The sequence below is a fragment of the Centruroides vittatus genome, unplaced genomic scaffold, assembly GCF_030686945.1.
Source record: "Centruroides vittatus isolate TY-2023 unplaced genomic scaffold, ASM3068694v2 contig_2818, whole genome shotgun sequence".
NCBI lineage: Eukaryota > Metazoa > Arthropoda > Arachnida > Scorpiones > Buthidae > Centruroides > Centruroides vittatus.
The window spans coordinates 552,302-806,282 of record NW_027121792.1 but is presented as its reverse complement, the minus strand read 5'-3'; the positions used below and the strand labels follow the sequence as shown (position 1 = coordinate 806,282).

At 30.1% G+C, this 253,981-nt stretch overlaps 9 protein-coding genes and 2 long non-coding RNA genes across 15 annotated transcripts; 5 read left to right on the top strand and 6 right to left on the bottom strand.

Moving 5' to 3' along the window:
* Positions 1 to 23,531: 23,531 nt before the first annotated feature.
* LOC136972173 (uncharacterized) lies at positions 23,532 to 24,202 on the bottom strand. The gene is made up of 3 exons (XM_067266731.1): positions 24,072 to 24,202; positions 23,748 to 23,994; positions 23,532 to 23,662 (listed from the first exon to the last, which is right to left on the bottom strand). The coding sequence occupies exons 1-3, from the start codon at positions 24,120 to 24,122 to the stop codon at positions 23,532 to 23,534; spliced, it is 429 nt and encodes a 142-aa protein (XP_067122832.1). The 5' UTR covers positions 24,123 to 24,202.
* Positions 24,203 to 24,280: 78 nt separating this feature from the next.
* On the bottom strand, positions 24,281 to 34,867 carry LOC136972172 (uncharacterized). The gene is made up of 4 exons (XR_010880292.1): positions 34,847 to 34,867; positions 31,754 to 31,846; positions 24,623 to 24,865; positions 24,281 to 24,348 (listed from the first exon to the last, which is right to left on the bottom strand). It is a non-coding gene; the product is annotated as an uncharacterized lncRNA (long non-coding RNA).
* Positions 34,868 to 35,901: 1,034 nt separating this feature from the next.
* On the top strand, positions 35,902 to 44,542 carry LOC136972150 (protein NDNF-like). Its single transcript, XM_067266703.1, is given in 5 exon segments — positions 35,902 to 36,115; positions 39,565 to 39,729; positions 40,790 to 40,914; positions 42,748 to 42,832; positions 42,834 to 44,542. Coding segments are annotated over 4 exon segments (1,632 nt in total). The 5' UTR covers positions 35,902 to 36,115; positions 39,565 to 39,574; the 3' UTR covers positions 44,101 to 44,542.
* Positions 44,543 to 46,072: 1,530 nt separating this feature from the next.
* On the top strand, positions 46,073 to 88,452 carry LOC136972148 (uncharacterized). Its single transcript, XM_067266702.1, has 55 exons — positions 46,073 to 46,273; positions 46,831 to 46,858; positions 48,958 to 49,039; positions 53,401 to 53,507; positions 53,597 to 53,812; positions 54,057 to 54,155; positions 54,236 to 54,366; positions 54,432 to 54,642; positions 54,726 to 54,868; positions 54,949 to 55,153; positions 55,519 to 55,688; positions 55,775 to 55,943; positions 56,830 to 57,009; positions 57,088 to 57,453; positions 57,570 to 57,746; positions 57,844 to 57,951; positions 58,566 to 58,660; positions 58,736 to 58,957; positions 59,047 to 59,209; positions 59,302 to 59,493; positions 59,593 to 59,772; positions 61,310 to 61,534; positions 61,619 to 61,810; positions 61,885 to 62,025; positions 62,105 to 62,205; positions 62,306 to 62,506; positions 62,581 to 62,785; positions 62,880 to 63,131; positions 63,219 to 63,677; positions 63,748 to 63,959; positions 64,081 to 64,348; positions 64,442 to 64,600; positions 66,119 to 66,289; positions 68,919 to 69,083; positions 69,205 to 69,399; positions 69,941 to 70,216; positions 70,288 to 70,850; positions 76,154 to 76,347; positions 77,737 to 78,116; positions 78,197 to 78,362; positions 78,433 to 78,684; positions 78,806 to 79,006; positions 79,079 to 79,323; positions 79,417 to 79,512; positions 79,589 to 79,798; positions 81,029 to 81,296; positions 81,377 to 81,567; positions 81,645 to 81,818; positions 85,663 to 85,824; positions 85,894 to 86,052; positions 86,674 to 86,967; positions 87,045 to 87,246; positions 87,341 to 87,543; positions 87,653 to 87,769; positions 87,848 to 88,452. The coding sequence occupies exons 1-55, from the start codon at positions 46,202 to 46,204 to the stop codon at positions 87,877 to 87,879; spliced, it is 10,647 nt and encodes a 3,548-aa protein (XP_067122803.1). The 5' UTR covers positions 46,073 to 46,201; the 3' UTR covers positions 87,880 to 88,452.
* A 7,414-nt stretch (positions 88,453 to 95,866) lies between these two features.
* LOC136972147 (protein bicaudal C homolog 1-A-like) lies at positions 95,867 to 124,321 on the bottom strand. Of its 2 annotated transcripts, XM_067266700.1 has the most exons (20): positions 124,094 to 124,321; positions 121,424 to 121,473; positions 120,592 to 120,661; positions 120,430 to 120,509; positions 120,205 to 120,363; positions 117,923 to 117,976; positions 115,554 to 115,784; positions 115,262 to 115,483; positions 115,143 to 115,200; positions 110,108 to 110,181; positions 109,833 to 110,049; positions 109,157 to 109,768; positions 109,016 to 109,087; positions 104,876 to 104,960; positions 104,712 to 104,818; positions 104,491 to 104,633; positions 104,388 to 104,433; positions 104,177 to 104,319; positions 100,833 to 100,929; positions 95,867 to 96,266 (listed from the first exon to the last, which is right to left on the bottom strand). In XM_067266700.1, exons 1-20 carry the CDS (start codon positions 124,212 to 124,214, stop codon positions 96,166 to 96,168), a joined length of 2,742 nt encoding a protein of 913 aa, XP_067122801.1. In that variant the 5' UTR covers positions 124,215 to 124,321; the 3' UTR covers positions 95,867 to 96,165. The 2 variants fall into 2 exon arrangements, with proteins under 2 accessions (XP_067122801.1, XP_067122802.1); XM_067266701.1 differs by lacking the exon at positions 104,388 to 104,433 and having other exon boundaries at positions 104,177 to 104,311; positions 124,094 to 124,320.
* Positions 124,322 to 131,585: 7,264 nt separating this feature from the next.
* LOC136972152 (uncharacterized) lies at positions 131,586 to 143,782 on the top strand. Its single transcript, XR_010880291.1, has 3 exons — positions 131,586 to 131,699; positions 143,528 to 143,619; positions 143,750 to 143,782. It is a non-coding gene; the product is annotated as an uncharacterized lncRNA (long non-coding RNA).
* Positions 135,682 to 174,483, bottom strand: LOC136972151 (Ig-like and fibronectin type-III domain-containing protein 2). Of its 4 annotated transcripts, XM_067266706.1 has the most exons (28): positions 168,977 to 169,227; positions 168,889 to 168,908; positions 167,683 to 167,788; positions 165,467 to 165,567; positions 157,876 to 157,981; positions 157,683 to 157,793; positions 157,509 to 157,553; positions 155,127 to 155,267; positions 154,711 to 154,866; positions 153,208 to 153,365; positions 153,062 to 153,127; positions 152,532 to 152,809; positions 150,665 to 150,958; positions 147,265 to 147,396; positions 146,982 to 147,174; positions 146,664 to 146,876; positions 146,368 to 146,550; positions 146,065 to 146,227; positions 145,186 to 145,752; positions 143,044 to 143,225; positions 142,614 to 142,764; positions 142,395 to 142,523; positions 141,965 to 142,111; positions 141,740 to 141,891; positions 141,528 to 141,663; positions 139,686 to 139,858; positions 135,950 to 136,064; positions 135,682 to 135,865 (listed from the first exon to the last, which is right to left on the bottom strand). In XM_067266706.1, exons 3-28 carry the CDS (start codon positions 167,756 to 167,758, stop codon positions 135,855 to 135,857), a joined length of 4,179 nt encoding a protein of 1,392 aa, XP_067122807.1. In that variant the 5' UTR covers positions 167,759 to 167,788; positions 168,889 to 168,908; positions 168,977 to 169,227; the 3' UTR covers positions 135,682 to 135,854. The 4 variants fall into 4 exon arrangements, with proteins under 4 accessions (XP_067122807.1, XP_067122806.1, XP_067122805.1 ...); XM_067266705.1 differs by lacking the exons at positions 168,889 to 168,908; positions 168,977 to 169,227 and adding an exon at positions 174,332 to 174,483; XM_067266704.1 differs by lacking the exons at positions 168,889 to 168,908; positions 168,977 to 169,227 and adding an exon at positions 173,867 to 173,896.
* Positions 174,484 to 181,530: 7,047 nt separating this feature from the next.
* LOC136972146 (tetraspanin-5-like) lies at positions 181,531 to 211,547 on the top strand. Its single transcript, XM_067266699.1, is given in 9 exon segments — positions 181,531 to 181,793; positions 189,837 to 190,031; positions 200,206 to 200,223; positions 200,225 to 200,281; positions 201,322 to 201,420; positions 201,492 to 201,620; positions 201,734 to 201,784; positions 210,860 to 210,976; positions 211,122 to 211,547. Coding segments are annotated over 9 exon segments (822 nt in total). The 5' UTR covers positions 181,531 to 181,706; the 3' UTR covers positions 211,191 to 211,547.
* Positions 211,548 to 215,277: 3,730 nt separating this feature from the next.
* On the top strand, positions 215,278 to 232,013 carry LOC136972144 (cyclin-dependent kinase 1-like). Its single transcript, XM_067266697.1, has 7 exons — positions 215,278 to 215,353; positions 227,214 to 227,273; positions 227,342 to 227,498; positions 227,979 to 228,102; positions 231,163 to 231,497; positions 231,569 to 231,710; positions 231,785 to 232,013. Exons 2-7 carry the CDS (start codon positions 227,237 to 227,239, stop codon positions 231,881 to 231,883), a joined length of 894 nt encoding a protein of 297 aa, XP_067122798.1. The 5' UTR covers positions 215,278 to 215,353; positions 227,214 to 227,236; the 3' UTR covers positions 231,884 to 232,013.
* A 240-nt stretch (positions 232,014 to 232,253) lies between these two features.
* Positions 232,254 to 238,414, bottom strand: LOC136972145 (uncharacterized). The gene is made up of 2 exons (XM_067266698.1): positions 238,200 to 238,414; positions 232,254 to 232,722 (listed from the first exon to the last, which is right to left on the bottom strand). Exons 1-2 carry the CDS (start codon positions 238,373 to 238,375, stop codon positions 232,407 to 232,409), a joined length of 492 nt encoding a protein of 163 aa, XP_067122799.1. The 5' UTR covers positions 238,376 to 238,414; the 3' UTR covers positions 232,254 to 232,406.
* Positions 238,415 to 243,998: 5,584 nt separating this feature from the next.
* LOC136972143 (uncharacterized) lies at positions 243,999 to 250,911 on the bottom strand. Its single transcript, XM_067266696.1, has 4 exons — positions 250,433 to 250,911; positions 246,248 to 246,847; positions 245,443 to 245,627; positions 243,999 to 245,361 (listed from the first exon to the last, which is right to left on the bottom strand). The coding sequence occupies exons 1-4, from the start codon at positions 250,788 to 250,790 to the stop codon at positions 244,564 to 244,566; spliced, it is 1,941 nt and encodes a 646-aa protein (XP_067122797.1). The 5' UTR covers positions 250,791 to 250,911; the 3' UTR covers positions 243,999 to 244,563.
* Between the last annotated feature and the right edge of the window lie 3,070 nt (positions 250,912 to 253,981).

The following is a 253,981-nucleotide window of genomic DNA, read 5'->3' as shown; positions in this document are numbered from 1 at the left end:
GATATAGTCCCATTTTGAAGTAGTGTCCCTGGGTCGCGAATGGCCAGTTCCCTCGACGACTCCGCGACTCCAGGACGATGCGGTCGACTTCCGTTGATGGAAAGATGTCGATCCGAGGTCGGGAGACGGAGACGAAGATGGGCACGAGACACACACACAACAATAGATCCGTCACTTGGAACTTTCGGGAGAAGAAGCCGTCGCGTCCTTGAATTCTCAGGTTTTATCTGTTTTCCTCCGATTCCACTTTCCGATTGGTCTCTCCTCGTCACATGGTGACAATTCGAAACCTTTCGGGGGCGCGGGAGAGGTCAAAATCGAAGTTTAATTCGATTCCCATTCGGAGATAGACGATCTACGTTTCTCCATTGTTCTATTGTTTAAAAGTTCGCGTCGTTTTCATTAAGAAAAACTATTTCTAACTTCTATTTTTTTTTTCTCTAAAAAAAATAATTTTTTCTTAAAAATAAATGATTTTAACGCAAATTTCAGTGAGGTTCGGACCTATCCAGAGCCTCACAAAGCTTCCCGCCATTTTAAAATGTCGTAACGGAATAACGACATTTTAGCTGGCAGCTCTGGAAGCTGTCAGTCCTTTCTCCCTTTGTTTGCCAAGTGACGTAACAGCGATACTTGTCTGAGAATCCAGCTTTCTCTGACGCTCGTTCGGTTTCGCGTTACAACAAAGTTTTTTTTTTTTTTCCGATACATTATTGGATGGTATAGAATTTCGTTTACAATTCATCGAAATGTTTGTGTAACATTACATGTCTCTTTATAAGATTGGTTACAAATAATCAAATAACAATCACGGTCATCAAATAATATTTTAACAACGTAACTGATCGATAAACTATTTTCTAAAACATGTAAGAGTTTTTTTTTTCGTTTTCAGACTGAGCAATTCACATTATCTCAAAATTTTCAGAAAATGGTCTGAAACGGAGGTGGGGGAAAATGGAATGTATTCGTGTTCCCTTCCTAATTCTTCGGAACATCTGATTCAGAAATCTGATAACAGGTTCAACGTTTAGTTTGATTCGCCTGTCTCAATCAGAATTGGAACTTGGGAACTTCATAGCCATTTCCGGTGCACGTGTAGCGCGGAGTTCTCTGGATCTAAGTTGAAGACACGTGCTTTTCGAAGCTATGCATCTAGTTCCCTTGCAAGTTTTCTGAAAAAAACTTCGTTTTTACCATGGGGGTCGAATCTTTTCCATTTTTTTTTGTACTGGACCGAAAAAGGATCATGGAGTTTCTGCATTGACGGTGTGCACTTGTGATCTCACCATTGTCTTTACGGCCATAACTTCCGGATGTCAGTCTCTTGAACCAGTGACAGCTCTCTATCATCGGTTTTCCGATGCAGATTACCGCTAATCAAGGTCACGCAGTTCGGAGTGTTGTTCCGTAACTTCCGTTTGATCTGGTCAGAGTCTATTCGCAGTCTCGACTGTGACAGGTATGATCAATCATCATGTACGCAAAAAAGGGAAAAAAATTCTGACATTTTGACCATATAAATTACTCAATCTATAACAGAAGTTTTCATCAATGTTTTGATCGCGACAAAATTGTTTTCCGATGAGTGCGAATCAAATAGAAGATTATCGTTAAGTTTTCTCGAGAGTGATCAAATCCTTATTCTCTCTAGGACGGACAAAGTGACAATTTTCTGTCATCTATCCTAAGTATGAGAAAATTTTGGAAAGGCGTTGACCAAGGAGATAAGTCGCTTCCCCGACATGACTCTCTTCCCTTGACCAGTGTAGGCTCAATCGTGAGCGCTTCGTAAGGGATGGACAGAACGGTTTACACGATACAAAAACAATACTATGGCTCCCTTTCGAAATGCACCAAGCTCACATTGACTTGGATTCCGATTCGCGACAATTTTAACATTTAAGCACTTTTTTGCATAGGCCTACATTTTTTTTCAGCGACAATTTTTCTTTTCAGAAAACGTGAATTCAATTAAAATTAACATTCGCTTTTGTTTTTATGATGATCTCTCCTCTCCAGAATGAAAGTTCATCATTCACAGTTCGCAAAACCGGACCGATAGAAAATAGAGAGTAGGATACCGTAATCACTTGTAATCTTGACCTTAGGTTAAAGTTGCTATATTTTTTTTCCGCAATTAACAATCTGCTTGCTTTGCGTCTGCCTTGGGGCTGAGCAAAGCTAAGCATCTAGTTGCGGTCGCATTGGCCTGTTTCCGGGCTGATACTGTCAGAAAATCCTCTACATAAAGTGCCTGTTCTAAATTTCGATCGACTTCGGATTCGATTTGCCTATTCTGCGGTTGATGAAAGAGTATCTACTGAAATAATTAGTCTATATCGCAATGAATACGATGGATTTATAATCGGAACCTGCAACGCATTGGCCTCGATCTCCACTCGACTAAAGATGGCAGAGGGACGTCATTTCCTCCGTATCAATCGGGCGACAGTGGTTGCATGTTATGAGGTTGTGAAAAGCATTGCAGCGAATTCGGATAGGGGTGTGCGTTTCCTACTTCGCTATTCCCTCGTTCCGTGGGTTGTCCTGTTCGTTTATTCTGAATATTATCTTTGCGCACCAGTTATCGGTACTGACAATGTTCGATTATCTAAACTTTTTCCTAAAGTTTTAAACTGTTTAAAATTTTGACCCATCTTTGCGCCGAACGCAGATTCCTTATGGAGTTTCACCCTTCCCGAATCCATTAGGTTATTCTCCGCCGTTTCATCTTCGTGCCTGACAAAATTGCGTATTTTGCTAGTCAATCGTTTCTTCCCTAATGGTTACCTTTAGAGCTTTTGTGAATGAAGCAGTGTCAAGCATCCTGACGCTCAGTTTAATGTTCTTACTTATATTTTGAAAAACTGACCTCGGAACATTTTGCCTAACTCCGCTGCTGGCACTATTTTATAGTGGCGTTTTCTTGCTCGGTCAAGCCTATTTATTCTATCATTGTCGCACCTGCGAGCTTGCGCTTGGTTAACTAAAGCATTTCTGCGGGCTCATCCAGCTAAGCTCGATATTTTTTTTAAGGGATCGAAGAAGTCATAATACGCTTACTTTCACCAAAGAAAGCAGGTATCATTCCTCCCAAGGCCAATGAAAGAGAACTGCTAACTAACTCGTGAGTTCGCGCCGAAGTGTCTGTCTCAGCATCTATCGTTCCGACCCACCTTTAACTCAATTTCGGGGCGAAATTTTGATGTCGGCATCCTCAACTATAGTGTGGGCCCGCCGAATTTGTGCAAATTCTGCATTTAAAATCCCACTTCTGACACCAGTGTGAGGTTTTCGATTGGGGGCTGACTATGTCAAGAGGGTCGAGCGGTCGCGAAGGGTCGTATGTGGGCGATCGGCACTGAGACAGGCTCTACGGTTACAAGAAACCGTTTATTTGACACGAAAGAGGCTTACAAGATTTCCGCGATCTTGGAAGTTCTAGGTCGGCAGCAGTCTCTGGGTCTTCCTCTCCTTTCCAATATAGTCCCATTTTGAAGTAGTGTCCCTGGGTCGCGAATGGCCAGTTCCCTCGACGACTCCGCGACTCCAGGACGATGCGGTCGACTTCCGTTGATGGAAAGATGTCGATCCGAGGTCGGGAGACGGAGACGAAGATGGGCACGAGACACACACACAACAATAGATCCGTCACTTGGAACTTTCGGGAGCAGAAGCCGTCGCGTCCTTGAATTCTCAGGTTTTATCTGTTTTCCTCCGATTCCACTTTCCGATTGGTCTCTCCTCGTCACATGGTGACAATTCGAAACCTTTCGGGGGCGCGGGAGAGGTCAAAATCGAAGTTTAATTCGATTCCCATTCGGAGATAGACGATCTACGTTTCTCCATTGTTCTATTGTTTAAAAGTTCGCGTCGTTTTCATTAAGAAAAACTATTTCTAACTTCTATTTTTTTTTTCTCTAAAAAAATAATTTTTTCCTAAAAATAAATGATTTTAACGCGAATTTCAGTGAGGTTCGGACCTATCCAGAGCCTCACATCTCCACATCTGCACTGCTAGCAAGAACTTGGGTTGCAACTTCGTTTAGCTGTTCCTCAAGTTCGGACTGATCAAGTAACTTGCCGAGCAGCTTCTATAATAGTCTGATTTTGTCTAATCTATGTCACTGTAGCATCCTACCTCTTATGGTAGTACGAAACTGTTTGTAGCCACGTCCCCCATCAAGTGATAACTGGTACTGATGGTGGTACCAAAGAGTGGTTCTTGGAGGATAGAGCTATCTGGAACGAATGCCTTCTGTTTGCTGCCTTTACTAGAGCTGCCTTTGTCCCTGAGATGAAACGTTCAAGATGCTGTTCTTAGTGTGCACTTCCTCAGCGACTAAATGTATAACATGTATCCTAGCATGTCGTATGAAACAATCTTATGCACACTGGCAGGAGTTTCAGAGCAGTAGAATTCATATACAGAGTGTTGTCTGTCAAAAGTCCAACAAAGTTGTCTAACTGAACATTCAAAAGTTTAAGTTTAAGAGATGCAAACACTTCTTTGACAATGATATCACTGTTGCACTTCTCTACAATCTTAATCGCACTAGACGAGGTGGTTTGTATGTTCCAAGGCACACGACCAATGTATTTATAATTTTCCTGTTTTTCACATCGACTAGCTCACATTTGTGCAGTAGTGTCTAAATCTTTGTTTTCAACGTTGGGGAAAATCCTGCGCAAGATGCTTTTGTTGGGCAAGTTTTCATTCGGAGATACTGTAGTTTTAAATTAGACTTCTTCCATTTTTAGAACCCTTTGTGACGGAACATGTGCAAGAACCACAGAACAGAATACAAAAACTATCTTGAAGGTTTACTACTTCCGAAAGCAGTAAACGGCAAGGCTCTTTGCTGTTACTATTCTCGCCCTTACAATGTTTCACACTTGTAATATGTGTACTCACGGTAAATTTCTTTTCGTAGATGACCATAATACTGCAGTACCCGCAGCGGAAATTTCCATCTTCCACTACAAATCCTTCATCGGAAAATTTACGTAATCGAAGAACTGCTGTAACTGTCGTCTTGAGCATTATCTTAAGATACAGTAAAATACATTTAATTAGAAACTTGGTTTATTCAAATCTCTACAGTAATATATCAGATATAACTAACGATTACCAGATCCTGGTAATCGTTAGTTATATCTGATTTTAGGCTTATTTGAACGAAGGTGCCTGTATGCTACTACAGCCCTAAAAATACTTGCTATCTCGCTGACAAATTGCTATGATTAGCAATACGCTACGGAGAGACAAAATGTGGGAATTGGATTAGGCTGTAAGGGAAAAAAAACATGGCGACCTCAACAAAGTTTCTTAATTCTGCTTTATCCTGCTTTATTCTAAAATTTCTGCTTTATTCTTCTTTATTACTTAATAACTTTTGCACAATAACTGGAAATGACATGGTATGCACTCATTTCATTACACAACCCACAGTCGGATTTGGATATTGCTTTACCTGCTTTATCTGCTTTCGGATTGTCTCATCAGTATCGACTTATTTAAACATTAAAATTATTTTTTCCTTTTTAAATTCTTTTTCTTAACATAAAAATTCACACACACACACACTCACAAGAAAAAAAGGTGATTAAAGTTTATGAACAAATTAAATGTAATGTTATTCCTTTTAAATTGTTTTAATACGAGGTATGTTCTCGATAATGATACAATATTCAACATTTTCCATTAATATATGTTTATCTTAGTTCAAAGTCAAAGCGAAATTTAATACAGCGAGAGCCTATTGATTTTCATGTTCAATTTAACAAGAATTTGTGTTTACTTAGTTAAGGAACAAGACTTTAATTTGTAAATTAGTCAATTATATAAGTCGAAATAACAGAATCTTTAAGTTAAGTAAGTGTTACTTTACATAATATTCACAATTTAAATTACACAGTTTTATTTTATATTTTAAAATGTCACGTCAACTAAAGATTCGAAAGAAATCTTTGATTACTTTCCTATTTATTTTCTTAAAAAATGAATGACTGTTACACAAAGTGGTTTTTTTTTTTACATCTAAATTTACATTTACAGTTTCAACGTTTTAAAAAATTGAACTTCTCTCTTTAATTCCTGCTGGATCTAAATAATTTATTACTTCGAGAGTTAAGAGAAAGTCAACAAAATTTTGTTAAACTTTCGATGGTCTACTTTAAATTATTCTGCAATTTGAAAACCTAATTGATTTTTAAATATTTATATCAAATTAAAATAGATTATTTCTTTGGAAATTTCAAGGAAAATAAATACACAGATTGTAATTAGAAATCTTTTAAATAGGCTAATTTGATTTTTATTTTATTTGTAAAATTGGTAAAGAAAGAAAACTTATAATGGAATAAATAGCGATAAAATAATATAAAAAAAAATAATAAAGTAACAGAGTTTATATACGAGTAAATAAGATGAAGCGAATAAAACGAAAACAAAATTATTAATTTAAATATATTCAAGTTAATATATTTAATAAAAAGAAATAAAAAGTAACTTTTAAATTTTCAAAAATATAGCTGCATAATTAATATTTTAATCTATACTTTTCATAAATTTTTCAATTTCTACGAAATTTACTCTAAAAATCGTGAATTATTTAACGAAATTATTTATAGTTTTAAGCGGTAAAATGTATAAAGTTTTGAATCTCGATTAAATATCTAAAACTAAAATGTTTATGCATTTTAATAGTAGTGTTATATTACTACTGTTAAAATCTAATGCTACGTATTGACTTGAATTAACAATAACTTTAACCTACCTCACCTACCCAAATAATTGTTTAGGTGTTAATATAAAAGTTTATATAGCGTTGAAAGCATTAATTTAATTATTTAACCTTTAGATGTATCAAATAAACGGTTTTATTTGGTGAGATTCGGTAATGCAACACATGGGCGATCTTTCCTCTCGGGAGGACTTTCTACCCTATTTACGTGTTACATACTTGAAGAAAACCCAGTAAACTCCACGTGACCAACCTATTGAGAAGACTCGACTCAATATTCACGTGGTTTTAATCACTCAAATAAGCGGAATTATATTATTATAAATAGAGGTAATGTATATTTTTATATCGAAAACAATTGGAAATGTAATATTGTATAATAATTAAAAAGGTTTTAAAGAAACAAAAATACTCGTTTAGCTGAACTTTGACATTTTAACTATAAACATTATCTTTTTTTTTTTTTTTTTATAAATGGAAAAACAATGAAGTAAATATTTGTAAACCGTACCTGTAGCAGTTTTACATTAATAAATAAACTGCTAAAATTCAGGTCTTGGATTAAATTTTAAGTATCGAATTTCAATTTGAATAGAACTAAAGAAAATGTGAATGGAGGAGAAATTTTATATTTTAGCTCGAAGCTACACTTTTTACTTTTTTAAACTTCTTTAAACCGAAACAACCCAATTTAGTAACTTCTAATTACTTTCTTCGGGCAAAAATTATCCTAAAAAAATGCATTTTGTTTTGTTATAATCGTTAACACACACGCAAAAAAGAAAAGAAAAGGAGAAAGAAAACTGATAAATTGCATTCAACTTTTTCAAATAATATCCTCGGCAATTATGAACATTCTGTTATTTAAATGAGAGAATAAGAAATTAAAGTTAATAAATCTTTAAAATATCGATCCAACCTTTAGAAAATAAAGAATAAAATTATTCTTGTTAGTAACCTCTTTTATATTGTAATTTGTATTATCTTTATGAAGGAAAGAAATTAATTTTATTGATTATCTAAGTTTTTTTCGTTGTATATATATATATATACATATATACACACTGTATATATGCTAAGTCATGAATTCACTCAGTAATGAATCGAAAGATAATTTTTAACCGAGTAAATTTATTCTAGGGAAAGTTTAATGAGAGTTTTTTTTCCTTTTGTCTCCTAAAAATGATAAACCGTATGAAAGAATTGGCTATTAAATTAATAGGCGGTAGAATACATATATGTAATATGAAAATAACTTCGAATATATAAGATTAAAACGCTGTTTATTGTTTTTTTTTCATTTTATATACATTAAAATTTTCAATTATGGTATGAAAAAAGCCCTCTTAGTAAGTACACAGTTCAAATTATCGAATGATTAGACTTAAATTATATTGTCGATATCTAAATGGAAGTGAATTTAACGAATTATTTATATTGATTCGTAATTATAGAAAGCGGATATCTGTACGAATTACCATACAAATTAGAATTAATAACACTTTCAGTCTTAAAAGCCTATTTTTCTGGTTTTTTTTAAAAAATAACATACGGTAGCGTATTAAAAGATTTAAAAAAAGTACTTAAATCATTTTAAATTCAGTTTTTATTAGATAAATTTTAAGAACTTGGAATTTCAAAACAAATTTTTGATTTAATTTAATATTTAAACACTGAATATTTAATCAATAGAAGTACAGAATTGTTAAAGTAAATGTGCAGTCAAACACTGTGCAGACACTTGAAATTCCAAACTCAAAATAAAAATTATTTGACTTGAAAATATTCTTTTATATTACAAAAGTTTTAATATAAACTCAGGGTCAGTAATTTAATATATATAGAACAGCATAATTTAAAAAATAATTTTAAAATTTAAGAGAAAACTAATGTTCTGCCTTAATAAAATTTAGAAGAAACTTGTAGAATAATTCTCTTGTAAATTCATATTAGATACGATAGAAAATTGTAATAAGGTCCCCTCCTCTCTCTCTTCCTCTCTCTCTCTCTATATATATATACTGTATATGTTACAGTCAAAACCCGTTTTTAGTTAAAACGCGTTTTAACTAGTTGAAACTAGTTTATACCGGATGTCTTTGTTAAAACCCATTTTGTCTAGTTAAAACTAGTTTTAACTCAAATTCATTTTTGACTAGCAGTAAATTCTAGTTTTAACTAGACAAAACGAGTTTTGTCTAGTTAATTTACTGCTGTACATGTTTTGATTTTAGATAAAATTAGTTTTAACTAATGTTAAAAGTTAAAACTAATTTTAGCTACATAAATATGTTTGGGGGAAATAAATAAAGTTATGTGTAGTGATTCGGGGGAAGATGCCTGACATTTTGCTTATGAATGAAATTATAGCGATAATTTGGGTTTTGGAGGCCTCTAACGAAAATATCATATTCTTGAGCATGTTTTTCAAACAAAACTTTGGAGTACTGTATATGAAAAATAATTGTATATTGTGTTTGCAATGACGACTTTTTTACTGTCTGGCATTTTAGGCATCTCACCCCAAGTACCCGGGTGAGATGCCAAATGCCATTAGGGTAAGATAACAAATATAATTGCATAAAATTAATTTTCGAATATCTTAACCAAATTTAATTTATTGCATATGTAGTACAAAGTACTTCACAGCAAGTATAACAGCTCAGTATAAGTATTGTTAAGTTTCCGCCCGTTCTAACGCGCTCTATAGCTAGCTGAAAGCTTTTTTCAGTCCAAAAACCTTTTTGAGAAGTTCTTATATAATTTCTATGCATATCCTGCAATAAAACGAGAAAACAAAAATTTATTAAAAATAGGCATATTGGAATTCAATTAACAAAAATTAGGCATGTTACCCCAAGAAAAATGTGGTATCTTTCCCATTTGTCGGGGTAAGATGCCTAGCGGAGTCACGTGTTCTAGCGTGTCCGATCGGAATCGGCGGTAGTTCACAATGGTGACTTTAGAACCTTAACTCACACATTAATTGTTTTTCGCAATTTTTAATAAATTCTACTTTAACTTTTAGTTTTAAAATGATTCTAGAAACATTTCGCAACAAAAACTTCGTTCTTTTCTTGTTTTTATTCTTCTCGGATGTAGAAAATGAGGTAACGGTAGCCAACTACAGGTTTCCGCACTCAATATTGGCCCAACGATTCATCATACAAACACATGACAATATCTGACGTCACAGTTTGAAAATATCAAAAAGTAGGCATCTTTCTCCGCTTACCATCGTACCCCGAATCACTCTATATGTTGCAGTCAAAACCAGTTTTTAGTTAGAACGCGTTTTAACTAGTTGAAACTACTGGATGTCTTTGTTAAAACCCGTTTTGTCTAGTTAAAACTAGAATTTACTGCTAGTCAAAAATGAATTTGAGTTAAAACTAGTTTTAACTATTTAAAACGCGTTCTAACTAAAAATGGGTTTTGACTGTAACATATATATATATATATTACTTGCGGATTGTTTTTGGTTCAATCCCTACAGTTTTTCGATTCCGAGCTCCTCAGAGTGTAAGCTGACATCTTAACCGTTTGGCCATCTGGTAGTCTAGTAGCCTATGTAAATATATTTGGGCTTACGGCCACTGTGTGTTACCAAAAATAAACTTTTTAAAACTACCAGAGCTCCAACCGAGTACCGTGCATTGTGGTTTTTCATGAAAATTCAATTCGAGCTTTCATTCTTTATTTTCAGCAATGAACAGTTTAGTTGGCGTAGCTAACTTATTTTGGTAATTTGTCTTAATCCAACCTACCAGATTATCTATATTTTTTTAATTTATTACATATTTAAACCGAAAGTATGTATGAAAGTAAAAACATAAATTGTGTCCGAAACAAAAATTCTACCAATAAAATCACTGAAACTAGTCGCGGGTTTGCATCTCACTAACTGGCTATCAACGACGGGTTTCTTCACGTATCTAACAATTCAATAGGAACCAGTTTCTCATAAAAATCCTCCCCATTTTTCGCGGATCTCCCATGTTTACGTTTCCTTAATTTCTTCAATCCAAACCACCCTAAATAGGGACCAGTTTCCATTAAAAAAAATCCTCCCGGAAGTCACTTCTTCCTTGGCAAATCGTCCATGTGTTGAATTGCCTTATTCCACGAATTCAATACAATCCAATTTGTCTCAATTCAATGAACAAATATTGAAATCTGCTATATAACCCCTAGTGATCCATGTAATTCAATATTCAATATTTTGATTTTTTGAAGAAGAAACCGAAAGAAACAGTAAAGAAATACAGTATAATTTATTTACAATACATTTTATTTTCTAATCAAATCCAGAAATGAAGTTGCGAGTAATGTACTGTAGTACTTGCATCGTAGGAATTAAAATAACAATAACTTACGTCGCCAGTCAGATGGATCCTAAATTTGCCTCTAAAATAAATGTTATATGTATAAAATAATATAAATTTAATTTCTTTTTAATATAAAATGACTTTTTATTGTTAAATAAACACATTTTTTTTATATTAGACATCTATAAATGCTTTTTTTTCTCCGTAAAATGAGCATAAACTCGATTTATCTGCCCGTAATTTTATTTTTTCACATAAAACAAAATCGTAAAAGTATAAATTTGCCGTCAATTTTTTGACGTTTTTATCATTCTATTTATAATTACTTTATTTTCTTAAAAAATAATTATAAGATCTTAATTTTAAACTTATTTTTAAATGTTTTTATCGAAAATTTCTTTATTTCTATTATTTTTACTTCAAAAAAAAAGGGCAAGAAACACGATCTCTTTTAAGTAAAAATTACATTAAACGGGAACGGATTTTCTATCTATTTTAAATTAAATAAATAAATATAATAAGAGGGGGAAAATGTCTTTAAAGACCTAAATGAACCTTTAATTACGTTTTACGAAATTTAAATTATAATAAAATCATTTAATTATAATTAAATAATAAATTATTACTTAAAATAATTCATTTTATTTTTCATTTTCTTATCAGATTTCGATTCTTTCTTCACTTGATAAATTACGTAAAGTCTCCCATTTATCTGTTTATAAAATAAAAATTGATTAAGATCCTAACCTTTTATATTTAATTAAATATTTCTAAAGTAAAGAAGAATATAACTAAATAAATTTATTAAATAAATTATAAATAAAACATTAAAAATTTATTAGAATAAATATTGTTGTTATCATTTCTTTTTTCTTAAATATCTTGTGTCTGTGCAATTATAAAGTAAACCGTTTAAACCAAGTTTTCTACAGAACTTGACAGAAATTCTGAAAAATGAAGTGAATCTCAGCATCTTTTAGGTTTTGTGTCAAAGGAGTAATAGGATAACTTATACTTTTAAATTAAATAAAATAAGCTTTTGTATTGTTTTTATTTTTATATAGAAAAAAAATCAGATATAAAAATAAAGTAGATTTTCATAAGTTTTATTAGAGTAGAATTCTCTAAACAATACATTGCATTTTATTTTGCATATATTCTATTTGTGAATAACTCTTTTGTTTATTTACATTTTATTATTTTGTGCTGCTATTCTGTAAAATGTAATTTAATTAAAATGTTTTTGAATTAAGTGCTAATTTTGATTTTGTGTATTGTTTAAAACTTTATAAAACTTTTTATTTTTGTACTACACAACTTAATAATTTGTTTTAGTTTGTTTTGATAAAGTAAACAATTTTTTTTTTATTTTTTTTTTTATAAAAGCATTGAGCCTTATAATTCTCCCACAGGATGAATCAAAAGTTTCAATACAAAATATACCATCTGAGGGGTTGTACTTGTGTTGAGTATGATTGACATAACATCAGAGGTATTAACATCCATTTATATGTGCACTTAATTAAATATTTCTCACTTTTTTTAAACTCCTTCCTCTGTACGCATTAAGAGAACCTTTTTAACTGTTTCACCCCCTCGACCGGTCGTCATATTTTCTACTTAGAGCATAATAAAGCGAATTCTTCGCCTAGGAATGAAGATTTTTGAATTCTCTTGTACAGTACATAACGTATAATGTACACTATACTGGCGAATAATGCATATAATGTACACTATACTGGAGAATAATGCATATAATGTACACTATACTGGAGAATAATGCATATAATGTACACTATACTGGAGAATAATGCATATAATGTACACTATACTGGAGAATAATGCATATAATGTACACTATACTGGAGAATAATGCATATAATGTACACTATACTGGAGAATAATGCATATAATGTACACTATACTGGAGAATAATGCATATAATGTACACTATACTGGAGAATAATGCATTTAATGTACACTATACTGGAGAATAATGCATATAATATACTGTACAAGTATTTTGCTAAAAGTGCTATTTACTATTTTTACTGAAAATTTTAAAATTTAAATGTAGTAAAATTTAAATAAAATAACATATTATAAAATCAAATTAATCACAGAAGAAAAACTTAAACGTTTCTTCAAATAAATTTGTGGTTTAAAATCAAATTTTATGGTTTTAGCTATTGTTAAATATCGTTAAAACTTGTATTAGTTCCTAGACAATTTAATTTATTTGAGCACTTAAAACTGACAAGGATTATTACATTAAAAGAATTTAATGATTAAAAATTTATTGACTTTTTGCTGTGTTAAATGGATCAATAAAATAGCTTCGGTGTTGCTCAATTTGATTGACAGTATTTGGAGTAAAGCTTTTGAAACAATTGCCCATTTAGTTTATTATGGATACTACTATTTCACGAAAAATTCTGTCTCATACAACAAGATTACCCATGTTTCATCATATATTCTTTACACAATATTGGAAAGAATCCATCCGGAACAATAATTTATTAAATTCACAAACTTCCAAAAGTTATATTTTTATAAAAATTATATCGATTAGTAGAAACTTAAACAGGTAGCTTAATTATATCGATAAACGGATCAATAAAAATTAATTTTAAAATTGCTTTTGATAACTTAAATTAAGAAATAACTTCATCGAGTAAACATTTAGATCGATATTTCATTTTACAACATTAAACAATATTAAAAATTTTAATGCTTTTTTTTATTTATGAATACGATAAGGTTTCATTTTCTAATTAAAGTAATAATAGTAATGTAGGCAAAACTAATATACATTAGCAAATAAACAGGAATAGCTTACAGCAGACAATTTTATAACATGTAGTGATAAGTATATTTCATGTAAAAAAAGAAAAAAATTAACAATTTAAAATGTGTATTTGATTGTTAAATTGCTCAATTACTATGTACTGTCAATGAAATTAATTGTTATACCCTTATTGATTTGCTATAGTACATTTGGTTACGTTACCGTTTTGTTGAATTTCCTACAGTCTGGGTCGTTCTGACCCGATTGTAAGAAGCTGTTGAGGGCGGTAGCTATCTAAGAGCACAGGTAGATCTACATAGTGGCAAGAATCTGTGGACAAAAACTTCGCATGTCTCTGGATAGTGGACATAAACAAAGGTTTTGTCCATCATGCAGAGACAGATAAAAGTCTCGCTAAATAGTCCTGTCTCTTTCCATACCATTGGCATGCAACTAGAAGAGATACACGTTGGCACTCCAGTATCGTCGGTTTCGTTTGCAATGGGATCGCGATAGAGAAGCATGGACGATTACGGAATGGCAGAATATCTTTTACTGTTTGAGAATAGATGACCACTGTGTTAGAGTGTAAAGGATCATGTTTAGAGCTTCTATCCTGTTTATACCGTTGAACGGCACACTCAACAGTATGATGATCTGGGAAGCCATTTCGCATCACAGTCGCCTCTAGTAGTGGTGCAAAGGACATTGACGGCACAGCAATACGTACTCTGCTTCCTGACGTGTTGCTCTTCATGGACAGCCATTTTCTAGCAAAAAGACTTGGCATTATCTTGCTAGAAACGTGACAGAGACATTTCTCGGATCCTATTTTAGCTAGAGTTTCCGAACAATGTTTGTCATGTTGCTACACTTCCTTAGCATGTCCGGTCTCCAGATTTACCATCCATCGAGCATTTATGGAATCAGATAGAACTCCAGCTTCGGCAATTTATGAATGTGAGGAATCTGGAGCGGTAGTTGCAACATCTGTGGGGAAATCTATTGCAGGATAGCATACGATACCTGTATGCCTCATGCTCGACCATGTCGTCGGATGTACCAGTATCCAGGCAAGAGGTGGTCGTACAACGTAGTAAAGGTTACACAGAAAATTTTCCCTTTGCTATCACATTATAATCAATTATTAACATCGTCGTTACGTCTGCAGTAATAAAGTTTCTTTCAATTCCAATGACTCCTTCTTGGTACGTATTTGTTTTGTCACTAAGTATTCATTTAGAGAGAATTTATTTAAGACTCGAATCCATTTAAAATAACTTATTTTCTATAGAATAAGAAAGTAATAGAGGTTATTTTAGATCATCAAATTGTTTTGTATTTGCGTAAATCTTAAAAATATTCAGATTAAATTCTCATTTAATAAGAAGTTTCGTCTTTCGACTTAAATCATATTTAAACCAGTTTTAATTAATTACTGCTTTAAAAGAAATAATAATATCTTAATAAAATTTATTGCTTACATCGTATTTCTAAATTAAATCTTTTCTTTACCTGAAATATTACTGGTGCTTATATTAATTTAATGCTATTATAACTTTCTAGAAAAGAAATAAAATATGGGCCTAATCATTAAGTAAATGTTCTTAATGGAAAACTTTAAACTGGTTCTTAATTATAATTTATTTGTTTTACGATTATTACAATTATTTTGATTGTATTTCGGAGAAAGTAGCATTCATATTTTGAGAGATTTTAAATAAAATAGTTTGAAAATTAAAAATTAATATAAAATTTAAGAGGAAAAAAAAAAAAAAGAAAAATGTAGAATTTTTTGTATCCTTTTAAGTCTCATCATCAATAAAAATCATTACTTTCTTTTTTATTTTCTCTACAAGAATTACTTTTTCTTTAACACAAAGTTTTATTATTACTTTTTTCTAACGTTTTGTTATAAAGTTTTTCTATTACTTCCTTTTTAATTTTTTAATATCGTTTATTATTTTTACTTTTTTCTTTTAAAGTTTATATTGTTTTCTTTATTAATTTCTAATAACCATCTCGCTTAGAAGCTTATAAACTTCTACTTTTAGTTACTTAATAAATTAAGAAAAATGCATTAGTATACGTTAAATAATCGAAAATGCAATATAATCTTATATTATATAAATATAATGCATTACTGTTATATACAAATTAACATAGAGTGATGCAAAAGTCTTCATACATAAAACGTGGGTTTATTTTATTTTATTATATAGTCGCTTACAAGTTACAGAATATGATATTTAATTGTATTGTACGTACGAATCTATTAGAGGATTTGATCCCGGGATCCCGACCACTTTTTAGTCCCAAAATTTTCGGGATTAAGTTTTCCTGATCCCGAGATTTTCGGGATTTACATCATTTTAAAAGAGTTGGATGGAAAAACCTTTACAGTATGCTCGAGCGATTGACTAAATATAATCCCGAAATCCCGGGATTAGAAATAAGGACCGGGATCGAATTCCCTAGAATCTATTCATATTATTACTAGCAAACATAAGAATATATCTATAAATGAAGTTTCGAATAGATTAAATCTTGATATAAACTGAAAACATACCCGATTAATCAGATATGGAAATTTTTTTTATTGACTTTCGAAACATATTTTAAATATATATTTATGTAATATTTTTCCAAATAAAATAAAATAAAATCTGATCGTTTTAAAGTTTTATTGAATTGAATATTTTTATCTAAATTTTTTTTTTTCCTTGTTATTCTGGAATAAACAAATTTAAACAGCATCCCTATAGGTTTTAATTATTAGCGGAAGCAATTCATTTGTGTACAAAGTTAATTCTCTACGTGAAAAAAAATATACCAAAAATTCATTTTTACATTAATAAAAATAAAAATTTTCTACGAAATCATTAACGATATTTAAGTTTTGTTTCTCGTATTTACTAATGTAATTCAATTGAAATTATCAAATCGAGTTCGGTTTTCCTTCAGACAAAGAAATCAAATAAAAGACATTGTTCTGCTAATTACACAAACTATAAAGAAGTAAACATAGTTTAATTTAATCACATTTAATTTTATCTTAATCGAATCTAATTACTGTTTTTTTTTAATTATTTATATTTAAGAAAGTACAAGTATCAATCTTAAAGTGTGATATTATTATCATCAAGAAATATCACTTAAATTTAATTATTGATATCAAATACAATGAAAATTTAATTTTATGATAATCTAATTACTTGAATTTATAACTAGGGTAACTGTTTAATGTCCTTACTGTGAGTGTAGCGAGTTCATCAATCACGATTAAAATTAACTTTAGTTAAAACCGTGTTAATCGAATAGGTTAGTTGCAAAAATCTTAAAAGTAAATTGAGAAGTTCATCAAAACTTTCTTCTTCTTCTTCTTCTTTTTAATCGCTTCGACCTTTTCGTATAACACCAAAAAGTATATAACATGATATAATTTTCTGAATTGGAATCAATCCAAAACGGTTCAAGGACGTTTAATAAGTGAAAGTGTAGAAATTTATTCAAGACTTCTTCTCCCCTTTTTTTCGGCTTGATTAATTTTGCTTAATTGTTACTCTAAAAGTGATTCTGGATGATTTTCTGAGCTATTAAAAAATTATATTAAAATATTTACTGAAATTTTAACAAAAATAATTAAAAATCTTTCTCTATTTATTTAATTAAACAATAATTTTAATAATACAAAAACATTTTAAATTTAATCCGGCTTCTATTTTTTTTATTATTAAAAAAATATAAATAAAAAGTTTCAAGTGGAGAAATAAATTCGAATTTTAATCAATAGATGGCAGAATGTCCTGTTTTCTATATATTATGTTATATATATAACATAATAATTTTTTATTTATTATTTTACCTATAAACAGTTATTAAATATTAATTTTATTTTATACAAGAAGAATAAATATAAAAAATATCTATTTTCTATATTAAATAAATAGATTAAAAAAATCAATTAATAAAGCTCTATATAAATCATTTAATAATATAAAAGTTTAAATAGCTTATTGGCTACTTAAACTTTAATTAATTAATTAAAATACTCTTAATTACTCAATTATTTTGATCTTGATAAATAAGTAAAAAATTTTTAATTTAATTCAATTATTTACTCGGTAAATGAATTTAATATTTTAAAGATTTAGCTGGAAGAGAAATTAGTTACTATTTTATAAAATATAAATAGAATATGAAGCAGTTTTAGATTGTAATTTATATATTTTGTAGATCAGTAATGCTTGCATGTATATGTTTTTAAATATTATATAATCACATTGCACTAATTCTATACAAGAAAATACCGACAGTATAAACAATGTAATACAACTATTCCTATTATTTTATGTGGCTGCGTTTATAGCGACGGGTATGAACATGTATGTATGACGTGTACATACATGTTTACAAGTTCCAACTTGATGTGTACGTGCTTTTTGTAATTTGATCTCGCTGTGAGAGTGTTATAGAAGGAGATCAGTACCGAGTCATGTGTCTTTTTGATGTTTTTTATGAAGCTACGAGAAACTATACTAACATAGATTGGACAAAATGTATTGCAGTATGTAGTGATGGTGCAAAGGCGATAACAGGAAAGAACAGTAGATTAATGAAAATATTAAGAGATCGTCTTATACCAAGGGCACTGCTTTCTTCACTTGTCACAAAAAATATGCCGGAAAATCTCAATCAAATTCTTTGCCAAGCTGTAAAGTTGGTTAATTTTATTAAAAACCGTCTTTTATCACTCGAAAACAATTTGCCTTTGTGTGTTTCTAATGTAGATTCACGTACGGAGAAAATTTTAAATGAAAAACAAATGCAACCATCGCATTCGTTTCTTTTCTTTACGTGTGTACTTATTGTAAGTAAAATGCTTATAAGTTTATAATAAATGATATTTTTTTCCTCATAAAATGATTTCATTACTGTTTCGCGACCCCCGGGTTGAGAAACTCTGTTCTAGATTATAGATTCCCAACTAGTAGATCGAGAACTACATAATTATTATTAACTTTCCAAGCAAATTAAAAAATCAATAGAAATTTTTAAGGGTTAAAAAAAATTGATTTTAGAATTATTTTATATATAAATTATACAAGAATACTTTTGTAAATTGTATAATTATAAATTTAACATATTTAATCACATTATATTAAGAGCAAACTATTAAAAATAATGAAAATAATGGCAACAGTTAAATTTTCTCTTTAGTAATTTATTTAGTTTAATGACTACCGAAATTAAGCGTGTTTAAGCAAAATTAATTATAATTAAACGGGCTAAACAATTTAAAATAAAAATGATCGTCTAACTAATTTGAATAATCTGCTTTAGAATAATTATTATTCTTATAAAATTTAAGATTTATTTAAAATTTACATTACTATTTTTTTTTTTATTCGTAAAAATAAAATACCCATTTTCCAGGTAGAAGATATAAAACACCTTTTACATACAAATAAAATTTTAAGATTTTGCTTGTATTTTCCAATGAAACATTCTAACAGATCAAAATACTTATTTTTAAAATACAATTTTATATCAGATTCTTCAAAAATTTAAAAGTGTTGTTTACATCCAGATCACAGTTACATCTCGCCCCCATCTTTTTTTTATGTGACAAAATGACAAGGATAGGATGAAGGAAATTTCCCATAGGGCACGTTCTATCTTCAAGGAACTTTAGTGTTTATACTTACGTTACATAAAAAGACATACAAAAAGTTCTCTAAGGACATAAATCATATAAAATATAATACTGCATTATTTATAGTGTACTTTTTATAATTTAAAAATAAAAAATAAAAAATTTAATTAAATCAACAGATAAACTGAATTATTATTTTTGTCTCTTGTTATTTTAAAAATCTTATAAAATGGATGAAGGAAGACTTGATCAAACGATATTTTATCTCCAAGATTTCTATCTATCATGTATATAGAAAGCAGAAAAGTAAATGAGATAAATGAGTTATGATCAAAGTTTGGGCGAATCGGCGGAAAAAACATTTTTATAATAAAACAACAAAAGAACCGAGGAATAAATTTTTTATTTAATAAAATATTTGTGTTCATTTAAAATTTCTTTTTCTCTTATTGTAATTTGAACCATTGATGCCATATAAAATATTATTTAGAAAGTAAAATAAAAAGTAAATGTTAAAGCCACCGATTTTAATAAATGGAGCACGTTCTCACGTATTTTTATATTTTTAAGCTTTAAAAAAAAGATTGACTTTATAAAAAAAAAGTAACAAAACTTTTCGATATTTGAACACGGTGTATTTATAAACATTCCTTTAAATTTTTTATGTACTTTTTTTTTATATATTTATTTTTTTTACATTGTAAAAGTAAAAGAATCAAAGTCGTCGTGTGCTGTGTATCTGCAGGAAGCTATTTTACATTTTTAATATATTCTCATATTAAAATATAAAACAAACTTATCTAAATAAGAGTGTATTCACAAAGTCTTTTTATTACTCTGTGTCTTGCTATCAGATTTTAATCAAACTTCTGGTATATGAATATTGTTGTATAGAATGTAGAAGTCTCCTGTTTATTTTTCTTAATATACTTGGAAATAAAGTTTGAAAAACTTTTAACTAATAAAAATCGCAATTTTTTAAAGTAATTTATCACATGACATGAAAAAAAATCTACTAAATGAGGCCTTATTAATAACACAATATTACTTTCTGAACTATAACTTATATGTACTGTCGCAATTTCTTTTTTTCTTATAATATATATAAATTTCTGTGTTTTCTAATAGTTTATCTGTTTTAAATGATGTAGTAAAGATAGAAAAATAATTATATGCACAATAAATAAATATTCATCTTTAAGTAATGTTTAGAAATATAAATTTCAAATTAGCTTATTAATAATCATTATATTCGACTCGAGTGATACAGATTATTCTAACTATTATCATAATCGAAAAGTTAATTAATCAAATTTTACAGTTACGCTTGATCAGTAGCGCATTGATAATCGAAGTGTACACACAAAGTAGCGATGATAATCGACTTAAATTACATATTTAGAAAGCCCTGACTAAATCAGATTTTGGTGAAATAAATGAGGATAATTTTAATGTTTTTCCCCCTTACTTACCTTCACAATTGGTACGTAAAATAAAAGTTTAATCCCGTAAGACGTATTGTTAAACTTGAATAAGGCAACGTAGCACACAGACGATCTGTTAAGAGAATGCCTATGAGAAACTGATCCCTATTTAGACATTACACAAGTAAGACCTATGAGAAACTGATCCCCATTTAGGCATTACACACGTAAAGAAAATCCCGAATACTTCACGTAGTTGGGTGCGAACCCGCGACCAACTATTAATATTTGGTAGTTTTGTCAACTCGGTCACTGGTGGGAAAATAAAAGATAAACAGAGAATAACGTCGCATCCAGAATTTTGAGAATATGGGTGCTGCTCGAGGCAGATTCAGGAGGAACCAAGACACGTGCCGTTTTTCGGAGAACGTTACTTACTCAACATCCTTAGTATTACTTTAATTACTTAATCTTATCTAATTGAAATCGTGTTATATTTATTCTTTTTTTTACAGTAACAAAGCTGATTTCTAGTAAACACCCTCCTAGATATGCCCTTGGTAAAAAGAGGTATATTCATGATTTATTATTAAATTAAAAAACGCAAAAAGTTATTTTGCATATAGAAAGTGTTTATCTCATGTTTTTTTAAATTTATTTTCTGTTTGTTTGCTTTTAAAAATCCTTTTAAAACAGAGAAAAACAATTATTTCTTTAGCTTTAGAAGAAAATGATATTTTTAATTATAAATCTATATCTAGTTTTATAAATTATAACAGTATTAGAAAACACATAAAGAAGGATATTATCATTCTTTCAAGTTGTTTACGTGAAATAAATACACATAATTAAACCGCACGTATTTGAAAATCTAACTTTTCTTAAGTTTTTAACATTCCAAGAACATTCTTAATCATGTAATTTCTTCTTAAAACCTTTAATTATTCTAGAATTTGATATAAATTTCATCTACGTAAAAGGAATTTATTCTGGATATTATTCTAGATAATAAATATTCTAGTTGTAAGTGAAATTCATAGCTAGAATTTTTATTATTATAGTCAAACCCCTAAACGAAATACCTTTATATTAACGTTTAAAGAAAGAATATCTTTAAAATTCAAATATATAAAATGACTTTTCTTAATATTTAATTAAAGATAAAATTATTTCTTAACAATAATAAAATGAGAGATTTTTGAACAGAATAGAATTGAATGGTATTTTCTGTATTCTCTCCCATAAAGTTGATTGAAATCGTTAATAGTCTATAAAATATATAATTGAAAAATTGATTTATTCAAATTGTTTAGTGTTATTTTTTTTTATTTAAAAATACTCTGTAACATTACGAAAATAGCTTCTTTTGTTTCCATTTTAATCGTGTATAAAATGTTAACACGATTGAAAGCGTTAATAAACACTGCAAGCTCTTTGATATCTCTGAGATAATTGATATCATTTTTCTACTTTAATATTAATCACCGAGAAGAGTTAATTTTGTAAGAAGTGATTTGTCGTAAACTATTTTTCTTAAATATTTTATCTATCCCAGAGATAGGGGCAAAAGAAGCAAATTGTCCTGGACCCCGAGGAAATATTGTGAAGGGCCCCTATGTCTTTTCGTTTGCTTCCTTTAATATAATAATATAATTTGCTGTAGGACCCCAACGTGCATTTTTCCGCAGGCTCCCGTTATCTTCTCGGAGGCCCTATTTATAATTATCGTTGAAAACAATTCTTAAAAATGACAGTTAAATAGAGGATAGTTTGAAATTTGAATAATCGAATAATTTTATAAAATTCTTTGCAATGTTAAATATAAAAATTGACCATTACGATTCTTATTATTACAAAATGGTCATTAACACGTTTAGTCTTCTTTAAAACAATAACGATAGGATTGAGATCTGCATTGAGAAGGCAACAAGAGATCTATCTACAAAGAGGGTAGCTTTCGGGGAAGACTTTGTGGGAAAATATCCTCATTTAAGTGTAGACACGAGAAGAGAACTCAGATTTTAAGTGCCAGCCAGTTGAAGAGGCAAGAACCAGTGTCCTGTGTTGTGGCTTTATCTATTCAGCGACTACTGGGCAATAATGATGGCATTGGTATGCCAAAGTCAAAATCTTCGAAAATTCGCTTGTAATATCAAAATACACGTGGAAGTACCTCTAATATTCTTTATAAATCATATTTGTAAAAGTAATATACGCTGATTGACCTAAGTTACCGTTTTATCATTCAAACTGCAGATGACCTTCCTTTCAAAATGGGAATTTCAGTTATAACTTCAACCTATCGATCCTTTTACGTAATCTGTTTTGATTTATGATATAGAGAAATCAGAACAAAAAAAAATCAGGAAAAATTGTATACATATATATTTATAAATACAAAATGCAAGTAACATTCTCAGCATTACTGCTTTTATCTTCAATTCTGCAGATATTAAAAGTGAAATAAACATCAAATAATACTTAGTCATTTTGAACATTTACATTTACAGCAAACAAACGTCAGAAGCAGAAAACAATTATTAGAATTATTTATAAAATTCGTTAATGGTGCTCACAATTATAAGTTTATACCGAATAACGACGATTAATATATTTTGGAGCATATTTTCTGAAGTCATCGTAACAAGTTTTCAGCCATTCTGCTGTAGCGACAATTTTGAATCTAAATGCTTGATAACACGAGTCTTCTCTTATATCTTCAAAATAGAGGAAAAATAATAATATATTATTAAAAAAAAATGCTGTTTTTTAAAAATAAACCTCAGATACTTTAGTGCTTACCGAGATATGTAATGAGTTCGCCCAGTAACGTATCATCAAATCTGTGAAAAACACTGTCTATACTACCGCTATTATCTTGAACGTATCTTACCATTTCCAAAATTTGTATAGCAACGTACTGTAAGCTTGGAGTTGGAATTAAGTACGGATCGATATAATATTTATCTTCCAATACCAAAACATCGTGAACGTCTATAGAATCATCCGCAATCCTCATTATTACCAATCTTTCTAAGCACTTTATACGCTAAAAATCAAAAATGTATATATAGAAATTATTATGAATAATTATTCACACGAAAAAGAATTTATTCGATTAATTACTCGACTACGAGGGAGAGAAATAAAGTAATTTTTCATATGTCCTCTATTCATCCATTTTACAAATGTTACTTTTAGTTCGTGTATGGTCTTCGCAAAAGCTCTTATTTCTGCCACAGCGTATGCATTTGGTGGTTCCTGTAGACATAAAAAATACTATGTATATAAAGAAACTAGAAATATAAATACATAGACTTGTCTAAACTTACTATAGGATTTGATTTCACAATGAAATTCCTTGCTTGTTTTAAGTAATACGAATCCTTATTTTGGTCATACTCTACGAAGAAGAACTTTTTATAAAATTTGGTTAATGTTACCTGTGGTGCCAAAATGGCGGCTCGTCTCCGATTCCAGCAAACAGAAGAAAGGAAACAGTGGGGATTCACGTTCTAACCTAATCTAACCTGTTCTAATAATTAGGTTAGAACGTGAATACCCACTGTTTCCTTTCTTCTGTTTGCTGGAATCAGAGACGAGCCGCCATTTTGGCACCATAGGTAACATTAACCGTTAATTTATTACATAAAATGACAACAAATAACAACGCTCACTTCCAACTCTAGTCACTCTCATTCCTTTCGTAATACTTTGATCCATACGACAGAATTTACAGCTATTTTCGTTTACACCGATTTGTATTAAGGGGCAGTTTCCATCATGAGAACAATAATAAATTCTTCTGTAGACGACGGTAGTTACAAAGAAATATTGACAATATTTGCATGCGTGTTCTCCATAATAATAGTTCCAAGCCGGTCTCAAACATACTACACAACGTAGATTCAAAATTCCAGCTATAAAAAGAATAGGAATACTTACGAATATAAGGATATAAATACTATAAAAATAATAGAGTATTATTTGTTACATCTTTGGATCATGCCGTCTAAATATCTGTTTAAACTTTCGATATCAGCCATGGTCTAATATCTCGAATTTGTAAACCAAACTTTCCTATTTAATATACGTATTTAATTATTAATTAATAATATTATAGATCTTAATAAAATTTAAAAAAAAAAGAATATTCTTACTCGCTTTTTTAAAGAATAATCCACATAAAAATAAGATTATTAAGCTTAAAGTAACAACTCTTACAGGTACCTTTTAAATTTACATATTTCGACGATAATTAAAATTGCTGTATTATCAATTAAATGTTTTTCGTAACGAGAAAAATTGTCATATAAACTAATAAGTGTAAACAACAATAAATATTTGCATTATTTATTAATTTAAATAATCATTTTATTTTAATTATGCAAAACTTCACTTTAATTTTTTCCCCCCCTCTTGATTACAATTAAAAAGTTAAATTGAAAGAAATAATCTGATAATTTAACGAATTATATTTTGCTTAGAAATTTAATTAATAAGCAAAATTTGATACAAAGATTTATAGAGTTTATAGAAACAAATTCTTCTGTTTTATAATTAGTAATTACTAATACCGTAATTTAATTAAGTTTATAATTAAAAGTTTCATTGTTTTTTTATAACTTTAATTGGTGTTATAAAATTATATAGGTATAATACATCGTGTCTCTCGTAATGTGATAGTCATACGCTAAGGTTAACGAGAGAGACGAACGTCTCTAATATCCTTTCCACCCACTAATGGCTTAATAGATAAAACCACGAAACACGTAGTTGGTCGCGGGTTAGCAGAATGACCACGTGAAGTTTTCTTCACGTGTCCTTACATCTAAATAGAGGCCAGTTTCCCGTAGGAAGTCCTTCCGGGTGGGCTTTCTACGGAGCAATCTGCCAATGGGCAATTAATCTATTCCGACAAACCAATCTAAATATATATATATATATATCAATAAGTACAATCAATAAGTACACGAAACTTGTCCAAGAGATAAAGCACTCGTGTAAAATGGATAAAGTATTTATTATGGTTGAAGTTACGAGTCTTTTCACGAATGTTATGCAAATAAATGTACATTAGATTTTACTCAAAGTATTTACATTACATTACAGAAAGTAGAAACATTAAATACATGTTATATAATCAGAAACCACTAAAACATCGATCCGTACATTAGTAACACAGGAACATGATTTTTGTCCGGCATAACACTTGACATCAGTATTGTATTTACATAATAGTATTAATAAAAATCCGGCAAATTCTTTTAGATTTAATTAAATATATTTTTAATGACGCGATTAAATATATTTAACCTTTTCTTTCTGTAGATTTTTGACCGTATAATCTCTTAAAATATGATATAATTAATGATAAACATCTAAAATTATATATTAAAAGTAAATAAATGATTATATTAAAGCACGTGTTGTTAATATATTTCTTCGTCATCACGTGGATAATTTATTACAGTGGTCATATAAATTTTCGATACCAAAAGAGCTCCTTACGTTAAGTTGTTATTGTAATTCGTTCATTGATTGCACACATAAATTGGTAAACATATTGAATCGCTATCTACTTCACGCTAACTCAAAAACAAGTAAGTTATTAATGAAAATATCAATATCTTTCGCAGAAATAATAATTTATTATTAAGAAAATAAATGAAATTAATCTATAAAATAGCATCTTTGATTTTAACGAATTAAAATTAGCTCAAAATTTGACACTTTCTTTAAAGAAACGTAACATTTTCTGGTTAATGTTACCTTAGGTGCCAAGATGGTGGCTCGTCTCTGATTCCAGCAAGGAAACAGTGAGACTCACGTTCTAACCTAACTTAACCTATTACCATAATTATTAGCAACCAAATTATTAGAATAGGTTAGGTTAGGTTAGAACGTGAGTCTCACTGTTTCCTTGCTGGAATCAGAGACGAGCCGCCATCTTGGCACCAAGAGTAACATTAACCCATGTGTATATAAATACAGAAACTCATAAAGTTAAGCTTATCAGAAAATATAGATTCAACTAAATATAAATCATAGAAACTACCAGAAGAATCTCTTAAATTTTGCTTATCTTTAAAACATAAATTCTGATAACTGGACGTTTACATCTAAAAATTTTGTGGTTCTCTCTATATTATACAAAAGCTCCTATAATTGAGCAAAAAATGCGGTCGTATACAATAAGAATAAGAATAACCAGAAGCATCAATTCTTTCAGGAACATGCTAGAATTTCGTCATACGTCTTGACAGTTTTATTATTACTTTTTCAAACTCGATAATTTCTTTGATATATGTACAGAATAACAATTTAAACAGTATATCAGAATATATATAATCGTCATTTTATGAGATAATTTAATATTATTAATAAGCGCATCAACTTTAAAAAACCGCATCATTAAGAGAAGAAACAGAAGAACTTATCATAAAAAAATGATTTAAAATGTATTAAATAATGCATGTAAGGATGCGAAATGGTTATTTTCATCCATTTGCATCAATAATTGAAAGGAGTGAGGAAAATATATCATTGACTCCAGAAATGAATCATGTACCATTAGATAACATTTAAGTAATGGCAAAATTGATTTCTTTTTACTCGACATTTTATTGATCAAACCGTCCACTATTTTTTAAAATAATTTGTAGATATTTATGTGTATATTATTTATTCTATAATCTACAAGATAAATCATTCGGTACAGCATAGAAGACACGAAGTAAATCCTTTCTACTAATGTAATTCGTATAAAAAATTGAAGTCGCAAGTTAAATTAGAAAAGTGGAAATAAAATTTAAGTTAAATGCATTAAATGTTACAAATATATCATTTTTTATTATCGTGTATGTGAGATATTAAACACTTTTTTTTTTAATTAAATTGAACAAAGGGAAAGGAGAACTTTATAATTTAATGCATTCACGAAAAACGAGAGCATCCATTTTTAGTTTATTCACTCGAAAAACATAAAGAGCAAGAGGATATATCAGAGGGAAATGATACACTTTATAAAGAAATATAATTCATAAATCGTATTCTTCTTAGTGTTTTTCATTTGTACGAATTCCCAGATGGATAATTTCAGAAATTCAAGAGTTTCTTTTTTATTTTTATTTTTACGTCTATTCATTCTTTTTTCTTTATTTTTCCTCTTATATATTTACTCAACTTTATAATACTTGTACTACTGTAAAAATTTTTACTACAAACTTTTAATTAATTATTAAAATTAATTAGTTCTTTTGATTTTTATAAGAGAAGTTTGCAAAAATGACAACATTCTGTCAATATGTAGAAGATAGAAATCTATGGCAAGGGGTTCTCGTCTGAAGAGCTTCTCTACTCGTTGACAACATAAAGCCACTTCAAAAAATGAAGATAAAGTTTGAACAAGAAAGAACTAATTGTTGCTATCGATCTAGTTACAAAAAAGAGGCAACAAATCCTTAAGGTTGAAACACTAATCGAGATAATGAGGAATAAAAGGATTTTCTATAATTTTCTATACCGTTTCTTAAATACAAATGATAAATTACGTTTAAATGCTTACTAATACTATTATTTAGCGGTCGTGATCATTTAATTGGAGAATAAATAATGATAATTCCATTCTGCCAATCTTGTATCTTCGCTCTTCTATTTTAGTAAATCTCTTTACTGTATATACTCTCTTTTTTATTTCGTGATGCTCTTCACACTCTTTTCTTTTATAAGAAAATATATTTATATAAAAACATTTCGGCAGCAGTTTTTTGTGACCTAAATCTTTAAAATATACAAGATTTAATAGTATGTTTCTGAAAGGAAATATATTTTTCAATCTCCTATACTGTACCTTAAAAAACTTTTTCTTATAACAACTGAATTACGGTACATTAAATTTGTATTTTGCTATTTCGTTCTACGTTATATTATTTTTACTTTTTTAAATCTGGAAAGAATCCAGCAATTGTTTAAAATATTTTAAGAAAATGTAGAAAATTCAATAAAATAGTTTTTCTCTCGTCCAACTTTCCTCATCCTTTTAATATACTTACTCGAATTGGATACTTTATATAAATATAACTTATCTAATTTAATTAAATATATTATAATAAGTTAAATTTATACTCGTGTATATAAAATTTTTCTTGATAATATATACTAATTTATTATTATTATTATTATTATTATTTTTCTCTTGGTTTGTAATGGGAGAAGTTGTCAAAAAATGTCTTCTCTATTTTGAATTTATGTAGGCTGCATTCGTGTCCTACTATGTGCTCAATGTCTCGGAAGAAGTACAGTTGAAATATGATGTCATTTAAAGAAGTCAGAACATGTATTGTACTTATAGGCGCCATCTTGGAAACATATTGGTTCCTCATAAATAACGTACCCATAGATGTTCTTAAAATAAATATATATATATATATATGCGCCATTTTTTTTCTTATTTTAGATAACAAATTTTCATCTCTGTAAGAAGAGCAAAAAGTTTCTGGACGAGCAGAACTTTTTACGAGTTCGTACACATTCAATTGTAAAATATATGTTTATCAGAATTACGTAAAGTTGTACGTTATAACTAAATTAATACATAAATATTTATTATAAAATGATGGAAATGATAAATTATTCATATAAAATATTCAAATATTCAAATGTATTTTAGTTGTTATTAAATTTATAAAGGATTTATTTATCTCAAGAGTGCGATAATGGCGAAAAGAGGATGCGATTTATGTGTAAAAGTCCTCAACTATAAACAAATATATAAGGGTTTCTCTATAGAAGAAAAAAAAAAAAAATTCAACACCTAGGTCAAAGAATTTCGAATAATAGTAAATTCGAGTTTTGTTGAAGGAAAAGTCGTAAAAATGCTATAAAATCAGGGAAGGAAACTATTTTCATTGCTGTGTTGAGTTTAGGACAGATTCGAGATTGCGATACAGTTGAGAGAAAACATTTTTGTCCTCTCTAAGATAAATGATATGAGAATTGTTATCGTAATAATAAAAGTTTTGGTTTTATTTAAATACTTTAAATTCAAGAGATCACAAAATGATAAATATATATTGTACAGATAAAACTAAATAAATCCAGTTAAGTAAAATATAAATATCTCTTTTAATGCTCTCAACCTTACTTTTTTTTCCTCCCCTTCGGTTGAGTTTCGCTTTACCGATGAACTTCTTTGTACTATTAAATTCATTAAATAGAATTTAACTTTAAAAACCCGTTTAAAAATTGTTATTTTACGTGTTTAGTAACCCATTAAAGATTCATAAAATCCATTAATAACCGCCTCCACTGACAGATTAATATGTCAAATAGGTTCTTAACTAATTTTATAAATTATTAATCTGTAAAATAAATAATTAATTTTCATTAATTAATTAATTAATTAATTCTCTAAATATTTCATAATTAGGTAAGTTATCGATATATTTTTCTATTAATTTTTAAGAAGTGATTATATTTTTACTTAATTCTCTTTAAGGATTTATTTCATAAGAATTGTTTTACATTCTTCTTCCTCTTTTTTTCCTTAATATAAAACATTAAAAAATTATTTTAATAAAAAATTTAAAATACTTTTAATTAAAATCATTTTATAAAATAATAATTTCCTTCTTTTTTTTTTTTTTGTTTAAAACAGACCGTAGGCGATGCCAAAGGGGCAAAAAAAAATCCCTAATAAGAGGACATAAACAATAAGCCGAAATACACATAAAAATCTTTATTGAATTATATTAAATTACATTTATTTTCTTTATAATTTAATATATTGATAATTGTTTTAAATATTTTAATGAAATTGTTTGTTATCGTAACTTATTTTCTCCAGCATTACACTGACTTAAAGCATTATCTTACTCCATTCTTTCAAAAGTAAATGTGTACTGTCGACATGGAAGTAAAACATTAGCGATATTTCAGTACAAAACCGCCATTCTTTCTTTATAGTCTCCATAGAATCAATTATTATTCGCTTCCTTCGTCTATATTAAAACTCAACAGAGTATCCATCTCTTATCTTTCTACTGTAACTCTGGTTTTGGCTAACCGTAAAAACGTTTTAAACGTTTAAGTACTTAGTAAGAGCAGTTACTGTCATGTTTATTAAGTAAATAAATAAATATATATACGCATATAGGGGGGAAAAAAAACATGGAGAGTTCCTTAATTGTTACGACTAATAAAATAAATCCTGTAAATTCATATTTACTTAATAGACATGACATTAACTGCTCTTCCTAAGTATTTAAACGTTTATGACTTCTCATTATTATATGGAAATTTGTTAAAGGAAAATTATAATCCTTTGCATTTATATCTACCGATATAAGATAAAAAGATTAGAAAATATATTCAGTGTACATTTTAATTAATTTATGGAAAATTTACTTTAAACAGCAAGCGGTAACGATTTTTCATTAACAACCTTTGGCGTTAGAATGATTCAATAAGATGTCAAGTGCCCAAACATCTACTTTCCTGTTAAAAATTAATTCTATTAAAGGTTAACAATGCAAAGTAAAGAAATGATTCACCTTTTCTTAAGCAAAAAAAGACGAATCACGGTAGCGTGTAAAATTCAATTGTGTTTGCATTGTTATTTATTAGAAATTGAATATAATTCGGGGCTCGGGGTTTTTACGCCTTTAACGCTATTTTCAAAATTAATTAATTAATTTTTTATAGCCGAAATTCAATTTTCTGTGTTAGATTTCTATGGAAAATGTCGTAACATCGATAGACAGAATAAAATCAAAAAGAAAAGAAGACCAGGCACTGAGTATTCTTACCATACAGTTTTTCTTCTCCCAGTTTCAAGTCACGTTTACTAAATATTTCTTTTCTGTATTTCTTCAGCTTTAAGATACTTCAAACCGTCGATTCTATCGAACAAAAAAACACAGAAATCAATTTATAACTACTAAATATACCAAGTTCTTTAGTGATTTTTACATTTAACATTAGAATAGAATATCAAAATTCAAATGATAATGTATAATGTAGTTTAGCATATTTGATAAAACTGGTGTTATTCTCTGTTAGAGAAGATATTCAGTAAAAGGTTTATTGCCCTTTACAATTGATACAATATTCTACCATTTCTGTTTATTACCATCTTTAGGAATATTACCGAATATTCACTAATAGCGTATACTTAAACAGGACAGGTTAATTAATGGACGATGAAAATCAAATCAGCGGAATGCTTAATAATTATTAACTTGTCTAAACATATCTTTAATTTAATAAATAACTAATTAATTTTCAATTCGATCTTTGTAAAGACAATGTTACATTCTGTAGTAATTTTCTCCTTGATTTATTTAATAGAAAAGTATTTCCTTTGTTTTCCATAATTAGTTCAACTACACAAAATTGCTCGTCTTTAGTAGAGAATTTCGAAAGGATATTCGATAAAATTCAAATGTTTTAATCTTTCAGGATAAATTAAAATCAATTTAAAATTTATTTGTCCACTTTATAATTAATTTTAAACTACACATTACGTTTTAATTTTATTCAAGAATCACTTTTCACATCGTTAAGTTTGTATGTAATTTTATTATTCTAGGATCCTTTTCACGAAGATTTTATAATAAATTTCGTTCAAATGGCTTTAAACATTCACCAAATTTTTTATTAATATTTTAATATATAAAATTTATCTTTCTGTTTGTCTCAGCAAAATTTTTTCATGTTTTAACTATTCTATTCTATTTTTTTTTAACACGTGTTTTACGTGTGGATAAAACCACTGAACAATAGTAGTTGACCGCGAGTTCGTGTGGAATTTTTCGGGTATTCTTCACACATTTAACACCTAAATAGGGACCTATTTATATAGGTAGGTACCTCCTCGACAGATCGCCCTTGTGTTGAGTTGCTTCCAATTTATCTCGTTCCTCCTACTTATCACATTGTAGGCTTGGCCGAACCTATGATAGGCATTGAAAAAGGCATCAGTAAATGCTCTCAAGGAGAAGTGAGTTTAAAAAAAAGGGGTATATTTTGTACAGGATATATACAGTTAAATCTACATACTTTATAAATTTAGCTCATCCTTATAATTATGAATTTAAACATTTTATTTACAGATTTAATAGATTATATCCGTTTTATTCTAAATTTTAGGGGTGTTTTTAATATGTTCGAATGTATTGTATCATTTCAAGTCCGTGTATAGGCTAGTTAACAATAGCTTTCAGTTCCGCATCACAAAACTCTTCCATAGTTATTTTTGTACATATTTTACAGATCCTTTCATAGTTTTTTTTTGTCACATTGCCATTTCATATGTCTCTTTCTATACAGTTCTCACCAATTTCACAGATCTAGTTCACAGATCGATTTTACATGTTTATTCACACTGTTGGACTTTATTCGCAGATATATTTTCATAATTCTTTTTATTACACGTATTTCCCACACAATATCTTACAATAATACCATCTTTTCGCGTATTCATAATTTTTTAATTTTACATTTGCACACAAGATGGCATAATTAACGAATTCTTAAAAAAATATTTAATTAAACAAAATTTAAATATTTTATAAAATTTTAATAAATTAATATAAAATAAAAATATTAAAAATTGCATTAATTTAATTATTATTATTATTATTATTTTTTATTATTAATTTTATCACGAATAAATTTATTAAATATTTTTGTCAACAGATGGAGACAGGATGCAGTATTGAGGCTAGCTAGCTTTGTCTTTTTTTTTTTTTTTTTTTAAATGGTGTTAATAGGAATGAGAAAGGTTTATAGCAAAAAAGAAAGTCGTTAATTGCTTTTATCGCTAATAAAATAAATTTTGCATCTTTTTAGCAAAAATTACATAGAGAAAATCTTACGAATTTATTAAGATGATATCAGAGAGTAAATATATTAATCCTACAAAGGAGAAGAAGATTCCATCTGTAATTTAAAACTTCATTAATCTTTCTTCTAGATAAGACACGAGGAGGAGAGTTCGTGATTCCTGAGTGATGTTGTGTCATAGAAAAGTACATAGACAATCATTCAGTTATAAGATATTCATAGATGGACTCTATTCGATAAGAGCAACCATTCAATAAAGCGAAAGTTAAATAAATGTGATCCGTGTGCCAGATAAGTTAATTATAAGTTTATAAAAAATAATAAATTCGAATATACAATCGATAAAAATCAGCAAAATTCCCATTGAAAGAGCTCTGTTTCCTTTTGAAGTTTTCCAAGTTACCTTAACGCGTTGAAGAATTATTCATAAAAGAAATGATGAAAATAAATAAACTTTCGAATATTTATCTAAATTTACGCATTTGGACCGCTTCCAGTTCGGTAAAACAGCCGAAAATGCTCAGTCTAACACCGAAATCCATCACAATACACTTTATTATACGAGAAATACTTGAGTACCGTTTATTTGAGAGGAACAAGTGTGTGTGTCTGTGTGACCATTAAAACCCTTTCAAAAATATACGTAATTAAGACGTATTGTATATAACAGGTGAATTTGATTAGTTTAATGTATACTTTAACGGAACATATATATATTTATTTCTGTTATTATTAATCATTCTAAAAATAAAAGGAATAATTTTTGAGTGTATGAAATGTTTGAAATTCTACAGAAAGAATCTCCCCAGTTACAAAGAAGAAATTTAAGAGTTACAATTCTAAGAAAGTATTGAAATAAAATGCATAAATGTCCTTGACATCGCATAGTTTTTGTCATCGATTCTGTTTATTGAAATGATAAATAGTTTTATTTAATAGTTCATTTAAATAATATATTTAAATAGCTTTATTTAAATACAGGATATAAGAATGTTTTAATGGCTAAAACTATTTAAAAAAAAACAAATACAGAAATTTCAATAAAGACCATTCACCTTTCAACAACGGCCACCTTTAGAGGGCGGACACTTTTTTCAAAAATGCATATTTTGCGTGTGGAATCACGATTTTGTTCACCCTGTTTGAAGCTTAATAACACCTTCGAAAATTGCTGAAATTCTGCAAGGAGGTTTGTTTATTCGTAAGATTGATACTATTAAATTTTGGTGGTTAAAGGTCGAGGGGGTGGGAGATAATGGGGTCGTGTGTATCTCCAGTGGGGTCGGACTTAATGACGATTTTACTCATTAGCATTTATAAAACTCACCCTTACCTTTAAAATTAATTTTTTTTGCCATTTTAAAATAGTTAAAAATATATATTAAAACTTTTTAAAATAAAATATGATAACAGATGGCGCCACAAAAATTTTAAATGTTGCCCGGAAAGTTAAGCAACTCGGGTTTTTTTTTCCCTGTTCATTCAGATTTCGTTTTAAGCGGGTTTTACTGTACATAAAAATCAGAATTTAAATTATTATTTTAAATAAAATTTGATAAAGTATTAAAGCTAATTAAATATTTAAATAATGAATTATAATTACTAAAAACGCCTGAATTATTTAATTAAAAAAATTATTAAAAAAAACGAATTAATTTGAATTTAAAGACATCCGAACGGCGGTGACATTTAACTGTTTTATATTAAAATTTAAAAATGTAAATTCCTTATTACGTTTTTACTGTAATGAATACTCGAAGCTACTGTTTAATTCGCCGAAGATTACGTTTCAAGATCAAAAATAATTCTTAAAGATAAACATCTTGAGACTATTGGTGATCGGTATCACATTCGTCTCTATAAATTCAGTGACGCACGTAATGAGAAAAATCAAACCGTATAACACTACGTTTACGTAAAAACCACCCCCTCTAAATATAGAAAACTGATAAAAAAATTCTCTAGAGGACATTAAAAATCCTTTAAACGACAGCCACGTGATAAAAATTAATCTAGCAAGCTAAACACTAAAAGTAGTGTTTTGTACAGGGGTGTGTATAACGGTCCAGTTGCAAGCATTTTAAAATATTATTTTACTGTTAAAAATAAATTAGCATTCGGTTACGGTAGCTTAAATAATAACATAAATCTTGAAAAGTTTTACTTGAAACTTCTTTGTTTTAGATAGCCCTATACACCACGTGACTCCATCACCACCAGCACCACACGACGCTTGTCAGATGAGTTGCATTTGGAGATGCTGAGCTGGCACGGAAAGGAGATCATAACCAGCACTTCAACCATCAGAAACTCGACTGAAACTAGTAAGTATCAATGAATAAGTATATAAATTTTATATAAATTTATGTAATAGTTCCGGTATTAATCGAAGAGTGTAGTTAATTGTTCTTCTTTATCTCGTTTAAAAGTAAACAACTAATTAAGGTTATAAATGTAGTGGATAGAGTTTTTCCCGTATGATTTAAACACTTTAAACAGTTTCCCTCTCGTTTATCATCGTTAAAAGTCGCGAATTTTAACAGGATTTAAATGTTCTTTTAACGGTAAAAATAGTTAAAAATTATTTACGTGACAGTATAGTTTTAAAAAAAAGGGACATTTAGTTAAATTAATCATGCTTATAACCATAAACATAGTTATATATAGTCTCCAAAAATAAGAAAAATGTTCTCTCCAACGAAACGTATGGATTTAATTACCGGAAGTTCTTAAAACATTACAACGGATTATGACATTTCTGACTCGCTTCATTCCTCGAACACCACACACATTTTTACTAGAAAAAGTGGTAAAAAGAAGTTAACAAAACAGTCAGAAACAATGAAATGTCTAACAAATTACAGGACGTGGTCACCCCGATCGATAGCATCCCCTTAAAGTCATAAAACTCCCCATCCCTTCCTCCCTTTCCCACAACGTCACACGATACATCGATAACACGGGAATATAGATAAAATATTTAAGAAGATTCGATTTTTAGAAAGAACGATAATTTGTCCTAGACACAAGTGCTCATTTTTACCCGAGGAGACCACGTGTTTTCATCTGTCACGCTTTACTCTGCTCGCACACGTGTTCGTTTCCAGAGCGTGATGTTATATTCTATTATTTCTGAAAACTGGAAGATAAATTGTTTACACACAATGCAAGCATTGTCTTATTCGATACGCCAATTATTATTAAATAGACAGGATTTGTATTGTAACTGTTAACTGAATCGAATTTATAAATGTACATACTTAATTCTCGTTTTACTTTTTGCAACCATTTTTATAAATATTTTAAATAGGAAAAAATGCTTACATTTTTAATGAAAATTATGCAATTTATTTATTTATTTTCGGGAAAATTAAGCGGTTTTTTCATGACTGGAAAAACTCTTAATTTTTCCAAGTAAAAAGTAAGTCTTCAATTGGCTTTTTAAATCGATAAAAATCGTGTAGGGTTTAGTTAGTAGGATGTATATCTTGTAAGCTGGTAATTAAAACCATTGCGGTGTCTGTATTTTGAAACATGCAAAAATAAACATGTGTGCTGTCTAAGCATTAATTGCTACTAGACCGTTTCTTGGAAAAGTCGGTTTGACTCTAAAGGAACAGTAATTGGAGCCGAAGAAGGTTTTCAATCGGTTTGAAAAATATGTGTGGAATTTTAAGAGGTCAAATGTCAACATTTTAATGCATTTTAAAGAGCGTACATTTGTTAATTAAACAATTATTATAACACAAGTCGAGAGACATTTATTTTTTATTTTTTTTATTTTGACTCTTCACATGTGTCGCACGTGGGTAGAAAACAATCAATTTTATCAGCTGACTTACCTCCCACAGATTTTGGTGACATCTGTTAAAACTGAGATGCTACAACTGGCCCTAACCGTACCACAAGGTCAGAGAATAGAAAGTTAAAATTGGGAAAAATTTGAAGAGAGGACCGTTATAGTTTATTAGCTTCCCATCTCTTTTGAGGTTCATTTACCTCTATAAAACAGAAAAGATTCTTTTGTTACTTGATACCATCCACTCGAAAGTATTACTTTCCGGCAAAACTAAAATTTGTTTAGTTTATAAAAGATAAACAATGTTTCTTGATTACGAATGCTTTGATAAAATTCGTGTGAGAATTTTTTTTTCGGTCCTCGATACCCTAATATGCAGCTGCGATCATTTTTCTTTGATGTACCAGAACTGTTTACAGTTTAAATGCAGGAATTTGGATATCGATTAACGCTTTAATTAAAGGAAAAAAAAAAAAAAAACAGGGAAGTAAGTTTTTAATATCCTGTATAGAAGATATTCTCAGGTTAAATATTCTAAAAATATTTAACATTTTAAAAATATATATATATTAAAGAGTAAACTAAATTCGGATGGCGTGAAGTCATATCCTGTGTAAAGATGGATGACACGGTGCAAGTGGTGCAGCGGATAAGAATAACACAATTGTTTATATTCGAGCAAGAGCAGAATTTTTCACATGGGGATTCATTCTTGACCTGTTGACCCGTTTGCTTAAGATATGACTCCATTACTTTACCGATGAAACACGGAATACAAAGCGCGAAAAACACATAAATATTCAATATTTATTTTACTTGTTAACACGAATTTAGTCGAACGTTTTAAACCGAAATTATTTCTATAATAAAATGTTTCATAGTATTATTTATGAGAGAAATTATGTCACTCTTTGGTTGTTAACATTGTTATATACTCCCAAATAAATAGAAATGTATCGTTTTAGTGTTATTATATACAACATACGAGTGGCCTTTAGGGATTTATTATCGAAGATTTTATTATAAATAAACATTTTGTTGTTATATAATAAATTATAATAAATACATTAAAAGATAACGTTAACAATAAGCGTATCGTAACGGTAATTTATATTTTATAATTAAATAATACGATATTTATAGACGTGTTATGTAATATTTATATCATACGTAAGTTCGGTAGAGTTCGTATAATATAACGTGACCGATGTTATAAACGAGAAAGACAATAAAAAATAAGCCAAAATCATAGACAAATCTGTCATTTAAAAATATATAAAATTCGATGTGTATAATTCGTAAAATATGTTACAAGTAACAACGTTACGTAATAACTGACGTAAAGTCTAATATTTAAAATAATATGACATAACAACGATTGTAAAATACGTAATTTACGACACGGTAACGTAATAACTGTTACAAAGTATGTTATTTATAACAATTCAAGACGATAACTATTGTAAAGTGTTATTTATAACAATATTATATAACCTGATCCAGTGTTATCGGTTTCTATAACACGCCATTTTCTTTTTCTTTTCTTTTTTTTTTTTATTTAAAGAAAATATTTGTTTCCATTTTATTCAAGAAAATTTTTTTGAGAAAATAGTAGAAGAATGATTCGTAATTAAGAAAATATTTAATTCAAGGTCTCCGAACCCGAAAGGAAACATAAATGAAACGAGGAAACGGAAATGAAGGGGAGTGTTCTGCATTAATATTCCTAGGATGTGCTATTTGCTCGATTATATAAAAACATTAAAAGATTTATTTCACTTAAAAAAAACTGTTTTATACGTAATTCAAATTCAATTTCTAGATATAAATGATTTTTTAATCATTTTATCATCACGAAATCAAATACAAATAAAATTTGTACAGAAAACAATAATATTATTTTTTAAAAAGATACTTTAATGGTATATATATCGAAATTAAAGTAATAAAATTGTATTTATTGCATTATTTAAGGTAGAAGAAAATGATATCGTTAGTTATTCTCATTGTGCTGTTATCATCGAAAGGATCTTTATCATCAGATCCTTTCAAGTATCGCCCCGAAATATTCTTCGACAATGGAGTGCTACCGGAGAATGTGGAAGTAAAAGTATACATATTTCGTGAAGAAATAAAGAGGTTTGTTAATTAAAACATCATTACTTTTTTATTATTTTTCTTAAATATATTTGTTTCGGTGTTGATTCAGACAAAAACTAATTCCTTGTTTTACTTTATTTTATTTTTAGAAGAGTCTGTCATTAAGACAGTAAAAGCCAATCCAGATGTTCTAAGTTAACTAAACAGGGATCTTAATCACCTTGTTCGGAAATTCTACCACCCTGTTTATCTAGAAATACTTTTATTTTTCAATAGCCTAGGGATCTAACCAAACACAGATCGAAGAATAATTATTGAGATCGAGAAATTCTATTTTTAATATATTTTGAGAGCACGTAGATGCCGTAAACACTGTAAAACGAGTAGATTTAAAGTATCCAAAACATAGAAAAAATATATCACTCGTATCGCTAAATCTAAACGTTTTACTTTCGAAAACTTATTATAGGTCACTTCTGATAAATTTTGACACTTTTGACACTCGACCCTAAATACTGTAAATGCTGTCAACTCCATTTTATTAATTGGGAAAGTGTGCAGTTGTTAAACTTCTAATTGAAACAGTTATCAGTCTCACCATTTGTTTTGTCTGGGCCAACAGAATGTCTTGTCAACGTACCAAAAGTGAACCGAAATACAAATAACGAAGCAGACAGCATGGCTTCTTAACTGGGACATTCCATCCATCTTATGATCATTCTTCTGGAAACAGTTAATAGATAGAGAGGAATATTTAGAATCGTAACCCTGACATAAATGACAAACTTTGCACCGTTTAGGTGTTAGTAATTTTGGAAATTTAACGTGTTAATTATTAACGGGCCCGTATCTTTACGTGTCTTTTTACTCGCCTAACTCTAGACAAAATTTAAATACCATTCACCGTAAATTAAATAGTAAAAATATTATTTAAAATAGAACGATTATACAACTAAGCTTATCTAGATCGTAGTTGATATTTTGAGTTTAATATTTAGGTTACTCTTAGCCTATAAAAAGTTTGCCAGCTTTTTTTATTTTAATAAAACGGATTAAGATAAACTTTTATCCTTGAAATTACATCATTTACTAATTTCAGGATCTTCGTATTAATAGAAAAAGAGCAGAGACCCATGTTCCTGACAGTCACTCCTTGTTCATCTCCAATCGAATGGAGGCTATTTCTAAGAAGTTTTCCAGGAGAAGTAGCTAGATCAGAAACAGGTTGGGCAATTTTTTTATTATTTATTTTAAAAAAATTAAATAAAATATATTAAATTTCTTCTTGAACTTTAATCTGATGAAGGAATTACATATTTTTAGTAATTTATAATTAATCGGATGTAGAAATTTCCAAAAGAAGATTCGTTTCATCTAGGGGCAAAGTTTATAAATGAATTACTACCCCTGATATATTCCCAACTCTCATAAATCATTTATTAGTTGCTATTTTTATATATAACATTTGTTACTTTATTATTGATTGTCATAAATAAAATTCTTATTACTGATTCTCGTGAGTTAAAGCCCTCGACTCTCACTTAAACACTTCGAGTAGTGTTTACTTTATCATTGATTTTCATAAATTACGTATTGTTAGAAACTATTGATGCTAAATTTCATAAAAGTGATGAATTCATTGTTTTCTATTTATTACCTCTGATGCTATTGATGTTTAAATATAATATTGGGTAGCTGCCATATAAAGAAATTTGCTACCGACACTGTTAATTGCTATATATATAATTTCCATTTAACAGATGATTAGCGATTTAATTGCTTTATAGGCCCTATATATTATGCATAAAGTGATAATCGTATATTTTATATATGTTTAAGCTTATATGTATACAGGAACAATTTTTACGTATGCTTAAAACCATTTAATTCTTACAATTTGATACAATTATAAAAAAAGTTAATGCAAATTTGTAACTTAATCCGCTTTAAAGCCCATTTTGCATAAAATATTTTTAAAAAATGTCATTTATTTACAGCGTGCAGTCATGCAGAATTTGAAATCATAATCAAGGTGAATTCTCTAACCGAAATGATTCCAAATTCCAGAAAATCGAGCGTGTTTACGAATCGCGTATTAAGAATAGAAGATATTTTTTTGCAAATAAAAGATTTTATACCAAATACAATATGACTTAAACAAATTATATATAGAGTAATTACACATTCTAGAAAAGAATTCTATCCCGAAGAATCAGGTATTGTTAACGCTGAAGCGTGGAATCTCCGATTACATACTGTAACTCCGCCTTTCAGTGGACATTCTGAAATGTTTTGACAGCTGCTAGTATTTTGGATTAGATGATTGTTACGGAATTGGGCATGCATGACATTTTATATTTTTTTTCCCTATCTTCCAATATTAAGCGAGTTTTAAACATTTGCTTTCACAAGCCATGCTTTATTTACATAGACAGCGAGTTGTTTTTTCCTCATTATCTCGTTTTTTTTAAAGGCCGAGGAAATAGAATCGTTTGAAATTTAAAAAGAAAGTGAAAGCCTTGTTAAGACGTTTATATTTTCTAGAAGTTTGATATTTTGCTCTATTGCTTTTCTGGTATGTAACGTGAGAAGTTCGGCATTGATGCCCAGATATCGCTTGACGTGTCACATAAAATAACTTTGTTATATTCATTTTTTAAAAAGAAATATTTTATAAAAGTTTTAACTTCGATAAAAAAATAAAATTCTATTTATTTATTTATTTATTTATATTTTATTTTGTTTTACTTTTTCAATGTTTATGGTCATAAATGCACCCTCTAGTGAACGAATTCAAAAGGAGATTTAAATACAGTAATTTGTAATTTTTAAATATGTTTAATAAATAAAAGTTTAAAATTATGTATGAATGCAATTAATTAATAAACATTTAAAAATAATATGCACATATACACAAGATTATAATTTTTAAATGATTTTAAGGTGGCGCCATCTCGTGTTAAAAATGTAATTTTAAAATAAATTTCTAGAAATATTTTAAAATATTTTAATATTAGTACACATAATTTAAAAATCTCTCTTTTTTTAATTTTTCAGATGTGTTAAATAACCACGTACCCATTAATCATCCATTCTATCTACTATGGCCAGCAAAGACAAACTTACGCAACTCTTCAAGCACCTTCCGGACTCTATATGCTAGAAATTACTGCGAAAATACGAGATACTAGCGTTTTAATATATTTATCAACGAGTAACATGACAAGCGTATATCCAAAATTACCTAATAATCCAAGTTTGGATGTTTTAAAAGTCAGAAGAAATCGAATTCTTTTATCATGGCTTCCGAGTCCTTCTGAAACTGAAGGCAAAAAAATCGAATATTGTATTTCGGTAAATCCAAGGATGAATTACCCAACACTTTGTTCATTAAATTCTGATTTGACGGGCGATTATCCAGCCCCTTTGCCACCATCCACGGGTTTTGGTTTTTGGTGGGAGAAAAATGCCAAAAAACGATTGATGACCCGAACTAAAGAGATTAAAAAGAATGTCGATTTAAAAAATGACATTACATATACTTGCTTAGGAAGAAAAACTTGGCATATGGTACAAAATCTAGAAGAAGGTCGTACTTACTACTTCGACGTCTTTGCTGTGGATCCTTCGACTAATTTTAGTTCTTCTTACATCGGCATCAGTGCCGCTACAAAAAGTCTCCATTCTGGTAAATTGAGAGAGAATATGCTAATCATGGTATATTTAAACGAATCTAACGGTTACAGTGCGAATTTCGAATATGCAACAGTCAATACGTTACAAGCGATATGGTGTTTCGTGCAATCGTGCTTCGGACCGGGTCCCATTAACGTCACACTCTCGACCGATATTCAAAAAATATTTTCTGTAAATGTTATGGATATGCACACGATAGTAGTACACGATCTTCCGAACAGCACTTTACATTTGACACTTTCTACGAAAATTAAACAACCGAGAAGGGTACGTTTGTGGCTCAGCAGAAAGTATCATAAATACCCATTTCCGACGATGCCCGGCGATAAACGAGTACAACTTTTCGATACATTGACTACGTGCGAATCTGTAACGTTAGCTTGGAAGACAACTAATGACGAGAAAGTTCGATATTGTATCTACATGCAATCCGATAAGAGTAAACATTTTAAATATTTTGCAAAACCCGAGGATATGTGCAACAAACCAATAGATGGTATCGTAAGTAAAGGAAAACAGAAAGTTTTGTGTAGAAGATATCACCGGTTTAGTAGGTATCGTTTTAATAATGTTATCCTACAGGAAATTAAAGGTTTAGAACCTGCAACTACCTACGTATTTGAAGTACAGGTGACTAAATTTCGAGGAAAAACTCTTACGTACGAACAAGTGTGGGCTACAACTAGAAAAAACTGCACCAATAATTACAGGTGATTGACCATTGAAAATCTACAGATATATTTTTTTTTCCTTTTGTTTCTAAATCTCAGGGATTACCGTAGATCATTTATAATGGTAAACTGTTTTTCTATCCGTAAACGTTCGAAACTCGACATCTAGTCAACGATACTTTGTGCCATTAAATGCGGTTTTAAAGTACAATCGAATATAAACTCATAATTACCGTAATGCGGAATCGGCTGTCACAAATAAAAAATTTTATTTGTATTTATAAAAAAAAAAAAAATGAATTTTAACTAAGTTTTAGCTCCTTTATTCCTAATCCCTGATATGTATGTTAGTTGTTATGATTTATGTACAGAATCCCACGCTTGTATTTTCTCTTTAGATAATATTGTATTAGCCATTTGTGCTCAAACCGACTTCTTGTACAGTATTTTTAGTTTTTGTTTTAATAAAATACAATTAATTTTAATTATATCTTTTAAATGTGAAAATATAATACATTAATGTTTATTTATACAACCAGAGGGCGCCACATATAAGCTTACTTGTTTATTATTTTAGAAAATTAAAACTTAATTTACGAAATAAATTATATTAAAAAATTATTTAAAATTTATAAACACTAAAATTAATAAAAAATAATATAAAATGTAAACTTATATAAGAGCGTGTGTACAAGGCCAAATTGTCATTACTTGTACTAATACAGTACTCGACACGAAATAGATTTCTTTACGTATCTTGTAAGTGAAGCTCGTTTTGTCAAGGTTATATTGACCCGCAAAGATCTGCCCGTATGTATCTACCCACCGGTCATCCAATAAGGACAATGTGGGTGAACTGATTTACAAACGAAATAGGTCAGGGATCTAGTTATGAGGACAACTAGATTGTTTCCGAATTACTCACGAAACCTTTCTCACATAAAGAAACTTTTCTTTAATAAAATAATTGGTGTATAATAGTCACGGATTGATTAGTAAGTCATTCAAAGTCAAGGACAGCACCCAATGGTGAAAGTGTACATGCACTATTGATCATTTGTTGCTTTTTGAATAGTTTCGAGAAGAAACGACCCTTAACGACATCCTTAGAAAGGTCATTCGGTTGGAAATATTTCGAGAAATCACACATATGCCACCCATATCACGCACTAGGTCTTTGAATCTTTCATATCAAAGTTACTCAACTCAAAAAAAAAAGAACATGCCTTTCTCCATTAAGAACTTTCGGGTTAGCGACGAATCCTATCACCATAATCATCGTCATCATCATTATATAATTCTGATTATTTGCTGAAGGAATTCACTATATATTGCTCTTTTTCTACTGTCGCTTTCTTCCAGTCATGTGACGACGTAGATGTATTTTTCCAAGGTGAAAGTTGAACGAACCTGAATGTTATACACATTTCTACATGCCAAATAAGGATTCTTTCTTTATTAAAATATCGAATATAAAGTATTTTACAGGTTAATATTACGCCAACTTCAAATTTAATCTTAAAAATAAGGAACAGAAACGTAGTACCTATGTCACCGTTCCATGCAGTTTACGTAATCATATTTATTTCGGAAATTATTCTTTCATATCATGTACTTATGACTTAATAAAATTCGTAATTCGGAGAAATATATTTTTAAAAAAATGTAGTTTGACTGGTTTTAAACCTTAATAATGTCTTTAAAAATTACTAAATTTGGTCTTTTCCCCCCAATTTTTAAGCGTTTTACAACTAAACACCGTTTTATGTACTACAAAATGATACATAAATGTTAGTTAGTTTATGGCTATGAGTAAATAAAATATATATATATGTATATATATATATAATTTATAAAAATATTCGAAAATGAACTTCCGAATTTTTTTATTATTCGTTTTTATAAAATAATAATAGAGGATTTAATCCACAACAATTGCAATTCATCCGAAAAAATCAGAACTCAGCTAACTGGACAGGTGTAGCCTACAGGTAAAAGAAGACTTGTAAAACCAGTTTCTTTCAGGCAGTTGCTTGGCTAGAGTCTTGCAGAGACAATCACCAGCCATACATGGTCGAATGTCGATTTACTTGATGCCAATGATGTGCATGGATATGTAATGTGCACATAAATTTCTAAGGATAATGAAACATCTCCGGATTAATTTTGTGATTTTTGGTGTTTTGTTTCTAGCCACAAGTCTAGCCAATACTCAGGTGAGCTAATTTACATTCTTCTATAGAATAACGTACGAAAACACACAGCCAGTTTCTTTATTTAAATCTGTGATTTTTTTTTTTAAAGATACAATTCATTTAATTACTTTAATTTTAATTAAGTTTCTAACTTTCGGTATTTATTACTACTTTCGTTATAAGTAGGTTATAATAATAGACTATACTAGTGTTAGTTTACTCTTCATTGTCTATTGTTAAAGCTTAGAACACCTTGCGAGAATACGATTGATAACTGTTAAGCTACATCTACACCAAGATTTTTGTTATTTTTTAAATAGAAATTTCTCATTCAGTTCATACCAAACTTGCTAGCAGTTTCGCCATAACGTAGGTCAAACTAGAAACTTGGCCTTGTATGAATGCATTCCAATGTACAAAGTTTAATTCAAAGTCCCCCCCCCAAAATCGCAATTTAAAAAAAAATGTATTTTTAAGATATAAAATTTACATTTAAACATTAATAAAATATAATAATTATTATTATAAACTTAATAAACAATTTATTTTATTAATAAAAAAATGTACTTTTTAAACAGGATAATGATCTTCTCAGATGTCCAGAAGGTGAGTTTTTTATTCCATTAAAATTTTATTATTATTATTATTTAATATAAAAACAATATAAATTGTTATTCTTAAGTTCTTAAATTTGCTTCTTAATTTATTTTTAAACCGAAAGAGTTAATTAAAGTAAAAATCTTTACAGTTGTTAATTGTATGAGAAATTCTTAATATGACCTGTCGAGACAGGGTCGAACTCGTCTCACGAACCAGGAAAAGTCACCAAGTAACGTTATTTTGTCACGGGTGAATGACCTAGGTGTGTTAATAGCATTGAAAACTATACAGGGGTCTACTACGGTTTCAGTTTAACGAATCGAACCTAACGTTACCTACCAAAATAATTAATTTAGATGGATCACGTTGAAAAAAAAAATGATTAGTGTTTTAAACAATTCAAACTCGTTTTAATCTTTCCATATTAAATTAACAGTTTAAGTTAATATCATACTTTCTGTCACGACATTGATTATTCTAATCTTGTAAAGTTTAATTAATATATAACAATTTCGTTATATATTATAGAATATTATCAATTAAACTGCATTGTAGAATTTAATTGATGTAATTTAATCCAGTATTTCTCAATAGAGTCAACACTATAGACTCCTCAGAAAAGTTATTTAGACATTGGAAATGATCTTTATTAAGTATGTAAATGGGATATTTTTTTTAAAACTAAACCTAAGGTTTGAAAAGTGTTGTAATTGTTCTCGTAATTGTATGGTTTAAATAGGTCCTACCTTATAATTATTTTGGTTTAATTTTTCAGGCTAATATGTACCCTGTAGTACACCGCTATAACAATACTAAATATAAATATAAATATTTATAAAACTTTCAATTTTTAAATAAAAAAAAAAACAAAAATTAAGCGACGAAACGTCTTTTCTGATTCTGTTTCTTCCTCGTTACTCATTTTCACTTCTTCCCATTATAAAAACTTGACCAATATTCAATCAGACATGCGAGGAAAAACATTTATTTCTTCTTCATAATTGCTTTTGTTATGCTTGAGAAGTAAGCAACTTTTTCTCTGTATTCTTTACCGTACGTAACTTTTAACAGTCTCTCTCTTTTTTTTAATTCTTCTAACACTTTCTTATTAATCTTTTTTTCCGCTTTTGTTTTTGTTTTGTTTCCTTTATTCCGTCCAAGTTTTACATTTCAACTTCCTTTTTGTTCTACTTGTTCGGTTTTTTTACTTTCTATTATCTATCACGAACGTATATTATAATTATTCTAATTGGAAAATCTTTCAACTTCTTCATTACCGGAACAATTATTCAATTAAATGTAAAAAAATACACACACGTTTATCCTCTTATCGACTTATCGGGGAATTAATTTGTAATTTGAAATAAAAAATAAAACCGTTAAGTGTCAAAATTTATCGCCTTCGAAATAAATTACCGTACGTTTATATTATTTAGAATAGAATAAATTGTAATCTATTCGGCGAAATGATAGAAATTTAATTTGTAAACTAACAATAGTATTGTTATAGCGGTGTACTACAGGGTACATATTAGCCTGAAAAATTAAACCAAAATAATTATAAGGTAGGGTCTATTTAAACCATACAATTACGAGAACAATTACAACACTTTTCAAACCTTAGGTTTAGTTTCCAATTCTAGATACTTGTTCATGAATCTATTGTTTCTAAACCCAATTATCTTTCCATTTTTTAAATTTTATTTTATTTTCTTGAATACGAATGACAATACGAAACATTTTTGTTCTTTACGGCTTTAAGAGGAATTAGAGTATGAACGACAAAACTCCTTTGTAACACTCGATCAGATATAAGAAAGCAATAATCGTTTACTCCACTTTGTTTAAAGAGAAAAAAAAGTTTCCTATAATAAGGATATATATATATATATAGGCCTACACTATATATAAATAACTATAATTTTTTATTAGTATAGACCTATAATAAAATATTAATATTAATAGGTCAGGGACTGCTATTTGTAATATTATAATAGTAATTTATATAACTTCCTTTAAAAAATTTAAAAAGATTTAAAAAAAAATAAATAATAATTTTCGTACATTCATAACGTTTTCTTAAAAATGAATAATTTTAATTACAGATTGGTCCAGGAATGGAATTCGGTGCTACAGATATTTTAATCTTCGTCATTCGTGGAAGAGAGCCGCCGAAATCTGCCGCAGGTAAGCTTTTATAATTCGCTGTGTCGAAAATTTTCAATAGGAAACAATGTTCATTAGGTCACGAGCATTCCACTTATGACCTAATGATCCTCATCTCCATTATTGTGGCTCATTGCTTAATATAATTGCAGTTGGTACTCTTAAGTGATTTATGTGGTTTTCATTGCGAATCTTTTGAAAAATCACAAATTGATTATAGTAAGGGGGAAAAAATTTATTGAACTACATAGTTATGACTAATTTAGATATATATATATATATATATATATATATATATATATATAATTAACTAATTTAATTTAAATTAACGCGAATGTAAACCTCCTATTTTTTCTTATTTTTTCAATATCCTGTTTATTATTAGTAAGTTAATTTTCTTTCCATTAAAAATGGCTACAATAATAATCACTTTTAAGGAAAATATTTTGTATAACCTTCAATTACAAAGCTAGTTTTATTCGACGTGTTTACTGTATTCATACGAAAAACAGGTGAGGTTGAAGATAGGCGTTTACTGGTTTAACTAGAAAATTATTCGTGACTTTAACTCACAATATAGTTCAAAAGCAATTGTTAAATTATCCAAAAATGAATCCAACCTAGATAGTGAAGATACTGTAGAAAGGTTATAATATTCCTCTCACCGGAATTAGGAAGAGTATCATACATCGCTCCAAGCAAATTCCGACTACTTTTTTAGTATTAATTACCTCGAATGTTAATAACCTTAAGCAAAAATGTTGAATTATATGTTTACATTATTCAAATATATATATACATATATATCTTTTTTTATTGTCCATCCTCCTGTGAACCTACAGAATTTTCTTCCATCAGGAATTTATCGGCAGTGTTGCTTATCGAACAATACAGCAATTTACTCTATTTGTGTATTTAATAGTGTGTATTTTTACTGATGAGTTATTTTTGTTAATGAATTATTTCACATTTGGTTGCGCTCGAAACGTTTAAAAAAATAAAAATAAAAAAATGAGTTGGAGTGACGATTTTACTCTATTTTCTCGTCGTAAACTTTCTTTTAATAGATTAACATGTGGGTATTTTGTTTAGCCCTATTTTAAGCGCATTGTTAATATCTATCAAGTTATTTTTTTTAAATTTTTGAAAGGAATTAAGGATATTTTAAGAAATGCTTAATAAGGTTGATTTTAAGTGTTAAAAAAATATTCGATGAACCGATTCATAGGATTGAAAATAAAATATCAACTAAGACACGAAAGAATGAGAGTATCATAATCGTGAAGGGTGTGTCGCGGTATATTTTCACCCAGTTCATCTTTTTAAAGTACTTCTACTGTCTTAAGTTCTTGCTCCATATAATGAAGTGCGAAACAATAGGGGTGACGCCTTAAACTAGCCACCTTCTACAAAAGTCAATTAAAATATTATTTTCCTCAATAAAGTAACGTCTATCGGGACAACCGCGTTAAGAAAGAAAATTCCCATTTGCATTGAATTTAAGGTATGCTCTTTGCCCACACCTCCTACTTAACCTTTCGTAGGTGCCTAATGGATAAGATAGCACCCCTACGACTAAATTTTGAAAATAAATGTATTTCCTTTTCTTCTCTTTTTTAGTCTGCCATTTTGTGGAGACTCCATTTTGTGTCCTATGTATTGGCGCCGTGTCAGTAAACAATAAAAATCTTATAAAATCTCCCGACGTAATATTATTTTAATATTCTTTGCTAATAATTTAATAAAAAATTTTAAATTTTACACATATTTAAGAAAAAAGAAACAAAATTCTTCATATTCGAAAGGAGTTAATGTAGCGCGACACAATGCACATCTATTATCTTGTACAGTACCTACCATGAACTTCCTGCAGATAACATCTTTCTATTCTATTTTTATAATCATATCTCTTTATAGACTCTTTTATAAGTCTACAATACGTCGTCGAAGATATTTTTTTTTATACTAAATTTAAATAAAAATAGATTAATTTAATAAATCTTAAGATAAGTAAACCATATCTGATGAGATATAAATTGATAATAATTACTATAATTTTAAAAATTAAAAGAATTAGTTTGAAACGATTAAATAGTTAAATCATACGTAATATACTGTGACTAGTTGACGACAGCGCTTCTAATACTGTATTAAAAAAAATAATAATAATAAGGCTTCTGGGTTGGATAAATTATTAAAACTATTTTTTAAATTCTATAAAATTTAATTAATCAATTTTTTTTTTCTTTTAACGTAGAGAAAACGAGATATCAAATACACGTTTTACGTATAAATATTCCTTTATGATGTCATCAAAATTCGTAGGAGGATGAAGTAGTGGAGTAAATCAGTCACCTCACACCTACATACTACCGGGTCACGATTCTTTTTACTGATATCATATCCGTTTTACGACTTTCCTAGATAATTTTAAAAAGGTTTTATATAAGAAATTTAAGCCGTAAATTTATATTTTAATAAAAAGAATTTTCAATTATTCTTCTAACAGGAAGCATTACACCTTCATAACTCGCATTCCTCCCTCTCGTGAATCTATAAAGAAAGAAAGAAAGAAGAAGAAGAAGAAGAAGAAAAAAATAACTGATAGTCTATCTTTGAATTATCTGTTTTATCAATGAGAATTCATTAAATATATTAAAATTTGAACCCAATTTTCTCGTCGCGATTCGAATTTTTATGTCAGGGACTTTTATAAAGTGCTAAAGTTTCTTAACAGAGTTTGAAATATAGAATTTCACATCTTGTATGCTGTGTATCTGCCTTAAATACTAAATGCAAAAGTAAGAAGATATAAGTAGAATTTTGTATATGGAGACTAACAACAAATGATCAGTTACTACCACTGGTATAACCAGGAAGCTGCCCAGTCCTTATTTGTAATGAAAAAAAGTTAGTAAGAATGTTAAATAAGGGGAATTTTAACTATGGAATTTACTATTGACTCGTATTATGATTAAATGTCATAAATCTACAGATTGGAGATAAAAAAAAAATCGGAAATAAATGTTTTCAATACGTAAAAAAAAGTTGCTTCATTGACATAAAAACTACCTCAAATTTTCTTCAAAATTAGCCCAATTTTCAGGATTTTTTAGCAAAACTCTTAGACTTTGTGGGCACAACAGGGTCTTTTTTTTTTTTAGCAAACCCATGGGTTCGTCCAGGCCACAATGGGTGACCAGGTGACGAGAGACGGATCCAACATGGGTTTTTTAATCGTCCGGATTGGATCTCAGGTCTTCAAGAACGGTAACCACTCGGCCATTCGGCAGTTGATCGCAGGATCTAGAAAGTCGCCCTATATCTGGAACCATCCGTAATTGTTGAAGATAGTAATGCTCATAATCGGAGATATTAGTGAGGTTGAGGCAGAAGTTTTAAACGCGAAAACGTGTACGTCGGACGTTCAGCATCACTTTCCTGTAAGCCTAGAAGGTTGACAATGGCGTTTGGAATGTCGAGCATGATTCCATTGACGTTCCAAACGCCATTGTCAACCTTCTAGGCTTACAGAAAAGCGGCGCCGAACGTCCGACGTACACGTTTTCGCGTTTAAAACTTCGGCTTCAACCTCGCTAGTGTCTTCAACCTTTCCTCAAACGGATACTTTCCATATAGTAACTTAAATGGGAGGAGTTCGAAATAAAATTTACCAGAAAATTTTGAAATTTGTTGGTTGTACGGCGTAATAAACCCCGTATATTTGTATACTACATTTGCCAGGGATTATCAGTTGTTCGATATAATAGGAAGAATTCGGAATTAGGAAATTTCCTCTATTTCAGTAGGACTTCTACAATAGAGATAAAATATTTCTTTAAAATATAAATTACTCAATTTAAAAAAATAATTTCGTTTCAGGTGATTATCCGAGTAAAATTACCGTAACGTTATCCTTAAGAGGAATTTTTTAAAACAAGTTTTTATTGTTTACCTTGAACGAAAGTCTGAAACTAGTGCAGAGTTGCCCTTCGAAAATTCGATAAAAAATAAATGAATAAATAAATACGATTTCTTGAGTAGAAATGTATAAAGTCGTAATCCGTAAAATATTACAGGTTTATTTGTAATTATGTATTATAAAACACAACCATTCGCTACTAGTACAAAGGAGTGTATAACCTTGATAACTCCGAAGGGCAACCATTATGTTACTAATTTCGCTTATAATAACGAAGAAAATCAAGGAAACGGTTTATTGTTAGACGGATTGGTTTTTCTTTTATCTAAAGATAAGCTCGCCGGCTTGTTAGTTCTTCTTATTGTATTTGATTCTTCCTTCTAACAAGATTGACTTTAAACAAAGCTATCGAATTCTACAGCATAATTAACAATATTAATTTTACAAAATATTTTTGTAGGTACGGCAGTGAATTAGTTTTAATAGAAGATTACAACCAAAACAATTTTACAAATGATATAGCTAAAGCTAGTCTCAGGGAAGCAGGGCAATTATCTTACTGGATTGGTACGTTTTAAATAGATTTATCCAGACAAGAATTTGATTTTAAAAATCTCTGGTATGCAAAGAATGTGTTTAAATTGTTATTTTTATAGGTTTAACGTCCGTGGATAGCTTATCGACGAACACTTTAGAATCTGCCAGTGGTAGTTTTATATCAAAATATGTCGGCTTTTGGGATAAAGATCAACCCGAACCTAAAGATGGCAAATGCGTTAAAGTTGTTCTGTCGGAAGGTATTCAAGTGTGGAAATTGGCACCCTGCGAGTCACTTTTACCATTTATGTGCCAAGTCAATGCTTGTCCTAAAGGTATTTAATAAATTAAAATATATGTCCGATGCTTGCTGCAACTTCTGTAATGCCCATCTCATTATACTGTATCTACGAGTACAATAGATTTCATAACGTTTGTATCTATTTATATACTTATCGCGGAACTTTTTATAACCTACTTCTAATAATAGAATACAGTTTGCGATTGTTAAATTAGATTAAATAAATCGAATGAACTGAATTTATATTTTAAAAATGTGATATTTTGTTTACATTCCAGGATCGTTTCATTGTAGTAATGGACGATGCATTAATAGTGCTTGGATGTGTGATGCTCAAGACGATTGTGGAGATCTATCGGATGAAGTAGATTGTCCGGGTATATTTTCGAGTAATTTAAATTTGAGAGAGAGTTAATTTTTAAAATGATCCAATTTTATAATTATTTATATCTTTTAGAATCATGCCATTTTTACTTACAAAGTTCTGGAGATTCGGTTCAATCTCCAAATTATCCAAATAAATATAAACCGAATTCTAATTGTAAATGGACTCTAGAAGGACCTATTGGTTCGGGAATTGTTTTACAGGTAAGATTTTAAAATAAGGAAAATTATTAGTTAAGAAGGATTTAAAAGAAAATGGTTATTTTCAGTTTTCGGAATTCGAAACGGAGACAAACTTCGACACGGTACAAATTCTAGCTGGTGGCAGAACAGAAGAATCCAGTGTATCTTTAATGACATTATCGGGTATTAAAGATCTATCCACTAAAACTTTCGCCACTTCGTCCAATCTGATGATAATCAAGTTCAGGTCGGACGCTTCTATCGAAAAGAAAGGTTTCAGAGCAAGTTGGAAAACAGGTAAATCTAGCGGGAACAAAAAAAAACATTTTCGTCATCATCTTGGCCTTAGTTGAAAGTAAACAACAACTTTTTTTTAACAGAACCGATAAGGTGTGGCGGTGAACTTTTCGCCCAACCTTCTGCTCAAGTTTTAACATCACCTATGTATCCTAATCCTTATCCCGGAGGATTAGAATGTCTATATGTGATAACCGCTCCTCAGGGAAAGATTATAACATTAGAGGTAAATATAAACTAGAAAGATATTTAAAAAAGAGATAATAACAACGTGATATCTAATTTTTTTCATCGATAAAAAAAAAGATAGTAGAAATGGATTTAGAAGCGGAGAAGGATTATCTTCTCGTTAGAGACGGAGCATCACCATCCGATCCGTTACTTGCTACGTTGACTGGAGGGTCGGAGGACAATCCTCGCTTCCTTCTTTCTACCCGGAACCGGATTTACCTGTACTTTCACGCTAGTTTTGGTGACAGCCGTAAGGGATATAACATCCGGTTTCGTGCAGGTATGTTTACTCCACACTGAAAAGATATTTTAAGAATGTTTTCCTCCACCGTCTCGTTACTATTTTTCTCTCCTTCTCAAGCGTAACACACGTCAAATTAACTATATTTCACGATCGTAATGTTAAAAATCACGATTTTTTCTAACTCTAAAATGATCGCAAAACCTATACATAATTGTAGTGAATCAGATAATTGCAATCTAATCAATTTTTGAAGCATAAATGCCACGTTTCCCTTTAACTCGAAATAATTTTTTATGTTAAAAACTCAATTCAATTCTATATTCAAAAGTATCATATAAATAAGAAGAAAAAAAAGGCTATGAATTGATAAATATATGAAAATATAATTTACATTGTTTCAGGTTGCGAAGTAGAATTGATAGCATCGGCGGGGAATATAACGTCTCCAGCTTACGGAGTCGTCAATTATCCCACAAATCAAATATGTACTTATAGTATAAGGTTACCGACACCGGGTCCTTTATCACTTAAATTTGATGATTTTAAAGTCGCGGATGATGACTTCGTACAGGTATGGGACTTTAACAATCTTCCTTATCTATTACACACGTGGATTTTTAGTAACGGATTATTATTATTATTATTATTTAAATCTAGATATACGATGGTTCGAGTAATAACGGAGTTCGTTTGCATCCCGGAGATGGTTTTAGTGGTTCTTTAAAACCGACAATTACAATGACATCAGGAAGCGGAGAGTTGTACGTTCAGTTTTACAGTAATCCGTTGGGTACCGGTTATGGATGGAAAGCAAGCTTTAGTGCTGGTTAGTAATATTAATTACTAATTTTTTTTATTTATTTATTGGAAAAGAAAGATTTTATATGAGGTTAATATATGCAATATATAAATCCAGTTTTTTTTTTTTTTTAATGACCATAAAATCTTTAATGGTAAAATTTAAAATAAGTAGCGTATTGCTTTGTATTAATTATATAAATCATTATTTAAAGTTATTTCCAATGCAAATATTCAAATAATCTAATTAAAAAGTATTTCTTTTATTCAATTGTTTTACTTTTTTAAAAAAAATAAAGAAAACAATTAGAAAAAATGATGTTTTATTTATGAAATAAATGATTATTTGCTTGTTTTTTTTTCCAGAAAGTTAATTGTTATAATGACTATATAGATTTTGATAATTAGTTGTATATTAAATACTTGTATAAAGCGCAAAAAATATTAAATAAGACATATACAATAACTTTTAGATTTTATTGTAGTCAATTCATGGGCAGAAATTAGATTGTTAGATTAGATTTTTTCAACATTATCTACATTATTCTGAGATTCAGTCTGGCAGTCTCTTTGAACTTTAATGATTTCTCATCAATTTAAAAAAATATTGATAAATAAAAACAGGAAAAATGATAAATTAAAATATATTATTGCAATATATTCTAACAAAAAATTTAATTGAATTTTTACAAGAATATTGCATTTATTATATTAATTTAACTAAAATGATTTAATTAATTGCCACTTAAAATTGATTGCTGCTTTATTTTCTATTTTAAAATTAATAAAATTTTTCTTCAAATATTTAAATACAATAAAAAAATATAGGGTTTTATATTAGTTTTAATATGTTTAAAAATGTGAAAGTAAATTGAAGAATTTCACTAGTTTTGTTAAAACAAAAATATTTGTAGATTGTCCCCATCTCTCGGTCGGAATTGGTGCTCAAGGATCTAGTCGCGATACCACTTTTGGTGCATTAGTTAGTTATACTTGTCCCAAAGGTCAAGAATTTAGCAACGGAGAAATAAAAATTGATGCCGAATGCAGACAAGGTGGAAAATGGAGTGTAAATCATATACCTAGATGTCAAGGTAAAATAATTTATCATATGAAATACAGAATAAATATTAAAAGAAATCAAATAATTTATATTTTGTTACTTTTTGCAGAACGTTATTGTGGACCGGTACCTCAGATTGATAATGGTTTTGCAGTTGTGGCTACTAATGTTACTTTTAGAGGCCAGGCAACTTATCAATGTTATGCCGGATTTGCTTTTCCGAGTGGATTACCTACGGAAACCATACGTTGCACGGAAGATGGAAAATGGGAAAAGTTACCGGTTTGTCTGGCTTCTTCCTGCCCTCCGTTACCAGAAACACCACACGCGTCACCAATACTTTTAAATGGAGGTGGAAGAAGCTACGGTACGGTTATTCGTTTCGAATGCGAACAGGGTTACTATAGAATTGGAATTCCTGTTATTGTCTGTACAAGTAATGGACAATGGTCTGCACTGCCACCTAAATGTGAACGTAAGTAAATTTTTTAACCTGTTATGGGAGTTTCAAAATGGGAAATGTTTAGTGAATCAAATAGACTATCATTATTATATAATTACTGAATATATATTTATTAATTAATTTTTTAGGTGTGCAATGTCCAATTTTACCACAAATTGAAAATGGATTTGTAATTGGAACACACAATGTATATTTCTATCAAGACGAAGCTAAGGTCCAGTGCAATCGAGGATTTAATTTAGAAGGAAGTCCAATAATTAGTTGTGGTCCAAATCAGACATTTATAAATCTTCCTGTTTGTAAAGGTAATAAATCATATATATATGAAACTGAATAAAAATTTGATCATTAATGAAAAACATATGAAACAGAATAATTCATAAATTTTAAAATATTTTACAGATATTGATGAATGTGCAGCTTCTTCGTGTGATACTGCTTCTACTGTTTGTACTAATACAGCAGGTGGATTCTTTTGTAAATGCAAATCTGGATTTGAACCGAATTTAGGTAAATTTCAATAGATTAAAATTTAAAATGTTTTGGTTTCGAGACTACACACATTAAGAGTTAGAGGTTTAACCCCCATTCAGGCTCATAGCTATATGAGGCCCAAAGGTGGCTCAGCTACTCCTGTCCATTATTCTAAATAAAAAAAATATTCTGTTTGATTATTTATATTTTTTAGGTAAATATATAATTTTGAATATTTTTGTAATGTTTTATATGTACAGTACATTATTTAATAATGTTATATAATATATATTATATTTCAAAAATTTTTTGGGGTGGACCTCAACCCTCTTTCTATGGAGTATTCAGTAATTCCCAGACTCTTTGTAAGGCAATTCCACAATTTGCTAAAGCCACCCTTACTATAGTTGATCTTGCTACACCATCGCCCTATTTGCAAAAAATTAAAAAAAATTAAATTAAAAATTAATACAAAAATATGTCTGTAAAACTATATTATAAAAATAAATAAATTATGTTAAAATTAGTGTTATTTTAAAAACCCTACCCTTTTAAAAATCCTGTGAACACACCTATTTGATTTAAAATATTATAAAAGTTGACTGAAATGTATACATTATACCAGTTAAATAATTAAATACGAATTTTAGATTGTCGTCCGGTCGGTGACTTGGGTCTTAATACTGGCAACATACCGGATACTAGTATAAGAGCGTCGGGAACAGAAGCAGGATATAATAAAAATGTAAATAGCTATTTATAAATTAGAGGTATTTTTTTCTGTTTAAATAGAAAATATTAATGATTCTTTTATATGTAGGATGTCCGATTAGATAGTAGCAGTGGTTGGTGCGGAAATATTCCTAGAGCAGGAGAAAATTGGATTCAAGTAGATTTGAGAGCTCCAGTTGTAATCAGAGGTTTCAGAGTACAGTCAGTTAGTAGAACTGATGGTTCACAAGCATTTCCTCTCAGTGTTAGATTGCAATACACAGATGATTTAACAGATGTTTTTAGAGATTATAGTGAACCTTCAAGAAGGGTATAGTATAATATATAAAAATTTTAAAATTTGTACAAAGAATAAAATATATATAATTGAAATTTATTTTTTCTCTTTCCGTTATTTAGCCAATCGAATTCCGTCTTGCTCATAACGGCGGAACGGGTTTATCGTTAGTAAATTTGCCAATACCTTTAGAAGCACGTTATTTAAGATTGATTATAATGGAATACGTAAGAGCGCCATGCATGCGTTTTGAGCTGATGGGTTGCACAAGACAAGATTGTCTAGGTAAATTTATTTTTTATTTAGAATATGATCGGTTTATAGTTAACGATAATTGAAGACAATAAATTTTTATTTAATTTATTATGATATTTTAGACATAAATGAATGCTTAGATAAGAATGGAGGATGTGATCAGAGATGTATTAATAATCCTGGTAGTTATAATTGTTTATGCAATGTTGGCTATGAATTATATACAAATAATGGAACGAGTGGTTTCTACATTCCACAAAGTGAAAATGGTAATAAAAATGGGGATGTATATCAGATGAATAAAACTTGTGTTCGTAAGTAATTTTTATGGAAAAATTTATTGCATCGTATTTTCATAATAAACATATTGGAAATAAATATTATTAATTAAATGCTGCTATTATTTTTATCAGCTAAAATGTGTCCAAAATTGAAAAATCCAGTAAATGGTATTCTATTATCAACAAAATCAATGTATCATTTTGGTGATATTGTTCATTTTCAATGTGATTTCGGATATCACATGATTGGGACTTCGACTCTTCTTTGTACGAGCAATGGAGTATGGAATGGAACTATGCCTACTTGTGAATGTAAGATTTAAATGTTATTTTTCTTATATATGAGTTGTGAGTAAAATGCTTTAAGATTAAAAATACATTTATTGTTTCTACATGATCTTTTTATTCTGTTCAGAAGCATTCTTGAAAGCATTTGTCAATTTTCAGAAGACTTTCGAGAACACAATTGTAAACATTTTTTGATTATCAATGAATATTTTCATTTTTGTAATGTAAAATCCTTCCTTTAGAATGGAAATTTCAATTCTTGGAATAGACTTTATTATATTCTTATTAGAATATAATAAAGCCAATATATTTTCGATTTCTTATAACATAAATTGGTAGAAGTTTACTTAGGTAGTCCCTACGGTCGCACTTCCAGAATCTCGACAACGTGCGTGTTTTTATTTGATTTTAGAATTTGAATACGATAAATGGAAGTAAATATCAAGAATTCAAAAATATAAGTCAAATTATGCTAATATTTGGACAACTTTCATCGTTTTAATTTAATTATGGTGAAAATTGGACTTTCTTTTGCAAAAGATAAAATTTTGTTATTACTGTAGATCTATATTTTTAATTTTTTGTTTATCAGTGTCATGAATTTTTTATAATGCTAAACTTGATCTTGAAAATCTAAAATATTCTATTAGTTTAATGCTTGTTTGCATCTCTCCAATGCTTATTAAACTTGTTAAAAACGAAAATACTGTATATCCAAAGTATAAGAGAATTTTTAACATTGGAACATTACAGAATAGTGGTATAGAGATTGAAAGGTTTCATCTTACTTAAATATTATATATGTTTTATGACTTAGTGGTAATGTGTGTCTGTGAACATTTGCAATATTTTTATATAATAATAATAATAATTTTACATATTAACTAGGGGACTCACCCACAAAATTCCTGTAATGATTTGTTGATTTCCGGTGTTGCCATTTCTATTTTTGTCTCCCTGACTGCCATAAGTGGTCTAACCCTTTGTTTGCATTTCTCATTCATCCCACAGGCTTTGCCCATATTTCAAAAATAGACTTTGTAACAAAAATTGTATGACAATCCATTGATTCCTATTGTCACTGTTTCTATTTTTTCTCTGACATAAAAATGTGTTGTGACCAGTGGCATAGTGTGGGTGTCAGCTGCCCAGGGCAGAGGAAAATTTGCCTCCCTCTTAAATAGAATACAGGGAATCTCTACAAGTCAGTACAGACGGTGTTGTCAGTCACTACAATGAGCAAGATGTCATTATTATACATTCATTTAAAGAAAGGGGATTCCCCAGTTTTGTCACAGAATAAGTAATTAAAAATTCTGTGCTCATTTCAATCGGTCTGAATCGTAGGTGCGATAAAAATATGAAATGAAATGGTTCAAATTTTTACAAGATATTATTTATTGTGAAAAAATGCCGCCCGGAGCGGGCCGCCCCTGCCCCCCACTATGCTATGCCACTGGTTGTGACAATTTTATTCTCAGTATTTTATGTATATAGAGTAGATTGTATAATGTAGTATGTATAAATTCTAATTATAAATTAAAATTAAATTTTGTTTCAGATGCACAATGTGCTGTATTTCCCAATGATCCATCTCAGGGTTTGAGAACTCATTTCTCAGAAGATGAAAAATTTGTCCCATTTCATGAAAATGTTACAATTTCATGTGATGAAATAGGTAAACCACTTCCACTAACATCCACTGCTCATTTCAGACAATGTGTTTATGATCCAGGTGAAAATCATCCTGATTATTGGTTATCTGGAGCACCTCCAACATGTCCTCGTAAGTTTAGCTATTCATAGTAATTAGTTGTGGATAATTTTCTAGTTACAACAAGAATAAATAAATAAATAAATATTGTTTTAGGAATTAACTGTGGAATTCCTCCAGAAACTACTGGGGCAAATTATGGTTTCTATGTTGATACAAGATACCATACTAGCTTCTTTTTCAGTTGTGAAGATACTTTCACATTAGCTGGAAAAAGTAGAATGAAAGATAGTATTGTAAGATGCACGGAAGATGGGACGTGGGATTTTGGAGACTTGCATTGTGAAGGTACTTAATTTGATTATTTCAATAATTATAGATACATTTTTAAACAATTAACACAATATATGTTTGAATAATAGGTCCTGTATGTGAAGATCCTGGAAGACCACCAGATGGTCAGCAAATTGCTACAACTTATGAGCATGGTGCTGAAATATCTTTTAGTTGTACAAGACCTGGATATTCACCCTATACTGACAAACCAATAACATGCAATAAAAGTAAAAGCCTTATATATTTTAAAATATATTTATAATTTATAAAATATATTTACATCGATTATAAATTTATGTATTTTAGAGGCTCAATGCAAAACGGTAAAACCGATAGGAATAACGTCTGGTATTATACCCGATAGTGCTATAAATGCATCATCTCAAAGGAGTAATTATGAAGCTTGGGTAAGAATATTTTAGACAGCTTCATTATATTTTATTTTAGATATACTTATATATAATTTTATTATTTAAAACTTATAACTAATAATAATTGTTTTTATAGAACATTCGTCTTAATAGTGCAACTGGTTGGTGTGGCCAGCAAGAACCATTCACTTACATAACTGTTGATCTTGGAAGAATATATTTGTTAACAGCTATTTTGGTTAAAGGCGTTATTACAAATGATGTTGTTGGAAGACCAACTGAACTGCGATTTTTTTATAAGATGAGAGAAGCTGAAAACTTTGTCGTATACTTTCCAGTAATTGAATAAATTTAAATTTCATATTTTTATCCAGCCAATTACAAAATAAAAACAAAAAACTTCTTTTACAGAATTTCAATTTAACAAGTCGTGAACCGGGAAATTATGGAGAGTTAACAGTCATAGAGCTACCTCAAAGTGTTAAAGTTCGCTATGTAATTTTGGGAATTGTTTCATACAAGAAGAATCCTTGTTTGAAGTTTGAATTAATGGGATGTGAAGTTGTTGAAGATGAGATACTTTTAGGTTATGATAAAGGGTATCCATTCTGTATAGGTAATTAATGTTATTAGATAATCATTTATAGGCATATGTTTTAAATTATTTCAAGTTGGCTTGTGTATTTATAAAAATTATTTAAAATTTACAGACAAAGAACCTCCACAGTTTATTAACTGCCCTAAAGAACCAATTTCAGTAGAAAAATCTTCAAATAGTTTACAACAAGTCAATTATTCTGTACCAGTAGCTGTTGATAATTCAGGAAGAATCGCACGACTTGAAGTAAAGCCAGTTGGTTTCAAACCTCCTGCATATGTTGTGGAAGACACAGTTGTACAATATATTGCTTATGATTTTGATGGAAATGTTGCTATTTGTACTGTAAATATCACAGTTCCAGGTAAAAATTTTTAAAATTTAATTCCAGGTAAATTTTTTAAAATTTATCCATATTTACATTCTAAGTATTTAATTTAATATTTTATAGATGACACTCCTCCTTCTTTAAGTTGTCCTGAATCATTTGTCATCCAATTAGATGAAGAGCAGGAAAGCTATCATGTGAATTTTAATAATACATTAAAACTAGTACATGCTGTGGACAAATCTGGTGATGTAACTATAGATATATCACCTCAAACAGCCATTATACCAGTGGGAAGCTTTCGTAATGTTACTATTGTTGCAGCTGATAAGTTTGGTAATCAGGCAACTTGTCATTTTCAAGTATCAGTTCAAGCAGCACCATGTGTAGCATGGTCATTAGCAGCTCCTGCAAATGGAATAGTCAAGTGTTTGCCAAATGATGCGAATGATGGTTTCAGATGTCTAGCAACTTGTAAAACGGGTTTTAAATTCACAGATGGACAGCAAGCCAAAACTTATGAATGTACAAATGGCCAGATGTGGTTTCCAAATAATATTATACCAGACTGTGTTTCAGAAGGTAAGAACTATAACATTTAATATTTAGAAATTTTTCTATAGCTATTTTTAACTGAATTTTTTATATTTAGATACTAAACAAGCAGCATATGATGTAATAGCAATGACAGAATACCGTGCTGGGGGAGCATTACCAACTAGTTGTCTTAATCAATACACAAGTTATGTTAGCACTTTTTATTCATCTTTAAGTCAACTATTATCTGAACGATGTTCAGCAATCAATGTAAAAATTGGAATAACTTTTCACAATACAACAATACATACCATTTCAGAAAACCAGGTAACTTTAAAATTTAATTAATTATAGTTTTATTATAAAAGTATAATTATTCCATTACATATGATAATATTATTGTTAGATTATTGTATTAATGTAAAAATTTGTTGTTTTTTTATTGAAGCTTATTTTGGGATATACTTTACGTATTGATCCAGTTGTTCGTCAACCATTATTATATGATTTGTGTGGTTCAACATTGGGTTTAGTATTTGATCTCAGTGTTCCAAGTACATCAGCTGTGATTGAACCTTTGCTTAATATTACTGCACAAAACGTAGGAGGAAGATGTCCAGGTTTACAAGCTATTCGTTCATCTGTAGAAAGAGGCTTTACTTGTGAAGCTGGAGAAGTACTAAACAATGTTGGCAATGGTCAAGTGCCTCAATGCTGTAAGTACTCTTACATACATAAAATATATAAATACAGTTTTTTACAAATATTTTTACAAATATTTTATGATTAATATGTAACAAATGTTGCAGTGGATTGTCCTGCAGGAACTTTTGCATCTAAATCAACTGGTTGCAAATTCTGTCCTAGGGGATTTTATCAAGATTTAACTCATCAAAGTAGCTGCAAACGATGTCCAGATGCCACATATACTAGATATGAAGGAAGCAAAAGTTTAACAGATTGTATTCGTATGTATTATTATTGTCATATCTAAAACAATTTATATACATTCCTCAAAAGTGAAATCGCAACATCACAGAGGAATGCACATAGGCACATACAAATTGCAGGACCAATAGAGATGACAGAGATATGCAAATGTTTAACTTTGCATACACATCAGGACTTGTAGTACTCAGTTTCATGCTAGAAAGACCAGCAGCCACATGGGCCATAAATGCTATTAGTGACAGTTATAAATGCTATGTGTCATGGTAACCAAACTTTCTAAGAAGTGTAGAAAATGCCTTGGAGATGACAGTGAGCTGAATACCAGAGTTCATGGCTGGAGAATAAGATTGTATCCTGGAGCTGTACGACCTCAGTTTGTCGATGTGTGTAGTTGCCATTCATGTTGGGCACAACATGAGCATCATCCAGCAATGTGTGACAATGGATACAGGAACATCTGTGAACACTCTGAAGAGGGAGTGGATGCACTGGTGCATGACAGAGCACAGCCTGGCAGATTTGCTGAACAGTCCATTGGGACCTATTTGCCATGGCACATGACATCCAAAGCTGCCTGTCATCATCAACGGGTGCATCTGTGCCTGTCTAAACCATTCACAACAGGTTGCAAGTTGGGCTGAACACATGGCAACCAGTAGTGAGGGTGCCATTAACCACTTGACATATGGCTGCACATCTGGTGTGGTGGTGATACCATCGCAACCGGACCACTGAATGACATTGGGTATTGTTTATGGATGAATCCTGCTTCTGTCTGCAGAGGAATAATAACCATAGATGGGTGTGGTGGTATCTCAGGGAACACTATGTGCCAACTCTTTACACCAAGCATCTGGCCCCACACCAGACAGCATGGTTTCAGGAGGCATCATGTTCAATCAGTGAACAGCCTTGGTGGACATTTTCAGTACTCTGACAGCAGACCAGTATGTCACACAAATTGTGGGACCTGTGGTTTGGCCACTGGTGCAGGCCATACCCAACATGGTGTTCCAGCAAGACAATGACTGACTGCATATCACATGGTGAACTCTCACCAGCCTGAACGGAGTTCACATCCTTTCTTGGCCAGCAGCTTCACTAGATCTCTCTCCCATTGAACATCTGTGAAACCTCATCCATGTGAGATGCACCAGGACCACTATCACTTACCATAAAAGACATGTGCACCATAGCTTGGCAAGAGATACCTCAGGCAACCATTAATTACCTCATTGCCTTGCAGTACAGCTGTCTTTGGGGGCCATATTCATTACTGAATAAGCAGGTGTCTGTTGCATATCTTTGTTCTTTTAATCATTTGTGTATCTCTGTAACATCTACCAGTTCTGCAATGTGCATGTGGCTACATGCATTCCTTTGTGGTGTTGCAATTTTACTTTTGAGGCGTGTAAGTTAATTGAATAAATTACTATAATCTTTAGTTCTCCATGTCTATATAGTTAGATATTAAATATAATTTTAGTTATAACTTTATTGTAATTTATAATGTTGTGAAATGTATTTTATTTCAGCTGTATGTGGTTATGGCAGCTATTCATTAACTGGTTTAGTTCCATGTTTACAATGTCCAAATGATACATTTTCTGGTATACCACCATTAGATGGATTCAAAGAATGTCAGCGATGCCCTGCAAATACATATACTTATGCACCTAGAGCAACTTCAAACACTGATTGTAAATGTGAGTGTATTAAAATTTTTATTCTAAATAATAATGAAATAAATTAATGAAATTTTTATGATCTTTATTAATTATTGTTTGTTAATAGAAATTATAAACATTTTTATTAATTAACATAATAAATTGGTATAGCTATTAAATAGAATTTCAATTATAATTTTTCAGTTTTTTCACTTTTTAAATATTATTTTAGGTTAACAAAGAATAAAATAATATATGTGTATATAAAGCATAGGACTGTAAACACGACATCATTACAATTTTACAAATTTTTATTTTTATGTTTAATTAAATTACTGATAAATTTTGTATGTGATGTATTGAAGTTCCGGGTATATGTGTTGTACATGTGTGTTTTGTCTGGTGCCATATTTGTGATGTTTCTGTTCCATTATAATGTCACCCAATACATGACAGAGTAACCAAACTTTAAGTGGGGAAAACTGTAGATTTTGAGTGGTTCACCTAATGAAGAGATACAGTGTAAATAAATTTTAAAACAAAATAAAACAAATTCGACAATTACAAAGAAAAAATTACCACACAGCACTTAGAAGTGATGCTGTTCAATGTTCAATAAAACTATCATAAAATGTACATTTTTAGTCAGGACAATGATATGGCGACCAAGTGTTATAGTTTGTTTTAATGTACTTAAATTTCTCTTGCTAGAAAAGATATGTTTCTAACTCTACCGAAATCTTTGGATCAACCCAGCCACTTTCTACAAAATTGAGCTTTAAGTGATTTGTATGCTTTTGTGTGGTGAAGAGTTAAAAATTGGGTTATTAAGACAAGGTGTCACCATATTCTATCTTTAGCCATGATCTATGATCCTCTAAGAATGAATTCATCATCTTCATAAGGATCAATTCCACTGCACATTACAATTTTACTTCTGTACCAGTCCATGTCTTGACTAGTAAGATGTGTCAAATAACCTAGTAAAAAATTAAGTAATGCATTACTTAACTTTCCCAGCAACATTTTAAACTGCATATGGCACTGTCTGTTATGATATTTTATTTTAAAAAACTTTTTGTATTTTTAATTATTATAAAATGGCAAAAGGCTTAATTTTGAAAGTAAGGATGAGCTTTATAAAAAAAATTTTAAATGCTAATAACAAATAAAATCATCATTAAGTTTGATCATACTTGAGATATAATGTACAAACCTCCCTGCAAAATTTCAGAAATTTTTGACAAAAGTCAAGGGGATTATTAACTTTCAAATTGGGTGAACATGTGAGGCTCTGGACAGGTCTGAACCTCACTGAAATTCGCGTTAAAATCATTTGTTTTGAAGGATAAAATTATCTTTTTAGAGGCAAAAATAGAAGTTAGAAATAGTTTTTCTTAATGAAAATGATGCAAACTTTTAAACAATAGAACAATGGGAAAACGAAGATTGACTATCTCCAGATGGGAATTGAATTAAATTTCAATTTTGACTCTCCCGTGCCCCAGAAAGGTTTTGAATTGTCACCAGGTGATGAGGTGAAACCAATCAGAAAGTGGAATCAAAGGAAATCGGATGAAATCTTAAAATTCAAGGATGTGACAGCTTCTTCTTTCAAAAGTTCCAAGTAATGGATCTATTGTTGTGTGTGTCTTGTGTCCATCTTCATCTCCATCTCCCGACCTCGGATAGACATCTTTCCATCAACGGAAGTCGACCACATCATCCCGGAGTCGTCTCAATGTCGGGGGAACTGGTCATTTGCAAACCAGGGACACTCCTTCAAAATGGGACTATCTTGTAAAGGAGAAGAAGACCCAGAGGTCACTGCCGACGTAGAACTTTCAAGACCACAGAAATCTTGTAAGCTTCTGTCAAATAAATGGTTTCTTGTAACCGTAGAGTCTGTCTCAGTGCCGATCACCCACATATGACCCTTCGCGACTGCTCAATCCTCTTGACATTTTGGCACCCTGTCAGAAACCTTATAAACAAAATCATGCCACCCCAGACACATCCATACATACAGAAAAAAACTTCCAAATTTGTTTGCATTTCTGGACATTTCAAGATCCTAAGTACAAAATGTAAAAATGTTCCCATACTTTCCCTCTGTTATGAATGAATTGAAAAAGTAAAATGCATTTTCTTCCATCTTCTACACGTGATAAATGTTTAGACATAAACCAAACTATATACACCTCCACAAACAGCACAGTACAAATATGGCACAGGAGGAAAAGTGATGATGATTTGGTCACATGAAATGACATTCATGCAAGTTCTCTATAGTAAAAGTCTAAATGAACATATTGTTTGATAAAATTATTATATTGTAAACTAAAACTTTTATCATATTTTAAATTATTTTACAATTATGTACTGTATTATAAAAAAATTGAAACATGTTCTAGAATACTATGATACGCTTCTTGTCTAGTCTTCTTAAGGACTTTTGAGCACTAAGATTGGCCTTACTTTACCACTAGACTTATTACACCACCACAGGTCTTGTGGTGGTGTAATATATCTAGTGGTAAAGTAAGGCTAATCTTAGTGCTCATGTTCTAGAATACATTTGACATTGTTGTGAAATTTTAATATTGATAATTATTCTAAAAATAAATTTACAAATTTTTCAAAGTTTGTTCTTTGACTATTTCTACAGCTCGTTGTCCACCGGGTACATATTCGGAAACTGGATTAGATCCTTGTATTCCTTGTCCTACAAATTTCTATCAAACTGAAGAAGGACAGACATCATGTAAACAGTGTGAACAAAATGAAAGAACACTTAGACCAGGAGCACTTAGCAAAGATGCTTGCACACCAGGTACAATAATGAATTGTTTATATATATATATATATGATGTTTATAAATTCATAAGTATTAAAATATTAATGTTTCAATAAGCTTATGAGAATAAAAAAATTTTTTTAATGAATATTTTCAGTTCAGTGTGTAAATCATGGATGTCAGAATGGTGGATTATGTCTTGTACAGAACCATCAAACAAACTGTTATTGTCCTGCTGGTTTCACTGGACAATTCTGTGAAGTGGATATGGATGAATGTGCAAGTCGACCTTGTCACAATGGCGGCACATGCGTTGATCGACCACAAGGATATATATGCCGTTGTCCACCAGGTAAAACAATCACTTTCCATGTAATTTACTATAAATATTTCAAATAGTTAATCTAGTGTTTTTCAACTTTTTTCTAATAGTAGTATCTCCAATCTGGTAATTTTTTTCTTGTGGCACCGCTGTTTCTTTATAAATGTAGGGTACTTTTTGTACTTTGGAAAAGAGGTCAAAGGTACAGCAGTCCTGTTTTGTCCTTTAGTAGACCCTTTTGTCATTTTTTCTTTGGACAAATGAAATATGTTGAATGTTTCTTTATTAATAAAAAGTAGTCTTAAAGATTTTGTGTTTTGTTAGCAGTTCCTACCTCTAACATTATGTTTACTGTGAATCCTTAAGTTTTTTCCAGGCCTGTGGAAAAATTCCCAGCCTCCCTCTTGATGGCCCTGGAGGTGTTATGGTGCTGCTCAGCACTATTTCACAACATTCCTAAAGTATACTTTGTAGCAGTCTAGTTGAAAACCACTAAGTTAATTATTGTCTAAACAATAATGATTAAAAAATATTTAATATGAGAAAATTTAATTTTTGTTCCTATTTTAAGGTTTCAGTGGATTACAATGTCAGGAAGAACAAAATGAATGTTTTAACAATACATGCCCAGAGAGAGCTATGTGTCAAAATGCACCAGGAATAGGAAATGTAAATTGTTTATGTCGATCTGGTTATGAAGGAATTGGTTGCAATATCACAGTGAATCCTTGTATAGTAGGTGATAATCCTTGTAATAATGATGGTATTTGTATACCACTTCAACAAGGTCGATATAAATGTAAATGCAATCCGGGATGGACAGGAAGAAATTGTGAAACGGATATTGGTAAGTTAAATTATAACATTTTAAATATTTTAATACAGGTTAAAGTTTTAAGAATATATGTTTTTATTTAGATGACTGTGCTGAGCAACCCTGTCTTTTGCAAGCAAAATGTACTGACTTATTGAATGATTTCCAATGTGACTGTCCAGTGGGATTTGGTGGTAAAAGATGTCATTTAAAATATGACCTCTGCGTTAATAATCCTTGTGTAAATGGAATCTGTGTTGATCGTTTGTTTTATCAAGAGTGTATTTGTCATTCTGGTTGGACAGGACAAAACTGTGATATTAATATAGATGAATGTCTCAGCAATCCATGTATGAATGATGCTCAATGTATAGACCAGGTTGATGGATATCATTGTCAATGTGATGCTGGATTTACTGGTTCTCGATGCCAACATCCAATTGATGCATGTGAATCTATGCCGTGCAGAAATGGTGGAACCTGTGTAGATCTTATAGATGGCTTTGTGTGCCATTGTAGACCTGGTTACATGGGCTTGCAATGTGAAGCTGAAGTAGATGAATGTGTCAGCAATCCTTGTCATCCGGTTGGAACTGCAACTTGTGTAGATTTGGATAATTCATTCCATTGTACATGCAATCCTGGCTATACAGGGGAATTATGTGAAGTAAGTAATTTTTTATTTTATTATTGTAAGTGGTTTTGGTGCAAGTTGGCTATTATTACAAATTTTTGTTTATTATAAGTAAAAAAGTATGGTTAATGTTACCTATGGTAGCGAATGTAGTGGCTCATCTCCGAAACAGTGGGGACACACGTTCTAACCTAACCTAACCTATTCTAATAAATTACCCCTATTCTAATAATTTGGTTGGCAATAATTATAGTAATTTATTAGAATAGGTTAGGTTAGGTTAGAACGTAGTCCCCATTGTTTCAGAGACAAGCTGCCATGTTTGCTACCACAGGTAACATTAACCAAAAGTATTTAGAACGATTAGTGCACTTTTTGCTAATCTAAACTAATTATTGTACGGGACTAGTAGGACTATATGTAAAGAAAATAAAATTTAAAAAATACTATAGATAATATACATAGAAAACTTTAACATTGTATTTGGTACATATATTTTTGCTAAAATGGTTGCATATTAATTTTACAAAATTCTCGTGTTTTTAAAAATTTATTTTTGTTTTTGAATGAAACATTTATTGGAAAAACAAACAAACTTGGTTCAGATTAACCAACAGTTCAGATTAATGAAAATGCACTGTAATTGGAAATCAGCAAAACAGTAATATAGAGGTGTACAATGTACATTAAACTTCTATAAAGTTCAATATTTCTCACTGTAATTTATTGACAGCTTTACATTTGAGTTGATAAACTACATTGCATCTTTCTCTCACACAATGGACAATGTAAGTGAAAAAATAATAAATTTCATTGCTTCTTCCTTCTGCCTTTATTATGGTAGGCAACTATTGAAAACAAGGTTGATACCAGTGGCGTAGCGTGGGTGTCAGCCGCCCGGGGTAGAGAAAAATTTCGCCGCCCCCTTATTTAGGTATTTTTACAAGATATTATTATTTATTGTGAAATTTTGCCGCCCCCTATAAGTGCCGCCCGGGGCGGGCCGCCCCTGCCGCCCCCACTACGCTACGCCACTGGTTGGTACAAACAATTTTTGAATTGTTTCAGTGTCATTTAATGGTTGTGCTTGCAATAAACGTACGTTAACTTGGAAATAAAATTTCCTGTTTCACATACAATACACAATATTACTTTATTTTTAAACAAATCAAATAAATTATTTAATTTGTCAAATGATTTATGATAGTCTTTTTTATTTTTATATTTTGTATCTATTATCAGTAGTTGCATTCAGCAGAATCAACAGTTCCAGAGCAGTTGAGTACTTTAATGCTGAACACCCTCTACAGAAGTGCTGCTGTAGAGTTTGTTGACATTATGTTTATTAGGAGACTTCATTTATCTTACTTTTGGGTAGCATAAATGAAGCATAACTGATCAATGATGGCTATGCTCACATAGCAAATGAAATATGTATTATTTATGTGTGTATTACAGTATTAATTCACTCACAAACAGTTATTAGTAAATAAAAACAGATAACTTATATGGAAAATGAAACTTTAAAAATGAATTTCACTTACTTTGGCAAATTTTTTTAAGTTTGTGGGAATGAAAACCTATTCATCACTATCCATTCACATCAACACATAATTCACTGTTCAGCAGATTTTTTGCCATCATATAAGTTATAGCAATCAAATCTCCACTCACTTGAGTCTGCTGAATAAAGCCAATGTTAATTTGGTACGTTTATTTCAAAAACAATTACTAAATTTATTTAAAAAAATATGATATGAAATCTAAAAGAAATAGAAAGAAAATAATATAAATTTTTTACTATTGAACATATATATATATATATATAGGGTGTCCCATAAATTTGTAAGTAGTTTAAAAATTCATAAAAGTCGAAAGAATTGGTATATTTGAATGCAGTTTGTGTAAAAGTTAGCCTCACAAAGGGGGATATTTTGGGTAGAGAAAAAGAAAATAGTTCAAATTTTTGTCGATAGAGGGCGTTAAACTTAAGAAAATCCCTGGAATTGTGCAAATCTGAGTCTTATGAAATGCAGGGTGTGCGATTAACAGCTCATTTCTGAATTTTCCTGTTACTGGTGCTGACATACAGTTTTCATTATAATGTTGACGGTGGATTAAGCGCTATTGGTGAAGTTGGTGAAGTTGTTTTATCTCAGCCACGAATCACCAGCTGAAACTTTACAATAGTTTAGGACATAGAAGAGAATGAAGAAATGTTCAGATCCAATCACTCCTGTCAGATTGGTTTCCCTAGCACAATGTTTCGAAGAAACGGGAAGTTTGTGTAATCGCCCACGCATTGGTGCATCATGTTTATCAGAGGTCCATACCTCCGATGTGGTTTCACAAATGGAAACCAATCCGCAGGAGTGATTGGACCTGAACCTTTCTTCATTCTCTTCTGTGTCCTAAACCTTTGTAAAGTTTCAGCCAGCAATTTGTGGCTGAGATAAAACAACTTCACCAATAGTGCTTTATCCACCAATGTCAACATCATAATGAAAACCATATGTCAGCGCCAGTGACAGGAAAATTCAGAAATGAGCTGTTAATTGCAAACCTTGCATTTATAAGACTCAGGTTTGCACAATTTCAGTGATTTTCTTGAGTTCAGCGCCTTCTATCGACAAAAATTTGAACTATTTTCTTTTTCTCTACCCAAAAAAATCCCCCTTTGTGAGAATAACTTTTATGCAAACCGCATTCAAATATACCAATTATTTCGACTTTTATGAATTTTTAAACTATTTACAAATTTATAAGATACCCTGTACATTTTTAAACATAATTTGTAATTTTCATCATATTAAACAAAAAGAATTATATCTGTTAATAAATTTAACCTAATGAAACTTTTTCAAAGCTGCTTTTGTGTTGTTTTTTTCCTGCTCATTCCTTACAATGAGAAATTATTAGTGACGTAACGAATAGTATATTCGGCCTCAGCCGAATACCAAATATTCGGCTAAGAGCGTGGCTGAATACCGAATATTTGGCCAGGAGCGTGGCCGAATGGCCGAATATTCGGCCATACTACTCGGCTTGATTAATGCACATACGAAAATTGGCACGCAAACCGCATTATTGCGCACCCTGCTCTCTATTGGCCCGCTGTCACTACGATTTTTTCTTCCAGTAGGTCTAAATTATTTAAATTAATTAATTAAATTATAATTATTAAAGTTAATATGAGATGGAGCCTAACATCTACCTCTAGTCCCAAATTGGTTTATAATTTATGTAATAGCCGTAAATAGCCTGATATGATTCAGCAGTTGTTGGTATTTAGATGTAAGTTATAACTTTTAAGTTATTTTATTTGCAATCGATCTTTTTAACTTTTTAATTAAGCACTAAAATTTTGTTTTTACTACGTATTTGTATACTGAATAGTACCCTAAGGATATACTTTAGTGGGGACATATGGTCTAGTTTCTCTTTAGTTGTGGAACAGTTCAAATATATTATTGGGGTTTCTATTTGTGAAGTTTTGTGATATTTTGTTGCTATTGTTTTTGTCAATATTTTTAAAATTTAACATGATTTCAAATTATTAAGGTTAATCATATTAGTCATTGTAAACCGCGCTTTAGTCAGTCGCTATCCGCTTATTTTGTGTGTCCGACCGTCAAAGAACCATTCAGGATCGAGTTACGTATATACAAGCTAAGTGTTTGTTTATTGTCTGGTCAATGTACACTTCCGTTTGTCAATTGTTCACGATAGGAGGCGTCCTTTTCGTGTAAGATCCAAGTCGGATGTATGTGAGTTAATAAATGTTCTTGTTGCCTTTGCCTCGCCCTGTTTTTGATTCGTTCGCGGTTATAGGAAATCACCACACAAATGTTATCTTTTGTATATAATGAGAAATGCTCATTCTTTGCTTTATATATAAAATAAATTATATATCAGTTACTCATCTTCTAGAAATAGATAAATAATTCTTTCATTAAATACGATAAGTTTCAATAAAACGTTTCGTAAATCATTTTAAAATATCGTAAAAAATATAAAAATATACGCGAATACGAATATAACATTAATGCCCGATACATTCTAACCTACACGCCATCAATTCCATAAGATATCGGGCTAGATAGAGGCTATAATATTATTTAATTACAAAATAATTTAATACTAGAGTTAGATGCTATTTCTTATTAACTTTAATAATTATAATTTAATGTTCAGCATTAATAAAAGTTACCAAAATGATTAATTTACTGTGTTTTTGTTATTTCTTACTCCTGTTTTTAAGTATTCGGTATTCGGCTGAATAGCGAAAAATAGGCCGAATAGGCCAGATACCAGATAGTAACCGAATATTCGTTACATTACTAGAAATTATACTACTACGACAATATTTTGTTTTCCAATATATTGTTTGCAGTTCAGGCCTTTTATTCTTAGAACTAATTCCACCAGTTTCTACTTCTGTATATTGAATTTGTTTTCAAAGATATTTATCCAAATTTTGTTTCTTAATTTTTATTCCATCCTGAGATATTAAATGAAATAGAAGCTAACACACATATCTATGGAAATTTTTCCTGTTTTTTTTTACTTTTTTTTTTTGTTCAAGGGGTCTCAAAACATCAAGATTTGCAAAAATCCAGGGGATCAAATTTGTTACAATTTTAATACAAAATTTCCTGTATTATATACATAATAGTTGGAAAAGTTAAATGATAAAAAATTTTAAATATTAATTTATTGTAAAATATCTGTATATTATTCAATATACAGATATTTTACAATAATATACAGATATATACAGATTATTAATACACTTTTTATCTTTAATTGTGATTTTTTAAATTATTATAAAAGATTAAAAGTATATTAATTTGTTAAATTGTTTATCTAACAGGTGAACAATTTAATTTGTTTGCTTATTTTTTTGAATTAATATTAATTTTACAAGACCTAAATCTAAAATAAAGGTCATTAGTGAAATAAATATTAGCGAAATCAATGAGAAATTTATTTAACTACCAGTAATATTTTTAAAGGTAATTTTTAGGTTTTTCTTTTTCGACTCTTACTGTCTTGTGGGCAGTAAAGAGGGTTTTCTTTTAAGCCCATTGTGGGTTTGGCCTGGCACAATAGGGATGGCCAGGTGACCAGTGCCATTTTCAAGGTTACATTAGCATAGAATAATAAAATAATGATCTATGATTTAAATTATAAAAATGTATTTAATTATTTTATACATATTTATGATTATAAGATAGAAAATAATTTTTATTTTCAAATATTTTAAAATTTTATTACTAATAAACTATAGCCTACATTTATGTAATTTATTGAAAATTTGGTATTTTATTTTTTAGTTTAATATCAACGAATGTGCCTCTAATCCATGCTTAAACAATGGAATCTGTATAGATACTGTAAATGGCTTTAAATGTCAATGTTCTCAGGGATGGACTGGAGAACATTGTGAAAAAGATATTGGAAAATGTGATATTTCACCTTGTCTAAATGATGCTAAATGTATTGATCTATTCCAAGACTACTTCTGTGTGTAAGTATTTTTAAAATTAAAATAACATTTTAAATCATTATTCATCTATATATATATATAAATGAGGATGTTTATTTGTTTATTTGCTATGCACTCCTAGGCCATTCAACCAATTGCTAAGAAATTCGGCAGTTACATTAACAGTAACATAGTGAACATAACTGGCACCCAGGACACGACACTTTGTTGGCACCCCTCTCCCCTCCCCTCCAGAAACACGTATAGTAATATAATATATAGAATTTACTCGTAATAAGAATATAATACAAATAATAATAGAATGTAGTATCTACCTTAAAATATCTATAATATATTACGAATAATTACTATTGCCTTCATGCTCCAGGCACCACTCGCAGAGGGGTGCCTGGGGCATGAAGGTAATAGTAACTATTTGTAATATATTATAGATATTTTACCCTTGCCCTTCCCTCACTATGCTACTGTACATTACCATACATCTAACTTAGATAATGTCATAAATACCACCCAAAATATTGATTTAATTTCTATATATCAATTAATTTCTGTTTACATCTGATTTGATGCTTACATGTAATGCCATCTATTGTCAAAAAATTTTAAAAAATAATAAATTAAATACACACAAAAAAGGATATAATTAAAAAAAAAAACAAATATTATATTCACTTAATTACTGTGAAAATGATATACTACAAAATAGACATGCTATATCATTACTGTGACTGGTAACAGAGAGCACTCACATGCACCCAGTCAAAATTGTTATACTGTGAAAACTATATAAGTCTTTGATTTTCCACTTCCAACAATGCAGATTTTTTACATTTCTAAATGATAGATACTTTCTTAATTATAATAATTTTGTGTAAACTTGCTATTTATTAGGAATTACTTCTCACATAGTTTATAGGGATTCTGATAATGTTCTTAAAATGGCTTTTATTATATACATTTTTGAAATTTACGATTAATAATGCTGGATACTTTATAAAGTGGAGGGTGTAACGAGCTAGTTATAAATAAATTTCATTCTTAAAAAGAACACAAATCGAGTAATAAACTTTAAATATTAACACGAATTAAATTTTTATTGGCTTTCTTTCCTTTTGCTATTTGTTTGTGTGATGAAGCATAAAAAACAGCCAGAGATCTAATTAAAATAATTTAATTATAAATAGTAATGTACAAAGCAAACAAATTAAAAAAAGGTGCAAAAACAATTTACATTGGCCACATAAGTTAATATAGTGTTACTTTATTGAATTTCAACAGTTTATTTAACCTGGTTTCACTGTTATCTCCAAGTTGCAGTCAGTAACAATTTGTCATGAAAATCAAAGTACTTATTTAAATAAGTTTGTTTTTATTTTATTTTAATATTAAAATTAAATATTCTTATAATAGATGCCCATCAGGAACTGATGGAAAACAATGCCAGACTTCACCTGAGAGATGTATTGGAAATCCTTGCATGCATGGTGGTTTCTGTCATGATTATGGAAGTGGTCTTAATTGTACTTGTCAATCAGAATATGCAGGAATTGGTTGCCAGTTTGATTTTAATGCTTGTGTTAATAATGTTTGCCAAAATGGTGCTACTTGCCATGACATAGGAAATGATTTTAAATGTATATGCCCACCTGGTTTCACTGGAACCTTTTGTGATGAAGATATTCCTGACTGTACTTCAACTTCTTGTCCACCTACAGCAACCTGTATTGATTTGACTAATAGTTTCTATTGCAAATGTCCTTTCAATGTAACTGGTGAAGATTGTAGAAAAGGTAAGATTGATCTTAATTTGTTCAAAATATTAATGAGTTAAAAGAGTAATATTTTAAAACATTTTTCTATTATATTACAGCCATTAACATAGAATATGATCTGTATATAAATGACGAGAGTCGTTCTTCAAGTGTTGCACTTGCTGCACCATTTGATTTAGGTTCATCTAGTTTATCTATAGCACTATGGATACAGTATAACAAACTTGATACAACCGGAGCATTCTTTACTCTATATAGTGTGGAGTAAGTTTTTAAAACTTTTGTAATTTTAAATTATCTTCATATTGTTTTAAAAAATATAATTTGTTTATAGTTCTCCACATTTACCAATTGGGAAGAAAGTGCTGATACAGATTGATGATTCTGGCATACTGATATCATTATTTCCTCATTTAACTCCTGATCTTTTTATTCCATATTTACAAAATGTTCCAATTAATGATGGCCAGTGGCATCATATTGTATTTGTTTGGAATGGTGATGAAGGTACGATCAGTCTTATAACAGATACAGCTGTAGCAGGTGGAATCACGGATTATGTCAAGGGAGAAATATTACCCGATTAGTACGTCCATTTCACTTTAAACAGATATAATCGTTCATGTTAATTTCAAAACTTTTTATTACTAATATTTAGTTATTCTTTTAGACATTTGTATTAATAATCAAGGAAATGTTTATTGCAGTGGATGGATTTCTCTTGGAGCACCATTAAATAATGAAAATAAAGCCATGACAAGAGCTGGTTTCCATGGCAAAATCAGTCGAGTTAATGTTTGGGGAAGACCTTTAGATGTCACAGTTGAAATTCCAGTACAGTTTAGAAGTTGTAAAAATGCACCCGTACTTTATGAAGATCTTCTTCTCAGATGGACAGGATTTGATAGGTAAAAATTATTTTAATATAAATACTGAAATGATACAAATACTGTATTGTAAGAAATTAAATGTATTTTTAGAGTTGATGGCACAGTCGAACGAGAAGGACCCGGTACATGTGGTGAACCTATATGTCCTGTTGGTTATATTGGGGATGATTGTGGAATCTTACAAATGGATAAAACTCCACCTAAAGTTACATATTGCCCCTCAGATGTATGGATTATCAGTAAAAACAATACAGCTATAGTGAATTGGGAAGAGCCACGTTTTGTTGATGATTTAAATTCTTTGCATGTTGAAGAAAGAAATGGTCTTAGACCAGGTACTATATTTTATTTTATTTTATCATTAATCATATATAATATACATTTGCATATACACTACCTAAACTATTAACATTATCTTAAATTATTAGGCCAGTCATTTATGCAAGGTACTTATGATTTATCATATGTTGCTGCTGATGAATCAGGAAATACAGCAAAATGTGATTTTAAACTTCATATTTTAGGTAATATTATAATTGTTTACATAAAAATACTTATGACTATTAAGTAATCAATGATCCATTATCTAATTGTTTACAGATAAATTCTGTCCATTGCCACCACCTCCCGAAGGAGGTTCACGCCATTGTTCAGACTGGGGTCCTGGTGGTCGATTTAAAGTTTGTACCATTACCTGTGAAAAAGATCTTGAATTTTCTCAAGTTATTCCAAAATTCTATACTTGTGGCAGTGATGGAATCTGGCATCCTGCATCAGAACCTAGAAATCTTATCTTTCCATCTTGTGCACGTAAGTATAAATTATAGAAATATAGTTAATCATTTCAAACAATCTGTAATAACAACTACCACTAATATTATGTTGTTTACAAGCTATACTGACCGTATGGTGATCTGTTGATCCACACTGAGTAGTTTTAAAATTTAAAGTTTTGTTAGATCATAATTATTAGAGTGGACAGTTGTTGGACAGCAGACTACTATATTTTATAAATAAATGTAAAATAAATATAAGGTTTTATTAAATACTAGCAGGTAGGCCAGGCGTTGCTTGGGCAAAAGTAACAATAGCGAAGATTGAGATTATTACGTTATAGTCACAAAAGAAAAAGAGTAATTTCATCAATGAACTAAGTATTTCTAAAGAAAGATCGAATTTGAAAATCGAATGTTCTAATATTGTTCGATTTTCACGATGTGTTTTGATTATATCGTTCGATTTTCATCGAATGTTCTAAAGAAGAAAGGTCGAGAAAAACCGAACTAATCTGTTTAAATTTGAAAATCAAATGTGTTTTAACATATTACTCTTTTTTTTTTTTTTTTTTTCCAGCACCCGTAAATCTTGCATGTCGCTTTCTCTTGTTTTCCATTGTTACTTAACACTTCCATTGTTGGCACTTCCATTGTTGACACTTGCATTGTTACTTCACACTATCATTGTTACTTAACACTTTGGTACTTAAATTTGGCACCCTAACTGTGTACCAAATTTCAACTTTCAACTCCTAACCGTTTTAGCGAAAATTAAGATTATTACGTTATAGTCAACCTTACCCGTTTTCACAGAATGCAAGAATTGGGTCCCCCTGTTTCCAGACTAATTACAGAATTTTTAGATGAGTCTAAAAATATGTTCGATTTCCCGCAAAAAAGCAAAAAACTGCATCTGCGTCTTGCACGTCGCTTTCTCTTAACACTTCCATTGTTACTTAACACTTCCATTGTTGATGGAAGTGTTAAGCCTTAATCCTGTCCCTCTCCCTCGTGGGGAGGAATTTCGAAAAATCCCTTTTTAGTGTGCGTTCTTGTGACGTACCCTAACTGTGTACGAAATTCCAACTTTCAACTCCTAACCGTTTGGGCTCTGCGCTGATTATTATTATTATTATTATTATTATCAACTCGTCTCAGTTATATATATAGATAAGTATAACTTTATAATAATTAGAAGAGAATTAGTAATGAATAATAAATTTTAGAATGAGAATGAAAACATGTAAAACTTTTTGTTTTATAGCTAAAGAAGCTGCACAGCGTATATTCAAAATAACTATGAATTTCCCAACTACAGTGGTGTGTTCCGATTCGGGAAAGAAAATCTTATATTCTCGAATTGTAAACAGTTTGAAGCGAGTTAATCACGAATGGCGTATATGTACCGATTATTCATCTGGTTCCTGCAGCGGATTACGTGTAAATGTTAAATGTAACAAACAAGGTCGTGTCACAAGGCAATTAGACAATAATGACCTTTACACTGTAGAAATATCATTTCCATCAAATAAGTGAGTTTGAATAATGCTTAATTTTTTTTTTTTTTTATTAATATTGATAATATTTTTAAATCTACTTTTTTAAATGGTAGTGATCCTGTGACTAATATTAATACACAACAACAATCAACAGTTCAAAAAGTTGTAGAAACTGCAATCTTGCAGAACTCGGCTTTTGATGTGCGAGATACATTACCAAATGTTATACCAGATTTGACGTCACTTAATATGATTACTGACTATTCTTGTCCAGCTGGCCAAGCTGTAGTTGCTCCAAATTGTGGTATGTATTATTTCAACTTAAAATTTTAAAATCATTGTATTTTTTAATAGTAATTTTTGTCTTAAATTGATTTTTAGTTAAATGTGCTAGAGGAACTTATTACAATAATTATACACAATCATGTATACCTTGTATGGTTGGAACATATCAGAATGGCATTGGTGAATTAATTTGCAAACCATGTCCTAAAATAGGCAGTAAACAAGGCATTACTATGTCCTCGGGAGCGCGATCGGTAGAAGAATGTAAAGGTATGTAATAAATATTTAAAAATCATCTATATGTTATAGAATAACAATATATATTATGTATGTATAATTTTATAATCTATAATATTTGGTTAAATGAATTAACTGAAACTTTTTTGTGGAAAAGTTTTTATTAAAATACTGTTAAAGAAATTAATTATATATAAGAAATTTTTTCAAGTAAAAATAAATCAAATATGAATTTGATTTATTTTTACTTGGAAATAAGAACATTCTAACATCTTTCTAACATCTATCAATGTCATCTTAGAATCAAATGTAATAATTTTTGTATCTGTTTTATAGAATAAGTTGATTTGCTTGTAAAAAAAATCAAATCATTTGCTTTATTACAATATTATTTGTTCTATAGAGATTATATAAATAATTGAGCCATTTGCATAATATTGTAAATGTCAATAAAGACAATGAACATTGTTTGCAATAATTGTTTATATATAAAACAGTGATTATAGAAATGTTCTCAGTATATTTTCTTATTTCTGAGTCAAATTCTGCTTTAGTTCATCCTACAAAAATAAATAATGATTATATTCACTTATTATATTTAAATAATTATCTTATTCCAAAAGGAAATCAAAACTCAAATAATCAACTTTATCATAATTTTTTTCTAAATATAATTCAGTTTCTGGGCTAAATTAGTTGTACTGTACAAAGTACAGTACAATCATATGCTTAACCAATTACACATAAACCAAATCACATCAATTTTAAAGGATGTTTAATTTAATTTTAACTTTAGTTAAGCTTTATTGGGCAGCAATTTGAAAAAATTGTAGACCTATAAATTTCCATTCTTATGTCTGTTTGTCATCTGATTGTCTTTCCTTAATCTTAAGAATAGAGTTAGATAGATGGAAATCGAGACCAGGTGTGGAAAGTTTAGGGGCAGGAGGCCTCGATTAACTATATACGAACTTCCGATGCAAACTGCAAGTCTCATTATCTCAATTCAAAAATTTTTCCCTGAAAGGAGTTAGATAGATGACCAGCATAACTCTGTTGCTAACAGGAAAAGTATGATATACAGGGGCAAGACACTAATTTGAGGTGAAGAACATACATTGTAAAGTAAATAAATTAAAAATTGCAGCCTGGCATTGTGACAATGTCACAGTAAAATAATTGCTCGTTACTTAACAAAATTATTCCTTCCATAAGAAATCTTTAAACATCTATCAATGTCATCTTAGAATCAAATGTATTTTCTGGCGTATAAGACGACTGGGCATATAAGATAACCACCGGCTTTTACAGTTAAAATATAGAGTTTGGGATATACTCGCCCTATAAGACGACACCTGGCGTATAAGATAACCCCTGACTTTTGAGAAGATTTTCTTGGGTTAAAAAGTTGTATTATACACCGGAAAATACGGTAATAATTTTTGTATCTGTTCTATAGAATAACTTGATTTGCTTGTAAAAAAAATCATCTGAAATCATTTGCTTTATTACAATATTATCTGTTCTATAGTGATTATATAAATAATTGAGCCAAATATTTAGTTTACAGAAATGATTTTAGATATAATGTACTTAAATTTGCATTCAAAATTGATATTTCTAATGTACACTCTTGTAGAAATAATGTATTATATGCAATCAATGCATATTACTTTACAGTATATCCAATTTCAATACAATAAAGTTTTGTGCATGTGTTATGAATACCAAATTAAACAAAAATTATAGTTTCTGATAATATGTATTATAATAATTGAATTTGAAATAATAATTATATTTTTAAATATAAATATAGAGGCATTTTTAGAATTTTACCACTTGAATGCAGATAATATTTTGCTGCCTTTTTTGTAGAAGGAAGTATAGGATAAAACATTAAATATAACTTAATTCTGAGGTTTTGAGGTATTTTAATTAATGATATCTTGAAATAATTTCCTTCATTAATTTAACAGCTGTGCTTTCATAACCTCTTTGAAGATTATTATTTTCTGTAGATTTTACTTTAAAAAACAAATTAATTTTTTTTGTTGTAATAATATTTTGTACTTTATTATTTTTTCCTTTGTAGTAAATATTGAAGACTACAGTCTTTTCCTTCCATCACTCATAATAAATAATTTGTTAAATTTCTCTCCTGTCATTACCTATGTGTGTAGCAATTATTTGTGTTATATAACCTTTGTATTTGTATTGTGTAGCAACGCTTCATGCTATATAACTTTTGTATCATTTTTCTAACAAATAAATGGCCATGACGTGGTGTCTCTATCAAGCCCGCCACTTTTTGATTCGGTATGACTTTGAAATGGACCAAAGTAGTCGTGTATGATTTTATACTTACTTGTAAGGTATCGTACTCACTATCTGTGAACACACAACTTGCAACAGTGATATATTTAACATAATTATTTTGATTGCATTCACACTATTACTAACACTACTGAAATTTAGGTGCTACAAATGTGTAGCAACATTATTGGCATTTTTCATTGTATATTTTTACAATAAACCAATATATATATTGGAGCGAATATTGTTAATCCTCAGAAATGTGATTCTGAGGATGTTGGAGTAATGGAGTTTGAATGTTTGAAAAAAATCCTAAAATGTAAAATCCCAAAATGATGTGATGACAACCTCATCTACAAGCAATGTTCAGACAACCAAAATATTAACACACCTATTCATACAATTTGGAAATTTTTTCAAACATTTGTGAGGACCCGAACGGGGGTTGACTTGGAGGTCTGAATGTGGGCTATCAATCAAGAAATTAAAGATCTTCTTTTCAGACATGAATAGAAAGAATTAAATGTCCCAATTGAACAATGAAGGTTTTTATTAAAACAATAGAAAAGACTAAAGTCGAGGAAAACGTGGCTGGAGAGGAGTCATATTTAGTTGCAAAACTGACCTCTCCCACGCCCTCCGATCAGTTTCAAATTGTGACCAGGTGACAAGTCAAGACCAATGAAAAGGCGGCTCTAGGAGAAAAACTTATAAAACCACGCAAATCAAGGTCGTGATGTTCTTGGTTCAGAGTGCTCCCTCCTGGATTTTTGCTGCTGTCATTCAACAACAAAAGCTTGTTCGATGTCCCGGGATTTGTCTTTGCCATCCCATCCCGGCAAGATTCACCCAGGTATACCTAGTCGCCGGAAGTCATCTCTTTTAAGTTGTGCTGTCCCATCCCCAGGGCCATCACTCTCCACGTCACTTTTGCCAGAAAAAGAGAAACAATCGTCGGAACATTTGAACTTTTTGTACAGACTGGTTTCCCACCTTTGGACAGGCATTATACCTTGTTATAAGAATAGTTGTGAGAAATTTTTATTTTATTAAACAGTTTAAGATGGAAAACCTGTCTCAGTGAGTCTTTTCACTCCCACACACGACAGTGTTGATCGCTCAATTGTCATGACCTTTCCACTCAATCGGCTAACCTCACACATTCAAACTCGATTGCCTCAGAAACGTGCTTCTGAGGGTTAATAAGAGTTTCATATATAGTAATTAAATTATTATTGTATATAATTTTGTTTGTTATATATAAATATAATTTAATTATTTTTAATATAATGTTTAATGTGTAAATCATATTATGATCATACTGTATAATTATAATGTCTCCTGAAAAATTTTGCACTCCTTAAAATTTGCTGTTGCAGGCATATGCCTACATTGCCTAGCATAAAAATGCCTCTGAGTATAATTAATAATTAAATATTAATAAATTACTTTAAATAAGCTAATTTGTTCTAATTAAATTAATTTATTAATAAGTAAACATGAAATCTGTTAGCAAAATCATTAGAATATGTAATTTACTAAAATATATATTCAATATTTTCAGAACGTTGCCCAGCAGGAAAATATTATAATTTGAAGACAGACTTGTGTCATCCTTGCGGATATGGATTATATCAGCCTCAAGAAGGTTCTTTCAGCTGCATTCCATGTGGACCTGGATTGACAACCAGAAGTAATCAGGCTACTTCTTCACAAGAATGCCGAGGTTAGTACAGGATTTTTATAAATCTACTAATTAAAAACAAGTTGTAAAACTTTGCCATAATTTTTTCAGAGGAATGTGCTGCTGGTTTAAATCTTTCCATAAATGGCAATTGTGAACCTTGTCCTCAAGGTACTTATCGTCCACGTGGAACACCTACTTGCTTGAAATGTCCCGAAGGTCTTACAACAGCATCAGTTAGTTCTGTGAGGCAAGAACAATGCTCTTTAGGTAATATATGTAAAAAATATATTAATTAGTAGTAATGAATGTATAGTACTTGGTAAAAAATATATTAATTTTATAAAAATATAAATATATTTAGAATATTCTGAAAGAAAAGGTTGGACTCAAATCTTCAATTCCTGTTTATTGTGTGGATGTGTTGGTAGTTATGCTACCAGAACCTCCAGATGATTATTACTTCCAGACCAATTAATTTAGTAATAATCATACTGGTTATGATTATATGCCTACAATCTTCCATACACTCAATCAATTTAAATTTTTACATTGGCATGGATGTCAGATAAAAGCTCTAGTCTAAATTGTTTAATATCTTATTAATTAGCCATATTATAGTCTGATATGATTCTGGCTGTATTGTTTTTCAAATAACATTTATCAGTTCTTTTTACCTCTTTGTCCTACCTTTTTCATCTCTGTGTATATATTGTCTACTTGGACTTTGTTTATTAATAAAAATAATTATACTGGTGAAGTTTCTGATTAGCAAAGAGAGGAAATCTTAGTCTAAAGTCAAAACAAAATAATAAGTTCTATTAATAAACAAAGTCCTAGTCGACAATAGAAACATTTATCAGGTTTGGTTTTAATATTTAAATTTTTCAGAGGTATGCAAACAAGGTCATTACCTAAATGCAACTTTAGAAAAATGTATGCCGTGTCCTAAAAGTACTTACCAAGATAAAGAACAAAGAGAAACCGAATGTCTTTCGTGTCCTTCCGATACTACAACTGATGGACTAGGAGCTACACACAAATCAAATTGTTCTAATCCTTGTAAGGTCAATGGCCAAACTAGACTCTGTCAAGCAAATGCACTTTGCGTATTTCGTGATGATACCGGCTCCTTTTCTTGTGAATGCAAACCAAAATATATACTGGAAGGAGATCAATGTATATGTAAGTTTAAATAATTTCTTAATTTTTAATTGATCATATAGTTCAAAAATCATTAAAACATTTATAATATTTTGAAGCTATCTGTGATGATTTCTGTCAAAATGGAGGAAGTTGTGAAGTAAATCCAGAAACTGATCAACCTAAATGCACTTGTCTATCCAATTTTTACGGTGATAAATGTGAAAAGAAATCAGAATTTGTATATATAGCAGGAGGTATAGCTGGAGCTGTTATATTTATTATATTACTAGTATTGCTTATTTGGATGATATGTGTCAGGTACGATTGCATAAATTTTTATAAGAAACTAAAGTATATATAAGTTCATATACCATTATATTATATAACAACTGATTGATGTTTCCTCTTACAGATCTTCACATAAAAATGTACCAAAGAAAATGCCAGAACCCTCTCAAGATTTAAGTGGTTCTCAAACTAATTTCTATTATGGTGCACCGGCTCCTTATGCCGAAAGTATAGCACCCTCTCATCATAGTACTTATGCTCATTATTACGACGACGACGACGACGGATGGGAAATGCCAAATTTTTATAACGAAACTTACATGAAAGGTAGATATAGAAATGAGATATTTTACATTTTACATTGGATGTTTTAAAGAAGAAAAATTAATTTTTTTATACATTTAATATTTCATAAAAATCTATATTTTTATTATAGATAGTTTGCATCAGGTGAAAACCAATACTCTTGGACATAGCAATCCTAGTTTATATGGAACAACTAAAGAAGATCTTTATGACAGGCTAAGAAAACATCAATATCAAGGGAAGAAAGGTAGAATATTTACATTCAAACTAATTTATTACGTATTTACTCTCGGTATTTAATTATTTTTTTATTGATTTTTGACAGATACCAGCGACAGTGAAGATCATGGACATTAGACATTATAATACTCATTAAACTCATCAGTTCAAAATTATAAGGAAATCTTCATTCCAAAATATGTTTGAATGTGACCGTGTATAAAACTGTCCATTGCCACTTACGTGCCTAACTTTATATTTCAGTTCAAAAAATCATATTTTTAGATTGTCTAATTAGTCTAAGTATCTGCAAATCATGATAATATTGTATATTTCACATGTTAATTTATTCACAAGATAATTATTAGAAATTTTGATATAAAAATTTATTATTATTATTATTATTATTATTATACATTATATTATATATATATATATATATTTTGAATACTTTTATCTTGGTTTGCAGATATAAATTTAGCATTGTATATTATATATATGTGTGTGCATGTGTGAGAATTGGTGAAAAAATGCATTAAAAATTTATATGCACTACTAAATTTATATTTTGCATAAAATTTTAACTCGCTTATAACTAAGTATATAAAAGATTTATCGAAGAAAGAAACTTTTTTAATATTCTTCGGAACATTCATTGTACAGTCGTCGAGTATGAAAATATAAAATGTAACAATTTATAATACAATAAAATATATTCTTTATTTTCAATAGAAATGTATTTAGAAAATAATAGAAAATAGAATTTTCTTGTTTCTTACCACTGATAGATAAAAAATGAGAGAGATAAAGGAATTATTTTAAACTTTTAATGAAAATAATAAGAGAGGTATAAAAAGACTATAAATCTAAGATTATTAATAATGTTGATAGTTGATAATGCCCCATCCTGGGGCATTATCAACTATCTAACCATCTGGCCCAAATGAACGCATGCTAGAAATGGAAAAAAAAAATCCATTCTTTTAGCAGTGGTGTGGCGAACATAACTGGTGCCCGACACTTTATTGGCGCCCCCTCCCCCCTCCAGAAACACACACAGTTTGTCTTGGAGACCATTTGGGTGCCTGGTGCATGATACACCCCCTTGCTACACCACTGTCTTTTAGTGCTCAAAGAGTGGAAAGAATTAAAGCAGCCATTTAATATTATTTATTTTTTTTATGATCTGTTGCTAAAACTTTTTAAAACTAAGACATTCTAAAAAGAGTTGAAACTTTTGTAACGTATGCTCCTTTTTAGAAATTCTAAAGAATTTTTTAAGAATTTGAATAAACTTTAAATACAAAATATCAGTTTCAAAGTTTGTTATATTTTAAAACCAAGTTTACATAAATTTCCTGACTAATTTGAACTAAAATATCATGTTCCAAAACTAGAATTCTCTAGTTATTTATTAATATATAATTTAGATCACATAAAAGATTTTTAGCAGAAACCTTAGCATGCAATGCACTGTGTTATCTGTAGAGAAATATCTAAGGACTGTAATGATTAAATTCAAAAGACTTTTAACTTTTATTTAAAAGTTTGTTTTTCAAAATACATTTAAGACTTTATAATGTTTGGTGGATTCGTGTCTCTAGATACAAAATTGAATCTGTGCTGTTCCAGCCAACTTAGTATGGATTTTACATAATGTTTGTTGCAGAATCTGTTCAAAAAGTATGGCCACCATGATTTATTAAAACAGGAAGAAAATACATTTTAAACATTCATTAATATAAATTTCAGCACTTATATTCAGAGTAATATTTCTTTTTGTCACAAACAAACTTTTCAATCCATACTGGCAAATTGCTTGGCATATCAGACATTTAGAGCCAAACTTTTTGACACCAATTGGTGTTTGAAATTCTGGAAGACCTCCTTCAAACACTATAATAGTGTGAGCTTGGAAGTGTGAAGAAGTCCGCCTTCACATATTTTTGTCATCTAGAACCAAACAAGCATTCTTTTTGCCAATTAAAGGATACAATTTTCAAGATCTAGTTTTAATTACTTTTTTGTTTTTCAGTCACTTTATTTATTTTTTTATATGATGTTATACTTGCAAATTGCTTAGCTCTTTGAACCATAGTTTGATTAGTTTCACATTTTTTTTTCCAACATCTCAAACTGATGTACTGCAATTTTTGGAAATGACTATCTTCTGGTTGAGTTGTGAGCTGTGAGCACCATATTTTTCACCAGAACTTGGCTTTTGAAAAATGGACAATTGTCTTACCAATTTAACACTCCACCCACCTACTTTGGAAAATTTGTAGCTCTTTTTCTATGAAGTGTCTTGGTTTTTCTGAACTTTCCATCCATTTGTCAACAATTTCTTTTCAATAGTCTATTTTCATTCATTTTTAAAGCAATAGCACAGTTACTTTAATAAAACTGATATTCTAATTATTTGAAATTGTTGCTAAGAATTCTGATATGGCAACAAACATAACAAAAGTTCATCTTTTGAATTTTATAGATTTTTATTGTTGCAGTCCTTAATTCCACAAAGCAATGAATTTAAGGCATTTTACCTTCCTAAAGCAGGAGGCTTCACATATCTGCTGGAATGGGTTATATATTCTTCAGAACAAGCATTAAACAGAACCATCTCTTAATCATTTGGTAATAAGAATCGTAAAAAGTCTTAACTATTAATAGTATAATCTGGCAAACATTAAGTAATTTTATTATTAATAGTAACATTAATATAGCCCAATACAATCTGGCAATTGTTTGGCATTAACCTAATAAAATTTTGCGGTTTGATCAGTAAAATTTTTGGACATTATACAGGCGAATGAGTTCCTTGTGTACACCTATTTTACTTTTGGTTTTAACAAGCAGAATTCTTTACAGTGGGGTTATTGTATATCTAAGTCATTATGTAGGCGTATCATTATGAAATAAATTATAGATATTTAGTAAGGCTTTTCACGAAAGATGCCAACTAAATTCAAAGAGAAGTTTTTGATTAATAGCATAGTCCAATAAATTATAGCGACAAATATAATAATTAAATTATTCTTAACTCAGAAAAGAGAACGATAAACAACTTTAGTGTACAAGCAATATATTTTATCATTATTAATATTAAATTATATAAAGCTTTTATTAATTTCCCAAAGAGGAATTCTTAAAAATTGGATCTGTTCATATTTCCTTAAAAACAGATCATTCAAGATTTTTGTAGCTTAATGATTTGATAAAATTCATACTATACTGATTGGATAAATGATCATTATGAAGTGACTGGATGTCTGATACCACTTTTTCTTGGGAGAACTGACAAATTAAAACTTTCCCAAATACATGCTTCAAATTTTTTGTGGGCAAGTGTATGACTGCTAGAGACTGGGAGACTAATATTACACTAACTTTATAATGCTTTGCAGATGTTTTTTACGTATCACAAATGTTTTCAGTCCACTCTAGGACCTTCAATTTTCTTTGTTTATTAGATGGATTTTACCGGAAGGCTAATCTCCCCTCTTCTAAAATGATATATTTATACCAATGAATTATATGGGACTCATTTACATTGCATGCATGCATAACCCTATGATGATAAGCATGATAGGCATTTCTTGCCAAGAGCATTCTGAAGATGGTAATAAAGGTAAAAAATACCCAATTTGCAACTTGAAGTTGGCCAGACTAGTCAACATGGAGGAGAATGGAGGTAACAGAGAACATGGACGGACACGGACACACACACACAAATATATAAATTAAAAACAAGGAAATAAACCCAAACATTGTTCTGAGGTTTCTTTACCCAACTCTTCCATTCAGAGACCATCTTGAAAATACTGTTTGGTGACTTAATTAAAAAATTTAATCAAAAAAAAGATTGTTAATCCCTGAGTAACTGTCTCTGGTGACACTTTCCTCCAGGAAACATTTTCCCCACTCACCCTTTTTCTTCTCTCTCATTGTATAGTTTTAGCCAAGAATCCAATTACAGTTCTGATCTGATATAATTCTCTTGATGGGAGAGTGGCTACTTGTTCATAATGCATTTAATCTCATGTTTGTCTTACCAATACAGAGTTTATGGCATGTCAATGCAATGTTACTATAACACAATTTCTTCCTTTTGTTTAAACATTGAAGTTCTGTTTACTTCTAATGTTCAACTATAAGTCACAGGTCTAAAATGTGCAAGTTCTTTCAAGTTGCAGCAAGATTGATCTCTTAGCTATATATATTGTGAATATAGAACCATATGCAGCTTTTATCCTGAAAAACTGAAAAATTTAGAGTATTTCCATTATAATCACATTATTTTGGACCCTAAGCAAATGTGTAAATATCAAATTTTTGATAGGCAATCAGATAAAACAGGATTTGAAAATTGGACTAATGAAAATTAGTCCAATAGTTAACTACAGTTTCTTTACCCATTATACTCAGATGTGAATTCAATTTTATATATCAACATAAGTTTGATATTCATCCATATAGCATACCTAAGCTGGATAGTCCTGGAAAAGATATATACTTTAAATTCAAATTATTAAGTTCATATAAATACACAATGTTTAAATGGAAAAATATAGCTTATTTTCTAAGCAAAGTCAGGTAGGTACCTCAGCTGGTACAATTCTAGGTCCGAATGAGGAGGTTGGGACTTTAACAGAGCTGTAGAGCATACTGATAGGAACAAAAAAAGTCTAATAAACCATGGGTGTACGGGCGACCCTTCCCGAGATACAGGCCCCCCAAAATGACTATCGACGTCAGAACCGACGCCGCTTTCTCCGCTAAGCCTATCGCGCGTTTAACAGGCAGCAAGCCCTATTGGGTGTACTATAGATTACTCCCTATGGAATTTCAGGACTTTGATTATATATTTGAACTTAGGGGACCGAGACGAGTTCAACGGTACCCTATTTTTGGACCGGAGACGAAAAATAAATGTTACTTATGGCGGCCCGACTGACCTCTCGTACGGGCGCCACCACACACCGCCATGTGCTAAACTAGTGATCGATTCACGGTAGTTCTTGAACGAAGTAAAAAAAGGGGGAAAACGTCTTCTAAAGGCAATTTTAACGGCAAGCGACGCGACTCCCAATCGCGATAGCGAGGCCGGAACTGACGTAGGCGCATCTTTCGAGGGCTATATCTCGCGAAGAGTCGCCCGTACACCCATAGTTTATTAGACTTTTTTTGTTCCTATTAATATGTTCTACAGCTCTGTTAAAGTCCCAACCTCCTCATTCGGACCTAGAATCTTGCCCCTCAGCTGTATGAAATAAATCATAGATTGTGGTTTTAATGAGCAATTGAAGACTTAAAATTAAAAGTTTAAGTCATGACAAACTTTTTAAATCTTTGCATGAGAAGTATTAGTTTCAGAAACAACTTTTATTGCTAAAATCTAAATGTAATTTTATTTCCTGCTCTTCAGTAGGTTTTTCAAGTCAATGTGTTTTCACCATGTGAAGTTTAGCAATATACTATTATGATGATGATTCCTAGATATCTTATTTAAATATATAGTACAGTATTTTCTTAACTGGTATCTATTATTAAACTTATTGCTTTGTACTGCTGAAGTTCATCCTATCTTTGGCACTTTTGCACATTCTTTTTGCAAGTTTAATATAATTAAAAATTTAAATTCATAATTGATTTTTGAGAAATTAAAGAACTGTAAATAAAAACGTTAAATTTAAGTGAAATTTACTAGCAAAAATGTAAAATCCATAATTTTTTATTAGTGCACAATGTTTCCAAATATCCATAACAAATGGGCTATGAAAACATGAATTATTTAACCAGAACTCATTTTTTTATAAAAAATAGTGTAGTCTAGTCGTCTTCATCCAGAAGAAAGTACATACAAAACATTTAATCAGAGGTTTCATGATTATTCAATAAATAATTATTAAAAGCCATACAAGTTACATACATTTGGGATTTCTGAATAGTACAGTAAATGGATAAGATTATATTAATGAATTCAGCTTCCCCCCCAAGTAGAAAAAACTTACAATTGAAATTATGAAATTTAATGAATGCAAACTTTTATTTGATTTTCTCTGAATATACAAATAAGTCTATACAATTTAACTATAATAGTCTACAGATACTTTAAATTGTAGGATTGCCGACGGGGTGCCAAAATGTTGAGAAGGTTGAGCGGTCGCAAAGGGTCATATGTGGGCAATCAGCACCGAGACACTCTAAAGTTACAAGAAACAGTTTATTTGACACGACAGAAGCTCGCAAGATTTCTGCGATCTTGGAAATTCTGTCGGCAGCGGCCTCTGGATCTTCCTGTCCTTAACAAGATAGTCCCATTTTGAAGGAGTGCCTGAGTCACAAATGGCCAGTTCCCTCAATGTCTCTGGGACAATGTGGTCGACGTCGTCAATGGAAAGATGTCTATCCAAGGTCGGAAGATGGAGTTGGGCACGAGAGAGACACACAATAGATCAGTCACTTGGAACTTTTGGGAGAAGAAGCCGTCGCGTCCTTGAATTTTCAGGTTTTAGCCGATTTCCTTCGATTCCACTTTCAGATTGTTCTCTCCTCGTCACCTGGTGACAATTCGAAACCTTTCTGAGGCACGGGAGTCAAAATCAAAGTTTAATTTGATTCCTATCCGGAGATGGGAAAACGAAGTTTGACTATTCTATTGTTTAAAAGTTTACGTCGTTTTCATTAAGAAAAACTATTTTTAACTTCTATTTTTGTTTTCTCTAAAAAGATAGTTTTGTCCTTCAAAATAAATGATTTTAACACAAATTTCAGTGAGGTTCAGACCTGTTCAGAGCCTCACAAAATCAGTTCTCCCTTTCAAAATTAGAACACATCAGAAAAATTTTAAAAAATTAATCAATAAATTTGTGACCATAGGGCCGGTATCTCTGATACGTCAGGATGACACTACTATCTTTAGATTGATACAGAATATCAGTTGTGCAAGTGATTACATATGGGTTAGACCCAGAATGAAGTAAATGGAGAGGATGACGGAAAGAACGCACCCAGAGATTTATATATAAAAATATACCCGTTTATTTTTTTTCATAGGACTAATTAGGTACAAACGGTTACTTTACAGAAAGACGCATGATAAGTTGCAAGGCGCAGTCTGCGAACATAATTTCCTCGAAGATTAGAGAGAGAGAGAGCTTACAAATATTTGCGGGTAGGATAAATACCTTAAGATATGTACTCTGACGTCGATGTAATAATAGACAATATCCTTATAGATCGTCGAAGATGCTCGGGCCCAGATTAGATGGTCTTGTAGTAGCTTGCGGATAACAACTCTGTCCAACAACAGGTAATAGTTGTTCAGATCGGAAGTGTAACGACGACAGTTCGGGGTGAATATAGGTGATGAGGGAGGATCGGCGACGACAGGTAACTATCCTTTTAGCACATACACACGGTTAGTAACAACTTCCCCGTCTTACTCATCGTACTCCCTTTTTATATGGGGAGGTGGTTTGCAGGCTCTTTGATTTCGTCAGAAGAGATGATCTTCTTGGACCAATAAAGTTATCGGTGACGTAGTCGTGTCATCCAAATTTGACTCATCTGGACAAGGAACTCAACTCGTGGGAATCGAGTTTAGATCGATCTTATCAGAAAATTTTATCAGTTGATTTCCCGTTTAACTAACCCTTTTTGGTCTACTTCGTTCCGTTTTGTATAAACTGTAGAGTTTGTATAAAATGTAGTTAAAAGATTATAAAGGTACATATAGATGATAAAGTTCACAATATATCCCGATCTTCACAAATTCATGTTCAAATAAAATTTAAGTTAAGCCATGATTTCCTTTGTTTTTTAGAAACTTAACTATAGGTTTATAGTTATGTCATTTGGGGTAAAATTAGTCCTTAAGAGTAATTGTAAATCTGAAATCATCTCTTGCCAAAACAAGGACATTAAATTTGGCAACCTAAGTTGTGATTTTAGAAATAAAATAAATTTACTACTTTCAATAAGCATAAATATAAATTGCGACCAATTTTTGGAAAAATTGATTTTTAATAATCTAAACTTTGTTTTCTGGATTAGATAAATGCAGAGATCATTTAAATTTCAAGAAGAATTAAGACAATGATTAAAAAACTGAAATAAAATATTTTATTGAAAATATCAAAAATATATCCATTTAACAAGTGACAATCAGGTATAAAAAATTCAGGTGTATACATTGAATTTAACAAATCAAAAACAGACATGCACTACAATATTAAATTGTATAAATTTCATACCCATTCACACTTTCACAAACAGTAATAGTGTTAGTAGCAAAATAAAAACTAAAATTTGCAACAATTGAGGAAAATTTCTGATATTTACATAATCTGATTGGAGGTATTAATTGGTTAATATTTTAAGTGGCACAATCTGTATATTTCGAGTGACTGATATTATTCGTATTCAATATTTGGCCAATTTTGACAACAGAAGTTTCCTTTCGGAACCTGGTGCAGCTTCAAAATGCACATCTTTCTTCATGCTTCCAAAATAACTGTTTAACTCTGAAAATATAGAAAACGTATATAAAACCAGAAGTTTGCTATTATATATAAATATAAAACATCTTTATTGTAGTGTATCGGGTTTTAAAGCTACAATTACTGCTGTATGACATGGGACTAAATTTGAGCAAAAGAGGGCAGTGGCATAACAAGGGGAGTGCAAGGGAGTGTATCATGCACTGGGCGCCACTTGCAGAGGGGCACCCAAATGGTCTCCAAGACAAACTATTAAGTTCCATACTATCAGGTACCATAAGTTCATGCATATTTTTATCTACAAAAAAAGCAGCAAAAAATTAGTTAAATTTTATTTCAATCTATAATGTATTCACCAATATTTTGTACAATTTTTTGCCATCTTGATGATAGCTTTTTAATCCCGTCTTTGTAAAATGATTTCGGTTTTGAATCAAAATATTCAGAAATAGCCTTTTTTACATTGTTCTCATCCTCAAAAGTTCCCCCTTTTAAAAAATTCTGCAAACTGCAAAAAAGGTGATAATCACTGGGAGCAATATCTGGCAAATATGATGGATAAGGTAAAATTTCCCAGTTGTAGCTTTCAAGTTCCTGTACAGTTATTTTTGCAGCGTGTGGTCTGGCATTGTTATGCTGCAAGAGAACCTGCTTTCTGTTCACTAACGACGGTCGGTTTTTTTTTCAATTTTTCATTTAAACGCTCTAATTGCTCACAATACATTTGAGCTGTAATTGTTTGATTAGGTTCTAACAGCTCAAAGTGAATTACACCTGACATATCTCACCAAACAGACAAAGAATTTTTTTTGGATGCAACCCACCTTTTGCAGTCCGTTTTGGCTGCTTGTCGCAATCCATCCATTGTCTTTTTCTCGTCACATTATTATAGAGGATCCATTTTTCATCTCCAGTAACCAGCCTACCAAGAAAAGGTTCTAAAGCAATACGGGATAAAAGTGACGTGCAAGTGTTTACACGTTGTTGTCGGTTAGCTATTGACAGTTCGTGTGGTATCCATTTTCCTAGCTTTGAAACTTTTCCGATTTGTTGTAGGTGTCTATGAACAGTTCCATGGGATGAATTTAAACGTTCCACAATTTCATCAACTGTTAAAGATGGTTCTGCTTCAACTAGTGCAGAGAGAGCATCATCAAAGTCAACAAGTCTTCCAGTACGAGCCTTATCCTCCACACTAAAATCATTGTTTCTAAATCTTTCAAACCACTTCTGCACAGTCCTTGCACTAGTTACAATTTGATTATGTACAGTATTTTTTTGGCTGCATTTGTAGCATTCTCACCACTTAAAAATAAAAAGTATAAAACATGTCTTTTGTATTCGTCGGTTACTTCCATTTTAACGAAAATAAACAACTGAAATGTTCACAATTCTGAACGGTATTATATGAATGAGATCCAATTTAACACTTCAGTGTAAAAATTATCACATTTGCTGTTAAAAATGTCAGTCTAAACAAGATTTTTCTCAAGGTCATAAAAATGACCATGGACTTATGGACTGACCTTATATGTTTCTGGAGGGGGAGAGAGGTACCAATAAAGTGTCGGGCAGCAGTTATGTTCGCTATGCCACTGAAAGAGGAAGACGTTAGGCACACATTAAATTTAATAATTATAATTTAAATAATTTTAATTTAAACTGGAAGAAAAGAATAGGCCCAGAGTGGGACTCAAACCCATAACTCTTGCTTGCCGTATGGGTGTGTTGCCAATTACACTCTGGTCTGATCTCCCTTTCCGGTATATTTAACATTATTATAGCTGATATTTAGCCCAATGTTGTATAGCAATAATAATATCTAATTGTTACTCCTGGATACAGTGGCACACCCAGGGCGTGGGCCAAGGATCTCCGACATCAAGAAAAAGGAAAAGAAATACTAGTAAATTTTCCAAAAATATTTTCCTAATTAAAATTATGTTGTGCTCTATTTCTATATTATAAATTAACAGTCGCATAAGGTGGAAATTTATTGAATTCTCATTTTTAAAAATTTTCTTCTGTTCAACTTGGCTCCCCAGGATTAAATCTTGGGCTACTGCCTGCATATATTCTTGCACTCATGACAACTATACATGTTATACATCAATGCCTATGGTTAAATAAGGGATAGAAGGAACATTTCCCCAATATTTTTGTACCAGCAAATAACATTTATAAATATATTTTAATGTATTTTTATTTACAAGAATTAGTCAAAGTACTATACACAACAACAGGTATAACTTTTTATATCCACTCAAAACATGACGAGAAATTTTTCTTACTCATTGGGGGGGGGTTGGACCAATGACAATCTGCCATTGTTTTATTACAGGGAGCTTTAAAGGTACCTAGTGTCTACAGCTTCCTGCCCCATTCCATCTTTTGTTGAATAAAAACAGTTGTCAATAGAGAGCATTTCTAGTGCTGACGCTTGTATAAACTATTTATAAAAACTTTGAATTATGGTACATTTACTATAGTTGTTCAAAAGGGGAAAAAAAAAATAACCATTTCTCACTACTCATCTTTACTGCTTTAAGTAGTTTCCTTCAGGGTCACAGAGTAAAAAACACTACTCCGACTCCTGATAAATTTAATAGGCCAACTCCAACTCCAGCAAAATTAAATATCAAGACATTTTATGGGACAGGGGTGCTCATAGGAGGTTACCCTACTCTGAACAGAGCACCAGGCATTTAACCAAATAATGCAAGATAAATATTAAAGTAACTATAAAAAATACTAATATTTGTATAAAAAAATTTTGACAAATATTTAATAGGAGGGAAAAAAGGGAGCAATAAAATTCTACATCTACATATCTTTATTCTACAGCTTTTGCACTTCAATTTCACTTTTCCAGAAAAGTTAGTCCAACTAAAATGTGTGCAATCTAACTACGTCAACAGTCCCTTGCTCAAAAAAATACATACTCTGATCAATTAGTCTGGCTCAAAGAAAAATAGAGTACTTATTTAGAACAGAGATAATAAAGGAATGAATCAAAAATAATCAAATTCAATTGGGTCAAAATAATTTAACTACTAAACACAAATACAAAAAACTATTGATACATATTTAATAAATTAAATTATAATTATTTTAAATATAAAATGCAACAACAAAATACAAAAACATTTTAAGAAATTAATAAATATAAAATAAATTCTCTTTTATTTAAATAAAAAAACAATTAAATTTAAAATGCCAGAGTTGACACATTTTTCTTGACCCAGACTCCACAGCCCTGGTGGTTTCCTTGTCCTCACCTATTGAGCCAGTCCTGATCATTGTACTATGTAATATATATATTTAATTATGTGAATCAATTACATCTTATTTTTCATTTACTTTCATTTTTTTTATTTGTGTTTTAAGTCACTGGGGCCAACTAGATAACACCACTAAACACTGGCAGTCTGACAGACTTGTACTTTACCAATGAGATGACCATTTAACTTTCTGGGGTTCTCTTTGTGTAACACCCAACTAGGGACCAGTTTCTCATTAGAAAGTCCTCCTAGGAAGCCTTACCTCTTTGGCAGATTGCCCATATGTTGTATTACTGTACAATATTAATCCTAATCCTAAAATAAATTCTATTGACATTAAAAAACTTAAACCAACACCTTAATGTTCGCTGAGAGATTTTTTAGTGTAACAAACGTTTTCGATCTAATCGCTAGATCATCGTCAGGTTCTTAATAATGTATCAGTTATTTTATTAATGTTATTGGTTATTAATGTTTTGAATTTTTAAATTTGTGTTCCATTTAAGAACCTGATGATGATCTAGCGATCAGATCGAAAACGTTTGTTACATTAAAAAATCTCTCAGTGAACATTAAGGTGTTGGTTTAAGTTTTTTATTTAATTCTGCTGGGTACGGGTATGATTTCTATTGACATTTTTGTGAATGAAGCAAGTCAATAGAAACATTTCATTCAATACAAATGAGGGCCAGATGACCAAGTTTGCCACTGCATATTGTTCAGCATAAAGAGCCAAAATATTACCCAAAATACGCACACATTCAATTGTACCATTTTTTTCCCTTCTGGGACCCTAGGCTTAAGCCTACTCAGCCTAATGATTAATCTACCATTGCCCCAATATACACACAGAATATGTATTGTTTAATGCATCAGTGTCAAAGTTAGCAAACAAAAGAAATGAATGGATAAAAGTTTGCCAAAGATAGAGGTTAATTTTATTTTTTAAGTCAAATTCAACTATAGTAATATGAAGCACAAGTATATCAATAAAAAGTAAGGATTTATTCACTTTGCCCAAAGAAACTGATGCAATATTTAGTGTAAAAAGGCATACATAATAATTTTGCAAGAAAAATATGCATATTATTGATAAAATTCTGTAAAAGCAGGCCAAGTGTAACACTTGGCCTGCTGAGATTGTGTATATTTTTAAAAATTAAAACTATACACAATCTCATCCTTAAGATCAAGCTAAATTAAAGTACTACTTCCATTGAACTAACTACAAAAATACCAGTACACTAGCCATTGAATATAATTGATGATCAAGATTTATTCAGAACAAACTTAAAACATTTCAAATTACCTGAGATAGCATGTAACATTTTTCTTCTTGCTACAAATGTAACTCCCAGTTCCTGTAAATCAGCTTCTTTCAAAGTAAGGAACACACTTAAATCAATCTGAAAGTAAAAATTAGATGTATAAGTTAAATTATATTAGATAAACAAATCAAACTGAGATGAGGAGCAATTACGCTTGAACCAATTGTTACAAATTTTATTAATAAAGAGAAAGTAATTTTTTTTAAGGCAGAAAGAAATTAGAACTTAAGATTAAAGATGAATTTCGAAGACAACTGTCTTACTTTAAGAAAATTTAAGCTTCTACAAATAACATTTGGCTATTTTACGAATAGAACTTTCTGAAGAAATGCAGTTTTGTAGGTTTATGAATCATTAGTTCAATGTTAAATGTTAAATTTCTAGACTCCTTTGCAGAAGCTCCACACTAAGCTAGCTTAGAAATTTGAAGCTTAATGACAAAAAACACTTAATCCATAAATATTAGAAAATATGTTTTAACCAGTAAGGCACCATCAAACCTTCATAATGGATTTTTAAAACTAATTTATACACTAAACAAATTAAAATTTCCTGTCAGGAGACATTTCTGAGCAAGTTATAATCAAAAATAAAATTGGAATGTTTTAATAGAATGCATTTTTCTCAACTATAAACAAATCAAACTTTGGATATATTTGCAAAACTTTCAAATATTTAGTTCTGAAAATTACACCTATATTACTTATCAGTAATACCAACAGTGGAAAAGTATATATTTATGACAAATATATCCATTGAATTGAAAAATTTTTCATAAAAATATTTTAATTCTCCATATTGAATATCAACTTCAGCATATATATTTTTCATTCATTCATCAAGAATTTATATCCCACAAAAAATATTACCTAATGTCTACCTATTCCAGCAGAGCTAGGTAATTTACTAAAATAAAATATTAACTTTTTAAAAGTTTCCTAATTAATTTTTTTTGTAAAGAAGTTAACGTAATAATCTAAAATCGCCTGTGATATAGATATATTAACTGGACTAGTGTGTTATCCGGATACTACCAGTAAGTCATTTTGCAATTCTTGAAATTATGTTGCTTTGGTGATATTTTGCGACTATGGTAACAATTTAAAATTTTAGATTTGTGCGTTTACATGCATTTCTGGTAGTAGTTACTCTGAATAGATTGACAATTGCAAGTGAAGTAATCTAAAAATATTTAAAAATACACTTATATTTACATAAAACTATTTTGCCTTTATCAATCTAGTTAAGAGTGCTTGCAACTTATGAGTCCATGTAGGGTATTAGGGTAAGTCAGATGTAAAATAATAAATTGCATTTTTTACAGAACAGGTTTAACAAAATTCCAATTTTGTTTCTTATAAAAAAAATTGCCTGGGCAAAAACTAAAGGTTACAAGATATTTCTAACCCTTATATTATAGTATTAGATTAAGATTATTTGATTTATATAACTACAGAAGGTTATCTTATGTAAGGATTTATCACACCAAGTGACCAATCAAACATTTAAAATGTTTAGTCACTGTGATAATCCCTTACCTAACAACCTTTTGTAGTTATATAAATCAAATACACCTATCCCTCAATTTGCATGGTTTTGCTTTTACACAGTTTTTAAATGAAAACAAAGTTTGAGACAGCTGTTGGTAGCCATTCACAGGTTATTCTCATACAAATCTCAGGGAAAGACAGGTTTCTAGACAGATGTGCATCAGTTACCGTAAATACTCTAATACGTCATGTTTTTCGATCCAATACACACTATAGAAAGGAACCGAAAGATAATGGTCCAAAACAAACTTCTAATGGTGTAAAATTACGAAACTTGCTAGGAACATAAACAACGTTTTCTAGGAATGTATCTACTGTGTAAATTGAGAGATGAGTGTACTATAATATAACAAACATTAAAATAAACCATATGAAGAGTTTGGTCATTTTAACCAACCATTGTTCTGTTTATTGCAATACTCTGATGGTAAGAAGTAACACAATTTCATTAGTCAAGTAGACACCAATTGAAAATATGATAGCATTATCATAAAATTTTTCCTAAGAAACTGTACCATTCACATCCAAATATCAAATGGTAATCTGCCAACAAATCAAATTTCGCAAAGACAAAAAAACCAGACCAAATATTTAAATGTGGCACCCTCGAAGACCACTTAATACAAGGTTACTAGCTGCACAAAATACATTTTATGTAATTTTTCTATTTGAATGCTACCATACCACTGGTCTGATAGAAGGAATGTTGCAGAAGGGGGTTGCATAATCATCATTGACCTCCCCCGGAAGAGAGAATGATCAGTGTGACTAATATTGGTCTATTATTAATATTTGAAAATTTGATCCATATTGGATAGATTGTGATGGCCTCTGTATGTGATCGAAGTTGCTAATCTTAATGTCCAAAGACTCAATATAAGACTTATTTAAGCAAGTCTTGTAAAAAAAAATGCAAGAATAATTGCTTTTGTGATGATAAAAAGTATATTTTTGCAACATTGTATAAACTATGTGGAAAATATGTTCTCATAAATATTGTGTTTATAGAAAAATTGCAGACCTATAAATTCCCACTGTCATCTGTGTTGGAATCAAAGATCGCAATGCTTTGTAGATGTTCTTCTGACATAAAAGGTTGATGGCGTTGTTGACCCCTCGGGGAAGGTGACCTCATTTCACTCTCCCCTTTTCCAGCGCTGACCTTCCGTGAGTCAAGACTAATCTTTGTGCACTCTTTGTTCCTTTGTTACATAACCAGTTATGCTAGTCCAACTGCCTTTTTACCAATCTTTCCAATAAGATCCAAGTCTAACAATCTGCCTGTCTGTCCTTCCTTAATCTCAAGAAAGGACTTACATAGATATAAGGTCAAGACCAGATATCAAAAGCTTAGGGCAGGAGGCCCAGATTAACTATACACAAATTTCTGGTTTCAGAAACATATATGTATGAATTTCAGAAACATATGTATGTATGTTTCTGATAACCTGAAATTTGTAATCCATTTGTAATCCAAGTACTTTGAATTGAAACAATTAAAACAGCAGATATTCAAACAGTGAAGACAAATATATCTAGTTCAATTAGTCTTAAGACATCAGTTGTTTGAATATCTGGTTGGAACACTTAAGATACCACAGAACTGATTACAACCTTGAGATCTTTAGTAATATGTAAAAATGTGTATTTTATAAACAAAATGGATAGGACTAAGTGAAAATGCAAGAGATTCTTTAAAATTTAAATAAACTAAATTTGAGGTAAATTTTATGTAAATTTTAGAACAATATTTTAGGTTTAAAAGATGATATTACCTCATTTTCAAGAAATATATCTATGTATTTTTCTACTCCAAGTTTCCTAAATAATCTAGGCAGATGATTGAAGTCTTCCCATGAAATATTTAATTGTGAAGAATAATCAACAAAATAATCACTAGCGCTGAAAAACTTTCCACCTATGTTAAAGTATCTTATTAATATACACATATACATTAAAGAAAAAAATAAAAAATTTACAACTCACCATAATCACTTACAAATGCTTTATCATCAGAGCGATCTGTATGAATCTATAACAGCAAAAGAATTTAATACAAATTAAAAGGCGACGTAAATAAATTAGATACCTGTTCAGCATTTCTTAAGTTCGATGATGCAACTTCTTTCAGTTTATTCTTAAGCTGCAAATCTGGAAGTGATTTCGAGAAATAGCAACCTGACCAGATATCTGTTGGCTTCCTTGTGCTTGTGTCAACAGATTGTTCAAAAGCTACAACAAAGTATATTGAATACATAGAAAAAAATTAGATTGTATTTTAAAAGATATTAGAAAAAAAAATACTAGTACCTTTAGAAGCTAAAAGCCACTTTTCATCATAGCACAAGTCAGACAGTTGTGCCATCAAGTTTTCTTCAAAGTTATTTAAGTGTTGGCTTACAGAGTTATATTCATCTCTGGGAATAAATTACTAATTACATTAAAGTAAACAATTATTTAAAGAATGAACTTACATGTTGGATAACTGTTTAAGATTCCATTTTTCATTCTTCTGTACACTAGAATCTTTCATATCCATGCAATTTTCAGTTACGTTAACTAAATTATTAAATTAATGGGACAATCATCAACAAGGAATAAATTAAAAAGTTCACTATTTGCTTTAATGAAATTAGTTACCATTTTCAGAATAAATACAGAATGTCAACGTTATTTTTATATAAAACATTTTTGTATAAGCTTAAATGTTTGTTAAACATGTTAAGCTCAAAGACAAAAAAAATTTCCCACAAATGAATTTTGATTTCAGATCCAGCCACAATAACAAATTTCAAGTCATGGCAGTTTCAAAAAATGCCTACAACACATTGTGGTCTTATTGGATATGCCAAAAAGTGAAATTGGTGGTATTATTGAAACTGAACACTTCATTTCCTTGTACAGTTCAGTCAAGAAGACAACCAAGATTATTTTAATCAACCAACACATGATCTGGCAATGTAAAAATGCCACAATGCATTGTGGACACTTATTTTTTTATCACATTGCACTATGGCTGCATTAATATCTGTGCAAAAATGAGTAACAAATTTTTGCACAGATATTTTTAATAAATACTTAAATGTATAATTTCTACCAAAGGACAAATACTGTTTATTATTAGAATAATTCTGAACAAAGATCCTAACACAATGTATATTATATAATTCTCTTTGAATTATACAAGTAAAGAACTTGTTAAACTCAAACACTTCATTTCCTTGTGTAATTCAGTCAAGATGACAATTTGCTGTTAGTTTGTAACTGTCAATTCATTGCAAATTTGTTTTCAATAATGACATTCACAGATATAAAAATCTTGTTTGGAGTTGGTATTAGTAAAAAAATGATAAATAGAAGTGTCTTAGAAATTTAAAATTGTGTCATGGTTGTATCAACAAGCATTCACAATTCCCTGTGGCATTTTCACATTGTCAGATTGCATTTTGATTGATTATTAGAAGAAACACAAATTTCACTTATTGAATGCACCAAAATCAACCACCACTTTTTTGCTCAAGGAGTGCTTTTTGGTCTGAGCCTTACATACAGACATTCTGTAAAAAGAACAATCAAGTTTTAACTTAAAATCAATTACATAATGTTAATTCTATTGTGTCTCATGATTCATCATGAAAGACTTAATGAAATTAAGTTTTATCCTCAAGTACTTTTATGTTTAAAATATAAAGGTCATGAAATAGTAAACAAAACATTGTATGCAGGAAAACATGGAAATACACGATACATTACACCTAAGGCATTTTAAATATTAAAAAAACATTACCTGTAAAATTGACTTAAGTTAGACTGACCATTTAGTGGGGCCAGAAATATCTTATTGGTGCATATTGCACCATGCAGTCTACTCATAATGACCAATGATTGCTGTAGACTGCAAATAAAGAATGTTAAGAAATTAGACAAAGTGAAATGGGTGGTAAAGGAATCAATACAAGTAATTTGGTCCTATGATTGAGATTCATTACAGCCTTAAGAGATGCAAATACCAAAGTTTAGGAGCCTGTATCACGGGAGAAACAAGTGTATTGTACAGAAGCCTGACATTATTGTTAAACATTTGTTAAAGCTATGCATGGAGTGCTGTTAATTCATACTTTTCTAAATACCACTATGAAAAGCTTTGTAGTTTATCCACCAGTTAAGTCTTTGTACCTCTCATTATCAAACTGTAAATCTGTTCATATAGCAAACAGCCTAGATGTTAACACAATTTATCCCAACAGTGCAAATAATAGCTCTCATGCTTGTTGAAGTTTGTCCATATATTGAATGACTAGTTCAAAATTGTCCTTATTGCACTTGGTCAATCCCTGTCCATCTAATCCTAAACATTCCTTTTCTCATAATTATAAACTACAGCAAATGTTAAATGGTAGAAGTATAGGGTTTATAATACAGCCATTGTGCTGATCATTCTTAACAGGGAAGCTAGATTAAAAGATTCATGTCAGCTAGTCCCAAGATGTAAATTTCTCTTTTATGTCCAAAACATTTGCTTAGTTAATAGTTAAAAAAACCACTGAACACTAGTAGTTGGTCAATGTGTGCCTCACCAATGGGCTGCCTATTTAAAATGTTAGCCACATTGAAGAAAACTTGTGGCTAGCATTGGAAACTTGTCCCTATTTAAGTCTTCCTGGGTGGCATTTTCCCTTTGGCAAATCACCCACATGTTGCATTGCTGTATCAAGTGGAGCACCCAGAGGACCAAGGGGGCCCAAGAACCTCCAAAGACAAAAGGAAAAGAACTAGAAAAGTATCCAAAATTTTTTCCTAAATTCATTGTTTTATTTATATTGTATCTTGTCTTCAAAATACAAAACTATATATTTTTATACTATTTATGAATTAGCGGTCACATAAAATGGGAATTTTATTTGAATTTGCATTAATTTTTATTTATTCAACTTGGCTCCAAGATTAAATCCTGCACACACCACTGGCTGTCTTTCCCCAAACAAAAATGTAAAAACAGTGTGAAACCTGTATAACAATTACAAGTAGACAGTAATATGTTAAGGAAATGCAAATTAAAAACATTTGCAAAAAAGGTATTTAAGATAATGATTATTATGAAATGAATTTAGCCTTTAATAAAGAATAAGTCAAATCTGAAAGTATTTTACTTAACCAGATTACATCAGGCTACTTGTCTAATTATTTAGTAATTAATTATAATCATGAACTATTCAGTAAATATAATAGTGGACAAGTAGCCCAACATAAACTGAGTTATTTGGCTTTACAGATTTATTGAGTTTCGTGAAGTTTATATTTTATCTGACCAACTTTTTATTGTTAATTGCATTTAGTATTGACATGAAATTAAAAGTTGGTTATCAATAAAGAAAACAAACAAACATTCTCTGTTGTATATTAAAGTGAAAATAGGAATGGCTTGTTTTAAAACTGCTACAGGGAACCATGAAACAAAGCACATTGCAATAACTGGGCTTCCTTACACTATGTACCTGCTATGCAGGACAGCAAACATTTACACACTTATCAGTTAACACCTGCAGCAACCCTAGTTCACAGAACCAAACTATTGCTCTTATAGACCCCCCCTTCTACTATCCATTTAATTTCTTTAGTAATTTCTTAACATTGTTTATAATATGCCATTCATTAATAAGATGCATTTCTATTTCAGGAGAAGTAAAATTAAAGTATTTCCTATTAAACAGTTTTGGAACCAATATATTGTGGCCTAACGCCATGCTTCAAATGTATATTTTTATATATGATTTTATCGTTTTTTATATTTTATATTTTCCGTTCCTTTATTCCTTTCTTTCTAACCTATTTGTCCATTCTTCCTGGAATGTATCCATTTGTCTTACACTTTGTTATTTCGATGACTCACTCCTGAAAACAAAAGAGGAAGTGCAGCCCTGAGAGGAGAGAGAGGAACACGTGGGTCAGTCTGGAGCGGGACCTCGAGTTGGAAGGAGTGTTTGTGGAGCCTCCCGAGTACGCATAGGGCCGAACGATAAAGACAAGAACAATCCGAACTGTGTTTTAGAAAGTGAGAAGTGAAAGTATTCGTCAATCCCCGTTTCACCGTGACATCCTGGCCGGTAGATTTGTCATCTAGGTTGTGGGTACCCTCTTTCCTGTCCATTCTTGATATTCCCTCTTTCTTGCTATTTTTGTTTTGTATACTAGTTTTAATTTTATATTTTAAGTGATATTGTCAGGAAAATTTGTTGTACAAGATTCGGTATTTGCTCTCGTGTATTGTCGGTTGGAAAGGTGTTTGTTGGTATCCTCTGTATCCTGTTTATTAACGAGCAAAGAAAATAAAATTCATCGTGTTTTGTTTCTCTTATTTTCGACTGTCTTCTTACCACTCAGCTTCACAATATAATCCATTTAGTTATTTAAGATTAAATTTGAAAATTAGTGCCTTAATGTTTGATATTATCTAAATAAAATTTTTAGATAAATAACTCATTTTAAAATATTTTTCCATTATTTGCATTTGTTCTTTTAAAGAATGTTAAAGTGTATTATTCCTAAATATAAGCAGAAATAACCAAAAATTTTCAAAGTTTCTCCAGTAAAACAATTTCAATAAATCTACTCACTATTGGAAAGAGGCATTTTACGTTTAACTTCATGGTAACTTTGAGATGAATTATGAAGGGTCGTATCTTTTTCTACACAAAAAAAAGCAGATGATCAAAAAGAATAAACTTATTCATGCATTCAAAAAGAAAAAATAATACCTTTATTTAATGAGTAAAGAGAACTAGGATCTGTAGTCTTATATTCATGAGTTACTTTATCTTGTGTTGTCTGAATTATATCATTTCCCCATTTTGAATTATATGAAAACAACTGATGTGTTCCCGTCTGTGATGGCATCTGTTGAAAAGACCAACCACTATATGTTGGTTTCTCTTGTACAGATGTAGTTGATTGACTACAAGGCCATGAAGTTGTAGAAGTTGCTTGGGGAGACCATATATCTGGCATAAATAAAGGATTACATACACCAGAAAACTCATTTTGTTTTGGATTCTGTTGTAAAACAGAAAAGTTACTAGATGAATTTGCATTAGTTGTTGACTTCTTAATCAAATGATTAGAGGATTCTGAATCAAGTTTTCTTTTAATCTGTGGTGGCATTGGTCTACAACTTGTTTGAGGAATGCAGAATTCAGCACGAGGTGCTGGTATTCTGTAAGTATTCTGAAAATTTGGAAGGGGCCCTTCTATATTGCTAGTTTTGTTTAGCTGTTCCAGAACATTGTTGATAATAGATGACAACTTGGGATTTGTTGTAACTTGAACAGGAAGAAAATTTTTGTCTATGTTTGCCATTGCAGAATGAAAATCTGAAAAAAATTAGTTAATTACTTATTTATTAATCACATTAAAAAACTAATTTAAAAAAAATACCATTTAGAATTTTAAGTCTCTCATCAACTTGTTTTGAACTTTTGCAAACATCATTTCCTTCTGTTAAGGACATTGTTGCAATAAAGAGAGCTGATGCCAAGGCAGCAGCATGTTTGTCACAGCACACGGGGACTTCAGATTTATCAAGATTCAACATCTGCCGCCTTACTTCAAATAAGATCCTGGATTCTCTTTCTGGACCTTGCACAGTAATGGTCTGGGGGAAAAATTTATTATAACAACAAACCTTAAAAGAAATATTAAGTTATTTTTACCTTCACATTCTCCTTTTTCTTCAATCTCATCATGATGTTAATTTTATATTCCGACATCATATTTGTAACTTGTTCTGTTTTAAAGATAAAAACAATCATTAAATTTTTGGTAGAAAAAAAGTGAATAGATACAAAATATGAAAATTGCAATGTGCAATTATAGTTAAATGGCAGTAGGAGACAAACTTGTCACATGAAGTGGTTGGTGCTTGATGGCTTAATATGGCATGCAAACTTTAAACTTACATTTCTGCTAGAAATTGATAGTTGGCTGGATTTGGGGTTTTGTGACATAAGACCTAGGTAGGCCATGCTAGACATTAATTTTTATTTAAAGTATTACTTCAATTTTTTTTGCTGGTTGCTTGAGTCCCAGTTAACAGTCTACTGTATACCTGTAATATTTCACACACACACTTCTACACATTTTAATTTGAATTATTACTTATTTTTCAATACTAATTTTTCTGTATTTAACACTTTATTCATGGGGAAAGAGCTGGCAACACTAATTTGAACATTCTCAGCAGACAGAATGAACCTAACCACATGGCCAGCACAGTACAATAGAACCTGTGTTTTTTTCTTTTTTGTTTATTCAAAAAATTCAGCACAAAATCCTTTTTCCTCAAACTTCCTAATGTGGGATATGCCATTTTTCTCACCATTTCTCCTCAATTATGGGAAGTAAAATATTTGGTTCTTTCCTTTCTAGCCTTATTTATGCATTTTAATTGTAAAAAAACCGGAAAGTTGCTGTGACATGGAAAAAAATCTAAGGCAGAAAAAAAGAAAGGAATTAAACTAATACAACAGGATGTCCTGAAATAAAAGAAAGGTATGCAGTTTAAAGAAAAATTCAAGTTTCACAGTAAGAATCTGTCCAATTCCACCTTTAATCCTTTTACACAAAATTAGTCTATGTATTCCTTCTGTTGCAGGAGCATGTGGAGCATATTTAAATAATATTTAATTTTCTACTGTGTGTTCCTGTCATCTATAGCATGATATGGATGCTGGTAGGAGTGTAGTGAGTTGCCTAGATGCCTGATAAATACTTCTGGGCTTCATTTGAAATCCCATATTCTCATCTGACAATCAGGATTTCTTACCTCCATGACCTTTCAGTACTTTCCATGGACAGAACTGTTCCTTCCATCTCTTTATGATGGTGTTGGTGATGTGTAGTGGAGAATTGTGAGATTATATAAAGTACGAACGAGTCGACATGGAGAACTTGTGATGGAAGAAATTGATAACGGATGTACTTGATAGAGCAGATGCTTAGAAGGGGTGTGAAGTTTAGGGCAACAAGTACAAGGTCCAGCGAGCTGGATAGTACAAATAAATAACTAGATTTTATTCTCGTAACAAAGTAATTTATTTTCGCTCTAAACAGGTTCTTTGGATCCCAACAACTACAAGTGATTTCTACACACACACACGTTACAATCTATCCTAACAAACAAAAGATCAACAAGCGCGACAACTATACGTGGGCCAAAACTTATAATTAGCATAAGAATTAGTTTGTAACTAAGGAAAGAAGAGAAGATGGAAAATAGAAGAAGAAAAAAGGTAGAAATACCCAGGACTTTCCTGTTTTTTCAAAGACTTGGGTGAGATACTAGTTTGATGCTTTTCTTGGAACGTTGCTCCTCGTGTTATCCTGTCGGCACTCCTTTCAATTTCTTTCACTAACTTCCTTGGGGTGAACGTAGCCTTCAATTGTCTAAAATTCAAATCGGGTGGCTACCCTAATTCTGCCCTTATTCTTCGGAATTCGAGTCCAAGTCTTTTTTTCAAAACCTAGTGGTCTCCGATTGTCGTACTAGCCATCTGGTGCCTTCCTTCTCTCTGTCCGTCCTCGTTGAGAGTTCCAACCAAAACTGTCTCTTCCCTTTGTTCATCGGCCCCAGGGCCTTGCCTCACCTTTTGTTTACATACACCTTTCCTGGAATTGGTAATCCCAGCCAAGGGATAATGAACCAGAAAGACAAAGCAAGAAAGTTCTAGAAGGAGATGAGACAAAATAGAAAAAAAAAGGATACTAAACAAAACTTAAATTTATATTTACAACAAAAATATATAGCATACAGCTACAGGGGGAATCCATTTATTTCAGTAGGGACTAGACAAAGACAACTATCCAAATTAACAAGATAACCCTTTAATTTTCCTTGGAACATACAATACATCCAGGGAAACACAGGAACTTACAGAGCCCGACAATCCAATCTACAAAATAGCTTTAACACACAATTCTCCTGACAATAATATGCTATAGAATTCCCGTAATGCACAGACAAAACGTACGGACATTGAGTTTAAAGTGTACCTCTTCTTTTACTTTTTATTGGACAGGAAACAGTTCAAAAACAAAATCTTCCTGCTGACCTAGTTGCAGTCTTTACTTTCCGGCTTCCCGACTATTTTTTTCACGCACTTTCACACACCACACTCTTCCCTACTAATTCTTCCTTCTCTCTCCACTTCCATTCTAACTTCTCCCCGAGACACACCCTCCAATAAATCTCCCACCCTAAGTTACACACCCAGATTTACACAACTCATCTTCACTGAGTCGGACCCACTGCATGGCAAAGGGGGGCAGGAAAAGACGCAAGGCACACAATCCTTTCCAAATAGTCAAATTTCATTGTGCAAATGCAGCAAAACTTGTGTAACAGTTTCTCAAGCAAACACCATTTTCATTATTGTGACTGCAGCACCATGGCTAATTATTCTTCATGCCTCAATTCTAAGGAAAATAGCTTCCTCACACAATGTGTTTATGTACTGAATTTTGGCAATGATTTAGAATGCATGAGGTTTCAATCCAGAAACCACAAATTATCCCAGAAAATTTCTGAAACAGCATTTGTCATTTTACATGTCACTTTGAATAAAATTTTAATGTTTAGATTTTTTTTCCTTGCCGGGGCTTCCCATAAATTCTTTAAGTACCAGGCCCTGCAAAACCCCTAACCAATTCTGGTTGGGATGAAAATTGGATTATGAGCTCACTATTTAGCTCCATGTTTTACTTGTTGGCAATATGTAATTCATTTGATAAATTAAACCAACATCATGCATTTTTAAGTATAAAATGTTGTTGTATTTTCTTTTCTTAAAGAAAATCATTTGTGATTTTAAAAGTATTTTTATTAACAATTAAATGTGTAAAATTTTTAATTTTATTATACTAATTGTAAGAGTACAAATTCCAGTTTGCTTCATATTGCAAAAAACAGTTCAGATTAATTATACTTTGTATTTCATTACTATTACAGATTATTGATACTATTGTTACTGTAGTTTCATAATCAATGAAATTGTTTAAAATATCCTTTAAATTTGAGTTTGATTTTTTAAAGAAATTTATTCCATTGGAATTTCATGCTCTATTTTCACTAAAATAACTGCAGTAATTCGAAACTAGTAATTACTGAAAATTAATGGAAACAATTGATTTTTGCTAAACTTAAATGCTAAATACATACTTTCGGAAAGTAATACCAGTATCAGGTTGTAACGGTAAAATTTAGACATTTTTTCCTAAAACATGTTATACATCCTTAATGAATGTTCTATAAACAGAGTAACCAAAGGGCATTTCACCACATTTCATTGGAAATGATTTCCAAAATTACATATGAAATTTTTGAAAGAACACAATCATATACTGCTGTTCTATTACTTGAAAAATGGCCTCACAATACAACAAAGAATCAATCTCACTTGCAAAAAGTTGTTCACCCATGAATGCTTTAACAAAAACCCAATCAGCTGTTGTGCCAAAAGAATAGTGCAGAAGGAAATGATCTGCATTTGGCATCATGATCATCATGGCTGCTTCCAACCAACATAACTGCAGTAGTGCATTATAGCTACATGGGGCCAAGTAAATTTGAATTAGGAGGCCACACCGTGTTGAATTCAAAAATTCCTCTGAACAAAAATGTTTGAAGAAATCTCCTGGTATCCTAGTTTGTTTTTAATGCAAAGGTTGCATTAAGAAAAACTAGGATACCAGTACCACCAATGCAGGGTGCATTGGTACATTGGAAAGGTGCAGTTTGCAAATAGCCCAAATTTAAAAATTTATATTCTTACTGAAGTAATGAGTTTATAAAAGATTAGTTTAGGGGCCCCAGGCAATTGCAGTGGTGTGTTATGGGCAAAAAATCACAAAAGAACTCTACTGACCAACTGGATCTTTTAAACATCAAAATTAAAACTTTATCCAAAAATTGACAAAGTCCAATATTACCACAAAACATGCCAGTACAGAAAAGACCTTAGCAAAGCTGGCCAGTCTGGGCTGAGAAGTTCTACATCATCCACCTTACTGCCAGACTTGGCACAAGCTATTTTGTGCTCTACAGAACTATACTGCTAATACACACACAGTTTAATGATAAAACCCAGCTCAAGACTTTCTTCAAAATGAAAACCTAATCATTATGCTCACAGAATTGGAAGTTTACAGCAAAAGTGGTGAGATATGATTGCTATTGATTGTTAATGATTACAGTTCAACCTGGTAGGTAATTGCAATCATTGTAAAAAAATCTTAATTGACAATTAACACAAGTTGTGTAAATTTTACTTTTTACAATATGAAGATAATTTTCACTTCAAAATTGCAACTTTATTTCAAATTGAAATAGTCTTAAAATTTAAAAAAAAAACTTTGTTTCAATAGTCTAATTTCTGGTATTAGATTACCATTTAAAATTTTTTTACATTAATATAATTGTTTACTGTTTGTACAGTACATTAAAAGTAAAGTTTTTCCCATAAACATATTGTCATTAAAACTAAATTTTGTCTTTAAGATTTTTGATATTACACATACTTTAGTCCAACACTAATACAATCTTAAAGATGTTCATTCCTATACTAAATGACTATACAGAATAAATATTAAAAAGTATTTTTTATTTACATTCTCTTAGAATTAAGCATCTTAAACAATTGTTTGTGAAATTTGTTAAAAATTAAAGTTAAATATAGAAAAAAGTTTAAATACCTGAAGCTATATCTTGACCTTCTTTAAGATTAAAACTTAGAGTAAGAGGTAAATAACCCTGAAAAAAGTAAAGTTTAGAACTTTTTATTATAAATCAAACCTGTTAATCCGTACCATACCATTAATTGCTTCCACGCTTTGTAAACATCATCAAAAGCACCAGATATATATACTGCTGATCGATTTTGTGATGTATCAGTGATTGGAGTGACTGTAGACTGGAAGACAATATTAACATTGCAATTGCGTTTTATCTGTTGCACATTAATACTTGCAGGACCCATAACAGCTTGATGATTTTGTAAACCAACATCTGTCTTTAATGTTACTGGGAGTTTAAACTGCATAAGAAAAGTTTTAAGTCATTAATTAAGAAGGAAAAACTATTATTTTATAAAAATTAATACAAACATCATCGTTTCCAGTTAAGTATTCCATTAAAACATGCAATCCTTGTCGAAAGCGTGCAAATTGCTTCTGTAGTCCTCTGGCAGTAATCAATATCCTCTTGTATTGTTGATGAAATGTTGCAGTAAAACTGTAGTTTTGTAGGATTAGTTGAATTGCAGGGGAGGAGGGCTCGGGTGGGGATTGACAATAAATTGCAGGTAATTCAAAGGTCACTACAACTGGTAGGAGATTCTAAAAAAAAATTTACATTTTTGTTAAATAAATTTTGGAATTTTTTTATGATTATAACAATGTAACAACTTGAGAAATAATTTATCTAAGATTGGTTTAAGTCATATCTAATTTTCCTTTGTAGTAATGAACAAAAATATTATATATTACACACACACACACAATATGCCAAAGTTTTTATATATATAGTAAATATTTAAAGTTTACTAGTGTAAACTGGTCTAAGCAAAATTCTATTAAAATGGTCCTAAATTTCATAGGCTACTATTATGACTTCTAAATTAATAGACAATTTAAAATCTAGCATTGTATACAACCATCAGTACTAAGATCAGAGTTCACTGAATAGCAATACCTTGCCTAGAGATATTAAATCAGCCTTAAGTTATTTACAATGATTAACTTTTAATTTCCTTTCAATACAATCTGCAAATTATATTGACCTTTGGCATCTATGGTACAAATGAATAGGCTATAGCCTATAATCTAACAATTTTCCTCAAAAAATAACAAGTAAAATCATGGACATGTACAGGAAAATTTTTTCTGGAGGAGGGCAAAGCTTGAAAATAATTATCAATAAACTTTTAATATATTTTGGGAGATTTTTTCACAAGTGGATTATAGAATTCAGTATTGCATCAGTGTCTCATGACCAAGGGTGTAAAGTTATGCTTCTCAATCACTTTTACAATTATAAATTTGTGGAATTTTTTGCTCGATCCCAGAAAGGGATAAGTGCCCTGTATGTCCTCCTCTGTGGATGCCCACAAAATAATTTGAGACATGTCAAGTTATTACACATTATCCTGTCAAGAAGTTGTCTTGACAGGGTTAATCAAAAAGCAGTCTTTCATGATTGATGGAGAAATTTAAATGTTTCAGAAACAAATCCAGAAAATTCTTAGAAGGCAATTTAGTTAAGATATAATTAATAAAAAAGTTTCACAGAAACACCAGGAATATGTTCAAAATTACAAAAACATACCAAGGGAGCATTGCATTCTTTGTGTGGAATTATGGTTTATTTTATAATTTATTAATTCCCTTTAACCTATCATCAATAAGTTTACTATAAAATTTGATCAAACAGCTCTGCCAAAGTTTTGTTTGATTTTTTTATCCTAAGAGAGAACAGGAGTTGTTGAACTTACCATAATGAACTGAACAATACACAGTATAAAACTTTTAAGTTTAACGTGTGATCATATTATCAAGCCATTAGCAAGTGCAAACGTTAGCATAACCTTACGCCCGTTATTTGGGAGATCTTTAAAATAACTTACTAATTTTGGTGGTTGAAAGTAAGGATTGTCTTAAGCAAAGATCTGACTGTTTTATAAGTTTATAGCCTATTCATTCTGCTTTATAGTCAATTTTTTAATAAAGCTCAAATCTAGAAAAATTTAAAGTGTCTACAAATTTCAAGAATTTATTGATTATGCACCAAGAAAAAAAATGAGTGAACTTGCACAAATTATTGTATCATGATACAATAATGAAAAATTCCATTTGCAGTCATAGGCAGAATGTTACAACACTCCTAAATAAAGCATTTTTCATGCATAAGTGTGAAATTATATCAAAAGTTTTAGATTGTCTAGACATAAGAATATGTATCTTAAATTACTAAAGCCAACTTATTAATATTAACTAATTACTAAGCCAATTTATAATGCCAACTTAAGGAGGCAACTGTATTAACTTTAAAGACTGAGACTATCTCCATGCATGCGTGGAGATACCTGTTCAAGGAAATTCGAACGGAGTCAGGAAGAAGGGTGAAATGCGATATATATTAATACAATGTTTAAAATCAAACAGCATCGTTCTAATGGTCCAAGTAGGAAGCCAGTTTAGTTTGGCATCTAAAGCAGGCCTTGGTGAAGGCCAAAAACATTCAGAAGTTTAGTTTAAGTTCAATACTGGTAAAAAAGGTTTTGTTTGTGACTGTTCATTTTTCACTCCAGTATTTCTGATTAGACGACTTATTTTAAATTACTAAAAATTAATATAAATTAATGTAGTTGCAAAATTTTAAGCTAAAATTATGGATAAAATTAAACTAAATATTTAGAAAATTATTAATTCAATAAAATATTTTAGAAAAAAGTTAAAATAGCTCAATGAATACTTACTCTTAATTTGCATCTTGCTTTCTCCACCCCAGTTGTCTGACCAGTGATCGATACCTGTAATATAAACAGTACTCTGTAAAGTTATTTTATTAATTCAATAATGCAATTTGGCAATTAATGTGAAGTCAGACAATACATTGATATTTTAATGGTCTAACTTAAAAAAACTACAAAATTCAGCTAATATACTATAATAATCAGGTTGTAAAGGTGAAATTTAGATATTTTGATTTTTTCTGGAAAATAAACTGAAAGAATATATATATATATATATATTCTTTCATATATAATATGAAATATATATATGAAAGAATAGTAGATATCTATTTAGAAGATATCAATTTAGGTAAGTTTAGCTCATCTAAATTGATATCCTCACACAACCTCATTAAGAGGATCCTTGCCACCTTACTCAATGTAAAAAAACCAGCAACGAGTTGCTCAAGTTTCCTGGCAACATTTAAAATTTTGGTGGTGCCGTCGTGTTATATTTTATGAAACTTTATTTTTAACAATTATAAAACAGCAAAAAGCTTAATTTTGAGGATGGGGTGGGTTTTATAAAATATTGTAAATGCTAACGTCATTAAGTCCGACCCTACTGGCGTTACACACAAATCCCATTATCTCCTCATCCCTCGACCTTTAACCACCAAGATTTAATAGCATCAATCCCCTAATACAGCGGTCCCCAACCCCTGGGCCGCGGACCAGTACCGGTCCATGGATTAAATGGTACCGGGCCGCCCAAGGAACATTAAATTGTTTCCATTTTATTTACTGGTTTGTGTGACTTTCAATGGAAGAGGAGTTAACTGGGAGCCGAGAGACGTCACCTAAAACCGCATCAATACCACACATGTGCAAAATCCCCCTCCAGCGGGCCGCGGTAAAATTATCAAACGTTGACCGGTCCGCGGCGATAAAAAGGTTGGGGACCGCTGCCCTAATACACAAACCTCCCTGCAAAATTTCAGAAATTTGACAAAATACCCAGGAAGTTTTACACTTCAAAGAGGGTGAACAAAATACATTAACATCCATACATACAGAAACCCTCCCCCGAACGTCGAATGTTTTTGCATTTCTCGACATTAATTAAGGTCCAGAGTCCAAAAATTTAAAAATCCTGGGAATCGTTTTTTAACTAAGTCAAAAATAAAAAAGAAAAACACAAAAGCAAAGTAGGAAGAAGTAAAAACGATAAAAATCAACAATGAAAGACAGCTAATAATAGCCACAAACTTACCCCACTATAATCAAACTAAATAACTTGGAACAGTAGTGTGTGGATGCTAAAAACAGACAAAACCCTTCATGACCGCGTGATATCCAAGTTAAAATTTTTGTTGTTGTTACTTCCATTTACATTAAAAACTGGCAATTTACAAACTGTTAATTCTGTACGATGGCCATTTTTTAAAATTAATTAAAAAAAGTGTGATTGATATAAAAATGAGTTATCAAATAATCTTGTGTTTTAAGCCATAAAAAATAAGTTCAGTGACTTACTATACTTTAATGTTTAAATAGTGCCTTTAGAAGAGATTGTTTTTGAAAACTTTATTCAAATTAGTTGTGATCTAATGAGGTGAAATGCCACTAAAAATGTTTAATCTTAAGACCTTTAAAGAGTCTTAAATATTTTAGCATATATGTCAGATGACGGGATGGCCGAGCTGTTAAGATGTTAGCCCACCATTCTAACGTACTACCTGGGATCAAATCTCAGAGGGTGAAAGCCAAGACACTTTCACGGAGTCTTGTCCTGGATATATTTGGCCCAGTTTGTCACCTACTGACACTAAATATTACCGTATTTCCCCGAAAATAAGACCTAACCAAGCCCTAGCATGATTTTTCGGGATGCTCGAAATATAAGCCCTACCTCCAAATAAGCCCCAGTTAAGATCTTATTTAATATGTCCGTTGTGGATTGCAACGAACGTATTGAATTATAAAGTAATATAAATTATTAGCATCCCCTGTTCGTGGGGCAGATCTACATAGGGACTAATAGGGCTTAAGCCCTGGGCCCTCAAGTGTCAAGGGCCCCAAAAATCATAAATTTTTAATACTTTTTCGTTAACAACGAGCACTTATTGTATGGTAAAAAAATAGTTATTAATTTTATAATTATTATAATTTATAGTAATATGTGTATTAACAAAAAATGGGGCCCCATTGGACTTCAATAAGCCCTAGGCCCCGAAAAACCTAGATCCGCCCGTGTACTGTACAGTACCTGTTATACGTTTGAGATAGAGAAAATTGTCCTTTACCTGATTACTTTTCTCAGTTGTGCTAGTTCGATTTGAATCAGGAAAGTGAATGTGACATTCTGTTTCTTCCATTATATTTTGAATTGTTGTTCCACCTTTGCCAATTATGTGAGAATGATCAGTATATGGAATATCCATTTTTAGCGTTACTTTGTTACGCTAGAAATAGGAGGAAAATTACATTTTTAATAAATTTAAAAAATGATATTTGTATAGAAATTTTACCTTTGTATCCAATACTTTAAGAACTCTCTCTTTTGCAGCTAAAACTACTTCAGGTTTTCCACAGATTTTAATATTTGGATCTGAAATGTTTTAAGTTTAAGACAAAGTAAATTAAACTACTTTCTCTTTGTAATTATGTTTTCAATTAATATTAGTAGTTACCTTTTTTAGATTTAGCTCCTATTTTTAATCTCGTTGGCCAATAAATTTCTGCTCCAGTTTCTTCAGCTATCTATATTATATTCCATAAAATTTCAAATATAACCAATCCAAACTATCATTTAATTAATGCATTCATGTATGCAGTAAGTGGATGATTTCATTAATGAATTAAATCATGATCTTTTCCCTATTTAGGTTTTAACTAAGTATGTAAGTACGACTTAACTGTCGTAAGTGTAGTAATTATTTAATGAGCATAAACATTAAATCTCTGGAATGCATTTTTCAAGTTTCAGTGTAAAATTCTAATGTTCGCGAAAATTTTCGTGTCAAACTTCGGTTACCGTTACCTTTGGTGCCAAGATGGCGGCTCGTCTGATTCCAGCAAGGAAACAGTGGGACGCACGTTCTAACCTAATCTATTATTTATTAGAATAGATTAGGTTAGAACGTGCGTCCCACTGTTTCCTTGCTGGAATCAGACGAGCCGCCATCTTGGCACCAAAGGTAATATTAACCCAAACTTCAAATGTTTATTAATTTATTTTGTGATTTTTAAAATAAATTTAAACCTAAAAATAATTCTCGGGCACATTTTTATTGATAGAAGGTTTTGAAATTCTAAAAAATTCTAAAAAGGCATATCATTTTCAAAAAATCCTTCAAAAAGTTGACCTTAAACATTACAAGCTTGAATAAATACACATTGTGTTTGTAATAATTTAAATTATTAGAGGAATGAAAAGAATCTGAAGGTTTAGCAATTATTCTAGAAATTAAAAATTGAACTCAAACATTAAATTTCGTTATACTGTATAAATTAAGTGCGTACTTTACGGAAAAATACTCCTGCGGCCGTCTTTTCCATATCTGTTTCTTCACCTATTTAAAAAAATATATATTCTTTTGTAATGTTTAATCCGCATAATGTAATAAATTTATATATTAATAATTACAAATTTAACATTTCAAAAATCGAAACTAAATAAGAATCCTTGAAGCAGCTCTTCAAATCTGTGGTATCTATTTATATAGGATGTATGTCCCAAATATGTACACACTTTCATCGTTAATAAACATCTTTATTGAAAAAAAATTTCTTTTAATTTTATAGTTTAACCAATTGTTGTTCTTGTAACGAAAATTGCGATTCTTAAAGTTTAATGGGATCCAAGATCCCGCTAAACGCCATTTTCAGAGCCCTTACCTACCCCCCGTCGCAGTGACGAAGAATAGGAAACCGGGGTGAAGGATGATGCCCGCAGTTTCAAAAATAAGTCAAATATGCTACCAGCAAATGCTCCAGCTAAGCTAGGGTCCAACTCGATGTAACAATTGTGCCAAATAGATTTCGCATCCGGCCATATTTTTCTATATTCAAGGAAGGAAATAAACTTGCAATCTTTTCTTCCAATGGTGTTAAAAGTTTTAACGGAAATAATTACCTCGACATTGTTATTATGGAGCGAAAGAAACATTACTGAGGACTTCGAATTTACAACGCTAACGTTTCTTAATTAAATTATAGTTTCCTGCTATTGGGTTGAACGGGAAGTTTAGCGTATTTTTAACAGGTGTCGTTACTTAATGTAGATGTGTGCAAGGTCTATATAAGGTGGTCAGGACACGCGTACTGGAGCCGCCATTTTGAGTCGCATGTTTAAAACAAACTTGTACGAGCAGTCAGTTTTATACGACATTAAACTAAAATTGCATAAATTAGCTTAATTAATGAGACCTTGGATGTGTGATTTAATTATAATAGTCGTGAAATTTAGCACTGTTGCTAATGCGAGATTATTATTCTTTGTTTAGAAACGTCTTTGAATAAAAAGATTTGGCATATACTTTGAGTTTCGGAAAGAATATAACACCGTACAAATGGTAAATCATATTTGTAATGTGCATGAAAAAGTCCTTCGTGGAACACTTGAAACATGTTCCAGACAGTGTTCCGAAAAACAACGGTTAAGAAACGCAAATATTTAATTAAATTCGATTGTACAGTACATAATCAGTGCAATAATGGTTTTTTTAATCAAAAGGTTAATGAACAAGCACAAAACGTTCATATTAGGTCAGACACCAAATTTTTTATGCGCAGTCTTTTTCGAATGTATGTCTCGCCCCTCACTACTCAGCTTGGCATAATCAACGATGGATGGGTATTAATTGCCATACCTGTGACGGCCTTCTAAGCTCTATTACTCACAGGACAAAAAAGTTCAAAAAATTGTAGCCACAGCAAAAGGCGTATATAGGAAAGCGCTTTAAAACTCTAGCCATTTTCGTACCAAGAAAATGTATAGATTACGGCATGCCTTTAATATTCACGAATAATATAGAGCAGATTTTTCTACATTTTATCATTTCGTTAATTTCTCATACTAAAATTTAGAAAAAACTTACATTCAAATGATTTTAGTTCATATAAACAGTAAACGTTTTGATATTCGCGATTATCAAGGCTTTTTTAAATGTAATTGTTACCTCAGAATTTTCTGAATTGAAACTCATTTAAAAACTTTAAAAAATCTGCGATTTTATGCTTTGTTCAACACTAGAAAATACATTTTCTAGCATATTTAATGCTGCAGGACTCTTACAGTTATATTGTTAATAATTTTTAATATATATTAAAAATATTCAATTCAAAAATCCAAAACAAATTTGAAATTACTTTATATGCTTGTTAAATTGGTTAACAAAAGAAATTGGTAATAAGAATTTTTAAAAAGGAAATGTTTAAACTGTTTTGCTATTCAGGCATTTCCAAATAAGACATTTGAATTAAAACCACTTACACGAATGAATTTAGTTTTAATAATTGAAAATTTTCTAAGTAAATTCACATTCAAGCGAGACGAGCTATATGCAAATTTTCATTTAACAGTGTCGGAAAATTACCTTTTTAAAATCTACTATCGAATGGTGAACTTACTAACTTATCTTCTTTTCCACATTAATAAAATTTAATTAATACTAACTTCAAAATTTATCAGTAGAAAAAGATATATATATATAAACTTTTCTAAAAATGAAATATTAAAAGAATTGTTATTACAGATATTGGAATTTGATTCGTACCTATAATCACGTTGCTAAATAATCCTCAAAATAGAGTTTAATATCGCGATATCAAACAAATTGAAGCTATGCATAGTGTAGAAAAAAAGTTAAACGTTTAAAAATAAAAATTCAGGACGAAATAACTTTCAGAACGCGTATCAGCAAAGTGCTAATCAAATGTCTATTAAAGTTGAGATAAATGGAAAAGTATTACTTTCTTTAAATAATGAAACAAATCTAAAAAGGAGATAAAGTAGTTGGATATTTTTAAAACATTGGAACTTTCATAAAAATAACACAGTAAATTTGAAAAATAGAATTCATTCGAAAAATAACACAATTTTCAAATTCTCAATTGTAAAAAAAAAAGAAAAAACTTATTTAAACGCGTTAAAATATGCAAATAAAACGAACAAAGTGTTTAAAAAAATACCTTGAATCATATCCTCTAATTTCCTTCTGTCAACTCGAAACCTTTCTTCCATCCCGTCCTGATTTGAAAGATCGCTGTTCTCCGATACGACCGATTCAGAAACCTTACACTGATTTTCCATTCTTGCCTGTTTGATGAAGACCCTTCCTCTTCTGTCCCTCCTTCCTCCTGCAAGTTAAAATCCCGGAAATCTTCAACGCATCTTTCAACCGCCGCTTAAAAGGTAACGTGAATGGAAATTTCATTCCACTTCCGCCTCAATTAATTTCCTTTTAAAATTTTTATTAATAAATATAAATTTAATTAGTATTTTAAATAATGTTTTTTTTTCTATATATATATTTGGTAATAATTTTATTCAATATAATTTTTTATTTGATACGTTTTCATTTAATAATTTGATTTACACGATTTCGGATGGAAAATTACTCAATCATATTGGCAAGTGTGATACTGGTACTTTATCAATATTAAGGCGTCATAAAAATTTTATATTATCTTCTCTACAATAGCGAGAATTATTAGACCCATCAAATACATATCATGAAATAAAATCAGTTGAAAAGTTTTTCATGCTACCGTCCGTTTTAAACGACCAGATATAACCAGCGATGATTAAAAACGCCAAAAATGAATTGTCGATCATTGATGAGTTCAAAGCCATCGCGCAACACCACTCTGTATACAGCTATGTCTTAAGACATGTATAAATGATTACAGATGTGGCCCGACTGCACACCGGGTAATGCTACCACTGTGCCTCAAAATTGCTACCTCGGTATCTTAAAAAAAATGCTCGAGTAAATTAACTGTGTTCCGGAATCTTATGAAAGCTGTGTCTTCGTGCTGACAAATTGGATTGATGGAACAACGCGACAATGCATGAACGATCTGCCGAGGGAAAGTTGTTTCCTAGGAGGAATTTATGGAAAACTAATTTAGGTGTTGGACACACGAAGAAAACCCGGATAACTTCACGTGGCCAACCTATTGGTCAGGCGCGAACTCACGGACACTACCGGTGTTCGATGACTTTATTTATTCGGTCTCTGGTGGACAGTCTGAAAGAAGCAAGATGGTTGTTTCGCCAAATTGTCTGCCATCTGAGCAGCGTTGCATTTTGCATGCTTAGCCTCCAGATCTGGAGGAATGTCGGGATTTTGGAGACAAGGAAAATTAAAGGTGTATTTGTAGGTGGTGACTTGCCGACCCGAAACAACGTGAAGAAGTTGTTTTCCAATTTGAACTCTAAAAACCAAGTTTCGAAATAGATTACATGTGACAACAACTGAAATAATTTTTAAAATTTTAGTTACGTTTAAATAAATTGTCTTAGCAACTTAAGTTGTAATTGGGTGATCTAATAATTTTTAAAAATTATTTTTAAGATATTGTATATGGAATAAAGCTCCGTGGTCAATGTTGGAAAGAATTTTCTCCAACAGTTTCAATGTTTAAAAGGTTTAATTCCAGGGGCGAATCCTAACCAAAATTTTTGGGCATGTCGAAAGTTATTCGCGTTTTTCACCGGATGTTCGTCCTCTGGTGTTTAAAAACAAAACTATTCTATCTGGGTCGTTTCATTCAATTTTATAACTGAATTCAACTAAATTTTTACATCCATTCCATTAAAAATCTTTTTAAAAATTGGAATTAAATCTTTGGCTTAATATAGCCTGCTAGAGACAAATCTCCGAGTTCTTTCAAATATTGTATACAAATCATACTGAAAACTTTTATAATCACTTTATATTGGCAATTTGTTATGTATATGTAATAATTATTAAATTTGGAAGAATGGATTCCTCTTTGAAATGTCTACAGCGTATTAATTGCCATACCTGATGACGGCCTTCTAAGCTCTATTACTCACAGGACAAAAATACTTTATAACTAATAGTACATATAGGTTAGCTTTATACTAAAATTATTGACATTTTCAGTATGATTTTATTTTTTTAACTATTAAAAGTACTCATTTTAATAATTAAAATTACAATCGAAAATTAAAATATATTGACCATTAAAACTTTTATTTAAAATGTTGAATTTTTAAATAAATGAAAACACTTTTCACAATTTAAAATGTTTGTTTATATCTTCAAAACTTTCATATTTAATATCAATTTCTGTGACATTAGTTTCACTATACTGTATTTGCTTTATTTTATCAATATGTCTGGGAATTAAACAGAGGCAAATTCTCTGGGCTTGCTTAGCATGCTGCGCATGCTTAAGAGAAAGTTTTGACTGTCAACATACTTTTTATATGAGAACAAATATGCCAATAATAATTTATTCTAACGTGTAAACTCTTTTATCATTTGCGTTTTCTCTTATATTGGCAACTATCGGCTAGCCGTTTTAAGTCCCATGCTTGCGGGAACTGGATCGCTTGCTGGTGTGGAGGTTTTCCGCAGAAAACAAGTGCGCGCGCGTGACGTCATTCAAAGTATTTAACACGGCCAGATTGTATCGAAAGCTTGCGATACCCAGTCAACATATATGTATTGTGTACAGAAGCGGATCTATATAGATTAATAGGGCTTAAGCCCTGGGTCCCCAGTGTCAAGGGCCCACAAAAATTGAATTATCATAAATTTTTTATATTTTTTATTATAATATATTTCATGTATTTTATGTGTAGATATAATAGGCTTTATAATAGTCCATACTTTTTTATTCACACCAAATAACGTTTCTGCCTATTGTTTAGTGCTAGAGATAGGCCTATTATTCTTATTACATTCGCGTTTTTCATGAACTGTAGAGAGACGCTGCATTTTTACAAAATGGCTACTTTATTTGGGTCGCTTGTAACTAGTAATGTAAAATTAACCATATATTACTGTCCGATATAATGATATATGCTGCTTGTAGCTGTTTATCGAGAAATTTTATAGAAGGAGAACAATTATTGCTAGCGGGACACGTAATTATGTGGTATCGAAACAAATGAGCGAGATCGTTCTATACACATATATACACATGCTAAGCAAGCCCGGAGAGTTCGCACTTGTTTATTTCCCAAACATTGATAAAATGAAGCAAATACAGTATAGTGAAACTAATGTCACAGAAATTGATATTAAATATGAAATTTTTGAAGATATAAACAAACATTTTAAATTGAGAAAAGTGTTTTCATTTAGGGGCCGTCCATAAATTACGTAAGGTATTTTGGGGTGGGTGGGGTCAAGCATTTCTTACGATTTCTTACTCAGGGGTAGGGGGGTAATAGATCTCGTCTTACGTAATATTCTTATTTTTATTTTTTGATCTCGTTGAGTAGAGGAGTTTTGAATTTGGCTTCCATTTGGCGGTTTCTATTAAGAATGCTCGTTGTACCAATGCCATCTCGTGTGAATTGATAGAATAATAATGCTAGCAAATTCACATTTTTTATCATGGGAGAAAGGCAGTCTGGTGGTTTCTCTCTATTGTTTTGTTTTGTTTTATTGTCTGTTTACACGTGTAGTAGCTAGTCAATCTGTCAAAGTTACTTGCGCCCTTTTGTGAAAATTAATATAAAAAGGAATATTATGACGTTGATAATAAAGAAAAGATTGTTAATAAATAAAAAATAAAGTTCTTAAAATAAATTGTTCATTCGAATTCATTAAATTTTTATACTGTATTTTTAAATTTGTTCACATAGTCTTTATAAATAATAGTACATATTAATTAACTAATTAATAATTATATATTTTGGACCTAAGATTTTTAGGATTTCATAAAATTTTTTTTTGTTAAAATCTTTTTTTAAAATCATGCCTAAATATTACGTAAGATAGGGAAGGGGAGGGAAATCAAAGAAAATATTACGGTTTCTTACACAGGGGTGGGTGGGGGTCTAGAATGGCCGAAATCACCCTTACATAATTTATGGACGGCTCCTTATTTAAAAATTCAACATTTTAAGTAAAAGTTTTAATGGTCAATATCTTTTAATAGTTAAAAAAATAAATCATAATGAAAATGTCAATAATTTTAGTATAAAGCTAACCTATAGATCACTGTAGACATTTCAAAGAGGAATCCATTCTTCCAAATTTAATAATTATTACATATACATAACAAATTGCCAATATAAAGTACACTTATAAAATTATTTAGTATGATTTGTATACAATATTTGAAAGAACTCAGAGATTTGTCTCTAGCAGGCTATATTAAGCCAAAGACTTATTATAATGTCACTATTCGATAATAGCTATAGTATAGTGTATTTGAGAAATTAGAAAAAATAATTGATTCAAAGGCGAATCCAGAATCAAATCTTGGAGGGTGGCAATTTATAATTCGTTTATAAACCACATAAACAACATAAAAAATGTAACAAAATTGAAAATGATATATATATTTAAAGTTAATTATTTTAAAGAAATAATGAAACTTTTATGTCTTATTACTGTAGGTAGCATGTTAAATAGTTGCTCATCATAATTTATACTGAACAAGCTTTAACAGTTATGGTAATCAAACATAATAACTTTTTATGAATTATACAAAATTCCTCTTTTTCTTAGTATCATTCTTTGCTCAAAACAAAAAGTTTCATTTTTATTGGAAATTTTTAAAGTACAATAAGTACAGAAAGAACATTTTAATTTTAAAGTTTGAACTTGGCCAAGCATGGCGGTCTCAGCTCAAAGTTTAACGTTAACAACTATACCTTTGTTCGTAAACACACAATAAAACAAAAATGGCTTTTGAAAGCCTGCCAATTTTATATATATAAAGCTCGTGCGCCCTCTGGTGACTCGAGTTTTACAATCCTTAAAATACCTAACTCAAAATGTATGTAATGTATATCCATAATTAACTCCTTAACTGTACTAAGGAATAATACAAAGTATGTATCAGTATAACGTACAATAGAAATCAGTGACATAATCAATTCCGCTTAATAGCATTGCATGGGGACCGGAGCTTTTCGGGGCTACTAAACGAACATCCCAATAACTTATGCAATTGAGATATGATATAACGAGTTACGTTAAAGGGCTACGTCGACGCGTATTCTCACCAATAAAACAAACATCTGAGCGATATAAAACCATCTTAATGACGAGGAATTATTTTTGTACAAAATATCATTGCAGTACAATCTAGAAAACGGGAAGATTCTCTTTCTAATCTTTAATTTCACATGCATCGTCCTTACGCTATGTCGTACAGAATGATTTTTTTAAAACGCTTTCCACCATGTGGGCACTAACAGGCCTCTTGCAAGCCCAGGTTCGGCCAATCCAACAAGGGGCCTGGCCGGGTGGTGAAGGACGGGGCCCGACATTTCCGGACGGACCATCCCTCGAAAAATTTCTGGGGATTTTTCGACCCATTCAGATTCGATTCCGGGTCCCCCAGAGCGGTAGGCTGCCACCTTGACAGCTTGGCCATCCGCCCGTCATTTTCTGGCATTGCGGCTTGTTACTGGCTCAGGATCGGGTTTCGTCACTTTCTTGGTCTTCTGAGATCTTTTAATGTTTTGCTGTGATTTCTGCCACAATTCCGTCTTCCAGATCTTCATTTTCTTCGTGGCATTAAAGATTGTTGTCAAATCGTAAAAATTCGTTGTATTGACGGACTTGTTGCACTTATGCATTAACGTCATTCTCGTTGCTGTCTGCTGCGATTGTATGCAATACCGAGTTCGAGTGCTTGAAACCACATTTTTTTTTTTTTTTCATTAGAGAACATCACTTTCCCTCACGGGGATCAGTCTCCCCGCACCGCTAACGCACAACGAGGATAGAAACTAGCATACATGGGAATCCTTTTCCAAAACGTAACATAAGAACAGTACATAACAAATAAAGTACCAAACTGAGCACCTCGCTCAGAAAGTAGAATTAACATCGAAATAGAGCCACTTTGCTCTTTAAGATGGTACGAAAAAAGTCCTTTAACTTGTTAAAAGTAGTTTCCTTCCTTATAAGATGATAAAACTCACAGGGCCAAGATAACCCATCATCCAAAGCCGTCCACTTTAGGTAATATCTTTCCTCTTCCCATTGAGTACAATCGTACACAAGATGTTCCAGAGTTTCAATTTCCTCTCCACAGACACACATAGCATCTCGACATAAGTTAAACCTTCTCCTATAATTACCCAGACCATCGTGACCGTACAGGCACACCATCATTGTTCGTTGCAGCCTGAACCATTTCATCTGACTAAGCCTCTCTTCAACATTGGGTAGAAATCAGTGGCGTGCCGTCATTGGAAGCGGTGGAAGCGCCGCTTCCACTTTCCAATGACCTTCCCTTGTAGTTTCTAAAATATAAATTTTCATATTTTAACGTACTTTGAATTATTAAAATTAATATTTTATTATAACTGCATTATGTAACTTATTACAAATTTCTATACTACATGTGAAAAAAACGATAAGATTGCTATTGTATATTCGAATATCAGTGGCGGAATGGAAGCGCTTACGAGACAGCTTCCACGGCGAGAATAACTGAATGGTGTAAAGCAGCCAGAGGGCATTGGCGCATGCGTTTTACAGAGCACCAACCTCAGCCGGTTTAGCTGGTGGAAGCTACACACGTGTAACGCTTCCAACGATTCTATCCCTTAGCCACTGGGTAGGGAGCTATCTCACTAAGTGAATTGTTTAAGATTTAAAAAGTAAAGATTATTCGATGTTATTTTTATGTACGTTTTTTGCAAAATTATATTTAATTACAGTATATTAAAAGAAAATTATAATTATATTGACAGATTTTCAGACATAAAATCTTTAGAATTTTTATCACTTTTAGATGTTAATAATTTTAATATTACGAAAAACAATTCCAAGCGTGTTTTAATTCTTTAAATTAAGTAAACTTTACGGGAAATTTTTTGATTTATCTAAATTACGTAGCGAATCGCAATATTTATATTCGTGTCCGGACTATATCGACAAGTAACTCTTAGACATAAAACACATTATAATTAATGTCGATCCGAACAAAGACGTACTAAAAGAATTATATGATTTAACATCATTAATATTTACGGTACCATGTACCGGTGGGTCTGCTGAGCGCAGTTTTTCGACCACGAAGCAAATTCATACATTGGCCAGGAACACTCGGTCAGAGGAAAAATTGTCGTCGCTAGCGTTGCTTTCGATAGAAAAAGAGCTTTTAAATACGTTGATGGAGTCGCGACCAGCGATTTTTATGATAAAGTAATTAACGACTTTGCGGAAAAAATCGCCGAATAGAATTAGTTTATAAAAAATTAAAAAAAAACAAGTTTTTCGATCATTGTTTGTATCGTATCAATTTGTATTATGTATGTATTATTTATATTTTACAACTAAAATACATAAATTGTTTATTTTTGCCATTTCCAGTATTTGTTTAAAACTTTTATGGAAATGTCATGTACCGGAAAGGTCTGACCCGTTACGAAAGAGGGGAGAAAACGGTTAATTTAGAGAAAAATTTATTAGTTTAAAAAGACATAGGTAAAAGACGTTTGTAGTCGGACACTCATTGTTTATATCAAACTGCCAGGCAGAAACTATAAATCGCGGAAGGAAGTCGTCCTACGATCGGTGGAAGATCGAATTCATCTTGTATTTTGGCTTTTCTCCGGCTCCAGGTAAGAGTCTCGTTACGCTTAGTAACCAGAGACCACCACTCGGGAAGCGTGATTGAGGGAGAGTGACCAATCCAATGGACGAAAGAAAGAACGAAGATTGATATAATCTTCGTCAATTCCACCACGCACGTACGAATGGACCCTAGATCATTACTGACGCGCAATTAACTGATTGCCCCTGGAAGTCGGCTTCTTACAGAAACACAGCTTCCCTGTCATCAAATGTCACGGCACGCCACTGGTAAACACCCTCCACTCCTTGTAACACATCATAGTGTTTACCTACATTCCCACCCACCCATATCTGTTAGATAATTTATGGCCAGTGTCTTTTACATTTAAATACAATAATCAGTTTGCAACAAAGTACTGTATTTATTGAGAAATAACTTCCCAACAAATTAGGCTAGAAAGTAAATAGTTGAACTATTTACTTTCTTTTCAACTATTCACTAATAAATCCTCATTCAACTTAGAGCCTTTATTTCTTTTATTGTTTTTTGTTTATCATTAAGCAGTACTGGAAACAAAAAAGGCTTTAAGTTGAATGAGGTTTTTACTGTATTTATTAATGTATGATGATATAAATGAGATATCACAAAGTACTGTGTATTTGCTGAAAGAAAATAATTGAGAATAAATTAGTCATTTAACAGCATTGAAGAGAAAATAGAAATAAAATTCCTATTTCTAATCATTAAAATGGCACTTGCAACGTAAAAATAATTGTACAGCAAACAAATTATTACTTTTACAAGATATGCAATAATAAAAAAGACAAGGAAACATGCTGTAATTTAAATCTAATACTTTTGCTGATTTTATTTACCGTATATCATTTTATTTACAAAAAGTCATAATATAAGAATATATTATACAATTCAATGTTATATTAATGACAGTAAAGTAATTTAACAAAAACAAATATTAAAAATAGAAGTATATATTGACAAAAATAAATGGTTCATATACGTGAAATCATAAAATAGATCAGCAAAGACAAAAAAATGTGGTATAGTATTAGATTTTGGAATCATTTGATTACCAAACAAGTGAATATAAACACTAGTGAGCGATTATTGAAATTTTGGGAACAATTTGAGTTGCAGGAAGTTCAATGGTTATTAGTAGAATTATATAATTTTGCTATTTTTATAATCTTCCTTATAAAATTTGCATTTATCTGATCTTATATTGAAAGACTATTTGTTTTTTTCTAATCTTTTAAAAATTGAGCATTTTTTTATTTCTAATAGTGTAAATCTTAGGGACTGGTTTTACACAATGTAAAAGAGCTATTTTTGTTTAAATATACTGAAAAGTATATTTTCCCAAATTGGATATTATATTTTTACATTGTGTCAATTGGCACAACTGATAATTTTCTCTTATTTGGACAAAAGTTAAATACGCATCAACAATATAAAATTCATTAATGCATTTAAGTTCATTTTTTTAAAAACTATTTATTCAGCGAGTTTAAAAAAAGCTTATTTTTATGAATTGACCAATTCATTATTTTACCTTGTGTAGCCTGAAATAGAAAAAGCAGTTTTTATACACCACAGTATTCTTCATCTTGTCCTTACAAATCACATCTACAACTAAGATTTGTAGGGAAATTGTGAAGATTACAATTTATTTCATTTTATCATGTACCTTTAACTTGATATTGGAGCGACCAGATACGGAGGACATCCTTATTGCCTGAACATAAACTTTAAAAAAAAGACAGCACATTAAAATTTTACTTATAACTGTTGATTATAGGCTGATATTTTCAGAAATGATATTCTAACACTAATTATACTAAGTGGCATAAAAAAACTAGCATGAGGCAGCTCATCTGTTAGAGGTGCAGCTTAAGAAATTTAACTTAACTTATAGAGACTAGGAATAAGAATACTCTAAGGCTTATTAAGATATGACATGTTTAATATAATGATTATGGTTTTGTTCTTATATGACTTCATTGTTTTCTCCGGATTATGATTTATTGATCTTGTGAATGAGATTTTCTCAATACCAGATCTCATGATTTTTATAGCATGCTGCAATTTTGTCTACCATTAGCAAGTCTGGCCTAAATTGAAGTCAACTGATCCCATAGATAATTTAAATTAAGGCTATTTTCATTTCCCATTACTGTAAGGAATAACAAACAAAATCTCAACCCAAATTGTCTAAGAAAAATCACAAAGACTTTGATCAAAATTGAACTCGCAAGTTCTTTACGTCGTTTATATTAATAGTTTCCTATTTTGCCGTAGGATCGTGTAATTAGTGCCAAACGTATGTATATATTCTATTCAGTCTTTGTAAAAAATGTTTAAAAATATGGTTTGAACAAAATCATATAAAAATTTGAGTATCTACTTTTGACACTATTCTAGAATTTTCTTATTTCTTTTCAACTAGTAATTGAAGGAAAGATTATTTGAATATTATGGCTAGAAAGACATTTTCTAATCATAATAATTAGAAAATATCTCTTAAACTTTGACTTTATCAGTTATGTTAATAATCTGGATCCTGTTTCGAGTCAAAAGAAACTTTAAACGGGACACGGTTGGTCTTTGAGTCAAATTTACAAGGCCATATTGATTACTAAAAAATAGCAGTCTTTTCAGACAATCTAGAAATCCTTAATTCAGATTTTCTTCTTAAGCAAATCATTTTAGTAGGCATTCATTTAGTAGGCTGCTGCTCTTTATTTTGTTTCCTATAGAAGTAAATGTTCAATCATTACATCTCAACCATTGTTAAGGTGTTAAATGTCAAAAGTTCTCTTAATTATTACAGAAAGTTTTTCAATTTTGCAAATGTCACTCTTTAAAAATGAATATAATGTATTAAATTGAAAAAAATTAATTTTAATAAGTATATTTACCTTCAAAAATGTGTTTTCTTTCTTTCTGTATTCTTAGAAGTGATATTGATATGCAATTTAGAACATAGTTGTTACATATTATGTATTTCATATACTAGACTTGTATCTTTTGTTCTTTTCTAATTCAGATATATGGATTAATTTGTATTAAAGGATTTAATGATTTTCAACTATTTGTAAATAAATTGAATAGCTATAACTTACTGTGTCATTTTTACAAGAAATCGAATATTTTAAATTTCTTTTCAGCATTCGATCTATTTTTAATATTATCGTTTAAATTTGTCCTTAATACAATTTGTTTTAAATGAGAAAAATATAAAAGAACAGTTATTTAGAAGTTTTTGAAGCTAATTTAATCCCTTTTCTCATAGAAACTTAAATAAGAATTTCAATAAAACATTTTTTGAAAAACTATCTCGATAATAAATTGATTTATAAATAAATGTATTTTAATGTTTTAAAGCTAATCTTCACTTTATTTTGCTCAATTGTAAACTTTGTGCTAAATCTATTCCATGTTTTGGATTTGTTTTGCTAAAATCCATTCCTATCTGTCGTAACTTAGTCTTATCTATTCGTAATCCACTAACTTTGCAACGGGTTTTAGACGATAACTGCAGCTATTTATCTATCTTTAAAAAATATATAATGGATGTGAAGCTTGCTAACAAAGGGATTTAGTTGTTATTCTTTATGCTATTTATTGAAGTTTTGGTCCAGGAATATATGGAATGTAACAATTCTTTATCATAAATTAGGAAATGAATTTTAGTATTTTAATCGTGGACATTTATCCAATTTATCCAATTTATCCACCTTAAAAATAAACTATTATAATATTCCCAAGACTAAAATATTTATCATAAAGTAATTATTGTTAACATCTATTTTATGGAAATGTTCAAATATTAATAATTGAATCATAATTATTTCTTAATTATAAACAGAAAACCAACAGAATTAATACTAAGCATTTTGATAATAAAATGAGAATATCAATCCAAAAGCTAAAGTAAGGATTAAATTATATTTAGTTACTTTCTAGATTAAAAATTCTAGTTTATCCAAGTACAATTAAATTAGATCCAATTAATGATAAAATTTATCTACATTGTTCACTAATATTGTACATTTTATTCATCACAGATGAATAAATTATATAAACATTATAATGGAATGTTTGTACATACATAATATTGACATTTAGAAGGAAATAGATATCAGATTTACACAACCCACAACATTGGCAACATTGTTGTATTTTACTTAATTCCTGAAGAATGAAAAATATCACAACTCTGTACATATTGTTAAATTCTGATATATGTCTTTAAAATGAAAGACTTATTTTATTGACCATTGCATGATTTTGGTTCTTCATAGATGTTTGCCACAGCTCTTTGATTTTCTTGTTTCTTTTGAATCTGTTCACTAGAATTTTCAATAGTTGTATTCCTATCTTCTCCAGTATTCTATAGTAACAATACAAAATAAATATAAAATTTACTCTAGACTAAAATATCAAATAAATATAAATATAGTCTAAAATTTAGTAGAATATTGTATTTTCTGTAATGACGTCTTTAATATCATTATAAGAGATTTTTTTTTATAGAAAGAAACATGAACTATGTAGTTACTTAACAGATCTGGTATTAATGTTTTAAAAAATGTCTATAATAAGTAGGAAATAATTTCAAATATGTTTAAAGGAATTTATTTTCCAATTATGCATTCTACATTTAAAATATGTAACTAGTATACAGTAGACCCCCTATAACATGGTAGATACATTCCATGTTATATGAATCCGTGTTGTACGAGTCACTTAAATACATGAGCCAATCGCAGCCTGGCACGTGTGCAATTTAGGGGCTATGGCTGTTTGAAAGGTTTTCTTCCATAAAATTATCAATTCTAGACTAATTCGACTCAACATTTCCAAATCATGTATAATTTTTTGGGAATAATCCATATAAATTATGCTATAAACAAAAAATTGTAGAATTACTTACCGAGTGTGCACCGTTCGACGACGCCATTGCTTAAGCGTGTTTTTGTCGCGGAGCAACTCGTCAAACGGTGGGTGCGTTTTCTGATCGGTGAATTTTTTGCAGAAAAATAACTTAACTTTAGAGACATCGTTAATAAAAATATAATTTTTATGGCCGTTGAATAATAAATGTTTTTTAGTAGGTCTGGTGCTCGTTTAAACTCAACGGTTTGTGCAATGTCCGCTATTGGTCCAGATTCAACCAATCCTGTCGCAACACGAGTCGGTGATGACGTTTTACCGTGTTATACAAACACGATCGCAATTTTTTCGCCGTGTTATACAAATCCATGTTATATGAACCCATGTTATAGGGGAGTCTACTGTATATGCAAAAGTAAATTTACTTTACATAAATTAGTTTTATGAATTTAACAAAGAGCAACAATGTAAATTACATTAAGAAAAAAATTCATATAGACTAAGAATATACATATATTTTTAACATATTGGAATATTTATATTAAAAATATTGATATTTTAATCAGAAGTTTGTATAAAATAACTTTTAACAAATCATATTTTTATAATATTGCTTATTAGCCTTTTAATAAATGTAGCAATAACTCCTGAATATTCAACAAAGTTTTGAATATTCAATCCTCTAACAAGAGTTATTAGATAAATGTCAATAATATTTTTTTTATTTTCAAGCACATATACTAATATACTTAATGATATTACATTTTTATATTCGGAGAAAATGAAATGAAAAATTTGATTTTGTTCTTTTAATTTGTTACAAATATCAAAACTAAACTAAAATTGAATAACACAAATGTATTAATACAAGAACAGATAGAAATATCTTTGCAGAAAAAGTTCTTCAGATGGAGATAAAATTAAATTGAAAAGAAGTAAAAGTTTTAGATTAATTGTAAAACAAAAACAAAATATAATGGGGATAGCAACAAATAAACATGTACTATAACATCAAAATAGAATTTAAATTCAACATTTGCACTTTGATCATTTATCATATTCAATTTGAATTTGCCTTAGTTACAGAAATTACGTATTATTACTATCATAATTATTTTAAAATTTAGTTAGTTTGTTTAGTTAAGTTACGGCAACGCAACACTTGGGCGATCTGCCTAGGGAGGATGTCTTCCGAAAGGTTATTTTTAAGGGTAACTGGCCCCTATTCAGGCATTACAGATATAAAGATAACCCAGAAAACTCCACATGGTCGGCCTGTCCTGGCAAGGTGCGAACCCATGACCGAACTCCCAGTATTCGGGGAATGGAACCGCTTGGCCACTGGTGAGCCTTTTTAAAATTTAGGCTATCAACTCAAATTATGTTATTTCAATTTATAATTTATACCTAAACATAATAATTGAGATGGATTTTATTAAAAATAGTGTCTTGTTGTTATGTATTGGCAACACCAGGGCCAGATTTACATATTTCTATGCCCTAGGCCATAGCACATAATTCTGTGCCCCCCTCAGAAGTCGATTTATAATTTTCAATTTAATAAGTAATAGTTTATTTTTTGAAGCATATAAGCACTTAATACAGTCTTTATAATCTTTGAACCACATTATATTTTTAATTCAAAACTACACTACTACACTACTTATGAACTTGCGTAACATTAAAACCTTTTAACTGCAGAGTATTTGCTATTAAGTAATCCACATTTTAACACCTACAAAAAATTTCCATCAGATTTCTTCAAGTGGTCATTATTGTATTATTTGGGATTTTATAGGTGGTGTGCCAAACAAATGATCATCTGATATGAAAGAAGTAATCAAGATTTTAAATAATAATTAATTACAAATATGTTGTACTAACCTTGTATAGCTTTTCAGATAATATTTAGAACGTAACACTAACGTTTTCGTTTACACCAGAAAAATTTATAGAACACCCGAAGAAGACCCTAGAAATGGGTCAAAAACATTAGTGTTACGTTCTAAATATTATCTGCAAAGCTATACAAGGTTAGTGTGATGTATTTGTATTTATTATCGCTGTTTGTTGGATGGATTTGATTAATAATTAATTATTTTAATAAATTAATTAATTTTTATTAGAAAATAATAAACCAAAATAGACTATATAATCCATGTGCAGTATAATGATTACTTCTTTGGTTAGTTCAAATTATTCACTTGGCATATTTGATATGAAAACCGGCGAATAAAATCGACATAAAATGCAAAAGATTTACATTGATTCTCATCTGACATTATAGAATTTTATTGAAATCTTTTGCATTTTGTTTCAAACTTACATTACACCATATTAAATGATGCTGCATAAAAAAGCCATAAGTTGTGTATGTTTTATGTTTTGTAATAAAAATCTCAACCCCTCTTATAATTTGGAAAACACTCCAGTCAATTTTTTCTGCTTATGGCTTTCAGGCTTATGGTCTTGAGTAAACTAAACAGTATATAATAGTAGGTATGTAAAATATATCGTTACTATCAGTAGATATGTAGAAGTCAAGCAATATGAGCACTTGGAATACTATTGTAATGCCAAATCTGGAATTGTCTTTAACACGTGGCTTATGCTGAGTGTGTGAGAGAGAAATAACAAGTGCTTATTGTGCTATTTTTAGCATGACAGTGCAAGCTGTAGGGATGGGCAATGTAAATGTACTGCTCAATTTATTTAATGTATATGGATGTAAATTTAAAAAACAGCATTTTATATGTCCTTTTCGAAATAATACTGAAAATATTTGGTTGTTATTTCTTCTGTATATATGTCCCCTGACTGCTGTGTCCTATGGCTACAGTGTAGGTTGGCCTTATAGGAAAACCTCCCCTGGACAACACTATTGCCTTAGGATATGGGGGTATAAAAAATGGCTAACAAAGGAACCCTGGTCCTCTGTCTGGCCACAGTCTTATGTAAAAGAAGTGCAATGAAGACAATTGTAAAGGGCTGTGAACTTGTTCTTTTACATAGCAGTTAAGACAATTCTTGTTTCTCAAATTATGATTTAATCAATTATATTTGAAATTTCTTCAAAGTATACTTCAAAAAATTTTGAAATAAATAAATTACATCTTACCTGTAGAGAGATGTTTTCTTTCATATAAGTAGGATTCTCAAATGAAACACCTTTCTCTACATTTGGTTGATATTTAAACTTGAAATAAATTATAAGAATTCCAATAAGAACCAATATTAAAACGGTAACAATTATTCCAACAGCAACTTTAATGGCTGACGTCGAGTCACTTTCTGAAATGTAAAGAGTTTAAAATACATTAAATTTATATTCAGTTTCTTATCTGAAACATTACAATCTAAATGAAAAATATACAATTGGATAGCATGCAAACAAATTGCATTTTTTACCAGCATACACTGTAGTACAACAGTGTATGCTGGTAAAAAAAGTACAGCATTGTCTGTAATGTTCCATTTGCATATAACTTATTAAATTTTGAAAAAATACAAAAATGTACAGTAATCTGACACCACTTGGTCCCATAGATACCAGATTAACAAATGTCACGACACACTGACAATTGCCGTAAATTCATTTGTAATTTAATATTATTACCGTATATCTCAGCAGATAAGACAAGGTATAAATTTTCGTCAAAGTTTTATAGTTTTAGCATATATCTGTCCTATAAGATGACCCCCAAACTATCAACGGCCTAGGAATTTAGTTTAAATCAGTGATTATCGTCTGGATAATAACACTGTATAGAGTATATGGAATTATGTCCTATTCGTAATTTTTTGAAAGAACATCAAATTTTATTTTCTTTCATCTGGCAGCACTGCCTTGTGATTGTTGCAAACATTCACACTGATTTGGGCATTTGGGTAATGATGACCTTGATTATTCACAAAAACATCGTATATGGCCTATTCTATTTTGTGGACACACACTACTCTCTGCTAGTAAATAATTATGGTTTGTCCATTTTAGTATAATGGTTTTAATTTATATAAATTTCAATCTAATTTTTTTGTATCTGTCTTATAAGACGATCCCGGTTTTCGGGGCCTTTTTTTATGATTCAACTATCGTCTTATCAGCCGAGATATACGGCATTTCCAAATTATAGCCCGATGATTTACGGCAGTTGTTGGTGTGTCATTGCAATGCATCAGGTTTTCGTATAGTTGTTTATATTAACAAATGTCTGTGTTTAAATATTATGAATTAAATTATTGCAGAATTATTATAAAATGACTGTGTTATAGGTATCTATTATAAATTTAAATATTGAAATCACATCATATTCTCTCTCTTATTATATAGTTTCTTATATTTTATCTTAAAACTGTAAACAGGTATTGCAACTAAAACATAAGACATCTCAAATATCTTGAGAAATTGAATTAAATGCAATGTTTTAATTGTATTTAATTCAGTATTTTGAAATTGATTTTTTCATGAAAGCATTGAAAATTTATTTTAAACTGTAATCTATAAAAAACTGAGTTTTTGATTTTACAATATATTTATATTCATAATAAAGATATTTCTATACATGTAAGGTGCTAATGAAATAAACACAAATCTAATGATTTAACACAAAAATTTTAATTTCAAAATGATTATTTATATATTAATAAATAACTATAAAGATAATTATAACTTGGAAATTTTTATTTTAGAATCCTACAGTAACATGAATAAAATATTGAATTTTAACTACTCAAAATAGAATTAGAGACTGCACTCTTACTAATCTGAAGAATCTCGTACAATAATTAGTTCAGATTAGCACTGTATTTTATTAAATTAAAACACTCCAAATATAATTAGAATATACTCTCATTAAATATGTTCTTGAAAACTAAATAAAATATAATAAAAAATATATTTTAAAGATATTAAATGGAAATATTTTAATACTGAAATAATATTTTATTGTTAATTCCTTACCATTTAAAGACATTGTTATAACTTTAGGATTTGTTGGCTGACTTTGACCATAATGATTTCCAGCTTTAACAAATATTTCATATGTATTTCCTGGTTTTAAGTCATTGATTCGAAATGAAGTTTCTCGTGTTTGATTCTATTAAATTGTCATTATTATTAATAAATATTATATATTAATGTAAATAAACAACTTCAAAGAACTGTAATCTTACTCTAAACAATTCTTTTGTGCCAACTGGCCTCCAAAATATTCTATACCATTGAACAAATTGTGCATTTTTTGTAGGTGGTTCCCATTTTAATTCTACGCTTATTTCCGATAACCGTTTAATTAATACATTTTCAGGTAATCCTGGAAGAACATCTGCAGAAAAAAATGATTTATTCTATTTATAGTTTAATTATATGTTAATAAAATATGTTTATTTATCTCTTACTTTTTCCTTCTTCAAAGCAAGATATTATTTCACTTGCTGCTCTATATATACACAAATCAGCATGAATAACAGGAAACCCTTTACACCACCTCATACAATATCTCGGAACTTTGTGTTGTCTGCAGCATTGCTGATGATCCCGTCCATCTAAAACATTAAATGAATTTATTGGAAATTTAAAAAATGCCATATAAATTCAGATTAGGGAAATGCAACTGGCTAGTGTAAAATTCAATGATTTTCACTAAAACTAGTAAACAATTTAAAACAATAGCAACAAAATTTGGTAAAAGTTAAAAATTCAAATTTTAAATCTTGTAGTTGCATATTTATGATTTGAAAATATTAACACGATGTTATTAAAATTTGATACTTAAATGCAATCTGTAAATCTGTATAAGCTGTGATTATATTCTATTAATATACTTACCTGCTGCACACATCATTAATTTGTCAATTTCTGATATGCAGTGTGGTCTAGATAAGGCATATTGTATATCTATATCAAATGCACAAGCAGGTAAACATTGTTCACTAACTCCTTTTTCAATGCAACAGGCTTTTGAAAAATAAAAATAAGATACATTAAATTAAAAGAATACTTTACAATTTATATATATATATATATATTTTTTTGTTGTAAAATTACCTGAAACATTTAATGCTTCTCTTTTTTTTAATGTCAATGTTAATCCTAATATTGAACTTCCAAATCTATTTTCTGCTTTACAGAAATAATTTCCGGCTTCAGATTTTGTTACATTTTTCAGTAATAAACTTGCAATATATGAAGAAGGATTCTGAATAAAAAATAATAATTTGAATTATAATTCTTTAAAATCTTTTTAAATTTAAATTAATTTTTTTATCTTGGCGCTGTATAATATATAAAATGAATAAAAAAAGAATAACTTTCATTAAGAAATCATTTAGAAAACATAGATTATTTTTTTACTCGTTAAGCTTTGAGATGAGAAAGTTTACAATAAATGCTTTTTTATAAATTTTTTTTGGCTTCCTGAATGACAAAAGTCTTTTATATATTTTATTTAAATATATTTAATTTTATAAAAACCAACCTCACTCTGACGACTGTAACTGGTATCATACTTTGAATTACTTCTAAGAACTGTTTGTTTTTCATAGTCTCTAAACCATGTAACTCTTGGTTCTGGATGACCGTGAACAATGCATTGAAGGCGGACACGTCCCCCTTCTGTGCTAGTCACTGCTTTTGTAATGGTCTCTACAGTTGGTTTAACTGTGTTAAATACAAATATACCAAACTTACTACTTACTACTCAAATTCCTCAAAAACATGTCTAGCTAACTGCTTCCTTAGAGATCGTGATGTAAAACTTTCTTTTAAAACCTAGTACTTTCAGGCTTTCTAGCCCATCTTCAGGAGTATTAACACAATAGTGACAAAAAAGCAACTCAGATTCTAACACTATATATTGTAAATATATGCCACTCAATACCTCATATTTGTTCCCAACTAATCTCTATCCATTGCCAGACAGATTAAGCAATAATTCCAATCCCTTTTTGTTTTTCTACCAGAATGACCTACTCTGTATGTATCCTGAACAATCCAAACGATGAGCAGTGGTATAATATGATAGAGGGCGTGACAGGAGAAAGTAAACTTTAATGTAAGTGTCGTATACTGTTTATAAATGTAATACTGGAGATAATAGAAAAGAAAATATAATGTATGTATTAGCCTCTATAATTTGTTAAATAATTTACTTATAACTTGCAAAACTGTTACTTTAATTACAGTTATTCCGAACGTTTTTAAAGGATACACCATGTTTTAATAAAAAATACCTTTATTGTATAATTACTTGTTAGGAAAATGTCATGTTGGTATGTATCCCATAAGCTATACAATGTTATTAATTGTGTATACTATTATTTAATAACCTATAAAAATGTTAGTTACTATAGCACTGTTTTTAGAAAAAAGGGGTACCTCTATGGATTTTATCGTCAATTTTACGGAAACTTTGTATTGTCATCCCATACACACACATTTTGATATTATAAACATAGCTAGGAGTATCGTATAAGTGTATCGAAAAATTTAAAAGGTGCTGCTCTGCCTTCTTAGGTATGAAAAAATTTTTTGTGTCTGTAAAGATTATCTACACATGTTAAATTTGTGAAATGTGTGTTTTTTTTAATTTTTGTAGCATTACACTGAGGAGGAGCTTAGATGTTGCTTAAGCCCAAAATGCATTTGTGAATACCAATAAAAGAGTACCTAACCTGATAGCTGTTAGAAAGTCTACCGGAATTAATCACCTATTAGGATTAAAGAGACATACATTCACATTACTTCACAATCCTGTTTTAGTTCCCCATTTATGCCCGCAGCTCTTCAAGCATCTACACATTAGAAAAATACCTTCCACTCGCCCTTTTTTTAATGCAACCGGTTCTTTGTATCTCATTTCAGGAAATGTAGATGTCAAGGAATCTCCATTCATCATATTAATTACTCTTAACTAGCCTCTTTTTATAAATTCTTATCTTCTCCATGCAGCTTTGTTTTCCCTTTTTCCTACTATCTAATATTATAGCTTCCTCCATTTCACATTAAACTCCTTCCTCAATTCCTCAACTCTGCTTAACAGCATGGGGATCTTCTACCTCTTGCTGTCCTCCCTGTTCTCCTTCAATCTAACTACCAAACTTCTCATATCCCTGAATAATACTTCTCCCTTCCCACTATCTATCAATATAATGTAAATTCCAGCTTAATATCCCTCTCCTCTTTCTCAGCAAACTAAATAAAATAACTTTTTTATACACAACCTTTTTCAATCACCTTTTTTTCTGTTATAAAAGCCCTCATCCTACCCTCTAGTATGCTGAATCAGTGTTGAATAATTTGATCGTACAATCTGCTAACATTATTTTGTTGTATTTTTATATATATACTTGTCTTATAACTCAGGTGGTGCTCTGCTGAAGTTTTTTTGATGTTTCAGTTTCATTTTCTCTCTGTTTTGTGTTATGTAGCCTTTATATAAAGATTAAAAGGAATCGTTTAAACCCCCTTTCTTTCTTCTCCCAATCCATGCCCCATTCAAAAGTACTAGGTTTACTAGATCTCCAAGAAAGCAGCAGATGTGTTTATAAATACAGATAATTTTATATTAATAAAAATATATTTACAATTTGAAATATGATGAGTAATGATGAATACTTACATCCAACTCTGATATCTTGTGAACTCTGAGCTCCATAACCATAACCATTGTCTGCATAACAACCAACATTAGTAATATTTCGTTGTATATGTACAAGAGTGTAAGCAACATGTCTCTGCTTTTCTTTTTTCATTAATTTTCCGTTGACAAAAACAGAAGTTGTTGGTACAGGAATACCAACACCTATACAAAGGATTGTAACATTTAATCCCTCTAAGATTTGTCCAGCAGGTATTATAACAGGTGCATGAACCAAAGCAGGAACAGCGGGATCCGTCCAAACCATAACAGTCTCTGAAAGATCACTTTCTCCCTGACCACTTCGAGCTCTTACAGCGATAGCATATTCTGTATTTACACTAAGATTTCTTAAAATTACTGAATTGAATGTAGTAGCAAAAGTTAGTCCATCACGAACAAGATCAAAACTACCATTAGCTGGATGATAATAAACAATGTAATTAAGATAAGCATCAGGGGGCACATGATAAGGTGGTTTCCAAGTTACAGTGATTGAATCAACTGTTTGATATGGAATATCAACTGTATGAGGAGGACTCAAAGTACCTGAAAAATAAATATACTTATAAATATCAGAAGAAAAACTTTAATTGAGGTAAGTTATTATAATTTTAAACTCTCTTGTTTTTTTTTAGATATTTAATATTTTGATATCTAGGATAAATGTGAAAAAAAAACAAATAAGTTGGATAAATAAGAATTTTGTTCTAGTTCTTGATTATGGCTATTTAAGATGGCTCAAAATATTTATTTATTATAAATGCATTGCTGGATTATAAAATTTCTGTTTTAGATTATCAGGATTAATAAATATTAAATATCAAGAATACAAAATTGTTTATTGCAAAAACTATATACCTTTAATAACTGTATCTTTTGTTTCACTAACTGGAGTATGTATGGATAATATGAGTGAAGGCAAAGAAGTTCCATGTTCATTTAAAGCGACAACATACATATTGTATTGAGTATCTGATTCTAAATTATTAAGAATTGTACTTGTTGAAGTAACATTAACAACCTGGAAAAAATTAATTATTATCTTATAGAGAATTTTAAAATACATTATTTTATTTGAATTATGGAAGATAGTATGTCAGTTTTAACTATGGAAAATGTGGATAAAGATTTCATTTATGTTGATAATCTGTATTAACTCACATTTGTATAATTTGTTGGATGAAGTGTTTTTTTATCGGCAACCTTTTCATAATAAACTCGAAAATTTGTAAATTTTCCATTATCGGGTGGATTCCATTGAATCTGAATAGATTGTGGTGTTATTGTCACTGCTTGAAACTCTTGAGGAGCTTGAGGAAGAACTTCTGTTCCATCAGCCATACACTATTCACAATTTATGTTGCATTTAATATAATTTTAACAAGTACATTTAAATACAAACTAATAAATTGTAGAAATAAAAAATACAATTTTATTTTTTATACGTTTGAGCCTACCTGAATTATATCTGCAATATGACTATCACAAGTGAAAGCAGTTAAATATAATTCATCACTCATAGTCCCAGCACAGAAAGGAAGACAGTTGTCGGGAACTTGACGACGCTTGCAACATGGGGTATGGTCTCTACCTCCAGCACCACATCTTAATAATGTATGAAGATCTTCAACACACAATGGAGCTAATAATTCCAAATCAGTCATCTTCATCTGTTACGAAAAAAGACTAGTTCTAAGCTCTATAAATATAAAATTAATGATATATTCATACTAATTATATTTGATGATGGATACATCAAAGATAAAATTTTTTACCTCATAGGAACATAAAGGAATACAATGATCTCTCAATCCTGCAGAAACACAGCATGCTGTTTCATTGTAACCAGTTTCATTTCTTATTTCATCTGATTGTAGTACTTCAGGTAAAGCAATTGTAGAAAAAACAACTCTGGATGATCCTTGACTTGCTCCAAAAGAATTTTCTGCAATTACATATGCCTCATATCTACAAAAAATGAAATTTTTTAATATTTTCAATATGCATTAGCATAATGGCGATTATATTCATTTTATGCAATAATAATAATTTAATTACCTCACTCCTGGACTCAGCCCATCCAAAAGATATGGAGAATGAACATTAGGAATAATATTATATTCAACATCTTCAATATTACTGACATTTCTCCAATGTAAAACATATCTTTCCACAGTATTACCAAGAATGCTATTAAAATAATCTATTTATAACTCATAATTTTAGTAATAAATTTTGTATTTAACAAAAGAATATTTTAAATTATTCAGATCACACAGAAGAAAATGCTGAAGCTTTTTAAAGAAATCAAAGAATTTTTTAAAATTATAAATGCAAATGAAACAAAATAAACAACAGTAATATTACATATATTAATTATAATTATATTTAAATATATGTAACTGTAATAATTAAGATCAAGAAATCTTTATGTAGAATCTGAGGATAGCCGCTATTAAACTAACTTATCAAATGCTTAAACTATTTATTTAAGACAATAAATTTAACAAATTTAAAAATCTGACTATATTCTTTCTTAAATTGATGATAAGTATTATTTATATTAACAAAAAACGGGGCCCCATTGGACTTCAATAAGCCCTAGGCCCCAAAAAACCTAGATCCGTCCCTGGATGAGGTAGAGAGGAAACTACCTCAGATGCCAGATTGGAAGGATACTAAAAAGGTGTCACAATATTTATAGAAACATAAGTACACTGACACTGTTTTTAGCTTTCTTCGGGCACCAAAATTATTTGGAACAATCTTGTAAATGATCGAGGTTGTGATCTGATTGTATTTCAGGTAATAGTACCAAAGTGCCTTAAATTCACTACCCAATATCCTATAAAAAAAAAAGCTCACAGACTAGCAAAACTGGTGACAAAATTTTCAGTGTATCTTGTTTGAAGATCTTTGAATACAAGACTTGCCTGTACAACACAGTTAAAGGCATTATGTACAGCTGACAGAGTTTGACAAAGGCTATATCATGAAACAGAACAATCATTTCACCAAATTACTTGCCATTTAGACTGTTCACCTGACTGTGAGCAGATGTTTAGGACCAAAAATACATCAAGTACTCAAATATAGCAGCCATGCTCTGTACCAGTGCATGTCTCTCAATCAGATAATTATTTCCATCAGGAGAAATGAGTATCTTATTATAAAACAATCATGAACACCTGCAACAGCATCTTTATCCACCATCTAGACTCAAGTAAAAGCTTTACTGTAAAATCCTGATTCCTTCAGTATCATTAACAGGTGATTAGCTGAGACATATTTGATTACCACTATATTTCCTGCCATTAGCATCTCAGCATCACCAGCTTCATTTGCAGTGATCATGTGAATGAGAAGCATGGACTACTACGGACTGGCAAATCCTGGTTCTGTCTGGAAACAGACATTATCCTATTAGCATGTGGAAGACCACACATTAACAGATAATCCAACAGGCCACCAGTGAGCGTTTTAATTCTTTACCTTTACTGTTTAGTGGAATACTACTACCACCACTGGCATGCCGATGTAGAGAGCATCCCATATGACATTTCATCACTCCTAGTAGTAGTGCAAGGGGAATTCAAGGCACAGCAGTAAATTCAGGAAATCTTGTGTCCTTGTGTGTTGTCTTTCATAGCAAGACTAAAAATAGCAATTTTCCAATAAAATAATGCTTAGTCACAATATTCTTCTCACCTTGTAGGTCTATTGTATGACTGGACCACTTTTTTTTTTATCATGTAGTGATTAGTTCTTGCTAGACTGTCCCATTCACATCAAAAACAGCAGAATTTAGTGTAACCTCCTTGCAGACCTGTTAGTATTGCAACTACTTTGAGGTAAGCACACACATTATACTTATTTTCATTGTATTTTATCTTGTCCAGAATTACCTTCACATTATTATAAGTTTCTTTCATGTAAACAGCATGAGCAACCGGAACAGATGGATGTTTGTTGCCATTGTGCAGTAAAACTTCTTTAAGGCTTTGATAAGTCAATAAAGAGTCTCCACTCCACAAGATACTGTGGCAGCTGAAACTCCGCCTGGCACATAACAGCTAATACCTGTGATCTAAGATATAGCACCTGACCCAGGAGGGTCTTTTTAAAATAATTCCTGACATTAAGCAAATATGACTTTTTCAGTTTTATATTTTATTCAAACAATAGTAACAGAAAGTTTGTCTAAATAAGGCATTTTTCTGCAAAAAAGTAATATTAAAAAAAAAATGAGTAATAGAAGATTTTGGACTTCAGATTCATATTCAGCACACCAAAATACATAAAAATTCAAGCCTTAGTAATTGGTTATTACCATCATCATTATCTTTGCACTAATAAAGTTTTATCCAATTCCGGCACCTTCTCAGCATACAATTATTTTTATCAATAAATGCATATTTTCATATAAAAGTACTTTTGAATATTCATTATTAAACTTAAATATAAAATATATTGACCCAATTAATTCACTTATATAAATCATTAACTAGAATATGTTAACCCAGTATACAATATAACAATACAAATATTCATGTTAAAAAAGTAAGTAAATTAAACAGTTTATCAATGAAACCGGTTTTATTTTTTATTCTAAAAACAAACTAGTCTGCATCAAGATTCCAAATTGTACATAAATGTTTGAAGTTAATCATTTCACATGAATTAAATGTACATTACATTAGTGTTGATGGAGAATAAATCTCTGCGAATATTTTAAAGTAATCGTGTTAATGGCTTCTAAATAATTTGAATGTGAGAAAATTAATTTGAAATAAAACAAATTTGGTTAATTTCAAGAAAATTATTATTACAGATAATGTTCATTATTAATCTTTTTTACCGTATTAGTGTTCCTGAAGATTTGAAATTAATTACTAAAAATAAAAAACATAATAACTTTTAAGTAATTAATACTATAGCAATTATATTCTGACTTATTTACGACATTTAAACTATCTAAAACTTATTTTTATCTCTTATTTGTATTTGTAATATGTTTCAAACAAAATCTACATAAATTAATAGATTAATATAGACTTTGTTTGAGATTTAATTCAAGATAAGAGGTTAAGAGAGTTTATAAAATATCACTTAAGAATCTAGTTAAGTAGTTAATCAAATTAACTTTAATTAATGTAAGATTGTATATAGAATCAATCATTGAAAATAAACCTTTACTAACAAAAATATTTAATTATATATCTAGGTTCTAATGATAGAAATAATTATACATCTTGTTTGAATAAAAAAATCTGATTAATGTGAACCTAGGTATACAAAATGGCGGCGCTTCCAGTAACCTCGATGGCAAGTGTTTTTAGAAAATAAATTTTAGATACGCTTTTTGATAATCTGAAATTTGTTAATCACATAACAGTATTTTAAATTTCTTTTTGTTGTGAGGAATGATTTAATAAAAATCAAATAATTGCAAACTTACTTTGGTGGATTCCATTGTAAAACAGCCCAATGAGTATGAGCAGTAGTTAATAAAAAGTCTTGTGGAGGACCTGTTATAAGCCCATAATGTTCTAAAAGACAGCTTCCATAATGTGCCATGTATTCAAGACAGACAAAATGACGATAATCAACACGTGTAACAGTTCCTCTGCAGAAATCTAAACAAATATCAGGAACACCTCTAAGTCTGCAACAATCTGAATGATCAAAGCTACCTGCCATACATTCAAAAGTTACATTTGCCCAAGGAGCACAAATCATTATATCTGTCATCCTAGAAAGTACAAAAAAATATATAAATTTACTTATAAATTACATATTTAATTTAAGATGATAGTTCTGTTACAACAATTATTATTTTTTTAAGCTATTCCTTTTAAAAAGAAAACATAAAATATGATTATATGTTTAAAAATACTGACTTAATAATGTTAAACTTAACTTTTCTTACCCAGTTTTCCTAGAACCAAATATAGTTTTTCCAGTTTTACTTTTTTTACTTTCAGACAGTCATATGGTTTATATACTATGGTTATGTCTTAAGTATTACTGTTTATTAACAGAATTAGCCAGTTTAAAATTATAAATGCAAAACAATTTGTAAAATAACAACTTATTTTGTTACATAAGATAATACTTTACAGTCATAAATGTCTAATTTATTTTCCAAAGATTCTCAACAGTTAAAAAATCAATTGAATATCCACATTTACATAAACATGTTTGTTGAATGCTTCCCTGTTTTACAACTACTTACTGTTGTGAATCCACATTTTCATATCTTTCACAAATTAAATCTCCTTTTAGGGCTTAAATGACATGTTTTAAATTTATTACTATTAATAAGAAGTACTAATGTGTTCATTATATATGTTAAAAGAAATTTAGTACTTATTATGCAGCATTATTGCATCATGTTTCGTGAATACAAAATCATAGTTTCCTAAAAATGTGTATTTTTTTTAATATAAAAACCTAAAAATTCCTGTAATAAAAAATTTGCCTCCAGTAATAAAACATAACATTCACTAAAACTATATTTGACCTTCCATAGTAAAAATGTTTCCCATCCTTGTATGAGAGTCTTTTATAAAGGCTATCCAGATTACTGTTTCAGGGAGATATTTGCTTGGGTCCAGTGTGTTAATGCTTATTGCTATCCTTAATCTCATTAATGCCTACATCCACAGATCACAGATATTTTCTTTTTTTGGTATTGATCCTTAAATCATCAATCAAAAATAATCTGACTATTATTATCTCCTCTGTTATTCTCAGTGGTACCATCTTTGATTCAGGCATGATTATTTGTTCTTCAAGTTATAGTTAATATTAAATTTCCCTTTTATGTATAAACAAACAATTAATACTACTAAAATATCGTGTAGAACTACACAATATTTAATTATCTTGTAAAAATCAAAAGATTAAATATCAAAAAATAGCATTAAAAATATATGCTATTCATTTGTATAAAATATTTGAGTAATATTAATCATTTGCTTATATATATAAAAAAAATTGAATATTAAGTGTAATTTGAAGGAAAGATGTTTACTGAACAATCTCAAAAAGAAATTATATGATTATTTGTGCATGATGTATGGTCCCATCGTATTAGTATTTGGACATTATAATTCTTTGTTCAAGGGCTGTAGCACAACCCATTAAAACATTTTCTGGATTCTTAAAACATTTTGAATGCATGATTAGCCTTTATTGTAAATTTATGGAGCCATTTTATTCTCTGGACAATTTACTTTTCCTTTTAATAGTCATTATAAGTCTTTTTAAAAGATTTGTTAAATATTTAATTTATAAAACTTTTGTACACATATTAAACAAACCTTGTTTCATCAGCTCTTGAAGGATCACAAAGAATTCTCAGACACCTTCCTAATTGAACACCTTTACGTTCACAACATCCACGTACATCTGGTATTGTGACATTTGGCTTCTCAATTGGTTTATCTTGATCAATATCTGAACTTGACGACAATGTAAGAGTTCGAAGAGCATATGTTGGTAAACTAGATCCATGTTCATTCTGAGCTATTGCAGCAATTTCATACATAGTTAATGGATGTAAATTCTCAACAGTATAATCTCTAAGAGTTCCATTTACCTAAAGTTTTAATACGTTTAGTAAAATTTACTTAATACATATAAATTTTAAGAAAAAGGAAAAAATTATATAATTTTAGATAAATAATAAAAAAAACAATGATATGAGAAGCATTGATAATAGTGGAAAAAATCTACTCTTCAAGACCAAACAGCTTTAATAAAACTCAGAATTAAAAGGTTAAAGATAAAGATATAATCAACGTTTGAAAACTCTCAGATTTATATATCTTGAAAATTTTAAAATACTCACAGTAACAGTAATTATAGGATCTTGTTTGTCAATAGATAATTCTTTACTTTCTCTATTATTATCTTCCTAAAAATCAAAAAGTATTCAGATGAATTTCATCAAGAAAATGAAAGCATATTCAAAAGAGAAATATTAAGCATTCTTACCTTTAATTTTCCATTTTCATCAAATTCATGTAACTGAGTTATGTTAATTTTATAATGACTCACTTTAGTTGTTTGATGAGGAGGTAGCCATTTTAATTTTAATTTTGTTGATGATAATGGTTCCACTGTTAAGAATTTGGGTGGACCTGGTAATAACTCTGTAAAAGAGGAGAAATAATTAATATAAAAAACACTTCAAAATAACTCTATAATAATTTAACACTAAAAAATACATTAACTGAAACAAAACAATTTAACTTTAGCAAAAGTTTATCTAATAATTTAAATTAAACAACCAATTTGCCAATAATGTTTAGTACCTTCTGTATGATATATACTTAATTATTTGATAATTAATAATGATATTAATTTGGCTGTAATGACTTAATCTTTATGAGAGTAGATAAATTAAAATAATTATTAACTTACACAACAGACATTTTTATTTAATTAAAATATTTTATAAGTACATATTTATTAACTATTTTTTAATTTATTTCTGCTTCAGTAAACTGTCTGATGATTTTTAAAAATTAGTCCCCATTTAGTCAGCATTCAAAAATAAGAGCTTAATTGTAACTATACACTGAATACACATAATTTAAAAAATTCTCATTTAAATATGTTTTTTAAATTTATTGAATATTAATTGCAATAAAATACAATGATTATTTTTTAAATATCTCAATATTTTTACTAGTGCAACAAACACAGAATACCAAAAAATTCAGCAAAAACATTTATCAAAGAAAACCAATGTTTTCCACTACATTTAGATTCTAACTTATGAATGACTACTAAATGTAGTTTTCTTTTTTGTGTTTATTATAGCTAAGAATCCAGTCAGATGTGTTTACAATAGAGCATCGATTATCCGACTCAATTGGGGACAGGGGTTGGTCGGATAACCGAAAAGTATGAAAAAATACATTATTAGTATAGTGTATTAGGCCTGGTTTAAATACTAGCCTCCCTTTCATGATCGAGCCAATGCTGTCAGCTAAAACATGCAAAAATTTAACAAAAATAATATTAAAGTAGTCAAGACATAACCAAATATTGTAGCGCCACATCACTAGCGGACATTTGAATTTGCCGACTAGAACGCGGTCGGTTAATCGGGGGTCGGATAATCGATGCTCTACTGTATTTATCTTGACTAGTAGCTGTGAATTTTCATTAAATGTTAAAATAAAAATAACAGTTATAATTTATATATTTAAAAAATTTTTCAAAACATAATGATGGATAATAAGGTATCTTAGGTTTTATATTTGATTTGAAAAATAGTATATGCACAATACTATTATTTGCATAACATTATGGAGTTCTCCCAGACCAATATGTTTAAATATTTATAGCCATTATTAGCTATATGTAAAATATAAGTATTATTGAAATAAATTAAACTTATATTAATGCTACATGTTTTACTAATTAAACATCATGCTTTAATATAAGCAAGTAATTTAAAAAAAAAAAATAATCAAAAATATCTTTTACCTAATCCTTCAGATATGCATGCTAATGTAGGTAAAGCATATTTTGAACAAGAATAATGCTGAAGTACAGTCAATTGTTGATAATCTCCCCTACATACAGAACGACAAATCTCTGGAATGTTTTGTCTCACACAACAAGGCATATGATCTCGACCATCTAAAATGAATACATTTAAAAATTTAGTATTATTCTGATCCTAACATAGTTAAACATTGTTATGTAAAATATTCAAGAAAATTTATTACCTGTTAATCATATAATGAAAAGAAACACTCACACAAGTACTATTGACAATTACAAAAAATGTCTTTGTCGGGTGAAAAACATTTTTGTAAATGTCGAAAGTGCTTGCTTGAGCATTTCTTTGTTATTGAACACAGATAACATTGAAAAGACAGTTTATTTAATAAACATACCTGTTAAGCATTTAGTAATAGGACTTAAATGTTCTGAGCATTGCCAAGGTGCATCTGGAGTTTCTTCACTCTCTGCAAGAGTATTATCAAAACTGCAGAAGAAGAGACACTGTCTAGGAACATTATTCTTTCTACAACAGTCTGTAAAATAATTATAGATTATGCTCTAAATTTTTACATTAACTTTTTATTATTTCAAAATTTATATATATTATATAAATTTTGTTACGTTTGTTATATAAATATGTTATGATCAATGATATGAGTACATATGTACACGAAACCATAGTCATTCACAATGTTTAAACATTGTGCTAGACAATGACATGATTAGACAAAGTAAGGATATCAATCATTGCTATCTCTAGTATTGAGCCCAATACTCTTATTGAATTTCACTGGGTTAGGGGTCATAGCAGCAACAAGGGCAACAATAGGGCAGACCATCTGGCAAAGAAGTCTGCCTCTGAGAAGGGTAACCCTTCTTACAACCGCATCCCTCCATCCTGGGTGTATCATCGGATATTCAGTACCCTTAACAGTATCTGGCAAGGCCACTGGGACTCGTGTGGCAAGGGGAGGCTCACGCACCAATTCCTCCCAGAGGTGACCTTGCCCACACACTTCGTCCCCTACTTTTCTGTTACCCAGCTCATCACTGGGCATGGTGGGTTTGGGTCTTACTTCGTCGGTTCCTAAGGCAGGATGGAGGCACCTGCCCTTGTGACAACTCCACCCTGGAGGAACCTATCCACATCATCTTTGACTGCCCGCGGTTTGATCAGACCCGCAAAGATCTGATCACTTCTACCATCAGGGAACAAATCGCTTGGCCCTGCCTGTTCAAAGCTCTGCTCAACAACAGGAGTATCTTCAAGGCATTCATCAGATTCACAATGAAAGCCATCAGTAAAGTGTGGCAAGATCAGCAAAAAAGGACATTATCTAACATGCAAGATGCCAATACTTAGGCAACTCTTGCATGGTCTGCATCTACATAATGTTTTACTTTTATTTATTTATTACTATGTACTGTAATCATATGTGGTCGGTTTATTTTCTACACGTTCTTCTTTCTGCCCAATGTACAGCATTTATGGGCAGACAGGCAGCCACACTAGTGGTAGTTTGTAGTTAAATCAGGACCTTGTATTATTGTAGTATTTGTGCACATGCACTCCTAATTGTGTATTCAGTATTGTGCCACTGGTCTCCTGGTCAGTGTAACCTGTATTTTATTTTGTCTATCAAACGGCATGGTCATGCATGTATGAGCTCTCTTCTCTTCCTCCTTTCCTTCCCTCCTCCCTCTTCCCTTCCCACTTCCTCCTGTGGCTATACCCTTGGTAATGGCCACTTATTCTTTTCTCCATATATATATATATATATATATATATATTATCAATCATTGCTTTTTAGCAGATAAGAATGGCAATGCATTAAAATAACAATGCTCCAGTGCTGCTTGGATAATTATATAAACTGTAATGGTAGTCATTGCATTCAATGTAATATGTAGTCCTTCCAACTTAACATGGCAATTGTCAAGCTAAATACTTTTTGCCAAGTTTTAGGGGAGGATATGGAGGAAAAAAAAAAAGCGGTACCAATAAGTAATTATTTATTTTCAGCTGCTTAGTAAAATACAATTAGTAAATGCACAAAAAATTTTAATTTTTAATTTCATGTAAGTTTTATATTTCATGTCATATATCACTGAATAAACAATTGTCGCTGGAACAGAACTAGAACTCTTTAAATTTACACTTTACTTCCAATTTAAAAAGCTTATTAATTAAGTTAACAATCACTAGCAACATATCGATTACATATGATATACAATGCATGATAAAACAAATATAATTAAATTACTAAAGTAAAATTTGATTAATACTCTTGCATTTTAGTTGTTTTAAAACTGATACAAATAATGAAGCTATAGAAGATTTTATCATTCTGTCGTTTTATCATCTCAGCTGATAAAATTGTGACCTAAGATGATGGTAAAAGGCAAAATTTATTTTTGTTATTTATTAAAACCAGTAGTGTATGCTTCTGTACTCAAAAAAATGTCTTAATTCAGAAAATAAATAAGTAAAAATTCAGTATTGTGCTCATGTAATTAATATAATTTATCAGATATAATTATACAATAAATTTTATATTATTGATTTTAAGTTAACTATTGAAGGAATTTTTTCATTTAAATTAATTATATTAAATAAATACTATAAACAGAATTTTCTGATGTAATAAAAGAAATATTTTTTTAATCAAATTAAAATTATGATAATGAAATTAGTGCAACTTTTTGAAAATGACTATTAAGTAGCAAGCTATAATAATATCTTTTGTATATATGAATTATATTTGCATATTTACCTGTATAATTATGTTTTGCTGTTTGCTTAATTGGCATTTTGATAACTGTTAAATAAAAATAAAATGAGAAGTTGAGAAAATTACAAGTTTCTAAATAAATATATAGAAATTGTTATTTATTTTACACATAATAAATTGTTCTCATTAAATATGTATATTTATCTCCAGACCCACCTTGTACTGCTTTATTAAGTTGCAGAGGTGGAGATGTGTTAACTTCACAAATGTAACGACCCGAATCTGACAGCTTAGCGGGATTTATCCTCAATATCCATGTGTCGTGCCCTATTAATTAAAAACAAATAAGAAAATGCTTTCAAATTTTGTTTACTGATTCAAACTAATAAAAATAAAATAGAATACCCACCTTCTTCATGCAAAATAGATATTCTAGGATCTCTGGAAACCCTAATATTACCAGCTGTAAGAGTTTCAATTTTTTCACTTTCTCTAGATACAGTCTTCCATAATACCTAAAATAAATATTTTTTTTACATATATGTATTTTTATATATTATTATTTTCAAATTAATATGCTTATATTAATTATTTTGAAATGAATGAATATATAAAAAACATATAAAAACAAGTTATTAAAATACATAACTAATAAAAAAACATAGTTATCAAATCAAAAGATAAAATACAAAAGAAAGGCATTAATTATTGTTTACATCTAGGATGTAATTAATCCATATTTTAATAACACAATATTTGATTAGTGAGATCACATTTAATCTGAGCTAACACTCAGTTAATGTGAGCTAGCAACACATGCACAGTCGAGCTACCGCTAATATTTCAGATACTGCTACTTTACTGGTCTGTGCTGAGAAAACGATTGAAAAACACTGCTATATATGGTCATGCTATTGCTAGGGTTGTTATGATCATGGCACGAACATGGTCACAACAACTTTAAAAATAGGACAAGATGCCAGACTTCCTGAATCTATAATAAGGACTATTAGAAAACACATGGAAAATATAAGAAAAAGCTAGCATCGTATCAGCTTTTTGTGGTTTGCCAATGTCTACAAGGAGTAGAAGTGTTACAAAGATAGAAACGGAACATTTTTTAACTGTATGAAATGAAGATGGTTAATGTTACCTATGGTATCCAAGATGGCGACGGGGAAATTTTTCTACCCTACAATCTAGACGGCGGCAGGGATTTTTCCCCCCCCCGTATATTGCACGCGGCGACCGCGAAATTTTTTCTTTCTACCGTACATTTAAACGGCGACGTGAAGGTTATTTCTACCCGACGGTCTATATTAAGAATACTAAAAAACACGAACGAAAAAACAAGAGCACTTACTTTGTTACTGAGCCTTTCCTCTTTTTCTTCGCTTCCCGTCGACTGAACTTGATTCTCCGGCATGAGAAGAGGATCTCTTTTGCGCTTTTCTTTTAACAATGTTCTCGTTTTTTTCCACCTTTTTCTTCTTGGCAATAGGTGCGGGAGCGGCCGGAATGGTCTCCGGTTCTTTCCAACTAGGTACTTTTCCGCGACCGGGAAATATCATTCTGACGTGTTTGATAAAGGTGTGGAATTTTTCGCCGGGATTTTTTAACGTCCAATTGTGATACTTCTTATACATGAATGCGTACATATACGAATCCGACAAATCTTCTGTGTAATGTTTCGGCAAATTCTTCTTGTTTTTTAAGTGACCCCACAATCTTTCGATATTCTGAGTATGAACGCCTGTAATCGGGTTGACAAAATTTTCAGAGTGGTTTACTGTTTTATGAGAAATTTCTATACCTTCTAAATCGTCGATGTGGTTATATCCCTTCCATTCGTCTGTGAACACTGAGCTGCCGGAGTTAACGTATTTCGAAATGATCCAATTGAGAGTTATTTCAGATCTGTCATTAACCTGGCATATAAAACAAGTCTTGTCCTCCCGGCACAAACCTCCGACGACCCATTTAGTGCTTTTCATCTTTCTTCCTTTCTCGTATTTTCGTTTACATATCACTGTTTCGTCTATTTCCACTGTTTTGCCGACGCCTCCTATTTTAAACGATGTCAGATTGTGTAAGGACACTAACATAACGAAACGTACGTGGTTAGCCCAGTCTATTCCTGCCTTTTTAGAAACGCCCGAGGAAATTGCCGAATTACTCGTCGTGCACTCCAAACCAATATAGTGCCATATGAATGCCAACAGCTTGGCCCACGAAACATTGCCGCATTTCCCTTTGAACGTTCCATCGAAAGCCGAACTATTCCGCCTGCATTTTCGGCAACGCATCGCGCAAGAATTCCGGTCGCTGCGATAAATCAATTTGCATGTTTGGCCGCATTCCTCGCAAACTTCCTCGGCGTGTTGGAGGCCTAATTTCACGGCGAATTTCAGTCCGCCATCAATTCTTTCGTCTAATCCCAACTCGGAATACTCCGCTTCGATTAACTGATAAAAACGTCGTCCAGTACACTGTTTCCAAAATCCGTCCGATTCTAAATCACAATCCGCCATGACTCGGTTGCGAAATATCTATTCCAAAAATCACAGAAAACGCTTAGCCTACTTTTCAATATAAACAACTTTTCCAACAGCCTAAATTCGCAAATAAAATTAAGAACATTACAAATTACCTCGTAATAGAAAAATTCCAGAAGTAAGAAAAACCCAACGAAATCTCTCGGCACGACAAGACGCCCACTCATACTCGGAGGAAAAATTTGCATAATTCCGATAACACGCAATTCGAAGAATCAAAGCGCCCTCTACGGATATCTTCAGTTGATGACGAAATCATGACGTAATCGCGGTCGCAATCTCGAACGGAGAGTGAAAAAATTTCCCCACCGCGGTCTAGAATTTCCCCGTCGGCCTCTAGAATTTCCCCGTCGCCATCTTGGCTACCATAGGTAACATTAACCGAAGATTGCAATACAAAATGTATTTTCTAGCAAAGCAGACATTCAGACAAAAGCTTTAAATTTATTTAAGACTTAACTACTCAAAACTGGGAATATGTTGATAAACACTGCACGTATAGCAAGAAGAAATTACAAGAAAGTAAATGTTTTTAACCATGTTTAATGGGCATTGTCAGACTAACTCTAATATTTGGCTGGTAAAACCATGTATAAAGCTTGATGATGCCTGTTAAACATGGTTAAAAATGTTTGCTTTCTTGTAATTTCTTATTGCTGGATATTAGTTGTGTGCAATGTTTATTTGTTTAAGACAATAAAAAAATAATGTAGTATTAGAAAATATAGAATAAATGTATAATGCAAGTGTTGATTGATCTGATCAATTTAAAAATTGAGTTCAATTACATGATGTTAAAATTACTTGTGAGGCAGTTGATGCAGATGAGAATATAGTATCTAAATGATCTGACATTTAAAAAGAAATAATTCAAGTAAATAGCTAACTGATCAACATTTATCAACAAATATTTAATATGTATGAAGCCAGCTTATTTTGTAAAACAATGTCTTATAGAATGTTTTTTCTAGAACCTTCTAATTCTGTAAATTTCTAAGAGAAAAAAAACGAATCTGGATTTAAAGTGTCTAAATATTGTATAATGCTTTTATTGGGAGGTAATTTTAGATTGAAACTGCTGCTTGTTAATTGGTCTCCAAATTCTCCTACTCTGAAAGGCTACAACCAGTGGTGATATTCGAAATAGTTAACAAAGGGTTCGCTAGCAGAAAATTTTTCCCTGACAATCACCGACAAACGAAATGGAAGTTTTGGCTAGAAATAAATACAATACCTTTTCTTGCGATATATCTAATAATCAGTGGCATATTTGGAACGTAACAAGCCCTGGGCAAAGACCAGGTAACAATAGTATATTAGTGCTGTCGCTGTCGACCTTTTTTTTTTTCTTCTTTTTTTTTTAGGCAGAGAAATTTTTCACCCCGAATGGCACTGCTGATAATAGACAGATATCATCATCTCTCGAAAATACAATATCCTTTTTATTTCGCTGTCCATAGCCCAACACGTGTTCCACAGCCATCTTGTATTATCTGCGCGCGTGAGATTGTGGGATCTCTCTTATGACTGAATCTAGTTTCAAGAACTCTCTTGAATCGATCGCGATTAAACCTCGTTTCGGTCGAGATTGAAACGGTCAAGAGAGATCGCACCAAGGCATAGTCTCCGACCTTGCTCACAATCTAGATTGAAATGCTCGGTGCGAACGGGGTATAAGGCTCTAGTTTAGTAGTATTACAGAGTATAATACGTATATTTTAATATATTAAAAAAAAAAAAAAAACAAAACCACTGAGAAATGTTCCGTGTGTTTAACAAGGTTCGGAAAACTGAAAATTTTAACAACGGGTTCGGCCGAACCTGTGCGAACCCGCTGAATATCACCCCTGGCTACAACCATAGATTACTTCCAGTTCTTTGCCAAAAAGCATGGATAATTCAAACTGTATTTAATGACTGGCTCTCAAGCTATTTCTACTCAGTTGTTAAAAAATATTGTAAAGACAACAGCTTGGCTGCTGTAAGATCAATAAGATTTTAGAAATGCTCTAGGTCATTTGGTTTATTACATGAAAATGCAAGTCATTTTTTTGCTACCAAACTCATCTTTGTTTCGGCCTATGGATCAAAAGATTATTGTTACATTTTAAGGGTTACTACATTAAAAAATTATTTGAGCAATTACTACAGCAGCAGGAGATAATGCACTTCCCTTAAAAGAGTTCTGGAGAAATTATAGCATCAGAAATAAAATATAAATATTTATCATACTTGACAATAAGTAACTTCAAGCAATGTGAAGAAAGTGAAAGCACATTTTGTTCATTACACAAATAGTAGTGATTCTGAAGAAATAACAAATATTGGAAGAGAATTTAGTTTTCATAAACTAGAAAATAATGATATTGTTCAATTTGCAGTCAGAAAATTTGACTGATAATGATTTTTTTAAATCAACAAAATGCATTTGAAGAAACTTATAATTATGCCAAAGAACCAGATAATGTGCATGTGGAGTTAACTCTTGAGGAATTTGATTATATCTTTTAAGCTATAGAAATTGTGAAGCAATAAATTATGGATGTTAATCAAAACATGTAAATTTGTCAGATATGAATAACATGCCATGATAGAAATGGTGTGTTACAAACATGTATGTGAAGATTTAAACAAAAATAAGACATTTCATTTATGTTGATAAATGTTCAAAAAGACAATAAATACATATTTGTCAGTAAACCCTTACTTTTAGTTTAAATGTCTTTTTAAATTTTGGGTTAATGTTACCTTAGGTGTCAAGATGGCAGCTCGTTCTGATTCCAACAAGGAAACAGTGGGATGCACATTCTAACCTAACCTAACCTATTCTAATAATTTGGTTGCTAATAATTATGGTAATTTATTAGAATAGGTTAGGTTTTTTTTTTTAACTCTTTCTGCCCTGTGGGCACTAAGAGGGCCTCTTTTAGTAGGCCCATTATGGGTTTGGCGGCCTGGGCGACCGGGTAGTGAAGGACGGGGCCCGACATATCCAAACGGACCACCCCCTGAAAAATTCCTGGGGATTATTCGACCCGTTCGGATTCGATCCCGGGTCCCCCAGAGCGGTGGCTGCCACCTTGACCGCTCGGCCATCCGGCCTACAAATAGGTTAGGTTAGGTTAGAACGTGCGTCCCACTGTTTCATTGCCGGAATCAGAGACGAGCTGCTATCTTAGCACGTAAGGTAACATTAACCAAATTTTGTTTTCTATAACTATTCTATCATTTTGTTTATAATTAACTAAAATTATATAAATATTATAGAATACTCTATTCTTTTTATCTTTTATTGTTATATTTCATTAATAATCATATAAAAACTTGTATTTAAAAATTTTCATGGCCTATTTTCATTGAGCTGGAACCAATTTCCATATTTTACATATTGTTGACACATGAAAACTTGTAAGCATCTAGAATCAAATTTTACAGGAGCAACAAAAGGCAATTAATATTGCGTATAATAGCATAAGTAACACAGTTAAATTATTACAACAGAGAATATTTTAGTAAAGTGTTTATAATAGAGATATGGGATTAAGATATAGTATAAAAGATGCAAAATATTTGAAGAAATATTAGAATAGTATAAAAAGATTATAAAAAATGTTTATTAAAATTAAAAAGGAGATTTATCAGTATGATCCTTTAAATATAAGCAATTAGTAAATACACAAAAGAATTATTTTAATTTACTAGTACTAATAATAATTTTTTACTGACTACTATTATTTCTAGTATTATTGTTTTAGACTTGACCTTTAAAATGCACATTAATTATACATTTGAATACAAAGTTTTTGCATTTTAAATATTTTGACTATGGTAAAAAGGTTAATGTTACCTTAGGTAGCCAAGATGGCGGCTCATCTCTAATTCCAGCAAGGAAACAATGGGACGCACGTTCTAACCTAACCTAACCTATTCTAATAAATTATCATAATTGTTAGCAACAAAATTATTAGAATAAGTTAGGTTAGGTTAGAACATGCATCCCACTGTTTCCTTGCTGGAATTAGAGATGACTTGCCATCTTGGCTACCTAAGGTAACATTAACCGGTAAAAATAATGTAAAAAAACTCCAGATTCTTTAAAATACAGCAATATCTCTTGATGATGAACTTGGTTACTCAAAAGTTTTTGAGAAGCTGTTATGCCAGTGAGCTCCATTAAAACAGATTTTTTTTTTGTTATATTTTAAATATAGTTCATTGTATTCTATTCTTTAAATTAATTAATTTTAAACATAGTAGAAAATATCTATGTTATCTCTATATGCATTTTTATAATTTTTGTTAAAATTTTGATCTTTCATTCTTACTCAAGTATTAATTATCCAATTGAATTTTTTTTTTTTTTTTTTGCAGCTGGAACACACTACTCGAAGGCATTCTAGCAAGCAGGACCATTAAGAGGGAGGGAAAGCTGGAAATTTTATCCCAGGTTCAGAGAAACTTACTCCTGTAAATTAATGTTATTTTTACTAACAAAAACATAATCTTTAAGATTACTTTTCATTAATAAATATTCTACACATTTCATTTGTTCAAAAAAGTAAATAATAGTGTGGCCTTTTTGCCATTTATTTATCTCTTGGATCCCATATAAACTCTCAGTGGCTATGCTAGAAGATTAGTTTTTCTTATCTTTCAAGTTAGTATGTAATTTTTTAATTTTAGTTACATCTCTCGAGCATTAAAATTTGAATAAGTTCTGAGGATTTTGTGGTGGAATACACTTTACTGTAAATAATAGGTTGTCTCATACATAATTGAACTTTAAGAAAATATCTTTTAAAATTGACAGCATAACTTGTTCACGAAAAGCTGGACAATCGGGAAGCTGCCAATTCTTAAGTCTAATCTCTTTCAGAATTTTTTGAATTTCTAATTTCAAAATTCAAAAAATTGAATGAACGGCTTGCAACGGATTTACGTAAAAGCCCAAAGAGCCCAGAAGGGGCGTCGAAAACGTTCGAATTAGTAGAACATTTTTGCTCCGGTTATTTGGTTTAAGTAAGATTGGTTAGTATAGTAATTATCTGAATTTATAAATAATGAAAGGGATAATTTATTGTAATCATTCTTTATTTTATATATTAAAACTTTTTAATTTAATATATATTCAAGTATTATGTTTATAAAAAAATGTTAATAACAAATTGCTATTAGATTGTAGATTGCTGAAAAGAAATCTAAATGCATATTTACTATATTTACAATACAACTCATTAGAGATTAGCTAAAATTATATATTAATAAGTATTGACATGTTTTATAAATATACCAATGGTGTTAATAAGAAAAAAATGGTATTAAAACCTGCAAGATTTAAAAATATATATAATATAGTATACATCTAAGAATTATTATTCAATATTAAATTGCTACTTATGTAAAATATATATCACTTAAAATAAAAATTGAAAAACACGTTCTTACCGTGTAATTATCTATATGTCGAACTACACATTCGACAAGTAATTCTCCTCCAGCATAAAATGTATTTACACCCAAAGGTGTATCTTCCATATTTGGCATAGCTATTAAAACAGAAAAATAAATGAATTTTACATACAGTATATGTGAATAGCATTTAAAATTTTTAAGTATTTCTAATATATGTACTACATAGTTTTATTATAATTTTGTTCTTAAATACTTTAAGCATATATTAATATAACTATATGCTATAATAATATATAAAATGTAATTCTATAATGCAGATGTAAAGTTAGATTATATAAAGTTATTATCTTTATTTTATAGTATTTCTTACAGCTTTTTCTGTTTTGCTTTCACATAAAGTTTTAATTAACTTGATTATTCTTTAAATTGTCAAAATTTTTGAATAAAATAAATAAATACATTTTCAATTCCTTGTTATTTTTACTAAGAATGTATTCTCATTTTTAACACGAATTTTATCTTATTTTTTTAAAATTTTATATCCAATTAATAAGAATTACAACCTCATAAAACAGAATTCCAAAAACTGATCAATAAATTCATTTTAAGGCGACTTTCTGGAAAAGTATGTACATTCAGCAAATACAATATTGAAAATTCTGGAAAATATAACATCAGTTTCTTTGTTCTTTTGAAAATATAAAACCATTCCAGTAAAACTTATATGTCTACTAGCCTATAAAAGCATTGTTCATCTCTAACATCACACGTCAAGTGTGAAGGCTGTTGCAGTACTCAACTCAAAATGAAAAAAAAATCTATGCCAATTTAGAAATATCCATCTTTTATATACTGTATGTCAAACAGTTCTTTCAAAATTATCAAGACATAGATAAAATATATTAAATTTGGTCAATTTTTATTGAAAAGACCTGACTCCATTTACTGTTTATATAAAACTGGAATAAAATGAGATAGCCTTTAACATGGGTTTCACCAGATAGCTCTTAATACAAGGTTTTAGCCTATACGGTCACCCAGTAATTCATGACTGCTACAGATTCATTGTAATTTCTAGTATTAGATGAGTAGTGATAAAAATAAACTAGTTTTGTGACTTTCATTACACACAATAAGACCAACAACATAGGAAAATTACAACACAGTTCCTTTTTTGTTTCTGTTTGTCCTATTTTTGATTATATCAGCGACCGCCAAACGGATGTCACGAAGAAAGAAAAGTTACACACCTCTAATACAAAATTCCTTTTACTTTTGATTAATAATTATACAAAGAATCGAGTCAATGGAAATAAAAGAGTGCAATAATATAATAATTATCACCGACTGGGTAATACTGTCATTGAGAACAGTGTTAATGGTAGTAAGATAAATCATCGAACTGGATATAATTTCATCGGATTGATAATTATACATTGCAGTTAGAGAATAACTTGGCATTTAAAAGATTATAACTAAAAAAAAATGATTCATCAATTGTACCGAAGTTATGCAATTTGCTTATAAGTTCAAGAGCCCAACAGGGAGCAAAAACTAAAAAAGAAAACCATGGCGCGTTTCGTCGAATGTCGTTATGTACCGACTTTAAAAAGTTACCGATGTATAATTTAGGTATTCGCCTTCTAAGCTGCTTCATCATAGATGTAAATTTGCTAGGGTGATGTAGCGTGTAGGTCGTTAGGTTAAGAGTGATGACCTAAAGGTCGTTAACACACGCAGGCAACTGACCGGTTTAAAAAACAGGGATTCCAATATACGAATTCTGACCACGTCTTAGTTCATTGGCATCTGAAAGAAAGCCTCTCTTTTTTTTTTCGTTTCTCGGTATTTTATAAATTACGTAAATTAATTAACACACCTTACAAAGTTACATCAACCTCGTAAAGATTCTCTTCTATATACAAACAATAAAATTTTAAAGTGAGCTTTCGTTGTATAATTACGAATCCACATAGGATTGGGTCTTGTTTTTATAATTTAAAATTCATTTTAAACCATAGATTAGCCTGGATAACCTAAACTATAATTAAATTACAAAAGCAGTGCAGCCTTCCTAATGATTTTTTTTTCATTGAGAGGCCATGCTAATTTTTTAATCCTCCCCCATTTAATTACGCTCGATGCAATCTTTCTAAGAATATAATTAAGCCAAGAAGACCGTAAACATAATCTTTAAGATACAGTAACTATTTTATGTTTTACTCTTTATTAAATAATTACTACCTTACCTTTAACTACAACTATGGTGAAACACATTACATATAACTGCTTCGCCAGTCTTTTCATTTTTATCATCTCATGCATTAACCCAAAGACAATTTTTACTTGTTATATCTGTAAAAAAAAGGTTATAAAAAATATAAACGTTAAAAAAAACACAAGAAACTTCTATAAAAAAACACAAAGCGCATCGCAAACATCCTTTTACTCACCAACAATAAACAGCATGCACGAAAGCCAAAAACAATTAACATAATCAACTTATAAGCAAAAATATCCCTTAAGTTAGCCTACGATACGATAAAGGTGTACAGTACAGTACATATATATTTGTATACAGTAGTAGTTACATATACGTCCGTAACGGAGAATGTTTAATATTAATTCCTATCGACGGACATAGAGGATGAAGATGGAAAACTAGAACACAGTTTCATTCATTTTATCCGAGGGACGGTACAATTTTAGATTAAATAGGTCTACTTTATAATCCACGTTTTTCATTCCAGGATAGAGATGATACCAAATCGTTGTGAGAAGAGAAAGTAAGTTTCGAATTTGATGTTAATGTCGTGTTATTGTATAATGCTAATAGTTATTAGAGCATGAAGTGGTTATGTAGGCAATCGGATGTGAAAGTTCTTAACGCTTCGTCGATCGAGTTGAAAAAAATGCCATTCACTTATCGTGAGAGTTTGTAGTAGCATTTATTTATCGAGTTTTCCAATTTTGTATATAACAAGAGTTAAATAATTATAGGTTATATAAAATTTCCTAGTGTTTTTTTTTTTTATATATATATTAAAAAATGTAGGAATATTTCGTAAGAATATTAAGATGACAAATTTCTTCTTTCGGTATAAATATTTCTTGAATATGATCCAAAAATATTGAATTCCTAACAATATACAGTACTGTGATATTTAACCTGTTACATCACTTTCTACCTTGACCTTGATGCTACTTAATTATAAATTATTAAATCAAGTTCTGATCGCAAATAAATTTTAAATAATCAAACAAAAAATGTTTTGCCATCCTTTAACATTTGTTCGGCTAATTTCCTCGGAAATGATTCATTTTTTATAAAGTGAAAACATTTTTCGTTGATGCTTAATCTCTATCAGGCGAAGGGAAAAAATTAAAAAAAAGAAAATAATAATAATAATTTTCTTTTAATTTTAAGGTCGTTACAACAAACTGAATATATTTACCATCTACGAATGTATAGAACCTAAAAGTAAATAAATCTCATTAAAATACAGAGTGGATGAGATTTGATATTTAGCTTTTGATACTTACTACTTCTGCGAATCTTTTCTTGTGTTTAACTACAAACGTGACATTGTGTAGGTAAGATGCCAAGGGCAAACACGATGCAACCACACCACAAGGAGAACTTGTGCTCTGACGTCATCAATGTTGATGATTTAAGTTTTGTCAGTTATTTTTCTTTTGTGTTTTCTGTAATCCAAAAGATTGCAATAATGTGTAAATACAGCCAAATTTCCCAATGCAAACTACATTACGATACGTGATTTTGTAAACTGTTAAATATTTCGTGGTAAAATTTCGTGCTTTTAAACTGTAACCTTTTATTACAGATTCTTATCTCATTTGTGGGAAAGTCTTGTTTTGTACTGATAAAAGTGTATATATGGTACCATCAATAGTGTGTGTGTGAACCAATTCGGAATGCCATTATGTTTTTCAGCTTATTTTAAATACCAGAAATGCTAAAAATACTTTCGGATCATCTTTTATATAATATTTTTAATCGAAACATCTTTGATTTTGTTTAGTATTTTTATATATTTCGTTAAGCGATTAAAAATTACAATAATCGTACGAACCTGCTCGAGTTCTATGTTCGGCTCTACGGGAAAAAGTATCCTATTTGCAGATGTTCTAGAGAGATTTGAATCGGGATCACCCAAATCTGTTACTGAATGAAATTTTTCGCCCACAACAATATTTTTTTGTCAAACTTTTTAATCTGAGAAACAATTTTAGGCCGTGAATCCGCCTATTATTGTTACAAAGGGTGGAGAATTTAACAGTTTTGCAATATTAGAAAGGACAATAAGGAATGTTTCTAGTTGGATGCGTTTGGGGAAAAATTATTAAGAACATAAGTAATTAAATCGTTTCTTATGAAACTTAATATTGTTAATTCATTTTATTAACTTTTTCATGTTTTTTTTTTGATGATTTTTATATAAATAACCGGAAAATACCATTAAGTTTTCTATTCATACACACACACACACACACAAAAAAAACTAATATAACAATTACTTAAGTTGATGACTAATCTTTACATCAGTTAAATATTTATTTTTATATGAAATATTCAGTCTGGCAAAATCTTAACCTGTTGCTCTGGTGCAAGAGAAACCAGTTCAACAACTCCTGCTATATATTTTTTCCAATTTAATTAGACTTATATGTTATGATAGTTATTTTCGTGTAGACGACCCTCGAAGATATATACCAACATTGATCTTGAAAAGCTTTCTTTCTATAACACCGTCTATTCCTCGCTTTTAATTTTCCTCGTAGTTCAAGTTTAGAAAATAAATACATTTTTAATCACAGTCGATAATTGCAAAGAAAATTTTATTACACACGTTAAAGAATACCCGTTTTGAAATCCAGAACATGTTATTAAATAGACACGAAAATAGCGTAGGATGATCTCTAATATCTATGTATATTTGAAAAGAGAAATAACTAAGTTCTGAATCACGTCGTAATATAACTGCTGAAAATTTCGAATTGAAGTTCATGCACTACTATACAACAAGAATTTAGTTTGTTCTGACACAATATAGATTTTTGTCCTCATTCATTCTCGCAATTAAGAATTTCTGATCGATAATTGATCATTTATAAGATTAAAAACGTTGTTTCTAGATCTAGGCTTTTCAAATTAAAAGTTCTTTTTTTTTTAGATTGTAATCTTTAAATCATTATGATGATTTCCCTGTGACTGGAAGCCTGTTTAAATCAGACTTTTCATTCTAAGTTAATAAGAAGAAATAGCGAGGTTAAAGCCGAAGTTTTAAACGCGAAAACGTGTACGTCGGACGTTGGGCGCCGCTTTCCTGTAAGCCTAGAAGTTTGACAATGGCGTTTGGAAAGTCGGTGGAATCATGCTCGACATTCCAAACGCCATTGTCAAACTTCTAGGCTTATATGAAAGCGGCGCCAACGTCCGACGTACACGTTTTCGCGTTTAAAACTTCGGCTTCAACCTCGCTAATATTTCAAAAGAAATTCATAAAACTTGTTATAAATCAATAACAAACCTACAGTTTTACTGAGCTTTATATTCATAATATCTTAAATCATATTCTTTATATGATTAACACAGTTTTACTAAGTATATGTCTGCCTATTTCATTCGAAATGTATCAGTTAAAACTTAGATGCAATGGATCTTGAACTTTATTTTGGACTTCCGATTACCGAAACAACTGTAACAATTCCCTTGAGTCTAACAAGCATTTCTCAGATAACCAGCATTTCTCGGACATTTGTTATCACTAACATTTGGAATTTCTAAGTATGATAATAATCATTTAAAGCATAGAATTACAATAACTATAACAGATCTATTTTACGCTTCTATTCTTCAAATAATCAGTTTATTAATATTTTATAAATCAGAAATAAATTATTCTTATTCTATTATCGAATTTAACGATTGCATATACAGTAATTAATAATTTTTAAATCTATACGTAATCGCCCAAGACAATTAAAGATCCAAAAATTACAGACACATCTTCAAAATTATAGAGAAAAGAATTTTTCAAGTCTAGACTCTTTCCAAATCTATGTAGGTCGTATCAAAGGTCAATCGTCAGAATTGGCAGACTAATCCCAAGGAAGTGAGGCCCTTCTGACAACTAATACAAATCGAATACACTTTGCCAAGAAAATGTTAAACGAACTGAAACATTAAAAAGTAATTAAAGTAAATAAAACGGATTTTTCCTGGATAAACTATATTTAAAATTACATGCAAAACCGATTAAATCGAAGCTCTATTCTGAGAAATTGATTCAGAAACAATTCTTAAAACATGTATAACTCTCCGAATATCCTTGAAACTAATTTATAACATAAAACTTATGTTAAAAACCATTTAATATATTTATTCGAATTATCACTTTCGTCGAATATAAAAGTTTTAAACTATACATTATAATATAGTTAATAACTTATTAATTAAATAATATAAACAATTAAATTGAAGGACATTAGAAAGCGGGACAAGGTTACATTTACATATTTCAAGGTGCCATCAAAGTTATAATTACATTCAAAACGTTTCGTTTTTTTTATAAAACAGCAAAGTTTATTTATATTTATATAATTTCTAATGTAAAGAAAAATATATTAATTGTTTGCGTATAATTTTCGTATCTTAAATAATAGGAATATGTAAGAAAAGAAAATTTTATGAATTAAATTCTAATGCATGACTGAACATCTTTATCGATAAATATTAACCTAAATTTATTCTTTTTCATAAAAATTTTATATTCTTATTAAAAGTTATAAAGTTATATTTAATTATTTATGACATTTTCTGTATTTCTATATATAAAGTTTCTCGAAGAATTATGTTTTAAAAATGGTTAATGTTACTTATGGTTCCAAGATGGCGGCTCGTCTCCGATTCCAGCAAATAGAAGAAGGGAAACAATGGGGATGTACTGTACGTTCTAACCTAACCTAACCTATTCTAATAATTACTGGTAAATATTATTAGAATAGGTTAGGTTAGGTTAGAACGTACGTTACCACTCTTTCCCTTCTATTTGCTGGAATCAGACGAGCCGCCATCTTGGAACCATAAGTAACATTAACCTAAAAAATTATATAATTTCTATATAGTTTAGTATTCGGTAATACATATCTTTCACAAGAATTATTTTGCTGATATTTCAAAAAATAATAATATCTGCCAATTCATTTTTGTATTGTTTTTCTATTAATTTTTAAATTAATAAATATTTTCGAAAGAAATAATTAAAATATATATTGTATATTGTTAATATATTGATCCAACTTCATTTTTACAATAATTTTACTTTAATACTCAATATTTTATATTTTATAGACATCATTAAATGAATTACTATTTAATTTTTCTTATTAACTGAACATAGAACAAGATAAAAGTATTGTAATTTTCATTGTTTAAAAATTTTACGAGTTTTTCCCCATAAAATTGAATAAAAATTAACATTGAAAAAATATATATATATATTCTAGGAAAATTCTATCCAATAATTTATTTTTCATTGTCAATGAAATAAGTTTCCTGTTATTCGATGATATATTTGAATGTAAGCAACGACTGTAAAATTATTATATAAGAACGTAATTGCATTAAAGTATAGGCCCTATAAATCAATTGGCACTCTTAATTGCATAAGCATCTTTTCTCCCATCCTTGTTCTTCGGTGTAAAATAATAACGTTTCGTATGTAAATAATTCTTGCTCAATTAATAACAGAAAAAAACTAGTATTTCCGACCTTGAAAAGAATAAAATTGGATAGAATCCATTGGTAAAAGTCATCAGAAAATAGCATCGACCTTGTAATAAAATATGTTCTCATGACATCCCTCGTTCTACTAGTTCTCATACAAATATCAATATCTTAGTTATAATCGTGAGATAAATGGTAAGAATTTGTTAGTAGGTATAAGGACCGTGTGAGATTTGATGATAAAATTCTGATCCCGCCGAGTTAAATATTCATTATTATGCAGCTATTCTTACATTTCCTGTTAACCTACTAAATACACGCTCAACAAAAGATGATGAATACGAAAAACTACAGTGGATTTTCTACACGTTTAACTGCAATATACGTGTGTTTATAATAATAAACACACGTATATTCTGTCTTTCTGTTAATGTTATCTTACCTGTAAACCTCGATACTTTTCATACAAATTTCAGAAAACACGTGTTTATTTTGAATATTAACGTAAGAATGAGGTGTGCGAGATATTTGATTTTTTAATGCTATACATTTACCTCGAAAAAACGAATAATTTTGCGTTATAAACGATCAGTAAATGAAATCGATCGCAGCTAAAATATATGGATAAAAATAAAATATCCCATCCGAATGATTATCTATCACTTAAGAGTTATTACACTTACCACACCCTCTGACTTGGTTTCGATCCAACCGCGATAACTATTTTAAAACAGAATGTTTTTAACCTTATATAATTTTTATAGATTTATTACTTCTACACAAATAATTATATCTTCTTTCAAAAGCATTAAATGGCATAAAATTATGTTTGTTACATCATTAAATTTCTTAATAGTTAGTAAATACTGCACTCGTTATAGTCACTCTTACAGTGCAGTTTTCTTGAATCGAATCACTTTTTTTTTCTTATCTCTTAGCAAATCTGAAATGTACACTCGCATTAAGTTGTTAAGGCTGTAACATACAGGAAGCTGGGTGTTAAAAAAGTTTAAAAATTTAGTACACCCTTAACAAAAACCCGGAAGGATCGTCATACTTACCCAAAATTTCCTGGCATGAATAGGAAATGCTAAATTTAAACTGTATTTATCGATTGACCAGGTAAAAAATTTGAAATTCCCACTCACCTGTGAAAATTATCGAGAGTTGATGTTAGAAGCGACTGCATGCATACATCTAGTTGCTTTCTCTTCTATTCACCTTTGGCCTTGGCATGTGACGTACCTGTCCGACAGCCTTGAAGACATCCCATCGCCCTTCTGCTAATTCTGTAAAACAGGTTTATGTCAAGTATTCACGTGACGCCTAGATAATCTCTATCTTTCGTTATTTGTTTTACTTAAATAAACTAAAACAATAAAATTAACTAAAGAATTTTATCTCTTAGATATTTATATTTCAATCAACTTTAAATAAATTGCATACGATATTTTTAGCGTGCAATTATCGAAATTATTAGATTAAAGTAAAAATACCTATTCCCTTTGCTAAACAATTGAACATTTTTTTTTTTTTTTCAAAATTAACCTTTAATAAATCAACTTCTAATTGGGAATTCCGTAATTTCTAAGAAAACAATTCTTTTTAATTATTAAAATAACAATTTTCCTCGTTTAATAAAATTCTTTTTAGTTATACGATAACTGTTTTTTTTTAACAATAAAATAACAATACATCGTAACTATATCACGACAGAAATAAAGTTATTGAAAAGTATATGAATAATTTATTAAATTAATAAGTAAATAACAATTTTATAATTAATTTGGTGGCTATCCGTGTCTTCAAATCCTTTACGTAAATATTCGAGATGAAACCGACAGTGAAAGTGTACAGGATAATGTTACAATAAGGAAAATGTAAGTTTGTGAAAGTAATTTTGGGTAATGCAACGGTAACAGGTTGCTATTTAGGAATTGACACGGATTCACGGAACAAGAAGTCGTGTTTTGATTCTCACCAGGAACATTATCTCCGTTGTTTAAACCACTTCCCGGAAATGGTCGATAAAGCTTAACCGAATTTTAATTAAAGATTAAAATTTAATTGCTAATAAATGTTCTAATAATAATATTTTGAGTAATTAATTATTCACCGCAATTATTCACAGAAAAAAAAATGATGATTTTACAAAATAAGATTTAGCTGTGTTTAGATGTTGTTGAAATGCGAGTGAAGTTAATATGTATCTCGGCTTAAATGTTAAATATTTTTAATATTTCAGTTACGCTGTAATCTATAATAAAACTTAGACTAGGTCTAAACTATTTGTTGCCTTGGAGAGTAATGAAGTTGAATGTAACGATCGATAAAAGAGGACTGAGATGATATCATATTATGTAACATCATTTATCATCGTGTAATTTCAGTTCTGTTTGATCTACGAGTTATTAAAGAAAATTCTTGGCCCCGCGGAACATAACTCGGTAAAAATTCGCTTTCTCTTCCGTATCTGTCACTCCAATTTGTAATAATCAATTGCAGATAAGTCGGGATTGATTGTAAAGTTAAGTAGAATTTCACGAATATAATTATGGAAGAAAGCATCTTAAACACTTTTAATTACTGTTTGTACGATAAGGGACTCGAACAATCTTTCTATCTCCGCCTACGCTACACCTAAAATTTTGCTACGCCCGTGGCTAAATATCTGGATCCAGTCATCACATCCTAACTTTCTATTCAGTTTAGGTATCTAGAGCAAAGAGCATGTTAAACATCCCAAAACAATATGAGAGGCATGGCGAACTGGATATATCAGCCAGAAGGAGTTGCACTGTCACGATATGACTGTGTCAGCGTGTGAATTAGGACAGTTGAAATATACGCGAATGATAATCGTCTCTCATCGTGACATTAGCCTGGTTTCTTTTTTATTCTAAGAATATATATGGGATGTGAAACATACGAGAAGTGTTTGTAAATCTATAATTATAATGCCATTTGTCTATTCTTCAAAAATTAATTCTAGAAGATTCAGGAAGTAATTCTAACTGAAATTTTGATAGGATGATTAAATAATTTTTTGAGAAAGTTCATACAGGTTTCGATATTGTTTAACCTATTGTTATTATTTTATCCTAATGATATGATATAGTTTATTGTTTATATTTTAAAAAGAATTTAAAGAATTTATTTAAAAAAAAATTGGATTATTAATCATGTTTTTGAAATCTGTTTAGGTTCAATAATACGTTTCGGTCCATTTAAAAGGAATAATTTATTAGATCATTCATAATACGAGGAAGTTTTGATTATACGTGTGAAAAAGTCAAAAGATATTGGATTACAAACATTTTCCACAAATTAATTCCGTGAAATAGTGTTAACGATAAACCCTTCGTGGACATTTAAGAGAAAAATACCTACCTACAAATCACGTATTCGTATCACTGACTACAATATGCAATTATTTTCTATTTATTGTGTTATATAATAATTATTACTGTTTTTATATTACATTAAATAAAGAACTAGATTTCAAACTTTACTATAAAAAAATATAATGACTACAGTACCTATAACACCATCAAATTCTACTTAAGAAAAGTGTTTTAATTTTTAAATTTTAAAAATATATTCAAAAATTTAGGCAATACCTATTGATTTCATACTATTTTTATTCTAGGCGAAAGTCTATATCTTTTTTAATGTGTTACGAATAATTTCAAATATAATTTATTTTCCAGTCTTTTTTAATTATCCGACGAGAAAAAAATCTATTTATGGGCTATGATTTAGACTTTGCAGTGTTGCAAACCTCATAAAAATTGAACTTAAAATGTGAAAATGATTACAAGATGGCTAATTTAAAAGAGTCGTCGCAGACATACCATTACAGATTATGCATTAACAATTACATTCAGTAGATTATCAAGAATTTTAAATAATTTAGAACAAACTAGAATGGTTTTAAATCCGTTTAAAAGTAAAAACGATACCGAGAATTGGACTTTCATCGAGCAATTATCTGTACAAAGCGGCGAGTGACTAATTGCTGTATATTTAGGAAGCAACAATTACCGCTTCGCAGTGAGAAAATTTACCTTACCCAGTATGTGGCTCTGCTCTATTGTGTTTAAACAGCAGCAGTGAAAATACAATTTAGTTATCTCTGAACTCATTTACGCCTTCGAAACTATAAAAAGAATACATTACTTCGTTCCAAGAAATATATAAAATTATCGAAATTCTTTAAATTTGTTTAGAAATATATGAATATATTAAATTCAGTAAGTAATTTCAAACTGAAATAATCGAATTTTTTCATTTTACATTAATTAATTATTCATCTTTTCAACATATCCACACAATACTTTTGTACATCTACAGTCGGGGTTTCCTGCCCTTAAGGTTTCCATATCTGGTTTTATCTTTCATCTATATATCTCCGTTCTCGAGATTAAGGAAAGACAGACGGACGGACGACATAGGTTTACAATTTCTTCAAATTGAAGCCCAGTAATAATATACAATATGATAATTTATATTCACAAGTTAGCTCATATTGCATAAAACAATGTGTAAAAGTATTGTTTTAATTTTCGTAATAATTAGTTTAGACCTAATAAATTAGTTATAACTTTACCAGTGCCATTCAAAGCTTGGTATGGTAGCCGGAGGCAAAACGGGCCTTTTTTTTAAAAAAATAGAATACGTAGAATATTTCTTTATTAATAAATAACAGTCTTAAGGGTTTTATTTTTTGTTGGTAATAACATTAATTTAGAGGGATACGGGCTCTCGAGTTTTAACAAGGCACAGAGAAAAATCCCCATGCTCTCCCCTCTCCACCACCCTGAACTTTACTATTATTTTGCTTTCTATGATTTAGTTTAGCTAAAATTTTTCTATTACAATTTTAAACAAAATAAACATTTTAAGACAAATTTAAGTAGAAGGCTTAAAATCTAATAAGAAAAATAGGCTAAACACGAGTTAAGGAATTTTAATTTCGAACTCATTATCTAAATAAAAGACTTTTTTTAAATCAATTAGAAAGCCATTATTTTGATCAAAGATCTCTGTAATATAAGAACAGAAAAAATTTGTTATGCAACCCTTTAGTGCGTATTGAGAAATATTTCCTTAAGAATTTTGTGTCGTAAGTTAATCGTTTTGTAATTAAATAAGTCGTTTTTCAATGCATAAGCCTATATGATAAAGAAGACATTCTTGTAAATGTTAAAATACAATATGTTTGCATACTTAAAATATAAATACAATACAATAGAATGATATATTCTCAAGCTGTAGAAATATAATATACTAGAATTTCCAAGTTGTATTGATAGAACAAACAATTTATAGGAAAATAGAAGTAGTTATTAACTTCGAAACAATTTTTTAGGTAGACATTCAATTGTCTGCTCAACATCAAACTGATATAATACATTATGCATGTAGGCCTGTAACTCCGCAACGACGTTATCCTTGTTATTACGAGGAAAAATGGATTGCTTCTGTTTTTACATTATACAGGATATATAGGCCTATATACGATAAAAATAACTTTCTTATTGGAAAAAGACAATTTGATTAAACAAATTTAAAAGTTTAAAATCATCATAGCATAACTCGTTAAATTTAATTTATTTTTATCTCACATTCTATATTAAAAATTCGGCAATACCAAGCTGTGAATTTGGACTGGTGATGAGAGTTAAACTGAGCCGAGCTGGGGTAAGTTGCAGCAAACAGGCCCGTTTTTAGGTGTGGGCCTACCGGGCCTCCTAACATTCGTACCTCGAAAATATGCAAAATTGAATAGAGCAACAAGTAATAAAATTATTATAAACAGTAAACAATCAAAATATATGTTCGATAAATTTTATTAATCCTCCGTTACGAATTCCTTAAGAGGACCTCCAATCTATTCTTTCTTGGCCCAGGTACCAAAGACGGGCCTGGCAGCAAAACCTACTTTTGAAATTGAATTGTAATATTCAAAATAACGGATATGTTTTCGTTTATTAAAACGAGAGCATTCAAATAAAATTACTCGAGCATTAAACAATTGAACTATAAACAATCTTTAGATTAAGAGAGTTATTAAAAGTAATAAAGGGTAATATTTTAAATTGGTACAAATAACAATCATTTCTAGAAAAACAAGTACAGTAGAGTCCCGATAATATATATATATATATTATAGAATACTTGATATAAAAAATAAATATATGAATTAAAAAATATTACGGAAATTAAGAATTTTAAATTAAAAACAAAAAAAAAAAAATAATAGAGATAGATCCACATTTAAATAACAAGGTAATAACACTGAAAAGTTTTCAAGCATCACAGATTTCCTGAACATATAATAATTTATTTTTGAAATATTTCTTTGTAAAAGTTAAAAATAAAAGCGCTTGTTACGCTAATAAACGAATTAATTTTTTTAATACACATGAATGAACGTAGACCTTATCTGTTTAATCTAATAATACTAAATAATCACTACATTTTTAAGACGAGTAAGTTATGTAAGTATGCCTTGCGTGGTTGTTTTATAATTTAAATGCAACAAATCATCTAACCTCTGAACAACGGCCACTGACGGAAACATAAAAAAAAAAAAAAAAAAAAAAAATGGCCGTTGTTGAGGTGGCTGTTATTATCAGTCTCAATTTTTTTATTTTCAATTATTTATTTTAAGGTGCAAACGCACATACCCTGGCCCCGCTTAATAGCATTACCAGGGATTATTATAAGTCTAACGATATTTATACAAATCAAGAAATTTAAATCAACCAGCAACATGTTGCTCAACTTTCCCGGCAAAATTTAAAATTTTAGTGGCGCCATCTGTTATCACATTTTATTTTAAAAAACTTTTTATATTTTTAACAATTATAAAACGGCAAAAAGCTTAAATTTGAGGGTAGGGATGCGTTTTGTAAAAAATTGTAAGTGTTAATAACGAGTAAAATCGTCACCGACCCTACTGGCGATACACGCGAACCCCATTATTTTCTCACCCCTTAATCTTTAATCACTAAAATTTAATAGCACCAATCCCTCTAATATACAAACCTCCCTGCCAAATTAAGATATTAATTTATATAAATATAGAAAATACTTTTAGACAATCACGAGCAATCTCTACCACGATAAGTAACGATTTGCAGTAACGTTTACTGCAAATCTTTCTCAAAATTTAATAAAAATATATTTTATATAGTTATTAAACAGACAACCATATGGAAATTCATTTGTACTAATTAATAAGAACAATTATAAAGAAAGACAATTAGATACTCGTTAGATAGATACCTAGAATAATAAAACAAAAAAAAAACACCTTTTTTCCCCTTTTATTTATAGTGATTTTATTTAAAAGAATTTTATAAATGATTTGAACAGAAAGGAGGTAAATTTATATCAATAGTGTTCCTACATCCTGGAAATGAAGGAAAATAAATGATATACAATAGAAGCTCTATTATATTGCAAGGCTGTTTTTCGTTCATGTTTCTCTGCACGCTTAGAAAACAAAAGGGATATAACGTGCGCTATCGTTTTTGTGACAGGGATCAAAACTTTCAAAAACCAGCGCGTAAGTTAACATTTTTAGCTTAACTTATTTCAAATGTTCAATAAAGGCATTTGTAATCGTTTTACGCGTCTATGGTCGCAGTTAAGAGCGGCCGCTCTCATTGTGGCCTGGCCGAACCCAAATATTTAATTGAATATTTATTATAAATAAAATTAAACTTATGAAATACAGAAAATATTGTGTACGAAATGAGGCACGTCATTCCAGTGCGTTTTATCCGCTTTCGCTTAATTTTCTGTATTCAAAAATTTTAAGAAGTGGATAAATAACGCGCAGTTTAAACGACGCGCCTCAAATATCTTGTCACTTTTTCTTATTATTTGTCAACTGAATAATTATGAGAACTAAATTCAGTGTTTTTTAAATATTCGCCAAATCTAAAATACGGTCCGAAATTAAATTTAAAGATCGTGGCTATTTTACAAGAAAATTTGAATTCCGCTAATAAACGCCACTATATATATATATGTCGTTTCATAAATATTAAACTTATATTTTCATAAACCTAGCATTTAAATATTAATAGTAATATTATAAAAATATGAATTTTCTAGCTATTTTTAAAAAAAGATTTATTATCGAGTTTTGGTCGAGATAAAATTTTTAGCTATAAATCATAAATTTAAAAAAAATGATCACAAAATAATTTCGTTTATATTTTAAATAATATAATTAATATTAAAATATTAAATTAACGGTAGATAAATACGTTAAATTTAAATTAAATATCTAAATAAAATTTAAAAGAGTTGTTAAAAAGCAGATGGCGCTGTTATGTTTCCTAGCAACCAGAAAGTAAATTTTGACTGGAATCTGAATTGTTTATTTATTAGCATAATATAAAATAGTCCTAACTGTTTCTTATTAGCTCATGTTTCTCCTAAGTTATTCGCAGGATCCGTCAGTGAAAGCCGTTATACTTAGATTTATGAGTATTATGATTTGAGATGCCTGGAAGAAAGCATAGAAGAGATAAAAGTGAAGTTAGTTGTTGCTTGAAATATCTCATTTTTGGCTTTAATGTTATATTTTGGGTGAGTTTTGTAAATATTGAATTATTCAACATGGCTTATAATCAAAATACATTTACCCAGTTAATTATTTTTTCAAACTTTATTTACATGGTAATGAATGGGGAATTGTTTTAGACACTACATGTATTTTATATAATACAATATATACATATATGTAAATATTGTATTATATATTACATTATTATTTAGCATTATTTATTTGAATTGAAAAATTCAGTTTTTGCGATTACTCGAGTCTGGTGACACGATTATGAATTTATTAAATTTTTATTCGTATTCAATTTTCTTAAATTTGGTTATGGTAAATTATTTTACAAATGAAATTCTGTACTTTTCGGTTAACGGGATGTCAGTCGATATGTAAGGCAACTGGTAAGATTCGAGATCCCCGGAATTGTTGATCCTTTGTGTGATATTTGCCTCTAAAGATCAGTTTTTAACATGTATCGGTCTACCACCTATTCTACGTGCTTTGCGTGTAGCTGTGGACCTCGGCACCTGGGTGAGGGAGAGCCCCACACCCCCTAAAACTATATAATTACTTGACATTATAGTCGAGTGGACTAATCGAAGCTAGCATGGTCGCGTGGGCTAAATTGTTAAATGCGATAGTCTTCTAGTTAACCAAAAAGTACCTGAAATTTATATATTAGGAAAAAAGTTTTACATTATAACATATAATACATTTATTTGCCCATACAAACAAAAATGCAAAACTTTGTAAATAAAACAAAATTTAATTCAGATTTGTTACAAACTCATTTTATAAAAACACATTGAAATTATTTATCAAAATTAACAAGGAGTTTAACAGAGAGTAAGATCATCAGTCTGTCCTATTTAATGAAATATGATAAACTTATCCTGTCATTCACAGAATAATTTAACCTTATTTTGGAAATAATAATCATTTTCATATTAGGTAGCATGAATATGTTTTGATAATGTGATTAATTAATTAATCATACTATCAAAGAATCAATTTTATATTTTTAAGATTGTTAAAAATTAATTCAGAAATTTTTTTAAAAATTACTTTAATATTTCGGACTTTACTTATTATTATTATTATTATTATTATTTTTTTTTTTTTTTGTAGGTTTTGAAGCAAAGAATTCTTTAAATAACATTTTTAAAATTTTAAGATCAGAACATTAAAATAATTTTTTTTATAAACGAGTTAACATATTTATTTAAATATTGTTTAGGTTAGGTTAGACTAACCTAACCTTTATGAAAATAAATATTTATTATTAATAATACAATTATTTTTTATATAAAAATAGATTATATTATATATTATGAAAATGAATGATTGAACAAATTTTGACTTAAACAAAAGTTTTTTTATAATTGTCATAGTTAACTTAAATTTTTATTTGGTTAATATAATTCTAATTGTAAAGATATTTGGAATTTTAAAACTTTTCTTAGATTTTTTCAGGGTTATCAAATGAAAAGTTTATTTGCAAGAAGTAGACTTAATGATGCCAATGAGGAGTTTCAAGTGCTGTTCCTAGAGTCTGTAATGAATAAATGTTCGAGATTTAAGTGTTTCTTACGTGTGTTAAGTTAGTAACAAAGTATAATCAACTCAAGCCATCTTCAAGTCTACTCTTCACAAGTAAACTTTTGTTTCATTATCTGGTGGTAGAAGCAAAGTAAAAATATTTTAATTTCGGTAGTGTTTTGATTTTGATCTCTCGACAATCTGTCTTCGACTGATCTTATAGACTTTGGGATTAAATGGTAGATATATTAAATTTAAATTGAATTAAATTTAGTAATCATCAAAAACAGAACATTAAAAGCATAGAATGAAAATATAATAGATATATAATTTTTGCCAATGTTATTTATAAATTAATTCTACAGAAAATCAATTTAAATTTCTTTATACAATGATAAATTATTTCTTATGACAAAAATTTAACAAACAAAATTTTCTCTGTAAATTTTATCATTAGGCTATAAACATTATTAATAATAAAGTATTCATTAAAAGAAGAGTTACCACAGTTTCATGAAAATTATAGTAAATTGTTGTTTTGATGAAAATAATAATAAACTTTATTTATTACAGTTTGAGCTTTGTTTCAATTTTTTAAAGGCTTTTCATAGATATTTCTGACTCCAAAAGTAAGAAGAAAAAAAATTTAAAAAAAGTCAATATACGAATACTTTCCAGAATAAACTTTTATGAGAAAAGTCAATAATTTATGTCAATATGCTTTAAATATAGCTTTTCTAGAAAAATAATATGCAATGTATATGAAATTTTTAATAGAACTATTAGTTATTTTCATAGAATTAAAAACTTTTTAAGTGAAATTATGAAAGTAATAAAACATTAAACTTTTTTTTGATATAACGAATAATTAACTACAGAATTCTGATTTAGATATCTTTATACTTATAATTTTTTTTATATAATTAATATTATAAGTAGTATTTTTTATTCTTTGCAAAGATTTTTAAAATTCAAAATTTCATTTACATAGAAATAACCTGTGTTGCACACTAATTTTTAAATAATACTGTATATTGTTTACAAAGGTTTTAACTATAGAATAACAAATTGCTTACCATATTTGACATACTATTGTTTATAGTCTGATTATTATAATATATACAATTATGCATTGAAAATATTATTCATTTTCATAAATAAACTAGTTTTACAAGATATATATATGTTTACAAATTCTGATTGCATAAATTTCACAAATGAATAAACCATAATATATAAAGTTTACAGTTTAGAATGCTTTCATAAGCAAATATTTTCATATTTAGAATGTTTCTTAAAATGTTTAATATAGAATTAAGCAAAATATGAACTGTGTACTGAATTATAAAACTACTCTACTTTTAAGGAACAAATCACATTTTCAGATATTATAAATTTTAAAAGGAATATTAGTATAATACTCCTTATGTGATTACATTTTTATGTTTTAAATATAAATTTTAAAATTAAACTACAAGAATAAAAATTAAATTCATATTCTCAAATATTCTAATTATAAGAAATAGGAGTGAGTTTGTTTCAAGCCTTATTCATTTGAAAGATGCAGAGAGTGATTCTGAATGATCTCTTGATATTTCTGTATCAATAGATCATTCAGAATCATCTCTCAATTGCTTTAGAAATATTTTATTGTATCAGGTCAGTCCATAAGTTCATGCGTATTTTTATCTACAAAAAAAGCAGCAAAAAATTTTAATTAAATTTTATTTTAATCTATAATGTATTCACCATTATTTTGTATAATTTCTTGCCATCTTGATGGTAGCTTTTTAATCCCGTCTTCATAAAATGATTTCGGTTTTGAATCAAAATATTCTGAAATAGCCTTTTTTACATTGTTCTCATCCTCAAAAGTTTTCCCTTTTAAAAAATTCTGCAAACTGCGAAAAAGATGATAATCACTGGGAGCAATATTTGGCGAATATGGTGGATGAGGTAAAATTTCCCAGTTGTAGCTTTCAAGTTTCTGTACAGTTATTTTTGCAGCATGTGGTCTGTGGCATTGTCATGTTGCAAGAGAACCTGCTTTCTGTTCACTAATGACGGTCGATTTTTTTTCAATTTTTCATTTAAACGCTCTAATTGCTCACAATACATTTGAGCTGTAATTGTTTGATTAGGTTCTAACAGCTCAAAGTGAATTACACCTGACATATCCCACCAAACAGACAAAAGAATTTTTTTTGAATGCAACCCACCTTTTGCAGTCTGTTTTGGCTGCTTGTTGCAATCCATCCATTGTCTTTTTCTCGTCACATTATTATAGAGGATCCATTTTTCGTCTCCAGTAACCAGCCGATCAAGAAAAGGTTCTAAAGCAATACGGGATAAAAGAGACGTGCAAATGTTTACACGTTGTTGTCGGTTAGCTATTGACAGTTCGTGTGGTATCCATTTTCCTAGCTTTGAAACTTTTCCTTTTTGTTGTAGGTGTCTATGAACAGTTCCATGAGATGAATTTAAACGTTCCACAATTTCATCAACTGTTAAAGATGGTTCTGCTTCAACTAGTGCAGAGAGAGCATCATCAAAGTCAACAAGTCTTCCAGTACGAGCCTTATCCTCCAACTAAAATCATTGTTTCTAAATCTTTCAAACCACTTCTGCGCAGTCCTTGCACTAATTAAAATTTGATTATGTACAGTATTTAGTTTTTTGGCTGCATTTGTAGTATTCTCACCACTTAAAAATAAAAAGTATAAAACATGTCTTTTGTATTTGTCGGTTACTTCCATTTTAACGAAAATAAACAACTAAAATGTTCACAATTCTGAACAGTATTATATGAATGAGATCCAATTTAACACTTCAGTGTAAAAATTATCACATTAGACTGACATTTTTAACAGCAAAACAAGATTTTTCTCAAGGTCATAAAAATGTGCATGGACTTATGGACTGACCTGATACATAAAGTAAAAAATAAATAAACGTTGATATTAGTCTAATAGATATATTGATGCTTAAATCTAATTACAGTAACATTGTTACATATCAGTTTGTGTGAGAATACTTAATGCTACTAAATTTTGTATATTTTTATGTACTTTTGAAGCACTATAAATTCTTTCAACAAGCTTTTTAACATCATTATCTATTTTCTTAGTTATATGAATAATTTTTTAATATTCAAAATAACAATAAATATTTGTCTTTATTTCGTTTTAATTATCATTTAACTTGTTAGTAAAATGAATGGTACTGTATAATGTGCTTACATCTTAATTTTATTTCTTTCTCTTTCATTTTTTATGGCTCTTTCCACCCCATGGGCACTAAAGTTATTTTAATCATAAATGCTATGGAGTGGCCAGATGTAGGATGGGACTCAACGTATCCAGGTGAACCATTTCTAAAAAATTCCTGGAGGTTCTTGACCCATTCAGATTTGATCTTAGATCTCTAGAGCAGTAGGCTGCCACCTTAGCTATTTGGCCATCTGGCCTTGACCATGTGGTGAGGGATGGAGCTGACATATCCGGGATGGATTTTCCATGAAAAATTCCTGGGGTTTTTTCGACCACCCAGATTCAATCCTGGGTCTCCCAGATCAGTATGTTTCCTTGACCATCCAGTCATCTTTTTACTTAGTTAATGATTATATCTTATTTTTCTTTTTAAATCAAATTACATTTCTAGAAATTCCTAAATGTAAAATTCTTGACTATACTTTACAAAGAACTAAAATACAGAGATAATATTGATTAACAAAGTAATATAAAATTTTTGCTTATGAAATTTTGTTATACACGTGTAATTGCAGTAAAAACTGTTTTAAAGTTGCTGAAATTTTTCACTAGAAAATAGTTTTATATAGAAACTTTAGTTATGCACATAGTTAAAAGTTAGATATATCTGCAAGTATCATCTACATTGTGTTTAGAACTATTGATTAAAATAATTAATGAGTAATAAATATTGAAATTTCAAAGAAATATCATTCAATATTAAAAACAAAAAATGTCTTCCTGTTTTTTTAGACGATTATTGATATTTATTACATGCATCATTTTTTAAAAAATGTAAATGAATTATAAAACAATTAAGTATAATGGTAATGAATTATGAATAGAAAATATTATTCAAAAGAAAAAAATTGATTGTTTTTGCCAAATTACTGAATATAATAGCTTTATCAGTTTTGGCCAAAAGTCTGCATTTCACAAACTTGCGATTGGCAAATGTGTAAATAATGCAGCAGTTTGTAAATGAAAATCTAATATGCAGAAGATATCTAAAAATGATAATTTTAAAGAAAGTTCATTGTATTTATTTTGTTTTAAAAAACTAATAAAATTTCTACTAAAATAGTGAAAAAATTCAAGGGTGTATCCTAAGATGTGAAAATTTTCTAGTAAATTTTTAACCATTATTTTAAATAATTTTTATTTGAAAACCTATTTACGAAAATAGACTAATCTGTTTAATGACAAAATTAATTAATTTTATTTATGTACATTAAAATTTTTATTTTGCATAATAATGTTTATTTTGATACATGACAAAGTACATAAAATAAAAGTTAGTATTATTTAAAAAATAAACACATCAATATTAAGAAAACACTGGATAAATGTTGGGATCTTATGACTTAATATCAGTAAGGGTAAATTTTATCTACAAATAAAAATATGAAACTACTTACTGTAAATGAACAATAGTAACACCTTATATTGAAAATATAATTGTTTTAAATTTTGTATTAATATTCCTAAATATTCCTATCTTTTAATATGATGAGAGGATATTGGATTGTTTCTTGCCATTTAGATATCTAAAATTTTGAAATTTAGCAAAATTGCATTTAGTTTCGAATGTATTTTTAAATTAACTATAACATTGTAATTATTTATTTAGTTTTTCAAATCTTGCTAATATATAAAATAATGTATTGAAATCTTAAAAATTTAATGGTAACTGATATAAATTTGGACTAAAATAAGGTAAAAGAATGATGATTCAAAACTATTATTAACTTAATTTTTTTTAATGAAATTAATGCTAAAAATAGTTATCATTTTTATAATCTCATCTGTGGAAAAAAATGTAAATTTTTTTTAATTGAATGCCCTTAGTGAAAAATTATTGAAAGATTTAAATTTTTATAATTTTTTTTATTCAAAAATTATGATTCATAAAGTTGTAATTTGGAATAAATTTTCAATAGTTGAAATTTTAATGATCTCTCTTTTGAATTTTACATTGTCAGTTCTTCAAATATAAAAAAGTCAATTGATTTGTAATGTATGACTTTTTTAAATAAATTTTTTTCCATTCCATTAAGAAAATGTCACGTTTTCTTAGTGGAACAGAAATATGATTCTCAACTTCATTTCTATAGCAAGTGTTATTACCACACCAGCAATATGGCAATGAGCATTGTTTTGTAATAAAATTGGCTATTCTTTCACAAATTCTGGTCTCTTGTGGAAAAGTGCAAACCATAAGTGATGTTTTTCTTCTCGATGATTTCATGTATGTGGTCAATGATTCCCATCGACAGATGCCATTTTAGCTGCAACAGAGCAGTCCATGCACTCTATCCATGAGAACAGTTCGGTTGACAAAGTACAGCACCTATTGGATACTTGAAACAGGTGCTGGAAACAGATAATTCAGTTTTAGTAAATGTTACATAGCTTAATCATATCAATTATAATCCAGATATTTCGACAAAATCCGAGTAAGGACTGATCTATAACATCTTACTTTAATATTTTTTAATTAAGTTTGATTTGTAAAAATTGTAGTATCATGTATTTTAATTTGAAAATGTAAAAAAATAATATTTTAAAATATAGAATCAGTTGTCCGTAGATATTAATTCCTGTAAAACTATTTTATAACATAACATACACAAAAAATCAAAAATCCAGTAAAAGAAATGTAAAATTTAATGAGAAACTAAAGTTTTCAACAACTTTTGGCCATCATTGTCAAGTTACAACTGTGTACAAATATACAAATCCAACAACGAAAGTTTAAAAAAAACAAGGTGGCATTCAGTTGGTTAAGTGAAGCAAGCAGAATATTGGTATTAATCAATTAGAAAAATTGATTTAGTTGATTTCAAAATAAGATCCTCCACACTTGCAAATGGTTGTTATTGTCCTTGTAATTAATTGTGATGTCTTTTCTTCGGGCTTTGTATATCTTCAGTTTTTCCAAGTGCTTAAGATGGTTAACATCTCTGGAATGATATATGAGATGTGCCTTGTCTGGGTGCATCTTGTATATCATTCCAGAACTTGAACTTGATTGTCAGTAGTATGAGCTGCCAAAGAGTTGTGACCCTTTTTGATTGATATTAGATGTTCCTTTAATCAATGACTAAAGGAATTATCTACAGGTTTTTAATATTTGAATTATTGAAAAAAAGTTTATAAGTGAACAATAGCATAAACAGATACATTTCATTAACAGACAAAAATGGAAATAAATACTTTTTTACAGTTATAAGTTTTAAGTATGATGTTCTATAAAATAAATAAATTAATCACTATTTATTTAAGTTGCTAGGACTCAGCATCCTTGTAGTTGGAGTTTGGGCTTGGACTGAAAAGGATATCATCAATAATTTAACAAGAATAACAAATATTGCATTAGATCCTGCATTTGCACTTGTCATTGTAGGAAGTATTACTTTCATTATTGGATATACTGGCTGTGTTGGTGCATTAAGAGAAAATACATGTTTGTTAGCTGCTGTAAGTATTTTTTTCCTTTTTAATTTGAAAATTTTATAAGTATTAATTCAAACTGTATTCTTTGGAGTGTAAAATTTTAGAAGCTTCAAATGCTGTTGGGCCATATACTCAATATCAGGATCAGTTGAAAAAATTTATATTATTTTATTATTTTTCTTATAAATAAAATAAAAGTGTAGATTTAATATGTTTAAAAATGCAGTGAAGCATTGAAAATCCATAAAAATTGACGCATAATTCCCTCCAGTTATTTCAAATATATATATAAATTAGCATTTTAAATACTGTAAACTCCAAATACACTGTAATTCAAGTTTAGGTATTCAAAGTTTAAGCCAGTATTTTCAAAAGGGAATGTAGAGCTATTTAAAAAGATTCAAAATGAAAATTAGAACATTAAAAATGCAAGGCTGAATGAATATCAACAATGAAGTTACCATTGAAAGGATTAATTAATATCCATTTTCCAATAACTGAATCTGGATTTTTGATGTTTTACTGTATATATGTTTAAATTTTACAATTTTTAAAATACAAGGGCTATTTGGAAATCAATCTCCAAGAGGCATGACAGGAAAAATGGTAAACTATTTTTATTATACACAAAAGTTGCACACACACATGAACTATTTTACAACATAATCACTGTATAAATTCAGATAAATTCATTTGTTATAGCATGACGCCATCTTCTGTATACCTTGCTCAAAGAAGATTGTCACCAAGGACATCAGCCACTCTCAAATGCCATCCATCAGCTATTCATTATTGTCAAATCTACAACCAAAACCAAATTTTTATTTTTGCAAACGAATGATAATTGCTCAGTACAAGATATGAGCTGTAGGGTGGGTAGTTGAATACCTCCATTGAAACTTTCATTCATTCATTCTTTATTGCCTTCTACAAGGTACAGGCACCGGTACCGCAGTTAGCACAATCGGTTAGTAACAAGGTATAACAATATAGAATTACAGGAACTTAAAACAAAATACAGATAAAATACAAATACAAATAAAGTAAAAAGGGTAATGAAATATGGATACACATAATGGTATATAGCACAAAGGAAAATATGTTACACTGAAGCAAGTGCACTTACAATAGTATAAAATACAAAGATTACAAATGGCTTACCCTACAGATAATACAAGATATTAGCTGATATGAAATGATACACTACAAAATATAGGATGCAAAGGTTACAAAGTGGCTACTGAACAATTGGGGTATTACAATATATTAGCAAGTATGTTATGATACATGTGGATACAATACAGTACAGTGGACAAAGTGGTTACAGCAGTAACAGAGACACGGCCAGTGCTATACAGAATACAGTAACAGCAGGGTGATAACATGAGCATGTGACAGAAGCACGGCAGAAAACAGAAGTTAGGAAGTATAGTCTATCCGCTCAATGGCTTGAGCCTTTACCCGTAGGTAGACTTGGCAGCATTTATCCATTGTGTTGTGATCGTGATTTTTATTGTTTTCTCTGATACAATTGGTGCATTTTGGTGTCTTTTCTTTGTTGCAACAGTCCTTGAAGAGGTGGTTTCCTCCACAGTGGCTACACACTGTTGTTTCCGAGGCACAGTCCCGGGCGTGATGGCTGAATCTGAGGCACTTGAAACATCGATTCGTGGGTATGAAGTCGTATACAGGGCATCTGGTCCACTCTAAACAAATCTTTCCTTCTTTGAGCATCATGTTACGTAATGTGGGAGAAACCTCTAAGACCCACGTCACATAATTTGGATTCTTCTCTTTGATAGAATACCTAATCCGGGCATCACTGTCAATGGTCCCATCTTTAAATGAGCAGTAAATATTCACATTTTGCTCAGAAATGTATTTTGTGAGGGACTCTCTTTCTACAGAAACAGGTACGGAAACAATCTTGACAAGGGGACGACGCTTCTTTGCAGGTTTAGCACACAGCTCTGGGATCTCGTTCACTCTCTCTTCGAGAAACTCCACATCATTAAAGTCAACTAAATCCACAGCTACTCCACCATTAATTTTTCTGAGTCTCTTGACCCCTAGCCCCATCTCTGTGGGCTTAATGTTATTGATAAGCAGGGCACGTGTTTCCTCTGAACTGTTATCCTCGTTTTCACTATAAATGAGAACAGTATGTATTGGTTTCTGGGGCTCCTTAGTGGGTTGTGGTGGCTGTATATCCCGTTTTAAAATTTCACTATAGCTAGGTTTTGGAGCTCTTTCCTTATCGAGGGAAAAGGGTGTTTTAGCTTTGCTTATCTTGTCAACGTCAGCTTTCAACTCAGAGATAGCTGCCAAGGACTTCTCCTGTTGTGTTACCACTAATTGTATAAGGTCTTCTTTAGTAGTTAGGGTGGCCAGCTTTTGCTCCAGGGATTCAGGAAAGCAATTAGCTTTTAAGGAAGTTACAGCCATGTTAATAACTTTTGTAAAGTGCTCAGTAATAATACATATATGCTCTTTAGTTCCTACTTTACTATTGTAGTTATTTTCACAATAACCTTTAAGCTCATCGAGCACCTTGTAAGAATCTGTTATAAATTCCTCAATTTTATGTTCAGACATGATGGAAACAAAGAGTGGACCAGGCAAAAATAAAGAAAAACAGGCCGACGCGCTAGACACAGTCTGACACGCTTGTTGGACTTAGTATAATACCGAGGTAAGAAAGTAAAACAAACGTGCAGGGGTACTCACTAGTAGGTTCCTGTTGTAGAATCCAAAAGAGAAGGTCCAGAAGAAGGTGTCTGCAAAGAATTGTTGGTAAAAAGGTGAGAGTTTCACAGGTGAAGAGGTCCAAAGTACAGTCACACCAAAAGTATCTGGGTAGGCTGTCAATAAGGCTGGGACCATGGCCAAGCAGCCCACCTGGATACTTTTGGTGTGACTGTACTTTGGACCTCTTCACCTGTGAAACTCTCACCTTTTTACCAACAATTCTTTGCAGACACCTTCTTCTGGACCTTCTCTTTTGGATTCTACAACAGGAACCTACTAGTGAGTACCCCTGCACGTTTGTTTTACTTTCTTACCTCGGTATTATACTAAGTCCAACAAGCGTGTCAGACTGTGTCTAGCGCGTCGGCCTGTTTTTCTTTATTTTTGCCTGGTCCACTCTGTTTCCATCATGTCTGAACATAAAATTGAGGAATTTATAACAGATTCTTACAAGGTGCTCGCTGGCTGGCTGAAATCAGATATCACTCTGATAAGTCTGGCTGGGTTGTAAAATGGCAATGGCACTAACCAACACTGTTAATCCAGTCAGACAGGGGTGGACTGGTCTGCTAGTTAGCAGGTCACCCCAACTAACCAAAAACAGACAAGGGTGCCTGCAGACACAACACAAACACAAATACTGGAACTTCAAAATGGCAAACCTGGTAGTCTTCACTGAGGGCTGACTGGGGAAGCCAAGATGGTGGTACTCCAAAATCCAACACTCAGCTATTTAAAATCACTAGAAAAGAAAGGCTTAGCAAACCTAAGCCTAACAGCTGTGCTAGGACTAAATTAGCCGTAACCTCCTATACCTAAACACCAGCTAAGCCTAAACTTAGCTGACACTATCTAAAGACTAAATTTAGGGTTAAGCACTTGTAACACTTCAAAAACAGTTGAGGAGCACAGAAATACACGTCCTCTCTCCACCAAGTCTGAAGACACTCTCCCTCTATTGAAACTGTTGGGGCAACTCTTGTGCATCTGGCTGTGTGAGGGTGTGCATTGTTGTGGACCAAAACAATGCTTGAGGTCAGCATGTCTTGCCTCTTGTTCTAAATTGCTTGTCTAAGCTTTTACGGCCGATTGCAGAAGAGAGATTGTTTAGAGGCCAACGGCAGTTTACGGATCGGGTAGACTGCAGTTCAGAAAAATTTCATTTCAGAGATGGTGTTTCGAGCTTGCCACAATGTAGACAGCAATTAGAAATAAGTTATTTGACCTACTTTCTAGACTCACTCAACAGCAGGTTTAGAGGGCTTTTTAATTCGAGTGGTAGTTTTGTTGGTGGAAAAGTTTAGATAAAAATGGATATCATTTCTTCGATAAATGTTGTAAACAATACGAATCGACAAAATTATTTATTAATTAATTGCTTGGAGCAAAAATAACAAAATTAAATATTTTAAATTTGTTTTAAATGTTCCAATTCCGATATTCAAATGGGTGAAGACTTAAAACTACAATTAATTTAAATCGGATGCATTTATTTACAATTCGTAAGTATCGTGTCGGTTATAAAACGTTAATGCATTTTGGAGTCACAGTAGTTAATCACCTAGTCAGAACGTTCTATTAAACAAACGAGACAATTTCAATAATTACCGAAATCTTTTTTAGAAATAAAAAATGTAATAGTAATAATAAGATATTTAAAATTATTCATTTCGACATTTACGAAGGGAGACAGTAATACAATGTTGAAATAATTCCTTAAAAATCTATTTCCAAGACGAATTTCGAATTTGGTGTAAATTTTATAAATATGGATTTGTTTGTATTTTAAACCATATTGGCAATGAAATTAAATATCAAAATGGAAAACGATTGTCATTAATTGTTGAAAAACAGTTGTTGATGGTCTTAAGATTTTATTTCCAGAATATAGCTGACGTCACAAACGAATAACTCGATTGGCTGAACGACTCCTAAAACGGGAATAATTGTGAAGAAAGTAAGAGCCAACGTTTTGCCGAAGTTCGTTTAGAGGGCGTTCAGAAATAGACACTCGTCGTCTTTGCAATACATTTTAAACTGCTGTTCAGCCAGCCAACGTCTATAGGCCGTTCTGTTGTTAAACATCGTTTAACGTAAACTCTGTCTCTGCAATCGGCTGTTAGAGTTATGCAATATGCATCTGTAATAATGATTGCATCTTACTCCATAAACTTTCTCAGCAACACTTCTTTATGGTCCCAAAAGACTGTAGTCATAAGCTCCTTGTTTGACAATGTTGGTTTAAACTTCTTGTTTGTTAGGCAAGGTCATATGCATCCACCATTTTGATTGTTCCTTTGTCTGCACATTCTCAAAGTGAACTACATTATGTTGCCTGTTATGATATTATCCAGAAAAGCACCACCATCTGTGTTGTAGCATTGCAAAACCTGTAATGTTCCCATTTGCTTCATTATTTGAGGTGTTTGGGAATCTACCTGGAACAAAACTTGTGATAACTCTGAGTTGAAGTCACAATCTTGTAGGTTGTTGTTCACCCTATTGCAGGAAATTCACAAGACAGTTCTAATATTGTGAAGCAGCGATGCTCACAAATCACTTTGTCCACTTGTTTGACAACATCATTGTCACTACAGTCTTCCTTGTCCACCTTCATCATACACATCTGTTTGACCCGTTTAAAATTTCTGGCACCATTCCCTTACATAACCATCACTCATGAACTTCTGTACACAGCACTCATCCCATAATGGATTTCAGCCGCATTTCATCTTTCAGCTTGCAAAAAGCAAATTACAGCAAAAATCTCACATTTAGTGGAAACTTCAATTACATCAGCCATCATTCTTCACTTGCTATAGACCATGCACCAGACACAGTTACCAATTGCATGAGGTTACATAAGCCATCATGTGTGAGGTTACGTAAGCTTATTTCTGCGCATGTGCCACAGCACTATAGTCAACCTTGTGCCCATACCAGCAAATGGATGTTGATTTTCGAACAGCCTACATATATTAGTAATTTTCAAAAGACCTTTGTTTTTAAAAATATACATGATTAAATGTATTTTAGAAAATGATTGAGTATTAAGCATCTGAAAAAAGCAAATTGAATTAGATTTTGTTTGACAAACTTCCTTAATGAGTATATTATTAATGAATATTTTTTATTCACTGTATCAAAACATTAATACTGAAGATCCTGAAATAAAAAGTGGAACATTAAGTTGGTGCTTTGATATGACATCAAATGAATCATGTGATTGATTTCAATCGACAATCATCAGTTTTCTTGCTTTCTGACTTCATTGATGGCAGATGTTACAAGAAACCAATGAATATATTATGTATTCATATATTTGTTTACTAAATAATAATATCTGTAATGATAATGATAATGACAATGAACAGTTAATTATGGCTCTGAGTGTAATTTTGTTTGCTTTATTGACAGCAAAATTTATTATGAAGTTTTTTTGAATAGACTTGTCAAAAAATTAATCAAAATAAACTATAAATTTTTCGACAAAACAAAGAATTGATATATAGTTTGTGACTTGAAGATAATATCCAGGATTTGTGAAATGCTTTAGTCTGATTATAATGAAGTACAAAATGGATAATAAAAGGAGAGTCCAAACCTAAAAAATGCATGAAGAGCCTGTTAAGCATGAGTTGTGTATGAATTGTCTGAATCAGATGCAAGAAGTGAATCATGAATTTATTCCTGATGGTCAAATAGTATTTTGAAGATGTCCATATTCATGTACTTAAAAAATTAATTTAAAAAAATTTAGGATGGTTATACTTAAACTGAGAATATCCAAAGTGATGTAGAGAAGAATCTACTGGACAAATCATAATGAAAATTGGTGATTACCTGAATAAAAACATGGGAAATAGAATTTTCAAATAAAAAAAAAAAAATTTATTTTCATGCCTCTAGGAAGTGTTGGTTTACTAAAAAATGTTACAGCATTATAATTTCTGATACTAAAAATTCTATCAAGCACAATGGAATATTTTTTATGAGAAAGTAGAGATTGAAGAATTGGGAAACGCTTCAAGTCAAGCTTGATGTGGTGCTTTTTGGTAGCCCTTGACAAAGCCATTCTTACTTTATATTGCTCAAGTTGGACTTCATGGTCTTCAGGGTCTCAGTTGTTCTTATTCTTTTAGATCTAGAATTTACCTGACCAATTTTACTCTTATGTTTTCCCTTAGGCATTTTTTTTTCTAACAAAATGACAAATCTTTTTAATTCCATGTTAATAAAACAAAGATGAACTGCATGTATGTTAATTAGATGAATGATAACACTTTCTAAATAATGGGCTTGTTAGATTGTTATTTCCAATTTGATAATAGAATGTCACGTGGTCACTGACATACTGCAACATAAGTGTGATTATCAATTTGAAATCAATAAAACATTTATTCTATAGCTAATACTTCTGCAAAATAAGTAGTCTATACTTTCTTTCAGAACATAAAACAAATAGGTTAATGTTACCTATGGTTCCAAGATGGTGGCTCGTCTGATTCCATCAAGGAAACAGTGAGGACGCACATTCTAACCTAACCTAACCTAACCTATTCTAATAATTTTGTTGATAATAATTATGGTAATTTATTAGAATATAGGTTAGGTTAGAACGTGCATTCCCACTGTTTCCCTTCTATTTGCTGGAATCAGAGATGAGTCGCCATCTTGGAACCATAGGTAACATTAACCAACAAGTATATATAACCAAAATTTCATCTGTTATTCCAGCTTTGTAGGAAAGAAATAGCCTAGTCTGCATAACTTTCATTCATGATGGACACTACCTTATATTGCATGTACAGATATACAGCACTTCAATTATTGTGTACCATATTTGGTGAAGACCTTTTCTTGAACATTTTCTAATGCTTGACCACCATGCACTTTTAGCCTAAACCTGTGAAATTTTTTGCTATAAGGGTTATTTGAAAAGCCAAGTTTACAAAGGTAATGTTCAGTAACTTACTGTGTTATCTTTGCCTTCAGTTCAGAATGTTTTAGTCATTCTCCAAGTCATGCTTCAAATAACTATGGACAATGCCATATTATGTTTCCAGCCTATTTTGTATACTAATGGTGAGAATCTTGATTTATAAAATAAAGGTTGCTCATTCAACTTCATATCTCTTTATTTTAGTGCCCCAAGTACTGTCAGTTTAATTATAACCACTCTATATATGAAGTGTGCAATGCCATAACATTGTAAATTTCAAAAAACAAACTTTTCAGAAGAGATAAAAAGACTTTTTCTAGTGAACAAACGTTAATCAAATGCTAGAAAGATTATTTTAACAATTTACACTTAGGTATAAAACATTGTGTTTAATTTCAAACACCTAAGTATAATAGTAAGGAAACAAAAAGTTTAAAAACGGTTAGAGCCATAACATAAATGCCAAAATTGTGCAAGTGCATAAGGCTGTAAATGCCAAAAACAAATGCAGTCATAAAATGCATTCTACAGCTGAAAAACAGTTTTGAATACCAAAAACTTACAATTAAATTATTAAGCACAATTTACAAAACATTCAAACTCAATTTTAACAACTGACAATAATTTACTGGTGACTGCTTCATGGTTTCACCACTGTTGAGTCCAATCCACAGTTTTGGTGCTCAGAGTTGGACTTCAATCTTTATCATTTTTGTATCATCGGACATATCTTTTGTGGTTACTTCAGCTCTGTGGTGATGTAATTCCTGCTCTGTTTTCACTGACATATCACCAGCTTTTATTCGTACATCAAGGTGGTCACAAGTTGAGCAAGTTTCTGTGTGTGAGGTCTTTGAAAAGATAGATTGAACTTGGTCTGGAAAATTTCATTGTACCATTGTCAAATAACTGTGGCTTTGCTCCCAGAGTACTGCTGACAATATTTCTCAAGGAAGGCCCTGTACATTCTGCTAACATTGAGATCAGGTGATAAGTACATTTTATTTGTACTTTTGTCTCAATTATTTTTCTGTCCACAACTGCTTTTCGATACATTTGTGCTGGCCTCCTCTTTGATTGATAGTATCCATTTTTTCCTTCAAAAACCTTTTCTCCAATCAACTGAATCCTTCTTGCAGTAACCCCAAATGTATTACACAAAGTCTTAAGGCAAACTCTTACTTCACTTCCATCGGGAAGAAGCAAATGATAACTGAAAGCGTGTTGTCTTCTATTTTCAGAAGGATGGTTGTACTTCCCATATTGTCTCCTTTCTATCATCTATGGATGAACAAGTCTTTGAAGATAACTCTGCTGCTCATTGTAGTTAGCCAGATCATAAAATTGTTGGAACAGTTCCTAACAATAATCCAACCTTACATTTTTGCAAGTGAAGTCACACTTGCTCATCACTTTTAACATAAACAAAAAATTTACTTTTTTTAACAAACTTGTAAGAAACACCTCTACAAGTTGTACACCCACACATAGACACAATGACTTATCTATCCATATCTTGTAAATCTCAAGTCTAAACCTATATTTTTGAAGTATTAAGTCTTTTACTTACCTCTGTTGGTGGATTCTTTCTCAGGTTAACTTTCTGTGATATGAGGAAATGTATTCTAAGCCACTATTTTTTTTTTTTGTTTCTTTCAAATGTTCTTTTTCCACTTTTCTGCAAATTTACTTTTTCCTTTAAGTATTTCATACTTCAAGAAATTAATTTCAATTTTACAATAAAATGATAAAAAATAAACTCATTACACTACAAATTCTTTGGAATAACAAAATGATGTAAACATAAGAAGTGACATTTTTGTTCAATAAAGCAATTTTTTCAAGGAAAAAATTTCAGTTGTCATGCAATGAAAGGAAATTTTTTTAACTTCTGCATTTATTTAAATTTGTAATGTCTGAGATACTATTACAATACAGTCAAACCTGTTTTTATGCGCTCTTTTTATGTGCGATTTTTATTTGTGCGATTTTTTTAATGCGAATTTTTAATTTGTGCGGTATAGTTGGCGACTAGTCTCGTGCGATTCGTCATGTCTTACGTTGACTTATTATAGCTAAATAAACTTATTATAGCATAAATGCACTTATTATAGTAATATTATTGCATGAATATGCGAAAAATGAAATAATTTACTTTTTAAGTCAACAAAACACCACCTAGACAAAAATATGTAAAACAGACGATAGACCAGACGATGCAGTCAAGTGCTGACATCTGTTGTCAATAAATTCTATTTCGTACGGTTTTGAGTTATTTTCTATGTGAGACTTTTTTTATGCGGTCCCTGTTGACCACATAAAAAAATATTTTTTAATTGTGTCGAGAAAACTATTATTTACAGCCATTCGTGAAGTTTCGTGAGATTTTTTTTAATGCGTTTTTTTTAATGCGGTCCCTATCCCCCGCATAAAAACAGGTTTGACTGTATATATAAAAATGATTCATTTTAAAATAATTTATTAAATAAATCATTTTTTTTATTACAGTATGCAATATTTTTAGCGAATTTTACTGCTATTAGAAATGACTGCTGGAATTTTGGGTTTTATTTTTAAAGACTGGGTAAGTATAATTTTATAATAATTGAAAAGTTTTACTTCATTAAAATTAAAATCGTCATAATTATTTGCTGATATCAGTTATCATAATTTATTTATTGCAGATTCGAAAATTCAATTTTTGTAATTGAAATAGGTTTTTTTATTTATTAATGTTGTGGAAAATTTTATTTAAAATTAATATCATTTATTGAGTTATATAAAATATGAATAAAAGATTATTAATTAGACCAAAAAAATTAATTTACGTTTCATGTTTAACTGACGATTATTTAGATTGTTGTATTATTTGAATGAATGTCAACTTTTTATCTAAATGTTATTTTGCAATTGCAAGCAATATATTTTATAATAATGAATTATTTAAACAAAAAATCATTGTGTATGTTTCTACTTTCTTTGATGTATTAAGGCAAGTTGGCAGCATTATAGCATCACGTTGCCTTATTCTCATTGTTTTCATGAATTACATTCATTGCTTATTCTCAAGAATTCAATTCTTGGAAACTCATTTAATTCTTGAAAATTGTCGATTCTTAAGAGTACTTGACTTCGACAAAGATTAATATTAACCCAGAATTTATATCTGCATACTCCCTTGTCATATGATCTTCATTCCTCTGACAAGATTCAAAATTATTCTTAGAATACAATTTGTTGTGCTCTGCTATGATTTACAAATGGAATCTTAATTTTATATTGTTGCCAGGTTAAGTTACTGCTGTTGTACCCAAAATCCTCTTCTGTTTCTGCTTTGGACAGATTTCCGTCTTACAAAGAAATTTAACACAGAAAATTGCTCTGTTCAAAAGAATTTTTTCCATTTAAGCAGGTTTTTGTTTTATTTAGATTTCATTTTAGACAGATTTTACTGTATTGTTAATAATTTCACTTATTTCTAAAAGTTATATTATCTTAAAGTACATTTTTTGATATATTGGAACATTATCTTAAGTTTATTGAAATAATTATATTATTTAAAAATTTGAATTTAAAATAAATTTTATTCTGTAAAATATAATAAACATTTTTCTCTAATTCTAGATAAAATCTCAAGCAACTGGGGGATTTCAAGCATTTATTATCCATTACCGGGAAGATCCTGATCAACAAAATTTAATTGACTGGATACAAGAACAATGGGTAAGATTAAATATAAGGAAAAAGTAATAATAATAGAACTATTACTCATAATTTGTAAAATACATTCTTAGTTGGAATGCTGTGGAATAGAAGGACCTAAAGATTGGGACATGAATATTTATTTCAATTGTTCTAGTGTTGAAGTTGGAAGTCGAGAAGCTTGTGGTGTGCCATTTTCTTGTTGCAAACCGCAACCCAATGTAAATCAAGTTTTTAATTTTAAATTTAAAACATTTTCAAACCATAAAGATGTATAAATTTTTTATTTAATTAAATGAATCATATAAATTTATGTGCCTTTTTTAATGTCTAGGAAATTATAAAAAACAAACAGTGTGGATACGATGTAAGAAAATCAGAATATGTAAGTATTTCCATAGTATCATTTGAACTTTTATAGCAATTTTTAAAATGAACAATTTTATAATTGTTCTGTAATTTTCAATTATTTTGTTATAACTTATTCTTTCATTTGTGAAAGTATTATGTATATACATCAGATTTTTGATGAACAATAAATTTAAAAATATTTTTACTATGAATGTGTCATCAGATAATTAGAAAGTGGATTAATTTTTTTATGAAACTATATGAAATAATATTTATTATACATTCTAGTTCATTAGTTTATTTTTCAACGCTAAATAATTTAATTTAAATGTTATAGAAAGTCAATGAATGTATATTAAATATTTTATAGCAAGATGGTCACGTATAGTCAAAATAATTGTTCTAGCAGACATTAAAAACAAAATGTTTCATTCTATTTTTTGTTATCTAATCTAGAGAATGATGTAAATGCATAAAATATGTGTTATATAGCATATTTTGAATTACAATATATTTTTGAAATAATGAGACATAGATAAGTGGAATATGGAAAATAAAACAAATGTAAAAAGAATTTAATTTTTATATATAGTATATATAACAGAGGTGGGCAAGCAAGAGTTCAGTGGGAGCCAAAATGTAGGTTTTGCAAAATGCATGGGAGCCGCAGTTCCGTACTGTCGTGGCGGATGGTATGGTAAGGCTGGGAAGGATAGCACTTTCAGCAAGAGCCACATGTAACTCAAAAAGAGTCGCATTTGCACATGCCTGATATATAAGATGCTATGAAAGTTTAAATTAAGAAAATGAAACAAAAGAATTTATTATCTTTTTTTTTAGAATAATAAAAAAAACTTTTGATTCAGTATTATGATTTTTATATTTTATGGAGTTAATAAATGCTTAGGTTAGGACAATGTCTTCCAAACTTTTTTACAAGACAACTCTTTTCATCTGAAAAAATTCTGCACCTTCCTACAATTTTTGTAAAAGAATATTAAGTTACATTTCTTAAGATGTATTTTATTCTGATAAAACTAAGATTTTCTTCTACAATTTTTTGATACTGTACAATTATTTTATGAACAAAACAAAATCAAAATGGCACACAGAGATGATAAGGATTTTTAAATGAAATTAAATTAAGATATTTCATTAACATAATTATATTGTAAATGAATACAGAAGTTGCAAATGTTTCTAATGCTATATTACAAGAAAAATGTTGGATAAAATAAATCCACTATTTTTCTTGCAAATACTTGCAGAAGTTGTATACTCAAAAATAAACAATAGTAATAATTTCTTTGCATCCCCTAGATCAGTGTTTTTCAACCTTTTTTATCTCATGGCACACTTGAACCTATAATTAAATTTCTGCAGAAAAAATAACATGATTTAAAGTTGTGTTTGTAAACATTCTATCGCCATATTACTTGCCACTTAACCTAATTCTTTTTGTCTATATTTTTTGTAAATTAAATAAAACAGTATTGTTGTTTCTTAAAATAGCAGCAGGTTACAACAATAATTATTTAAATTAATAATTTTCATTTACATAAGAAAAGCAATTAATATTGAGTCTTGATTTACATTTAAAAGTGGCACGATAATTGCCTTTAGAAACCTACCTAATGTTCTGCTATTTCTAAGTTAAAATAATTTGAACTAAATGTGGATAATTATAGATACATTTTTGATTTCAAGATAATTTTATTTTAAATGAAATAAGCCAGTGTTATGCATATATATTTTTGCTTATTATTGTATACATATAATAAATAAACATATTTATTATATTAATTTACAATAACAATGAAAAACATGTATAATCAATTTAAATAGGTTTTAATTTTGACATGTACACTTATTATTCTTTGGGCATCTTTTGAAAATAATTTATTTAATAACTGTCAAAATTTTTTGTGGCACACTAATGTGCCACAGCACATTGGTTGAAAATCACTGCCGTAGATGGGTCTTATGCCCCCACTAGAGAGGCATGCTCTTGTAATTTGAGAACTGCTAGGTTAAAAAGCAAAAAACAAATATACACTTCCTAGTTTTCATGTTTTATCAGTTATTTTTATTATTGGCTCTACTTTTTTTTATTCTTTATTAATAATGATCAAAGATCAAAGTTTTTATCTGTCATAAGTGACATACTGTGATACAAATAATTCAGTATATTTTTAAAACTGATTATTTAATGGATTGTAGTTTGCTAATTTTATTATCTGGATATTTCTTTTGTATTATAAAATTATGGTAGTAGTAAGATATTAAATAATGTATAAATAATGTACAGATATCTCCTATATAACAATATCCACCATATACAGTAGTTAGGTTCCTAAAAAGTGCTGTGTTATGCGAATCCGTGATATACAAAACAAAGGACAAGTACAAAACATAGGGCTAGGTTCCAAAATTTAGCAAAAGTATACTATTTTGTTTTTTGTAATTAAGAGAAATATATCTATTAAAGCAATCAACAGTTAACTAATATGCAATACTTTTGATTTTGATTATAATCTAAAGTATTGAATGTTAATATTAATTTTTTCTTCACTGCTAAACACTGTTAAACTGAGATTTTCTTTTTGGCAAAATATTATCATCATCTGAGCTTTCCTGTTAACCTTAATCTGAAATCTCAACATCTTGTTTTTTCTGTACTTTTTTCATAAAATCTGATATTTTCATTTGCTTGCATTTGCCTGTGAGATCTTTAATCTTTTCATGTAGTAACTTTTAATATAATCTATGAAAACAAAACATAGTGACAGTCTTTTGGGTTCATTTAGAGCACTGTTTCCCGAAGTGGTTCCAACGGGACCCCTGGGGGTTCTTGGAACGGCTGATGGCAAATTGAAATTAATTTGAGGGTACATGGACAATGTGAAGGGTCTGTGAAAGGTGTAATAAAAAGTAAAATGATTGTGACCCATTTTCATTATTATAGAAGTTAAAAATAAATAGTAATAAATAAATTGGTAGTCATTTTAACGTCTTGAAATAAATGTTTGTTCTGTGATAAAATCAAAAAAACACAACATTTGTATTTTTCCAGCAATAACTTTTATTGCTGGAAAAGTACAAGTGTTGCGTTTTTTGATTTTATCGTCAAATATCAGGTTATTTATCCAAAAAACTGTTAATTAAAAATTTTCATATTATCAAAAATGATATTAAAAATAGAAAAAGATCTATTAATATTATTTTACTTAAAATTTACACATCAATTAAGTACTTAATAGTTATTTTCATGTAATAAATGTAATTTTTAATTTTAACTATATTAAATTTTAATATAGAACAAAGTACTTTTTAATTAAAATACTGTGTATAGTTTATTTTATACAATTTTATTATTCATTTTATTTTATAATCATGTACAGTTTTTAATATATGAATCATTTTATAATTCTAAACTATTAGAACTATTTAATGACTAAAAATATACTATATAAATAATTCATTTATTTTTATCAAAAATATGTTTTCCTATGAAAATTAAATAGATAAGAATAAAAAACTTATTAATTTTATATTTTTGTAATGTAATTTATTACCCAACTGGAAATAAATTATACATTTTTTTGTTTTCACTGTATTATATCTGTTTTTCAAAAATGGGCAAGCTTTAGCTAGTAATTTCAATAAATATTACTTTAAATATCAAAATTTTTTATTTATATTTCATTTTTATGTCAAGACATCGAAGTTAAATTTGTAATTTTGCTATTATGTAGTTGTGTAGTCATTTCACTTGGGGGTTCATGGTCAGGTTTTTGCTATGAGAAGGGGTCTGTGGGCATAATAAGTTTGGAAACCATTGATTTAGAGCATTATCACCATGAAAACAACACCTGGTTTATAGGGAAGCTAGGATAGGGAAGATAAAAAATTGCACAATCAGTTCTCATTAAAGAAAACCGAACAAAAGGCACAAAATAATATTGAAAATTTCAATGTTCTAAAATCCATGAGACAACATGCATGCTTACTTGAATAAAAATAAATATTGAATGATGGTGTTTGCACTTAAAAATTGTGATGTTTTGTATGGGTACTTTCCTAATTCTTGAACCATGTTAGAGTGAAACCATGTAGGAATGCTGTGTTGTATGAGGGATATCTGGATAAGAACTTTTAAAATAAAACTCATTCATGTAAAAATGTAGAACTTACTTCTGGTTCAGTCAATATTTTTTGCAAATATCAGGATCATTTATGACAAATCTAATGGTTAATAATAATTAATAATGACCAATAGAGTATAAAAAATTGTGTTTAATGTAAAAAATGGAAATGTCAAAAAACATATCTTTTAAAAAATACATGTTTAACATATAGTCAACAGCAACAATCTTTCACCCTCTAGCAAACAATGTATGAAATCAAACTTTATTTATTTGCATCTAACCAGGAAGAGTTAAGATAGTGGGAGAAATAAAGTCTTAGACCTAAGCCAAAGTTTAGACATGCTGCTATCCTAGTTTAAGCAATGGTTTTTGACAAGAACAACAATGGATAATTACCTGCCCAAAAGCAAGGAGGCCTAGAGGTGGTAAGTTTGACTTAAACTAGACCAGGGATGGACAATGTTTTTAAGTGTGTGTGCCAAAATCATAAAATCTATGATGCAAATTTTCTCAGTGCCAACCAAAATTTATGGAAGTTATTATTTAGTATCTTTTAAGTATAAAGAGAAATTTTTCAAATAATTGATCATCTACATGTACACACTTTGGAACCTGATAAATTATTTACAAAATACAAAAAAAATATATAAAAAAGATGTTGGATATATATATATATATATATATATATATATATATATATATATATATATTATATTTTTAGTTTTATGCCAGTGGATATTAAATAGTAGAATTTTAAGGTTTCTGGAAATTTCACTTTTTTCTAGTTCCAGATTAACAAAACTTTGCTTCCTTACTATGCAATTCCCTGTTTATCTAACACTATTTTTCATTCCACAATCCAATCTTATTTTTATTTTATATTTCACTGATTTTAGTTACTGATGTCATTACCATTAATTTTATTAATTATTCTTGCATCTTTACTTTATTTACACCAATGCTTTTCTCACTGTCATGAATATCTTTATCTGTTCAAAAAAATCTGCATATATGTAAGCATTAGGTTATTTTTATGCATTTTTCACTACTTGAACTGAGGTAATGTTGAAGTAAAAGTTGGTTAGATGGCATTCAAAAGCAGATTTTAAAAAAATCCAGTTTCGAAACTTTACTTTACTACTAACTATAGAATATTGTGTTTACCTAAAAATGTATTTCATTCCCCAAACAAACTGTATTTTTTTATTAAGGTTGTGATTAATCATCTTTCTTTTGTTTATTCACTTTCAAAACGTTAGGAATTAATAGATATACTTAAGGATTTAAAATAAACTATGTAGATATGGTCAAGGTGGACTGAGAAATGTTGAGATGATATTGATGCAAGTAAATTGGATTCTGTCACTCCCATCTGGCCAAGAGAGACACCAGAGCAAATGGAAAGGACAGAATTTGCAAGCAGATGATACAGTTAACCATTTGTTTTACCTATATAATTACTCCTCTTGTATAGGCATCATTGTGGCACAGTTGCTGTAGGAATTCTTGAACAGTTAAAATGGGCAAAATCCAGAACAGCCATCCCAGACTGTCCAGTCTAATTCTGGACAGACAGCATGCCTACACATATAATTTAGTACCAAATTTACATTGTTAACTCAGTAAAACAAAAGTAAAGTCTAATTAATAGTATTAAATATTTTAAAGCTCTTACAATATATAGAGATTTAATGTAACAAATTTTTCTTGTCTTATGTATTCTTATGCAAAAACACTAAGGATTTAAATTTTGTAGTATTTTTAAATAAAAGTCATCTCAGAATCATTTTCATCATAGAAATAAAAATCATTTTAGAATGCTGCTTCTTATTTAATTAACATATTAATTTTTTTTAAATATTTAGTATCGAATTATATTTATCCTTATTACACAATGAAGCATATTCAATAGACATCAGGCTTTACTTTACATTCATCTTTATTCTGCCTGTTTAGGTGGCTCACAAAGGTGTAACAAGAACCGAGGATGTAGTCTCACTTCAAGACTAAGAATTGCAAGGAAATCACTTGCAGATATCTGTGTACGTAATGTGACTTAAAGACTTTAGAATGTAAAGTATATATCAATGTTAACTCTATTTTATAGTTGTTCTAAACACTTTTAAAGAGGTGAGAGTGCCATGTGTTTATATGTTTTATACACCGTATTAAATATCGAATAACAAAGAGCCATCAGAAGAGGGGCGAGCACCTGAAATGCATATCGCCACTAAAACAGCAGAATGAAGACAAATATAAAGTAAAGCCTGGTGTCTATTGAGTACGCTTCATTGTGTAATAAGGATAAATATACATAGATAAAAGACACGGTTTCAAATTGGAAGAAAATCAAATTATATATCATGCCCGCTTTGTGTTTTCTTCAACTTGACAAAATTATTAAAAGTGATGATTTTATACGTGATGTTATACACCAGTATAATAATGTTGAAAATACACATAATCAAGGATGGATACAAAAGGAGTGACTCTAAGGTCTTTTTCTTTACTGCTAACAGGAGTTTATTTCTTTAAATAATGTTTATCTATATATATAATCGAAACAAGTTGATGATGATGATGATGATGATAATAATAATAAATATAGTTAAAGCAATAAACACATATGTCATTCCAGTACTTACATATTCTTTTGGAGTTATACATTGGATTCACACAGATCTTGAGCAACTCCAAAGAAAAACAAGAACAACACTTACTAAGCATAAACAACATCATCCTAAATTCGCCATAGAAAGACTAACCCTTCCACGTAGAGATGGCGGATGTGGTCTGATTGACATAGTTAACCTTCATTACAAACAAATACAGTCACTGCGAGAGTTTTTCTACAAAAAAGCAAGAAACATCACAATTACATAAAGCAGTAACTCTAGCAGACTCAAATAACACACCATTAAACTTACACTCACATCATATGGACACAACACAACATATAAAAAGCATAGACACCATTAAGCAATCGTGGGCTCGAAAGGCACTCCATGGCAGGCATCCTTATGATCTGGCCCAGGATTTTGTTGACAAAACTGCGTCAAACAGCTGGTTAGCTCGGGGATGCCTCTTTGGGGAGACGGAAGGATTCATGATTGCCATACAGGATCAGGTCATAAATACTAAAAACTACAGAAAACACATACTCAAAGATGCAACACTCACAAATGACACGTGCAGAAAATGTCACATCATGCCTGAAACTATACAACACATCACCTTTGGTTGCAAGCTCTTGGCACAGACAGATTATTTACACAGACATAATCAAGTAGCAAATATAATACACCAAGAGCTTGCAAAGAAACACAAATTAGTAGACATCCACAAACCATACTACAAATACATTCCACAGACAGTATTGGAAAACAACACGCACAAAATGTACTACGACAGAGCCATAATCACAGATAAAACAATTTACCACAACAGACCAGACATCACACTCATTGACAAACACAATAAAATCACATACATTATAGACATATCCATTCCAAACACTCACAATATACAAAACGCATGCACTGAAAAAATTAGCAAGTACACAGAACTTGCCCAGAAAATAAGGCATCTGTGGAGGATGGATAGGGTGCTTATTCTCTCCTTTACAGGTGTCATACCACACACACTACACAAAAGCCTGGGCACATTAGAATTGAATAGAAACACATACATCACACTACAGAAGGCCACTATATTGAATACATGTCATATTGTGAGAAAATTCCTGAATACAGACACACACTGATACACTTCTTTAATTTCTGTTTTGGTTACTATGCCTTGACTTTGGTCCGGCATGGTACACAGCCACTGGTGTTAACCGAGTATATCTCACTTAACCCAACATAATAATAATAATAATAATAATAATCAGTGCAGAGCCCAAATGGTAAGGAATTGAAAGTTGAAATTTGGTACACAGTTAGGGTACGTCACGAGGACGCACACTAAAAAGGGATTTTTCAAAATTCCTCCCCACGGGGAGAGAGACAGGATTAAGTCTTAACACTTCCATTAACAATGGAAGTGTCAAGTAACAATGGAAGTGTTACGTAACAATGAAATTGTTAACAGAAAGTGACGTGCAAGACGCAGATACAGTTTTTTTAGTTTTTGCGGGAAATGTTCGATTTCCGCAAAAACTAAAGACCCATTTTTAGACCCATCTAACAATTCTCTAATTAGTCTAGAAACAGGGGGACCCAATTCTTGCATTCTGTGAAAACGGGTAAGGTTAACTATAACGTAATAATCTTAATCTCCGCTATCGTTACTTTTGCCCGAGCAATGCCGGGCCTACCCGCTAGTATTTTAATAATTTTTAGCATTTTGTTTTTCAATTTTGTTACATGTTTATGTTTAAATTTATGTACTTTAAGTTATATTGCTTTAATAATTACACATGCTTTATTACATGAATTAAAAATTGCTTCTAAGATATACTCAATATGTCTTATAGTCTATGTAGAAAGTATTTCCCTTCTTACATAAAGTTGTTGCTCTTATTTATTTACTAACTATCACAGATCATACAAATAAATCTGCTATGCTGCATAGGCATGATAGCTCTGTAGCAAAGATGATAATGGAACTAAAAGTAAAAGGATTGCTTGATTAATTGAGTGATGCTTTATGCTTCATAATCTTAAATTAAATGTAGAAAGTTTAGATTACATAAGATAGAAAACTCAGTGCAAACAGACTTTGTAACTAAGCAAGATAAACATTAAGAAGATCGATATCAGAGTTTTATATAAACAATTTTTAGGACAAATGATCTTTCTGTCCATAATTAAAGAAAGAAAAATTCTGTTTTGATTTTGAACTGCAAAAATTGATTGCAAGTGATAAATGAAATAAAATACTTTAATCTATTGCATATTAAAATTGTTTAAAAATGAATAAGAATATTTAATAAATATATTACGTAATTTTATTTTTAGTCTGTGGATAAGTCTGCAGTCATATACGAGAAAGGATGTTTAAGGGCTGGAGAAGAATGGATAGAAGCTAATTTAGTACCTGTTGCAGGTGTAGCTGTGGCAGTAGCTGTTTTACAAGTATGTAACCGTAATTAAACAATCCAAAAATAATATTTTATACTTGTTCGTATTATGCTTGCAATAATATATTTATATATTATATATTAATTTAATTAATTATAATAACATTTTATGCTTATAAATTTAAATTATTTCTTTACAGATTTTAGGCATTTGTTTTGCTCAGAATCTGAGAGCCGATATATTTGCACAGAAAGCAAAATGGCAATGACATTTACTTTCCCAGAGAGTTTGAAATATTCAAACTCCAAATATTGACTGTAAAATACACAATGCCAGTAAGAGTTAATTTTTACCAACAATAACAACTATGGGAACAATGCCGTACACAGAACGAATAATAATTTCAATCTGTGTTCCCCTTGTAAAATATCTTCAAAACCACAACTAGTCTCACTTGCTGTCTTTCATAATCATTTATTACCAAATATGAGATTATCTCATTGTCGGTATTAATTTTAAAATGAAACATATAAAACAAAAAAAAAACAACAATAACGATTCTTAAAAATAATAGCCAATTAGGTTAAAAGCATTTTTAGGTATTTTTAAATTATTCTTATATTATCATGTACTGTACATTTAAATATTCTTTTTTATATATAAAGAATCATAATTATAGAATAATTTTTTTTTATTATATACATAACTATTGTAGATAAATTGTTTACTATAAATAGATAAAATGAATTAATATACATTTTATGATTTAATTTTTATATATACAATATATACAAATATATATAATGTAAAAAATAATAAATCAAGCAATAGTAGAAGTAAATTTTACATTTTATGTTAAAATTTTTACTGATTGTGAGTAGTGTACATGTATTTTACAAGTGTGAATCTTTAAACATGTATGGAATCCTGTATGTGTTATGTACATTTCGTCGATTTACTGTAATTTTTCAGTATTGATTTAAAAGTTCCTACGTTTTAATTTTCAACGTCGCAGCTTTAATTTATTATTTTTTAAATATGTAATATACAACTGCCTCCTTTTTTTGTTTAGATGTCTTTACGTAGAGCATTTTGTTGCGAAATATCAAACTATTATATATTAAATAAAAGGCATTCTGAAAAATTCAAAAAAATATATACAATGAAAATTTTTTAAATAAAATATTTGTATGTAAAAGAAATTAAATACTCATCTAAATTATGGATCTGAAGTAAAATTCTTTTTTTGCTTATTATTTTAATGTATTCTTTCAATTAATAGGAATTACATAATGTTCTATAGGAATTTTTTGTGTATTTTGAACATTACACAATATGTATAACATTTTTAATGTTTAAAAAAAATATATATATATTAATAAATATTTAAAAATAAATAATTCCAACAAATAGGAGTTACAAATTATTAATTTTTATTTCTTCATGTAAATAATTTCCTATTAGGGATAAATAAATTGGACCACACTTTCCTTTTCCAAATGTTATTGTAATTAATACAATAAAACAATTTATGTTGTATTTATTAAGTTTAAAGTATAAAATACAGTAGAGCATCGATTATCCGACTTAATTGGGGACTGGGGTTGGTCGGATAACTGAAAAGTCGGATAACCGAAAAGTATGAACAAATACATTATTAGTATAGTGTATTAGGCCTGGTTTAAATACTGGCCTCCCTTTCATGGTCGAGCCAGTGCTGCCAGCTAAAACATGCAAAAATTTAACAAAAATAATATTAAAGTAGCCAAGACATGACCAAATATTGTAGCTCCATATCACTAACGGACATTTGAATTTGCCGACTAGAACGCGGTCGGTTAATCGGGGGTCGGATAATCGATGCTCTACTGTATTCACTACGTAAAATAGATTTGTGCGCTGAGTGTATTCTGTTATAGTAATTGGATCCATAATTTTCTTTATTAACTGTAAAAAATCGATTTTAATTTATAAAACATATATTAAATTTTATGAATATTTATTAATATCGTCACTTATGAATTTTTTTTTTTCACTTTCTACAGAAAAAAGATTGACATTTGGTAGCTACACAAAGCTTTTCTAGAACCAAAATAAAATGATGATTAATCTAACCCCTATTTGTAAGTTTACCACTCGTTACCATTCATTAGGACAAAAGCAAATTTGCATATTAATAAAATGGATTTGTTTGTTTATCAAATACCGACGGGTCGAAAAACCCTTAAAACTTTTCCCTAAAACCCATCCATATACGTCGGGTCACCGGCCGCCCATCTTGGACTTGTCTCAATCGTATTGGGCATAGAAATGTCACCACGCGAATTATAGTTGTCTATTCATGCATTACTTTATAGTTTATCGGTTTTTTAAAATAAAGTATTTTTTAAATGGGAAACTCGTGTTAGCGCTTATAGCGTGAGCCCCCGATAATTCTTTAACCGGTGCACGTCTGGCACGAACACTAGGCTGACGCTTTATCCATCCATTCATTCGTGATGTCTTAAAATTGCTTGAAGAGATCCAAATGATACCGGAACATGTTCGATAATGTCCCTAATTATTAAACGACGATCATTGAGCGCCAAATCTCCGACTCGAGCGACGTGTTGTTCATCAGTTGAAGTGGATGGTCTACAAGAGCGTGGTTCATTTTCGACGCGTTCTCTGACTTCCTCGAACATCTCGCACAACTCAAAAACTTGCTTTTGATAGTCTATCGTCACCAAAAGGTTCCTGCAACATTTTTAACGTTTTTGCAGTAGTAATTCCATTGCAAAAACAAAATCGAATGCACGCTCTTTGCTCGATTACACTCGACATTTTGAAAAATCGCCGACGCAAAAATTACTTAGTCTGTTGGTGGAGACGATCCTCGTCGGTTTTATATAGGGTATAAAACGTTTGTCTCTCTGTTCTTTGTTCGATCTGCTCCAAATTATTTTTGTTTAACTCTGTATCTAAAGAAAATATAGACTCTCGCGAAACCTGGACTTCTTTCTCCTGATATCATCCCCCCTTATTAACCGTATGTCCGATCCGCACCAAATTTTTCATGCTTATTCTCTGGGACTCTAGAGTATTTTAAAATATATTTTTCTCAAAGTAATTTGATTATTCCGAAAAACCCGTGGAACATTTTCATTATATCAAGTTCAAATCCAGATAAAGAATTCGCCGTTCAGTAGAAAATCGTATTCCAGTCTCGACACTGGGTGTGGAACTACCCACTACTAATTTAAAACGAGATGGCTTTATTATCTTGAAGGCCAATGACTCTATTCCTAATGCGACAACAGTTGTCTCCCCGTCAGAGCTAATGATGAATCGCTGCCCGAATACATGTCTGGATTAACTAAACCCGGATTTCGCGAAAGCAATATGAAATAAACAAGTCGAAAAATCAATCAGACCGCGGTTCTTCGAGATTTCGAGTCTTTGCCCCTTTGGATCTTGTGTGTGCCCTCCGTACGATAAATCCGTGTGTGAAGATTTCCTCCGTAATGAGTTCCTGCGACGGTGACTGATGGAAAACCCTCACCCAGAATTTTTTCCGTCGTCGATGTCCTGCAAATGATGATCAAGATTCGGGAGCGCATGGATCAAGTGACGATCCACCGAAGACAAATGAAAAAACTACAAAAAGACCACATTCCATTGATTCACCAAGCAAGACCCGTTCGAATCAAGCGTCTCCCTGTTTGGATGGAATAACTGTTATTTAAGGGAAGAAATGCTATGTATTTGGACTTTTGGACTACGAGTATGAGGCCGCGGAGATTAGAGCCGAGGGGGGAGACGACAATTTCGGTTCCTACGACTGTTATTCCTGTATGTGTTCGAATTGCTGTAATAAAAGAGTATTACAGTTCCCAAGTGTGGCGGCTGTGTTGATGTTATTCTTGTACAGCAGATACACTACTTTCATTCCATGCTGAAAAGAATCTGTTAATTCCATTGAACGTGACATTTTGCATTGGCCGTTCGGAGTTCCGGCAAATGTATTTATAACCGATATAGTAATTTATTACCTACGTGCATTTTGTATACGATCTGAAAATTAAAAAATTATTTTTATATTAAAATAAATTACAACAATAACGATTATGGATAAATATTGTAAGACGACAATCGAAAATTAAACAAACAATTTGCGTAATATCAATATTGTGAATCGTAATTTAGTGGATTCCATTCATAAATTTAACTGCGGGAATCGTTTTTAAATAACTTTTAATATAATAATCTGCCTTTCGTTTATGTGTTATGTTTATAACCAGAAAATCTTAGCGGAAAAAAAAAATATGGAAGACGATTAGAAAAAAGAAATTTTTTTAAGATATTTAAATTTGAGTAGATGGCGTTTCGGTCGTACCAGTGTTCAGCGCGTGTTTCGAAAACAGTTGTAACGAACTTTTGTTTTGTTTCGTGGTAAGATTAAATTTTCATTATCCGTTCGTATTTTAAATAGATCGGGATTAATAATTTTGTTTTAAAGTAAATTACTTCGTATATTCTTCCATATTTTGCCTTATATATGGGAATTTGTGTTTCCGTTAAAAGAACTAACCATTTAAAAATCCTTCTGTTGTCGGATATCATCAGTTAAAATATTTAATTTTATTGAAATTTAATTCGTTATACCGTTTTAAAGTAGAATTTAAATATAAATCCGAGAACGCCAATCGGTTGACTTTGGAAAAATGTACTGGTTTTCAAACGTCTTTATCTTTTTCTATGTTATTACTGTTTTATGAGTAATAATAGTACTGGTTCTGATCTTTGGAGGGAATCAACTGAAAATAATGGATTTCTAGTCTTGTCCTGATTAAACAACATTAATAACTTCAAAGCTTATTGTATAAATTTGCCTTTTACAGATTTTTTTTTATTCATTTTTTAAGTCTTAATTTTTACAGTTACCAGAGTTTATTCAAAATATGTTATATCTACGTAGCCAGGTGCTGAAATTTGCCATAAATTTGGCTAGGTACTTACCAAATTTGCCAAGTACCTAGTCGTATTGGGGGTTCCTACGAAAGTTGGGGAAGTCCTGGAATTTTTGTTATTGTTTGGAAAAAGTCTGGGAATTTGCTTCCTCATTGATTTTTTGCCAACAGTACGTTTGACCGAGTGTAGCCGTCGGTGGGTGGCGAGAAGTGATGCGGTGCGATATGACTTACGAAAAGGGATGCAGAATATAATTTCTCCCCTGAGCTTACGCAAAATCTTCCAAAAAATTTACAAAGTAAACAGAATGATAAATAATTTAAATGGTATTATTTATCATTTTTTATTTTAATAATTTCGATTGGGTAACAAAACAATTTGATTTTTTTCCAGTTTATTAATATTTTATAAAGTTTGGGAAATTTATTAAGAGATAAATTTAATAAATATGTACTTTTGTACATGGATTATATAGATTCATGTACAAAAGTATATATGAAATGCTTAGTTTCATTACACAGATGCTAAAATGTATACCTGTTTCAATGTCTGCAGAAATCGGGTTAGCATTTTAAGAAGTGACCAGAAAAATTGGACTCTGAAAACAAATGTTTAATAAGAGGATGTTCTAGCACTTCAAGAAACGGCTTGACACTTCTTGAAATGCAAATTTCAGCATATGACTATGATGTATGTATGTATTGCTACATACAATGTAATAAAAGTTGTATTGAAAGATGTAAGTTATGGAAAGATTTTTTAATATAAACATTTTTTTAAAGTTTATTTTATTTAACTCTTTAAATGTGAAACCGAACCAAAATTGGCTTAATTCGTTCGAGACAAAATCGGCTTAAGGGAAAGTTATTTGACTGGTTTTGTTTTACAAATTTCCTTTGTAATCTGAGGGATATAAAAACAATTTTGTTTCCCCAAATAGAAGGAAGCTAAATCTTCAAGAGCTTGATGCCATTGAGAGCATTGCTAACTCATTTCCTTGAAGCACTGCATGCAGCAATCCTCATGGCAGTCTCATTGGTTCGAGGTTAAATCTGCAGCACTTGTATTAGTTGCTTTTCTCACTGCAACAAGATGGCTGCCTCTACAGTGAAAATCTACAAAGTTGAATTCTTATATAATATGGCAGTAAAATTGTAAGGTTTTGATCATTGTTAATTGATATTCTGTTTGAACTAATGAATATTTTAAAAGAAAAATACTTATTAGTAAAATAAAAGATTGACAAAATTTGTTTAAAATGTTTTACTATCTACTTTATGTTGCAGAAAGAAGCTGCATACATTAAATTTAAATTATTGATTTTTCCTCTCAAACAAAGCCTTATGTCATAAAAATGAATTACTTTTAAAATGTTCTAAATTAAATAATTCACAATGTATTAAGACATTCTAACAGGTGGATTGAGATCTGCCATTTTGGAACTGCATTGCTGCTCTTGTGTATGTTGTTAAAAAACCTTCAGCAATGATTATAGCACTTTTGCAGGGAAAGCAGCTGTGCTGTAAATTATGATGTACTATACTTAGTTATATGGTATGATTATAAAGTTGCTCCTCGGTGGGCAGAAAACAGGAGGAGTTTCCGGGAACTAAGTAATGGCAAGGTTGAGGTAGAAGTTTTAAATGCGAAAACGTGTACGTTGGATGTTTGGCGCTGCTTTCCCATAAGCCTAGAAGTTTGGCAATGGCCTTTGGAATGTCGAGCACGATTCCACCGACTTTCCGAATGCCATTGCCAAACTTCTAGGCTTATGGGAAAGCAGCGCCGAACATCCGACGTACACGTTTTCGCGTTTAAAACTTCGGCCTCAACCTCGCTAATGATGTTACAGGCAGACCATGTGTTGAAAGAGTCACCGCAGATTTTAATAATCTCCTATTTGATGAAAACCCAATTTTCGGATAATTGCTTTTATGCAGTTTTCCCTCAGATACATAGAAATTTATTTTTCACTTTATTACATGAAGTGCTAGAAAATGTCCTCCATTTTTGAGAGACAATCAGACTCTTCTGCAAAGAGAAACTCTTCTCAAATGGTGAGTAGGTCAAGAAACTATGCAGCATCACTCAGCGAAATGATGTTTATGGCACTATATTGTCTGTTTTGAATGGTACTAAGTTATGATGTCATCATTCGGTTGAGCCACATGGATATAACCCCCTGTGGAGCAACTTTATGATCACACTATAAATCTATACTAAATTTTGAGAAAGTTATAACCATAAAGTAATCATGGATTAGATATCTCGGAATTCACTGTTATTGAGCATTTTCTAATGTCTCTATTATACTTTTCATTCTCAGCTATCCTAAAAAATTTCTTAGAAAATTTTTATTTTTCTGATGAGAAATGAGAAATTTTATAGTATTTCAAAATTAATTTAGAAAATCTATTAAAATTTTAATTTATTTGAAGAATTGTCTATAAGTCTGATCTATTTATTTAATCCAATGGAAAGTAACACATCAAACATGGGATGGAGATCACAAAAATGTCCAAAGTGGATAACCAATCAATGGCAGCACTAGTTGTGTGATGGATCCTGGCTAGAATACTAAAGTGCTAATAAGGACATTCCTTGATGATATACTATATTGTATGGAAGGTTTTGCAATATAAATGGAAATCATCCTTATAGCAACTGTAGTTGCAATAAGGATGAGTTCCATTTGTAGAAAAAGTGTTTGTTTTCCATGTTTGGATTTTCTTATTACAAAAACCAGGAGGTTTAATAGTGGGATCTTGGATTAGACTTATTTAAATAGTTGGATGGTCTGAAGCTCATACAGTAACTTACGTAGGCAGATCAAAAAGTAAGTTGCACTAACTTGCCGCAAGAGCGCGCTGTGTGTCGTAATCTTGGGCAATGCGGAGAAAGGGACAGTAACTGCTCAGACGTCCGATAGGAAGGTTGGTATGGTTTCCCGTCTTGTTGTGTGTGGATAACGGGCTAGGATCAATGGTGTCATCTGGATGTTCACTCCACATTGGAGGTGCGTGCAACAATCAGATATCTATGGGCCAAACGGATTAATTGCACGGACATTCATTGTGAAATCACTGCTGTATATGGTGAGCATGCAATTTCTCGGCAAGTTATTGTAAAGTGGTGTCAACAATTTGAAGCCGGACATACGGATATCACAGACGAATATCGCAAAGGCAGGCCCGTAACATCCAGTACTATTGCAAATGTTGACCATGTGGATGCTATCATTAGAGAGAGTCGATGCATAAAACTGTGGGAAATTGCCAGCATGCTGAACATTTCGTATGGCAGTGTGTTCTCCATTGTTCACAAGGACGTTGGATTTCGTAAACTGTGTCAAAGATGGGTCCCACGTCTTCTCACCGATGATCACAAGGGACAACCTTTCCAATCCTTACTGGCATTTTTGCAATGGCGAATCATCACAGGGGATGAAACGTGGGTCTACCACTTCACCCCCGAAACGAAGAGAACATCGATGGAATGGGTGCACACCTCATCACCACAACGAAAGAAGGGCAAGGTCCAACCTTCATCAGGAAAGGTTATGGTGACAGTGTTCTTTGACATGGAGGTATGGTGCACGTGGAATTTATGCCGAAAGACACGACAGTCAACTCTGCTTCGTATTGTCAAACGTTGAACCGGTTGCGTAAAGCAATTAAAGAGAAGTGCCGGTGTGATTTTGATGCACGATAACGCAACACTCCACAAGGCCCGCCAAACATGTGAACTGCTGCAGCGATTCAAGTGGGAGGTATGGCAACATCCTCCATACAGTCCCGACTTAGCGCCATGTGATTTTCATGTTTTTGGTCACCTCAAAAAGGATCTCGGTGGACAATAATTCCGAAACGATGAGGAGGTGAAAGCAGCTGTCTCCGGGTGGTTACATAGTGCTGGAGGAGATATCTATGCATCTGGAATCGAAAAGTTGGTTGTCCGTTCGGAGAAATGTTTAGAGTCTCTTGGGAACTATGTGGAAAAGTGAACTTACATTGTATGCTGTCATAGCTGTGTTGCTTTTGTATAGGTGGTTTAATAAATGGCCATAACTTACTTGGAAGTGCAACTTACTTTTTGATCTGCCCTTGTATCATGTTTAACCTCATATCTGATTTAAAAATATCTTTAGATTTGATAATACTACTATGGTTGTTTTCTAAAATATACAAAAATATGATATACATCAAGTCCTCATTTACTGTCATTGATTGGAAACTGACGTTAAGTGAAAAGCTATATATATACATTAAAAAGCAAAATGTAATGCTTGTTTGATAATCAGATTGCATTTAATTACAATAATCAATTTGGGATGTTACAGTTGAATGTAACTGAAGGTCAATGCCTGATATATAAATGTACCAACATCATACATTACTGATAACACTATTCATCAGTGATGCAATAATAATAATAATCTGGCAATACATTTATAACAAGTGTTTTCAGCCATTTTAAATGGCCATTGTTAGGTTTTAGAATAAAATTATTGAAAATACAAAAGTTATATAGAAGAACAAAAATATTAACAGTTAATCAATTAAATAATTACATATTTGTTGCTCAACTATGTGACTTGTATTTTAAATAGTTTTGTTCTAAAACCTAATGACGACCATTTCAAATGGGTGAAAACATTTGTTATAAATATACTTTTGAATTATAGTTTGTTTTTAAATTGATGTATAATTTTTATATGTATATTGAAGAGCTGTTTTAAATGCAATTATTTGTGTAGTTATTTTGAAATAAATATGTGGATTATCATTATTTAGATTTTCAATTAATGAAAAAATCTTATTATTGATATAAAATAATGAAAAACATTATGGCAGGCCCTTGATTTAATGGATAGAAAAATTTGTTCTAAAGAAAGAGTTTAAATTGTTTTTAATTTTGTGAATGGAGCTTGCTTAGGATTAATGAGTCATCATTAGTGGTCGAACCACTCCATTAATTGTATAATTTTTGACATCTTTAATTAAAATAAAGTGTTTTTCTACTGTAAATTTATTTTTATATTTTTAACAATGTTTTAGCGGCATATATAAATTACTCAATGTACATTATTATATTATTCATAATTATATATTATAAGAAGTTTAATACTTCCTTACATTGTAAGTTTGTTATTAATATGTTTTTAAAGTACAGTAGATTTAATAGACTTTTGGTAATAGCAGACATCCCTTCCTGCAATTAGTCTATTTAAATTGAGTGCTCACTGTATTGATATTTATAAAATTAAAATATGGAAAAAACCTGCCTATACACATTTATGTATTTTAGGCAAAAGTAGTTTTTAACAGAGATTATAATATCCTGTATTGTGCACTATTATATTTGAATAAAAACTACATGCAAGAAAAATATGTAGTTTGTTTTAAAAAGTTTTGAATGCTTTCTTTTTCTATATTTTGTAAATAAGTTTTATAACAACAAACTTTATGAAAATACATAAATATCGTCAAGCTTGATAAAATCTTAACAATAGAAATATCTTTGTCAAATGATTTTAGCAGAACTGATGGTAAAGATCTTAAAAAATTGAGTAGAATGTAAATATGGTAATATGTAATAACTAATAATTACTATATTTACACTCTACTGAAAGATTATTCACATTCATATTTATATATGCATGCATGTTCATATACATATATGCATACATTGATAACTGATAAATTACAACTACAGTAGAGCAGGGGTGGCCAACAAGTCGATCGCCAAGCCAATTTTGGTCGATCGCTAGCGATGTCTTGACTTAATGTATTATATTTGTAACCGAACGCAACTGTATGCATGCAGTTATGACTCGACTCATAAGCAGTGAGTGCACTTCGTACTGAAACAGTGTATAAACATAGTATGTATTTCACACTTCCCCCTCCCCACTTAGACTATGCCTATGACAACAAGTCGATCGCGACACATTTTTACAATAAAAAGTAGATCTTATGTGCACAAAAGTTGGCCACCCCTGCAGTAGAGCATTGATTATCCAAATACCGATCGACCAAAAGCGCTCCGGCCGGCAAATTCAAATTTCCACTAGCAGTATTTGGCTACGTCTTGGCTACAGTATTATTTTTTGTTGGTGTGTGTGTGTGTGTCTGGCAGCCAGAGAGGATACTTAAGGACGTGCCAGTATTTGAATGATGCTTTTTTTTCCTCCCTTGTGAGTTGCGAGTATTGCTTGTTTTGTGTGGTGTTTTTCTGAGGACTCTGTCAGGACATTTTTGATACTAGATTGACTTCCGAAATATAATTTTTTTGTTTTTATATTTTTCAATAAATTTATTTTGTTTATGCAAATAAAGAAATAATTTTTAATGATACAATAGCCACGATTATTATTTTAAAAAATTTTCGTTAGGCAACGGGGGAAATTTCAACATGGGATAGGTTAATTTATTTTTTTGTACACGATCATTTATCCGAACAACCCGGTTCCAAATTGTTTCGGATAATCGATGCTCTGTCGTATATTGTTTCCAAAATTTTAAGTTTAGATTATAACAACTTAAAATTGCTTTAATTTCATTTTATATATTTGTAGTTCATATAAATGGCAGTAGTAGTATACAAACTTTTTATGATGATTTGAGTAATAATTTTTGAAGTTATTGCAGTTTTAATAAACTAAATTACTCATTTTCATAAAATTGTCTTTAGTTTTTTATTTTAAAATTTAGTTGTTTAGTACATATTTTACTAGACAATTGTAAATTGCTCTCTTTGCTTGAGTAGTTGAACAAAAGATGGTTATTCAGTCAAAGTTTATTTCAGCTATAGAAATTAGATAGTTTTTCCAATTGTAAAGGAAATTTGTGGATAATAATAGTAAAGCATTAGTTATTTTTAAACTTACTATTCACCTCATTAAAACAATTTAGATGGACTTTTACCCAATTTAATAATCAAAATAAATATTTTTAAACATATTTTACACAGTCAATTAAATCAAAATTTGAAATTGATAGAGTAAAATTAGGTTTATAAAATATTTTAAAACGTAAATTGCATTATTTAATAATGCCCGAAAGTTGCTTTTAAGATTATTAGTTTAAATCTAGAAGTTGTAGTATTGGATATTTTTGCTTGTTGAAACTGGTTTTTGTAGTGTCCATAATAACTCGCCCAAGAATTTTTCCACAATATACTGATTATTGAAGAAGTTTATAAAGACATAAACGTGACGAAATTCATATTTCTAAAGACGTTAAACGTCTATAAATTTCTTTTGACGAATGACACATTTCAAAGTAATTTCTGAGACTTTAAACAACCTGTACAAGCTTACAGCACTTGTATACCAATTATCAAATATTGTAAATGTTCATTTCAAAATTGTGTTCTGTTTAATATACAGTATTAAGTGATAGAAATCATTGGTGAGATATAATTGTTTATTTTCACCAATTTTTTTTTATTTTTAAAATGTGGAATAACCTAATAAACTGTTGCTTTTATAAAACTACTTCCTTTGTCTTTCCTTCATTATCCATAATTTTTTAAATTAAAATGATATTTATATAACTAAAAATTTTATACAGATAAGTATCAATTTTAAGTGTTTAGAACTACGTTATATACAGATTACTCTGTATTCTGTTAAAATTAAAGTACGGCGTAATCTGTACTTTATATAACTATAATTGTACCATTTTAATTATAGTGTGTTGATTTCAATTAACTTTCATTGTGCCTATTATGTTTTTATTATAAATTTATAAGATTTCATTAAGAATCAATAATTGTAGAAAATATTAAGGTAGTAGCTCTTTGGCATTATCAAGTAATGATAAATCTTGTCTTTTATAGATCATTCAGCTTTTTTTTATATTTCAGGGTATTGTTTTTAAAAATAACGTATAGGTTATATGTAAATGTTATCTTCAAGACAAACGAATAAGATATAAATTATTGTAAACTTATTTTTCAATCAATAAATTAAGGATCACACGAAAATTTAATTATTTGATAAGATATAATGTAAAATAATGGAATCTTCTATTCTCACTTTCAGATATAAATATGGTAGCTTGGCTTTTTAGAAATAGTAATCCTGATACTAAAGTAAAAATACAATTCTTATTGTTAAAAAGCCATATTTTTAAATAAACAGAAAATAAAAACTTAATAGAATAAAAATAGAAATTGTCATGTCCTTATTAAAAATAAATTTTATTAAAAATTGTACGCTACATATAAATAGAAATGTTAAATTAGAAAAATTGTTTTAAATTTAAGAAGAGATTTGATGTAGTCATTTCATAAATTTATTTATATCCAAGTTGAAAGAAAATTTGCCGTATTGATGAATCCATAATTATGTAAAAGTGGAATGCAGCCATTTAGTGATAAACACTGAAATTTTTTAGATTAATAAATTGTCTTATTTATATGATAGATTCTCTTATTACGTGTACAATTTTAGTAGCCTATGATTTCAACAAATTAATAAATATAAAATATTTGGGAGAGAATTGAACTTTTATTTTCTCTATTATTTATGAATTTTGTATTTTATAAGTTTTTATTAATTGTATATTAAAATAAGATTAAACTGTTTAATTACTTTTCATAAATCAAACTACAGCTGACCCTTGATAATCCGACCGGTATGGGATCAAAGGGGTGTGGGATTGCCAAAAGTGATTACATATTTGGCATTGTTTTTCTAGCAGTAGCCTACAATATTCCTACATTTTATGAGTAAAATGCTGCCTAGCTTAATATGGAAATGAAACACCCATTTCGGTTAACTAAAACATGTTTATTAAAAGAAATATGGAAGCCAATAAATGTATGTACAGTATGTATAGGCATAAATAATACAGTACGTACAGAACCGCTCACGGAAAACACGAGAAATGTGTGTCGTCGTGTAAGAATTGGGTGGGGAGATTCGTGTCGCGACATCCTTCTGTGCAAGCACAGCTGGACGGGGACTATGGTGACCTTGACGGGAGGTGCGTCGGATTATCAAGGGTCGGTCGTATTTATTCTTTGAAATTTGAAAAAAAAATATACAAAATGCTAAATGGAATAGTGAATGAAAAATATATATTTTTTAAACTTGTGATCATCCCTATTTTAGTTATATATTACAGAAGTTTATAATTATAAAGTTAGCTACAATATAAAATTATTACTTTTAAGTATAATTCAAAAATTTCATATTCAGTTGCTTACAAGTTAAGTTTTTAGATTAAAGTTATAATTTTAAAATTTTGTATTGTTATTAATTTAAGCATTATGTAAAAATATTTGATTTCTCGTGAAGATTTACGGTAGAGTTTAATATTATGGAATATTCGTGTTTGTTTATTTCAAATTAAAAAATTTTAATGACTAAATTTATTGACGATTACATGTGCACTCTCACATTTGACCGTTAAAGTTATTTTTTCAGAATTAATTTTATAAATCTTCAAATGGTTGAAATATAAAACTAAGTGGAATAACTTTTAATATATACAAGTCTAAAGCTTTGTCATAATCAACTACGGTAAATTGATTTTATGTGACAGAACAGAACAACATTCACTCGAAATATCTCACCGAGGATACTTGAAAATGGCAAGATGTCAAAAACAGCAGGTTTTGCACTTCTAAATTTTAAAGGTAGTTTTAATGAAAATATCCAACTAACAAGTTGTGGTCGACTGTTGAAATCAATACCTTAACAAAAAAAGTGCATTTATCAAACATAGATAGAGAATAACAAATTTTCTGGTATTAAATTACAATAGAATAGAAACCTATTAGAGCAAAATACCATCACTGAAGAGAGAATGATTTTATTTTGTGGGGAAAAGGTTATAACATTGTTTTTTTTATATATTAAATTAGATTCACAGTTTAGATTTTGCAATTAAAATCTGATTAAATGCTTTTTATATTAATAATTTGAATAATTCTTATTTGCTAATTCAATTTTCGAATCTCACATTTTGCTGTCATCTGATTTTATTTGTGTCAAAGCAAATTCAATAATTTTATCTTCTTTCTATTTGTTATTAAATTTAATGTATTTTAATTAAATCAGGTTTTCAATTTATAACAATAGAACATGATCCAGAATTTGTTACAATATTTTATATAATTGAGATTTCTAGAAATACAGAAAAAAAGTATTGTGAAAAAGCATCATGATGATTATTTTAATAATTCTTGGTGTGTGTCCCAAAATATTTGTCTGAATAATGCCAATGACCAATTTTGCGTGCCATAAGCAATCTGCATTAAATTTTCGTCGAAATTTAATTCATGCAAAGTAAATGCCATAAAAATTTATCTGTATATTGTAATAATTTTGGCTAGTAAAGTGTTTGATTATCTTCAAGCTCTTAAGCAATTTATCAGAATTAATTAGACAACAGAACAAAAGCAATAAGCACAAAAACGGTTCTTTATCTTCAGATCACAAAAACTAGTGACTGATTGCTTTCTAAAGGCTTTCAAAATATTTTGCCACAAAAATCTGAATAAAAAATAGGAATGAATAAATAAGGATCGTCATTCATAATAATCTACCGATTTTTATCAATAAATTTGTTGATAAGAAAATCCACTGGCATTTTCAATCAAATTTTTTTATTGTTGCAATACATTAACATATAATAGGTTGAATAAATTTCTTTTTGCTTCAGAAATAAATTTGATTATAATAATAATTGTAAGTTATTTTTTAAAATTGTCAAAACATATTTAAAGGAATGCCATAAAAACAATTCTGAACTTTTTGAATGTTTTCAACGTATAGCGGAAAAACAATTGAAAATCGACGTTTAGATCGAAACGACGAAAATAAGTACGAAATTCGTTATTACGAATTTCTTAGTTATTTTTAAGAAAGACTACGTCCGAGAAAATTTGTTTTTATTTTCGGGTAATTATAGACGTTGCTTTCGGCACATCCTTTAATAATTACAGGTTACGAGACAATTTATGCATACAGATTAACATTTTTTTTTTTTTTTTTGAAAAAATAAAAGAAAATACCTAAAGTAGGAAGTTATAAACCTTTATAAATTTTCATATTTAATTACCATATCCAATTTAAAAATGAGTTAACTCATTTTAATATTTAGATTTTGGTTCATATTTAGAAGTAAATGTGATAAATGCAAAATAAATTTTAGAAAGTTCCAAGCTCCTTTGATCAAAAGTTTGTTCAAATTTTTAATAATAATAATGTTAGGTAATTATGTAAGTTCAGTCAGCCATTGATTTCATATTCTCTTCTTTGATAATGCACACTGCTTTAAATTTATTAATGGTATTTACTAAAAATATTTGTATTTTTAATTTGAAGAGAAAGAGAATTAGAGATTTGGAATGGATGATTACATAAAAGTAGAGAAGATTGGAGAAGGTAAAGTTGTATTAATTTATATATAAATTCACAAATTAAATTATTAATAATTAATATAAATGTTAAAGGAACATATGGAGTGGTATACAAAGGAAAAAACAGAAGAACTGGACAGTTAGTTGCATTAAAGAAAATAAGATTGGAAAGTGAAGATGAAGGTGTTCCATCTACAGCCATAAGAGAAATTTCACTATTGAAAGAACTGAATCATAGCAACATTGTTCGGTAAATCAGCTTTATTAAAGTTAATATTTTTTCAATAGAATCTAGTTTAAAATAAATTTTAAATATGAATAAAAGTATTATTATTTAAATGTAGATGGGAGCAGAATATTATAATCTTCATTATAAAAACTATACATATATATTAATAAATACCCACAACAAAATCTGATGAGTGTTTAGGGTACTAAGATGATTGATTGTTAATTTTTTCTAATATATAATATAAAAAATTATGCGAAATGTAAAAGAATTTAACTTTATCTTAAATAAGTTTCGGGGAAATTTTATTTCCATCTTTAGATTATTACTGTGTATTCAATTATTTAACTGTGAATATGATTAAAAATAAATAAAAGTATAAAAAAAAAAGTTTATAGTTGTTTAAAATGTAAGGGGGAAAATGATAGTAATTGCATTTCTATATACATAGATGATTATTTCTACATATATAGGCTATCTAACCAAATATTTATTTTTCAGTTTACAGGATGTACTCATGCAAGAAAATCGGCTGCATTTGGTTTTTGAGTATTTATCAATGGATCTAAAAAAATATTTGGACAGTATTCCTAGCGGGCAGTATATGGATAAGATGCTTGTCAAGGTATAGATTAAAATAAAAAACTGGCATTTGCTAGGATTTTATACAATTTCACAGATTTTAGAAAAATAACTTATTTAACTGAACACTTCAATTCTGAAATTTTATTTATTTTCTTCTTATTAATTTGAAAAGACCAATTTAAAAATTTTGTAAGTATTTGGAGTAAATGACATTCAAATTTGTAAGCCAATTAATTGGGATGTTATCTAGGCTTGAGGTTTAAATTTTTATATCTACACACGGTAGATTCCACTTATTGTAATCAATGATATTATTATCAGTTGGTTAATATTATTGAAATTAGCAGGTTCCAAAATGTTTGTTATAATACACTGTAATCAGAATTCAGTCATTGGTATCATTATATTTGGATAAATAGCATGAAAAGAAGAAACACTAATAGCCTCAGCATATGGCTAGCATGGAAAGAAGTTATTATCAGTCTTAATAATTAAAATGATTAACTTTAAACTTGTATTGTGAGCAAATAACCCGTGTTTTAATTGCTGGCATTATGCATTTTATGTCGAAGTTAGTAGCAGACAAAAACGATACTGAATGAATTTTTTTAAATTAATTAATGTTTGTTCAGATTCATACATTATTAAAAGGATATGTAGAAAAAACAATTAGTCAATAAAACCAGAATTTCTACTAACTTAACATCATGCAAAGTAAATAAAATGGTAATCAATTTAGGTGATTACAGTTTCCATTTAATTTGAAATTTCTGCTTTTATTTAATAACTTGAAAAAGATATTCAGAATGTTTTTTGCTTAATTGAGACTTTTCTTCTGAAACATTCCAAATTTTAGTAAGTTTTACAGTCCATTTTCCAGAAAAGCCTTTTGTTGGTTTTATTTACTAAACATTTATTCATATTATAATCATATGAAATGGACTCTACAAAATGGAAAATAAATATTTGGAACATTAAAATTTAGTTGGAAACAGAAAACTTTTAGGTACCAATGATTTAACATGAGCTGAATAAAGTGGAATTTTTCAGTATAAAACAGTATTACAATTTAACTGCTAACTTGCAAATTTGAATTAGGGTTGACTTCTCAATAGCAAGAGCTATTCTATTATTTCCTTTAAGATGCTACTTTTCAGACAATTTAAATATAGCAATACAAAACCAATGTTTCTTTCCAACTGCCTAAGTTTAATAATAGTATTGTACATGTTTTTAGGGAAACTTGCATTCTAGTTTGGAATACATTAATTTTACCAGAATTATTTAATAATGAATCTTTGAGAAAAATATTTTAGGGCAAAATGCTTCCATTTCCTACATAAGAGCCAGACAAAAGAAGCAACTATATCACTGAATAAATTCTTGGAACTAGCCAGATATCAGTATATCATTACACAGTCATAGAATGTTTTTTAATTTCTATGGTACTGGGTTTTATAGATTTCCCCCTCTATACCATCTCAGTATTTTCAATATGTTTGAAACACAATAATAGTTAATTATATATATATAATATATTTTTTTAAGGACAAACAGTTCTAAATAACATTACCCTCTATAAAATGGAAATCTACCAGAACAAAATTCTAGCATGTTACACTAGAAATTAAAACTTATATCTACAATGTATCTTTTTATTGCATATCACCCATATGTAGTTAATTTTTCTAAATCTATGGATAAATTATACATTATAATATATTTATGAAAAATTTTATTAAGTAAATGATCACACTTCAGTAAAGAACTCAATTGTTGAAACCTAAAAATATGCTAAATATATTTCGTGGCATATAAGATAGCTTTTAAAAAGGCTAAAACTTCATACATAAGATGTGGGGTAATATTTTTTCTTCTTACTCCCATAGGCTAATGAATTTCCCAAATAGCCCAACACGTAAAAAAAAATGACGATGTTTCATTAAACATCATTTGCATGTATGAATCATTAAAATATTATTGTGGAGTTAATAATTTTTTTAAATTTTAATAATCTTTTCTCCCGATAAATAAAAACATGCATTCTACTTCTTAATTTTTAACCACAATACAGTAAATATTATGTTGGGCTGAGTCTCAGAGCATTATGGCTTAAATACACTGAATACTTTATCAGCACAGAATATTAGATCGTCTTACACACACACACACATCATATTTATGGTATATATTACGTGTATATAGATCTTCTCCAAATATAAAGGATATACCGCATTTACTCACATATAAGACAAGGTTTTTGATTCATTTTTTACTGCTTCAAAAACCTAGGTCGTCCTATACACACGTGTGAAGGATTCTTTGTTTTTTGCAGTAATTTTTGTGTACTGTGTATTTGCATTTTTTACCAGATGCTCACCTTCTGGTGTTTAAAAACAAAGTATTTTATCCGGGTCGTTTACTCCTGACAATACACAAGAAGGATTCAAAGCTGAATAGCAAATAGGAAAAGCAAAGCTTTTGAATTGAATTCCAAAATCATACGGAAGCCGACGTAAGTTTTAATCTATTCCCGCGTGAAAACAATGATTATTCGGAAATCAGAATTTGGAGAAACTCGTAAGTGTAATTGACGGAGAGTTGGTTCGACTGTTGATAACTGACATAAAAGGTTTCCGATTGTCCAGCTTTACATGAAGAAATTATGTTGTCAATTTTACAAGATTTTTCCTTAAAGTTTAAAATGCCAGTAATTTCTTCGGGTCAATGTGTGCATTTATGTGCATTTGATATTTTATTTGTGATGTATTAATACAATTTTAATTTTATTTTGTTTAATCTAATTTTCTTTATTTTGATCTTTGAAGTCACACCTCGTCCTATATGAGAGTAAATATGGAATATATCCTTTTCTGTTTTTCTAGATTGTTTCCTGTGTTTAATTGCTCTGTTAACATTAATTTCTAAGAAATAGGATGGTAAAATTTTGGCATTATTTGAGAAATGTTAGATGCAGTTTTATGATCTATAGAATAAACTGAATGCATATATTAATTAGTTAATTTAATATTAGTCTGCATATAAATTTTACTTAATAATAAAGCTAATTGAAAAACGTTTTTTGTTTTATGCCGTTAAGAGTTATCTGCATCAGATTTTACAAGCTATAGTATATTGCCATCAACGTCGAATTCTGCATCGAGATTTGAAACCACAGAATTTACTAATTGACCAGAAAGGAATGATCAAGATTGCAGACTTTGGTTTGGCTCGAGCATTTGGTATTCCTGTACGAGTATATACGCACGAAGTTGTGACTCTCTGGTATAGAGCACCCGAAGTTCTTTTGGGATCGCCTCGTTATTCTACTCCCGTAGATATATGGAGCGTCGGATGTATTTTTTCCGAAATGGCTAATAAGAGGCCACTTTTTCACGGTGATTCGGAAATTGATCAGCTTTTCCGGATATTTAGGTAAAATTTTAAATTCCCGATTTTTTTGAAACAATTGTTTGAGTTATTTGAAAAACTGTTTTTCTTTTCAGAACTTTAAGTACTCCAACTGAAGATATATGGCCTGGAGTTTCTCAGATGCCCGATTATAAACCTATTTTTCCCAGGTGGAAACAAAATATACTTATCACAAATGTACCTCAACTAGATACTAGTGGCATTGATTTACTTCAGGTCAGTAGATACTCATATAATAATCATCATTATCATTATTACAAAAGAAAAACTCCTCTTATTTTTTCCCACAGAAAATGCTTGTTTACAATCCATCAGAACGTATCTCAGCTCAAGCGGCTTTAACACACAGTTACTTTGATGATTTAGAATCCAAGTGTGAAGCATTGTAACATTTGGAACAAAAGCTATCTGAAATTTGTGCATAGTATTTTGCTTTGGTTTTTTTTATTATTATATACATATCATTTAATTTTTCAATTATGTTTATTTTATTTGAAATAAAGTAATTTCTATTCTTAATTAATTCTACAAAGCACAATTTTGTACATAATTTCTTTTGGAAAAAACATACAATAAATATTTTAGTAGTAATTTACCAGCAAATTCGGAATTTTTACATTTATGCAAAATATCTCTATTTTTATCATGCCACTTTACAAAGTTGTTTTTACTAAATAGTTAAGAATGAGCAAATTAAAAAAAACTAATACAAAATGACTAGTATATCTATAAATGTTTTCATAATGTGAAAAGAAAATATCAAACGATAACTATTTATGTATACTTATTACAAAAATATATTAAACAAAACACAGTATAGACATTATTATTGATTAAAAGAAATATTACTTTTCCCTAATTAGTTGCTGTTTTGTTCTTAATACTGCATCAGTTTAAAACTGCTACTGGAAGTTAGAGAGATGGACTTGAGCTCTTCTCATTGTCCACAAAATCTAAATATTCTTTTCCAATTGTTAGCATGCAAAAGGAGCTTGATAATGCAAATATTGTCCGGAGTATGTTACTTTCTGGCAATAATGTCTTTGTAACAGCCCAAAGCAGCACGGATCCAAAATTAAACAATAGAGCTCCGTATACACTATACATAATGCGATAGTAAGTAGATGCTTTCTGCATGTGATTACGATTATACAAATATAACCCCGAACCCAAATGTGAATTAAATAGCAGACTGTTGGCAACCGCAAAACTGTTACGAGAAAATAATCTGGAAAAAAAAAAATTATAACCAGCATTTAATCTAGTTAAAATAGGTAAGTTTTAACCACCCAGCAGGTGCATCTGACATGAACTATTTATTTATTGTAACGTGTTCTTGCAATAATAGCGAGGTTGAGACCAAAGTTTTAAATGCGAAAACGTGTACGTCGGACGTTCGGCACCGCTTTCCCGTAAGCCTGGAAGTTTGACAATGGTGTTTGGAAAGTCGGAATCGTGCTCGACATTCCAAACGCCATCGTCAAACGTCCGACGTACACGTTTTCGCGTTTAAAACTTCGGCCTCAACCTCGCTAATATATGCTAAAAATTAACTAGTAACCTATAGTTACCTAATTTCTGTTAATGACGATTGAAACCATAATATATACGTTATAAAAGTTATTAATATTTCCACCAATTTTGATATTCATACTGTGATCAAGTAGATGATGACAATCAATGTTATGAGGATGTTACAAACTTATACCTTAATGATGACTGAAATAAAAATATAGCGGAGAGAATTAAAAATACATCATCAACTGTTGATATTTCTTATTCAGTAAATAATGAGTTGTTTACATTAGTCTTTAAGTGATTTAAGAATTCATTTACTACTTTCTCTGTTGACAAATAAGATTAAGCATTTGTTACTATCATTCTAGTATGATTAACTCCACGAAAATGGAAAATAATAATTCTGAGAAATAGTATTAAACAACATGCAATGCATGCTTGTTGATAGTAAACATTTAGATGCTCCTGCTGGAAGGTTTACACAAATAAAAAATCTTTTATGTTAAAATTATATGTTATTAATTCTTTAGATGCAAATCAAATTTTTAAAAATTTTTCAAGCATAGATTAAAGTAAGCTTAATAAGTATTAAAAGATACAATACATAAAATTTTCCTTACAAAACTTAATTTAAAAGTGTAAAAAAATTTAATCACAAAAATATTCCAAATCGAAATTTCATTTTACAATAATAGAATTTAAAATTGGTTGAAGATTTGATTAAAGTGATGATATTTATTCACAATTTTAAATGTAAAACATATTAAAGTTCTGAATTATGAAAACACTTAAGAAAAGAATACTTTGTTAATGATTTTCACAAATTACTTAATAGAAAATTTATTGTGCTACTTAACTTCTGTATACTATTGTATTGTAGTTGTTACTATTTCAAAAATAATTAAAAATAAAACAAAAGCAAGATATGTAAAATTTACAAAATTTTAATTAAAACTTCTATAAAGAATCAATCTTCAATTAATAAAATTTATTATTATTATTCTGATTCAGTTTTTAATCATTAAAACCTAATTATTCAACATCATTTTTTAAAAGCTATGCTTTAATGCAGTTTAACTTTAAATTAACCATTTTTTCCCAACTGCATAATTAATTTCTGTAAATATTTTTAAAGGTTAATCTTCGGCTATATAAAAAGAGCCGTACGACAACCGAACCGTATATTCAATAATTAAAATTGGCAGCATGTTTTCATTGAAACTTTGACATTTTGTGAAGACAGTTATGAAAAAAAAAATTTTTTCAACTGCAGCAAAATATTGGTTTTTATGTAATATTATCTAGAATGCAACTTTCGACATTCCTTCCCATTAAAATCAACAATATATAAAGACGTTTATGAATGGAAAAGAGATTTAAATAATAAAAATAGGAATTAATAATCTCAAAAACACAATGTGAATAATTAGGATATTACAAAGCTTAAATTATGCATAGACAATAAATTTTTATTAGGACAAAATAAGAATGAATTACACGTAAAGATTATTCAATATGTTTAATTTTTGAAAAATGGAAGTGAAAGGTCAAGGTTATGGTCTACTGATTACCTTTTCCATACTACAAAATAATAATAATAAAAAATTCCAAGGTTCATTTCATACTATAGAAGGGAAAAAAACGGACATTATCAACCAAAGATTAGGATTACGAAATTATAACAAATACAAATTTAGCTAGAGAATAGCATCAAATACTATTTATCTAGAGGGCAACATCGAGGCCAGATGGCCGAGTGGTCAAGGTGGCAGCCTACCACTCTGGGGATCCTGGATCGAATCCGGATGGGTGGGGGGAATCTGTCCAGATGTTGGGCCCTGTCCGTCACTATCCAGCTGCCCCATTGTGTGCCTGGCCAAACCCATAATGGGCTTGCAAAAAGAGGCCTTCTTAGTGCCCACAGGGTGGAAAGAGTTAAAAACAAAAAAGGGGGGCAACAACATCAACTACAGGCGCCCCTTGACGTACACACAGTTCGCTATTTCGTACATTTTAAAAATTCAACTTTTTAAATATTTTTGTCGATAATGAAACATTTGTTTCCATGCAGAATGCTCATACACTACAAAGTGCGGTAGCTCGCTCTATGTTCTTGGACATACATTACTTCCTACAATAGTGGATTTCTCTGAATTGTAATCACTACTGTGTTGTTCCGAGCAAGAGGTCAAAACAGTTTCAGTCTTGCATTAGGGCGTGCTTCAATGTGTTGTGTGTTTTGCCAATTTATTTGTTTAAATTTAAATATTTTGTTCTCATAAATTGACAAACATGAGTGAGAAACTGCAGTGTTGATACGAACAAAAAGAAATTAAGGACTCATAAACTTCATACAATCCAGACAAAGAGGGAAATAATTAAACGTTCTGAAAACAACAAATCTTTAGCTTCAATGGGACATTTGTACGATGTAAACAGATCTATGCTATGTTCAATTTTGAAAAACAACAGTAAAAATAAGGAATATGTTCAAAATTGTGGAAATATATCTTCAAAGATTGTTTCCAAAAGACACAGCATACTGATGGATGAAATGGAAAGATCTTTGTCATCATGGATTGATGATCAACATCAAAATAATGTCCCTCTGAGTTTTTTCTATTACTCAAGCTAAGGCTCTTAGTTTGCGTGAAGATTGGAAGACTAGATTAAATGAAGATTCTGACACGGTGTTTCAAGCAAGTAATGGCTGGTTTGACAAATTTAAAATGAGACATTCTTTACATAATATTAAATTCACTGGAGAATCGGCCAATGCAGATAAAGATGCTGCAAAATAATTTATTTCCTCATTGTCCAAAATTATTGTAGATGGAGAATATTCTCCTAGCCAAATATTCAATGTAGATGAGATGGGTTTATTTTGGAAAAAAATGCCTAATCATCCATTTTTATCGAAGGAAGAATCAGTTGCCCTAGACATAAACCTTCCAAAAACCAATTGACATTGCTTCTTGGTGGAAACTTAGCTAATGATTAAAATTGAAGCCATTATTAGTTTACCAAGTGGAAAATCCCAGAGCATTGACAGGAAAAGATAAAGAATTGCTTCCAGTCATTTGGAAATCAAATAAAAATGCCTGGGTTACTGTGTTAATATTTAAAGATTGGTTCACTTTTCATTTTGTGCCAACAGTTAAGCAATATTGTAAAAATAATAATTTGCAATTTAAAGCATTAATCTTAGACAATGCTCCAGGACACCCAAAATGTCTGCAGAATTTATATCCAGATATCAATGTTGTGTTTCTTCCTCCAAATACTACCTGCCTCATATAGCCCATAGATCAAACACTGATAGATACATTTAAATGATATTATATGAGGACAATAATGACTAAGGCCATCAAGGCAACTGACAGGGAAAATGGGCCAACATTAACAGATTTTTGGAAGAACTATAATATATGGAGCGCAATAAACAATATTGGAGACTCACGGGCCAAAATAAAATAGTCGGCAACGAAAGGTTCCCAGAAACGATTAAGCCCACAAACGACGAGTAATTTTATAAATTTCGAAGAAACACCGGAAATTATCACAGATGAAATAGTTAGCCTAATGAATGAACAAAACTTGGACATCAACAACGAAGACGTTAACGAGTCGATTGAATCTCACTTGGTATCTCTGTCAAACAAATACTTAATTGAGCAACAACGAAATACACAATGAAAGCGAGGAAAAAGTTGATAAAATGTCAAGACTTTGACAATTAAAAATCCGAACGAAGCCTTCGTGCATCTTGACAAATTTTTGACTATCACGGAAGAATGCGATCCCAATGGAGAACGTATGTCTCAAGTACGTAGAGCAATTGAGAAAGAGACAGCACATTATAAAAATCTTTATCGGAAAAAGAAAAAAAAGTGCTATTCAACTAACTTTGACAAGTTTATAAATAAAACACCCAAAAACACTTAAACACGCTTCATTAACTTCATTATGTATACATATTGATAAATAAATACTTTAAAACAGTTTTTGGTGCATACTTTTGGGGATACTATAGATTACCACCTATGGAATTTCGGGACTTTGAGTATATATCTGAACTGAGGGGACCGAGACGAGTTCAACAATACCCTACTTTTGGACCGGAGACGAAAAAAAAAAGTTATCATACTTTCTTCCGGCGATCGCGCGATGATAGGGAGTCGCGTCGCTCTCTCCGCTAAGTCGGCCTCGCTATCGCTATCGCTATCGCGATCGTGAGTCGCATCGCTTGCCGTTAAAATTGCCTTTAGTAGACGTTTCCCCATTTTTTTTTTTTTTTTACTTTGTTCAATAACTACCGTGAATCAATAACTAGTGGCGTTTAGCACATGGCGGCCTGCCGGCGGCTCCCCTCCGGGAGGTCAGTCAAGAGCACGAACAGTCAGAACGGCCGCCACGTTCGCTGCCATAAGTAACATTAACCGAAATGGCAATCGCGCGATGATCGGAAGTCGCGTCGCTCTCTCCGCTCTCGTATCGCGTGTTAACCCTACTATAGATGACCGTATTCCGACGTCATGGTTTGCAGACTTTACCGCAAGATGGAGGTACTAGCAACTATGGTGCCGTCTTCATGAGAGCATTAAAAAAGTATGGTAAATGAAAAAGTATGATAACTTTTTTATTTTTCGTCTCCGGTCCAAAAATAGGGTACTGTTGAACTCGTCTCGGTCCCCTGAGTTCCAATATATAATCAAAGTCCTGAAATTCCGTAGGGGGTAATCTATAGTACACCCATACTCTTTTTACATCCCTCTACTTTCGAACATTCAATGTTCGCATGCACTTTCAGGAACCAATTATGTGCGAAAGTCGAGGGTCGCCTGTACTAAATCCTACCTTTTCTTTCGGCAAACATGATTTATATTTTGAGTTACCATAATTTATTTATTGATTTATCTTAATAATTCTTTTTTTATGTAATTTTATTCCATACTTTAAAATATAGATGAATGCTTGTTTAATTAATTTCCTGACATAATTTGTATGCATGCTTAGCTACGGATTTGTTTAACTTCTGTAGCTCAGATAAATACCTGTTTTTTATAATTAATATTCTGGCCGTCAGTCTGACAGAATGCCGAACAGCATTCTCACATGAAAATATCTTAATATTTAATTATTAATAAATTTATAGTTAATGTGAAATTTATAAATAGAAAAATTTACCTGGATGAAACATCAGGAATAAAAACGGTTACAGAAAATGCTGAATAACTAAAAGCTCCCGCTAAAGGAACGTAATAAACGTAAACATTTTGTGGTGTGAAAGGTTTTAATGTTGGCAACTTTGAAAAGATATATTCTGCAAAATTCTTTTTCGGAATGCTACCCTCTTCCGCCATCTTGTTTACTCCGACTGCAATCAACTGGTAATGCCATCTAACGTATTTCGTCGCATCGATGATTTCATTGATAGTCCTGACGATAATTTACTGTTAGACATGCATATTAATTTAAATTATTATAAAAACGTAATAAAAATAATAAATAAATATTATGGTGATAATGGAAAATAATAATAAAATGTTTAAATTATTTGTGCGTAGTTGAAAATTTTGTATATATTTTTTTTCGTTTTTTATATTCCGCGAAATATAGTGATGAGCAGCACCATAATGCTCTTTACGTGTATTATTAAAAGTTGTATATGTACAGTACTTAAAATTATATATTATTTAATACATTTGTAATTATTTTATTAAAAATACTGTATATAATTTAAATTAATCGTACGTGTATTTATAATACATGTTAAAGTATGTAAAGAAGTCAAGAAAAAATTACCGAGTTGGGGTAGTGCTATTAGAAAAGATTGAAAAAACACTGAGCTAAACCTAAAATGGTGGCCGGGAGATGAACGGGCAGTCATCCCTTGAAAAGTTTCTGGGAAACTGCTCGCACGAATCCAATCCCATGTCTCTCAGAGCAATAGGTTAACGCGTTAATGATAGAATGGAAAGCATCTTCCCGGTGGGATGATTTTAATCGCTTTATTGTAGAGTAATGAAGTATATCAACAGGATGAACTACAGTATATCTCATCATATAGTACAAGCTTCGAATTAAACTGTGAACTCCATATTAAACTGTGAAAGAAGAAGAAGTAACAGCGAAATACACAGCTTCGAGATCCGGTCGCTAGAAATCACAGAATTAAACACGGCGGCTCCCATACGGCAAGGAGACTGTGTTGTATATTTAGTCCCAAGTGGCTGAGTTGAACATATCTCATCATATAGTACAAGCTTCGAATTAAACTGTGAACTCCATGTTAAACTGTGAAAGAAGAAGAAGTAACAGCGAAATACACAGCTTCGAGATCCGGTCGCTAGAAATCACAGAATTAAACACGGCGGCTCCCATACGGCAAGGAGACTGTGTTGTATATTTAGTCCCAAGTGGCTGAGTTGAACATATCTCATCATATAGTACAAGCTTCGAATTAAACTGTGAACTCCATGTTAAACTGTGAAAGAAGAAGAAGTAACAGCGAAATACACAGCTTCGAGATCCGGTCGCTAGAAATCACAGAATTAAACACGGCGGCTCCCATACGGCAAGGAGACTGTGTTGTATATTTAGTCCCAAGTGGCTGAGTTGAACATATCTCATCATATAGTACAAGCTTCGAATTAAACTGTGAACTCCATGTTAAACTGTGAAAGAAGAAGAAGTAACAGCGAAATACACAGCTTCGAGATCCGGTCGCTAGAAATCACAGAATTAAACACGGCGGCTCCCATACGGCAAGGAGACTGTGTTGTATATTTAGTCCCAAGTGGCTGAGTTGAATGGAGGCGGGAAAGTCCGTTTTCTAATACGTAAACTACAAGAGCGCACCGGCACGCATGCCGCGTAGCAGCGAAAATGAAAGACATAATACCATATGTTCGTCTCTGCGACCTATTTTGACTCCCCAGAAAGTAACAATGAATGGAACAAAGCCTTCGGGTTCCTATAATTCAGTCCAGCTTTCGTCTGAAGATCAACTCCACCGGCACGATTCTACAAATGAAGCGTATGCAGCGACGTTGTGTTGTTTGCTTCTACATTCGTCATATGCAACAAAAAAAGCCAGTTGGTTCTGTCGGACATGTGGCACAGATGCCGTTTTTGTGGACCAGGAACCGGCCGAAATTGTTTTGCATATTATATCACCCATGACCTGCCATGTTCTGTCCCAATGTCAGTACATACACTAATGTTTTGGGTTTAGCAACATGATTTTGTGTTAATTATTGATTAGTTATTGACGGAAGATTAATTATTGCAAGAATTTTTTACTTAAAATTAATGTTAGTAAATTTTTTTATATTGTGTTGCGTCTTGTTTCTATATTACTTATGAATTAGCGGTCACGTAAGGTGGGGATTTTATTGAATTCATATTAAAAATGTTTTTATTCGTTTAACTCGACTCCCTGAAGATTACATTTTGGGTGCGCCACTAATGGGTTAGTATGCAAATAGTTATTACGACGCCTTACAAGAGGATGGAGTGTTTACAAAAACATTATGGAGTGCTAGGATCTCAAATCTGCGTTAACAGGATAATTCATTTTTGTTTCCGAAGAGTTACTTAGCGAACTCTACCGTTTACGTCATCGCTTCGTGCATAATTAATAATGTAACGTAACTTTCAATACCTCGTGCTGTGTATTACTAATTACTACAATTAAGGGGATCGGTTGAGGTTATGCGTTTCGTAATTTTGAGGGTTGGTAAATGCGACGCGTTATGAAAATGTTACAGAGATGAGATGGTAGTTGAAAAGTATAATAATAGAGTTACGTACAACCTTAAGGAGAAAATTTCAAGAGTTAAAAGTCGAGGTTTGTAGATCAGGTAAAGGTCACTTAAGTATTACAATACCGAATAATGACAGTTATTTGATTCCAAATTGCTAGATGTAGTAGATTATGTCGATATATTAATTCTCTTGAAACTTGATTATTTATTATAGGACACATTGTTTCAAGATAATGTCTGGAAGACTTTTAGAGAACCTCTGTATAACATGTAGTTCATCAGTAATGTCTTTCACAGAAAGTCCCATTTAAATTGCAACTATCATACATTACGGCTTCATTGGAATTATCCACTGATATAAAATACATACATACATTTGATATTAGTAAATAGGCTAATTCGCATTTCTGTTGAATTCAGATTCGGCTTTCAAAATGATTATCGGTTTGTTTTGATATAGAGAGAATCACTTAGACATATATTAGCGGTACACTCAGACTAAGTTGCATGCGATAATGTCGTTCATTAGTTTATTTTATATTTGCAGAATACGCTAAAGTCGGGGATTTTCTCTTGTTTGTTGATGATGGAATTTGGAGCCCCTTGGGAATTAGGAAAAGGGCAACACAGACGAAAAGAGTGGGCACGTGACCCAATGTGCGGGCGCTCGATATATATCATTTCTTAAACACCAAAGAATGAAAACGAACTAAGTTTGATGGAATCATTCAAAAAAAGAATGTTTAATGGAGGCATATTTTCGACATTGAATCTATGATTGTTTACCATTATTTTATTCTCTAAAAAATATATTTTCTATGCACAGGCAGTAGCACCCCCGGAGAAAAGCCAAGGGGCCCTGACACCTTCCAAACAAAAAGAAAAACAAACAATAAATTATCCAGAAATCTTTTTCTAATTAAAATTCAGTTTTTATTTATACTGTGTCGTATCTTCTGTTTCTATACTATTTATGAATTAGCGGTTTTATGTGACACCGCTAACTCATAAGGCGAAATTTTTATTGAATTTGCATTAAAATTTTTTTACTCGTTTAACTCGGCTCCCTTCCCAAGATTAAATTCCGAGTACGCCACTGTGCACGTGTCACTAATAGAATACACCGAAGTTGAATATATCCAACGTACAAAATGTTCAGTTAATACTTCTTATCTAAATCTAATGGAACGTTTGTATTATGCTCTAAGAACACGTGCAGTAGTGCATAATTTCACTTAGAAGCCTCAAAGATCACACGTCTTGAAAGTGAGTGATAAAAATAAATTGATTGATCGTCTTAAAAAGTGAACGTTGATCAATCAACTTATACAGTGGTGACTCGTGCTGAAAATATTAGGCTACTGTAAGGGACGATCGCATATTAGTGAAAATGTGATTTAATTAAACATGTTATACTTAAAGTACTGTAATTATTTATAAGGTTAAATTGCTTTTATGTTACCTTCTTATTAGTTAATTCAAATAAGTAATATTAAATCGAAGGAAATTTGAGTTTTTCTTCCTAAAATAGGCCTATACGTACGATCAATACGTTTTCCGTTTTTTTAGAAAAGACAATTACTATCTTTAAACATGCGATAGCCTAGTTTTATATGCAATAAAAATGCTATTAATATTATTGATTCGTGATAACTCGTTTATAGCTATATTTAGAATATTTTTCGATAAAACAACGGTAAAATTTCATTAATGCTAATTATCAAAACTGTTATTCAGTTTTTTCCACTTAAAAATGTTTTCTTCTTTGTTCTTTGTCTAAACTTTTAGGAGAATTTAGCCACACGATTTGCGGTTTATTATCTATCGTTAATACCTCCTGCAAAATAAATATAATATAGTATTGTTCCGAAGGCACTCATAAATAACAAACACGATTATTTACTGCAATATGTATTGTTTCGAAGTAATCGGTAACGATTGTGAAGCTTCTTCACTTGTAATTTCCGGTTGGACTACCCTAATTGATACTATACCATTAAATCGTAAACTTACGATAAAATATACGAAAATTTTAACCAAATAAAACAAGATTTATAATTAAAACTTTGTTAATTTCTCTTAAGTTAAATTATACAGGCCTATCTACATAGAATGATACAGCATAAACAATAAAAATAGGTTAAAACGTATGTTAATATTCAGCCTAATCAGCACCACCTTATTTTTTTATCGTATATATTTATATTTAATATTATTTTGTACTGTACGTACGACTCTTCTATAAAATAATAATTAACGTATGCACTTATAAATTATTAATTATATTAAGTTCAATATCATTTTCTGACATCTTATTAAAATTATTAACTTACTCGTCATAATTAAATTGTAACAAAATCTTTGATTTTTATGAATAAATATATATACGGGTGACTAAAACTAATTTCGCATTCCTCCAAACATTTAATTTTACACTAATTTACATGGATATGTAATAATGCTATATAAAAATTTTATAGAATTTGCTTTAAAATTCTAAATTTTCATTTGTACTGTACGAGTAATCAGAAAGAAGATATTAAATTCAAAGGTTAAAGTATTTTCTGTATATATTTTTACGTTAGTTAATTATTAAACTGATTTAGTGCATCGTTATTATGACAAGAGACTTCAAATTTCAATTAGAAATTATGAATTGAACAAGTAATAAAAATGTTTAATTAATATATTTTATATTATTGTATAGTAAGAAATGTATTTTTTTATCAAAAATGATACGAAATTTGTGAATTTTTGATATTTTAAACGTCGAATATTTTCTTTGACAAAAAGTATTCAACTGCAATTTTTAGTTTATATTAAAATTTAGTTAAAAATGTATAAAATGATTAATTTATATTAGATATATATCGATCAATAAACTTTAGTTGAAATTTGTTAAGTGAGCCGTAGGTCTCACAACTAAATTATACCTTGTCTGAGTTACATTAAAAAATAAAAGTAAAAATTTATTACTCAGTTAAATCACTATAAAAATAAACTTTGTATAAAAAATAAAATTGCTAATAAATTTTACTTATTATTATAAAACTCAAACTGAATATTAATTTACTTACGGTCAATAATTATACGCTGTAAATAATAATAAAAAATGCACCTGTTTTAAATCTTGTAATTTGAATTTTTTCAAAAATCTATAAGCACTCTTATCTGTAAAATATTTATGATAAAATCCAGTTTTAAAAACTACACCATAGAAATTAAGATTAAATTTATTTATAAAAAATCACGACTATCACTATCACATATAATATAAACTCGTATATAAATTTGTCATAAAAAATTCCTAAATTATAAAATCGCCTGAAATAACATTAATAAATTTTATATTTTTTAAATCCTATTTTAATTTAGTAAATATTAAAACGTTCTATACAGCAAATAATGAAAAATAATTCTTGATTTCTTTAAAAAATATAACATTATTCAGACGATTTTATCTTTCGTGTCAAGAATAAATACACAAACTCATTATTTACATATTTAAAAAACAACTCGGCAGTTTAAACCCCTCTTAAGATGACTTTTTTTTAGTTTGAATTTAAGTATCTAAATTCTATAATTAGAATATTAATCTAGTCTAATTGGAGTTTAAAGAGAGAAGAAGTGATAAGTTTTGGGTATAGTTATGTTTAAAAATCCATCTACAGTCTTATTAGAAAAAGAGATGCATGCATAGCAAAAGGTCTATGGCATCACAACATACATGGCACAAACATGGCATTCTTGGCACAATGACATCGATTTCCTAATTTCGTATATTACGGAGGTTTTTGTCGGTTCTTAGTGGTGCCTAAATCTGTTTTAGGCGTTCCAGGTGACAAGCAGGTCGTTATACTAGTTACAGTAGTAAGTGTTGCAGGACGGGCTGTTGTGCGGTTAAAGGACGTTTTTCCTGAAACTGTTTGACACCAATCTTCAGCTTTTTTTATAGAAGATTCCCCCGGAATTTGACGTTCCCATGTTAGATGTGGATATACACTAACTTCAAAATCTACCGAATTATCGACGGATACGTCTTTAGTCGGTGTAATTTTATGATTATTTAAAGCATTATTATTCTCAGTTTCTGGACTTTTCGACTTTTCTCTCCCTGAAGAAATTTTATAAAGAGCATCAGATGATTGTAATAAATGATATTTCCAGGACAGATCGTCTTTGGTTTTGACATTTGTTTCTACTAAACCGTTTTGCAATCGACTGCCAGAATATTTGGTAGGCGAGTCGGTTAATTCGTTATTAGTAATATTAAGTTGTTTTTGTCTATCGATATACTTTGGACTATCTGACGAATTGTTTAATTTATCTGATGGTTTTCTTTTAGGAACAACGGGACGATTATTTAAAACTGGAGACATTTGTCTAGAATTTGGACATTCAATTTCTGCTGTAGGAAAACTTTTACGGGGTCCTGGCTGTTTACAACACGAGCGCGAATTTATACCGTTGCAATTTTGATGATTTGGACTGTGATGAAGTTTACAATCTCTCTCTCTATTGGAATGGATATGTAATGATCGTCTCTCACGATTGCCTCCATGACGACTTCTGCGTCTAACCTAATGAATACATTATATACAGAATTAGTTCAAAAATAAAATTAAGAGTGAAAATAATTTAAATTGTTTTTTTAATCTAACCTTTGTTACAACTGGCAAGTCATTTTCATTCGTTTGCGTTCCTTGAGATTGGAGAAAAATATAATTAGGATCGGACCACTCTAATGGTGGAAATTGTGTAGCAAAAGTAGCATATTTAACTGATTGAGATGGTGGTCTCGAATGGCATCTTCTAAATAATTTGCAAAATATTGACACTTTGTCTCCTGCATAAAAACAAACATGAAAAAAATATTAATAAAAATAAAACAGTTTCAATAAAATAATAAGAATGAATAACTGTACATCAACCCGATTTAATTACTAATGCCAACCCAACTGCCGGATTATTTACCGGGCATTAAAAATTATCCGGCAGTTCGTTTGGCATTAATAAAAATGAAATAAAAAATTCGATCTCACAAAAAGGTCATAACAAATCATGGAAAGCATGTATAGTTATTTTAATATTAACATTCGTTGGCGGAAAGACATATTATTAAGCTATTAAAAATAAATCTTGATTTCGAACAATTTTAATCAATTTATGAATATTCAATTTCTATATAAAAATTTAATATAGTACATCAGAGATTGTCCGTTTATTTTCTACAAAAAAATCTCTCGTTTTTTAATTATCCTTCAAAAAACAGACGAATTTTAAATAAAAATTTGAATGACTAAAGACTTCAAAAGCACGATTTATGTTAGCATCTCTTTTTGTTACTAAACACGTCACGTCCTATCACGATTCGCAGAGTAAGCAGAGAATGGATATTCATCACACGATCTTTCATAATTATCATTTATGAATTCCTGAATGGTAAAATTCAATGAATCAACTTACTTTTTTGTCCGTCTTCACTATCACTTCGTTTACTGGATACTTTCAGAGAATTAAAACGGTATAACCCATCACAAGCATCTGTTTTGCAATTTTCTCGTTCTCTTTGCACTCTCAACGAATGACTTCTTTCCAATTTTACTGAACAATCGTCAGAAGGTAGAATCACCTTGTCTCCGGGTCGATCACCGCTAATTACATCTCGTGCTTCAACCTGTATGGCTCTATTACGCCATTTTTCTGATTTAGTTTCAGCTGTGAGAAGTCGAACAATAGCTTCTTCATTCGTCATTAACATTTGTCTTTCCCAAGCAATTGGTGATGCTGAAGTAGCACTGTATGTATCTGGTGTTACTATATGGTAACCATTACCAGCATGGTAAAGTTTCCGGTCTCTAATTAATCCACCGAGTGTCTGATGCAAAATATCCTCGCTAGGAACGACCATTTCAGAGAAATTCGTCTGAATTCTATCGATAATGACGTCTTTAGTAGCTGTAATCGATTCACAATTCAATTCACAAACTACTTTGCATAGTGTATCAGCTAATGGAGCAAATTGTGTTTGTGGTATAATAGTCATTTCTAGAGGAGGTATATCACCTGAAACGAAAACAAAAAACTTTTCTATTACAACTAGAATTCCGATTTCCGTTTATGAAATTTTCAAATACAAAATTTATTATTTTAATACATAGTATAAAAATATAATTTAATAAATTTCCGTAATTCTTTAATCAATTATATTAAAGATATTAATTAAGTTTGGGACAAAACTACAGGCTAATAATAAGCTTATTCATTTACGTGACTTCTTTTATTTATGCATTAAAATCACGTTTGGAGCTTCCAAAAAGAAAACCAATAAAACTTTTGCTTGAAAGTAACTTTGTAATTAATAAAAAACTAATTACAAGCAAAGTCTCTTTGACTGGTTTCTATGTGTGATTTTGTCTCGATTTGAAATAAATAATAATAATAATTGTAATCAAAATGCGGGAAAAACAATAATTAAACATCATACAGATTTTCATATTCTTTAGATTATAATCATATAGACTGATATAAGGCAAAGATAAATTAGAATGAATTTGTGTGTATGAATTTCATAATCATACAATACTAGAAATATAAATTAACAGTGTTTTAAATATGAATAATCAAACCATATATATATATGATTATATCAAAATCACGAAAAATATGGTCAGTAGAAGTTGTCTACAGTGAACAACTTGACGAATTGAATCATTGTTCCCGATCATGTTCACGATAATATGTTACCTTATATTCACGATGAATTACAAGACCTGTCGAGGTAGAATTAATAATAGTTGGTCAATTTATTCCGTGTTCCTAATCGAAGGTCGTGGGTTATGGACCGAAACTTCATTTAATGGTTTTATTTGTAAGGCAAATTGATCCAAACGTAGTCTACAAACAATTATAAAAATAGATGCAATACGGGTCTATTAATTAAACAATTAATTCTACTATAAATGAAAAATGTGCGGAAATAAAACACATTTATATATTAGTTATATATATAAAATAGAAAATTAAAAGAAGAAAAAAATCTTTTCGTGTCAATCAACCATCAAAGCCTGAAGATCGAAACATCTTAAACAGTCAAGGTCGTAGCAAGGTCTGTGGAGAGATGCGACAGGTCAGTCACATAATTTACTGCCTTAAATATAGCTGAATTGAGGTGCCTCTTATGGGAAGAGGTGTAGTTGCTGCATAAAAAGTGAAAGCGAATCAGACGTCACTACATATTATGCACGGTATGTAATGAGTAGCCTGTACTAATTTAGAAATACGATATCTAGTTTTGTAAACTGTTATTATGAATAGCAAAAAAATTCCATCTTGACATAAAAAAATTCCTGAAATTGCAGCATAGGAATGAATTCTTGTTATCTCCCCTTCTAATAGATACACCGCTCTTTTCCTTCCTGAATGATCTATGTTCAAGTTAGGATTCAGTCGATAGTGAGTAGACTATGTAGTTTTTCAAGCTTTCCACGTCAACCTACCGGTTTTATAGAGAGTAGTTAATGGCTTACATGGGAGGTAGAGTAAATGACAAACGTTATTTGAGGTTAGTTCTACGACGAAAGCTGACAAACAAAAAAAAATCAAAATACATTCTTTTTCATAAATTACATGTATTTAATTAACTTCAATAAAAATAAAGGCGTTAATTTATATTTAATCTTTTAAACATATTATTTTTTAAAACAGAAAATTATTAATAACATTAAAAGAAGTTGATGAATTATAATTTAATTGTATGTCGTTATAGATGTGATCGGACAGATGGTTTCTTCGTCCATTGTGATTCACCAAGGCTTCGATAATACGGAAAAAGTTGTCCTTAGTATATGACTCATAACACGAGGTTAAATGAAGAATTATTAATTACTAATATTGTGGACGAATAAAAATGATGCCGACACTTTTAGCGCATTTATAAACATAATTTATTTTTATTATCTGGTTGGGTATTAAAATAACTGCTTTCTTAATTATATACAGACTATATTTACTGTTATATGACATAATAAAGGAAAACATTCCAAAGATACAATATAATCATTCATAACAATTTAAACATTTCTTTATATACAAAGAAAGCGTTAAAATTATCTCATTTTAAAAAGATTATTTTGGTGTCAATGAATTTTATATATACTTAACAGAAGAAACATTTTTTTTTTGTTTTGTTTTTAAGTACAAAGATTAGATTAGGATTACGGAATCTTTGCGTATTTATTTGCTCTATCATATTTTTAACAATGAAACGCTTGTTGATAATGCATTTCAAATTATACAGTCTATGCAGTTTGCACATTTGATTTCTTTCTTACAAGCTCAATGTATAATTTAAATTAGGAAATCATTTGTTTAAATCAAAGTTCAATCTAAGGTCATCAGTAAAAAATACCCGTAGCAGGTGATTTTTGGCGAAAATAACAGCGTTACGAATTATGTTAGATGTACCGGACTATTTACGTCAAAAAGCTTTATCATCATCATATTATGGTCTTTTTCTGACCTCAGACCTGCTAACTATTTAAAAGCACACCTGGCACTCGTGCTTTACTGTCACGTTTAACATTTTTCACCATGCACTATTTGGCCAGCTGTTGATATCTGTTGATGAACGCTAAAGATAAAAGATTTCTTGAGAAATATAACTATTATACCAGTTTGTTTTATTCTTAAGGGAAATTTCATCTTATACATATGGAGTCGTAAGTACATAAAACGACTTGGGAAAATCGATTTTTATATCTTGTTTTTTTTGCTACATTCTCAATTTCTAACTCTTGTTTGCGAGAAAAACTTCCTACGTAAATCGATATCCACAACATTCAAAAATTCATTCCAGATAAAATATTAAAGAAAATTGTATTGTATTGGCCAGATTGAATGCTAAAGACTTTCTTTCGAACGTAATCTACAGGAAGAATGACATTTATGACAGATGAGGCATTTATCTGACCCGTCCACCGTTTTCTACTTTGTCACGACATGTCCTTCCAGCCATAATTATCTCATCGAAGGAAACATGGTTAACAATTGAACAGATTTTAAGCAAAAAAATAAATAAATAAATAAATAAATAATAATAATAAAAAAATGTGAATATGATTACGCTTCTATGTAAATTAATAATCCAATTTTAAATAAAATACAAATGGTTTTATATCTTATAATATACTTTCAGATATTTTGCTCATATAAAACAGTTTTGTTTATTTTAATTTGTTTGTTTATATATAATAATTAACAATTGTTTATTGTTTATATTATATATAAAAAATTTAGAAAACAGGGAAAATTTTATTAATCAGAAAAAACCAGATAGAATCAGTTACCTTAATCGATTCGTTATAAGACATTCATAGAAAACTCAATTTATATTTATAGAAGTGTTATTTTTTTGTGAACATTGTAATGATTGTATTTTTCAACAACAACAACAAAAAAATAATAATAATAAAGGAAAATTTAATTTTTAAATGGACAATAGATATATCGTGATAATTTGACTCATATTAATGTTTATTGATATAAATAAACTTTTAATCTACGCATAATTGAATATATATAATTGAATTATGCGTAGATGATATATATATTGAATAAGTTTATAAAATAGTTATGAAAATTGAAGCTTACCAATTTTTTGTATCTGATATCCTTTGGGTGATCTGAGAAGTCTTCTCATCCATGCCGATCTTACTACTTCCAGACATAAATCCGTACTGGAAACGAGTAAGGTGAATGGTTGAAGATATCCTCTGTATTCTAGACTGTTTGCCGCTTGTATTAGACAAGGATTCCAATAGCATTGTGAATTTTGTTTTCTGAATTCGCTGAAGAGATGGAAACCTTCGACTCGGTTGCTAGGTGATGTTTTCAATTCTTCAGTTAGGCTTACGTCATCTTCTTCGTTTTCTGGTTCTAAAACGATTACTAAACAATTACCAATTAGAGATTGCTTATATCTTTCTTCTGTAACTGGTTTCGGTGACATATGAATGCTTTCCGATGCAATACATGGGGACAGGAATCATATGCAGCTCTCTTTGGAAGACGGAAGGTTCGGAAGACATCTCCCGTTGCTAGGCAATTGTTTGTCGTCTGATAGAGAAATAGCGCCATCTGGATTTATTAAAATGAAAATGATTTTCGATTTTATTGAAAATTTAGAAGTCATTTAATAAATTTCATATGTAAAATTATTGCATTAAATTATTATTTAATATATTAAGTTACGACTTAATAATAACATTAATAAACGATTATGCGCTTTAAGTATTAAATTTATCTACAACATTTTATACGTCGAATATAAATTACCAAAAGATTTATTTAGATATTATGTGCTTAGAATTTCATTTAAAACTGCTAAATTATTCGGAAACGTCTAAATGTAATATTATTTCTAAGCTGTAGTCCTTAAATTATCAAGATTTATATTTATTATCTTTTCGTTAACATCGATTCAATAAATTTTAAATATAAATTCGGCTTTATTTGTAATAGGGGAAAACAATAGTTTATTTCAACTCTAGTTAATTAATTTTAGTTGATTTTAGTTTGTTTCAAAATTTATAACAACAAATGTTATTCTTTAACTTGTATTTAGAATACACATGCTTATGTGTTATCTATTACGTAGAGTGGAAAGTAAATACTTTAAAAATAAGGTTAAAATTCAATTGAATCACTTGAAAAATTGTATAAACGTATATTCGTACACTAATGAAGACAAACTATAATTTAACACTAATTTGATGCTAAACTTACGGTATAAAATATTATTTTTTTTTTTTCACTTCAAAGAAGCTTGTTACTGTAAAAAAAATAAAATTATAATCATATACTTTGATATTTGAAAGTAATCCGGAAAGAAACTAAATTATAAAGAGTAGGAAAAATTGGTAATACAACTAAATTATAAAGTTGATACAGAAATAGATACGAATGGAAAACGAAATTAAACTATACTTAATAATGTTACTTATTACTTACCTTTCGGGAAAACTAGTTTTAAAAAAAATTGGATCCGTTTTTCCTTCAAATGACTTTTTTATTATATAAAACGATGAAAGAAAAACAAGTAGATACTTTATTTTTACTAATTATAATTTGGAATCATCACAATTATCATTTATCATTTAGGTTTAAGTTATAGAGCAATTTCTGTTCATAGCAGATTACATAAATAAATACTATTATATTATTTCATTTGTTGTTATTGTTTTTTTTTTACAATTCATGGCTTTTAAAAACGTTTGCATCAGCTGATTATAATTATTAAGTTGAAATTTTTTGAGAAATATTCTTCATAACTTGAATAAATTAAAGTCTTCTATACATAAAACGAATATATAATAAATATATCCAAGTAATAACAATAAATATGATGATCAAAACGCAATTATCTTTTTTGATAATGATAAAATATAAGAACGAATTTTTACTATTTGAAATGAACTAAATTTTCACCACATAGAACCATTAAATGATCTATTCAAAAAGCAAAGAAATGATAATGTGAAATACGTCATGTAAATTGGAATGTTTTTTATTATAATTTAATTTTTTCAAATTTTTAATTAAGTTAATATTGATTTTGGAAGATTAAATAATTTTAACATTATTATATTTTAGAAAAATACGATGTTTTATTTAATATTAATTCTAAATAATAAATAGAAATACATTTTAATTAAACTAATAAATATGCATTAAAGTTTGTAGGCTAAATTTATAATTCTAGTGCATTCGCACTAATCCGAACAACTTTTGTTCGTTCTTCCATTAAATATTCCAGTCATTATTTTTTTAAACAAGGCTAATATATAAAATTAATATGTACTACATATTTTAGTATGAATATGCTGTATATACTTACTTGTCTATAGTCGCCTTCCTTTCTTCATATATAACGCCACCAATCTGAACAGTTCCATACAATAATTCGTTCGGATTAGCGAATACTCACTGTGTATAAATTGTATAATATATAAATTATTTAAAATTATTTCTTATTCAAATTTTAAAATAAGTAAAATATTCTAATAACTAATCTAATAAAAATTTAATTAGAATACATTTCAACAAAATTAATATTTTATTATTAATTCTATTATAATCATGATACTCATTTAAAATTATCTCAATCATACTAGTTTACCAATACAAAACAAAAGTTGAAAATCATTTCTGATTTTCACAAATGGCTGCTGAATTCTTCTCCAAAATGTTCTCAGAAGTATTTGAAATAGATAAATTTATTAAACAGCTTGAATCTCTTATAAAATAAAAATAAAACTATATTAAAATACAACTTTTGGCTAGTTTTATTATCTAATTTTACAATGTTTCATAGTTTCATAGAGTAAATAATATTTGTTAAGTGGCTGTTAAATGTTGATGAAATTTCTAGCATTGTTCGATGGCAAAAAAGAAAACTTAACTTTAATGGTATTGTTTAGTATTTACTAATGTTTTTAGGCCATTTGGTTATAGTTCTCTTTTTCTATTACTCAGAAATCGAAGTCCTCTTAATACACATTAATCAAATGCTCGAAAAGCTTTTAAATCCTTAATGCACGACTTACGGATTTTTGTACATGGTATAATGAAGACGGGAAGCCATAATTTATTTCCTGTAAAAGATTCTCCATCAGCTTAAAAATTCTGACTACAGCTACTAAAGTTAATGATAAATGAATCCTTCAAAATAACTGGTTTTTAATTTCTGTACCAATCATGGTAATGTTTTTAATTCGCAAGGAAAAGGCAGTAATTTTCCCGATGAAAGATAAATATCCAGAAATGTATTCTAAATAAAAGAAAAACTAAATTCGAACAAGATTTTTTTCACATTATTTTCCGTAAGTTCTAAGAGACGTTCTTATTACAACTTCAAATAAAAAAATTATACGAGCAACAGAAAAGAAATACTTGTTGGCAACGAAAGAATAGTTTTTTAATTTTTTGCAATTCAGTTGTATAAATTTGTCTTGCGAGTAAAACGATTATTAGTCCATTAGCCGTAACCCATTAGTTTGTTAGTCCTTGGCTTCGGTAAATTCTTAATTAGATAAAATTTTATGAGTAAAAAATGAAGAAATAGTGAAAACAAATTCAGTAAAATCATTTAGTTAATCTAGTCAGCTTTTTTTCTGCATCATCAGGTGTTCATTTCTTTCT

Bases quoted from the DNA above. Each gene is read 5' to 3' on its own strand.
- LOC136972143 (XM_067266696.1), bottom strand. From the start codon at position 250,790: ATGTCACCGAAACCAGTTACAGAAGAAAGATATAAGCAATCTCTAATT. The intron at 246,848-250,432 runs GTAAGCTTCAAT...TTTTCGTTTCAG, and splicing joins ATATCAGATACAAAAAATTG to GTGATATACCTCCTCTAGAA. The intron at 245,628-246,247 runs GTAAGTTGATTC...GTTTTTATGCAG, and splicing joins TAGTGAAGACGGACAAAAAA to GAGACAAAGTGTCAATATTT.
- LOC136972148 (XM_067266702.1), top strand. From the start codon at position 46,202: ATGAAACATCTCCGGATTAATTTTGTGATTTTTGGTGTTTTGTTTCTA. The intron at 78,117-78,196 runs GTAAGATTGATC...ATTATATTACAG, and splicing joins TGGTGAAGATTGTAGAAAAG to CCATTAACATAGAATATGAT. The intron at 85,825-85,893 runs GTTAGTACAGGA...TAATTTTTTCAG, and splicing joins TTCTTCACAAGAATGCCGAG to AGGAATGTGCTGCTGGTTTA.
- LOC136972147 (XM_067266700.1), bottom strand. From the start codon at position 124,214: ATGGAAAATCAGTGTAAGGTTTCTGAATCGGTCGTATCGGAGAACAGC. The intron at 110,182-115,142 runs GTATTTAAACTT...TCTTTAAAACAG, and splicing joins AGGTCAAGATATAGCTTCAG to AACAAGTTACAAATATGATG. The intron at 104,961-109,015 runs GTGAGTAGATTT...TTAATAATTTAG, and splicing joins TAAAATGCCTCTTTCCAATA to TTAACGTAACTGAAAATTGC.
- LOC136972145 (XM_067266698.1), bottom strand. From the start codon at position 238,375: ATGGCGGAAGAGGGTAGCATTCCGAAAAAGAATTTTGCAGAATATATC. The intron at 232,723-238,199 runs GTAAATTTTTCT...TTTTTTTTCCAG, and splicing joins ATTCCTGATGTTTCATCCAG to ATTATTTTCTCGTAACAGTT.
- LOC136972173 (XM_067266731.1), bottom strand. From the start codon at position 24,122: ATGAATAGAGGACATATGAAAAATTACTTTATTTCTCTCCCTCGTAGT. The intron at 23,995-24,071 runs GTAATTAATCGA...TTTGATTTTTAG, and splicing joins TTTCTCTCCCTCGTAGTCGA to CGTATAAAGTGCTTAGAAAG. The intron at 23,663-23,747 runs GTAAGCACTAAA...TCTATTTTGAAG, and splicing joins CGAACTCATTACATATCTCG to ATATAAGAGAAGACTCGTGT.
- LOC136972151 (XM_067266705.1), bottom strand. From the start codon at position 167,758: ATGCATGAGATGATAAAAATGAAAAGACTGGCGAAGCAGTTATATGTA. The intron at 147,397-150,664 runs GTAAGTTTGCAA...TTATTTTAATAG, and splicing joins TTACAATGGAATCCACCAAA to CATTCTTGGTAATACTGTGG. The intron at 146,551-146,663 runs GTAGGCTCAAAC...AATTGTGAATAG, and splicing joins ATATTGCAGATATAATTCAG to TGTATGGCTGATGGAACAGA.
- LOC136972144 (XM_067266697.1), top strand. From the start codon at position 227,237: ATGGATGATTACATAAAAGTAGAGAAGATTGGAGAAG. The intron at 227,274-227,341 runs GTAAAGTTGTAT...TAAATGTTAAAG, and splicing joins AGTAGAGAAGATTGGAGAAG to GAACATATGGAGTGGTATAC. The intron at 228,103-231,162 runs GTATAGATTAAA...TATGCCGTTAAG, and splicing joins TGGATAAGATGCTTGTCAAG to AGTTATCTGCATCAGATTTT.